Below are 220,800 nucleotides of genomic sequence, written 5' to 3'. Positions count from 1 at the left end.
TACCTATTTATTTTTTCCTGTCAGCTCAAAAAGTCTCTTTGCAGTTAGGCTTCCCCTGATCGTGCTCGGTAAAGTCTTTCTTCTTCAGCATCGAACCACTGTAGGATTTCCCACCACAGTCCTCCTGTGCGTAGCAAGTTAATTTTGATACCAGCTATGAGCACGTTTCTGACAGCAGGTAGGTTTCTTGTCTCCCTAAAAACAGCATCGCTATTCTCTGTACTCTGGGAGACACTTTTCTTTTTGCAAGGATACCTTGGGAAAGACCCGCCTAATGACAAAAGCACGGGACTTCTTGTTACACCAGGGGTTCATTGGACTGATAACCTTAAAAGTCTTTCGGATCTCAGAGATGGAATCTTTTTGCAAGTTACACTGTGTGATTTCAACTCAAAATGTTTATTTCCTGCCAAGAATCAAGTTGCAGATAATTCTCTTACAGCTTTTTTGAAGAAAACAAAAACAAACTGTAGAACTATGATGCACTCCAAGTGCCATATATCTATTTTATTCTTCAGGAAATTATATTTTTCTTTTACAAGAGCACAACAGGAACCAAAGTAAAAGAGTAATAGATACAGCACTCAGGATAAATCATATCTTTAAAATAATAATAAAAAAATTTACACCTTGTCCTATATCCTGTTAGTATTTTCATAATATGGCCATGATTGAAAAAACAAAAAGCAAGCATCTACAATTTTTTTTGATAAAGACTTTTTATGCCAGGAATGGATTAATTACCAACAAAATTTATACTAATCAGGCTGATGTCAATCTATTTTTGTAATGTATCATTAACAAATTTATTTTGGAAAAGATAAAAATATTGCCCCTTGATAATAAATCTTTTTTTCCTTTGATGCAAACAGCTAGAACACCTTTTTCTTTTTCTTTTTGATATTCTAAGACAAAAAAATGGTTAATCTTCAGATTAATAAATTAGGTCATTATAATAATAAATTAATTTTTTTTAAAGTTCAGCAACCTCTGTCCAAGTATTTACAACAATACTTGAAAGTTCCTTTACAAAACAGAACACATTTTCTTTTCACGTTAAGCATACTGGGTATCTGTGTCTTTCACAACAAGCATTTTTAAAAGAAAACTCAATGCACAAATGGGTTAATTAGTATAAAAGTGCTAAGGGCTGTTTGAAAAGTTACCACTATAGTATACAGTCAGTTATATTTGAGGCATACTACAACAAACTTCCAGCTTATTGTGGACAATATTCCAGTAGTTGTTTCAAACCATTGTTTGAAAAAAAAAAAAAAAAAATCCAGGAGCTGATTAGTGATGCAGATAAGAACTGCCATCAATGTCTCTGGCCAGTGAGCAAATTGAAAACCAACTGAAAGCAAATCCAAATGAGGAAGATTTTAATAAAGGAATACCCTTCTCCATAGCAGGTGCAATGCTGACTGCTCAAGGCGTGCGTGCGCGCGCACACACACACACACACACACACACATACATACTCTCACACACACATCTTTCCAATTAAACTGCAGGTAGAATGAGATTTTGTGTTATTCAAAAAATTTGTAAGTGATCAAAAGCACTGCTATGGAATGCCTGTTTATCTGCCTTTGTTCTGGTTAAAATCTCATAAAAATACATTCAACAGGAAAACATAAATTGTATGTGTATAAATATATATGTATATATATATATTATATACACATGCACACAAATACTTTTGTTTTTTGAAGCATAAGATAGTTACATAAATACTCCTATAATTGCTAAAGTTTAAAGAGGCATCATTTTTTTTGAGCTTCAACAAAGGTGCTTGAATAATATACAATTAAAATGAAGTAGTTTCTATTTTGTAGAATCAGTATATAATAAGGAAAAAGAATCCCCAAACAGTCTTTTTAAAAAAAGTTTCTTCTTAAGCTAGAGCTTCAACAAAAACTATGAACAACCAACAATATAACAGAACAAAGCAACAACAAACAGTGAAATATAGCCCCTGGAAATGCCTGGTGTTCGTCACCCTCTCCCTCCTCTTCCTGTCACGTTGTAAAAAAAAAAAAGCTCCAGTGCTCACATCAAGAAATGACTTAGATCTTGTTCATGTGCTGACTCTGCTAGGAACTGGCTGATTGATTGGCTTGGAAGAAAATAAAAGCAGCAAAAAGTGTAACTGTATATATCCTTAATAACCCGCTTTAGAGAAATGCCGCTATCGCATTTCTCTGGCTTCCTCACTGCCTACTGCAGTTGTGACTGTATAGAAAAGAAACTTGTGGCTTTAGACCTGGGATGGCTGTCAAAGGGTTCTGATGTGCTCGTCTGGTAGTTCTAAGGTGGTTATGGCAGCTGGGTCGCAAGGCCTTTTTTGTTTCCTGCTCATTCAGGCCTGAGCTTTGCAGCAACCAGTGCAGTCTTCAGAGCAATAGGAAAAAAATAACCTCTGGGCCACTGAACTGCTTTTATGTTACCAGGTTTCTCCCCGAGCCAAGCTGACCAATTTTTCTTCCCAACACCACCCTCCCACCCATTTCCCCATCCAAACTCACTGTCCCCACCCCAAATATCTCTACAGCTATCTTACAGGCAAATATATCTTAGCAACTTTAAAAACTTTGGTTCTAAGAAAACACTTGGTCAGTTATCTTGAGGAAAAGTGGGAATGCTTGTTCTGCACATTGCTGTAGACAGAGCCCATCCCAGTAAGGTCTTAGCGCTGTACATCAAGTCACAATCCAATACAATCCACTAAGCAAGTGCACAAATTCTAGTTTACTTTTTAGAGCAGATTTAGTCGTCTTCCGTCTTTTGAAACCTCATCCTAGTTGCCTTTCTTCACACTGTTTGGTAGAAATTGTCTGCCTGTAGATGGTTCTGTTTTTGCATGCTGTAGAAGCCACTGAATCTTGCATCTGGTTCTGCAATTCTTAGCATTCTCTGGGAACTGTCCACCTGGACTCTGGTTCCTTTCTTGCAGTCCACAGATACTAGCTGATTATTTAAGGAAGAAGGCTATTTAATGAGAGGAGGAATAAAACCACAAAAAATTAGTTGCTTTACATTATCTCAAATGAACAGAAATTTAGTACCTAACTCAGGTGAGATAACAGTTTCACAATTCATTGATTGATAGCCTGTATGCAGATTATCACATCTTGTTCTAGTACCAACTATACTTTTATGAGGGACACTGACAAACTGTATTTTAAGGTGAAATGTCAAGAAACTGTCAAATAGGGAGATGAAGGAACTGAAAAAAAAAAAAAAAAGACTGGTGAAATGATTTCAAATCCTTGAAGTGCAGACCTTGTGTTTCAAGGGGGCTGAAGAATGAGTGGAAGGTAGGCAGATTTTAAAAACAAAGGGATGACTTCTAACCACTCAGACTGTACAACACTATCATAGGCTGGGCCAGCCTGTGTGTTGCTAGTCACTCCATACACTTTATGAGCGGGTCTGTTTCCCAGCTTTGGACACTGGCAACTGTATCCTGACCCAGCACAGAGGCTGTGCCCAATGTACATTTGTTCAAAGAAAAATCGGAGGCAGGATAACCGCAGGACAGAATTTTTACATGGAAGGGTTAACCAGATGGTAAATTACATTACATAATTGTTCAGGCTGTTTCCAATTCTTAAGGTTTATGATTAAAATAAACCAACTCAAGGCAAAAGGTAGAATTAGAGTTGGAAGGGATTATGATTTATTTCCCTTAATTAATACAGTTTTTTCTTGTCTTTCAAAATAGGCAGATTTAGAGGCCCTTTATGTTTGTACTGAAAACAAACATACATCTTTTCTCCCTTAGTGTGAAATCTGCCTCTCCCTACCTTGTCTACTATTACTTTCCACCACCTCTTCATCTTTTGCGACCTTTCCACTTGGTGCTTGCCTTTGGTGCACTGACCTGTTCCTTTTGCCTTTTGTATACCCTCATGATCTTCCAGCCCTCTCCTGAGTATTATCTCCATCCCTTTGGGACTTTTTTTCTCTCCCAATTCTAAGTTGACTGATGACTAAGAAATGCCAGGTGATCACGTTTTAATGTCTAATATAAACAATGATTTAGGAATAAATCCAGGAGTATTTGTTCATTTGAAAACTTCAGAGTACATCGAGAAAACTGGATCCATGTAAGGTTAGGCTTCATTAACCAATGGATAATGGATAATTCACCTTGTGATCAGTCCAGCCCTGGGCAAGTACTATGTATTTGATTCATACTATAGCCTGGTATGGATTTGAGGCTATGAAGAGCAAAGTAAAAACTTCACTGGTTAAGACACAAGGTTTCAAGCAATTTCAATATGAGTGTAAGTTTTCCTAGATTCATCATTCAAGAGACTAACTTTTGCAAGACAGTACCTTAGTTGGTGTTCGATACCAGCAAAGCAGTGGTATCCACTGTTTCTTCTGATTGATGAATAGGAATGCTATTATAATAGAGAGGCATATAATTATGGGAACCACAACTGAGGCAATGGAGTCCAGTGAAGAATCTTCACTTGGGTGCAGCCTGTTATCTCTGTAATCTACCTGGAGGTGACCCATATCTAGGAGAAAAAAAATTATAAGCATTTATTACCTAAACCAGAATTGTTAAGGATTATTTTAATGACATTGCAAATAGAGATCAGCAACTTGGTTTTATTGCTTCCCAGTTTTTTGAGGCTAAAAATGTGATTAAAATCTAATGTTGATCCAAAGAGCTCTTAGTAGAGAGCAGAGCGCTTAGGGATGAATGTTAAAAAAAAAAAAAAAAAAAAAAAAAAATCAGAGTGAGAATCTTAATAATTGGGTAAGATGATGCCGGCTCTAGCTAATCAAGGAAATAAGAAGGTGCTTAGGTAGATTTTGAAAAAGTGAATTAGACCATGAAAATATTTTGATTACTGTTAACATACATGGTCTTCTCAGATTTCGAAGGAGAAACATTAGCTGATTTATTGGCAAACAGGAGACTAGAACAAAGTATGTTCTTTTACTATTAATTAATTAGTGTTAATAGCTAAGACTAATTAGATTAAAACTAATCAATCAGGAAGTTGGTCTTTTGGTTGATACTCTGGTTCACTGAACTCTAAGCAATATTGTCTTACTTTTCATAAACTTGTTGAAAATCTTGCTTAGGCCTATTAGATCATTTTTCTGCCTTAATGAATTATATCGCATAGGTGACTACATTTAGTTTTGCACTTATGAATGATGACCTTTATGTTCTTTTAAAATATCTCTCTTACAATGAATGTTGCAGACAAAAATAAGGTTAAACACATACCAATAGGGGGCACTCCCTAAAGTTTCCTTATTTTTATATTCTGTTTTGTTTCAAATAAATCATTGTAGTCAGGTTTTCTAAATGCATTAAAAATCAATTTAGTTAAAGACACATGACACACAGTATCAAAAGGAGTTACTCCTAAATTGTTCTGGAAATTCAGCTCATGAAGTGACAGAGCTTTGTGGTATGTAACACTGTGGTTTAAAACTCAGATTTTAAATGATATGCTTCTGTGTGTGTTCTGGAGGGGTGGTGGGAGCAGGGAGGAATGGGAGGTAGAAAACATTCCTAATCATTTTAGCCAGTGCAGATGGCAATAAAACTTTATAGAAACATATTTTCCAGCATCAAGAAAAATGTCAAAGAGTAACATTTTATTGATGAATTCAGATTTTAAATATACAATGAATAAAAGAATGAATTTTACTTTCCCATATTCCAAATCAAATAGAAAGCAGTTTTAGGAATATGTGTCATACAAGAAGAATAAGATATAAATTAAGGAAGGTCTTGGTGAAAGAAAAATGAAGCTGCAAGTGAGGTCTGTTTACAAAATTCAGTCTTCCAGTTCTGTTTCTGTGCTAAAACCAAGCCATCAAAGTTAGCTTTGAGCTTTGTAGCAGCCAAAGCCAAAAACGGAAACAACTATCAGTCTTTAATACGATTCACAATGTCTTTTAGGTTAAAACAAATCAGTTGCCTAGGAGAAGCATACATTTTCTTGCTATTGATGCATGAGAAAATTTCTCTTTAGGGGCTTTATAACATAGATACTATGCAATGCACAGGTCTTCAGTCATAAGAATAGTCGTACTTACAGTATGTTGAAGTCTAGCCTCTAGAACAGGGTCTGGCATACAGCAGGCACTAATATTTACTGACTGAATGAATGTAAGCATAATGCTAAAGCACACTCAGAACAATTATACAGAGAGCCAAAAACACTAGGTCCAGGAATTTGACTTTCTGGTCATCTGGTTTGATCCAAGCATAACGTTTAGAATATCTAGAGTAACAGACAATTAATCTCTCTCAAGCAATGAATATTGCTTCTTCCAAAAGAAATATAAGTTATATAGCAATGATTTGGAAAATATGGTTGGAGGACACAGGAGGCAGTACTGAGTCACGGCTAAGAGCAAGTTTATACTACTGATCAAGAAGAGGTCTACTTTTATAGAAAAGGAAATAGTGACAGCTATTGGGAGACAAAATAACATCTTTATTACGCACAGACTGAAAGGATAGAGCAAGATAAAAAGGCATGGAGTAAACCTGGTGACTAGAAAAATCAACATAGGTGATAAGTTTAGCTCACATGAAGTGAAAACTGCCCAGAAGTAGAGGGTAACCTAATGTACAAATGCTCAGTGCGGAATCTACAAGAGACAGTGACTAATTCATGATTACTCTCCTTACAAAGTTTATATATACATACGTTTGAGAGATGGCTTAGAAGTTCCAGATACCAGGCTCTTATGACTAGGAACATATTTATTTCCATTTATTTCCGTCATCACAAAGTCTCTGAGCACAGAGGGCCAGGAAGGAGGCATTTAATCCAGTTACCTGCTGACTTATTTTATCAATGTGTGGTGTAAATATGTTTCAGCCAAGCAGGTCTGCCCGGGAATAGTTATTTGAATTTACTTCAGCAAGTCATTTTAAAAGTTACTCATAGGAAATTTTAAAAATTAGAAAACACCTAAGTAGACCACATAGAAAACTAGCAGATCTCAGCTGCCTTCAATGCTTACCTCTAGGGAGATGGACGATATCATTTTCACTAGGCGTGGGCCACAGGGGAACCTCCAGGTCAACCTCTCCTCGATGGTTTGTCTTCTCAATGGGTATATTGGTTGGTTCTGGGACATACATTTCTAAAAGAAGGGAACATTTTTCCTAAGAGATGATGAAGCTGCTGTATTGTTGGCTTTTGTATTCTCAATCCAAATGGTGCACTCAATTCAAGACCACATTTCCTGGGACATGAAAGATGCAGTTTCTGCCATTTACATCATTCATCACTCATGCTAGAGAATCACGAGCTTTGCAGTGAGGAGAAACATGTCTTATAACATTTAAAAGATGAAAGAATTCTCTACTCCACCAGGGTCAAAAACTGCTTTTTCACGTCAAATGGTGTTGGTTTTATAATTTTATGGAAACTGAAGGGGACTAGCTGAAGTTATTTATTACTTTCCAGCAGCTAATAAATGTTGGTGTTTAATAGCTGCTGCTCTTTAATATGGGGGTATTGAATAACTTACATAAAATATGTTAGCAAAACTTGAAAAAGTTAAAGCACTGTCCACTTCTTATGGACTTCTTGGCCATTTCCTCTCCTTTCTCTTCCCCTAAATGGGAATGGACTGTAGGTAGACCTCATGAGTATAAGTCTCAGATGTCCATTATGTTACCACTGGAACCATTTAGATTAGAAGCTGATCTTCAGTAAATATATTTACATTATCCAGTTTGATCAGATAGGTATTATACTACAACATAAAACAAACAGAAGAATATTATTTATCTCAAATATCAGGTCTTTTTAAAAAAAAAAAAAATCAGAACTTTTCTCAGCTCCTACAAATATTTCTTTGTATTTATACTTCATCCAGCTAACGACAACTAGCCCCACATTTTAAAGCAATTAATTCTTCAGAACCTGTTTTCAAAATGTGACAATAAAAGTTTGTGTCATGCACGTATTTCCTTTCGGGCAGATCCTGCCATATTATTCACTGATTTTTTTATAAAGCAATTACTCAACACGTAGGATCCTAAATACTCACCATAGCCTAATTTAGACCAACATAAAATATACAGTATAAGTATATAAATTAAAATAGGATTAATAATCCCCTCTGCTCAGAGTGATTGTTTTCTGTCTCAAAGTTAACAGGCTTTTGAGAAGTAAACCTTAAGATGACTTTGAGAGAAGAGGAAAGTGATAGAGAAGAGAGTACTTGCTAAGCTTCCCCCATGAGTTAACTGGGTACCCAGCCAGGGAAAGAAACCCAGAGAGGTTAAGTTAAATCGCTCAAAATCATGCATCTAGTAAGTGGTAGAGCTGGGATTCAAATGCAGTTCTGTGATTCCAAAGCCCAAGTTATCTTGTTGCCTCCAAGAATAGTCTTCTGCTTTCTTAGTTATATTATAAAACCTTTAAACATAAAAAGAACTGGGAACAATTATAGTTTCTACAGGTTCAGTGCATCCCTGCAAACTCGAGAATTAAAAATAGAAGTTACTGAAAACATTACCATTTGCAGGTGCAGGGGCCTGAGCACAAACCAGTGACTCTCAAATTTTTAAAAATCATATCAGAATTACCCAAAGAGCTTAGAAAATGTGCTGACTCTCACAGGTCCTGATTCGGTAGGTCTGGACTAGGTGATTCCGGGAGGTGTGTGCAGGGGGATGGTATTTAATGCACCCACTGAAAAACTCTCATGTGTGGTATGAATTTCCTGGGTGAATATGGGCAGAAAAGCCATGTCGCCATTTACTTGACACCTTTCAGTGCCACACACACCCTTCTGCCCCTCCCCTGCCTAGTCCAGGGCTTCACACTGAGCCTTCCTATGACAATAGGGGCCGAACTGCCACTGGTTTCTGAGGCCTCAGTGTAAAGGGCAAATGCGACACCAATTCCAACAAACCTGTAAATGTCAATGGCTAAGTAGTAAAAGTTTCTGCAGAGGCCCCAGAGCTGGGATTGATTCAGTTCCACCTCAGGTTTTTTCCTGAGTGAGAGGGAGAGACGTAACTTTGGAATTCTTTTGCCTTGACCCTGCATATGGGTAGATTTCCGGTGAAACTCCACCAAGCTGAGGCATGACAGTGAGTCCTCTTCCCACAGGGGCTCTACTTGGAAACAGCAGGGAAAGTTAGAAGGATCTGTCTATGGTGAAGGAGGATGTCTTCTTCAGTGATTAATTGTATTACCATTTGTTCAACAAATATTTCCTGAGCACTTCCTACATGGCAGGCACTGGTTTTGGGCATACAGTTTTGAGTGAGACCAATCCTGGCCCCCATGGGTCTCTCCTGATGAGTGATGCCTGACAGCCACTTCTTACTTCCAGCAGCTCATAACCTGTCCTGTGTATTAGCTCACTCCACCACTCAGTTCAGCTCTGATTAAAATCCACCCACACCTCCTTCTTTATCACAGAACACGCACAGCTCCAGTTCACAGTCCTCAAGTCCAAGGGAAGAGAGTCATTTCCCTTTAATTTGAACATAAAAGGGAAGCTGCCTCTGAGCAGTTTTGCCAAAAAGAACAATTCTTTCAGTTAAAAAACTGCTTGTTGAAACAAAAAGAAGTGGGAATGCTATTTGTTTCCACGCCTAGACCCAGGCCGCCTTCTATGGCCAAAGACCGCCTTCAACCCAAGACTCTAAAATATAACCCTTCTGGTATTTACTAGAAGAGCCCTTTACAGCTGTTGGCATTACAGATGGACAGTGCCAGGGAGATTTACACAAAGCTACATCCAGCCCTACCACGAAGATCACGGGCACACGGTCACAATCGCTCCTGTGCTCATACTTGACCTGCGCTTTGGAGGAACTCAAGATAATTTACTGGGGATATATTTTACTTTCAGAGGCATCTGGTCATCTCTAAGAGTTGCCTTCCTTAAAATGTCCTCTTCTGGAATACGGGGCGAGGTGCTTGGTGCTTACAAGCTGAGGTCAGCATTTTTTTGGGAGATGGAACCTGAGGTCAATTTAGGAGCAGGGGTCTCATCCTCTGCTAACCAGCTCCATGACTTCGGATAACCCTCTTACCTTTCCTGAGCCTCAGTTTCTTCTGTAAAGAGACAGGTGCTAATCACCTAACAGCTCATAGGTTCTGTACTCATATCCAAAGATGGTAAAGGTGAAACTGTTTTGTAAAGAAAGAGGATATTCAGAATGTTAGTTGCTATGTCTAAAGGAAGAAGCAAGGTTCTTGTTTGCTGGACAGACCGGGAAGTGCTCCCACACCATCATTTCTGAGATGGTATAATCCTCACAGCATTTCTGGGAGGTGGCATGTGCTATCCAGATGAGAAATGGAAGCGTGAAACTTTGGTGGTGAGTCTTGACTAAGATCACACAATGAACCGATGCAAGAATGGGACAGGAATACAGCCTTCCTGGCAGCCCATACTGGATCAAACAGAAGGTGGCAAAAGCTCAACTGATTGCAGTATTTGCTTAAAGATAGAAAAATGTTTCATCAGGAATACAGCAGATGCAGAAAGGAGAGTTAACAGAAATTAAATTTCAACCCAATAGTAAATCTTAACTGAGAAGTCACTGGAGAAATCTCTAATGATGAACAAGGATGTTAGCAATATCTGTACTCTCTCTTATCAAACTCACAAACCAAGGAGAATGAATTGACCTCTATTTCTACCACCACTACCTGAATTTGGGTCCTTGTTATCACACCGAGGACATTTGCAGTGCCTGTTACAGCTGTCCTGGCCTCTGGTCTCTCTCTGCTTTAGTCCTTCCTGCACACCACCCTGTTACACAAAGGTTACCCCAAAACATCTTTGTGAACATGTCATTCAGCTGCTCAAAAATAAGCCTCCCCATTCCCTATAAAGAACAAAATCTACACTCTTCATTTGATAATTAAGGCCTGAAAAATCCTTGCCAAAGCTACTGTTTCTGTCCTTACCTACTGCTACTAAAACTCACTGCTCCAGAGGCACTGGCCTTGACCTTAGAGGCACCGGCCTTGACTTTTCCCATCTCAGGTCTTGGTTGGGTTATCCTCTTCACTCCAATGAAGACAGCACATCTGTCCTTTAAAATCTAGCTCATGTCCTTTCTCTGTGAAACCCTCCAAGGACCCTCAACTTCACAGTCTGTCTTATTCATGAACTTGGCACTTATGGTCTGCATGAGAGTTGCATAACCATAACTCGCAATGGGAGAGGTGAATTGAATTCACCTCTCCCATTCTTTCTTGAAATCACTCTGATTAGACTTTGCCTCCACCACTGTACTTCTGTGAAGTTCATTACAGCAGTGCTAAGTGCACAAGTCTGTTCCCACATCGCATCTTACGTGGCTAACAGTGGCGCTTGATTGAGCAGTTTACTCTTTCCTACCAGAAACCCTTTCTCCACCTGGTTTCCATGTCACTGACCCTCTTGGCTTCTTCCTTTATTCCTGGTGCTCCTTCTCTATTTCTTTTGCTAGGCCCTCTGCACCTGCTCAGTCTCCAAAAGTCAGAAGGTCTCAGGGCTCGGTCCTGCGCTCTCTTTTCTTTTCTATTTATTCTTACCCTTCGGTGCTCTCATCTAGTCTCAAGGCTTAAAAACCTTGAGACTAGAAACCACCTATGGCTAAACTTTCAAATTTGTAGATCTACTTTCAGTTTCTTTCCTGAAGCCCAGATTAGATATTTGTCTATTCATTAGCTCCACTTTGATGCTGAATGACTATTTCAAGCTAAAAATGCCCCAAACCAAAATGTCGTAGTCATCCTTGGCTCCTCTTCCACTCACTCCCCGCATACATTGAAATCCTACTGATGCGACTCATATGGCATAGTCAGAACCTGCCCACTTCTCCCCACCTCCACGGCTACCACCCTGTCCAAGTCACTGTCATCTCTCGCCCGGATTCTTAAAAAAGTCTCCAAGTTGGTCTCTCTGCTTTCACTATTGACCTCCATGCCCCACAGTCTATGTTCAACCCAGCACCAGAGAAATCCCATTCAAAGGTAAGTCAGATCCTGTCGCTCCCTGCTCCAAACCTTCCAAGGTTTCATCTCACTCAATACAATCTTGCACTCATCTGCGAGACCCTTTGTGTCTGGCCGTGGCTGCCTCTCTGCCCCACCTCTTACCTCCTCCATGCTCACTGAGTTACCTCCACACAGCTCCTCCTGAACATGCACCTTGAACACTGCTCTACCTTGAACACGCACAGCACGTTCCCACTCCAGGGCCTTGGCGCTGGCTATACCCAGAGGTTCTGCCTGTTCCCCATGAGAACTGCAATTCTGGGTCTCTTCATTAAATCTCATCTTGTTGGTAAGGTGCTCCCTGACCATTCTACATAATACAAAACAACCTGCCTGCCCCACTTCTCCCCAGCCTCTCTGTCTTGCTATGCCTTTCTCCAGAGCCGGATCCCCATCTTGGTGGCTACCTAGTTACTGTTTACCTGTTAGCTGCCTGGCTTCTCCCTACTACAACGTAAGCTCCGTGTGCACTGCTATTTGGTTCACTGCTGTGTCCCCAGTGCCTAGAACAGTGCTTGGCACATAAAAGGCATTAAATGACTCTTCGTGAAATAAATAAGGTCAAGTTTCATCATTTATATCATTAAAAGCATATTACTGGGGAAACTGGTATGAAATTTGTGAAACATAGGTGAATATACACTAGATAAAATAATTCCAGTGGAAAACCATATATTTTTTCTTATTCTCATTTAAAGCACTTAAGACTTGCTTTTTCCATATACACAGCAAGTGTGTATATGGAAAACTATAAAGAGAACCCAACTGAAGGCTCTGAAAAATGGTTCCACCCCCTTACCTTGCAGAACATCCTATCCTTTTTAGGAGATAAATGGACATTTTTAGAAATGCTCAATTGGGGCTAGTCTGCACAACGCCTAAACAAAAGGCCAACATGTGCAGAGCTCACTTAAACTCTTTGGGTTTAACAACTGCCCTATCTTACAACTGCATAGTACAGATGCACTTGTGAATTGGCATGGTTCCCAGCTCCCTGTATTGAATACAACAAGGTTCTCTAATATAATGCTGCGAGAAAACATGAGAATCGAGGTAAGACAGAAAAGCTCCTGACTCGCTGAGGACCTCAATGAGATCTTAGAGTGAGCCTTCACTTGGGTCTGTGTGGTCTATACCACCGGGAAATCTGTGTGTCTAGGGGTCAGTCCCCAGGGAGAGGGCTCAGGTCTTACATTTCTGGGATTAGACGCAGGGGAAAGAGGAATTGTTTGGCAGGAGATGCAGGCATGGAAACTAGGAGAAGGGCTAGGTGAGGCTCTGGGCAGCTGAGAAGGACTTAGGTTTGAAACTATGAGAGGGATAATGCAGCAGACACAAAGAGTGGGGCGTGGGGAAAGATGTAGGCATGGGGATTCACAACAGCCAGCTGGGGTACACTCAGTGGTTGCGTTAAGTGTGGAAAGAGATGGGCAGTTCAGCTGAGGGCTTGGGAGAAGGCTGCGTGGATGGTATGGGTACTGGCTGGAACTGATGAAGTAAAAAAAGAATGAACCAGAACTATATTCTTTAAATGCAGGTCTTCCACTTTGGTTCTAATATATTTTCACAGTGTAATGGCTTTTAAGCATCTTCCCTTCTGGGTCCCATCTTGGACCATCTTCTCTAGGCTAGTCCAACACTGCACTAAAACTGTGCTAGTCTAATAGGGCAGGTGTCATTAACAGGTTGGTTATACTAAAGTTTAGAGAATGCAAATGAGAAGAAAAGAACCCGAGGAATTCTGGCATGGAACCAAAATCTGCCCCTCATCGGGATGGTCATAGTTTTCCAAGTTACCCATAGGGTCTTTGGGTGGAGGCGCTAACTGGGCCTGACACGCTACTTGGGCCGTGTGAACGAATGAAAGAAGGGGCAGGTCGAGCTCTGCTTCGATTTCATCTTAAATCAACATTACAGCTTGACAAATGGAAGGATGGTGGCTTAGATACCTGGACACATTGGGCAGCAACTTCCTTCCACGTTGATGGGCTCAACACAGGGCAGAGGGGGGCAGCTGACGGTCGAGCAGAGGGTCTGGCCCTGCAGGCAGTAGCAGTGGGTGCAGCTGTCAAGGTCCCACCGCTCCTCGTCGGCATAGGCCTTCCCACTGAAGTGGCACACCACCTTCTTTGGAATTGTGTCTTCTAGTGAAAAGAACAGCACATGATGGAGTCGCTGATGTGACAACGCACACGATCTTATTAGACGTGAGAGATCAAGGGATAGCTTTGTATAATCACAGTATGCTTTAGGACTTCTGGAACTTGGTGAAACTTTTGTTTCCCTAGTCTTTCATTTCCTTAGGAGGACCCTCAGGGCTCTCATCTTGTGGCCACTGAGGCTAGCACAGGGTGGTCACTACCACAACCGGCAGGGAATGGTACCTGTTAGATAAGTGTCCTTAGACTGTCATCTAGAAAGAGATAAAGAGATTGATAAAAAGTCCAGCTGAGTTTATTTACAGAGATGGATTCAAGAAGTTCCTGTTTTGTAAACAATACAGGGGAATGGTAAGGAGTGATAATGGCAACATCACAAGGAACTAGCAGGTTTCCTCTGCAACCCTTGAGTGGGAGTCAGCACCGAGATAACCACTTCCTTCATTTTCCAGGGATGCTGCGTAGATTTCTCTCACCTACAAGGACATTTCTACTTTAAAAACAGCTTCATTTCATGGCAATCCATTTTTTTCCCCCAGAAAACTGGTTTTTGAGAAAAAAAGAGCTATTTGTCTGTACAGTATATACAGGGATTTCAGTTTAAACATTCTGCTCCTTCTTCCCATGGTCCCTTGTCACACTCATTTCCTCCCTCTTCCAAGCTTCTCCTTGAAGGTTCCTTTCTCTGGGACTCAACGCCTTTTCCTGGTGTACCTGAACTTACTGACTCCCTAGTGGCCACATTTCACACACAGAAATTTCCCTCTAGCACACAAGAATGTGGTTCAGAGTGAGGCCCCAAGGACCAGCAGATCCAGCAGCAAAGCAGAGATGGGCAAATCGAAACCCGGTGGCGGGGGTGTGAGCACGAGACTGATAACTGGATGACACCTACTAATCCGGGGACATTTTGTGTTCAGATTCTACAAGCAGCGCCACTCACTACTTGTCACTTAAACATGAAAAACTACAAAGGCATCTAGAAGGAAAGTTCCTTAGGAAGGCAGTCGTCCCCAGGGCCCAGGGTTCTTCCTGGAAAGCATCTGGGAAGCTCTTGAAGGGTCAGAATTCATTGAATAGACACAAGAAACAGAACCCAGCACATCTCAGGGCACGACGAGAAGCCCATAATGGCATCAGGAGCCATTTTCTCTGAGCAGCCCGAAGCTTTGCAGCGAGTGCTCTGAGGCAGCTGGAAGTGCCTCTCTATGAAGACCCAGTTTGTGCTTCAGACTGAGCTTTTCCAGAGGAAGGTCACAGACAGAAATGCTCACCGATCTGTGGTCTCTACATTTTCTTCTTACCAATTACAATTGTCCCTTGGGAGACTGGTTCTAGGACCCCATGGATACCAAAATCCAAAGACGCTCATGTGCCAAGTCCCTAATATAAAACAGCGTAGTATTTGTATATACCTACTCACATCCCCCTGTATACTTTAGGCCATCTCTAGATTACTTGCAATACCTAACACGATGTAAATGCTATGTAAATAGTTGTTATACTATATTTTGAAATTTGTATGTTTTTAAAAATATTTTCAATCTGTGGTTATGGATAAGGAGGGCAGACAATACTCAAGCATATGCACCTTTATAAATGGCACTAATAATGGCCTAATATTGTAAAATTTTTACTCCACAGATACAAATCTCAATCCATTGGGAGGGTGTTAGAAACAAGTCCAAGGAAGAAACTGAGATCGAGTGTTAAATGCATCATCTCTTATGTTGTCAACAACTTCTATCATTTTTCTCATTACTGCTGTCTAAGGTTCAACAAGGGGCATTAAGTAATCATGGAAAGTTCTAGTTGTAATCAGAAATCAATTTTTCAGTATCTATTAAAAAATGCACTTCCCTATGTTTGTAGATGCTCCACAGAAATTTTCTGGCACACTAGTTATTAGGCTAAAAACTCATTTGGAGGCTTTCAAAAGAAACTCATGATAGAAGTTCTTGATTAATATGGAATCCTTAAAAGAGGCGACTTCACTAAGGTATCCAAAATGCACGTGTCAAATTGGCTGAACAGAATCATCCAATGATGCCTAATTTAAGTAGTACTCTGAACTTCCTTTCCCCTCTCTCCTTCCCCCTCCCTCACCTTCCTTCCTTCTCCCTCCATCCTTCCTTCCCTCCTTTTTACCCTCCCTCCCTCCCTCCTGTCCTCCTTCCTTCCCCCTCTCTCCTTCCTTCCCCTTCCCTCCCTCCCTCCCTCCCTCCTTCCCTCTCTCCTTCATTCCTTCTTTCCTTCCTCTCTCCATACACATGAGAATAATGATGGGAAGAACTTAGACTGAGCCTGGACACTGCATTGAGGACATTAGTTTTGGCCATCAAATTTAGAGTCTATTTTGCTGAGAATTCTTTATGAAAAGAAGCAATGTTTGATAGAGCAGTATCACTGATTATATTTTACATGAACCTTGGCCCATACAATGCAATATCACTGAATAAAATTTGAGTAACAGTGTTACCGTACAAAGAAACCAGACAGGAGGTAAAACTCCTCATTCCATCTTGTCCATAACTCTTCTGACTCAAGGCCAAGCAGTGGTCTATACTGTCTATATTCTTTTTTTTTTCTTTCCTTCCTTCCTTCCATCTTCCTTTTCCTTCTTCCTGTCTTCCTTTTCCTTCTTCCTGTCTTCCTTTTCCTTCCTGTATTTCCTTCCTTCCTTCCCTTCCTTTCCCTTCCTGTCTGTATTTTCCTTCCTTCCTTCCTGTCCCTCCCTCCCTCTTCCTGTCTCTCCCTTCCTTCCTCCCTTCCTTCCTGTCCCTCCCTCTCTCCCTTCCTTCCTCTCCCTCCCTTCCCTATCCCTCTCTCCCTCCCTGTCCTTCCCTTCCTTCCTGCCTATATTTTCCTTCCTGTCCCTCCCCTCCCTCTCTCCCTCCCTTCCTGTCCCCTTCCTTCCTGTCTGTATTTTTCCCTTCCTTCCTTCCCCCTCCCTCCCTTCCTTCCCCTTCCCTCCCTCTTTCCTTCCCTCCTCCTCCCTCCCTCCTTTTCTCCTTCTTTCCTTCCCCCTCCCTCCTTCCTTTCTCATCCCTCCTTCCTGTCCCCTCCATCCTTTCTTTCCTCCTTCCCCCTCCCTCCTTCCCCACCCTCCTTCCTTCCTTATCTTTCCCATCCTTTTCTCCCTCCTTCCTTCCCACTCCCTCCTTCCTTCCTTCCTTCTTCCCCCTTCCTGCCCTCTCCCTCATTCTTCCCTCCTTTCCCCTCCTTCCCTCCCTCCTTCCTTCCTTTCCCCTCTCTCCTTCCCACTCCCTCACCTTCCTTCCTTCTCCCTCTGTCCTTCCTTCTCTCCTTTTCACCCTCCCTCCCTCCTTTCCTTCCTTCCTTCCTTCCCCCTCTCTCCTTCCTTCCCTTTCCCTCCCACCCTCTTTCCTTCCCTCTCTCCTTCATTCCTTCTTTCCTTCCCTTCCTCTCTCCACACACGAGAATAATGATGGGAAGAACTTAGACTGAGCGTGGACCTAAAGCACCTGGCTATGATGTGTGGTGTTTTCTGAATGATACTGACCTATGTAGAATAATTTCAACTGATGTATCAAAACCACAGAAGAAATATCAAAGATCAAATGCTGAGCTACAGCATACAGGGTTTATGTAAATACTCTTTCAGTAACTGTATGAGATCACTGTCTAAAAGAATATTTATAAAATGATATTATGAGAAAGAACAACCACTCTGAATGCCTTGGAGGCAATGGGAAAACCAATAACTTTTTTCTTTTTCTCAAGAGACAGGGTCTCACTCTGTTGCCCAGGCTGGAGTGTAGTGGTGCAATCATAGCTCTTTGAACTTCTGGGCTCAAGTGATCCTCCTACTTTAACCTCCTGAGTAGTTAGGACTACTAGTATGCACCATTATGCCTGGATAATTTTTAGGGTTTTTTTTTTTTTTTTTTGTGGAGATGGGGTCTCATTGTGTTGGCCAGGCTGGTCTTGAACTCCTGGCCTCAAGCTAGCTACCTGCCTTAGTCTCCCAAAATGCTGGAATTATAGGCATGAGCCACCAACACCTTGCTCAGTATCCTCATTTCTTTTCCTAGATACACTGTCTCCTTCAATGACACATAGGGACCCATTTGCGAAAACGCCATCAGGAAGTTTTGGAAGCTACCAGGTTTAAAGGGAGATGTGGTAGCTATTCCATGCAATTCGAGGTTCTATAAATTAAAATAATAGTCACTGTAGTCTTTTGGGGGAAACAGCATAATCTAATTGAGACTACATATAAATGTATTTTAAGCACTCAGCCTGAAGAGGGATGTAGAAATAAAGACTGGGAATATCCAACGAAAAATAACCAAAACAGTTTATGTGTGGCTATCAGGGTTGTGCCATTTAACTCTAAAGGCTACGTTTATTATTCCAACTGGTTTGCTTATTCTGACAATTAAGTTTTGTTCTTTGATACCTAATAATAATCGTAACTTCCACTTACTGAATGCCCACTACATACCAGGCCCTGTGTTAAGCATGTTACCTGCATCAATGCCATTTGATCTCCATTGCCCAATGGGTCAGGGTATTGTTTCAATTCTACAGAAAAATGAGGCACAAGATTCAATCAGTTGTCCAAGATGCACAGCTAGGAAGTGGCAGGGTGAGGAGGGGAACCACAGCGGGTCTGGTTCCACAGTCCGCCAGCACCTCTGTCTGTTGTGTGCCAAGCCGGATAACCTGTGGAGGGACCACTTGCCCGGACAAGGATCAATCAGTGCCACACAAACAAGCTGTTACTTCTCACTGACTCTTGAAAATGGGGACTCGAATTTATCTTTGTCTTCAAAGATAAATTGTCCTTTACCTGACTGCATCATACCTCACACAGTGCTATCAAGGAGTGGAGATAACCAAGTGGGTTATTTAGGTAATTTAGGATTCCTGGTCCTCCTTAGGAACATCTCTGTTTAACACTTCTCTCTCCCCTCACAATCTCTCCCTCCCACTCTCTCAAAGAGGATTAGAGGAGAATGTTCCAAGGAAACCATGAGGTATGACACTAACATAATAACGTTTATTTTTAAAACAAACCAATCAGGGGTTATATATCCAAATAAACATGATCCCCTTCTAAGTAGTCCTGGTAGGCTGTAAACTCTTCCAATGGTACTGCCGCTGCTGCACAGCTTTGGAATTTTCCTCTTGCGATGGCGTCCAGGGCCAATTTTGAAACGTGCAAAGAAGATGGTTACTATTTCACAGTTACACCTTGGTTTAGATCGGCTTCGCTACTTATTTTTCTCAGCTATGGCCCCTATCTTATCCGTCAGATTCAGTTTGAAATGACTTTTGGCCTCTTTCAGAAACAAAGTCTCTGCAAGAATACAAAGATTTACTTCTGCCATCACCGTCAACTACGTCAGGGACCTGGAGCCCTTTGCTGGATGCAGCTGGTCCTTCCATGGGGCTGCTTACCTCATGGGATGCTCAGACAAACATCTTCTTTTCTTTTGGGATTCAGATATGAGCAATATTATCTTGCATCACATATGATTACAATAAAAATATACAATGTCTTTCAGCAGTAGAGTCTGGAAAATTCAGTGTGGGTTCCCTCCTGCCTATTTTCCCTCAATTCTGGTTCATATCACAAGAGGAGGAAGAAGCGGCAAGGCCTTGAAATGTTAATTCCTTTCCGGTTAACTTCTTCAACTGTTTAAACTTCATTATCTTACCTCTTTTCAAGATAAGAAAAGAAGACTTAACAGGCTGTTAAGGCTGGACTTTGTTTTTACTCCTGAGCTATTTTAATTATGCCATAAAACTAATTAACAGCTAGGGAAAATCTAGAACTGTGTTATTTTCTTCCTCTACAAAGATCCAATTTAGTATTCCAGGAGTCACTGAGATGGTGGCACAGCCCTGCTCTGAAACTGACCATGATGTAGGATATACATGAGCCTCTGGAAAAAAAAAAAAACAAAAAACCAAAAACCAAAAACGCATCTCCAGATTCTTCCTCCTCTTTCCTCTGTGGAAGGATATAAAAACCAAAATGGACTCTAACCTATGTTATAGTTGGATTTCTTGATTTCTGCCTAGGAGGCAACTTCTTACATAGATACTTCAATTTCTAAATCTGGTGGTCATGAAGTCAGAGGCTTGGTGTGGGAGTAACCTCCTGGGAGGAAGTCAGGCTGCTTTAGAAATTGCATCAGTTCTTTCAAATCTCCTGCGTACTATTTAGAGTCCTGAAAAGTAATTTACTCTGGGATCCTGGTGGCCAAGAAGCTAAATGCAGCTCTTAATCTCAGAATAAGTCTCACTGCAAAACAAGCCAACACAGTACTATAACGGGGGCATTTGTTCTTCCCACACATTGAGATCAAGGCCCCCCGAGTGTCATCCTAAGTGTTGGGGATGCAGACGTGAACAAGGCATTCAAGGCCTTGGTCCTCAGGAGACGCTCCTGCACCCAGAGGGTCTCGTCAGCTTTGTGGGAGTCCATATCCAAATGGATGAGCCCAGTGTCTGGAAAAGACGCGCAGACAGCTGGTCCTGCTAATAACATGATATTACAGTTTGGGTTCTTAAGTTTGAGGTTTGAGGGATTTACAGAAAACTTCAGTGAAGTCATTTAGGCAGGCATACAAAGGGCCCATGTATACTATGGGTAACATGAGATTTAGAAAGGGGAGCGGTAGAAAAGGCAGCCAAGTATTACCAATGACATAGCTGACCTGGGCAAGAATAGGGGAAGTACTTCTAAAAATGTTAGTTTATACCTGTAACAATGCATTACAGCACTCTCTAAGCCACAAAGGAATAAAATACCACTTTCATTTCACTTTCTAACAAGACACTGAAATCCCTGGCTTGTCATGTGCTTTTCATTCTGTATTGTCGGTCACATGCTGGGCACAAACTCCACACTTGGAGAATAAATAGAATGTGAGCACCTCCTGTTTGAGAAACTGGCTTCACTTGTTTTTTTAAAAAACATAAAGAAGAGACTTAAACACATGGAAATTGTAATGATGCAGGGATCTGAGAAAATAATGTACGGGCCACTAAGAACTCATAGACAGAAGATGATGACTGATTTTCAATGCGCTGACTCACCAGGCCTTTACAGACTGTAAAAGAATGAAAAGATGGAACTCAACTGAAGTCTTGCTCAAAACAGATGCAGGGGGCCTAGACAATTTCAATGAGGCAGAGATCTAATACACAGTCATTCTGTCAGGAAATGATTAAAGAATTCTGGTTAAAAATGCAACAAATGCTTACTGATTTAATTAAATCTTTGGGTATTTTACTTTATAACTTTTAGCTTCCAATAAAAAAAAATCTGATCTTAATCCATCTTTCTTTTAAAAAAATGAGGTACATGCTGTCATGTCGGCTGACTCCTACCTCTCCATACTGCCTCAATCTTAATTGCTGTGAAAGCAGATTTGGCCACAGTTTAAGGCTTTTCTTAGAATTCCATTTTTGTTTTATTTTATTTCATTTATTTCTTAGGGTAGGAAGTGCAAGTAATTTATAAAGGTTAAAAGAGCCTATCAGATTTCTTCAACATACTAGAAAGAAATAGGTGATTGCTCAGGCTTCCAAGTCCTAGTTCTACAAAAAGAAATCTCACCAAACTAGTAAACACAGTCACTTTTGGCTGAGAACCACTGCATGCAGAGGACACAATTTCTCAGTAATAGAGCTTACTCCTTGTGTTAAGCATTTGTTATGGGTTGATTAAGCACTTCATGGATAGTTGTTGAAGGAAACATTTTATTTTCAACTTTAAATGTGGTCTCATGTCATAGTAGGGCCTACAATCCAAGATGCATCTACAGGTACATGGACATTATTCACATAAATCATTTTGGAAATATAAAAATGTCATTTTAAAAGGCAGGCAGAAACAACTAAAGATCAAGGTGGCCCAAATAAGGAGGAAGAAATACAACTTCTTTTAGGACTTAAAAGAAGCAATCCATGTAAAAGTCGGGGTATACCATCTTGTTAAGAAAACCTTAACGTAGAAGCCATTGGACCTTCCAGATTGGCCAGTTTCTGCACCTATAGAAGATGTTTTATCTGGTCACAGTCCAAGTCCTGTTAAGAAGACTCTGCCAGCAGTCTCCAGAGGGTTCTTATCAGGTGGGCCCTCTTGTGATGGGGTCTTCCCCCATATCCTTGACCACTAGAGGGTACAAAATCAGGTTTGGCCTCCTGGACCAAAATAAGAGAAAGGCAGATACTGTTGGATCTCTCTGGAAATAGCAGTGCAGCAGCCTAACTTCCGTGCAGCAGAGCTCTTTAAATTAAGAACGTGGGGCTGGAGCGGAGCACACCTAAAGACTATGCAGCTTAGGGGTTTTTCCCAAGTTAACCAGAACAACTTGAATTTCTGTTTACACAGCCGGGGGCCTGGAAAGGATACTGAAGTGAGAAGAGAAAGCTGCTTATGGAAGCAGCAAGATCAGTTGCTTCCTAGGGCATAGGGTAAGACCCAAACAAACTGAAATCAAACACTGCTTATTTTTGTTGTGATAACTTTAGACCAGTTCCAAAGTTAGCATGGTGCACGACAACCAGAATGTTTTCATTTTTATACTCTCTAAACAATACACAGAAAATCATCCTGTTTCCCCTTCTTTCAAATCACACCTCTCATCTTTTGTTTCAATCTTTTTAGCACTAACTGTGACAACCTGGGCCTCCGTGTAGGTCCACAGTAACTGACAGCACTGAAGAATGTGCAGGAGGTATACATCTCCCTATGAGGGTGCGCCCTGATGATAAATGCCACGTACTCTGTTCCCAGGAATCACAGTGGATCATGCACAGTAAGTTCAGACTCTTCAAATGGGACTAGCCTCTCAACATAAACCAAAATAAATGAGCCCTATTTTCTCACTTCTGATAATGTCTAGAGGTATGAAAGAACAGTGTGGTTTGTGGGCAAGGCCCTGTCACAACACAGCTGAGCTACAGAAAGCACACTGTTTCTACCTGGGTTACGATGGAGTGACCAAAGTGACATGGGCTTTTTAAGATGGGAGCAGGCAGGATGAGGTACACTGCCAAAGCATTATCTAAGATATTCTCGGCCTCGAAAAGCTCATCACTGAGATGTTATATCCAGGCATTTCTCTTGTAGAAAGCCAGACGCTACATTTAACAGTGAGACACTAGAATCTATTTGATAATGTTACTCAGATCAGCTGCAATCTGTGTTACGAGAGCAGCAATTCTACTGAATCAATATACACTTAAATTGTGTTTACTGTTTATAAAGTATTTTTGCATATGTACATTATGTCATTTAATATTCTTGGCACTTTTGTGAAGCACAGGACAATATTATTATTGCCATCTTATAGATGAGGAAACTGAACTAGGGTTACATCATATCACCGAGACATAAAGCTAGAATGTGACAGAGCTGTGATTATAATGCTCTGGCTCCAAGGGAAGTTCTCTTTCCAATGTGCAGAAGCTTTTAATTTTAAGAAAATACACTGGAGAAGCAGCGGTGAAAAATGTTCCAATGAAGGTGGGCACCATCATATCATTATGGTTTCGAAATGCGTAACATTAAGTTTCATGGGTTGTATAGCTTAAAGATGCCTGAATTAAATATTTACTATAATTGATTCTTGGGCTGAATTAAATACACAATGACCAACAGATGTTCCAAAGAGATGCTATATATCTCTAAGATACCAGTTTAGTAGAGTTATGTTTAAATAAACAGAAATCTAAGCAAAAGGAATAATGTATTGACTTGATATAAGGTATAGACATTTCCCTATTAAGGTTAAGTATTATTTAATCATTTGCGAGTTGAAGATCACTATGGAGAAGATCACTATACAGTGACAGTATCACAGCCAGTTGAGAAGAAATACAGTCACAACACAAGCTAAGCCAGCTCCATGGCAAAGTCCCACTTCGAATATTAGTAAATATATAAATATAAAAATAGCTAACTTCTAATCAAACAGAGGTATTAATACAACCTGTAAGAAATTTTTAGTGTACCATCTACCTATAATAGAACTCATTTTCACAGATCCTTAAAGATATATGACACTTAAAAACACTTCAATGATACTCGCTGATTAGAAGGCATGTAATCAGAACATTTTAACTTAGTTCACATGGAAGTTATGAGCCACATATATACTTGTATTTATTTTATATAATGTATAAGTAAATATTTATATTATATATAATAAACACAAACAATCATCCACAATTTCTGAAGTGAGAAAGATACACTGACTCAAGAATTTCTAGCCAACAAATGACTTTAAAAATCTGACCTTGAAATATCTTCTAAAATAACACGTAGTTACTAACAAATACTTGCCAAGTCATAATTTTCAAAACAATGTTCTACATACTAACACTTAAGACTTAGCCAACACATGAGCTATTTATTCAACGTCAGTCCTGATCACCTAGAGTGGCTTAACTGGGGGACATACCTGAGCATCTTGACTTCCAAAGTCAACAGGTATGATGCAGCAATGAAGTGGGCTTGAAAATCCTGGAAATTAACCTAAGATAGACGTTACGATCAAAGTAGTACTTTTTCTTTTTAATATCTGACCAGGAATGACTGACCCCTGGACACAGGGAGGATCCACTGAAAGACTCACGGTCCCCCCTCCAGAAGCTGCCAGAGTCTGGCACTCAGTATGGGCAGAAGCATCACCAACACGAACATTAGAGCAAGGTTGATGTGGTCAGGGCTCATATGGGGATATGAGTATCCCCACAGGCATATGAGTGGTGTGGTATGAGGGCTGCTAATTTACTTCTCTGCTATCCTCCTTGAAGTCATGAAATAAAGACTTCACTGAAAGCACTGAAATAATTTTTGCTCTGGCAAGGTTTGAGAAAGGCATGTAGCATGTCATCAGTGAAATGGCCATGGGATGCTTTAGAAACGAGTACACTCTTGCATGGCTAAGTAGGTCATAACAGAGGCATTTGCTGTTTACAAGGAACCACATATGAAATCTCTTTTCACCCATCAGAATTCCCACCAGACCTTTTATCTCCACCTGCGTCATACTTGTCAACTTTTGATTCTTGTTCTTCATCCTTTAACCCTTCATTATAGTCAGCTTATGAAAATAAAATCTAAGTTTGAATGTATTTACTTAGAAAACCAGAGTACAAAAAAAAATTAGGGAATCAGAAGATGTTCCATTAAAGTGAATGGGTAATTACTACTTAGTTTCTTTCTAGTAGAACAATGAATTCCCTAATGATGGATATTATAAGAAACTAGACAAAGCTGTTCACTTTTCAAAATTAATCATCAATCCTATTAATTATGTCTATATTACATATCCTATTAAATTAGCACACATAATATGAGGCCCTCGAACATCAAAAGAGAAGCATTATCATTGCTCATTAGTGACTTGACAATTTGACACAAGGAACACAAATACTTGTAATCAGAAAACTATTTTTGGTAGAATCACCACTTTTCATTTTTCTTACAGTAGGAAAAAAGGATACTTCACATGCATACTTTTTTTTTGACCACTAATAAAAGAGGTCCCTTAATTGTGAGTTTGAGGTTTTTAGAGATCTGTATTTGACTAATTAGGGAGAACATTCATCCATGGAAGAGCCCTACAGCCAAGGTGAGGTCAGCACTGTGGGCTGGGGTGAGATAGTCTGTACATTCTAACAGTGAGATACACAAGATCCTGAGAATAGATGATAATCTGAGTTAAAACTGAGAAAGCCTAAACCAGGAAACAATGCGAGCACTGGTCTTTGGTGCCCACTGGAAAAACAATTGGGTGCTTTAAGACATGCCGCCTGATGGTGTGTTTCCATGTTTTTCCTTTGCTCAGTGACCTCTGGATGGTGATAAAGGCTCTGCCAATGAAGCACAGCTGGCAACTGCCTTTGGGTGTGCTTGTGCTGGCCAGGCTTGGCACCCTTATATAGGGACCAAGCTGACTGGAAGTCAGGACTTCTTAGTTGATAAGAGAACAAGCCCAAACGCAAACCGGAGAGTCAGACAGGAAATCCCTATATCATAGTCATGAACTTGACTTCGTATGTTTAGATATAGCAGGGCTAGATAAGAAAGGATGAAGGCCTATCTAACAACGCTACTTGCAAAGTAAATATGATGCAGACAGAAGAGGGCTTAATGACTATTTCAATAATACAACACATATAAATTATTAAGATGAACGAGTGAATAAGGTACACGGTTACAGTTCATCAAATGTTAAGTCTTCCCAACATGGTCCCCTGAAGCTAAGTCATGGGTTTATATGATAAAATTATACGTGCATCAGTTTGGGAGGGGGAGGGAAGTTGTGGAGGGAGACAGATCAGAATCAAAATGTCCACTATACCATTACGAGCTCATATGAACCACAATTTAGCAAAAGTGCTGCAGTCCAACTTAAAATCAAAATCACAAATTTGAGCCAAACTGGTCCTTTTTTTCTACACCAATGAAGAATGTATAATCTAGATGCAGGAATTGGAATAGAAAGTATGAAGGCAAAAAAATAAAAAATAAAAAGAAAGACTACAGAATACTACGATTTGCAGGTTTCTCTTCATAATTTTGAATTTGTTAAATTGGTTTTGTGAGAGATGATTATCTACTATCACATGAAAACAAATTTACTAGTCGAATAATTTACTAATTACAAATTTAACAATTAAGTAGCAAAACAACAATAAATTTACACAAAACAATCTGAGAATTTTCAACACACGAGAGATCTGCTGTTAGATTTTTCCTCTGAAGGTAACATGCAATTCTCAGACCTCCTGGGCCCTGGTTTCCCAAGTATGACATAAGTATCCCTGGTTGACTTGTGAACTATTTCCTTTAGTATTAAAGCTTTACTGCACTTGTACCTCTGAACTTAAAAAGTTAAAAAAAAAAGTTTTGATATATAACTATGGGGATATTGGCTATACTTTCCCCTTACCCAGCCTGAAAGAATAGCTTAGTTATAGCTTTCATTTAGATCTCACCAAAGGCAGTGTCATTTTGTTGCGTGAATTTTGGTCAGCTCTTTGAAAAGGTAAGTAGCACTAAATTGGATATATGCCTTGATACATTTTTCGCTCCACTTAGGAGCTAGAAAGCTTAGGGGTAGAGTACAGAGAAGCCGGTGCTAAAATGCAGGGCTACCACATATCCAGTTTGCTTGGGACACTCCTGATCTATGTATGACTATTGTCCCATCAGAATTATTAACAGCCCCCTTTTCACTCTCAAAAGCATCGTGGTTTGAAGAATAAATTATATGGATGGTAACCCTATTAAAAGAGAGAATCTAGCTTTTAAAACAGAACTTTTATTACTCTTTGGCCATCTAGCTTTTAAAACAGAACTTTTATTACTCTTTGACCATTACAGTAAGAAAATCTGTGTAAAATTCCTAAGAACAGGCATTTCCATCTCATATACCAACACGCAGAGTAAAAGACTCAGAGTGGCCCTGTCTAGTGGCCAGAAGTCACAAGACAAGGACAGGGAGATGTCCTCATGAGCTTGAGTTATGGCCACCATTCCTCAGCTTATCTATCAGAAATGCCACAAAACTGTGTAGCCAGATCTCCTTTATTCCCCATCTATCACTCCAGATATATGCAATGACTTGTGTTTAGAAAACATGGAAAATCCCCAACAATAAATGTGCAATTAGTACAGACTGTAAACTTTTTCATCTGCTACTCTGATTATAGGTGCACTATCTGATTAAGACGTGTCATTGTCTTTCATTTGACTTTGAGCTTTACTGGACACAAAAGCGTTAAAAGAGGGTGAAAGCCCAGGGAACACGGGCTGTCCTTGATAGAACTGCCAGCTGTCTCACCTTTTGGACCTCGGAACAGCATCTGGCTTATGTCCATAGGACTAGTTTTGCTCCAGATGTTAGGTGCTAATATACATAGATCCTCTGCTCACAAAGATGCATCACCACCACGGGTCACAAGAAGGTGAGGGCTCTAGAGTTACTCAGGCCTCACTCTGTGTGCCTAGGCCACTGACAGGGACAACCACGTGGTTGAAACAGAATCCATTAAGTGCCAGAAGACAGGAACAACTGGGAGATTAAATTAATATTTCATATTTAGTTGATCTCAAGGCAGCAGCAAGCTTTATACACTAAGTGGGCTCTAATATGAGACTTGGTGTTTCTATCTGGAAAAAAACACCACTGTCCCCATCTCTACTAAAATACAAAAATTAGCTAGGCGAGGTGGCAGGCACCTGTAATTCCAGCTACTAGGGAGGCTGAGGCAGGAGAATTACTTGAACCCAGGAGGCGGAGGTTGCAGCAAGCTGAGATTGCACCACTGCACTCCAGCCTGGGTGACAGAGTGAGAATCTGTCTAAAAAAAGAAAAAAAAAACCACTGTAAAAAATAGGCTGGAGAAACAGAGTTCTGAAATTGAAAACCCTGAACTGGCCAAGGACCCCGATAGAACACGACAGTGCTGTAACAGTATGACATTCTCAGAGAACATTTCTTTCTCCTTCTTCTTCTTCTTCTTTTTTTTTTTTTTGAGATGGAGTCTTGCTCTGTCACCCAGGCTGGAGTGCAGTGGCACAATCTTGGCTCACTGTAACCTCCGCCTCCCGTGTTCAAGTGATTCTCCTGCCTCAGCCTCCGGAGTAGCTGGGATTACAGGTGTGTGCCACCACACACAGCTAATTTCTGTATTTTTGGTAGAGACGGGGTTTCATCATGTTGGCCAGGCTGGTCTTGAACTCCTGACCTCAAGTGATCCGTCTGCCTCGGCCTCCCAAAGTGCTGGGATTGCAGGCGTGAGCCACCACTCCTGGCCTCATTTATTTATTCTTACAGCACCTCCTCTTGGGAGTACATCTTCCATATCTTTCTTCTGCTCAGTGTTGCTACACTGGGTCTGTGTGACATGTCAAGCAGGGAAAAAACCAGTTTCAAAAATATTAATTGATCTAGCAAATGGCTGTCAATACAGATTTAGTGACAACTGGTAGAGATGAGGGATTTTTTTTTCCTTGGTCTTACCTATGCAGTAGGGACAACACTGGCCTTTTCTCAAGACAGGTCTTTCACAGGATACAGAAGGGCAGGACTCAGAGAAACAGCTAATTACGCTATCAATGCAGATGCAGCTGGTACAAACGTCAGGCTTCCAGGACTCAGCTGCCAGGAATATATCCCCTTCATCATTTTTGCAGTAATTAGGTACGCTGTTATTGCGGGACAAGGAAGGCCGAAAAGGTTGATCTGGAAAAATGAACATATAGGTCAGCAAAGAAGATGCTGTTGGCCAGCAACTATGCAACATAGTGTGTTTCAAAGCACACCCAGTCATGATGGCTTTCGGTGCCTCCTTAAATACATGACGCAGTAACAAATCAGAAAGTATGATTCGGGAAGGGTCTTAAATTTTTAAACAAAATAACAAAGATCAAAAAAGAGATGTTACAGTTATTCTGTTAGTTGTTTATATAACATCCGCTCTTTCTTCCTTAATGAAATCCTGGTTTTCTTTGGGGAAGTCCCAGGACTTGGATTACAATGCATGTAAGTAAATGGGACAATTCTGTTCCCTGCTTTCCTAGGCTCCCTTGAAACTAGGGTGGCCCCATCATCTAGCCGTAGCTAATGGGACCTAATGGCTAACGAAGGGATTTCTGGGAAAGCTTTCACTTTCTTCAAAGAAGGGTAGATATGTTCTGCCATCATCCTTCCACATTATTCCTGCCTTGATAGGAGTGCGTTGATCACGGCTGTGACACCCCTATCAGAAGAGAAAGGCCTTGACCCCACTGAGCCACTGAATCAATGCTGATAAACATCTGCCTCCAAATGTCTTGTCATATATGTAAAATAGACCTCTATTTACTTACAAATTGTAGCTGGATTTTCTCTTACTTGTGGCCACATGCAATTTTGACCAATCAATATTCAGACAAATTCTCATTGTACCAGACTACCAAAAACCACCTAAATGCAACATTCCAATGTTCAGGAATTCACATTAATGACTGAAAGATAAGAAATCTAAATCACTCATAAGGATGCAACCACAGAGAAATCATGTGCAAATCATCTGTGTCTTTGCTATCTAAAGACTGAGACCTGGAAGTCCCCAGATCTAGTTACAACTTGCAACAGAAAATGTCACCAGAAAATCCAGATAGCACTTTGGGCATCGGTTTCCACTAAAATCAATGAAAATTGTAACTTCAAGCAGCAATATGATTGAGATATCAGAAAGGAAAATGTAAGTGGGTGCGTTTCCAGTTTAGAAATGTCATAGTCCAACTGATAAGAGAGCACTTCTAATCAACTTCACCACTCAAGAGTCTAGACACAGCCACGACAGCCCTACCTAGCAAAGCTCTAAGAGGGCCACATTTTCTCAATGCATACACAATCAAAAGAGTTGTCGTATGTTCTTCCCAGAACCAACTTCATGAGCTCTGTTATTTTTAGTCAAGAACCAGAAACAACTGAGACATGTAGTTGCCATATGATCCAGAAGCTCTACATGCCACTTTTTCCTTCTATCCACCTCATGAATATACCCCACAGCCAGTAAGCAGGATGTGACAAGAAGGGCCTTTTTGAGGACCAAGGCAGTTACTTCATTGTGGACCTTCTCTGAGGGACAGGAAAGCCAGCATAATGGGATTGGCCCATACCCTCTCCTTTAAACTGAGTAACTGTATCTCCTATGACTAGTCCCAAAGGCAGCAGGCATAAGTTGAAGAACAGCCATTGGTTCCACGGCTCCATGGTACTCTAGGTCCTATTACAGATATGATTCCACAGATCCCACCCACATAGGTTAGAGATAGTAAGATGGGATGACTTTCTCAATGACCTTTTCGTGGTTATCTACGTCGAGGGATAATTTCTTCTCTAAGAGACTGACCAGTGCTAACTTTTGCTTTGGCTAGAAATAAGGACAACACCCTCTTGTTCACACTAGGCCCTGCAAATCTCCATGAGGTTTTTGTGACTTACGTTAACTTAGCTCATGCAAGCATTGCCCAACCTCTGTCTAAAAACTGAAAAGAAGAAGAAGGGACAGCCGTGCTGAAGCTATGGAATGACAGTGAAACGAACAGCCTGGAATCTGCAGGGCTCTCACTGAGGCCTGGAAATAACCCAGAGGACATCAGGATACGCTGGCAGTGACGGTGTGAGGGCTGGAGCCGAGGTAGAGTCTGCAGGTTTCCTTCCACCAGGCAGGAGGCTCCTGGCCCAACCCTGACCGACAATGTCATTTGGAATCTTACCCACAGCATCTCCCTTCTTTGGGCCTCTTTTCTCATTTTTCCTGCTCTAGACCCTTTTCTTTACACTTCTGTTTCCAAACGTTTACTCCTTTATTTGATCTTTACCAGTGTTTTCACTGTTTTCAGTGTTTCCTTTTTTCTATTTTCTACCTCCCTCGCTCTTCTCTGCCATGCTTTTTTCCAACTCTAAAAATAAAGGAAAGAAAATTTTAAACTTATGGAAAGAAACAAGTGCTATTTTACCCTCTCCCTTTTGTATGCTGGTGAAGTAGCTTCACTTGCAGTGATGTGCAATCTTTCCTCATTTCCTCACCAGACCTTGCTTTAAACCAGGCCAGAGAAGAGGGAAAGCTGAAGAGAGGAAATGACAAGGCACCCTACAGATGGAAGCATCATGAGGGATTCGACCCTTTGGAAGCTGTTATCCCACTGTGGAGCTATGACTTTTGGGCCATTTTAGAATGCAAGTGTCCTAAGATTAGAGATGATATTTTTCTACATGTGTAATATGCCACTTATCAATGCCACTGTTGAGAATTACTGTGATGGGAAGAAACTGATAATTTGAGTTTTAAGGCTTTTTATTTTTTTGTATCTCAATACAACGATGAATGAAAAAGTCCAGAAACATCCTTTAGTTAGAGGTAAAGAAAAAAATCCAGGCCTAAGTTAATGAATGAGAAGTCAAAGCCAGGCACATGAGGGGTTGCCTGTTCTTTGGAAAGATGGAAAGGAATGCAGGACTACCACTGCCTTGCTTGGCTAGAACCCATGGGCCTCTGCACATGCCACCCATGTTAGCATACTCAGAGGTTCCCACCTCCACATAGCTCTCCTTCTCTTTATGGGTGGAACCTCTGAGTTCAGTAAGGTGTCCCATCAATGAATTTCAGCTAGTGGTCCTGGAGGCATTTCCTCCCCCAGTGCCACTCCCTTAGTTAATCCCTAAGTTCATCACTCAGATCCTAACACAAATAGCACCAGGGGTATTTGCTGCTTTAGTTTCCCGGATTGCCTATGTTCTTGAATCCTCCCTTTCAAGGCACACCTCTTACTTTATCATTATTGACTTAACGTGGAATATTGGATTGTTTGGCTTTTCGGCTATTGCTCCAGGACAGGAATCATGTCTGTTTTCATTAACCTTGGAATCCCCATAGTTCAATTCAGGCATTCTACAAATATTTGTAAACTAAATAGCTAAAAGTACATAAATTCATTATCACCAAGGAAAAGATCACTCTAAGTAGTTTCTACCAAGGTGATGTAAGTAAAGTCACTGCTATATATTAACAAAAAACATCAGTAGGGTTTGAATCTGAGTGAATTGTGATGACAACAAATTAGGAAATCATAGGTCATGCATATCCTAAAAATGTAACACATATGAACTATTTCTTATACTAGAAAAGCTGTAGTGCTAATTAAGCTTCTCAGATTAACAGTTCTGTACTAAAATGGTAATACTTGGGCTGCCGTGCATGATGACAACAGCCAGTAATGTGGCTATCCCTATAAGTTCATCTGATCAATTCCAAAAATGCCATCAACATAAACTTATAAAAAATTTAGACACTGATGATGCTGCACATAATGACGGAACAACAGATTCTGGCCAGCTGACTAGATAATCCAATGTTAAAAAAAAGAAGTAATAAAATACAAGGGTTTATGTTTTGCTGAGCAGAAATGCTCTAAGAATATGTTTAGAAAGTAAATGGTTATTGATTTAAGTTGAAATATGGGAATAAGAAGCAACAACAACAAAACAAAACTAGTCCTGTCAACTTGATAATTTTATATTTAAATATCTTTTGAAAAAGTCACATCTAGTATTAATTAAAAGTACTACTAAAGTTATATAAAACCAGTAACTTATGATTAACATCTTGACAAATTTCCTTCTAACAAGTTTCATGGCCATACATTTACCTGCTAAGGTCAGATTATCTGAGAAATAAAAAGTAGAAAATAATAGCACTCCTTATACATGTGCAGTGCTAGTCACTTAATGCTTTTTGGCATTAACTTACTAATCATCCCAACTTGGAGGGGGTGGCATTATGCATATTTCAAAGTCTCTTCGCCACCCTTATATTTCAAAGAATTTTATTTACAAAGAATTTTGTTTACATTATTTATAAATAACTATTCTTCTCATTTGTTACATAAAGATGACTTTTCACAGTAACAGAATCGTTTGGTTAATTTGGTGCGGTGGGACTTTCTCTACTTAGGTATACGCCTCGAGTTTGAGATGCAGGGTTAAGGAAAAAAATTGGCAAGAGCAACAGTCTCCTTTTTTGTTTCACAGTCATCTCAGGTGTGAGGCATGCTGACTGCATAAATAGGTGGTTGATAAAGAGAATACATGCAGGAAGCAGGCTGCCAGCTGTTCCTGATGGGATACTGGGTTTGGCACACTCCCATATGGGGCTGATCCTGCCCTGTGGGTCCCACAGAATGACAACACCCAGAGCTGCATCCTTCCCCACCAAGCACCCACAAGGCATGGTGTCGCTTACCTGTACACTGTGGGCAGCAGGAATCCTGGGTGCGTGAGGGGTTCTGGCAGAGCAGCGGTGGGCACACCTCTGTCTCACACAGCACCCGTCCGCTGTGGCAGGTGCACTGAGTACAGGAGTCAATGTTCCACGTTTCTCCTTCCACAAAGTATTCTCCTCCAGGGGCGTGGCAAATGGAGGGAGTACTGAGCTCTGGCTTCTGCACCACAAAGTCATCTGGGAAATGACACAAAATCAGAACACATTATTCATCTGCAATCTTTCCAACTCTTGAAAGCCTGGTGCTGTTTGCTTTAAGGGATAGAAGAGATGAACTGTGAAGAGCATCTCGCTCTATTCTTATTAAGAGAATAGTGAAGAAAATATTCCATGCATGGAAACAGAAGACAATGGCAAAAGAGCTAATATTAGGACGTGAGGTTCAAGTGGTTTAAGTCTGTCAACAGTAATAAGAGAATTCAATAAGATCATTAAATTACAGGGAGGGGACTCCCACTCTAGAGATGAGAACAGGGGCCTCTTCTGGCATTTCTGTGAATGTGTAGGAACTGTCTCGGATTCAGATCTCTCATTTACAGAATACTTGGTACGGTTCAGTTATTTCCATGCTAAGCACTTCACATGTGTTATTTCATTTATTCCTTACAGTCACCTTATTTTATGCATGAGGAAACTGAGAGCTCAGGGAGAGACGAGGGAAACTGCAACCCAAGTCTATGGTTGTTTGGATCATGGATATGTCTCCAGATTAAATAAAACTTCCAAATGATCGATGCCCTATCTGCTTTATTATTTCTGGGATCCTGAGTACTTTTATGCTTGGAAATATGTCCTGCTGTCGAGCAGGCCACACCCCAATCTAAGCCAGCTGCCAGCAAACTGAGCAGGAATGCTCCTGTAGAATCAACAGTCTGAAAACCCTCACCTGAGACTAAACATGTGCTTGGCAATATCATCATGAAGAGAGGTAAATGCTGGCAGGCTGGTGAAAACTATCATTTCTTTCCCCAGAGGAGAGGTAGTTTTGGTCTCTTGGAGAGATGACACTGATAGAGAGGGAATTTAATGTTGAAAATGTCTGAAGAGGGGCTGGGAGTTGCCCTGAAGTTTTGCTGGGGAAATGAGAAGTATGAAGACATTAACCATAGTCACGTAATCCAAATGCAACAAGCACTTCAGGAATGTGTTGACAGTGTTGAATCCCGCCGAGAAAGAGTCTGGAGACATCACGGCTAGCTCATGCTTGGAGCTCAGTGGAAGTCACGCCCCAGAATGGGCCCATATATGCAGAGATGCTCAGAGCTGAAATCTTCTTAGGAGTGAATTGGGGCTATGACTTTCAAAGTGGTGGTTAGCATGAGAGTCAACAATACTAATGAAATTAAGTGATGTGGGCTGATTTCCAGTTAAGAGGGTAACAACTTCTAATACAGCTTTATCTCAAGGGAATTACAAAAGGCTGGAACTTAGACCCAGGGACAGTATCACAGAAAACTGATACTCATCAATCAATGCTTACATTCACAAGCAACTGTAACCAACTTTCCAGTATAAGAACAAGAGAGAGGAAGAGAATTACAATGAAAACTGTGCTGAACAAGATGGTAAATGTGCATCTGTGGTTTACAGAGAAACAAAAAGTCCCAAAGAGTATCGATAAATGAATATAGCAAAAGCCTCCCTTATTGCTTTCAAAAAGGGCTTAGAGAGGACTGACAATTACTGCCTTGTTAAATGCTGACATGTACGGAAGTGGTCAGAAGAAATCTGACGTGCGTGTTTGCAGGTATGCTTTCTGGCTCACCTTTTTGCCGTACGATATGCCTCAAGGCAAAACACAAGAGGGGCCAGAGACATGGAGACAAAAGAGAAACTCAAATGTAGAGTGTATGGAAGACAGAAAATCTGAGAGACACTATCATTTAGTAAATATTCATTAGAAGAGTTCGGGAGATACTCATGTATCCCAAGAAGAAAAACAGCTGATCTTGGAATGAAGAGGGGAGAAAAATATTCTTTAAAGTAGGAGTCCGTGAATGCAACAGCTCTGGAGTCTCTAATCAGAAGGAGGCTTATGTGGCAACATGCTAAAGATTTGCAGAAAACATTTACCTCTACACATCCATCTACAGAAATGTGTTTTCATACACGTATATCCAGATGTTGACACACCCACAGTAAGGTATCAACAACAACTTCACGTGTGCTTACGTAAGAACTTTCCATGACTCTGTAATAGAGAAAGATCTTTCTGGTTCTACTGATTTTCAGTTCTCAGGTCAATTATCCATTCTTAATGTCTTTGCATTTCTACCAATCTAGCTGTTAGAATTCTTCATTGAGGACATGTTTAGCAAAGACCCAGGTACAAATCCCTCCTCTATGCATTCACACCTATAATTAAAGCAGGGGTCTTCATGCAAACACATGATTTTTCCCTCCCCAAAGAGTCAACACAGAGTTCTATCATATTAAAGTCCTCATTTACCTTCTTATGCAGGGGACTCTAGCAGTTTTTCACACTTAACTAGCAAAATATCGGAAAAAAGGAAAGAGTTCTGACATGGAGCACCTCTAACTGAACTACAGGGAAACAAAACAAAATAAAAAGAGTCATCTCTTCTGCATTGTAATCTCGTTTTCTACAAGGTATGGGAGCTGCCTGTCACTCTGATACTGTAGCTATTGAGCTGTGCAGAATCTCAGAGCTGAAAGGGACTTCAAGTGTCCCTCTCCCCTGCTCCCCAACCATGGCGAACAAGGTCAGTTTCCCTCCCAGGCTAGTCTTGTTGCACAAGGACCAGGCCTCAGGCTCCCGGCTACACCTTTTGCACAGGTGGACTCACGCACAGGGAGATACAGGACCTGGACTGACCAGAGGAAAAACAATCATCCTCCAAAATCTGACAGTAGACTTAACTTTGAAAGAAATCTGATACAAGATTTGAGAGACTTCATTTCTCCCAGGCCTTTTGGTGGACATACTATTTTACTCTTGGTAAGACAGTCAATCTTTCTGTGTCTGTTTTCCAAATGAGAAACTGCCTCAATGTGTTTTTCCCTAACTCAAAGTGGCCTGCACAGAGAGGGAAATAATAGATATAAGACTGTGTTGAGCTCTTTGGATAAAACGTACTAGATGAAGTTTATGGTTATAATTACTGTTATTGACAATCATAATTCAGACTCCCTTGAATTACAAATCTGTTCTGGTTTTCTAGTAACTTATCCTGATTACCATGATTATGATTTTAAATGTTTTGGACGTGTGGTCACTCTAAATCTCTCCATTTGGCAAGAGTGCCACATGTCTATTAATTTAAAAAAGAGCAATAGCCACAGACTTCAAAAAGTTTCTCCCTCTCAAACATTACTTTAAATGTGATAAGGTTTTATGGGATAAAACTAGTACCAATCCCCTCATATTAATGAGGACATTCAGACTTAATATGCTATCAATAAAATGGAGAGCTGGAATGTAAGAACATCAGCCCACAAACCTTTACAAAAATGTAGTCCAAAGACCTTACATAACTGAGTCAATCATTCAAAAAGGAGGAGAGCCATTTCTACAATGATAGAATTTTCTCTGGTCTTTGGTTCTTCACTGATAGTGCCTGGATGATTCTGTGGTGGTGGTTGACAAAAACCACACAGTGCTGAAAAGTGTTCCAGGGGTTGTCCCCTCCAACCTCCCCAGAGTTACAAATGTGTCTAGGGCCCTGCAAGGCAGAAGTCATTTGCTTATGGAGCACACAGATGGCAGCCAGCTTTTACCTGCACATGATGGGCAGCACTGTCCAGGGTGAATGGTGGGGTTGCCACAGGCAGGCACCGGGCAGGTGATCAGGGCACACATTTCCCGTCCATTGAGACAGTAGCATTCCCGGCACCCATCGTGCCAGCTCTCCTCATTTTTATGATGATGACCATCCACGGTGAGACAAGTGCCCGACAGGATGGGTGGCCCAGCTGAAGCAGAGGCCTCTGGACAGACAAAAGGCAGCCTGGTAAAGAAGTGGCTACTGCACAGGAGAAACAGGCTACAGAGTCTGTACATGGACTGGACCCCAGCCACCAACAATTACGTCTAACACAGGACAGTTTGTGACATGGGACATGTTCATGAAAAGAATTTAAGTCAGTATGTTCTCAATCTTGAAAAAAGAAAAGAGAGAAAAAAACCGGCAAATAGTTTCTCTCCAATTCGTGGGATGATCGCTGATTTTTTATTCCTTCCACTGTACTTTCTCATATTTTATACAATAAACAAGCACTGATTTTATAACAAATTTTACAAATATGTTGAATGTATTCAGAAAAATCGCTCTAGAAGCTTCATCCAATGGGGACATCCTGGGCCCCTTGCAAATAACAGAGTTTTGTTCAGCAGAACAATTAAAGCAGTGACTAGATTTTTGTTTACTCCAACCCCTTAGAAACACCATTAAGGTGGTAACTGTCCAGTTTTGAAAAATCGTAAAACAAAGTTTAGGAATCTTTTATAGTTTAATCTGTGCATCATGCTGACAAGTACAACATAAAAAGGGATAGGCAGCAGGGCTGGAGCTGGGGTAAAGGCAGAAACGGCGGTCAGGGTGCATGCTCAGTGGCTTCAGGAAGCTCCCTGGAGAAGCCTCAGGCAGCAGGGATATCCAGGCTCTGTGCTTATTCACAGCTGTGGGCTGGCATGTGCTTATTCAGCCAAAGGCTAAATTCTCATGGAAAACTGTTATCTGGAAATACAGCAGCTAACTTCTGAGCTATACCCACCCTCTAGAACTTTGAAATGGGGCTATTTACTGTTGCAGTTTTATTAATCTTACTCCTGAACAGAGAGAAGCTCTATAGAGGTTCAGATAATTGTGCTTTAGGCTAAAGTTCCTGATAGAAGTAAAAAGAGCTAGGAAGTGATTAATTTAGTCAATGTGCTTGTCCATCATATACTTACTTTACATTCTATTCTGAGCTTTTACTTCATAAAAATGAAAGGAAAAGGGAGTCCTGTGGGACGGTCCCACAGAGACTGACATTTGTGTTAGAATAGGCAGCAACCACCGAAACCATTTCATTACAGGGTGTCCTTATGTTCCTTGTTTCGGTGCCCCTGGCTGCTTTGAGGGGGAAGGGCCATGTGTACACACTTACCTCTGCACTTGCAGATAAGACAGCCGTGACTGTCCTGCTGGAAACCCAAGGGGCAGATCTTACTGCATGAGAGCTCTGGACATTTCTTACAGCGACAGATGTCACAGCCGTGCTTATTCTTCCTGGGTAATTAAAATTTTGTCAGAGGTCAGAAAATCACAAAGTCTCAAATGATGCCCAAGCACTCAGACCAAGGGTCAATAAAGTGATATTGCTATTAAACAGAATGACTTGACTTTTGCTCTCAAAGATTCCTGGAGTGATGGGTAATTAGCTCCCTGTGGCCATTACCACCACTTACTCATGACCAAGGCAGAGAGTTGCCCAAGCACTTACGTGCTTCTAGGATGTGGCTCTCAGAATCTCAATGACATGACTGTTGATTTAATTAGGGAGAGTGGTACACCACAATAAAAAGATGAATGTGCAACTCCATGAATAGGAAAGTGAAGGAGATTTTGTTGGTTTATCTGTGTACTCATTTGTTTCTCCATCCATCCACCCACCCACCCACCTACGATCCATCCGTCCCTCCCTCCCTCCCTCCCTTCTGGAAGTATCTGCTGCATGCAGAAAGTAATTCTTTAGTCAGCAGGTACATAAAAGGGGCACCAACTGCTGCCTTCATCCTGACACTCCCACGTGGTGTCTGGCCAAGAATTCTCTTTTGGTGTGTGTCCTTAACACATGTGTTCTAGCCAGTATAATATTCAGTTGTCCAAGGTGTCCAACTGGGTCCTCCCTGAATGTGCTGACAGGAATACAAAGTGAAATCTACAATCTCCTAAGAGATTTTTCTCCAACATGACGGTTGGATTTGAACACAGCCTTGATTCTGAACTGTCATGATACTGTAGCAAGTGGTTGAAGCTACCTACTATTGTGATACAACTACTTCATTTTATATGAGCAGTTAGGCTAAGACATAATACTCTTATTGACATCATATTCTTATTTTAGGATTAAGAATGATGATGATTCATTATTTTATTTGGGGAATTTTACGGAACAATGTTTCCAATTTAATTATCCAATGAAAATTATAAAGACGACCCCTCCCAAACCTAGAATTTTTAAATGAAGAATGAAAAAGATGACTGACAGAAGATGGGAAAGAGATGATAGGTCTAAGTCCCTTATAATTACTAGCACTAGGCCAGGCACAGTGGCTCATGCCTGTAATCCCAGCACTTTGGAAGGCCAAGGTAGGCTGATCGCTTGAGCCAGGAGTTCCAGATCAGCCTGGGAAACATGGTGAAACCCCATCTCTCCAAAAAATACAAAAATTAGTTGGGCATGGTGGCGCATGCCTCTAGTCCCAGCTACTCGGGAGGCTGAGGCTGAGGCTGAGGCTGAGGTGGGAGGACTGACAGCCTGGGAGGTTGAGGCTGCAGTGAGCCATGCTTGTGCCACTGCACTACGGCCTGGGTGGCAGAGCACTACCCTGCCTGAAAAAAAAAAAAAAAAAAAAGAAAAGGAATCTAGCACTACATAAACATATCAAATTGGAAAGACAGATTGAAATGAAAGAAAGACAGCAAAGGGAAAAATATAAATTAAGGTGATTTTTCTAAAGGCATCAACCTGATATAAAGGCAAATATAGGTGCTTATACAGACACGAAAGAAACAAATATGAAGTGTCTATTTCCCCCCCTGGAATAATCTAGATTCTCATGGGGTTTGACTCAATAAAGTATATTAAAAAATAAAAGTAATGGCCCTTAGCTCCAAGAAAATTCATAAAAATCTAACGCTAGATAAAGAAAAAAATACGAAACGCTGACTAGTTCCAAGGTGAGACACCTAGGCATGGCAGCTAAGGATGCACTGTATTTCAAGTGAGTGGGGGGTCGGTCTTCAATTGATCTTAAAGTATGTGTTAAATAAATGATCACAAATAGACCTTGGGACAGGTGTGAAGAGTTGTAGCACTTCCAACACTGGGACCTCACAATTCCATCTCCTAATCTTGCCAGCAGTGTCTAAAGGACTCTGCTATGGGAAAGTCTCATATAACAGGCACAAAGGGTGTGTCTGGCCCATGTCCATAAAAAGTAAAAGTAAAACTTGATTCTTTTTTTTTGGAGATACAACCTTCTCCCTGCTTTCTGAATCACCTAACAAAACAAGTATAGACATTCTGGGCTCAATATACCATAGATTAATTCACAAACAACATATAAAACAAAATGTGTAGAAACATTTCACCAAGTTGCACTTCATAATAGCTTTTCTGAATTAACAAATACGTACAGCAATCCAAGTGGACAATACTTGTCACAGATTATGGGTCTGCACTTCTTGGGCCTTGGGCGGCACTCACAGATCTCACAGTTTTGGGCATCAGTAAGGAAACCGAAGGGACAGTTCAAGGTGCAGCCTTGTTTACGTTCTGAACATAGTTCCTCGGCTGTGAAGACACAGAGACGGCATGTTTCTTCCAAAGATGAACAGAGCAGAACACTTCGATGCTGAAATACGGTCCCTGAATCCTCCACTCTTCCACAGATCTCAATTTCTCAGCTCTACCATGGCACTGGTTATCATTAAAAAGCATAGACTGTGCTATTTCATGGTTATCACATGACTCCATGTTTTGGTAATAATAAACAAAATAAAGTCCAACTTTGAAATGCATAGATTTCTAAAGTGTACTCAAATCTGGTAGGCTCTGAGTGAACAGCAGGCTGATAACTATTACAATTAATGACTGAGATCATTTTTCCATGAACTTTATAAATCACTTCAAACCACTGATGACCATTTACATTATGTGGGAATTAGAAATTTACAGTCCAATTTTCATTATATGTTTTATTTCTATTGCATGTCCATAATAATGCATGTCCTTTTTTCTTTTGTTGGAGACAGAATCTCTCGCTCTGTCATTTAGACTGGAGTACAGTGGCGTGATTTCGGCTCACTGCAACTTCTGTCTCCTGGGTTCAAGTGATTCTCCCACCTCAGCCTCCCAAGCATCTGTGATTACAGGCATGCACCACCACGCCCAGCTAATTTTTGTATTTTTAGTAGAGATGCGGTTTCGCCTTCTCTACTAAATGTTGCCAGGTTCTTCTTGAACTCCTGACCTCAAGTGATCCGCCAGTGTCAGCTTCCCAAGTGCTGGGGTTACAGGTGTGAGTCACTGCGCCCATCCCATAACGCATGTTTTTAAATATCCACATGACAACTACTTTTATGGGTGTTAGATGCTATCATATAATACTGCATATTGTATGCAGCATAAGGGATTTCTTACTATTACTTTCAAAAAAGTACATCTTTTACAAAATGATAGTAATTAAAATATTCAGTGTTACATTTAGATATGTTTTTTCTCTATGTGCTGACAAATACCCCTGTATTTGGATATACTTACATAATAGGCTTTTTAGTTCACAGGCTAAAAAATGTGTGTGTTGAAAAAATACTCATATTAAGGTTTAAGTAACCACTATTTGAAGTGTTCAAAGTATCCCGTTAGCAGAATCTGGAGTGATGTTTAACTGTCCTCTGCTAGTCAGTTACAATACTATTTTAGAAGAGCAAAAAGGAAAGTAGCAATGGTGACTAGCAACATTACTGAAGTTATTAGCCTAATAGAAGTCTTCTAAAATGATTTTAAAAGGTTATATAGGGCTTACGAGAGAAAAGGGAAATAGAAATGTTTAAGGTTAAAAAGAAAAAAAGCATGCTTAATTATATAAAGCAAGCAAGTTGAGACCTGTGTGAATTAAATATAGAATTTGAAAGACAATCAAATTTAAAGAAGGGAAGTTAATATGGTGATGGCCAAAGTACAGCAATGTTTGAATATTGTTCTACATGGACTGGTGAAATGGGAAGCAGAGTCTAATTATTGGAATGATGAACAAATTTTTATTTTATCTGGCCGTCCTTTAAGCATGAATATTGTAATAACACAGAAGTCACTGGGAAAAACAGAACGCATCTGTCCCCTCAAAACACACTTATATTATAATCTAAAATTAAAACTTAACTACAATGAATAGGTGAAATGGGTCCGTGTTTTACATAAATATTTCAAGATAGCATCTTTTGTGAATCTCAGTTGGCAATATTTGCATATTTAATTTGCTATCTTTTAAGAAGGAAAATGTGATTTATGGTGTAATTTTCTACTCTGTCATTATCATAAACCTTTTATTACACATATAAATATAACCTCATGTGCCTGTATTACACTGTAAAGCAACTGATTACTAATTTGCATCCTTAAAAGAGAAATTCTAAATGGTTCATTTAGAAATTTGTAATTATATGACTTGAAAGGTCATAATTTTTCATTCCCCATTATTAAGGGAATGGTGAAAAAAGAAGACTTTATTAGTCATGTTTCTCTAACACAGATGTCAATTGTGAACCCATTTTTCTGTCACAAGAATGCTTAGGTCATGGCTACAAATGAATTATGTTGGGAAACAGATGAATTAAAAACACCCTGAAAACCTCCCAGAGTCAGTCAACATCCCTTGGGATTAAATTCCCTGCAATTTTGGAGCCTGAGCACCTTGGTGCCTTTATTTTTCTGGTCCTGCAATAAAGAAGGAGTTTTTCCACAGACCTTGATCTTGAATGTGCTTCACCTTTAAAGAAAACTGTTGTGTCTCCATTCAAGTTTAAACAATGTGATAAAAACTAGTCTGTAATCTACCTCTGCTTTGCAATGGAATGGAATTTCAAACAAAGGCTGGTACATTTAAATAAAAATACAGGACATTCATTAGAAGGAGACTGGCTATGCCTCCTAGGAGTGGGATGCTCTAGTGCTGCCCTGAATTGGGACCATTCTCCTGCATGTTATGCTCTGGCCCATCTACATTCAGCTTCCCAATAGAGGGAGCTCTAGGCCCAGGCCCTAGTATCTTTAGGCACACACTGTATAGGGACAACCATGGTATTTGGTACAGAGTGGGTATTCAACAACATTTGCTAACTAAATGCATCAATCAATGTTCTTGTTACCTACTCCTCCACTGTCATCAAGACTGCTATATTATCAGAGAAATGACAGCATGAAAATAACTTACTCTGATAACATTGAAATTTTCCTGAAATACTAGCACTTGCCAAAACATCTCAAAATACCATCTTCTAGTTCAGAAATAGACAACATTAAAAACTGGAAGGTAGTCCTAAATCCACATATGTCAATTATGAAGTTTTCTTAAGAGAAATGCATCATCATAGCAAACATTTAAATAAAGAGGAGACTGACTGCGGCTGGCTGGAACCTGTAATCCCAGCACTTTGGGAAGCTGAGGTGGGAGAATTGCTTGAGGCCAAGAGTTTGAGACCAGCCTGTGCAACATAGTGAGACCTTGCCTCTGCCAGAAAATAAAACATTAGCTGGGTGTGGTGGTGAGTGAATGTAATCCCAGCTACTTGGGAGGCTGAGGCAAGAGGATTACTTGAACCCAGGAGGTCGAGGCTGCAGTGAGAGCTGTGACTGCACCACTGCACACCAGCCTGGGTGACAGGGTGAGAACCTGTGTCTAAAAAAAAAATAAATAAATAAAAACATAAATAAAGAGTAGAAAAACAGTATTCATAGAAGGGTAGGGGTTTATATGTTTGTTTGTAAAGCTTTAGTACATCACTTGAGGCAACCACGCAGAAAAAGGTGGCTTTATGTTCCTAATTTTTCAGCGTCATGACTTTACCGTGATCTAAAATTGCTTTCTAATACATGGGGAGAAGTTACGATTGAAGAGAAAGTGATGAACAATGGCAAAGTACAGGGCCTGTACAGCATGGCCGGTCGATAGCAACTATGTAGTAAAACTCTGTTCATTCTGGAAAAATAGGAATGTTTGCTCCTATGCTCAAAACGTGACACAGCTGTCGGGGGCGCCATTCATTATATATAAATACAACGTAACCTCCATGGAGAACACACTGTGGATGGTGTCCCCTAGAGGAGTACTGCATACTTCTTTGCTGTAGTACAGCAGGTCCTCAAACAGCAATGGTTTTGTTCAACATCATTGTGTCATAACTTTTAGGAGGGGAATAAAAACCAGTTCTCGGTTGGGGCCACTCTCTGTGTGGAGACTGCATGTTCTCTCATGCTGTGTGGGTTTTCTCTGGGTACTCTCACATCCCAAAGATGTGCACGTTAGGTGAACTGGGGTATCTACATGGTCCTAATCTGAGTGTGTGTGTGTGTGTGTGTGTGTGTGTGTGTGTGAGAGAGAGAGAGAGAGAGAGAGAGTGTGTGTGTGTGTGTGTGTGTGTGCACCCTGCAATGGGATGGTGTCCTGTTCAAGGTCGATTCCTACCTTGCAGCTTGCAGAGCTGCTGGGATGGGCTGTGGCCACCCTCAACCCTGGACTGGAATAAGCAAGTTGGAAAATAAATGAGTGAATAAATACAAATTCTTATAAAATACAAATCTGTTAAAGCAGGTGATAATCACACAAACGTACAACAATAAACACTGCAGGACAACAGCGTTCAGTGAGCCTGCCACACTGGGTATGGTATGTGTTTGAACTGCATGGCAGAAGGAGGTGCTCCTTACAATGTTTGCTTTGCAAACATTTATTCGTTGATTCAACACAGCACCACTACAACCACTATCACTCACTGATTCATTAAAAATGGGGAATCATCATTGTACTTGTTTTTTGTTAACCTTTCTTAAATGTATATATAACTCATGCTTACTTTAATTGTTACTATTAGAAATGTTTTAGGTCTTTATTTAGAAGTTTGGTGATGTTTTCGTGACCAGAAATATATGGTAGGAACTTAACTCTTGTTTATATCAATTAGCCTCTGGTAAAACTGGTTTTGTTACATGTCATTCAACACAGCACCACTACAACCACTATCACTCACTGATTCATTAAAAATGGGGAATCATCATTGTACTTGTTTTTTGTTAACCTTTCTTAAATGTATATATAACTCATGCTTACTTTAATTGTTACTATTAGAAATGTTTTAGGTCTTTATTTAGAAGTTTGGTGATGTTTTCGTGACCAGAAATATATGGTAGGAACTTAACTCTTGTTTATATCAATTAGCCTCTGGTAAAACTGGTTTTGTTACATGTCATTTCACGTAAAGTCATAGTTTCCAAGAATCTACAGAGGATGTTAAGTGAGGACTTAGTGTATTTTAAACTCTTAGATGCTGGCAATTCCTACAAACCTATTATCAGTTCAGGATGGCCATGAAGTTCCCAAGACTACTAAGTAAAGAAATGCAACATTACAAATGGTGGTCCCAATTTTGACCCTGATAGGTGTTAGTTTAGAATTACAGTGAAATAAAACAAGGAGCCTGCCTCCCTATATTTGATGCTGCAACCTTCTTGTGATGTTTGATTCAGATACATATTTCATGAAAAATATGAAGGCTCTTTCCTCTCTGCTGACTGATGCAGAATTCTACAAGTCTGCATCAGTTTCTAGAAAAAGCACTATTAATGTCTACAATTAAAGAATGTTAAAATTGGAAGAGAACTTACAAATAATCTGATCAAATCCACTTGATTTAAAGATGTGTACACTAAGATGCCAAAAGACTGATGCTACTTAATTCATGCAGATGCCTTTCATACAGAGTTTATGTAGTAAGCAGGTATATTACGTCTATTAGCAAAAGACACTGGTTAAAGAGCAATGTTGTTAAAAGCTTGTATCTACAAAGTGTTAGGTTACTAGTTGCTTTATATCATTTTAAAATCATTTTAGTTTTAAACTTTGTTGCTATCATACTTTTAAAAACATTTTTTATTCTAAACAAGTTTTTGAGGAACTGAGTCAGGGATAATGTAAACTTTCTGTATGTCCTGGAGTACTACTTTTCTTAGTGTTACAAGAATGTTATTTGTTACCGATTAAAACGGCAAATTACGTTATGTTCAAATGAAAGAATTCTGTATCATATACTTGCCACATACTTTTGAAGCACATGTTTCTATAGGGTTTTGATTTCAATCCTAATGTGACTGCCTAAAATATGCTAGATTATGTTGTCTCTTTACAACATATTAACATATGACTAATATTACCAACAAATTACCAATGTGAGTCAAGGGTAAGGACTATTTTTAATCTTCTTTAGGATATAGTAGGCACTCAACAAATGCTAGATGAATAAAATAATGAGTGAATGAAGAACAACAAATCAACGAAGACAGAAGAAATACTTGTGGGGTGCTGGCCTTGTTTTAAGAAATCTTGAAGGGCCAGGTACGGTGCCTCACACCTGTAATCTCAGCACTTTAGGAGATCGAGTCGGGCAGATTGCTTGACGCCAGGAGTTCGTGACCTGCCTGGACAATGTGGCAAAACCTTGTCTCTACAAAAAAATACAAAAAAAATGAGCTGGGTGTGGTGGCAGTGCCTGTAGTCCCAGTTACTTGGGAGGCTCAGGTGGGAGGATCGCTTGAGCCTGGGAGGTTGAGGCTGCAGTGAGCTGTGTTTGCACCACTGAATTCCAATCTGGGTAACAAAGCAAGACCCTGTATAAAAAAAAAATCTAGAAGCTAATGGAAACTAGGCCTAATCCTTAAGAGAAAACAGGTATAAATGCTTAGGACTACTGTATGTGAAAAAGGTTTTGATGGGATGCAGAAAAATAATGTAAGGGTGAATTTGGGACAAAATAAATACCTATATAAAGCAGCTGCAATAGAAAAAAAACAACCTATTATTCCATAGTTGGCTATAAGAAACTCCCTTCTCTAAAACCAAGGAGGAGAAAGATAATATTTGAGGGTTACAATGAAATGAAAAAGTAAAAGGAAAGCTGTTGGTGTGAGTGTCCTTAGAGGGCAGGAAGAACTGGAGGCAGGCTGATGGGGTGGGAACAAAGGGGGGCGGGGACGCTGGGGGCTTTCCATGTTGGCTAGCTTGGGCCGACTCAGAAGAAGATGCTATAAAATAGTTACAGTGCAGAGTAAGCAACGGCCATATGCCAGCCAGAGTTAGCTTTGCATTCATTCATTTATTTAGTCCTCAAAATAACCCATTAGTTAGGTACTATTATTTGCCCTTTACATATGTGGACACAGAGTCCCAAAGAAGTAAAGCAACTTGCCTTTATTACCCATGTGGAAGTCAGCATAATTTGTGGTGGACCCAAGATTCAAACCCAGGCAGTCTGACTCCAGTCACACTCTCAGCTTCTGTGCAACACAAAAGCTGCTGTGCAGAGCCTGAGAGGAGAGTTGCATACGATCGCAAGAATCTGACAAAACCCAGGACCTGGAAATTTGGTTTGATTTGACTGACATCCCAAAGGTGTGGCTTCCAAAGTTGCCAAATAACCTGGATTGCTAATACGAATGGGGGAGGTGACAGCAGAATGCTGTATGTCTAGACTTCTGTATAGGACAACCTGAAAAATTCCAATCAGTGTTGAAGTAAGTCTTTAGGTATACAGTGGGGCAGTGAGCGAGATGACAAGACTAACTTTAAGAAGAATCCAAAATAAGATGGATATATTATTAGAATAGCAAGACCTCAAAGGGAGATCTCAGGCAAGAATGATATCCAAAGGCATCTCTGATCCTGAAGGTTTCCTTTTTATTCACTCAGCCAGTATCTGCTGAGCACCAAGTAGAGCCCTGGGAGACGGGCAGTTCTTTCTCTACTCTGGTGTGAACATAAGCCTGGGTTCTGCTGAAGGACCAAAGCTTCCTCTTAAAATAATTTACATTTGTACGTTATAGCTTTTGGCTTAAAGTAGTGATATTTCATGAGTGTTTATGCTACAGAAGACTTTTTTCCTTAGGGAAGGTCTTGCATTTTAGTCATCTTTGTGGCCTTAATACCTAGAATACTACCTAGAATGTGGCAGGTGCTCTGTTTATATTAGGTGAAAAAAGGAAGGAAGGAAGGCCAGCTATCTGTATAAATGGGTACAATTTGCAAATAATAAATTTATTGATACAAAATGCAATGGTCTCCTCCTGTACCTATTTCTTCCTAAGTGTGAATGAAACAGAGGTGCACTCAGGTAGCACATGCTGATGATCCTTTTAAAATGCCAAACAAAACACTAACCTAAAGATAGGGTAAATATGCATCCTCCTTATAGTCTCAACTTGCCAAATGACTATTTGCCAGTGACTATTTGCCAAGGGACATATTTTGACTCTTCCTTCAAAGGCAGTTGAGGGAAACTGCTTCTTTGAACTTAATGATGAAAGATTCCGTGTGAAGTGACCGAAGTCTTAGATAAGCATGACCGGGTGGCCAAGATTTCACAATAGCAAAACCCAGGCGCAAGTGTAGGTGAGGTGACTGGACACAATGAAATCTGTATTTTTAGACTTTTTAGAAACTCAGAAAAAATGTATTAATATATATGATCCCATGTTAAGAAAGATGTAGCTTTCTTAATGTAAGAGGCATTAGAAGGATTAAAATATAAACACTTCATGACAATTACTAATTATCTTGTTCAAAAAACAAGGTTGGCCATTTGAGAAAACTTGGGCTGCCAAGGCAACTCTAGTGAACTTGGCTTTCTAAAGGGAGGTATAAAAGGCAACAGGGACTGACCCTTCCCCGAACAGAATCAAGTGTAGGAAGTCAGAATACCCCCAAATGGGTAGAGGCTTATAGGAAATTTAAAGATGGTAGTAACTACAAGCTCAACAAGAGTTTTTTTTTTGTTTGTTAGTTTTTTGAAAAAGGGTCTTGCTCTGTCACCCAGGCTGGAGTGCAGTGGCACAATCACAGCTAGCTGCGGCCTCGACTTCCCGAGCTCAAGAGATCGCCCCACCTTAGACTCTTGAGTAGCTGGAACTACAGGCCCTTGCTATCATGCCTGGCTAGCTTTTGTATTTTTTTTTGTAGAGATGGGGTTTTGCCATGTTGCCCAGGCTGGTTTCGAACTCCTGAGGTCAAGCAATCCATCCACCTTAGCCTCCCAAAGTGCTGGGATTATAGGTGTGAGCCACCACGCCTGGCCAACAGGCGTTTTATAAACTCAGTTTTAGCACTAACGCCACTGTAGATAGTGTGATGGTCACATGTAACTGAGGAAGCAGAATGGCTTAACTCCTATTTTGTATCTTCTTCAAAAATATTTTTAAAATAGTGACAAATAATTAAGGTTAAGTGGTATGTTAAAGCCTGAGATAACTGATAAATCAGAAAGTGAGCATCTGTCTACGTTAAGTCCAAGTCTCTGAGCCATGGTAATTACAACCACAGGCCCACAGAAAGCCCGCTTATTACAGAACCAGTACTGTGTGTGAGAGAGATCGAAGAGAATGGAAAGAGATTTAAGAAAATAGGCCAAATGTCAATTCAAAAGGGACAAAGTGTTCTAAAAACTACATAAATTGACATTCACAACTGAAAATTCTTCAGAAATAATTGTTAAATATATGATTTGTGACATTTAGGGGAATAAAGCACTGACTACCAGGAGCCAGTACAGATTCTGGAAAAATAAGCCAGGCCCCTATAACTTCAGCTCATTTTAAAAATAGGGTTTCCAGCAAAGGAATGCTCTGATGTATTTTGCAATATATTTTGACTTCAGACAAGATACGGGCGAAGTGTCTTTCAAGATTTCTTGTGGAGATATATGTTGTCAGCTAAATAACTCTACTCAAGGTATAAATGCTTAGGACTACTGTAAGCAGCTATGTTCAGCATCATTCTGCAGGTCTTTGTCCTTGGTTCTGTGCAGTTTATTTTAATTCAGTGATTTAGATAAGGATATATAAGTTGTGCTTATTTAATATAAGCTGGGAGGCATAAAGTATAAGATCACATTATTGAGATTCAAAAATATCCCAACTAGTTAGAAAATGGTTTAAAATGATTCGGATAATTTCTTGTTATATTTGGCCGGGTATTTATATCGTTTAAAAAAAAAATCAAACGTTCTATTACAGAACAGATGAGAACCACCTAACAGCAGGTGATGTAAAAAAGTTCCTAGTGTTTTTAGCTACTTATAACCTCAATATCAGCCAACGAAGTGCAATTCAAGGAGCTAATGCAAACTTAGGCCACACAGTAGCACTGTATTCAGCAGACCAAATTGTGGAGTACCTTTTTCTGAGACAGTGTCTTTTGCTGTCATCCAGGCTGGAGTGCAGTAATGCGCTCTCAGCTCACTGTGACCTTTGCCCCACCAGGCTCAAGCGATCCTCCCACCTCAGCCTCCCGAGTAGCTGGGACCACTGGCGCATACCACCATGCTTAGCTATTTTTTTTTGTATTTTTGGTAGAGGCTGGGATCTCGCCATGTCGTCCAGGCTGGTCTTGAACTCCTGAGCTCCAGTGATCTGCCTGCCTTAGCCTCCCAGAGTGCTGAAATTATAAGCGTGAGCCACCATGCCTGCCCATTCTGGAGTATCTTGATTGTGGGCCATATTTTATGTAAAGACAATGACATATTGTGTGTCAAATGATGGTAAAGATCAACAAAGTTCTAGGAACTGTCACCTGAAGAATGGTCAAGGAGAATGAGGATGTTTATTCCGGCAGAAGAATTAGGGGAATTCGAAATGGTTTTAACATATATGGGGGTGGGGTGTGTGTGTATTATTTTATTTTTTTCTGGAAGAAATACAATATACTCTTCTATACTCTAGAGGGCAGGGCCTGGATACATGATTGGAATCTGCATGGAGGCAAAGCTGGGGTCAACAAAGTGAAGCACAGTCTAAGGATTATGGCTGTCATATGCGGAATGTGACACTGTATGCGTGGGTGACCTCCTTGTCACTGGATGACCTGGCAAGTGTACTAAAGGGAGAGCGTTCTGGGTGGCTGGAAGGATGCACTCCAAAGCCACTCCAGGTTGCACTCCTGATGCAACTGGCCATCAAGGAAACAGAGAAAAAAACACAATAAAGCAGCAGCTCCTTTCTCCCAAATGACTATGTATTTGTTTGTGTTAAAAATAACTTTTTTCCCCTTTTTTTCAGGTTGTCAAGGGAATGTCTGAACAGAAGTGAAAAAGATATTCAATTACATAATATGCTTTGACAATATCATATTAGGCCTCAGAAAAAACATACAGTCTTCTGTCTACTCACTGTTTATGCACTGACAGGTCCGACAACCATTGTGATCGCGTTTGAAACCATTAATGCAGTCCTTCCCTGTCAGAGTGCAGTTTGATAACTCCCCACATGCAGGTGGATCAACTGTGATGATGGTTGGTTCTAATAATAAATAGAGAAAAAAATAACCAATGAAACATATGATTACCTTTTAGATGCTATTCAATTTTTGAAATTCCACACCATAATGTTACAAAAATCAAATCAGTAATTGTCATCAAATCGTAAACTTTTATGCTCCAGTAATATCTTTAACCCCTGAAACAGATATATTTGTGTTCAGATTTTTGAAAATGTGAACACTCTGCTTCTTTGCGTTTGAGCAATTCATGCAGTTTTTGGTACCTTCACACAATTCTTCTCTGATGGTCACCACTACTGGAAGCAGACGAGAGAGGTTAACATGAACTCTGTTTAAATTGTTAACTGCTCTTCTATTTCTTCCTGATGTTTTCCGGTTTATTTTTTATAATAATCAGGATACAGCTGTCAACTATCAATTATCTCAGTCCCATTCTGTAATACTTCTGAAATCGGTTACTATTTTTTTTCCAAATTAATAAATCAGTTTTTGAGACTAGCTTAAAACACCTGGATTTCTTTTATCTTTTATGTGGCACTCCCTCACTTATGGTAGATGATACGACAGATAACTACACACTTATCCTCAGGGCCCAGAGACTTGTGGGAGCAGAGGGAGATACACACATTCAGGACAAAGAGTGAGCAGCCATGCTGGGAATAAGGGCACTAAACAAAGCAAGACCAGAGGTGACGCTTTACCATATTAATGAAGAATTGCTTTGGGTAATAACGGTAACTACATATACTTACATAAAGCATATTATGTATTTATATAAGGTTTAAAGTGCTGTTCATAAATGCCTTCCAGCTTTACCATATTCCAATGAGGTGGGTGCTATTATTATCCTCAATTTACAGATGAGGAAATCTAGCACACTGACCTGCCCATGGTTACAGCATTAGTTTGTGGTGGACCCAAGATTCAAACCCAGGCAGTCTGACTCCAGTCACACTCTCAGCTTCTGTGCAACACAAAATCTGCTGTAATGGTACCTGTTTCTCAATGCATCAATAAGGGACAGTTTATATAATGCCAGGTTGTGGGAACGGTGTTGCCAAAGGGAACAGAGGCACTGACATACTTATGCAACATCTTTTCAACAAAAATATACTAACGTCTTCAAAGTAAGCTGTTGCTCACAATATCTTTGTGAAAGAGCTGAGTATAGAATGTCTCTACCTACATTTTCGCAGATGGAAAATATGAGGTGCAGAGAGGGTAACTGGCTTATCTAAGTTTACATAGTAACCCAGTAGCAGGCTGGGAATAGAACAGAACAGAGGTTCCCAACCTCCTGTCCAACACTCTATCCATTAGTCCACACTGTTTTCTCAAGTTTCATCTCCTGTTACCAGGGAAGAGAGATCAAAATAAGTGTTTTAGCTGCCACTGCTGAGATCAAGAGTTCTAAATTTTTATCCATCTACTAAAAGGGGACAGTGATTCAACTCTTCACAGGTAGCAGGCAACGATGACTTACTAAAGAGATGCTTAGATCAGCATTCTCCCAGTAAAAATATGTATCAAGTGAGTATAGCACATTCTCTATTCTTATTACAAAGAACAGCATCTTACTAAAATTTTTATATAAACTTTTCACTGATGTAGTTTCTAATTTCCTTCAATAACCAAGGTATTCTTCCTGACAGATAACTGTAAACATCAAAAAATAACTAAAGTTTAGTTGTTTTAAGACATCCTGAGTTAGCGTATTGCTGCTCCCCTCCATTCTCTTAAAATTTACTGCAAACATCTTTAGTTCTCAAACCTATTAGTCTTTCTTTTATCACTACTTTTCTTAGCTACCCCAAATAATGATTCTATTCCAGTCTTCAGTCCCAAGACTGCCAATGTTTTGTCAAAATTACTCTAACCACAAATATGAGAGAGCGTAGAAGGCAAGTATCAGGTTTAAGTAAACCCACCACAGGTTATCCCAGTGAGAAAGGACTTCTATGTTCTAGAGCGATTAGGCCAAAGTTGAGGGAAGAATTCTGAACTCTAGGCACACTGCTTTCCTGGACAGCTTATGGGTAAAGAAATGTCTTAAGCATATCTACACATACCAAAATCTTCTATTCTTTACTGACATTTAATATGTGAAATTTATGAGAAAATTTTGCCTTCAGAAAACATACTATGGAAAAGTATATACTGAAGATTAAACTGACCTTGAAAAATGTATAATCATCATATCATAGGGTAGTATGGAATTTTAGCAGCAGTGAATTTTAGGGATTTGCTTAGAGAATCCATCGTCCAACTTTTACAAAGATGATCTTCTACCTCTAAATGATATTTGCTCTCAATAGTGATGTATGTGCTGTTTTTTAAAAAATATATTAGATTAACATGCGATTAAGGTTGTGATCTGTGGCTAGAAAGTGAAAGGAACAAATGGACTGGGTTATTTGAGGATCAGAACCACAATGCTGACTTGGGCAGCCCCGTATCAGTCACAGAAGCCAATCTATCCAAATGGCTTCAACAGTTAGGTACACAGTCACAGATGTACATCTAACACACATTTCTCCAGGAGAGGAAATATGTTCAATATGTTTTCCTAAAATATTCAGCATAACAGGTTTTGTTCACTTGAACAAATAAAATTGCATAAAGGGCCGTTCAGTATGTGCTGGTCTTACAATGTGTGTGTTAAATATTTCAGGTAAAACAAGTCCCATGGGATACCTTCCAAGCCTCAACGCTGTAGCATGCAAGAAGCAAAAAATCATTTTGTGCCTCTGAAATTAGTATTTTCCCATTCACTTATGACCTATATTAGATGAAAGAAACAGGGAAGTACAGCCATTTCAAATTTTTATACCCTCAATATTTAACATTAAACACAGAAAAACACAACAAAATCTTTTATTCATGAAAACTTTCAATTTACATTAGAACTATTCAATTTCCCCTCAATAGATTAGGGTGAACACAACAATAGTCATTGTGATATGTTAAATATAGCTAGAAATCTAGGTTTTCTTAAGAAGACATTTTAACACTTGGCATCTCATTTTATTACATTTAACAAATACATCTCATTTTCCTACTCAGACACAAACTGGAACAAATTTTAAAGTTTTTTTCCGGGTGGTAACACATGTGTCTTGGGTCCTTACTGCTAATACCCTATGTAATTGGAGTAACTGTTGAGTTGTACACATTTGCAGGCAACTAGTTGTCTCCTGGCATTTCAATTGAAGTCATCCATTATAGTGTACTGCCTTTCGTCATTCTCCCAACATTTTAGTGCTTGGTTTCCTATCATGTGAGACCATAGCCAGAGTAGTTAGATTTCCATGAGAACAACATTACGACAAAAATATGACCGGTAAGTATATAGACTATCTACCTATTTATGAATTATCTAGAAAAAAATCTCACATTATTGTTAAACATATTTGAGAGTTTGCTTCCAGTCCAACATATTATTATATAATCTCAGAACTGATCCTATTACTAATGTCAGGGCAATTTTTTGGAAACAAGTGCCATGAGACAACTGAGATTCAATTTCTTATGCTAAATAATTAGCTCCAAAGTGAGACATATTTGACACTGTTCTCAATTAAAGCATTTCAAATCAATATTATATTTATAGTTCTTAAAGAATAATGACCAAGAGCTGGTCAGATTCTTAACATAGCTTTTATCCAAGAGAGTTCCTGGTGGGAGAAGAGGTGATTTTAAAGAATCTAGAATCATAGTATCTCAGTATGACTGTTTCTCATCCAAAAAAAAAAAAAAAAAAAAATAAATAAATAAATAAAGAGGCTTGAGGGAGTGTGAGCAAAGTATGTGAAATATACATTCTGCTTGTCTAAAAGTTAGAGCATTCTGAAATTTGCTCATCAGGAATTGTTATTATCCCAGACTTTTCTCTAGTCTATGCAACAGTGCTTTGAATACGGAAATTGCCTGTCGGATTTTGGTCTGAAGACCAGAAGATTCTCATTTAAATCCTACATTTCTGTGCTCCTATGTTACAGGGGGTATGGCACTGAAACTGTGTGTCGGAGAATACAAGCCTTTCTAGGATGATGGTGATCCCCTATCTTTGGCGTGTTTCGTAAACAAAGTTCAATTGAACAGAGGTCCTGCTAAGATTTCTGGCGGCACTGATGCATCCCTGTACATGATACTTGCTGCTTGGAGCAAAGAAAACTGTCCCCCGTTAAACTAGCTTGGTAGAAATGTGTTAGTAGGCCTCTTTCAAAGGAGAGAAATGTTCTTAGATTTCCTCATTTAGGAGAATGAGGAAATCCTTGCACAGAGGTGGGGTTTTGGAGAGGGGAAATTCAGTGAAGTACTGTTTATAGGATCACCTTGAAATTCTATCTCATCTTGTATTGAATCAGCTGAGGAATCAAAGAAATACCTTAATGTCCTCCAAAGGAAGAAGGCTTGAAACAGCAGGAATTCACTGTCTTTGGCTACAACTATTTCTAAAGGGAACCCTCCAACAGCTTCCTTGTGGAGAAGAATTCTAAAATATTCTGAGCCTAGAAGCAATAAAGAACAAAAATGGGTGTTTGTTATGTCTACATTGGTTTGCTGTTTTCTACTCAGCATCTGAGTGGGAAACTTTCCTCTCCTCTACCTGTTGTTTTCTTGAACGATTTTTAGAGACCCTCCAAGCACCTTACACTGTCCAGAAGAGCTATTTTTAAAGAACCCTTGGGATTGTGTCAGGAGTGCAGATGCTCAGCCACCAATTCTTATCCCAAGTCTTAGAAAACAAAATTTTGAAAGAAAATATCTTCTAACGTGCAATAACATACACAAACACATGTTGATTCTTTATTTTACATTTATTAAAAATTTAGGGTTACTTCTTTCATAACCTAAAAAGCCTAACAGATGTCTTGTCAGTAAAATTATTTCCAGGAAAATGTTAGTATTTTTTACAAATTAGAGAGCTTCAGACACTGTTATTGAAAAACACCATCGGTATTTTATATTGATGCTCACATATTTCCTAGGAGCAATTTTATCTACTCAATGGCGAAATTAAGCTACTGGGATCACAATTAATTTGATTAAAAATATAAAGTTAAAATGAAAATCATGAATCTAACTTCAAGGCCACGGTACTAAACCATAAATACATATTCGGTTATTCAGGTGTTATAAATGTGTTAAGCAAACAAATCTAAGCTCTCTACTTTCTTGCCTTTTGTTAGTTTATTTTATGAGAAATTCTCCAAAAACTGGCCAAGGAAGTAAGAAGCTGAAACTCAAATTCAGCCTTTTAAGATGCTGGTATAAAGTTTGTAGATCAGTCTTACCCTCACATTATATAGTTCAACAACTCTGGGAGAACAATAAAAATGAACATACTTTGATCCTCAGTTATTTTTAAATGTATAATTATATATATTCACTTCTGAAACAATACAATAATTTTTATATTTCAGGTATATGTAGCCTAAATGACAATATTAATGGATGCTTTTAAATTGCTGTCTAATCTGTATTACTCCACTGAACTGCTGGTTTTGAATTAATCCATACAAGGTTCTTAGATAGATTACTATGAGCTGGTTCTCCCTCAGAAATAATATTAATTATCTCCTTTGAGAAATGTGTGAAGCACTCTTTCTGATTAGCAGCCCTGGGAAAGCTGACAACCAATTAGCAGTTCTTGAGTATGGGTGGGTGACTCTGTAAATGTACAACTGTGGAAGGCATACACAGCCATCCCTGTTGGGTCTGTGTGTAGTACTGTCTTGTCAGGAGGGTAATTAACTCTGTTTCCAGATTCTGATGGTCTCTAGGACTGCTGCCTCACTGTGCTGTCCTCTGGTAAACTGCAGGCCTGGCTGTGGAAAGCAGCTGTCTGCCAGCACCCTCTGTTCCTATGCATTCATATGCACACACACCCACACACTAAGAAAAGTCTTTCTGGAAAAACCTCTTTGTAGGCAAATTTCTAGAAAACAATGCTTTTTTTTTTCCTTTTTATTTATTTTTCTTCTTCTTCTTTCGAGATGAGGTCTCACTATGTTGCCCAGTCTGGTCTCGAACTCCTGACCTCAAGCAATCTTCCTACCTCAGCCTCCTAAAGTGCTGGGATTACAGAAAAAGTACTTTTTAAAGACACACACATTCTTACATTTCTTTACAAGTGAAAAAATACTCAGGTGGAAGTATTAAGATAAATGAAGCTAACAATTCCTATCTGTCTCTCGTTTCTCTTATTACCTCTTCTTTCAGGCTTTAATAATGCTTTGCAGATTTTACATAGCTCTTCTTTGTAAATTCCCAAGCCTGCTTATTTGATTATGAGAGACAAAAATGAACAATTATGCTTTCTTTTCAGACTTACTTCAGGCGCTCTTTCTTAAGGTAGTTTTATTTTTCTATTTTGGGCAGGGATTGGGGGGTTGGAGGGGGCTGAACGTGGTTAAGCAACGTGAATATCCAATGAGTAGGAAAATTCCAAAATGTCACTGACTTGACATGGCAGTTCAATGGCTAAATATATCAGGTCTCCTAGCCAGGGCCATAAAACTGGAGATAAGGCTGGCCAAGACAGCATCAAAGCTTGTCTGTTTTGCTGTATTTTCATATGTCAAGCTGTTAACACAGATGCTTTTCAAATGTGACCCATAACTGGTCAGAACACCTTTCAAATAAATCACTAAATTGTCAACATAATTGCATCTTGGGAAGGAAAGTACAGTGAAGATGAAATTTTCCCAAATGAAGCTAGAGGGAAAACTCTACTAAAGCAGACAATAAGAAAAAAAAAAAATTGAAGATACAAAAATTCCCTAATCTGGAAGTGGGAATTTCCGTAGCATCTGAATGTGTACTTAAGAAAGCCTCATTAAGTCATGGAAAAAAGTCTCTTACGGTTGGAGTTTTCAAATTCTTTTAGCCGCTACACATTTGGTTATCCTTTTTCCCTTTGTACACTTCTCATAACAACACCTACATCCTTGTAATTTCTGAAGTACTTATCTCAGAGCAGTTTATTTTATTTTAAAATGAACAGTGTGCAAATGTTCCCAAGATTTGTATTATTTTGTGATCGGAAAAGGAAGCAACCATGTATTTATTTTAGACCTATTTATTAATTTTGTATGCTTTTCCCAAGGAATCTTGGCTGTTAGACATATTAATATTTTTCTTCCTTTACCAAAAACATATTTAATAGGAAAAGATGGTAGCATTATTGAGATTATTAAAAGACCACAAAAGACAAATTAAAATTTTTTTTTATAGAGTGGGGTATCTTTTTCCAGGAATCCAGCTTGAGATAGCTCACAAAATTATCACTGGATTCTAAGAATCTAGATCTTTTATACTTGTCTTACATTTTATTCTTATTCTTTTTATTGCTAATGTTCATAGGAATTATATTTTGGTAGCTTTAAGTGGAAATAATGTGTTACATTAATAGGTATGCGGGTTTGTGTGTGTGCACATTTAAGTAGCTATTTTCAACTTGGAGGATGGGTCAGGCGGTCAGACTTTTGGTAACTGGAACCTACCCTTCTGGCAAATGGTTGAAAACCAGGGAGGAAGGGTCTGCACGTTAGGGACAATACTTCATTCATTGTTTATAACCTCAGCACCTAGTACAGTTTGGTCTATAGAACTGCTCAATGAATGAACAAAACGGGAAAACGAAAGACATCTAAGCACCTAAAGTCAGTGTAACATTATTTGGCAAAGAAGAGCTCCCATTCAAAATTGTCCTAAGAGGCTGTATCTCTAATTTTCTAACTTTTAGAAGATTAGACAGTAAGTTCCTTAGGGTCCACACCACTGTGGCAGTCTTTTGCACATAGGAGGTACACAATAAATGAGCTCCACTGAAGCAGAAAGCCAGATCTTAAGGCTGTTGTAAACCTGACACACTTAATAATGGTGAAAATGGAGTGCAAATCCCCAAATCCAAGCCGTCCAAAATGAGATTACTCAGTGATGACACTCGGTTTCCTGAGATGGGTTAAAATACGATCATATGATCTGTATCTTTGGCTTAAGAAGGCAGAAAAGTACACAAAGCATTATAGAAGGCCTCCTATAAAATTCTTAATGTAAGATCTGACATCCCAAATTTTAATTATCTGGAGAATTCACTTCTGGAACTACCCTACTCCTTGATAATGCCAAATAAAAAGTGTTATTAAAATAATCCTGAAAACAGCTAGGCAGTCATTCAACTCAGGAGCTCATCTTCTACTGCGTGAAGTTATGGGCACTTTTGCTGACTGCTTGGCAAATTGACAACCGGCTTAATTAGAGACTGACAAGAATCAGAGAAAGAAAAGGAAGAGTGCATAGCAGAATGCACACGTGCTGATGATGGTATCCTGGTGCCTGGCAGACTGATGGAGGCTGAGCAGCTCAGTTACTCAGTGGGGACTTAAGTGCCAATGGTTAGGGCCTGGGGCCTAGAATTTGGATGGATATGCACAAGAATGGGCAGAGGTCAAGCCTGACAGGATGGGAGAGTGGGTCGGGGCTCTTGGGTTGAGTAATGTCCCTAGGTGGGAGGATGCAGGAATAAACAAGTAGAAGCAGAAAACGGATCCAGCTCTCCCAGAAGTCAAACAGCAAGGTCAAAATTCCAGTCAGAGGCTCATCAGAAGAACCCGGGATCAAAGGCTGGGCCACAGAGTTCAGAATAACAGTAACCGGGTCTCAGCAATGGGGATGGAGCCAGGAGTGGACTGGCCTTTGAATCTAAGCCACAATGATCAAGTACTTTGACATTCATCATCTTATTTTTCTCATCCCGTCTTCTCACAATGGGGGTCTACTGGGAAGCAATGCCAAGGTCATGGATTTGGAGTCAGAAAACATAGCTTGAGTCCCTGCTCTCTCATTAGGCTAACATGTTATGATGGACCTCTCTGGGCTTCCAGAAAATGGGAATACTCATTATTTCTACCTCACAATATTCCAATAATGCTCAAACAAGCTTGTCAAGAAAAGACTATACTGTAAGGGTGACAGCAACATTACTTCTTGTTGTAATTATTGATGTCATGCTGATCTTGTCTGCTCAGAGCTATAACTGGTCTCAGGTAATGGCTAATTAATGAATTCTTAGCCCTTTCACAGACCTCAAATGCACAGCTGATAAATAGTATGGCAATTGGTTCAGCATTCTGAACCCTGCCTGTTGTAACTTAAGCATCATTTTTTGTCTCCACTGATAACGTGAAAAGCATCTGAGACGGTGGGTGGGTCTGTGCTATCTTTTCATATGGTCTGGTAAGCTTTGGAGCACGTTAGTGACCAGCCAGTGACGCCTTTCACATTTGCTGAGTAGCAGTCTGATATCATTGTTCTACATTTTGACTATGTCTATGATGTCTCCAAGAGAACAGAAATCTCTTAGTAATCAGCTAATCCAATGTGGGTCGAAACAATGACTCTGTGTGCCTGGCCCCTGTTCTTCCTCTCTCATGATGGGGGCCTTGCTAGATCTTTAGGGACAAGGGCAAACTCATCACAGAATCATTTATACTACTTTTTATCTTTGCCAGTGTTTCTTGCCACTCTCAAGTTGAAAGACACAGAAGACCTATTTCTAAAAACTGTCTTTAACGAGCAGATCTCAGTGTTAGGAAGTCAGGGATCTCAAACATATGTCAACAGTAAGAGAAAATTCAACCAGTACTTTCATAACAAGAATTGTAGGGGCTCCTCATGCAATGAGTCATGTTCTTAGTATCTCTGTCACAGGACTATGGGACACACCCCCTGTGGAATTCGTCTAACATAAAATCTCCATGGAATCTTTTAAAAACTTGATTCCCAGAAAGGATGAGAGATTTATGGCTTTGAAAAGATCTGAGCTTGCCGACCCTCTCCGTATGCAAGGCCCGAGGCCATCCCAAGTGGATAGCTTATTATCTCCAAACATATTACAGCTTCCCTAACAAATAGAGACTCCTTGAATTGTTTTAAAAGTGAGCTGACATGCAGGGCAATAGCTGTCCATTAAGGTGAAAAACAACATGATCTCCTGTCTTCCTACTGATAGGCAAACTAAGGGGGTTCAACCACCATGCAAGGCACAAAGGCACAGGCACGGGCAAATGGTAGGCACTGATTATACATAAAGAAGCACATAAATATACCTCATTAGATTATGTAATAGATCCAAGGCAGTCTCAAATTATATCATGAATGAATACTTTTTTAAAGTAAGGAAATGGGGATCCAGGTAAATTTTAGCTAGAAAAGAATAAGCTGCAGTCAGGGATGAGGTAAGCACACAGAACGCATGCTTTGAGTTCTGGTGCTGGTCGAGCGGTGGCTTGCAAATCAACTCTCGGTTTGCTCCGGCAGCCAATGTGAAAGTTACATGATTTGCAGGGTCCACAAGGATCAAGTACTTGGCCTTAGGATCTTGAGGATTCTTAGTTGTGTTTCACTAGGCTGCTGCAAAGTAAGAGCTGGAGCCTGGGACTGCATCTTTTTACTGGCAGCTAGCATTAAATTCTGTGATCTCAAATGGTCCATATACCTGAACTAGGCTGTTTCAAACAAACCAGATAAATCCAGCTAATCTCTCAGATGCGAAAGTTAAACTCCACTGAGGTGTAAACAGGTATTCTGTAGATATAAATGGTAAATAAAAATTTGGTCAAACTGCTGATCAACTTAAACTCAAAATATTTATAAAACAAAATGCATGCTTTCTGGCAAATTTCAGAAACATGTTACATGTCCCGTATTGCTCAAAGCACATCAAATTTAGATTAAACTGATGGTATGACCCCTGGACCAAGATCTGGCTTTGCTGAGTCCCCTGGCAACAGATTTCCCAATCTGCATTCTGGGAGCTCATGCAGGGGAGTATTTGGGGCTCTCAAATTAAGAGGCTGATAGGTGGGTATGATGCTGCTCCTGCCACCTCATCAGCCACCTGTGATGGGGAGACCCACACATGCGCAAGAGGCGTTCTTTAATGGACATTTCCCCTCTTTGAACCTGTCCTACGATTTTAAAATAGTATTGCAACAGATGGTTTATATGCTTGTGTGACACTGTATCTTCAATAATCAGATAGATACAACACAGAAAAGTTCTAATGGGGGTTTAACAGTGACTCACTGGATTTTTCACTATCTTCAGTGCTAACCCTCATATATTAAGCAATGTGAAATCATTCTGTTTTTATAGGATATACTTAAGACTATACCAGGAAACAGTATGGTATAACTAGAAGTGGAATTGGATAACTAAAATACTAAAAATAAATTATATTAGAATCGCAACCTATTTTGACCTGTTTCTGTAGGCAAATTATTTTAGTCTAATGTATTTGAAAAAAATGTTGGAATAGAACACCTGCAATTTCAGAAAAACGTTGTAATACAGTATATGACCATTTAAATACATGCCTCTAATCCCTAGAAGTCATAAAAATACTATGTAGTAGGTGAATTGATTTTTTTTATAAACACACCAGGAGTTATACTTACAAATAAGTGTTATTGATAAAAGTACTCACTTTTAGAGGCTATATTCTTATGCCAAAATGCTGTTCATGTTAAAATTCTGTTTGAAACCTCTTCATAGTTGCTTTCAGAGCAAATTACTATGTCATAGAAGACAAAGTGCCTTTATTTTACTGTCACTTTTTGCTTCCTCTAAACAGTTTTACTCAGCTAGATCGGCCACCTTTTTTTTTTTTTTAAACCAGACTTCAACATAAATGACTTTGGCTATTTCCTAGAGTCTAATAAACCTTCAAAGTCAAGGGTTTACAAAGCTAAGGATATTCAAAAGGATGTGCTATGATCTCTAAAGTCAGTTTCAAAAGAGAGGCACCAAAAATATTCTGAATGACTGTATCCCTGGAGTAAGTATACATTTTTCCCATATAACTTGTGAAAGGAAAAACACTTCACTTGAATATGTACATTTTAGTATGTTTAAAAATAATTTTATTATCTGGCGGGACCTTGTGTTGGTGGGAATAAACAAACATGCTTCATAGGAAAAGTGTAATCAGGTGCTATAAATACAGGAGTGTTGAGTCCAATGAATTCCTTGGAACTGAGGCAAACAGTAGGAGATGAAGATGAGGATTTTAAAATAAGATGGTCTCATATAGCCATGTTAGGTAAAATGGTATCTGTTGAACATTGGGCAGTATGATTACTAATTAAAATGTTAAATTCTACTGGGTAGACAAAAGCTAAAAAGTAAACCAATTCTGCTATTTATCAATGGTTGCAGCATAAAGAAGATGGAATCTTTTCTTTTTAAAGTCTGCAGGCCTTTTCTGAAGGGCATGTCTCTTAATAACCTTCATTAACTTCTGTTTGGTTGCCTAAGAGTTGTCTCATCCAAAAAAAGTTTAGCACAGTCTCAAAAGAGATTGTGTTTATTTAAGCTTGTTGGAAAAACATTCCTATCATTTCAAGAATGACTAAATATTTTTCATTCACATAGTTAGCATTCCAGACTATGTTTTCCTGCCTCTGTTGATTAGATGAAAATTAGCAGGCCCAAGTCTGATCTATTAGATGCAATTATTGTCTTAGTAGGAAAATTATGAGACTCCCAGCAATAATACCCTTTTAGGTATGGGAAGTAGACAGCAGAGGAAATAAAGAGCAACCCACCCCCTTGCACGCCACTTCAACAGGGAAATACTTAACAGCTGAGCTCTGTAAACTCAGGGGCAGAGGAATTTCTAATCATGTGTTTCAGAATTAGCTCTCAACAATTCTGAACATTTAAGGCATTGATCAGTTTGGTCATCTAGCAAATTAAGAGTATAAGACCAATCTTCATTTTTACTCGTAAAACTTGGTTCAGTATGACAGTCTTACTCAAAATCAAGTACAAAGAGCAAGGCATTACCGACACAAGCAAAGACATGCTGGACTTGGAGAACCAGCAGCAGAACTCCTAGGTATAAGTAAGAATAAACATTTCTTCTCTATTAAACTACTTCTACAACATTTATTTCTACACTTGTTTAACTATTAATGTAAGTGGTGGATCTAACATGTAAAGAAAGCCACTCATATAATGTACATATTTCTATATAGCTGTGAAAAATCACAAAATCTTGAAAGTGATATATTAAGGCTGGATGTGAGTGTCTTTTGCATTTACTTTACCTATATTCTAGTTTTATTGCAAATATGTAAAGACATTTTAAATGATCAGAGAAAAATCAAAATATGACAATATTCAACATTGAAAAATTTCTGATGTTTATGTTAAAGACCTAGGTTAAGAAACAGTCATTTGCTACGCATTTGTTACCCAACATATGACCTTATTTGGACAAGCAAAAAATAGACTGTGTTATATTTTAATTTCCATTTATGGAACTAGTTTCCAGGACGTTTAGAGTTAAAGGATAAAACACATGCCTAACAGTCTTTAGGCTATTACGAATATTTTATTATTCTTGGCTTACTAATAATAGCATCGTATATGGCACTGAAGCAATACCACCCATAAACTGAGTTTTGATCCCTGTTATGTACCAGAATGTTAATAACATGTGACCCTATGGCATCTTTGACTTCACTGCCTCTTGGGGTCAGCCAAACTATGTTTGACTCCGTGCCACAAAAGCAGTAGCTTAATCATTTGAGATACTGTTCAGTGAGGAAGCATTATGGGCAGGGCTGGAAACATTTTTTCTTGTTTCAAAGAATTCCCACCCAGATATGTGCCTGGTACAGACTTTTCTGGCAGCCCAGTGGAAATCTCATTAGAAGGGCAGCTTGATTCAAGCTATATCATCAGCCTTCAGGGAGAGAATATAGTGCTTCCATAAATTTGGGATTGATGAAGAAGACGACAATATATTTGACAGCTCACAGAACTCCAGCCTTTTAGAGGAGCACAACTTACAGTATTGGGTGAGCTGAGACTGAAGTGGCTTACTAAATCCACATAGGTCAAGACGTGCCTGACATCCAGTCTTCAACACTGTCCCAAGTAGGACCAGGATTCCCTAAGTAAGAGATCCAAGAAAGCCAGGTGGCAGGAAGAAAGATAGTGGATTTTTTGGTTCAACCACATTCCATCCTAAACCCAGAATTAGAAGGAATCCATGCACAGTGAATCTCTTATTCCTCTATCCTCTACTTCAAGAGTTAAGTCCAGGTTAGCAGAATTATTAGGCCTGAAACTCAGCTGGGTATCTGATAATATGTCTGCAAATAGCAATTTTAACTTTTTATTAAGAAGAAAACTTAAAAAATACTGAATACTATGGACTCTGATATACCTCTCATCCAGCTTTAACAATCTACAAATAACTCTTTGACTTCCTGTTAGAGATAGAACATGGATTTTGCTTTGTTTTCAGACAGACAGAAATAGTAGAGGGGAAACTACCCATTTGCCCAACCGCTAGCACGGAATTTTTTTACTGGCAACCTGAGTATAATTCTGAATGCTACCTTTTAAAATATTACCTAAGTTGTTCCTAGTTCTTGAAAAGTGATACTCTGGTGTTGGCTTCAAAATCCCTAAGGTCATCAAAATCATCAGCTCCTCCGTGCAGGAGATGGTGCACCTAAGGAGGCCTGAAGAACACTCAGATCACAGTGGCCACCTGGGCAGGGTCCAGCCGCAGCCCAAGATGAGAAGGCAGATCAGGTCTGACATCAAGACTTCAAAGTCCCCAGGAAGCTCTAATCTCTTGCATCAGGTGTCACAGCTAAGCTGGCCACACACCTGTCCACATCTCTTGAATTTTTCTTATTGAGTAATCACGGGGATGTTATAGATGTCATGTAGCCAAAACTTCCCTCCCCGATACCTTATCTTACCTTCAATCACAAAATAGATTTCTAATGGAAATGGCAACCTCTCCTCAGGATCCCTCTGACATTAAGAATCAGCTTTGGCAGCATTTATACTTGCTATTATTGAAAAAAAAAATCAGCAAATAATTCTCAATATCTAATGACAATGTAAAAAAAATCCTTGCCCGTGTAAGTAACTGAAATGCAGTGGCACCTACACCATGCACAAGGCGTCTTAAAAACAGTACATTAACGTGGCAGCAAGCATTAGCCTTAGAGGGTCTGGGAAGCCCCAGTTAAACTCTGTGATTCTGGACTTCAGGGGCTGAACTGGGACAGAATAAACCACAGAATACACATCAGTCTTGGAAGGCCCATGAGGCTGACACAGGGATGGAGCCCAGAGCTGAGTGCCCATCAGAAGGGTGAACCGTCAATGCAGGAAACTGGTCCAACTGGCCTGTAGACATGTAGGCCCACCTCATGTCACACACTTCCATAACACTCTTACTTATGTTCTCAAAATGTGTTTTCAGTGATAAGCATGCTGACATTATTCTTCCTTCAACTAGTAGATCAGGGGTCCCAATGGCCATCAGCTTTTGACGCTCTGGTTAAGGTAACCCTGTATCAGGGTCTGCTCCCTCACTCAACTAAAAAGAAGATCTGTATGAAGGGTCTGGTTGGGACTTCCTGCTCCAGTCTTTCTTTCCTCCTCACTGTCCTCACTTATTATTTACTCATTTAAAAATTTTGAGCATCTACTTACACATCACATGTTGTTTTAGGGATTCAAAAGAATATGCCAAATTCTTTCTTTACAGGGGGATGGAGCCTCTTTCAGGGTATAATGCACTGCAGCGCAGAGGCACTGTCCATTCAGGGTCCAGGGTCTGGTCCTGGGGACACACTGTGCTGTCACTTATGAGCTGTATGACCCTGGGCAAATTACATGGCCTCCGAACTTTGTGTTCTCTGATGGTAAACTGGGATGACAGCACCCATACCGAAGGGATGCTGTGAGGATCTCAAATTAGTTGCTCCTCTTAAAGCACTTAAACCTGACACATAACAATTGTATGAAATGTTAGCCACTGTCATTAAGGGTTACAAATAACAGTGGCCCTGCAGATGAAGACCTAATTCTGCCGTCCAATCTCTTTTTTGTTTTTAGTTTTTAAGGAGATTAAGGCTGTGTCGTCTATGTATGCCATTCAACTGAAAACTTTATATGCTATTCCACACGTTTCCACCCTAGCTCTTCACAGGGGTCAGAAAATAAAAATAATGAGATCGATAAACAAGAGATGTAGAGAAAAGTCAACAAAGCAAAATGTGAGAATATAATCAGTTAACAGACTGGAAAGGCTTATCTGTATACCTGAATTGGGTGTTGACAATAACTTGCTAAGAATTCATCATGAGAGTACTTAAGTGCCAATTTAAAAAGCACTTAGGTACTTGTGAATCAAGTTAGCTGTCAAGTAACAGCCTAGTCTTTAAGGGCCCCCAGGTTCATGTCCCTAGTCCTCCAGGAGTAACCAAAAGACACATTATCTTGTCATTTGGAAGGTATGTGTCTCCAGTAACAACAGCCACAATAAGGTTCTTCCTCCCTGGAGGTCCTAACACGCCATATTTAGTGATGCTGTTAGTTTACTTAGAATCTAAAACCACAATCCTTGTGTGGGGTCCTTTCATCTAATTTCATACTCTGACGATGTACCTAGAGACTGTAGCTAATAGGGTAAGGGCCAACACTGGTTACGCAACTGTGCACAGAGGAATTTATTGTGTGTATAAACTAAGTAAATACCAGTGTTTCTGGTTTTCCTCTAACTATTTCTGGGTGATTGCTTATTTATTGCACATTAACACCTTGCACTTTTTCTTATTTCATACAATCCTTTTGCTACTCTGAAATCATTTGAAATTATATTTAAGTATGATATTGAATGACTGCTGAGAAAAAATGTCTTCAAATGATCCCAGAGACTTTCTTGGACCCTATAAACTAAGCAGTAAGATCCATTCACCTTGTGTTATTTTGTAAGTTTATTATTAGTAGCCATAAATAACCCTTTAGTATCATTATCTTAAGCTGTGCACTGTTTTTTAATCCTATACTAAAATAATCTGTGTTCTTATTATTAATACATCTTAAAATGAAAGCATTATTGGAGAGTAAATACATTCATATGAAACTCACTACTCAACTAAGTTAAAAACAAAAACAAGAAAAGCAAGATAAATTATTTCTGAGAACCAGAAAATGGAATCTTCTGAAACGTTTGATGAGAGATCAGAGCCAGAGCATGAAAGAGACAGAGAGGAAAAAAGGCCAGCAGAACTTTACCGCTGAAATGACAAGGATGCTGAGCTCTGTTGAGGTGGAGGGGGCTGCCCAGACCTGAGGCTCTAGAAGTGAACTCAGGGATGCATCTCAAAGGCATCTTTCCCCTGAGGTCTTCAAACTGCGAGGAGACAGTAGGTGGACGATCACATTCAAAATACCTGGAGTAGTTTTCAAACTGCAAAATGATTTCCTCCCTTGCCTCCGCTGACTGCCCTCACTCCTCAACAGAGCCAAAAGCCAGAGGTGAGTAGAGATGGGTGAGGACACTAGAAGCAGGGCATGAGTTAGGCTGGGATGCTGTGTGGGGCAGGGGAAGCAAGCACAAATGGAGCCGAATCTGACAAACTTCCGTTGATCTTCACTCAGCCACACAATGGCAACTATACCCTTGGGGGAAATGATCTAAATCGCCTTAAACCTGAATGTCTTCATCTCCAAAATGGGATAATAAAGGCTTCAGCAGTGTTGCTCTGAAGGTTAAATGAAATTGGGTACAAATGTGATGCACTTACCCCACCATACCTCAACGGGGACATTCCCTTTCTTCTGGTTTAATTCAAAACTCAGCCTAAATAGGCTCTTCAAAGTTAAAGGTTATCTCTTACTTATCTTTGTGTCCAATGCTGTATCTGAATTCCAGGAGGTTCTTAATTTTTTCAAATTAATGGCTCACCAAAACTGTAACTCTTTTCTCAAACAGTAGATGATTAGATTACAACTCTATGCAGATGTTGCAGAGACCAAATTCTAAGTGACCACACTAAGTTTCACTCCTTACCCAAACATCAATGTGTGCTAAGAAAATGGTAATAAATGAGTTATATATATATCTACCTGTTCACCAACTGCCTTCCTTCTCCACTCTTCATGATGGATATGCTGATAAATGCAAAAGGTGGGTGCAAAAGGATCAGCCTTCCTTTCATTTACTTCCAGAGGAAAGGCTCTTTTATTCAACAAGTTTTTAAAGTTTTATTTTGAATTTATGACATAAGACCCATGAGGTTAAAAGGCTAATGTTTACTGGATTATGAATTTATGCTTTTCATATTCCTTACCGTGTGTCCCAAATATTCGTAATTAAATATTTCAAGTTGGCAACAGATTGTCCCTAATTCTTAGGGACTGACATTCTTATCTTCATCTGCTTCAGTAAGGCACCCTTTCCTGTAAGGCCGACTATACAACCATCATATGTATTTCTACATGCTCTTTTTTTTTCAGCACTGAAATGCTGCCTTTAGGGAATGGGAGGAGTATATATACATGCAGGGGTGGGTGACTTCCACAAAACTGGTCATCTGGAAGCTGTAAAGTTCTGGAGTGTGGCAGCTGCACTCTGAGTACAGTAATGACAAGGGAATCGGTGATGTCAACAGAAAGAGAGGCCTCAAGCTTAAACTTTTATATGATTTTTAAGGTCTTTAATAAGTCTAGCCCCTCAGAGGCTGATGAAGCTAGTCAGGCAAACTCTGGAGTCTGAGTTTATTAACATTTCGGTGGAAGCACAAGATTTCTTCGCACTTAAAAGACTTAGTCTACTTAACTGACTTTCTGGAAAGATAAGTCCATTTTTCAATATCTGTTTTTAGAAATTCTAGAAAGATCCATCTTCAACATGGATTAATTTTTGATCCACATTAGTTCATTTTACTATGCAAATGTACTTCTTAATGCTGGATACCCTCTATTAGAAATGTCTGTACAAATATTCAAGCCCTTGTCTGCACTAACACACATGGACACAAGATTAAAGACTGACATGAGTTAAGTATGCAGAGAATCTTCCCAGGATGGAGGAAATGAGCTGGAATAGGAGTCGGGACAGAAAAACTAGTCCAGGATGCCTCAGGCTTCCCTCCACTGAACAAGAAGAGAGATAGCAAATGCAGGTAACCACGACATAAATAACAGCACTAGAGGAATTGCAAAGCCACAGCCATTGGTATATGAGAAGTAGAACAGATACTCGGTGACGGCACTAGGCAGTGGAAATTGGCTTTCATGGTTCCAGTCTTTTCTTCTAGTTGCCAGGACGCTTGGGCATATGGAAGCATCACAAGTCAAAGGTGCTAAGATTGACTCATCGGTCTCATTTTCAATTTCATTTTGTTAGGCTGACCTTTGGGTGTTAATTAGGTTCAAAGTGAACTTAATTAAAATGTACATATTCTTATACTGTAAAGTATTCAGACGCGCATATTTGCAATGGCAAAATAATGACCACACTATTCTCATTTCACATGTGCAACCTTTCCTCAAATCATCAGTTTGAGCTGTTTGATAAATTTGTTGGCAACTGGTAACAGCGTGAAGCAGACATTATGCCCAAGGAAATAAACAAACAAGAACGTACGCTGGTAGAAGCTTCTCCAACAGAAGACATTCACCAGGGACTCATTAGCATCTGCAAGATTTACCTTCGCACACAGGGCAACACTCCCCAGGCACTTTCACAGGGTTTGTGCAGGTCTGTCCGCAGACGGTCGCAACGCAGTGGCGTTCACCGTTGACGCACTGGCAGAATGTGCAGTCGTCTTCCCGCCACCGGTCTCCGTGGGCAAGGATCAGGCCATTGGCATAGCAGCCAGCGGGATTATTAAAAGGATACACTGGATCTAAATGAGAACATGAGTTCAGAGTTAGACTGAGCATCTTCTAAATCTTATCTCTGTCAGTACCCAGAGACATTTTTTCCCTGGGTTCTAGTCATCAGCAGTTCTATTCCCACTGTGATCAACAGAAGCGCAGGGTTGCATGAGGAGTCTCTGGGGGTGCATGCAAAAGAAGCTGTCACACTGAATTTATGTCTACTCATCCTGACACAGCAGTCCCAGAGAAGAGGATCTGTAGTCTAAAAACCAATGTGCAGGTGTTATCACTCTGTAAAGTTGGAAAGCTTTGTGGCAAGAGCTGTGGGTTGGTAATTAGAAAACATGACTCCATTTTAGGCTCTGACAATGTCTTCGCAGTTGTAGACATAAATGTTTATCAAACCTCAACTTCCCTAACTGTAAAGCGGAAGCAACAATGCCCTAAGTCAGAGTGATATTGTTACTTCTAAAACTCTATCTCATGTACCTGCACGACCATGTGGGCAACAGTGGTCTTGCTGTGGACTTGTTCATGACAAGGCTAGTCTAGACATACCATGGGTCACTGTGCCTTGGAGGAGCGCTGTGAACTTAGGCCATTTTTTCTCCCATAAGTTGGGAAGCTAAGCTGCAGCCCCAGGTGGGAGACAGAAGTAGCCAAAGCTACTGTAAAAAAAAAAAAGTTTCTGAGGTTACTGACAAGTATATAAATACTGCATATGAAACCCTCTCTTATCCCTCTATTGAGAGCAACCAGATAAATTACTCAATTTTCTTTCTCAGAAATACATAAAAAACTGGCTTCAACAAACAACTACTGCTGTGCTGAGAGAGGAATCCAGACAGTTCATAGAGTTTGGTCATCATTATTCTAAGGACATAGTGGGACATTATAATAAAGTCAGTTAGAAGGTCAGCATTTAAAATAATGCCATCACAGCGTTAGGAAGGCAGTCTGCCAGAGAGGGAGGCGGCCAATGGACCTGAGCAAGAGAAGATTTTTTAAATTCCTGTGTAAAAAGTATTAGAATACATATTTTTCTACGTTGAGCCTGGATCTGAATTCCAGGAAGTGAGACATAACTGGATCCATGCCCAGACAACTCAGTATGATGACTACACAGAGGTTCGTATCTACATTTTTACAGCATCAACTGCTGCACAGTTTCAGAACTATTGCAGACTGGGGGCAGGTAGGGAACAAAACAATTAGAAAGGTTAAAAATTTGAAGTAATTCTTTTTAATTGTCAACATCACCTAAAAAATAAACTACTTTTCTCCTATGTTGGGTAAAATAACCTCTAGTAGGGAAAAGAACTCACTGTTATGAACTATGTTAGGAATGCAATTTTTATACTTTAAACATTTTCAGATCTTCAATATTATGTTGTAAATATTGCTCAAATATCAAAAGGAGAAAATTTTATGAAAATGAGGAAGTATGGAAAGTGGCATGACACTGTGCCCTCCCACTTTGTGTGCAGAGATCAGGCATAAGATTAACACATGCGACTTCAGATTGAAGATCTGGGGCCTGGTTAGGACAGGAAGGCTCACAAGACCTTCCTTTCTGGGGAAACAGTGTTGTGTTGTCAGAAGAACACTATAGACACAGTCAGGCACGGGGTTATTGTTACTGGCTGCAGTGTAAAGTGACTTTACAGGCAAGTGACTTTTCTCTTCTGAACTTCAACATCCTAATCTGTAAAATGTGTGGGTTGCAGGGAGTGATATTCAGAGCAACTGTTTTGAAATGCTTATTGTTTATGAACATCAGTGATGGGAAGATGCAGCCTGTTGAAGGAACATGAACATATTACTTCTTGGAGAGAAAAGGGGAATCCAGACAAAGCAGATTCCTGAGAGTCACACCTGACACCTGGCTGGGCCTTGAGTTGGTGTCACCAGGTGGTGACCTGATACCACGACCCCATGTGAACCACCACATATTTTCAGAGAAGCAGTAGCAGGTCCCTGATCTCCCTGGAGGGTCCTGGGTATTACGACAGTGGCAGAGTTAGTTCCTCTCTGGGCCGGCAGGCTGAGACTGTCAGGGTGAGGCCCACATTATCCTAACTGAGCAATCTGAGGTGAGGAGGTGGTGAGCTCTAATGCCAGGGTGAAGATAAAGCTTTGCCCTAGGACTTGCTGAGGAATTGCTAGAACTGCAGGGGAGGAACGGAAAACAACTCTGGGACATCTCACGTTGCCTGTGGAAAGAGGTGACCCATTGTCTACACCCAGGCATAGCTTCCCTTAGGGAAGTGTTTCCACACACTCTACCTGGCTTTAACATGCTAAAAGACAGACCATGGTGTCTTAAAAAAGGCTAAAAAAGGAACTTCAATATTCCTTTACTTTTGGATGAGACTGAATTAGGACGATTTTGATTTTAGAACTCTATACCATGTATGCTCCTGTTAATCTGTAATTAGCACCTTTTCTTACCTTCACACACTGGGCAGCACTCTCCTTCGGGCACGTAGTACCTCTCGCAGTTTATCTCACCACACTGGGCGGTGAAGCAGATGGCAACGCCCCCTTGGCATCGACAGAACCGACAGTTGTCCATTCGAAACATGTCTCCATCATAATATTCCACATTGTTAAATACGCAGGCTGGCTTTGTATCTGAAAAGAGTTAAAACAAACAAGGCATATTTGTAGTCATTTTTTAGTTGTGTCCTTTGATGTTTTTCAAACAGCCTCTAGAAAATTTCTAATAGGAGGTTATAAGTTGATGGAAATTTACTCAACTCAATGTAAGTTCATGTAACAGAAAACAATAAAGTGAAGCAAAACAAAATAAAATAAAACACACTGTTATCCAGTTTACACCAAGGAACAGAAATTCCCCCTAGGAAAATCTACACTGACTTCCTTCCATCCCAGACAAAGCTAAACTTTATGACCATGACACTCACATATCTGGTATGTGCTTTAAAGTGATTCTATTTGTTTGGTTAAATCATTGTCTACCTCAAATGAATGATCCTGCCTCCACATTAGGTTTTGTTCTGCTTCAAAAATTTTATTATGGTCTTTTTTGAAGTGGTGATGTTCTGTTCCCCCAGTGCTCTCTCTTAAATTCTTTTTCTCTGTACATGGTATAAACACGTATAATTTTAATAGTGTTTGGCCTTTAACAAAATACTCTCTATATGTATCACCTCACTTAATCCCTATAATGAAGGTCTGACATAGGTATTATTATCCTGAGTTTAAAAGTGAGGAAATCCTAGGTAGTTTACTCAAAGTCACACAGCAAACGACAGAAGCCAAAACAGTAGCTCTTCAACTGAAACCTTGTGCTCCTTCCATTGTGCTTCAGGGTTATGTTCTGCTGAGGACTCATAGTCCCATATTTAGAAGTCTCATCACGATATCAATGATTTTTAAATTTTTCTCTGCCTTGAAACACTCTCCCTACATTCATTCTTTAATTTTAGTTGATTTAAAATAACTCCCACCAAGACAAGAAAACACAACTACAGATCAGTATATTATAAATGTAGACACAAAAATCTTAAAAAAAATTACTAGCAGACCACATCCAGCAACATATAAACAAAATTATACACCATGACCAAGTGAGACTTATTCCAAGAATGCAAGGTTGGTTTAACATCCAAAATATTAATGTTAATACGATATGTCACACAATAAGGAAAAAAAGCAACATGATCATTCGATAGACACAGTTTTTGGCATCTGACAGAATCTAATATTCTTTCATGATAAAAATGCTCAACCAACTAGGAATAGAACGGAACTTCCTCAACTTGATAAATGGCATCCTCAAAAGTCCTACAGCTAACCTCATACTTAATGGCAAAAGTCCAAGTGCTTTCCCCCTAAGATCAGGAACAAGACAATGAGGTGTGTTCTCACCACTTCAATTCGACATAGTAATGAAAATTCTAGCCAGAGCAATTAGGAAAAATAAATAAATTAAAAGCATCCAGATTGGAAAGGAAGAAGTAAAACTATCTCTAATTGCAGATGACATGATCTTGTATGTAAACAGTTTTAAGGGATCCACTAAAAAACTATCAGAATGTATAAACAAGTTCAACAAGGTTGCAGAGTACAATTGCAACTCCCCAAATTGTGTTTGTATACCCTAGCAATGAACAATCAGAAAATGAAGAAAACAATTCCAATCACAATAGCATCAAAAAGTATACAATACTTAGGAATAAATGTAATAACATAAGTACAAACTTGTATTTTGAAAATAACAAAACATTTTCAAAAAACTAAAAAGGCCTAAGTAAACGGGACATCCCGTGTTCATGGATTGAAAGACAACATTGTTTAAATGGAAATATTCCCCAAATTGATCTACATGTTCAATGCAATCTCTATCAAACTCCTAGCTGGCTCTTTTGTAGAAATTGATAAGCTGATCATAAAATTCATATGAAAATGCAAGGGACCCAGAATTGCCAAAACAATCTTAAAAGGGAGAACAAAGTTAGAGAACTCCTACTTCCTAATTTCAAAACATAATACAATGCTATAGTAATCAAGACTATGTGGTACTGCCACAGGGATAGATATATAGTTCAATGGAATTGAGAGTTCAGGAATAAACTATCACATTTACAGGTATTTTGACAAGATGGCCAAGACTCAGTGGGGTTCAAAGTCTTTTTTTTTTTTTTTTTTTGATATAGAGTCTCACTCTGTCACCCAGGCTGGAGTGGAGTGGCGTCATCTGAGCTCACTGCAACCTTTACCTCCTGGGTTCAAGTGATTCTCCTGCCTCAGCCTCCCAAGTATCTGGGACTACAGGTGCATGACACCATGCCCAGCTAATTTTTGTATTTTTAGTAAAGACCATGTTGGCCAGGCTGGTCTTGAACTCCTCTGACCTCAAGTGATCCAACCACCTTGGCCTCCCAAAGTGCTAGGATGACAGGTGTGAGCCACCATGCCAGGCCTGAGGTTGAAAGTCTTTTGCATTATCTACATGCAAAAGAATAAAGAAGAAAACCCTATGCCTCACACCATATACAAAAATTAACTCAAAATGAATCATAGAGTTATGATCTAAATACAACAGCTACACCTACAGTGCTCTTAGAAGGAAGCATAAGAGTTAATCTTTGTGGCCTTTGATTAGGGAGTGGTTTCTTAGATGTGACATTCAAAGCATAAGCAACAAAGGAACAAAACAGATAAACTGGACTTCATCAATTTTGGGACTTAAAAGGACACCATCAAAAAGGTAAAAAGACAACCCTACAGATTGGGAGAAAGTATTTGCAATCATATATCTGATTTAAAAAAACTGGTACCGAGAACTCCCATAATTAAACGATAAAAATAATCTAATCAAAACGGGCAAACCTTTGAACAGACACTTCTTCAAATAAGACAGAAATGGACAATAAACACATGAAAAGATGCTCGAATCATTAGTCACTCGGGGAATTCAAATCTAAGCTGCAATGAACACCATTTCACACCCACTATGATGGATATAATTAAAAAATAGTAACGAGCACTGATGAGGATGTGGAGAAACTGGAATTCTCATAGATTTTTAGTGAGGATGTAAAAGCACAGCTGCTTTGGAAAACAGTTTGTGAGTTCCTTAATTTGAGTTATCATATCATCAAGCAACTCTACTCCTAGGTATATACCCAAGAGAAATGAAAATATATACCCACAAAAAAGCACTATAAACAAATGTTCCTAGCAGCCCAAGAGCCAAGAAAGAACGAACCTAAATATCCATTAACTGATATATAAACAAAAAGTAGTATATCTATACAATAAAATATTACGTGGCCATAAAAAGAAATGAAGTTCTGATATGCAATATAACATGAATGACACTTGAAAATATTATGCTAAGTGAAAGAAGCCAGTCACAAAAGACAAGGTATTAATATTATATAACTCTACTTATATGAAACACCCATCATAGGCACGTCCATAGAGATAGAAAGTAGATTAGTGGTTGCCTAGATCTGAGAGCTTAGGGGGAAAATGGGCAGTGACTGCAATCAGTTCAGGAGTTTTCTGATGGCTTGATGAAAATGTTCTGAAACTGATTGTGTTGATGATTGCAGAACTCTGAGCATACACTGAAAACAACAGAATTGCACAACTTAAGTTGGTAAATTGCATGGTGTCTCCTAAAGCTATTTTTAAAAAAAGTACTCCCAAGCTGAAGAAAGTTCTCCTGAGGTGATGAGCCCTGCTCAATCTGCCGGTGAAAGCTGGATGATGATATCCCCATCTTTCAAGGGCTCTTCTGTCCATCCCCAAATCATTTAATATGTCCCCTTGCATGTCTAAAATACTTTCACCGCATTTGGAGGATATTTGCATTTGCATTGTACTCAAGGACAATTACTTTATATTTATTTTATAACAACCCCGCTAAGAAGACAGAACGAGTATTATTAGTACCAGTTTTTTCGATAATGAAGATGAAACTTAAAGAGATGACGTGATTTGCTTAAAGTCACATGAATGAGGCAGTGATTTTATGTGTGCACACGTACTACATGTGAATGTTTAAACTCCTTCCTTAGTGCTACATGGATACAACATTTTTTCAGAAAATTAATGTTAAAAAAGAATCATCTTACCATGGCTCAGAATTCTTCTATATACTTTTAGCTAACAAACTAATCTGAGTTGGGATTGAAAGGAATTGTGCAGCTACACTATAAGTTCCAAAAAGTATAGAAAACGGAGTACTTTTATACATTAAATTTGCAGGCTGTAGAGCGAGGCAAAATACTGTACTCTAACAAAATGAACATCCATGGAAACTAAAAAAAATAAACCAATCAATACTAATTATTTGGTTGAGTTGATCAACCACAGCTACCATCTGGGTGAAGCCACAACCCTGGTGCATGATCTGAGGAAGTGTGGAGGGCAGGTTCTGGTTATGAATAAAGCTGCTTCAAGTGGACTTGTTTTTATGGTAGGGTGTGCAGAAGCTTAAGCAGGAGGGGATGGGACTGACGAGAGAACTGTGGCACTTAGGTTTCACTAGCAAAAGCACAAGGATCAAGGGAGTGGAAGTGAGAAAGATGGAGAATCCTAAAAACACAGCCTGGAAACACAATCAATCTTTAAGGGTGAAAAAAGTCACACAACACAATGAAATCTGTTTGATGTTCAAAGAGATTTATAGAGGCTCTTAAGAAAAGTATATGATAAAAAGGCTACCTGTGGTTTTTGAGGAGCAATGACCAATTACTTCTTCACCTATCAGGGGTAGATGTGAATCTCAGAACAGTGTGGAGATTGCCACAATCTCCACAAAAGGATGATTTAAGTGGATGTGGAAAAGTGTTATGAAGAAATAATTTACTGTGTAATTTGTACTTCTCAATATGAAGCACAGAAGTGCCTTTTTAGTGATTTTTTGTATGTGTTTTGCGTCTGCAAAATTAAACTTTAAGTTTCTAAGTTCTGGGATCTTCCCTTCCTTCTTGAATATACTTCAGAACTCCTAAAAGAGAATTTTGTAATATAGACTATTAGTACATGCTACTGCCTACCAAACTACACTGATTGGTGGATGGTGATAGATACACCTCAAAGATATTGTGGGTTCAGTTCCAGACCAGCTCAAGCAAGTCACACAAACTTTTTGGCTTCCCAGTGCATTTAAAAGTTATGTTTACACTGTACTGTAGTCCATACTTGTCTAACCTGCAGCCTGCGGGCCACATGAGGCCTAGGATGGCTTTGAATGCAAACTTTCTTAAAACATTGTAAGATGGTGTGTGTGTGTGTGTGTGTGTGTGTGTGTGTGTTTAAGCTAATCAGCTATCATTAGTGTTAGTGTATTTTACATGTGGCCCAAGACAATCTTCTTCTTCCAATGTGGCCCAGGGAAGCCAAAAGATTGGACACCCCTGCTATAGTCTATTAAGTATACAATAGCATTATGTCTAAAAAACAATATACATTCCTTAATTTAAAATACTTTATTGCTAAAAACTGCTAACGATCATCTGAGCCTTCAGTAAATAGTAATCTTTCTGCTGGTGGAGGGTATTGCCTTGATGCTGATGGCTGCTGACTGATAAGGATGGTGGTTGCTGAAGGTTGGGGTGGCTGTGGCAATTTCTTTAAATAACACAATAATGAAGTTTGCCACATTGACTAACTCTTCCTTTCATGAAAGATTTCTTTGTAGCATGTGATGCTGTTTGATAGCATTTTACTTACAGTAGAACTTGTTTCAAAACTGGAGTCAATCCTCTAAAACCCTGCTGTTGCTTTATCAACTAAATTTATGTAATAGTCTAAATCCCTGGTTGTCGTTTTATCTGGTGAAGATGTTGTCACAGCATCCTCACCAGGAGTAGATTCTATCTCAAGAAACTACTTTCTTTGCTCATCGATAAGAAGAAACTCCTCATCCTTTCCAGTTTTATCATGAGATTGCAGCAATTCAGTCACATTCTGCAGGTTCCACATTTAATTCTAGTTCTCTTGCTCCTTCTACTACATCTGCAGTTACTTCTTCCACTGAGGTCTTCAGCTCCTCAAAGTCATTCATGAGGGTTGGAATCAACTTCTTCCAAACTCCATGTTAATATTCTGACACCTTCCCCTGAATCACCTGTGTTCTTAATGGCATCTAGAATGGTGAGTGAATCCTTTGCAGAAGGTTTTCAATTGATTTAGTTCTGATCCATCAGAGGAATGACTATCTACAGCAGCTAATCTTATGAAATGTTTTTCTTAATTAACAAGACTTGAAAGTTGAAATGACTCCTTGGTCCATGGGCTGCAGAATGGATGTTGTGTTAGGCACGAAAACAACACTAATCTTGTACACCTCCATCAGAGCTCTTGGGAGACCAGGTGCATTGTCAATGAGCAGTAATATTTTGGAAGAAATCTCTTTTTCTGAGTAGTAGGTCTCAATGGTGGGCTTAAAATAATCAATAAACCATGCTGTCATCCAGGCTTTGTTGTTCCATTTATAAAGCACAGGCAGAGTAGATTTAGCATAATTCTTAACAGCCGTGGGGTTTAGCTTAAAGTTATCAGCTGCATTAGCCCCTAATAAGAATCAGCCTATTCTTTGAAGCCAGGCATTGACTGCTTCTCTCTTGTTATGAAAGTCCCAGGTGGCATCTTCTTTCCATAGAAGGCTGCTTCCTCTACACTGAATATCTGTTGTTTAGTGTAGCCACCTTCATCACTTTTCATAGCTAAATCTTCTAGATAACTCTCTGCAGCTTCGACATGCAGCTTGTCCCATCCCTCCACCAAAACAAATTAAAACCAAAGTGAAAAGAGAAGGACTATTCATGGAGGATGTTCTCTCCATCTGTTCATTCAGGCTAGTGTTTTCAAAACTCAGGAGTTCTTGAGTTCTGTGTGTTTTTAAATCCTTAAGTTTTCCCTTTATTAATTATACTGATGACATGTTCTTAAAGTTGTGAATGTGGACTAGCCTCAATAAATATCTGGTCTTGCTAACTATACTCTCATAATTAATGGCTCGGTATTAAATACTATAAGACTAAAAATATGTTTGCTAGTTTCAATTGGCTTATTCCACAGGGAGAAGAGGGGAAGTGTGTGTGTGTGCTGGAGGACACCAAGCATATCCTATTTCAGGAAAAGGGGAAGAGAACAACCCTTAGAAAGGATTACAACAATGTGTATCACTCTTTAACAAAATTAGCTTAACAAGGCCCCAGGAACACGAGGGGTGCTCAATAAACACATACTGAGTGGAGTATTGCTCTCAAAGTGCCAGAATATCTCCATTATTCTATCAGTAGAAGACATTACGTCCTTAGAAACATTATGAGCATAATTGCTATATAGACAGTGGGTTCTTAATGTTTTCTGTACTAGTGTTTTTTTTTGAAAATTAACAGCCTGCAGGTCTGAATTTTCTAGGCCAAAATTTTACATGAGGAGCAAGCTGATGCTGGGTACGGCTCCCCTTTAAATGGTGATTTCACATGTTACTGTCTTAGAGAAAATTCTGTCAGGGCCAACATAAGATTACTTCCAGTTTTTATTAGCCTTTCGTATATGCCTGAATAAAACAGGAACTAATTACTGGGTGGGCAACATGACCTTCATCCAGGCTCCTCACTGTTAGTGCTGCATTTTAATACTGCTGTGAGAAGCAGAGTGCTACAGGGACAGTGCTCCAAAACAGAAGTATTTCAAATGGCACAAAACAGGCTAAAAACACACGCTAAGTTGTATTCAGATCCCCTTTCTCTGAACTTACTTCATAACCCCCTGAAGTTGCTTTTGGCTAGTTGTGCCATACACAAGTAATGCTCCCATCCCCACCCCATCCACCCACCACTCTTGGCACCACTGGGAAGAGGGTACTCTTCCTCTTTTGTGCTGATGACTTGTTTAGAGCTGTGAATGGGGGCTAGCCTCAATATATATCTGGCCCTGCTAACTATGCTGTCAGAACAAATGGTTCAGTATTAAATACCGTAAGGCTAAAAATATTTCTGGTAGTTTCAACTGGCTTCTATCCAATAACAATACTATAGACTAATTCATTTACTCACTTGGGGAACGTTTTATAAGTAGGTCATACAGACAGAGTCAGCTTTTGGCTACGACTTTCCAACCAAGATATTCCATTTTATCTAGATGTTTGTGTATATACGTTGGACAAATGCTCGTATCTAAGAAACCAAATAATCACTTGCACACTCTACACCTAGGATTTCAAACCCAAATGCCTCCAGGAACGAGAGGTGGGCCATGTGTAAGACAGCAGGGGGTACTGTGTTAAGTGGAGAGCATCCACCCATCTAACAGTAGAGGCCATTGTCCAGCTCCAGCTGACGGCTGATGGGACATTTGTTTGTGGGCAGGAGCAGACATACAGTGGGTTCTTGACGAAGGTGGAGGGCTGTTACAACACTGCTTTGGAGGTCATATTTCTAGGTGATGATTTTGATGACTTCTAAGTTCACATAAAAGAAACATAATCATACCACCTGTTCCTTTGGTTTCTAAATAACAAGGATCTTGTTCAGCCAAAGCCTCATAAGTTCTCCTTTCGGCGCTTGTCAGAGAATGCAGTTACAAACTGTCATGAACTGGTCTGCAACTCTCCCATCCCTCCGCCACAACAAAATAAAATCAAACTACAAAAACAAAGTAATATTTATGGAGGATGCTCTCTCTGCATCTACTCATCAGGCTAGTGTTTTCAAAACTCACGAGTTTTCGAGTTCTGTGTATTTTAAAATTGTATGTTTTCACTTTAAAGTTGATTTTAAAAAGAAAAAAACATAAGCATATGGATCACATGGATGGCAGCATAGGAAGTGAGTGCGGCAGTGCATAATCCATTTCTGCATGTGGGGTCAGTCATGTTAACATTCTACCCACAGTCTTCTGAACTGGGGTCTTTGGATCTACCTCACCATGGTTGGGCAGTTTGCAAAATTGAGAAACAATGTTCCAAGCACCTACGGTCTAGCTGTGTCAATCTGACCTTTTGGAACTGAGTTGTATTTTAATATTTTGCCTTTGCTTTTTATTGAGAACAATCCCAGGAAACCAGTTTCTGCATTTGTGGTGTTAACGCAATTAAGCACATGATCAACTTCATCATTCAGTGGGATGAAATCCATTCCTTTCCATATGAAAAATCTCTATTAGAGAGACAGTTGTCCCATCCAGCAGGTTTTTTCCTCTTTGAAAATAAGAACAGCGTATTTGACCCTATCTCCTTTTTCACTTTGATGGCCAGAAAACTGGGGGCCTAATTTAACATTTAACTCCCACAACTGCATAGGCACTGATGGACTGTATACCCGTGGGTGCTTTCTGTTTGATTTTTCACTTTCAACTTTTACTTACAATTCTATGGCTGTGAGTCTCCTTTCTCATAAATATTTTATCACTATCTTATAGAATCTGTTCTCACTGTAAAGTTTCCTCAGATCCTCTGTGTATAAGCGAGTGGTTTTATACATATAAAATAGACCTCTGCTTTTCTAAGTGATGATAATGAATCTTTGATATGTAGTATCTTCTAATGGTGACCTTACAACAACAGATTTTTCCAGGACACTAGGTGGTAAGTATATTTATATATACATACACAGACACATTCATCTATCAATATATATGTGTGTGTATGAGTATGAATGTATATATCAAAAGAAGAAAAATGCAGGCTTTGAGACAATGTTCTTAACAATATTCTGTAGGATTATGAATCTTCACAGTATTAGTTCCTAGTCTCCTCTACAGGTGAATGACTGATATATCAATAGACACAGTTCCACAGGATTAGGAAGAAAGCAAAGATCACTCAACAAGTTTATGGTGGCAAGAAAGAAGCAACGACCAGAGATGTAGTGACTGTGTTTTGTCCACTCAACATCTTCTCAGGACAGATGGCAAATCCTATTCCAGAAGTCAGGGCTCTATAATAAGTGGCAATAAATGAGGACAGGCCCTGCAGACTGATCCCAAGGTTGCTAAGGTGGAGGTACGGCTATTAGTAGTTTGAGACACATCAGACTGGAGCAAGACATAAAGTCTATGTTCTGATAAGAAAGGAATGACCCATGGGTATCTAGAACCAAGAAGCAAGGAGAGAAGAAGGGCACTCCGGTTCCTCACCCATAGGAAACACCAGCAAATCTTTCTACTAGAGATGATATTTTCAGGGGACAAATGACTTAAGATTAAAGTGTAGGGCAGTAAATAGATGGAGGATTCCTACAAAGTAACCCATTTATGGGCTGACATTTAACAGACACCTCTAGAGGGAACTAAGATGATACGAATTAGATCATTCACTGGCTCATGCAACAAAATCTGGGTGTCCTCTGTGAGGCAGATAATAGGCTAACAACTACAGACACAAGGATGAATGTGACAGACTCCTGTCCTCCAGCAGTTCACATTTTGGAGTGAGAGACAGGCATGAGCGTTAAGTCTTTTCCAAGTGATGAGCACTGGATGAAGCATATCTGAGATGCTGGGAACCCAGGGAAGCAGTGACTATTTCTGTCTCCAGTGGTACAAGTATTCACAGAATCTCACCTATCATAAATCAAACTGTAGCACCTCCAGAAAAAAGGTCTGCTTGGCCATTTGCTTGTGTTTAATGGATGTGATTACTGGCTAAATAATGACCAGAGTGGGGAGAAGCACCGAGAGGTGATTTAAGTGCACAGAACTTTTTCTGTTCCCCTTTCCTGTATGCTTGTATTTATAAGGTCTGTAAGTCAGGAAGTTCAACCTTACCATCTCTATCCCCCATCCCCAATGTCCAGAACTGTGCCTCTGGATGTGAATAGAAAGTGTGCACACAGAAGATTATTGGCCGGAAGCAGTGGCTCACACGTGTAATCCCAGTACCTTGGGAGGCCGAGGCGGGTGGATCACGAGGGCAGGAGATCAAGACCATCCTGGTTAACACAGTGAAACCCTGTCTCTACTAAAAATACAAAAAAATTAGCCGCGTGTGGTGGCGGGCGCCTGTAGTCCCAGCTACTTGGGAGGCTGAGGTAGGAGAATGGCGTGAACCTGGGAGGCAGAGCTTGCAGTGAGCCGAGATTGCGCCACTGCACTCCAGCCTGGGCGACAGGGCGAGACTCTGTCTCAAAAAAAAAAAAAAGAATACTAAAGATTATTTACATCTGAGGCAAAATTCAAGGTAGTTCACCTATAATACCTTGTTTAATTTACTGTTATTCAGTCCATTTTAGAGATGTAGAAACTGAGGCCCAGGGAAACCAAGAAGCTTCCTCAAAGTTAACTCAGCTAGTGAGTGGAGGACCCAATTTTCAAACTGAGGTTATTAATTCTAGTCTGTGTTCTTTCTTAACCATAAAGCCATACTGCAAGTGTTTCTTCAAAGCAAAAATAAACAATAAAAAACAACTTGGCCACGGGCCTAAAAATCACAGGATGCAACCAAATAGGACTCAACTGCAACATAACCTTTCTTGCCTTGGGAGGGCAGGAGACCTTATGACATCTGAATTCCTACAGGAAGTATTTGATATGAATATTTCTATGTGTAATTTTGTTGTATTTGTCCAAATCCATCTCCATCTTCCTGTGTATACAAGTATTGACTAAATAATGCTCTGAATGGTTATTGACATGTAACTTGTTTATTTTATTTTTTGTTAATGAATATTCTGGTAGAGAAGCATGTTGCAGGTTCCCCTTCCTTCTAGCACCTAAACTCAATCAACATCAAGCCACCAAACACCAAATCCTCCCATATAAAGTGAAAGGGAGAGGCAGATTCTGTCAGAAGGAATCTCGTGACCCAAGAATCCTTTTTCAGGGCCACGTGGGTCAAGCCTACAGCAGGCCGCTATCAGTGACCAACCACTGATTAAAGATGTCTTCCCCACCGCCTCTCAGCCTTTTGGCTAAGATCAGGTGCAAAGATGTTCTAAGTAGGAAAATGCTAAACAAGATGAGCCATGTTTTTCTTGTTCCCAAGTGTGGCAGGCCCAATGCAGTTTTAGCCAGGTCACCTCCCGACAGCCATGGGACCAGTTACTGAGTGACAGCAGGAAAACTCTCACAGGCTCCAGGATCCTTTTCCTGAAATCCCTAAGTTTTGGAAATTCTGTAACACAGCTGAGTATGACAGCTACATGCAATCTGCTATTACATTTCCAGAATCCTCCTTCTGATGGGTGGAATGATAGTTCCTAACCTAACTTTCTTTACTGCACTGTGGATCTTAAGCAAACCTTTTTGAGTGCCCTTCAGCAAGCCCCTGAAGGTAATCCCTGCTTTGTAAAAGGCAGAAGCAGCTAAGTTGAACCCTCCCTCCTCCTCCTCTGCACAAATGTACACTCTCTGAGAACAAGAGAAACCCCACGTACCATTAACACATTCAAAGACATCACAGCACTTTCCAGGTGTCCCATCGCCACGAGAGACTATGCGGGGAGTGGATCCCACCTCACACACGGGGAAACCACATAAGCCAGAGAGACACTCGCATCTGAAACCAAAGAAAAGGGAAGGAAAACCCCATGAATAAACAACAACATAGAAGTCGGGAGACCACAAACAAAGTGGCAGTGGCTGTGGCAAAGTACCTGGTCTATACGACACTGCCTCCTTTATCTGGTGTCACTGGGAAATGGGAAGGCAGGAGGGGTTCTACCATAATTTGCTTTCAAATAACTAAGGCTTGTCTCCTTTATGTACACCCCAATTTTTAACTTTAACCATTTTGACAGAAATATTTCTAAAATGCATTACCTCATTTCTTACTTAACCAGACTGGTATTGAGCGTAACAAACATTTTCTGGCTGACTCAGGGACATCTTCATATGTATCTGTTATGCTCTTCTGTGAATCGATGCTTGCACAGGCTAATACAGAGTGAGTGTTCCCGTGCTAAATGGCCTCATGTTGCTCCTTTGCTGCAACTGATGTTTAGGGTTTTTCAGAGATTTTCTGACTCCTGGTTCAATGATTAAGTTATTAGCTTTTTAGTATTTTCTTGTCAGTGTGATTGTCTTAAGTCCACTCTCATCTTGAGCAATATTTAATTTATGACTGTGCACAATAAAAGAAACGGACTGAAGACTGAGGAGCTCTTTATAAAGAGAGGGCCTAAGCTGTAGTAAGTGAACTTTATGACAGCTATCTTGGAAGCTGAAAGTCTTAATTTTTTGGATCTTAAGCTCCCACCTGAGCATCGATCTCTCTGCACGCATGAATGGGGGTGTTCCATGAGCTGCAAGCTGGCTGTGCTGGCTCTCACCCCTAACTTCGATGCTGCTGCAAAAATTGCTAAACGCAGAAGCCTGGCAAATACGGGCAGGTGAAATAAGAGGAGACAAAATGTTGCATCTGCTACAATGAAAGAGAGGCAGGACACAGGAAACTTAGGGCAGCTGGGTGTCAGCATGTGAATGTAAGATGAGGAAAGAGCCGCTAGATTTCTGCCCTGGGACTCCCCTGGGGAGAGATGTATGGGTCAGAGGGTGGAGAAGATGACGGCGGGAGTTCCCAGGTTGACAGGAGTAAAAGGAAGACATCCTAAAAAAAGACATCCTGGCAGGAAGTATGTGGGTATTTACATACGGTAGAGGTCAAGATCAGGAAAGGTAATGTTCCCAGCAGGGAAAACTATCAATACATTCATTAATTGTGCTTTTGTCCCCCCTTCTTATTTAAGTAATTGGTTTGTTCACTTATTGTTCTTTGGATCTTTAATAAATTAAAATATGCTTATAGTCCACAAGTACTTCAATAATGAGGCCCAGAGATTTAATTACATTTATAGTTAACCATGGAACTAGAAAAGAAATTACTTTAGGTTATGATTTGCATCAAGGACTATTAAAGCCACTGGAAAGGTGGCTTTAAACACCCCACTATCACCCCAAGGTAGGCTCCTTGAGGATTCTTCCATGTGGGGTGGCAGTTCTATTGGATTCCTGGGAGAAGAGGGTGTTAGGTCATTCAGGTTTTGCTGCAATTGTATTTCTACCAGTGGTTTCAAGTAAAGGTTTGCCTGTTTTGTGTGAGTAGAGCTTGGAGCTCTCAATTCATACGCTATATTCCTGCAGGACAATCATTTTCTAGCGCTGAGTAAATGTGAGCTGGGCTTTTAGTGCCTGATAAGGTCATCCCATACTTTGTCACGCTTATATCCCTAGCCATTGCAGTGGTAAGCACATAATCATACTGCTGTGATATAACAGTAACATTATATTGTTTACATTTATTGTACTTGGCACTCTGTACAACTTAAAACTCTCTGGAGTTTATAGATAAATGGGGCTAGAATACTGACAGGCCACACCCTGGCCCCAATGTGTAGATGTGATTACAATGAAAGCATCCCGCAAGAATAGCTGATTAACCTTCTCTTACAAATCTTCTATGATTCCACATTCTTGCCTACACACGTGCTCCAGGGAATCATTCTACTCTAAACACCTGAGAGTGTACAGTCAACCAAAAAATACCTCTTCAGATGTTGTCCTTCAACACTTGAACAACCTTTACTGAACACGTGCACTTACGTGCTGGGTTCTCTGCTATGCTGTTAGGAGTCACACCACACTGAACACCATGACTAAGTCTGCCATGAAGTCTTTTTTCCCCTTTTATGTTTGACCTATTTTCCCAACATTTGTTTAAAAAATTTACAATTTAAAAAATACATTTAGGGAGTACAAGTGCAAGTTTCTTATAGACATATATTGCATAGAGGTGAAGTGTGAGCTTTTAGTGTACCTGTCACCCAAAGAGTAAACATTATATGCATTACGTCTTCCTAACATTTAAATATTCCTATTTTTTTTTTAAAGTCCCTTACAAGTTGTCTCCAGCAGGCTACAGAAGAGCTGAAGTTGCACCCAACCACCTATTAACCCACCTAGGAAAGGAAAATGTTTTATGCTGAATCTTTACAACTAAACTGACTGCATAATAAAGATCCTGGTTTTGCTAGCTGGTGTGACCCCAGCTCCTGTCTCCTTGTTTCCTTCCCTGCAAAGCCTTCTGATCTACCTGTTGCCATCTTTTGACTTTTCACAGCTTCCCCTGAACGTGAAATTAGCATCTTAATCAAGAAAGAGCTGATGAAAGAACCACAAAAGGTAAAAATCTGGGCTTAGGTCAGATATCTATTGGGTAGCTATCTATTAGGTTAAAACCTTACTGAAACTGCCAGTTTTGCAGTTCGAAATGGTCAAATAGCAATTCCTTATTTTCAACATAATACAACTCACATGAGTTATCTTTTAACAGGTATGTTTACATTCACTCTGTCAGGTAACAAAAGGGGACCCCATCATGACCCATATTTGCCCAGGAAGTCTGTTATATCTACAAATGATATGAGTCCCATGTAGTTTTAAAAAATTCTTCAGTAAGATTATTCTAGATTCTCTGGTTAACACACACTGCAGGAGGTATTCTTCCCTTTCACCGATGGGAACAGGAGTTACACAGCTTAGTCAAGTGACCTGATTTTAAATAGGGTTTCCTGTTCTCTGTGTTTTCCACTAGAAGAGACTAGATTTTCCTCTACTGAGTCATGAACAGGAAATGCTGAACTACAGAAGAACTGACGCATGCAACCTGTACCGTCCTCACCACATTCTTTCTCTTCATTTTAATTCTTTTTGTCCTCCCTAATCTTTCCCTCCCTTTATCCCCATCTCTGGATAAGGAGCAAGCAAAGGAAAGGAGAACACAAAAGGGGCAGAGCAAACAGCATTTCATGAGAAAAGCTGCAGTGAGCTGATTTCAACACTTACCCCTCATTTCTGAAGCCCTCTCCCCAATTTCCAGTTCTAGTCCAATCTCCCCCTGCCCACGTCTCTGTCTCTCCCAAACCATGCTACACCCATCCTAAGGCTCAGTTCCCAAACTTCTGCAGTCAAAATTTATCTTCCATTACTCCTCATTTTATGTATCACTTTCTCAGCCTAGCATTCAACACTCTGAAGTCCATATAACCCTTTCTCAATTCTGTTTCCCAGTATTTCCCTTCATTTTCCATTGCTACGGTCATGCTCTTTTCTCCAAATAAGTCCGCACTTTGCTGTCTCTGCACTGCCTGCCCTAATGGCCTCTGCACATTCCTCATCCAGCCCTTATGCCCAGTTGTCTTTCTAGGCCAACCTCGGATAACAGCTTCTTCTCTGAACCCCCAAACACCACACTTTTCTTACAGCACCCTCTTTCTCTATTTTGTGGTAACTTGAGGACTCACCTTAACATAAGCTCTTCTAGTACCTATCATGTCTAGTCATATAAATGTTTCTTAAGTGGAAGTGAACTGCAGAGGAACAAGACAGGAATAACAGTAACACAACAAAACAAAAACACAAAAGAAAGTGAGGAGAGCACTGAGATTTCTCTACTGTGAATTCATAAAGGCCACCCCAGGCAGAGCTATTTGCATGACCTTGAGCAGAAGTGCTAAGGTTTTAAAAAATGAAACAAAACAGCTTTATTGAGATATAATTCACTTACGATAAGTATTCACCCTTTTAAAGTACACAATTCAGTGGTTTTATACTCACAAGGTTGTATAACCATCACTAGTACCTAATTTCAGAACATTTTCATCATCTCAAAAAGAAATCCTGTACTCACTAGCAGTCACTCCCTTTCCCCTGATCTCCGGCCCTTAGCAACCACTAATTTATGTTCTGTCTCTATGGACTTGCCAATTCTGGATAGTTCATATAAATGGAATCATACAATATGTGGGCTAAGGGCTTTTTAACTTCAAAGAAGATGCAACCTGTATTTGCAAGTAACCAGAAAAATAAAGCCTCTAATGTAATCCTTAGAGTTAATATAATGATCAATCGAGGTACCACATTAATAAATTTTTGCATAATGTAACCACAGCTGCAGCCAGGTGGGACTTGGTAAAGCTGTCTTTTTTTTTTCTCAAGTAGGTAATGGATTCAAGCTCAGTGGGCACCTGAGTGCCTGAGTACAATGGAACTCAGAAATCATGGAAACCCCTAGAGGGCACTCACCCCCTTAGGAGGTTCTGCTGACTGAAGGGCGGTGAGTACACATTTAAGCTTTCCCTTCATGTCCTTTGCTTCCTGGACTTCACAGACAATCCCAGGCAGGCCAGAAGGTCAGAGTCCGAGCTCCTGGGCATAGCTTGCAAGGTGCTCCTAAGTCTGCCTCTACCTGTTATTAGTTTCCATATTCTACTGGTTCCTGCACACACCCTACACTCCAGCAACAATGATGATCTGATGTCACTCAATCACCTGCCACCACCCCTTATCACTCCAGCCACAGCTCATGTCCACCCAGCCTCAAATCCCTGCCTCTCCCTTGCCCCTGGTGAATTCCCCACAACCTTAAGACCATCTACCCTGTAAGACCTTCTCTGGTCAAAAAACAAACAGGATTAATTTTCCCTCCTCTGACTTGCAACAGTACGTAACGGTAGTAACTCTTGAAGTGCATCGGCCCATCATACTAAATCAAAATCAGACTGTTTCTCCTGTGAATTCCTCTAGTGCAGGGGGCATGTCTTACTTGTCTTATAAATAATAGTAAAAAAATGATAAAGGTACCCAACCAATAATCTGAAATAAACTTTTTCATGGATACTAAGTCAGGGGTTAGACCATGTATTGTTTTATATTTTTTATTTTTATACATTTTAGACTGCAAGCTTCTAGGTACAGTGCTTTTCAAAATTAGTATGTGGAAGGAAAGACTATGGAATGTGTTTAAAATGCAGATGCCAGGGTACCCACTCAAACATTGTTTTTCTGCAGGTTTGGGGAGCGGCTCCAGAATCTGCCCATATAATAGGCTCTCCAGGAGAGTCTGCTGATGGGAATTTGCAATCCACTTTCCAAGAACTTTGTGCCTAGATGCGCAAAGCCTGGGTGGTCACAGTTTAATTTGTACTTTCCACTAAAAAAAAACAAAAAAGCAAAAAACAAGTACAACTAGTTTTAACATTATAATGAGAACAATGATTACTAGTACTTGTTTTAGATCACTTACAAAGACTCCTTCCTGCCTGAATACCATTGCTTAAAAGTGAGAGATACCACGAGGGAAGAAAAGAACAGAAATATTACCAATTTATCCAATACTGTCACCCAAAGAAGAAAAATGTGTGACTGCTAGCAAGCTACTTAAACTCTTGCAGACTGTTTTCTCATCCATAAAGTGAGACAGGTGGATCATAATAAACTCTTCTCTAAATATAAAATCCTTTGATTCTATCACTGCCATTCCCATTCCCGTCACTGCTGCAAACTGACCTCAGCTCATCCTCTTCTCACTCACCTGCACCCTGTCCTTCAGGAACATCAGTCACCTTGTGTCCCTTACTCCCCTGATCCTCCTCCTCTCCAAGCACCTCAACCTTCAGGCCCAGCTCAAGATAGGGCCTTTGCACTGGTGACGTTTTGTTTTTCGTGGGGGCATAATAATTATATAACTTTTTTTTCCCTACTAAAGAACTCTAAGCAAGGCCGGAAAAGAAACAACATGCTAGATGCTGTTGTCTCCCTACCACTAGGCATGTTTCAGACCCTACATAACTAAGCGCAAGGGTCAACAGTTTGTTTTACTACAATGACCAGAAAAACCTTAAAGGAAGATAACCTACAGGAGATTCCTGGAGGAGGCCACAGGGCTAGGAGTCCTGTTTGCCCCTCCCACAGCCCTTTCAGCAAAGAACAGGAATGCCCCTCAACCTCTGCCTCGCCCCGTCACCCCAGAGGTATCCTCCTGGTGTGGGTGCTGATGTTATCCTAACATTCCCCATAGTAGGCTCCTTCTGCAGAGGAGGCAGCTCGGAAGCAGCAAGCCATCATATTCCTCATCTTCCCCAGCAGACTCTGATCTTCCTCTGCCCGTATCCTAGAGGAAAACAAGTCAGTGAGGTCTTCTGGAAAAGATTTCTTTCAATACTGGATCTACTACACACCGGAAGTGAGTGCTTGAGGCCTTCAAAAGTGGAGACATGACCGCCTATAAATTAAAAACTACTTACAGGTGGGTGGGAGGTCGCCCTTTAGTCAGGAAACAAGGATAAATGAGGAGCAAAAAGGGCAAAGCCCTTGTGTTACTAGGATTCTACACAGTGTGTTAATGAAATAGCTTGTCGGGAATGGAAATTATAATGACATATAAAACACAGTGCTATTCTATAAAAAGTAGCTGCAACTTTAATTAAATTCGATGTACTATCTTTCTACTGATTAAATTTCTTACTCTTTCCAGGAATGTGTAAGTTTTTTTTTTTTTAAAGGCTGCAAATAAAATATCCAAAAAGAAACAGGTTTCCTATCTGAGGGTCCAACCCTTCTTATGGAAAACAGCACTCCTCCCTATGAAAGTTCCTTAGGCTCACAGTTTTCCTCGTGCCTCACCATAAGAGATTTACTACTATCTGTGTATGAATAACTAACCCTCCTTCACCCTTTCTCCCCTGTCTCAAGCTTATTCCTGCGTGATTTCCTGGCATTTACACCCCCTAACACTGACAGATGTGCTGTAGCCACAGCAAGTGCAGCCCTGCCCTGGGGATCACACTCTCCCCCCGCAGCCATCCCTCCCCTGTGTACAGTGAGCAGAAACTGTACCTTCTTCAACACTTTCCCTTTGAAGACCACCAGAAAAAATCACTCTGCCTTTCGTTGTTGTTGTTTTACGCTTTGTTTTTTTCTGGGGGGAGGAATCAAAGGACATGCTCACATGTAGGGAAGGTATAAGTTAAAGACAATTAGGTTTGGGTTCAGTGTATACTGTTCAGGTGATGGGTGCCCCAAAATCTCACAAATCACCGCTAAAGAACTTATGTAACCAAATACTACCTGTTTCCCAAAAACCTATGGAAATAAAAAATTTATAAAATAAATAAAAATAAAATAAAATATTCCCTTGCCTTCCTACTACTGGTAATAATAATAAAGCAGCCATTAAGCTCTTCTCTTCCTAGCTTCCTCCTCGAGGCTGGCATGTGGCTCCGGAAGCTTATCTTAAGGTGCTAAGTTGAAAGGAAAGTGGTATAAGCTGCAGGAGAACAGAAGTTGTAAGTCTACGTGGTTCCTATAAGAATTTAACAATTATCTTCTAGGACTCTGCCCCACAGAAAGTAGGTGTGGTGGGGAGAAAACAACGGCATCTTTCACAAATTACTACCTTGACGTGAGTGGCTAAAAAAAAAAAAAATCAGGGTTAGTTTTGAAGGGACTCAACCCCAGCGGTGGGTGGTGGGGGGGTGGAGACAGACACAGCAGAAACACAGCTGAAAGTAATCGCAGGGCCCGTGCCCCTGTTGAAATGTTACAGCTGGGATCTGGCAGAAATCCTGGGCCACTCAGTCCAGCTCAACAATCCGATATCACACATCGAGAGCTGGCCAAGTCCCAGGAACGGAAGGCTCCCTGCCTTCACTTCCGTAGGTCTAGGGGAAGACAATGGCATCTGCTTTCACGGCTGGTAGGATGGCTTTAGAGAGTAAGACAGGATGGGAGTGAGAGCTGCATGAAGGACTAGTTTGGAAAAGGAGGAAGGGAAACTGGCACATCACGCTGTGGAAAGGAGAACTGGGCTGGGAAGTGGAGAATAAGTTTTAGTTTAGCAACATAGGTTATTCCCACTTCAGAGTGGAATTTCCAACTGCCTCAGAAAATAGATGCTTTGGAACAATGAATCAGCTTGTTTATGAACACGTAATGATTTTGTAGCTGTTTACCGAGTGTGTACATGCAGCAGGTACTAAGCTGGATTGCGGCTGGGGATACACAGGGTTCTGGCCCTAAGTTTAGGGAATTTAGTTTAGGGAAGCTTTTATATATAACCACAAATGAGAACACAATGGGAGGTTGACTATTAAATCCTCTCCCCAGAGCACACAAAGAACAAACACCAACGATGTCTGGACTAACCTTCTACTTGAAAATCTGAGCAAAGCCTCCATTGCCTGGCTGCTAACACTCCTTCAGGCCGCCAGAACCATCTGGGGCCTGAGCTAGTGCTGAAACAGATGACTTTAAGCATGCATCCACTTGGATTCCTTTGGGCAGTCAATTCCCAGCCTCTCATCCTTGTCATCAGTGCAAAGTGAAAGACCGTATTGTCTCTCATCCTCCAAGGAATGCACATCCCCAGAGAGCACTGCTCTGGGACTCATCCCTTCCAACTGACTCCCCTGCTTCCTCCAAACTTTCCTCTGCAGACAAACTCCCCCATCCTCCGAACATATCACACAATGCACCACTCGAATTTGTTTCTAACATTTACCTGGCTCTCCCCTAAAGATTCTATTTCCTTATAGCCATCTCCAGTGAGACTGAGAATCCCCACATCCTACTCACTTATTCACCTGGGATGGAAGGGAGGTCAGCATTCTCCAAGTTGACCACTGGCTACTTGCACATGGTTGCTTTCCTCTCTCATGCAAACCTTCCCTTCCGGTGACTCTGTCTCCTATCCAACGCTTTAGAGGGCAGAGGTTTGGGGAATGCACTTTGGCAACAACACAGTCTTAGGTTCAAGTTCTGGCCGCTTAGGAACTATGTGACCTTGAGTAAGTTAAGTAATCTCTCTAAGCCTCAATTGTAGCCTATGTACAGTGGGGATGATTAAAGTACCCACATATCATATGACTGCTATGTGGATTAAACGAACTGATGAAAAGCACCCAGGATAGTGCCTGGAACACAGAAGCACACAACACCTGTTAGCTGTTTTATATGATTATAATCTGAGAGGCTTGAGAGTCTATGTGGACAAAGTATTTTCAATACTCTGGCCTCACTTGATCTTTTGGAATCCAGTGACCCTTGTTGCCCCCTCTACTTCGGTGACTCAGTCCTGCAGCCACAGCTCTCTGAACTCTCTGAAGTCACACATCCTATCTGCTGATCACAATGGTCCATCCTTCCAGTTCTCCCTGGCCCATGCTCTACCACACTGACACTTCAAAGTCACTGAGACATCTACTCCCCAGATCGTTTCCTTTTCTCTGCGGCCTGAACCTCCTCCTGACTGTACCTCTTTAACAACGGAGCCCAAAACCCACGGTGTTTCACTTGAACCACCATCTTCCTAACGCCTTTACCTTTCCTGCCTCTTTATCCTCCTTCTGTATCTGTCTCCCAAACCCAACTTACTTAATCCCAGAGATGGCAAACCTGAATCAGGCAGGAATCCTAGAAGAGTAGAGGGGGACTCTAGACACCTCAAGAAGGTCTGTGACCTCTAACAGGGCATCACTACTCATTCCATGCCAAAGGGTAAACTCAATGAGGGCATACCTTCCATGTACTCAAGAGAAGCCAGATTTTTACGTGAAGTATGCCAGTTTTTAAATATCAGTGACTAATTTAAAAATAGAAAAAAAGGGGCACATTAAAGAAAACATGTCTTGGGGTAAAATTCAGCCCCAAGAACTACTAACTGCAAACTGTGATTCAACCCTTTGACTTCCTCTGTGCTGATACTCAAGCTGTTAAGAGCAGCTAGAGAAAAGTCAGAGCTACTCTGCATCTTCTACCCTGAAGCCCCCCATCATGCCTCAGAGACCTCGGTTCATTCCTGACGATCACTTCTTCCATGATGCCTTCTCTAACTAGCAGCACAAAGATAAACAGCTGATGCTGTATGTGTGTGTGTGTGTTTGTGTGTGGTGGTGGTGAGGGGTGTGAGTGGCAGTTTGTGAAATGACCATCAAATGTGGGGGAGTGGGCACAGAGGGAAGGCATTCCAGATAGAGGAAAGAACACACTAAATTTACAAAGGCAAGAAAGAATACAGTGTGTTAAGTTTAAACTAATAGGTTAGCCCACCAGAAGTACACTATGTACTGAGAGGAGGACTGGGGTTATTATGGGGGTACTGGCAGGAGTCATGGCCAGAGAGGGAGGTCAGGGCTGAGTAATATGGGGCCTTGCCTACCATACTAAGAAGCGTCTTCACTTGTAAGAAACAGGAAAGTAACAAAACACCTTAAACAAGTAATGCAGTCTTGCAATGGAGTGGTTATCTCAAGAAAACCCAACATTGTCATGAATTCCCTTTTTCTTGAATCATAAAGGTAGGTGGGATTAGTGTTAATGTTTTAAGCTGCAAGACACATTACAAGTCGAAAAATCAACAACAGCCTAGAATGCCCTTCTCTCTTTCTCCATCTTGTGAACTCTGACTCATTCTTAAAGACTCAGTTCAAAAGTCAAATCTGACCGTTCTCCAAATAGGAATTAGCATGTGTTTGCTTTGCTAACTTTGTGTTTTTTGCACACTTCTACTACCAAAGCACACAACACTTTAAACTACAATGACTTATACATATTTGCCTTCCCTTTATAATATATGCTCTTAGACATCAGCGACTATATTTTATTCCTGCTGGGTAGCCCAATGCCTGGCACATGACAAATGCTCAAAATATCTGCTCCCTGAACAATCCAAGAACACTATGGGGTTTTGATGCTAGGACTTTTGCTGCAGACTAATTGTCTATCTAATTTAGTTAAAAGCATTCATTACTTACCCGTGCTAGGTACTGATGAGAATGAAATATATAGGGTGGGTCCTTGCCCTCAAAGAATCCACAATCTAATGTCTTAGGAATTATCATTAAAACTCTTCATGATCTAGCTATGGAAATCAAAGTCCCTGATCATATTATCATAAGAGCCATGACATATAACTTCCTTTCTTTTCAATCAAAAGCAAAGTCAGGAAAGAATAATTTACAAACCACTTGCTGTATAATACATTCACAACAGACTGACCAAGGCCAAGAGAAACCAGCTGTCTCTACCTCCTGGGTTCTAATTAGCAATTAAATGTCTACCAAATATAACCCTGAATTATCTGCAAACTGTTGCAACTACAATGATGGGGAACCCAATAAGCCATATCCAATGTAAAGGTGTACATGAAGAGTAAAATATATTCCGTGATTTGGGTTGCTTTTGGTATTTTCATTACAGGTAGGGCTTTTACATTTTAGACTTGCTTATTAGCTATGCAAGTAATTTCACAAAGCATTTTTGCAGAGCTGTTCTGTTTGCATGTGCCATGATGATGACATAGCAAAAGAGGGTATGGAGAGACCTCTGAGTTTCAATATTATCACGCTGTGGATTCCGCTTTCAACTTTACTGAAAGGCTTACGGAATTCAGTTAAGTTACCTTCTCTCAGTCCGACTCGGAGGGCCACATATACAGTGTCTGGTGATATCCATGACCACTCGGATTAAACTGGAAGCCACTGACTGAGAGCCTTCCCTGCTTGTTTTCGGGACTAAGACAAATACAAAATAAGGCTAGACACTAGGTCAAATTTAAGGTGAGATAAAAAAAGCCTAAGGCCCTAGTACAGGAAACACAGCACGCACGCATCTGAAGAGAATTATTGACAAATCAAACACTCTACTAGGGAGACAGTTCATTTCCAATGGGCAATGGCTTTACTTCTAGGAAAGCATATTTTCTTCAATCTGGGGATAGGTCCAATAATAACATGGAATTCCTACAATTATTTTGTTTTAAAAACATCAGAGTTTAATATAGACTCTGGCTTTTTTAGTCATGAGTTGACTCGCTCTTTTGGGCCAAAAATTACTGTGACAGAGGGCAACAGAATAGATGTTCTTTTCTTAGTTGAGAAAGATGAGCTTCAAATACACTTCCAAATTTTTTTCTGCATGTGTTTAAAAACAGAGAGAATGCTACCATAATAGTATGTCAGGAGTCAGGAATGTTTTAAATCTGTGCTGTGCTAATGCATATTTTACTTATTATATAACTTAATTTTATTTACTCCCAAAAAGCAGCTGGAGAAATTATTCAAATTAAAGGGAACGACAACAACAAAAATGAACTGAATTATGGAAATTTGTCTACTAACAGATCAATCTTAAAAAAAAAAAACCCAAACTGTTAAGTGCCATCTTCTCTGAGACACTATCTTAGAACAGATGGACATGATAATGAATTACAACACTCTTAATTAGATAAAGTCCCTTTGAAAATGCATATGCAGGGATAGTTAAAACTGGTTAGCTTGAGTAGGCATGATATAAGCAACTTAATTGCCTAGCACAATGGTAAAAAGCACATGGATCTACAGGAAATATTATTTGATGGCCTAAAAAAACTTAAAACTGTCTCCAAGAAGAAAAAAAGAAGTGCTTTCTGAGCTCTGAACATGACCCTGACAGTTCCAAGCCACCCTCAGGAAGTTTCTGGCTTTGACATATTTGTCAGGTTGGGTTGATGCGCACTGTGTTGACAGCCTCTGACTCTTGCGTGATCCTCCCACCTCCCAACACCCTCCTAAAGGCTTCAAACCGCAGAGTTATGGGCTGTAGCTCTGGAGATAAGAGTTGACAAACTTTGGAAAGCTCTACCACGGAAGGATAAGCATTTGAGCACACAGAGCACTAAAGGATTCTTGATCCTGCTGCTCGTTCCATTTCTCAGAAGCAGACAGATGTTCCAGAACAGAGGAATAAGAAAATCCCTCCTGTCCTATTGAGTTTTCAGGAGGGAAGGGAGGGATAAGAAAAAATTGTCATCTGTTGTTCCATATGTATATGTGCTTTTTGAGGTCCTTGATTTCTCAGTTTGGATTTAAAGCTGGCATATTACTGTATGGTTTTTCTTAAATTTGGTTTTCATTGTTTGGTAGAAAGACTGTCTATTAATTGATTCTTTCCTTGAGGGCAGATGACTGTGTGTGTGTGTGCATGTTGTGTGTTTCCTTCTTATTACCTTCCAAAACTTGGGAGCCTTTTTGAAACTGGCATTGGTCATATCTGTAAGATGTTAAGACTCTTTAAAGCATGTGCCACATTTTATTCACCACTATACCCCACACCAAGCCCAGTGTTCTGCCTTCCATGAGGTCCTCGATGAGTATGTAATTATTTAACTGTTTTAACCGATTGGAGCATTTTAAAATCTGTACCTTGTTTTCACTCACTGTAGCTATGTGGTTAGATTAATTGGATTTAACTCAAGTGCTTCTGAAGGGAAGGGATAACCTGCCAAAGATTCCATTCGGCTGGCCTCATCCAGTATGAGTCAATTTCAGGCTGTGAATTCTGGAACCCCAGAAAACTTCTTCTAAACATCTCTATCTATTCACAAGAAACAGTGTGCTAGCAATCTGCTAAGATTCTATTATCATAATGCAAGACAGCACCAACAAAATGAATTTTCTTGAGAGCACAATTTCAAATTGAAGCAGCTTGGTGCAAATATTTAGATGTTATAGTGAAAGCAAACGACATTGATGACCTTCGCTCTGGTCATGGGCTGTATATTTGACATATTTTTCAGACACAATGGGACTACCATCCTTCCTTTTATCTTATTTCCTTTCCTGGAGTTACAGAGTTTGGAGCTGTGATGATAGGACAGGATATGAGTGGGAAATTGCCTTCTAAGGTCAATGTTTTATGGGAGAGAAATAAAGCTGAGGTTCAAACAAGGAAAAAAGTCACTTTGAGTAGATCTTTTTTCATTTTAAGAGACAGAAAGAAATGGTCCAATCATAAAGTTAGGAAAAGAGAACCTAAAACTTGTCCATGAATATTATTCTGTGTGTGTATGCACGATTAAATGTAAAACACAGAAAAGAACAATATGAATACGGAGCAGCTGAAGACAGAGAAGACACACACACAATCCGACCTCAGGGAAAGTGATGTGGCAACAGAAGGGGAGAAACAAGTGCAAATATGGGTCCAGGAGCCAGCAAGTAGCCATGTATGGGCTGATGCAGTTTCACACAGGTGAGCCTGTGTGGGCACCAGGAACCATACACACATGGCCCTCTCCAGCACATTTACCAAGGCAGGCTGACAGGCAGAGATATCGACATTCTATTAGAAAGCAGTTTAACAGAGTAAATCCTTATCTTGCGGAGTCAGCCTTTGGCCAGATATTCTCTGCTTCTGCTACGTAGGGACTATCTATTTATAGATGTAAAGAAAAAAAAAAGGTTAACTAACAATAGTCAACTAACCACTGACCAAATACGTAATCTATTTTACTGAATTGTTACTCAGCTTTCACAATCCAACCAGTTCTGATTACCCTGGCTTAAATCATTACTCTAGTAGTTTATTTCATTTTGCTGTTTCTAAGGTTTTTTTTTGTTTTGTTTTTTTAAGAAAGTTTAAAGAAAAAACCCATAATTCTTTTATAACTTCCCCTGGACTTTCTCCTTTTCTTATCCCTAGGCGAGCCATATATCTCTCCCATTATTTTCTGAGCTCTGAAATTTCCTAAAATTTTTCTTTACCTTTGTTTCCCAGGAGTCTCCTGTCGCTAGCGGCTTGGGTTCCTTCCCTTCTAAAGGCTTTTGGAAAGTCAAAGAATTTAGAGGTAGAAGTTACTTTTGAGACAATCAAATCCTTCCTCCCCTCCTTTCTTCGACTGGAAAACCGAGCCAGACAATGTGAGAGCCTCACCCAAACTCATGCCGAAGTGGGCCTGGATTCTAGCTCTGGACACATGATTCGTGCCCTTTCTGAACAGCACCAGGTGATGTGCAGAGGAGTATTCTTTAGCTACGGAATGGTTTACTCACAGGTATGTGTCTGCTTACAGACAATAACAAAGTGCATGACACAGAATGTTAGGGCTCCTGAGAGGCAGGACTGGAGAGGGCCTGGTGGTGAGTGAGCCCAGGGCCACAAGGGACAGTGCAGCTCAGTGGTAAGTGCCAGACAGACCTGTTCCGCTGATGTGCACCGGCTAGGACCCTTCCAGCTCCACAATGCTCCCTCTATGAAACAGGAGAGTGATACAGCCTGCCTCCTGTGTTGAGCTCTGTGATTCTGGCTTGTCAATATTTCTAGTGAAATTGTACTTAGAATTTCATGTGTCCAACATATTCTATTACATTTTTTGGTGAAAACAGAAGTCACATATTAGTCAACATATTAGCTGACAGATAATCTAACATTTTTAATTACCTTGAAGCTAAGGAAAAAAAAAAAAACAAGTCAAAAAAATACTTCTGAAGATTGATTTAAAAATAAAATAGGATTTTTGGTCTAGTGTCTCAGAACACAAGAGATACACATGTTCCAGATATAGGTTCTGGAAGAGTATCAGGCCCTTGGTCAGAGAGAGGCAGGAGCCAGGAGGGAGCTTGGGAATCTGGCTTTCTGAAATGCACACAACCCAGAAGAAACTCTATTTTAAGTTTTTGGACATTATAAACAATGACTTAATTTATTTCTACCTTAAAATAGCTGGATTGGACTTTTCTCAATAACTTTTAAGAACGGCATATTTATAAAACAAATTGATAACAGAACTTTTAGAACAAAAAGTTTGGGACAAATTTCATAAAAATAAATTTAAAATAGGTGACTTGTCAATAATAAAAAGGTACAAAGTTACTTATCAAAAGGCGTAGGGTATTTAAAAAACTCGTGACTTACAGTGAAAGTGAGTAAGGTGGAGGTATTACTGTCTAGATTTTTAACTAGTTAATGTCTACCGTGTAAGCCTGTATCTGAAACACTGGTGAAAAATTACGGAGGCAAAGTGAAGAGTCTGTAAAATTAGGTCCAAACACTGGAGAGAGCAAGGAGTAGGAAGTGCAGAGAAAACACTGTGGTCTTAGAACTCTCTATCTTCTTGAGAAATAGCCCAGTTGGGCTGAGGTCTGGGCTGGTGGACACCAGGAGAACATGGACTCTCAGATGTATAGCCCAGGCTGGATCCATCCTTCAAATGCATCTGCCTCTGGTGAATCCATTTCTCTCAGGTAAGCTCAACCATTACAGAGGAGAATCTCTATTCAACATCTTTGCAAGCTTTGTTTTGTTTTAAAAATGGACCCGGTTTTATCAGGCAGATTTTCTGGTATCCCAAAGTAGCATTCCCTTTTGTATGATGGGAGAAAACCTAGTTTAACCTAGGTGGTCACAGCACTCTTCAAGAAGCGGAAGGTTAAAAATAATGGTTGGCTAAATGATATTAAAGCTGAAGCGGTGGCTCAGAGGCTCTTAAATCACGTGTCTGCTCCTGGGTGGACTGCCAAATGGCAAGTGAAGAAAGAAGCAGAAAAAGAGCTGCTGGGCACACAGGGGGCTTAACTATAATGCTGCCCGAATTTCACCTGAAGACCCAGAGTTCCAGGGCCAGAAGGGCATGAGTTTTTGGAAAAGAATCACGTTTCTGAAACACACCACCAAATTCCTGCAATCAGAAAATGAAAACTAAAGGGCATCTATCTTGGTTAAATGTAGATTAGGGTGGATTAAAAATGGCCACAAATTCTTTGTGGCTTATCTCATCAAGAAGTGGAACCTACTTTCCAAACCTTTGAATGAGGGCTTGACCTGGGACTTCCTTTGACCAACAGAACATGGCAGAAGTGTTCTGTAACTTCCAACTCTTGGTCTCCAAAGGCTTTGCAACTTCCTCTCCTGCTTCTGACATCATGTAGGGAGAGGGGTCTTTCCAGCCATCCCAGCTGAGTTTCCAAACATGGGAGGGACATCCAGTCTCAGTCAACCTGCCAGCTGGCTACAGAAGAACTGCTCAGTCAACACACAGAATCAGGACAAAGAATAAATCTTTGTCATTTTCAGCTACTTCTTTTGGGGCGGTTGTTACACAGCAGTGAATAACTGAAACACGTATGTGGTATGCAGATAGAAATGTGTTGGTGAGATATAAATTCATATTCCCCGATATATTTCTTGGACTTAAAAACAACAAAACATTGTTATCAAAAAAGCTCCAGTGGAAAGAGCACAGGGTTTTCAATAAAAAAAAAATTAAAAAACCTGGGTTGAAGCCTTGAACCTGCTCTGTCTCTTGTACCAAGGAAAATTTGTGATTTTCTGCAAGTCTCTTATTATCTCAATCTCCATTCTCATACCTATAAATTCCTCATAGAATTAAAGTGATGGTAAGATATGAATAGGGAAAATGCTTTATAAACAGCAAGGCACTTTACACATTTAAGGTGTGACTGCTATTGTTATCTATATGTCACTTAAAGACTATCTTGGTTTTTTTCTTCCCTGCAAAGAAATAATTTGCATTAATGTATCTGTCTTTTAAGTTTCTGTTGTAAATTCTCTTATGCACAGCAGCATCTGTACATGCACACACATGCAGACACTCACAAAGGGACTTTCAAGGACCACAAGGTGTCCTAAACCTCACAGACAGTCCCATTTTCCCTTTTTGTCACTGTGTAGTGTTTAGGCCCAGTATAAGTCCCAGAGCCACTAATTCTTATCCCTCTCCACCCTCTCCTGAAAGGTAGAATGCACTGCCATATAACTCATATCATGTCTTCATGCCAACAGAAGAAAAAAGGATAAAAAGAAACGGCGGGATGCCTGGAAATCTATGCCAAGTTGAGGGAAGGAAGAATCAAATAATGGTTAAAAATTAATTACATCACACACAAGAATGATGTTTAAACAGGATGAAGTTCAAGAGAAAAGACACAAAAGAAGTGAAAATGAAAGGCCATTAAACAAGACAGAAAGGCAGCAAGGAAATAAGGAAGAGCCTATACTCACAAAGGCCACAGGTAGAAGGGAAAACCAGTATTTGTGAGGGATAGAAGTGGAAAGTGAAACCCATGCACAGTAAGAACATCCGGAGAATAGTGTCTGTCACTCTTAAGAACTCAATTCATGTTTGATGAATAGATGAATGAATCAACTGAAAACATACAATTCCAGAGAAAACTAACAAATCAAGCTCACACAGAAATGGGGCAGTTAAGGGCCCGAATGGGTGAAATAGTCTCATAGGGAAGGGCAATTCCATTTGGATGGGAATGAAGGAGGGAGGAATGTATTCTTCAAGATAGGGGAGAAAAGTCCACAAACCCACTTTCTAGCCCATGAAAGTGCAATAAATTCTTATAAAAAGGGAGTTGTTACTTTCACTGAATGTAATTCTTTACAGCTAAAGTTTCAGATATTTTACCTTATTATGTCCTAAAATGTAAATAGCTTTCTCCCCTGATTTCTCCACATAATCAGCTTTGCTCTCAAATGGCTCTAATTTCTTAACAATGCTCTTATAAGTATGCTGGTAAAAGTCAAATAATCATAATAGGATCTTATATGTTCTATAATCTTCTTCTTTATGCCTAAATATGCTCTTAAAGAGTGGACATTTGACATGGCTCACACACAAGAATAAAGTTACGTAGTTTTTCTCTTAAAATACTACCATTATTATTACATGTTAGGCTTTTTTTTTTCCATTTTCACATGATTATTTGGGTTGTTATTCTCTAATCAATGTACAACCTATCATCCCATCACCCTCCTTAGTAAGCAGGAATCCACTGAATATGCTAAACTAGGCTGAATGGGTCTAAGCCACAGCTTGAGTATATTCTGCATTTACCGACTCATTCAGCACTAATGCATACAGAGGAAAAGAAAAGATGACACAATTCCTGACCTTTAGGAACATCGTATAGCTGATAAGACAAGACTTCACGCATTCGACAATTCAGTAACAATGTATGAAAGTCGATAATTAACTGACAGCATAGGAAAGGATTATGTGGGAAGTTTCTAGGCAGTGGGACCTGTTGGTTGAAGCATGAAGACCACGTGGACAGAGGAGAAATTAATTAGAGTCCTGCTGGATGAGCAATATGAAAAGAGATGGAATGGAGAGTGAAAGGCATCCCATGCTGTGAGAGATGACTGCTGTGCTTGGAATGGAGGGTTTCTACAGGATTGAGGAGTACCGCACCATAAAGTGGGGACTGGGGGAAAAGTGCAAGGATTTGAAAATGAGACAGGGAGTAGTATTACAACCCAATGGCAGGAAGGTAACTAGAAACTAAAAATATTCATTCTTTTTCTTTTCTTCAACATATAAATCATCTTGGCTAAGAGAGGGCCTGTTTGTTCATCCATTCATTCACCAACAGATGTGGGCTGACACATTATATTTAGGTACAAGAGGCTACAAAATACTCCCTTTCCTTGACAATCACACAGGACAGGAGAGACAGACAAAAAAACATCAGTATGTTCAATGTGTTATGAAAAGTGCTATGATAAAAAGATACACAGGGGATGGATGACAAGGGAGCAGAGAGGGACACTTAAGTCATCTTCAGGGGCCGAAGAGTGACAACACTTCAAAGAGCAGGAAATGCAGTCTTGAAGGAGAGGTAGAAGCTGCCTATATGTATGCAGAAGGGAGTCCGGGAAGAGGTAGTGGCAACTGCAAAGGCACAGGACTCGTGAGAGAGCTGGAGGAGGAGACCCTGTTCAAAGCGAACAAATGAGCAGGGGATGAGTATGGGTCACTGATGATCTGACATACAGGAAACTAAAGAGCTGTGAGAACCTATCCCTTCTCTGCAAATAATTTACAGTGGGATGTTGAATGACTTCCTTCTCTATGTTTTCAATGTCTTCATTAGAGGCAAATTTAACTCTGGCCATTCTTCATTTTTGAATGCTGAAGTCAAAATTATGTCAACACAGTAATAATCATCTTCAAGTTTTATTTTCTAGACTCACAGAAGCTTGAGGATAAAATGGAAGGCAGCTAGTTCAACCTCCTTTCCAACCTAATACAATTCTTGTAAGCATTCCGGGCAGGTGGCCATCCAGACGGAAAGAAATCTATCCAGCTCCAAGGAGCTCTGTCTGCCTCAGGAAGCAGCCAATTCATTACAGAACATCACTAGTTGTGGGAAAGTTTCTTCTTAAATTGAGACTAAATATACCTTCCTGTAGCTTCTACCCATTTCAACCCCCTAGAGTGACTGAAAAAATAGCTGACCGTGCCTCCTATGTGCAGATGGCTCTATGTGGCATTTATAATAGTGAACTGAGAATTGTCCATTTTCCTCACTAAAGGACTACCTCGTTAACAACCGGCTTAGTTTTGATTAATTAGGTTCTCCAATATAATGTACCACCTTCCTTTTCAGGAAGACCCTGAAGGGACATCTGTTACTGTTAGCGATGCTCCATTTATCTCCTTTACTGATTAGTAATACCTTATGTTTGCAAGATATTTCACCCCTTCCTAAGCATCTGCACATAAATTATCATATTCTAATGTCATAGGAAGGTGGCTGCACCAATGTATGTTATCTTCACAAAAATCTTTGCATCTGTTTTATAATACAGTATAAAGGATATGTCTTAGAGAATACTAGGTTTGACAGAACAAAGGCTAGGAGATGCCAAGGATTTAACTTATTTTATGAGAAGAAAGAAGGAAAAAGTAATTATCAGAACAAATTCTGGATGTCTCTTCAATTACGGACAGATAACTGATACTTACCTTACCTATGGACCACATCTACTCCTATCTTATCCAACCATTTGCATAATCACAGGTACTCATGCAACAAACCCAGAAGCTAAATGCCTAGCACTGGGACTGAGGAAGAAGAGGTTGGAAATTGAGTTAAATAAGGCACAGTTTTAACTCATCCTATTAAACGCAGAACGAAAGCTGAAAAACATGAAATGACTTAGTCATAAAGATGGCTTGTTGACCTGCAAAAGATGGAAGGGAGGTCATGGCAGAGAAGAGGGGTGAGTAGTCGGGGGAAAACAGACTGTAAACCCTACATTTCCAAGAACAGTCTTCCCCAAAGCCAAGTACGAAGGAGGGACAGCTCTATGGTGGTGCTTTGTAGACTAAAAAGGACAGGACCCGGAGATCCTCATGTTCTAGAGAAAAACTAGTTCTAGGGGGCTAAGTGCATGCCCTGCTACTAGGGTTAAAATGACAGTGGCTCTTCCCCGCAGTCAAGCCAAAGAGAGATGTGTTTGTTATTCCAGAAAGCATTGTAAGAATTAAGACTCCTCTTGACCTCAGCAAGAAATGGGTCTGGGTAGATGTGTGATTCCAAACATCAAGGGTCCCAATGTTTCATCACATTGAACATGTTGTTTAAGCACCTACAAGATTCACTGCAGAGGATCAAATGATGTGTCTACTCTTGATAGACACCTCACTGCCTGCCTCCCTATCTATATACAGAGGGGCATATTTGCTTATATAGGTCCCAGCCCTCAAAAGTGTACAGGCACCCTTACAGAAAGAATCTATAAGGTTTAACGACTTAACCTGATGACACCTGGTTTTGATCTGAGGAAAGATACATATAAATACCAAGTAATGCAAACAGTTCAGTGATTTCTTCCAGAGAAACAGGAAAGGACTAGGTTTCTCATGGGAAAACAAACTGCATGCTCAAAATGTACCTTAGATGATGCTAACAAATGAGGAGAAAACTTGACAAACTAATGGCAAACTAACCTTGTTGGCAAAGTACAGCAACCATCTGCAGTTAGTCTGACTTGAGTTTCATAGCTGTCCGGGGGACACGCGGTCTGCTGAACAGGAGGGCATTCCACAGTCCTGCAGTCCACGCCGAAAACTGAAAGGGGCAAACAGAGAGGCACCGTTTATTGTTATATTTACTTGCTTTTGGAGTCCCTAAATGAAATACTAGCTCTTGACAAATGTCCAAAGTCTCCTTGCTTCCACAAACCCAGTCCTAGTGTCGACATGTTACTCCAGTTAATGCTATAGAACTGCAATATTCCTCAAATTTTCTGTGTAAGGAAAGAGGTGGGGATGAGATATTTAAGAGCTACAATGAAGACAGAGAAAGAATTAAACCAGCAGTGGTTACATGGATAGTGACAGTTAGCCAGAGGCATTTCTGATTGATAGAATAGTTCAAGAGACGGACAAAGGATCACTTTGCTTGGAGCGTTTATCTAGCAGTTAAAAAAAAAAAAGAAAGAAAGAAAAAGAAAAACCCAAACAAAAAAACAACTGGCCGATGATTAGAAACTTGCAAAGAGGAAATCGCTATAACTCAGAAGTGTTCACAGACCACATCGGAAATGCTGCCACAAGAGCAAGGATGTTAGAAATAATATAAAGCAAGAAACAGCTGGGATACAACAGTACATCAAATGTTGGCAAAGAGGGTGAGTAAACAGTCAAAGATGACTTGGCACATGCTATAAAGTAAAGAGGGCAGATGCGGGGGAATTGGCAAAGAGAAAGATTGGGGCTGAGTGTTGCATTATGAAACTTCTGGCGTTTTGATGCATGTATTCATCTAAAAATAACTTTCTGTTTTACGTATGATGATTGTTTTTAAATGTAATAATTCAAAGTGGCAGATATAGCTGCAAATAAGGTCTCTGACCTTCTCTGGGGAAATGAAGCAGATTGCCATAGTACCATAAATTTTAACCCTACCTCCCCAGTCAAGCATACTTTGAAGGAAAAAAAGAAGAAAAGAGGAAAAGACACGCTCGCTCTCCGAAGGCGCTTATGTACCAGTGGATGATCACTCTGGTTCTCTGACTAGAAGGCCAGAAGTCAAGCTGCCATTAGCCCAAAGTGGCAGATTCACAGGACACCGGTGAGAAGGCCCATCTTCGTGTGAAAGGAGAGGCCAGGGGTGGCTGAGGAGGGATCTGCTACCCTCTGATGCAAAGGAACAAGGCTGCTGAGACAGAGCTCGTGCATACCTGGTTTGCACTCATAGAGGTCACAGCACTCTCCCGGCTTCCCTGAGGCTTTTGACACTAGTATGTTCAGGTTTCCCGGCTGGCAGACTTTGCGCAGACAGCCTGCGGGGTTGCACACGCAGCGGCTGGGTAAGGGACAGCACTCCCCAGGAGGAGCATAACCCTCGATCAGAACAGAATCTTCAGGACAACGTGGAGAGAACTGGACTTCACAGCGGGCCTTGGAGCAATCTGGCTTCTCTTCTAAAAGGGAGAGAAAGAATTTAGCTTATGCCCAGGGCAGTGTGGGGCACTTTCAACAGAAGAACAAACAGTCCTGATGATCTATTTAAGTAGCCAAAGAGGACGGTAGGGAAAGAAATTCAGTGTAAACCTTCAAACTTAGTTTAACTAACAATGAAAACCTCACCCAAGATCTGCCCATGACACCAAAATATGAGCCTGAAATTCCCTTCTTCTCCGTCTCCCTACCCACTTGTGTTAAACAATGAACATCTGGAGCAATGACCAAAATGAAGAAAGCTGAAGGGAAGATGCACCCATGGCGTGGAGAATCTGAAAACTGGACCCATTCCTTGAGTAACTGAAAGATCTTTGAATTCAAAAGAGCTTTAAAGGCTGTTCTTTGAAAACAGTGTACCTTAAAACACAAACAAATCATGGCTACTTCAGAAACTGGAGACAATGTGTACGACAATCAACATGGAGGAACTCTACCTGCACACTCTGAGTTATCAATGGTATTCTATTAATAGTCTGTGACTTTACGATGTGGCAGCTTAGCAAGATGGATAATGAGCCAAATTCCCGTGTAATTTCCTGAAATGGCACCTGATGTGCTTCTATTTCTAGCAGAGCTCCATCAAATGCACCTTATTCCCCTCTGTCTAATATTATCTGCCGACCCATTGCTGTATCTCAATTTTAGAGATGCGAAAAATAAAACAATGTGGGTTTACTCAGATTTTACGATGGAGGAGCAAAGCCCTGGCTTCTGAAACCCCAGTCCACAGTTTAGCTTCTTGGGTTGAGTTTTAAGAGACCTATACGAACATAAGGCCCTTGAGGAAAAGATGGAAATAGACTAAAAGACATCATCCCAGCCCAGGACCTTTGGTGGGAGATGGGGAGTTCAGGAGACATTAGGTGAAATTGATGCCAGTTAGTACCAGGCAATGTTTCCGTAAGTGTTAATTGGTCTTCCTAAAGTAAAACCCAAACACAGAATTGGGTAGTAGGATAAGACCCAAAAGGTCACCTAGTTTAGTTTTCTCATTTTGTAGATAAAGAACGTCTGAGGCCCCAGAGCTTAAGTGACCTGGCTAAGGTCATTGGTAAACTTAAAGCAAGAATCCAGGTCACCTCATTCCAGTCCACTCAGGTCTTGATATCATAGCAGTGGATCTCTTTTTAAAACCATGCCTGTTCCTCTAGTCATTTTCTACCTTGATTGCTGTATCTTTCCTCTTCCTTATCTATTTCTTGTCTACCTAAGACATAATATAGGAGACTCTTCATACTTATAGTTCTAGTAAATTCACTGAAACATTGACTGAGCACCTGTTGCTTCAGCAGCTTGGGATATGTCAGTAAAGAGGAAAGACACAGGTTCCTGACCTTGTTAGTTGATATGGTGGTGGAGGATGACAGAACATAAGTAACAAACATTATAAAGAAGCAAATTATATAGTAGTAAAGGGTGATATGTGCTATGAGGGGAAAACAAGAACAGAGTAAGAGGGAATTGGAATGCTTAGAAGAAGTGGGTAGCAGTTACAATGTGGTGAGAATGGATGGGCATGATTGAGAAGTTTACGGCTGAACAAAGACTTGAAGGAGTGAGGGGACGAGCCACGGAGATACTTTGGAGAAGAGCATCCCAGCAGAAGGAACTGCTGACGCAGGCTTGTGTGTCCCAGGAAGAGTAAGAACGTCAGTGTGGCTGAGGCACAGTGAGAGGACAAACAGGAGATGAGGTTGGATGAGCAGCAGGGGTACCTGGCGATTTAGAACCCCTTATGCCATTTTCAAGACTGTACCGTTCACTATGGGACAAATTAGAGATTTGATTATATAGAAAGAGGAAGAGAATAATTCAGAAAAACAGGTCCCTTCTTAGAAAGATAGGACTTTGGGAACCTGGGCAACAACAGGAAGGCACACAATATCTGGGGAGGAAGGAGACGTGGGAGGAGGTTGGAAAGGCACTTGGCAAGAAAGAATATGGAGGAAGACAAATACTAGCACTGTTTACCACAGCTGGGTACCGGGTGTGTTGGAGAACGAGATGAGATGGGTTGAGTCTTAATGCTGCCTTCCTTCTGCCACCTACCTTATGACTACACTTAATTTTCCTGTTGGATAGAATACCACTTCATGGCACCTGTGCCTCACTCAGGGGAAACATTCATTTGCAGGCCTCTACCCTCCCTGTGGCTATCACCCACATGCCAATATCCAATAAGCAGCTTAAAGCAGAATGGAAAATAAAACAGCCTCTGTCCTAAGAACAGACTTCATTAACACACATGCCATGTGCTCATGTCACAATAACCCCAGAAGGTTAGTTATTATTTGCTCCATTTTACAGATGATGAAACTGAGATTCAGATTTATTTGCCCAAGGTCACACAGCTAGTAAATGGTGATGTGGTGATGTGAAACTTGGTCCATCCAGTTCCAGCTATGTTCCTCTGTAATAATATGACTCCTGTCTCAGGAATCACTACTGTGATCCTGAGTCATCAGCTGATTTCTCTGGGCACAGCTCCTTCCCTTTCAGAAATGTGGTTTTTGTTAAAGCTACCGGGTTAGCTACATCCCTGCTCCCTCTTACCAGTCTTATCTCACTGCATGTCTCATGGGAGCTACAGCCTATACGCCACATGTGCTTGGGTCAAACAGGAGTCTCAGAGAATCCATCTAGCCCACTTTCATAGTATAACCCCCCAAGGAACTGCCGTGAGAAGAGAACATGATTAACTAATAAGGAATTCCACTCTCAGAGCCCCATCAGTGTGGAGGAGAATAAATCAAAGAGGTGAGGAGGAGAAGGCGAATCTTGAATGTATGCAGATTAAGTTGGAGTTTGTAAACTGCATTTGGTAGACTGCTTATCTGGCAAACACATTGTTTTATAATTAAGAAAAGCTTTGTGACTTTGATTGCAAATAGCACTTAATTCCTACTCTTGTTAATTTGCTGTCATTAATATATTCTTATCATATTCTATTACATTTTTATTTTACAAAATATTTAGTATGTAATAATCAGAATTTTGAAACATATGCTTCAATTAAACATCTCCATTAAAACCCAACATATTAGATCTTACTGGTTATCCCACTCTTTTTTTTTGTTTTTTTTTTTTGAGATGGAGTCTTGCTCTGTTGCCAGGCTGGAGTACAGTGGCACAATCTCAGCTCACTGCAACCTCCACCTCCTGGGTTCAAGCAATTTTTCTGTCCCAGCCTCCTGAGTAGCTGGGACTACGGGTGCGTGCCACCACATCCAGCTAATTTTTGTATTTTTAGTAGAGATGGGGTTTCACCATGTTGGCCGGGCTGGTCTCGATCTTCTGATGTTGTGATCCACCCGCCTCAGCCTCCCAAAGTGCTGGGATTACAGGAGTGAGCCACCGCGCCCGGCTGGTTATCCCACTCTTTAAGTTCTTTTTGACAGTCCCAACATTGTCACCTCTCGACGTGTGTTTTGCAGTTCGAGCCTGAAGAGATGGATTTATGTCTTAAGAGCTGCCTTTGTAATAAAAGTGGAATAGGGTAGGCTACCAAAGACACAGTCTTAAGTGTAAGTCGATCAGAGTTTGACGGCTAGAAGGGATGTAAGAATGTTAAAAATGCAGGTTAAATCTTATTAAATGCTTTTCAACTTTTCAAGATGATCAATCACACTGGCTTTCTCTTTATTAATATAATCGGTTGGATTTTAAATCATCCTTGTGTTCTAAGAATAAACTGTTTTTAAAGATCCTGTTGAATTTGACTTCCTAACATTTTAAGATTTTTAAATTTATAAACTTGAGTAATGTTCATCTTTAGTTCTCTCTCTTTTTATGTTGGCCTTATCCAATTTTAGTTTCAAAGTTACACTAACTCTTTTTTTTTTTGAGATGGAGTCTCGCTCTGTCACCCAGGCTGGAGTACAGTGGTGCAATCTTGGTTCACTGCAAGCTCTGCCTCCCCGGTTCACGCCATTCTCCTGCCTCAGCCTCCGGAGTAGCTGGGACTACAGGCGCCCACCACCTCGCCCGGCTAATTTTTTGTATTTTTAGTACAGATACGGTTTCACCGTGTTAGCCAGGATGGTCTCGATCTCCTGACCTCGTGATCTGCCCGCCTCGGCCTCCCAAAGTGCTGGGATGACAGGCGTGCGCCACCGTGCCCAGCCTCCTCTAGTGTTTTAAGATTAATGCTTGGTTCATTTCTATTTGGTTGTCTTATAACAAACACATTTCTTAAAGAGTTATTATACAAACAATTTTAATTATGCTTTGAATATTTCAATCAAATATTGCTTTGGTTATATTCTGATTTTTGATAATGTATTGCTTTCAGTGTGACTTGTTGCTAAGTAATTTATATGTTTCCTTTTTAAAGACTTTTTAGAAGAGTGATATTAAATTTCTGCATAGCTACATTTTGGGGAGCTTTCTTTTTTAATTTATAGTCTTACTGCCTGGTTGCCAGAGAATGGAATGTAGGCTGTACAATTCTCTACTTTTGTTAACTTCTTGAGTTTTGCATGTTTTTGGTTTTTAGCACGTGTGTGTATGTATGTGTGGTCTCATAACCAATTTTAAAATAGATGGGTATTTGAAAAGAACATATATCCTCTGTTTATTACATATAATCTTGCGTTATCTATTAAATCAAGCTTAATTATGACATTCTGATTACCTATACCTCCCATTTTTTACCTGATTTCCAAGAGGGATCTGTAAAATCTACTACGAGCCAGTAACTTCTCTTCAAATTTCCAGCACTTACTTTAATTTTTCAAAGCTATGTTTTTAACTTCATGACTAGCAGGCATAAGATTCAAGCCTTCAAATTGTGAAGTTATGCTTTCAAATAATTTAGATTTCAAAAGTCTCCATCTTTCTTATTTTGTAATTAACATTCCTTTTTCTCTTCTTTCAACCCTCTATTCACCTTTCAATAAATTATCTAGAATCCCTACTCACCCTGCATCTTCCTCTGCCCCGAACTAGTCATCAGCTTGTCACTTAAATGTAGTACAATTACCATAACATCAGGAATTGTTTTTCTGAAACCTTTTTTTTCAGCCTTTTCTATAAATTCTCCCATCAGATTTTATTTATTCTTCTCTGTCTCTATTCTATGTTTTTTCCATGGAGAAAATAAGGATAAAACTACAGCCACTCCATCAATTAGAAAGTTTTTCTGACATTACTTCTGAATTTTTAATTTTATCTATTTGAAGTCTCTCCTAACTCTTTCCCTATGGTGTCTAACAGATCTATATATAATACTTAAAATAACTTCTATGTCTGATTACACTGATAACAGTGCAACAGACATTAAAAAAAAAAAAAGCCTGCCCAGATATAGAAAGACCAAAGTGACAATATCACTTGCAACAGAAGTAACTATGGAAAAATAACCTGGTTTCATCATCTTAATAATCTTTAAGAAGTTAGTATTAAAATATTGACAGGCTCACCCAATATAAAATGATTTTACCATAACCCTGGAAAGTTTCTATCAATCCTGGTCACTTTAATGTGTATGACTGGATCTTGGCCATTTTTAGGCCCTCTTCAGGTCCATATGTCAAGGAAGTATAGGTTGGTGCAAAAGCAATCGCTGTTTTTGCCATTGAAAGTAATGACAAAAACTGCGATTACTTTTGCACCAACCTAATACAATCATGATCTACGAGAAGCAAATGCATGCAAGAGCTTCTGCTTAAAAGCAAATTTAAATAAAACACAAAGACAAATGAAAAACTACTGGTAGTAAGAGGAAAAAAAAAGAAGATAAAAATTACATTGGCAGATTACCATTATTTCTATTTAAAGTTTGTAGAGTCCCATACATCTGACACTGAAAACTTCTATTTTGAAATCTCTTCTCGTTCTTCATTCTCTCTCTCTGTCTCTCTCTCACTCACACACACACACACACACAGTGAGATACACAGCCATCCTGAGACAATCCTTGGGCGGTTCAAGCTACTTCGGGGAATTCAAAGGACCCCAAATTTGGATTATATTTGATAGCGGAAATTTAGTAGGTAGAACACAAAGTCAAGAGAAGAGTCTGGGGTCACTGTTTTTTCCGACACCTCCCTCTGATGTCTTTTATAATCTAAAGCCCTAGAGTAGCCGTGGTATCAGCCTAGAGTATCACGGGGGCCCTTGGTCACTCAGTAGCACAGGGAGACCAACCTTGAGAATTACAATTCTGGAGAAGACAGACAATAAAAAGCTACACAGCACCATGCCAGGTTATGATAAAGGCTTTGCAGCATATTCAGTGATACGGGTGCCATGTGTCACCAGGCGAGTGAAGGAAGGTATCTCTGACATGGCATCGCAACACAGGCTTGCATGAAAGAAGGGAGAAAGCACACAAAACACAAAGCAAGAGTGTTCCAGACAAAGGGAATGGCAAAAATGATGGCTCTAAAGCAAGAAGAAAGGGCCTACTCTTCAAGTGGAAAAACAGACTTCATGATTATTAATAAGAAATCTAAACTGATACAATTAATAGGCAGAAAATACCAATAAAGACTCAACAAGAAAAATGTTTTGATGGATAATGCTTCTTATTAAGCATTAAATTCTCATGGTCATGCTGGAGAAATGAAAGAAATCTCTACTAATTGAGCATCTCCTACGTGTGGGGCACGCCTCTACTCATTCTCACACGCCTTTGTACTCCTGTGTGAAGAAGAGATTATATCTTCATGTCTACTTGACAGATGAAGAGAGAGACCCAGAGAGGATAAGAAACTTGGCCAAGGTCACAAAGCAAGTGGCAGAACTGCCAAAGCCCATGATTTTCCCACTAGTCGTCCATAATGCCAAAAGCAAGAAGAGCTTCAACTTTCCTACTCGGCGTTGCTGGTATCTGTATATTTAGTCAATAGCTACATTTTTGCTTAAATACAGAGGACAAAATTAATTTGCAAAGATAAAGAGGTTCAGTGTCTTTAGCGTATCCTCATTACTTTCTTGCTGGCTGTTCTATTTCACTTGTTCCTTGGCCTTAGAGATATCATGTGATAAAAGGAGGAACTTTCTTATATTCAGCATTACTTTGTTCTTAAAACTTTTATTACAAATGTAATACGTATGTCATCCCTAAGTTTTTAAATTTAGAGACTGACTCCTTTAAAGTTACACTGTGAATTCTTTTCATACACATTCCATGATTTTATCATAACCTTTTTTGGCAAGCTTTGCTGTGAAGACTTGTTCCGCACAATCATAACCCCAAGGGGAAAAAATTAGACTTGTTGATACAGTCCCAGAAATATTTCATATTTCAAGCTCGTTCAGAAACACCCACTGCACTTTCCCAGCACTATCTTAAGACTCCGAATTTAGGATTTAACAGCGACGGAATCTTTGCAGAGTCTTTTCTTGGTGGTTTGTCAAAAATGCCATATTAAATTGTTTTTGACTACCTAATAAAGCTAGTTTGCATCACTGTGCAGTATAACTTAGCCAAATATAAAGGGAAAAAAGTGATCTGTAAGACTGTAACGTGATTTCTTAATTCAGTGGTTCTCAACCCTGGCTGTGCATTAAAATCACTCACAAAGATTTTAAAAATACCACTGTCTGGATCCCACCTCAAACCAATTAAATCAGAAATTCTGGGGGAGGAGCCTGGGCATTAGTACTTGTTTAAATAGCTCCCAGGGTGATTCTATTGTGCAATTGGGCCTGAGAACCACTGCCTTACTCCAAGCAAACAGAGAATCTTTACAATGAAGCTCCCTATTGACAGTACAGCTTCGCCAAGGGCATGTTCCAACACCCTGGCAAGCCACAGCTGGCCAAGTGCCAAAGAAGCACTGAGCCCTCCAGATCTCTGCCTGCCACCAGGTCTAAGGCATATATCGGCCCCACCGTGCCTCTAGGAATCTCCTGAACCACACATCTTTTCTTCCCAAACGATGTTATGGAATTGCATTCATAATGATGCTTTAGATTAGAGATTTGTTACTTAAAGTGTGGCCCCTAGACCAGTAGCCTCAGCAACACCTGGGAGCTTGGGAGCTTGCTGGAAATGCAGAAACTTAGACCTCACTCCAGTCCTACTGAATCAGAATCTGCATTTTAGCAAGATGCACAGTAAAGTTTGAGATGAACTGCTCTAAAGTGATGGTTCTCAAACAATGATCCTTGCACCAGCAGCATCGGCATCTCCTAAGGAGCTCGCTAGAAGTGCAAATTCTAAGGCCCACCAGACCTACAGAATCAGAAATGCTGGGAGTGGGGCTCGGTAATCTGGGTTTGAACAAACCCTAGAGGTGATTCTCATGCATACTATAGTTTGAAAATTTAGTGCCAGAATAATGACTGTCAACCTCGGCTGCCCATTAAAAACCCTAGGAGAAGATTAAAAATCCAAAAGCTCAGAGTGCACCCCAGACCAATTCCAATTAAACAGAATTACTGGAAGTGGTACCCTGGTATCGGTATATATTTTTTTTTACAGTTCCCCAGCTGACTCCAATCTGCAGTCAATGCTGACCTATTGTTCTAGGGACCCTCAACCCCTTCATCCTCTACACTCCCAGGAGATTTAAAGCTGCTTTAATTCTTAGGAAATCGGATCCAACTAGTGTTCCCTGGAATCTTCCTGGAAAAGTCAGAGCTTCCTGGGAGGAAGGAAAAAAGTTCAGAGTGGCTTCCAGGATTTGCCTTTTATGGGAGGTAGTGGGGTGGAAGGACTGGGGAGTGGGAGAGCCGGATGCCAAATGTGGCCTGTTTGCATCCTACTGAATTTTAAAACAGTTTTCAAATATTTACTGAGTTCAGAGACATTTTATTTCATCTGTTAATTCACACCAGAAAAATATATCCAACCTACTCCCAGAAAAAATTGCCATTCAAATAATTATATTTATATATTCACACACCATAACAAATTTCAAAATGTAACAATGAATTTATTTTTTTAAAAATCTGGCAATAAAATAAGGCCTAAGGATGGTTTAGATAAATGTACAAAGAACTAAAGACTGGTTTCAAAACGTTTAATTTTACCTAATAAACTACAGTCTTCTCTGAATACCTCCCCCACCGAACACATTTTGCCATAAACACTGACCCACAAAAAAGGAATCAAAATTATTAGAGAATGGGACAAATGACTAATGAGGTAAATTAAATGAACTAAATTTGTATAGCCAGCTCAGCAACATTTTAAGAAGACTCTTTATAACAGCTTGAAAATGTCACAGAGGCATAAACATTAGAAATTAAGAACTCCCCAAGTAATGTTTACCGGAAGGTGGCATCCATTTTAGAACAACAAATAAAACCTCTATCAACTTTTCCTCCACTGAGGAAGGGACACGGTAACTTGGTTCTTCCTTTGTGCAACAATGACAGCAATTTGAAAAAAGTACATAATAAAATGTCAGATTTTAAATATGTCAGAGTGAAGGGTCTGGTGTTCATCTGTAAAATGAGGGGCTGGCCCTTGTGGGTGTCTCCTATGAACATATTCCAACCAGATGTTCTGAGAGCCCTTCCTATGCAGTCAGGTTCCAAGGATGCTCAGTTCCTGCTCATTCAAGGAAGACCGACAAACGCTTGCTGAATTAAAGGAGCAGCCAGTCATGTTCCTTTAAACCTCCAGTATTTGTCAACACTCTATAGAGTTTTTAGTAGTGTAGTAGAAAGTGTGATCTTACGTGATTTTAAAGACAAGGAACAATAAACCAAGGGTATTATCGTAATATTGTCAAAAAATTCCCGAGTCCCAGAGGTGGCATATGGATTTCAGATGTTTTTAGAAAGACTTCAAAGAATATCGTGTGTTGATCTGAGATTTCTGAAAGTGACTTTACTTATGTAATTAAAATGATATAGCAAGAACAAAAAGAGGGTGCTGAATAGAGTGTACAGGGCATAAAGACATTTATTCTACAAGACTGCCTTGGAGAGTAAAAGAATATATACTTTTTCATATTATGTAAAATATAAAGTGTGTAAGTATAAAAACATTTCATACATATATGTGTATATACATATACACACACACAGAGTACTCACAGGTTCTTATGTTTTCTCCTCAGTTTGTTTTAAACCTAACACCTAACGCGATGTCCCAAGGCACAGATGTAATCACTCCATGCTTGCTATGTCTCAGAAAGGTAAAGTTGATTCTGAAACACAGACACACACTCATAGGCATGGGTACACACACACACAGTCCTCTTACATGCCAAAAGTTTTACTCTCAAGTGCTGTTTCTCTGTCAGCTTCCAATACTTTCTCTTTATAAATCGTCTCCACTCTGGAGAGAAGGAAGGAAGCAGCCTTATATAGGTAATTTCTCCTGGAGACTGTTCTCAGCTATTTCTACATTCAAGATGTGTGGATGGGCCCTGTTTACAAAGTTGTCAAATTGACAAGATGGCATAGAATGGTAAGGAGTGCCTCCAAAAACAAACAAAGATCTCCCAGTGTTTAGACCCATACCATAAAGGCTCTCCCTGGTGAGAAAGTGCTTCTGCAGACCCCTCCCAGAGGTGGGCATGCCTCTGAGAACAGCCTCATTCTGGTCCTAGGACTCCTTCTGTGAAGGCATCTCCACCCTTCTGGGCCATTCCTTCGGCTCCAGCAAACTTCCTAATCAGACTTGCACTGGGGCAAGCCCCTGATGGAGCCCCGCGTTTCTATGCCCTGTTTGTGTCCTTTGGGTATCCACCACGACTGCCAAGAGGGCACCCAGAGACTACAAATATGTGAGCTGCAGCTGAGCAAAGGGATGTGTTTACTTTCCATCCTGAACTACAACTTGACCTGTAGCAAAAACAAAAATACTGCAATGTGTATTTTTTTCCCAGAAATGATAATTATAGTACTCCAAACATTTTTCAAACTTCAACTACCAAAATAGAAAAGGCATTTCAACAAATAATTTATTAAATAGGTACTTATATTCTTGGTAGCCCTTACATGGAAATCATACTTTTTCCCCCCTTCATAGCCATTAAAGGGCTTGGCTTCTGGCTCAAAGCCATCTTCCAGGGCAAGATGGGGTTCAGCCTCCCAAGCAGAGGTAGGTGGAAAAAGTACTCCCTGTTCATCACAGTCAGTATGGGTTTATAAGCACCTTTTTCTATTTCAAAATACCAGCAATTTAAGCAGTACAGTGTGTATACGGAGGAACTTTTGCACATCTGGCTGACGGGATGTGCTGGAATGGAAGCCTAAGGCTAGATACACCCTTGGTCCCAAACACAGGAGGTACAGTACTTACACTCCTTTCAGCAGCATCATGAGAACCCCGGCTTATTTTAACAACTCTCTCTGAAGGGAATGCTCCCTCACCTGGTCCCTTACTTCTAGTTCAAGTCTTTTTGATCCCAGGACTCCCATCAGGGTACACCCTTGTAACTACCACTGTCAGGCTTCCCAACACTCTTTAGACCACTGGTTCTCAGAAGTGAGCAAGGCAAACGCTTTTTTAAGCACAGATTGCCAAATCTTATCCCCTGGTCTTGGGTGAAGCCTCAGGATGTGTGCTTCTAACAAATTCACAGGCTCCTGATGCTGCTGTCTAGGCACCGTGCTTTGAGAACTACTACTTTATACCATATCCACTTGCAAACATCAGTCTCTTGTAAGCTCCACCATCTTCTCTCCTCCCCCTAAAAACAGCTGCTTTCTCTCTTTCTGTGTGCTGGTCTCTCTTTTCTATAAATGCACAGTAGAGCTGGCTCAAGGTATAGAGGACAGCGACAGTCTTGATGGACCTGAACAAGAGCCGTCCCCGCCAATCTCATCCTCTTCTATACCATACAGCAACCCACACAGAGCCCAGCATCTAGGCCTGAGAGAGAATTCAGAGAGGAGTACAATGGAGGGAACAGGCAAACTGTTGAGGCTTCCACAGCAAGAAGAGATCATGACTGCTTCCAAAGTGAACACTGTGTTCTGCGTCAGTGTTGCTCCCATATTCCAGGATTCTCTTCCATTTTCAAATGTCACGGGACATCATGATTCCACAAATAAGTCTCAACAGATTATGGTGAAACAGCTCTCACAAAGCCACATGCCAGTAGTTGGGAATTTGTGTTATGTGCAATAAGAGTGTCATGAAATTTAATTCTATAAATGTTATGGGGATTGGGCTCCACACAGGTGCTAGGGACCTAAGTTCCTTTCAGCTTTTTTGCCCATTCAATCCCTACGGTGCAGCCCTTGTCCATATGGTATTCCAACTGTGGGAGAGGGGAAAAGTAGAAGGGGAAGGCGCAACTCTAAACAGCATTATGGGAAAAGGAGCACTGTCATTTATGCTCACTTCATGGACCAGGACTCAGTCACGTGGCCACACCTCCCTCAACGGTGTCTTTATTCTGGGTGACTGTATCTTTAAACATTTTATATCTACGCAGGAAGAGGAGAATGAACACATGTATATGGGGACAATTAGAAACTTCTGCAACAAGTTTCCTAAGACAATGAACTGTAAGAATAATGGAAGTATTTTGCCTTAAGAGCGAATGTAAGTAAAGCATTCTGAATCACTTGAGAAACACTCAAACAAGTAATATGTGTACTTCTTACCAAAGCTCTACATCTATTTGTTACAAGATAGAAGATTCTTACTCATTAACTCCAGGAATATTTAACCAACTGCTAAATAAGAGACACTATAATAAGTTGGGTATTTTAATAAAAGCAATGAGGTACAGAAAACGCTTTGTCATCCACAAGCCTAGATTTTCTGTATATATGAACTTTAAGCAGAAAGCCCAGGCTTCTTCTACAGTATTCTATAGCTCAGAATTTTCAATAAATCAATCTAATCCTTCCTACAAAAAAGATGAATTAGAGATTTGAAGCTTTAACTACAAGAGAATAGGGGAATCAATATTACATACAAATGTGGGAATGATTCTGTCTACAAGACTTACTTGTCAAAGGAGAAGAAAAGTTGTCTTAATCAGAAATTCGTAGATATGAGTAAAGAAAACAGTGACTTAGAAAAGCCAAATGACTTGCCCAAGGGTCATTTACCTATGAATGTCAAGGCAGGGCCAGAAGCCCAGTCTCCTGGGAAGTCCTGCACTGCTTCCATCAAAACACACAGTCATCATCCTAACCTTCTCATTTTTCAGTCTGTAGTCTGCATCTTACACTGATAGTTATTTGATCTCTTACATAATATTTAAAATTGCTTAGAATCTAGCTGAAAAAGTGTTTGATTACAAAGTTCCTTTATCATGAAATCAGCTAAACATACAAACCAAACCAACACAAAAATAACCCTTTATTAGTGGAGTGGCTAAGAAAGGTCAGAAGAGCAACCTTTAGTCATAGGACAGCTATAGTGCTGTCCACCAGCCAGGTGCTGATAGGCTACCCAGCCACACAGGCGGAGCCTCGCCCCCTGAGACACAGTGAACAAATGGGCTAGGAATGGGAGCCAGGGCAGGCCTGCAAGATGGAATACAAGGGCAATCTGTCTGTACACCAAGGGTCTTGGGGCTGGAGCCCTAGACAGAGAGAGCGCCCATGAGGAACAACCTAGGGCCTCCATACCATAGGGACTTCTCTGTAACAACTGAATCCCCAGAAGTTTAGACCTCTGGCAGTCTCCTTAACCCATTCAGAAGATGAAGTCCAGCCAGAGGAAAGTAGAAGCTCTTCCACCAGAGCCACTGGTAAGACTAGACAGGGTGTCTCAACATGAAAGATGGTAGAATGCTTCCTGTGGAAGTTGTGTGTCTGCTTCAGGCCTTGGCTTGTTACGGCTCCCACCTCTGAAAGCTTTCTGTCTACAAGACCCTCTCATGCTGCCATGGCTTCCTCACAGTTCAAACAGTGCTTCTCTGCTCTTGTTCTGATCCTTGGTTTTATGAGGGGAAGTTAATTACCTGAACATCTCCTGCTGATGGCTGAAAGACTCTATCCCTATATTGAGTGGATGCATCTGCCTCCCTAGTCTTGTGAAGGCACTGCAGATCTCCTACCTAGCAAATGAGGAGGATGAAGCCAGCCTTCTCTATTTCTTCCCCATTTTCTCCTCTTCTTTTTCTTTTCTTTCTTTTTTTTTTTTGAGACAGAGTTTCACTCTGTCACCCAGGCTGGAGTGCAGTGGTGCGATCTCGGCTCACTGCAACATCTGCCTCCCAGGTTCAAGCAATTCTCCTTCCTTAGCCTCCTGAGTAGTTGGGATTATAGGCGCACACCACTACACCCGGCTAATTTTTGTATTTTTAGCAGAGATGGGGTTTCACCATGTTAGTCAGGCTGGTCTTGAATTCCTGACCTCGTGATCCACCCGCCTCAGCCTCCCAAAGTGCTGGGATTACAGGCGTGAGCCACTGCGCACGGCTCCTTTTCTTACCATTTTTAAAGTCACTGCTACTCTCATTTTCAGGAAAGTCATTTATTAAAATTTGGGGTTTATGTCAATGCTATCCTTTGTCCATGTTATAATTAAAAAACATAAAAATGTGTCTGGAATAGGGAAAGCACTACACATACAAAAAAGGAGCCTTGTGGGAGGTCAGATATAAACAAGGGGGAGTGGTAGTACCACAGGTTTTCTTTAGTGATACTGGGAGCTTGATGGACTGGCTCAATGTGAATTTCTACTCTAAGTAATTTTTAACAACAGATTAAGAAGCCACCTTTTGTCCCTGACTTACTGCCCATTTTCTGAGCTCCAGGATCCAGACTATTGCTCTAATTCCTAGTTCTACTTGGACATACCAGTTCTTCACTATCTTCCCTATTCAAGATAATTTCTTCCAAAGAGGCTAAGGGAATCCTATAGCCAGATATTCTTTATTTAAAAAACATACACAATGTTTGATACAGGTGGCTATTGATACATGCTAGGGATTTTACTTGATCTCAAAGACTTAAATAAGAGACTTGAGACATCTCAAATGACCTTCAAGATTAATGATTGTAACTCAAAAAGGCAATTCAGTCAAGATATCATTACTGGGCCTCCTATAAAAAACGGATGGATCATAATTGTCCCAGAAAGTGAAATTTTACACTGGCCAGTACACTCACTGAGGTATTTCCAGAAATTGCTCTTCTTGGTTCTGGACTATGCATTTCAGAGATTCAATCTATTGCCAAATACAGCATGCCGGCTTTTTAATTGGTCCCAGATTTCTGTTTTTTGGTAAAGAATCATCACTTTCTAGGAACATGTTATTCCTCTGCACTCCCATCACCAGGCCTTCTTTCACAAAGAAAACAGTTTTGACTAGTTCATGACTTCCTACATATGTGATAATGGGCTAAAAACAATTGGGTGGTTGGCTTGTCACCAGCTAAGTGATTTTCCCCTGCACAGGGGCTTCACCTGATTCAAATGACAAACCACTACATGACATGGATCCTCTGGGTCACTGTTTCATAAATAACTGAATTCATGAATGTTAAAGCAATGAATTGCAAGGCTCTACTCTGTTGGTTTCTGAGTAATAAATCTTGTATAATTCATGGTTATTCGTATTTAGCAATAACCTCACACCTAACTCTTCTACCCATTACCCACTTAAGAATGCATCAGAAGGCACCACCTCATCTGAGCCTCTGATGAGAATGTTGCTGATAATGGAATTTGTCACCAGTAAGCCCCCTTTTGAGTCAGAAAAGGATTTTTCAATTTGTAATTACAAGGGCACTCTGGAATCTAATTTCCGTTCCAAATTATGTTATTGTGAAGCAAGAATTATTAAATTAAGACAATGATTCTATATTGGAAAATAACTTAGACTAACTTCCAATAATAATTTAAAAGTAAGTAATCTAAGTTTAATCTGCTAGAAATATGTAAAGCTAATAGAGTTCTTCAAGTGAGTTTTCAGTAATGAGTCTAACACCGACCTGTACCAGTACTCCTAGTGAAATAGTTTTAACATGAAAATTCTGCTCAGCAGTTGATCTTCTGATATTATTTCTGAATGAGTATATCTAACAGTTGAGGGCTTACTATCAATATGTTTAGTCTGCTAGAGCTGTTTATTAAGGCTGGGAACCACATTATCCTTATATTACTCAGAAAGCCAAGTGGTATTCATTCTTTCATTTGCAAATGTTCCTGAGCAGCTACTTGACCCACAGTGAGTATGATACCCAGTCCCTCACCTCCACAAACTCACTACTGAGCTCGGAAGAACAAGAGGAACATTAGCTAGCATGGATTGGTCTCAGCCATGGACTCAGTCCCGGGCCTGACTTTAACTGCTTACGTGATTTGGACAATTATTTTCATCTCAATGGGCTTCCGTGTCCTCTTGTACCAATAGGAAGGGTAGCATATGAATCCTAAGGTTCTCTGCACTCCAAGAAGAGAGAATAGAGGAAATAATTTAACAAAAGAAAACAATAATCAAAGAGGTGACTGCAGGCAATCTGTTATATTTTGGGGGTGGGTACATATGATAATTTAATACATGCATACAATTTGTAAAGATCAAATCAGTGTAAGTGAGATATCCATTGAGGCTCATGAGTGGCAGGAACAAAAAGGATTGTGACTAGAGAAAGGAGAGACTAGGGTGCATGGCAACTGCTGAAAAAACTTCACGGAGGAAGTGAGAAATTTTTATCAGGGTTTTGAAATACAAATACGATTTAAAGCAGGTAAAGTGAGGATGTTGGGAGTAGAGACTAAAAGTAAAAGGAGAGTGATGTGTGAAGTAGCACAGTGGCCATGCTCCCATATGTCCTACTTCCCAAGGACACAGCCCTACTGTGGATGAGCATACCATGGCCTTATCTGCCTCTGTGCTTTTCATCAGATATGTCCATCTCCTACAATGCTCTTCCCCAACATTCACCCATCTGGCCAGACTGCTACCACCTACCACCCAACATTTACTGAGCAACCATGACATCCTGGGCACTTTGCTAGAGATCTGGAGAGACACGGTTGAACAATACATGGTTCCCACTCTCAAAGGGCACTGTGGTCATCTTTAAGCAAAAGCCTTCTCCTCTGTGAATATCTCTTCATCTCTGCCTCCCCTACAAGTTGGATTCCTTCTCTCAGTCTATTTTCGTAGACTTTATGCACAACCTACTTTATAAAATGTTCACATTGCATCATTAATTATTTACACTTATATCAGGGTAATCCATGACCAAATGTGATTTCCATGAGGACTGGGCCTGAGTTTCATACATTTTTGTTTCCTTGTAGCCCAACATAATGCCTAGACCACAGCAGGCAGGAAATCAGCTATTATATCCTTTACTGACACCTTCTACTATTCTTAAATCTCTTTTTTTCTCTATTTCTTTCTATCCACCTACCTACGTACCTGTCTGCCTAGTTTGTTCTACCACTTACTACAAGTCTGTGGGCCTCAGTCACCTTTCCTAGCTTCAGCTTCCTCATCTATAAAATAATAAAAGTCTCTACCTCACTTACTTGTTGAGAGGTATTAACTAACACATCAATGGCTTAGACTAATACCTGGTGCATAAGTAAGCATCTATTATTAGTTCTGATTATCATTAGCTGCTGACCTTTAAATAGTTACAAAAGATTCTGGGATCTTTTTATAAATCATGGAACCCAGTCAACAATGTAAAGTCTAACAAACAAATGATACAAGGGCAGAGGACTCAAATACTTTAGTACCATAATCAGGTAGCACCAACCCAAAGTATGCAAAAACATATCAAGTTTACAAAGCCTTCCGATCCTAGCTACACAACAATCGCAAAAGGCCTGAACTCTTTTACTGTGTAATTATTACCATCATCTTACTTTGGAAATGTCTGTACACAATGAATTGCACATTACTATAATACATACTTCAACCACATAGATCTTGTTAACAAAGGAACATTGTAAAGTGGATACGGTACTTGAGTAGCTGAGCAGAGGGTGTGTCTCAAGGTGTAATTAACTTTATGGACTATTCACAGGTCTCCAGGTCCAGCATGGTAATTATTTTAAATAGCTAAAAACGTGCTCTATAGGAAACCCTGGGTGGTCACGTGGTTCAACGAGTCCAAGCTGACTCTAGCTTAGGATCCCCAGTATAGGACTACTTACCTTAAATAGTATGCTGAAATTCTTCAAATCAGTTCTGAAAACAAACTGCCTAAATTTATTTGTCATTTTTAAAGGGCTATGGTACATTAAAATGAATTTGAAAGTACCCAAGAATCTCTGATCTAGACAATTAAGAGATCAAACAAAGCTGTAAAATACTCTAGTATGGAAGTAATTCCTTTCTTACCTAAGCACCCTAAATTCTGTTTCCATTATATACGCTACTTATATGCTTAAAAGCTCATTTGAAAGAAAGTAAAGCAGGCTTAGATTGGATAATGCACTGCAGTATTTCTGTAACCAGTCCTTGGTGTGACATATCTAAGGAAACTGAGGAAACATGACAACAAAAGACAATGGACTAGAATTAAGAAAGCAAATTTCAGCCCCAGAGCCATTACTGACTTTGCAATAACAGCTCCTATGAGAACAACCATTTCCGAAGTATTAAATGAAGCATTTAGGGAGTTATAGCGTAAGCATCCCAGGAATAAAACTGTCATCATTAAATCTGGGGAATTTAATTCATGAAGCTGATTTATACCACATATTTTTAATTTTTCTACCTCAAGAATCGTATCATTAAGGAAGCAAAAACATAGTATCATAACACTATCAGAAGCAGAGCTTGCCCCTTCTGCAATGGTAAATTACTACCTAAATTCATGGTGAATCTGAAGAGCGATAAGTAGTGAAATAACTCTTACAAACACCAGCAGCTGCTGACAGCAAAGCTTCTCAGGCTACACAGTTATTGGAATCCAATCTTGGATATTCAGGATTTCAAATGGCACTTAAAACTATTCAATTATGCAGGGGGAGAAAGGTTTACCACCCTGCCACCTTTTATTAACTACACACTCTATTAACTGGTACAGGTATATCCCCACATATATAGTACTACACTAACAGACATTCAAATTAAAGACTGAGTGCTACTAAAGTATCCTAAAGATTTTTTTTAATTAAAGAACATTAACTATATTGAATATATAAGATAAAACCGCAAAATAGAGACAAATCCCCCAAGAAACAAAATAATAGGACTTATAAATTCACATCAATAAAATTGTTCTTCAAAGTCACCTAAGGAAGCTATCTAGTATCCCAATTCTGCCACTTCTCAACATTTTTCTGTAATGTTCCTTTTGACATTTTCTTTAAAGGCAGTTCATGAGATATACAATAAAATCTGCCTCAGTGCCTAATAGTTTAAGCTTATGTTTTAGCAAAAATAGAATTCTCCAAAGTGCTTACCTATTTTATTAATCAGGTATGACTCCATATGCCTTTTGGCTGTTTCCCAAAATTAAATCCAACTTCAAAAAATCAAAGTTTGCCATTACCAAAGGCATTGAAAAAACTGCTGCAAACACTGAAGGCAATTAAAAATAAAAAAAGGAAAGAAGGAAAGAAAGGAGGGAAAGAGCAAGAGACACAAAAAACATTCCTCCTTCATGCAAGGGCAGCTACGTTAGGACAAGAAAATGGGCCTCCAAGGTAATGGCTGTGAAAAGAGGCCATCTTCTGGATTTTAAAATTTTTTTGAGATTTGTTTCAAAGAGTCCCCACCTAAGAATCTCAATGTGAGATAACGCCTGACTACACTTCATTCTACTGCTTTTTCGCCAGCTGGTAATTCCCTTTCCCTGAGTAAGCTAGGGCAATATATTTGCAATTCCACTGAAATGTTAATGCTAATTATTTTTCTTACTGAAAGTGGAAAAGTAAGAATTTGAGTTTAAACTGGGCTCATATCTAGTCATCTTACTACCACCAGAAAACAGACTAATAAAAATGGTTTTTGAAAAAAGTCCCATCAAGAAAGATGTTTGCTTTATAAAGATTAATTGTAATAGTGAGTAAGCATTTTAAACAGTACTGATTGCAGCTTTTCAACAGTATCCAAAGCCTTTTGTTTCATGACATCATTTAAATTCTCAATTTCTCCCCCAAAAAGGAAATTTAATCAGGAAAAAGCACATACCATACCTGCATAAAAGTCATACATTTAAATTTACATTAAAAACTTCTTTGGAAAGTATCTCTGTATTCATCTTACAAGTTAAGAATATAAGCACTCATGTTAAATTTCTGCTTATGGTTTTGGATTTAACAGTAGTTATGCGGGACCAAGGATCAAAAGACTGTATGAAAACACTAGTTTTTACAATGCTACTGCAATAAAATTTCCTCTAAGCTGATCACGTAGAGGTCTCAGCTGCCAATGTTAAACACCACGGGGTTTCCAGATCTCCAGTGGCCTCTGTGGAATGAGGCAAAACAGGCAGGAGAGACTCAAGAAGGTTGTACTAGCTTCCTAAATGGCTGAAAAATGAAGTCCAAATTCTGTGCCATGACACTCAAAGCCCTTGGCCACCTGGACTCAACCAACCCCACGACGTATTCCCCAACTGCCCATCTGTTCTGCTATGGCAGCACCTATGCTCCAGTCACATGAGAGCTGTTGCAGTGTCGACTGTGCTCTCCTTTCTTACCCCATGTCCCTATGCCTTCTCTGCTTCCCCAGCTGGCAAACTCTTAATTATCCTGCAAACCTCAGCTCCACAGGGATGAAGACCTCCTGAACTTTTGAAAAGAGTTAGGCACTGGCATGCACAGGTGCTATGGAAGAACCTCTCAAATGGCACTTAAGACCCCGTACATATGGCAAGAGAAAGGGATCTAGTGTCCTTGTGTCTGCACTGTGCCTGGGACAACGCTGGTGATCATTAAATCTTGACGGACTGAACAGTTGAGACAATAAAGTAACAGGATTGGTTATGAATAGGAGATCCAGAATGAAACCATCTGGGTTCCAACCTCGGCTCTACCTCTCCCTGCTGTGAAATCTTGGGCAAGTTACTTCACCCCTTTAACTTACTTCATGGGATTCTTGGGTATATTAAATAACATAATCCATAGAAAATGCCTGGGGACATCTGATATATAAGCATGCTCTAAATGTTAGTTAATAACACCACATTCTCATTCTCAAAAATAGGAGATTTGTTTTTAAACAAATGAACCAAACTAACATAGGTTGCTGGAGGGCAAGAGAACACTAAACATGGAAGACATGGTTATCAAAGAGAAGATATCAGAAGAAGAAAGAGGGCAGGAAGTTGGGAGGGGGAAATAAATACACCTGAGTTAAGGGCTCAAACACAAAAACAGAAAACAATAAGAGGAAACAGAAGTCAGAAGCGACAAACATTTAAAATGAACAGAGAACTGAATGCCACTTTAAAGTCACAAGATCAACAGAACAAAGAAAACAATCACATCACAGGGCCTTAAAGCCACATATTTGCTACAAATTAGGATTATTTATAAACTGCCATCATTTCTGAATGTCACCACTGAATATGATGACCACTGTATATAACCACATCCCAGGTATTTCAGATGTGCTGCGCAGATCGCCTATGTCAGAACATTTCCCAAAAGCCCCCTTTAAATTTATTTACTCATGCACTTCTCATTTTGAGATCATAATTGGCTCCAGGGAAAATGAAATGAAGCTTTATGCTCAGATTCTAACATAAGCTTCAGAAATAAGAGAAATAATACTAAAAGAGCTAGTCCCCCTAGGAGGCACAAGACCTCCTTCTTAAAATCAGTGCATTCAGTCTCTTCAATGTGGTAAGTAAGGGCTGTGTACTAAGAACGTGGTACATTATCAAGAACATGGAATGTGAATGGCCTGGGCAGCATTAACAAGTAGCTAATATCAAAACTACCTATTCTGGGATGTCAATGAGTCTATTTCAAGCGGCAATAAAATGTGCTCTTGTTAATGATGCAAATAGGAGATTAGAATATTAACAAAAGTACTTCAAGGAGCTGTAGTTTTTACTGAACCATGTGTTCAATCTGATGTCAATCACAACTGTCCAAAGAAGTAAATCAAAAGGACAAAGCTACTACTGAAACTGTCAAAAGTATATGTATGTTTTAATGTTGCAGAGAGTAAGTCCTCTCTCAACCAAATTACCATGTTGTCCTAATAATAAAAGCCTCCTTTATGACTAGAACCTTAATTTTAAACCTTAGGACACCTCCCTCTTGAATAGGAAGCCTATAAACCACTCAGCTACTCTACCAATTGCTGGAAACTTTCTTTAAAAATGCTAGCATTTAATTAGCAAATTCCACTTATATTTATTACAGGGATACTGTCAGGATACATCAGGCTAATGACTACAGCAGGAGAGAGGAAGGAGAAGTGGGGAAGGCAGTGGGAGGAGAAGAGGAGACAGAACCTATACAGCCTGGATTTTAAACAACTCCAGTGGTGGTGACACAGAGGCCTAAGACAGCGCTGGGACCATCATCTCATTTTAACAGAGAGGGCAAGGAAGGTGCCTAGGGGTTAAATGACTTGTCCAAGGTCACAGATCCATGGAGACCTCAGGACAGAGACCCAGTGGAAACAAAACTTTTGATCAAGACACAAGACACCTCAGTCATCTGACCCTGCCAACAGAGCGGTGATCTATAGATGTGATTTCCCATTGAGTGAAGGCAGCTTTACCTTGTTTCTGAAGCTGATTCCTTGGTTTAGTGGCTTTATACCACCTCTGCATTGCATAGAAAAGGGGAACCCGGACATGGCAGAATAAAGAGCTCAAGTGGCTGGGCACGGTGGCTCACCCCTGTAATGCCAGCACTTTGGGAGGCCGAGGTGGGTGGACTGCCTGAGCCCAGGAGTTCAAGACCAGCCCAGGCAACACAGTGAAATGCCATCTTTACAAAAAATACAAAAATTCGCCAGGCAGGGTGGTGTGCACATATATTCCCAGCTACTTGGGAAGCTGAGCCTGGGGAGGTGGAGGCTGCAGTGAACCATAATTGCACCACTGCACTTCTCCTTGGGTGTCAGAGCGAGACCATCTCAAAAAGCAAACAATAAAAAGAGCTCAAACATGAAAAGTGAGAGAGGCAGGACTCAAAGAAGAGTCTGTCGTGTTACCTGGGGCCTTGCACTCCTGCACTGTGCCTTGAATTTCTCCCTCTCTGCTGGCTCTATTTATAAACATGCTACATTTCTAAAATTCAGGAAGTAAACACTCCTCCTTGAGCTCTTACTTTACCTTCAGGCTACAATTCTAACCTGCACCTGTTCCCTTAGTCCCAACTTCTTGAAAGCATAGTCAGTGCTCATTTAGGTGCAATGTGCCTGCCACCCAGTGCTGCACAGAAGATCGGCATGCACAATTCTCCTCCACCCACCACCACCATCACCTCCTTGGTCTAGGAAGCCCTCCTGCCTTTCTTCTCCATTTACTGAAATCCTGTTCATCCTTCAATGTTCACAGAAAATGCCACAATTTCTGATTTTCCTAGTCAGAATATAACTCCTTTCTCAGTAATCCTGTGCATTTTTCTCGTACCTGTAAATTATGAAAGTACTTATTTCATTCTACTTTCTATTCTAGTGAGTGGTGTTCATGCCTGTCTCCCCAAGAAAACTGGAAGCCTCTTGAGTTCGGGCCGTACCTTATTTATCACTCAAATGCTCACTGCATTTAAACCTTCTTTGGTTAGAGTTTAACTGACACCAATTTATTCTGGATCTTCATATTATTGTTTTTAAGATCTCAGAGATGCAGTGGAGATAGGTCTTTAGCTTTGAAGATCCTACAAGGATCCCAAACTCCAAACACTCAGATAACAGACCCCTGAAATGAAATAGATTGAGTCTAGAATAAGGAAGAAAGGTAAGAGAAAGGTAACAGAAATTGAACGTATACAATCTGCTATGACAGTATTTCATATTTCAGGCCCCAAATACTGCCATGAACCACCTTAGCTTTGTTAAATTGGTAAACAGGTGAGTAAAAAATTGAAATATGTTAATATTGCTGGAAACAGGCCAATAAACAAAGCTATTTCAGTGTAAAGGGGAAAATGCAATAGCTGAGAGGAAAGAAAGGCAAACAGAAAACAGAAGAGGTATGGTGGGCGAGACAGTAGGGGAAGAGAGAAGAGGGGTGAAGAAAAGGATGTCAGAAAAAGTTACAAAGCATTTAATCACCACAGACACAGGAGCTAAGTGGTCTGGACAAAAAGACAAAAGAATAAGGGAAGGACTGCAACATCTGCACCATGCAGAATGACAGCCTTCTGAAGAGGACAGAGTCCAATGGGAGTGGCGGGATTCTGGGTGGACGGTGCCACGTCTGTTACCTGCTGAAACATCTAAACTGACCTGGATGCTCTTCCCACCCCTCTGCTTCCCCGTCCAACACCTCCAACATGCTGAGGAGCAGAATCAGAAACAGAGCCCTGGCAATGGCTTCAGCTGCACAGCTGGTCATGCTCTGAAGCCAGGACAGACTGGGCTCAGGAAAGAGGCTGTTCGACTACAGAACAGATTCTCCCATTAATCAGGAAAGCTCATGGGAGGAAGAATTGGAGCCAGTCAGCTACTGGTCTGGATATGGCTAATAATTTCTGTCTTTGGTTTCTGGAGGAACTGTGCCAGGGTTTCTTCCAACTGCACACAGCAAATATGACTTTCCTTCTGTATCTGAAAAACTGGCAGCAAAAACACTGAAAAGAAATGGGACTATGGCCAAAAGGATAAGCTTAAATGAAATTAGGCGTAAACTAAAATCAAATGACAGGTCAAAAAATACTAAACCTGTGATGTCTCTTCCTTTCAGAAGACAAACGCAGTGTTGTAGTAGGAGTTACATCTTGTTTTCTAAATTCTGAATGTGTTTTATACTTACAGATACTTTCTGATAATCTGTTCACAGCACCTTTATTGATTGTTTTCAATCAAGGAACCGGTCATTCTAGTCTTAACTTCACATGCTACCTCTCTCCTCACAAGCTTGCAATGGCAATAAAGTTCCCATTCTTTTAGCATATCATGAAAGTTATCTTTTATAATTTAGGTTCCTCAATGGCAATAAAGTCCCATTTTTTAGCATATCATGAAAGTTATCTTTTATAATTTAGTTCCATAGTTCCAATCCATTATTATTATTATTATTATTATTTTGAGACAAAATCCCACCCTATCACCCAGACTGGAGTGCAGTGGCACGATCTCTGCTCACTGTAACCTCCACCTCCCAGGTTCAAGTGATTCTCCTGCCTCAGCCTCCTGAGTAGCTGGGATTACAGGCACACCCTACCATGCCAAGCTAATTTTTATATTTTTAGTAGAGACAGGGTTTCACCATGTTGCCCTGGCTGGTCTTGAACTCCTGACCTTAAGTGATCCGCGTGCCTTGGCCCCCCAAAGTGCTGGGATTACAGGCGTGAGCCACTGTGCCCAGCCCCAATCCATTATTTTTTTAAATCATCAGACACTCATTAACTATCCCCTAGATGCCAGGCACCGTCCCTGCTTTCAGAGGATATTGGCAGGCACACAGGAAAATAAAATGTGGTATGATAAGCACACAGACATAGACTAAGTATAATAAGGTCCTACCACATAAGTCCTCAGTTAGGGGATGGAGGAAGAATGATTTAAATGGTATGGGCTTCTCCACATGCTCTGGAGTGTGCATGAGATATGACACTCACAATCTTTCATTTCCCCCAGCTAGCCTTGGTTCCACCGGGATTCTAGTGTGACGATAATCATGCCTGAAATAGTAGATGCATGTAGTGAAAAACTTACAGAAAGAATCTATGAACAATTTTAAAGGGAAGCCAAACAAATTGGGATATGGGTTGTGTTGACATCCCTGGGGAAGAAACAAAAGCCTTCTCCAAAGGTCAGAGAAACAGCCTACAGAAGAGACAGAGGATTAGATAAAACAGCACAAGACAAAGCTGAAGAGCTGTAACCAAGAGCTACCAAGGTGGAATTTTCACAATTTTACTGATGTGTTCCAGGTAGTGAAACACTCTAATGACTTGATTTCCAAATAGCATCACCACACGAAGAAAAGGACTCAGAATCACTTCTGCCTCCAGTATACTCTCAGTTTCTCAAGCAGGTAATTTTGACTCCCCTTAGTTTTTGCCCAGTCTTACCCATCTTAGGAAATGGTACCAACTGCTCAAGCCAGAACCCTGGGGTCACTCTGAAGTCTACCCCCAACCTCACCCCCAAATCCAACCTAATTGAGCCCTTTTAACTGTATTTCCAAATGGAACAGAGAATCTATCCAACTCCTCTGCTAGCACCCTGGTCCAGCCACATAGCAGTCTCCTGGCTGGGCTCTTCTTCAGTGGCCTAAATAATGTTTCTGATTCTACTCTAGCTTCCCGCTACAATCCATTTTCCACATGGCAGCCACAGTTGATCTTAAAAAGGGCATCCTCTCATCTCCATCTGAAGCTTCAAACTCTTTCATGGATTCCTATTATACTTAGAATAAAATCCAAACTCCTTACCATGTTGTCTGTGTAACTGAGCCCTTCCCTGCCTCTCCAGCTTCCTCTTCTGCCACTCTCCCCAACACTCACTCAATACACTACAGCCACATCACAACTTTAAGTCCCTCGGGACACAAAACTCTTTCTCCCATACTGGGGTCACTGAACATGGGCAAGTTCACTCTGTCTAGAATGTTCTTCCACGAGCTCTTTGCACAGCCAGCTCCTTCTTACCTTTCAGTCCAACTTAAAACATCAGCTCTTCAGAGGAGAGACTTTCTCAAGCTATCCTATCTCAGTCTCAGTACCCTGTACGTCAACAGCAATCACATAATTTTATTTTTGCCACTTAAGACTGAAAGCTCGGGGGGGGACTAGAACCTTATCTGTCTTGTTTGCCCTGAATCTAGCACAGTGTCTGAACAGAGCAGGCGCTCAATAAATATTTGTTGAATGAATGAATGAATAACAGATTAAGGAAAACTAAGTAGGCATTTGCTAAGGGCTGATAACTACCCTATCCAATGTAACTCTACAGAATAAACATATAAACTTCAGACAAAACAAGCTTTTGTGTGTCATTTAACTTTTAGGCTGCTTTTGAGAGCTGCATTTAATTTTAAGGCTATAAGGATTTGTATATAACAGCACTGCTTCCTAATATTTCCATGTCAGAACCAGACAAATGGCCCACAATCACCGGTAAGATGAGAGCAGAGATGCCAAAGCATGAAGGCCTTCAGCAGTGAGAAAGGCATATGGTACCCAACTGAATTCCCATTAAAAAAGGTGCATTAGGGTGTGCTGCTATTATTCAGTCTCAGGAGAAGCTCATACACAGAAACCTATTGGATGTAAAGCAGGGAAAACACAAATATATGAAGATGTCTCCAGCATACTGTTATGATGTATATTTTTTAATTAATGGAAAATCGGATCTCACCGTTTCATTCTGCAAAGCTTAAAAGTGACCTTTTGCTAATGATAAATGACAATATGGTTGACATATGAATAGGGCTGAAATAGAGCACCCCCATCCAAATACATACACTTTACAAGTGTATGTAATGAAACTAGGTTCTCTTTTCAGCTGTAGAAGAAACATCTTTAGCCAGCTGAAAATTCAGATGAAAATCCAAAAACTGCAAAGATGAAAGAATTGGAACACGGTGACTAAGCCAATGAGCTCAAAATAAGAGATCGCTGACTGCATTTTTAGTACATATCCATTGATACGCACGTGTGTAGGTATCTAATTTTATACGCAATTTGTATTTGTGTGGGATTCTGTTTGTCTGCTTGTTGGTTCTGGGCTCTCTCTGAAACAACAAGCCATTCAATTAGGCTCTGCCGTGGAGCACAGAGAAGAAACATATTGCTTTTGGCCTCACAACCGTCCTTTCCCGCTTGTGTGAAAAGCCTGTGTTGACTGTACTGTGAAAAAAATTAAAGGACAGAAAAGCCCTACTGTTGTAACTATGCCAAAAAAGTATAAAGAAACAAACCCAGATGCTAGAATTTGAGGCATTTCCTCTGCTATGAGACTATGTCCTTTAACTGAAGGTCAAAGGAACATTAAAGGGCTTACATATTTCAAAGTGGTAAGTGGATGTTTTTTGTGGCCCTCTCACTTTATGCATGCAGGTGACATACATTTCACTGACATTTAACAAGCAGAATTTATTCAGCAGCATTCAAGGAAAATCCTGGTATCGCTTTCAAACATGATTTATTTATATTTCTAGCGCTTTATATTAATACAGATTGGTTCATTTTCCTGACAGCCTGAGTCCCTCCCAAATGCCAGTAAGTGAATAAAGTCATTCGTAAGCCCATTTCACATTTACTACCTACCTCAATGTGTCTAGGTGTTGTAATTTTATAACCTTTTTCCTGGGGATATTCATTTATTTTTGATGCTGCAGATAATAGTAACTAATGTGAGATATACTCATTTTACTTCTCTTCTTAGGAAGTACTTCACATAAGATTTAAAAGATCTGAAATGTCTTCTCTGGTAATAGAAAACAACAGTACCTCAGCTCATGGGAAATATAACAAAATCAATCATGTTACATTATGTTAAGCAAACATATATCAAATGGGCCACCATTTGTATACCAAATTTAAGATATCAAAGATATATAAATTTAAGATGTATAAAATTTTGTATATCAAATTTAACATATAGCAAATGGGCCACTATTTAAAATTCATTTGTTTTAAATATGTCTTAAAAACTTTGATATGAGTCATATGGCAAAAATCTTGATACAAAGGTTAGTATGACTGAGGAATACACAAATAATACAAATCCATGAAGCATCAAAGTCAGTATATGATTTAAAAATCCCTCTGAACTGAACAGTGACAGAACTGTCAGATGTGGCAAATATTTCAATAAAGAGAGCAGTAAAATACAGCCAAGAATTCCCACTGCCAATCTCTCGATGGCCAAATATGGAGGCTTCTCCAAAACACAATTTCACTTGGGCTGGGCAAGAATGGGTTAAACGCAGAAATCTGGTGACTTCCATTCTATGTCGATCTTTACCTTTGTCCTCGGTATTCCGTGCGCCCCCCACCCCCTGCGCCCCCATTTGTAGAAAACTGAAACTGCAAGTTAACAGCTACTCCCCTTTTGCTTACTGGAGTTCTTGGTTATTTACTGAGAATGTTTCAAATAATTCTGTTGGGCGTCATCACAGTTACTAGTGGACATACCATCTAATCATGACCCGTAGCAGCTCTGGTCTACCTAAAGGGAGTCAAGCTTTCTGACTTGTTGCTTTAGAAATGTCAACAAAAGGAAGACAGTTTTCGACTTTATCTCTCATATTTCCTTTGAATTCAATAGGGTCAGCTTCACTAGTGTGCGGGAAGCAGATAGACAACACAATTTAATTGCAAAGTTGGGTGTGGTTGTTATAGTGATAAGGGAAATGAAAATGGAAGCAGTTTGAATAATATTTATTTCAGGAGTCATAGCTTATCCTCTATAAGCTATTTACAAAGTGCATAATATTACATCGATTCTTAGAAACGAACCACTGGAATGTATCTCACGGGTTAAGAGTCTATAACTAATGTGCACCATTAAGGAAGACCAAAATTCTCAGGAAACACTTAACCAGAGAATGTAACACTATTATCGGCACTGTCACATTTAATAGCACACAGGTAACTGTACACACACACACACACACACACAAAGAATAAGATAAAAATAATCACATGGTTGCACTTATTTCCACATATTACCTATGATATCATCATGGATGTATATGTGCTTATATACATGTAGCTATATAAATTCATACATGCACATGGGACATATTTGTATACAATGTTCTTCCGGCACATAAAGTACAAAAAATACAAGTGACATGCATAATTTTTTTCAGAAAATGCATTATTTCCTATGCATATGAACACAGACTATTTATTATAAATCCATACAGAATACACTCTCCTGACTAAAGAGGTTTAGTTCTTGATATATCAAAAGGACCCCCAAGGGCAACATTATAATAAGACCTGTACCTAGACAGACATGAAGCCAGGCTGAGAGGCATGAAAGAATATATACACAACATTTTTGGGAGTTCCATGCTGCAATGAAGTGTTAACACCACATAATAATTGTATTTGAAAAATTCCAGATGAAACAGAAATAAGTTAGGTCTCAATCAGAAGGCAATCTGAAGGTCCTATTGTAATTAGCAATCAAAATGCCAAAGGGCACCAAGAACATGTAAGTGGAATAGTATTTTCTTTTTAGTACCACAGAGATAAATGTCACTTTAGATGTTATATGCAAGATATTTATTTAGGCAGTTTAGAACCCTGACTAGTACCCAGATCTGCGTCAGACACGACTGAGAATATGAGAATTTGTTTCATGCCTTAAAAAAGTCAGCAAGCAAGGTCCTCTGAGGTCAGAGCAGGACCACCATGGAACAAGTCCCAAGTTCCCTCCTCAATGTGGCTTCAAGGATACTTGCAGACGCCACGTTAATGCACCCTGCCATGAACTCAAACACTGAAACAAGTGTCTTTTCATGTACACTGTTGCAAAACCACAACTCTGATATTTATAAAAGGTCTGTGAGGCAGATTGGACTTTTTTTTTTTCCAAAGCAGCAGGAAGAGTAAATAACAATATTTAATAGAATATAGATACATAAACAAGATCAGAATGTGTTTTAGGAATCTTTAAAGTGTCCTTCTGTTAGAGGATAACCAGTGTTTTCACCTATCTTTGTATTTTCAGGACTTTTCCTCTTAATAACAGAACATGGGCACACATTTTAAAGAGAAAAAAAAAATCCACTTTCTAAACTGGGTGAAAAGACAAAAAAAGAAAACCCTGACAAGGACAAGATACAATAGTAGCTCATTTTACTTATATAAACAGCTTTCCTCTATGTCTGTAAAACTTGGATTTTATCTGCAGACAAATAAATGGATATATTAAGAAAAAGACACAGCAATTTTTTAACATTATTAAATTCCTGTATTGTTCTTTTGTTATTGGAACAGGAAAAGAAAGGCTACTGATAAGGATAAAGCACTTCATTTGCTTTTCGGGAAATTGAAAAAAAAATCCCAGTGACAGAGAAAAGAATAATGAAGTGTAGGAAAACTAGGAAGTTGTCAACCAGAAACAAAAAAAACACATCCTCGATTTAGAGGGACATTCCAGTTCCTTAAAAACTCACACAGACATTAATTCATGTTAATTCCTTCCCTTTTCCAACTTTACAGGCACCACTTACTGCTGTCACCTCCTCCTGATGCAGAAAACACTTAGCAAGAGAAACCACGAATCAAAAGCAGGAAGGCACACTGTAAGAGTATATCCCTACCTTTGCATGTATCATCAACCAATGGGAATCCATTATTCTTATCTTAGAGCGTATGCACCATTAAAAGAATGGTCTCATAGCTTTTGAAACAAATTATTCAAATGCCCCAGAACAGTATGCTTAGTGAAGGTCAATATGAACTAGGGAATGAGTCAAATTTTATTATTAGAATGCTTCTTTAAAAAAACTCAAATATTTAATTTTAGTGCTCCTAAATACCTTTCTTAAGTTACACATTTCACAAAGAACAAAGAAGTGCCAATTCTAGAAGTAAACATATGTGTCTATAAATCACAAAGTAGCTTTTAAACTGATTAAAGTTAGCTTTGATTCTTGTTTATCAATGTCTTCTAGAATGTCTACCGGGCATAACACTATTCAGACTGGGTATGGCTGCTCTACCCTCATTATAACTCCTTGTGTCTATGATCTCTCCCACTAGACTTCTTAGGGCGAGGTCCTTTCCATATTCATCTCAAATGCCCCTATGCAATGGGCCAGCCCCAGGACAATCCTCCCCAAGTGAGCAGGGCTCAGTCAGGAAGGGGTATCATTGACTGCAGAAATCCTTGCTCCTTCTTTCTGGATTGAATTCAATATGAATTTCACAATTAAGATTAAAATGTGGGGATGCTGGCAGAGGTAACACTCTAGGGTACAACCAATCAAAAAGGGTAAATTTAAATTTAAAATTTTTCCTAGATTATAGTTACTGGTGGAAACGAGAGAAAGATGATGCTGGGCTTCTGAGGTGGAAAAAAACTAAAAGAATAGGGAGGGCATAGTGGGAAAAAGACAAATTTGGCAATCTTTACAATTTTCATGTAAGGTTAGCTCTATTAACCTTCAACAAGAACTGGAGGAAAGTAGGGCTTTGCTTAGTGGTATATTTTTACGTATGATGGTATGCATTCAGCCCTGCTTCCTCCCATTAGCAAATTATTTTCTTTTTTAATTAAAACTCTCTTTATTTAAAAGAGCTTTTTTTTTTTCCCCTCTGAGGATCTCTTAATCAAGATACTAGTAAATATATAATACTGGCAAGACAGGAGAGTAGAAAAAACACAGTGTCTAATAGAGATTCCTTACCTATAGTGATAAAATTATAAGAACATTTGAAATGATCACTTTTTTGACTGTCTGTGAGTTTATGCTAAAGTGGTTATGCTCCCAGACTCTTTCTTGAACTTCCCTTGCACAGACTTTTTTTTTTTCTTCTCATAAGCAGGATATAAACTGTCCAGCTTGGTTGAGTTGTCCAAAATCCCAGATCATGGTCTTGGAATACTAATTACACTAACTAACGAGGTTTTAATTGCCTGACAGCTCCTGCTTATGCAAACCCTCTGGTTGATGGAGACAAGCCTGGGGCTGCAGCTCCGCTCTGCAGGAGGCGGAGAACCCCTGTGGACACAGAAGGGACAGCTCCAGCTCCCCTTAGAGGGAAGGGAGCTCTGCCATGGGGAGTGGTCTCCACTCACAGCATCCTTTGCCAGCAGCTCAGAAGGCCTCCCGGGCTGGGATTCCAGATCCTTTCTCATGTCAGGAAAAACCTTTGTGGGGGCCAGGGCTTAGCCGGACACAGCTGGGCAAAGCAGCAACTCAGCAGCTCTGTGTTACAGAGCACACGCCGAGCCCTGGGAAAAACTGAGAGGTCACCTACAGCCAAGTCAGAAACCACAAACACGCGCAGGAGTGCTCAGGGCTACCCCAGCAGTGAACATGTCACCCTGCTAAGGTCAGTCATTAGACCAACATTTTTTAGGCATCCTGGGTTGGTGAAGTTTTAGGCACGGCCCTCAAGAACACCATTTATCTGGCTCAACCTGTCAGGTTGTTTTTGTCCTTGCAATATTAACAATAAGTCTCTTTTAAAAACACATAGTAAGTACATTCTATTTAATCCTGAAATAAAGCCCAGATGTAGCAAAACCTGCTCACCTACAACTTCTGGTGCTCCTTTAACCAACCTGGGATTAGGTATGGAAAGAGGACAGAAAAGTGCTTGAACTAGGCACATCTTTGGACAGAAGAGATGGCTTCAAAGCTCAGAGTTAAGAGTTAAAGCAAAGAAGAAGGTGAAAAAAAATCCATGAATGAATGGTATAGAACATTATTATGCTGTTTACAGATGACTGTATAGAAAGTATCACTCTAAATGTCAACTGGAAAATTTGTTTTTTATACCAATCCTTTTTGTAACCTAATGTGTAGGAATAAAGAGGCTCCTTTACACTCACACTCCTGTTGGTAACTGGACATAAGATATTTAATCGTGACTTCCTTTTTTTTTTTTTTTTTTGACGGGCACAAGAAATCACAACAACCAGAAGGTCGCTGTATGACTTCCAACAGTTAAAATGCAGGTATAATTATTCAACCAACAACTGCTCCTCTCCAACTGGTCTCAGGCCAAGTTCCCTGAGTTTCCTGTTTTTATTTCCCAGATAATTTGAAACTGGTTTCTGCCTTTTGGTAACCCTTTTATTTTCCTGGTACCAGTTATCAAGACATCAGAACAACGATTTAAAACATGTTTCTAAGGACAATTCTCCCCAAAATTTGTATCTGTAACAAAAAATTTTTAAATATTAACTGTCAACGTAAATAAAAGTACACTACTTACAAAAATATGTAACTTTGTCTACACTTTCTTTCCCAATGACATCGCTAGAATTTAAAATGAAACACATGTACTTGTATTTTAAAGTCACTTTACATATCTGTGTTTACAGATATACATATACATACACACGAATATGTATATGTGTGTGTGCTTCTGTATATATGCTCCAAAAAAGAAAAGACAAAGAATATTGTCAATTTGTGATTGTCTTTACAAACAGAGTGGGATAAAATTTAAAGTTGCATAATGGTCTTACTGCCTTATAAACAAGTACCTTTGATGGCACTTGGGAAGCTAAAGGAAAAATCAGCTGGGACCTTGATGATAATGAGATCCCTGACCCACGCAGAAGGTGAGGTTAAACGTGTTTTCCTTTGGTCAAGGGAAGGGAATTCCAGATCCTCTGCTCATGTCAGGAAAAACCTTCGAGGGGGCCAGGACTTAGTGTTTCTAAACTTGATAAGCAGTGTTAACTGGATTCCTCTAAAATAAACTTTTTAAACAAATTATATGAGCTAAAGCAACACATTCACAAGCATAATACCACTTTCAGATGTAACTAGCCTAAGAAAACTAGAATCTATGATGAGTAAGTTTGATGAAGCAGCTGTGTAACTTAAAATTTAGGAATCTGTACACATGAAAGTCCTGAAGCAAAGAGGGCATGGCCCTTGCAATACAGAATGCTTGGTTTCAGGACGAGTAAGAGAATCAGTTTGAGAGGTTATCTTTTTTTGTTTTTTTTTGGGGGGGGGGGAGGGGTCAAATATTAGCAGAGTTAAACTAGTAAGACTTATCAAGTTTAAAACACTAAGTCCTGGCCCCCACAAAGGTTTTTCCTGACATGAGCAAAGGATCTGGAATTCCCTTCCCTTGACCAAAGGAAAACACATTTAACCTCACCTTCCGGGTGGGTCAGGGACCTCGTTATCATCAAGGTCCCAGCTGATTTTTCCTTTAGCTTCCCAAGTGCCATCAAAGGTCATATATTCCACTATCAATGAGTATATTAACAGCAGTTTGGAAAGGCCAAGAGCTTTCCCCAAAATCCTTTCCCTTAAACTTCATAAACCTTATAAAATGTACAAAACCCACCCATTTCCATCCTCCCTCCAATGGAACAATTACAGTGGTGATAATTTGTAACGACTGTCTTATTAGTTTAACTCTGCTATATAATACTCTCATAGTAAACAGCAATTATATTTTTGGAGAACATATAATTTAATTTTCAGTATATCTGATTTTGTGAATTAATGATTATTTCTAATACAGTCAATAACATATTAGGAAATATTTTGAAATAATGGCATTTAATGCCATACAGGAGATCAATATAATTGCCAAAAAAAATCCATAGACATAAAGTTTTAGACATATTTGTAAAGTTTAGCAAAGACCAAATGGGTAAACCTATGAAAAGGATCAACTCTATTAAAAGCAAATGATTTTTCCAGCATCCGAGTCCCAGGGTTTGTTTTGTCCCTTACCATGAGGTCCTGTATAATATGAAATATTTCATTTTTAATTTAACATTTACTTGAGAAAAAAATTTTTTAATTGCATAATGAAATCATTACCATGTATTAACATTTGAAGCAAAGCAATGTATAAGATATGCTTTTTTAAAAAAACAATGAAAGAAGTAGTGGAAATCAAAATTAGGTCCAGTGACTACTTGAAGATATGATGTTCTCTGACACCAGCACAACAAATCCATTTCTCTGTGCAGCGAAGTCGATTCACATAAACACTCTATAACTTTTCTACTCAAACTGTGGTGAAAATGGGCAGCAGCAGCTTCTCCTGGGGCTTGCTGGAAATGCAGATTTCCCTAGCCCTAGTCTAGTCCTAGTTAAGCCAGCTCTCTGTGTGACCATCAAGCTCTCTCAAGTTTGAGAAACTTAGGAGACACCCTCAGTGCATGATACCCAGGCTCCCCATGGACCTTCAGCTCCGTATGGGACAGCGGGTAGGGGCAGAGCTGGGAGCCTCTGTCTTCCCTGTACTTATGCAATGGCAGCAGGTTTCTTGCTACAGCTGAAAAGTGTCTCCATGAAGCGGTTCTAGTGGCAGGAACATTAAGAGGAAATTCTGTTGCACTATTTCAAAGGCGGCATGAATGCTAATACTCCCAGCTCCACCAGATCACATTTACTTGGGTGTTTTCTGTGAGCATTTTCTCCCACGCACATAAAAAATACCCAAAATGCTTTTGAGAAAAAAAGTTATATAAATAAAAAATGGCATAATATTTCTTTCTAAATACTAAAGATTTGTTTACTGACAAACATTACAGATGACATAAGATTTACAACATTTTATTAGGCCACACACAGCACAGGGTTGTACTACAGCCTCTAGACCAAGGACGAGGTAACAATCGAGAATAAAATTTAGCACGTACGCTTTACTTGTGTAAAGAAAAAAAGGAAGTGAAATAAGTGAAATGTAAAAAACTAAAAATGGAATAAAAAACTCATGATATTACCATTTCCTTAGGTAGCACTGAAATAGTAAATTTAGAGTACAGGATAATTAAGTTAATGATCTGAGGCAACTGTTATCTGCGCTTTTAAAAATGAAAAGAAAAAAGGCTATAAAACAGAAGTCTTTGTGTAAAAATTAGTTTCATTTCAGAGAACATAGCCATACAATGTAAAATCAAAATATAAAAACAAAAAAACAAAGCAAGCTCCCATAGTATATTGAAAATGTGTTGCAATTTAGGTCATTTAGAAAATAGTCCTCAGGTAAAAGCAAACTAAATTTGCCCTAGTGAATCTGAGGTGTAGTGGCACATGGCATGTGCTCAATACATTCTTTTTGAATGAATACATGAATAAATGCATGAATGAATCAACAATTAAAGCAGCTCTAAACTGAAAGCGGTCGCCTCGGAAGGTACTTGTAGAGAATGCTGAGTACCTTCTGGACTGAAAGAGTCTATGACTATAATCCTATTTCTTGACCTCTCTATCCAATTACTTAATCATTTCAGTGCTTCTACTCTGAACTAGCCCTAATTCCAGGTGTGGGTCTGACCAGCTCTACTATAGTCAGATACTTTTAAAGGCTTTTTTGAACAAGGGAGTATAAATTAGTCAACCAATCAATTAACAATTAATTAAAATAATGTATTCCATTTTATACATCTCAATATCATGGGCACTGGCAATTGTGTTTTAGACTTTCACTTGGCTAACAGTAGCAACCCTTGGATTTTCTTCTACCATGCTAACAGAGGAGTCACTTCCTGTGCCAGCTTCCCTGCACGGGGTCCTTTTGTATAAGATACACTTGGTATCACTCTTGGTGTGTTAACATTGCCAGTCACTTTTTTCCTCCATTATGCACATTACTGTCACATTAATCTTCCTAAAAATGCTCATACTCCTCACATCATTTATGTACTCAAAAAGTCATTAGACACCACAGTCTCCCTCAGAGGGTGACTCATAAATTCTTATCTCCAGCTCAGATCTCTCTCTGAGTTCCAGACCTGTAACTCTCATCCTCCCCTTGATTCTCCATAGATACCTCAAACATAACCAAACAGAGTACCTACCTCATCCAACCTCCCACAAAGCTGCTCTCCTTGTATTTCACATTCTAATAAATGACACCACAATATATCCTATCATCCTCCCAAAATCTATCCTGACCACCTCCTCTCCAGCATTTATCTTGATAATAGTCCTCCCACAATCTGGAAGTCTTCCCTTTCTTCATCCCCGAAAGTCAATCAGCCACTGAAGCCCACTGATTTGGCCTCCTTAGTATCTTCCTATCTGTACCTCTCTGTCCGTCCTCTCTTTTCTATCCAAGGCTGCTCTTAAACTCTCCTTCCCTTCTGCTGAGCCAATCAACAAATTTCTCAGAGTTGGACCCAATTCCTAGTTCCTCCACAAAACCTTCCTTGATTTATCCATCTTATGAATGCAACACGGTTCTTATTTGTCCACTCAATATAAAACAATGATGTATAGTATCACACGCCAATTTTTGATTGTCTATTTTTTCTCTATATAGAGGAAATAATTCAAAACAGCCAAAAATCATAAACCATTCAACGTTCTCCAAACGTTTTCAGCTAAAACAGAGGAGAATTATCTAAAGCCCTAAGTGTCTTCCTCCTTTTGCAAAATGTTCACTGTGCAAGCAGCACTAGGTTCCACATATTCTACACCAATCTAACCCATGTGATGTGTGATGCAGCAATGATGAAAACACATTTTATGGATAACACAGACACCTCTTCAGCCAGTTTCTGCCTGGTGATAAATCACTGCAAAGTAGGTTATTCTTATTTTTCTATACAAACTCCTGATGAGGTTATAACTTTTTCTGGAGAGATTTGACTTTTCTCAGGGATATCTCTTTGTAATTATACACCATAGAGCATGTATGTATGAATTCTACTTAATGAGTTACTGAATTACATTTAAAAATTGCTTGTGACAAATAGTTCTATGTGGATGTCAAATTTAATTTGCCCAAAACTCCTGGGTCCTTCCTAAATCTGGTCCTCCCTCTAGTAAAGGGCACTACAATTTGCTTAAACTCCACATCGAAGAGTACTCTTTGATTTCTCTTTCCCTCAACATCCATATTAACAACTCCTGCTAATTCTATTTCCAATGGTATCTCGAATGCACCTAATTCTCTTCATCTCCAGCTCTCAGGTACGAGTCCCCATTATCTCTTACATGAACTACTAAAAGAACCCCTACCAGCCAGCTCTGTTCATACTCTTACATCTCCCTACCCCAACCAGTCTCTTTTTCCACCATATTCATCTTTTAAAAGACAAATCATGTCAAACCTTTGCTCACAATCCTTTAATGGCTTTCCTGTGTACTCATCACAAAATCCATACATCTCATCATCTTCTACAAGGGCTCAGGTGGTCTGGCCCTTACCCCTCCCTCCCCCCCATTCTGGTCACGCTGTTTCTTCTTGCTAGTCCTTCAACACACCAAGCTTGTTCTCTCCTTAGAGCTTTTGCAGTTGCTGTTCCGTCCATATGGAATTCTCTCTCCTCAGGTCATCATAAGGCAAACTCCTTTGGGCTTTGAGATTTCAGTTTGGACTGCCCTTCCTTCATAGAATATGTCCCTGAGGTCCCTGAATACAGCAATTTTCCAAGTAATTCTCTATCACAGCATACTGGTTACTGTTTTCCAAAGCTTTTATCATACCATATGCTATTTTCTTGTTTATTTATGTATTTACTGCCTGTGTGACCATCAGGCTCTCTCAAGTTTGAGAAACCTAGGAGACACCCTTGGTGCATGACACCCAGGCTCCCCATGGACCTTCAGCCCTGTATAAAAATGTGGGTGGGCACAGAGCTGGGAGCCTCTGTCTTCCCTGTACTTAGGGGATGGCAGAAGGTTTCTTGCTACAGCTGAAAGTGTCTCCATGCTAGAGTTCCGGTGGCAGGACTTCAGTCCAAGTCCCCCTTTGGAGTTAAGCTCCATGAGAGCTGTATCCTCAACAACTACAACAGTGTCACGTATGTATCTGGCATTTCATAAATACTTGCTGGATGAAATAAACAGATGAATGATTTCCAGGGTGTTTTATATTCTTCACCAAATGTGGCATGGTTTCACATTTCTGATTAATTCTTGAATTATGACCACTGAATTACAATAATTTTTTTAAAAGCCATGTACCCAACTTGGAATTATAGGCAAACTTAAAAGTTCAACTTATTCACTGCATCATGGAAACCTTTGGTATTGACATTACTTATGACCACTGAGCCCAGAGAGACCCCTAGAACACACCTGTGGCAGCTGCAGAGGCTGGCGCTATAGAGGCTGGCACTGCTTTTACTACTGCATCAAACTGATGTGCCCATGGTGCACTAATTTAACTTTTGTGGTGCTCAGTCTAACATATCCCAAATCACTGATGAATAAGTAGTAAGGCACGGAAGCATAAACTTTGTTAAGATCAAGGTGGGATAACTTGCAGGTCATTCCCTTTATCAGACTTCTTCCTTAGAAAATACAGATCACTCTGACAAACTATTCTGCACTAAGCCACGGCTGACTGTTATCCAGTATCCTATTTCCTTTATATTTTTAACAAACTGATTTTATGGTGATATGTTCAAGTATTTTAGAAAAGAAAACACTGAGTAAAATTGAGGACCAACTCCTTTTAAACAAACATAAGTAATACACAGGAACTTTTTCAATGCCCAGAAATTTCCAGTATTCTCCATAAGTCTATAACATTGAAATGGCCTGCAATGACTTCCACACGTTTTAAAAAATGTTATAGCAACATTTCGAATTCATTTTCAGCATCACCACCAAAAACACAGAAATGGAGACCCATGTTTTCTCATTATGCTCTGCCAAGAATACCATTCTGCTTGCCCTATCCCCACCACTGCACACCCTTAATACTATAAACTACTCAAAGAAGAGTCCCTAAAAGGAGGCTTTAACTAGACTATTCACCTTCCTGTAAGAGATTCGAGAGCAAGTCTAAATTCGCCAGGTCATCCATCATCACTGCACTCTTAACCCCTCCTGGCTTTGCAAAATCACCCATGCCCTGTACAAGCCTCCCTCCCAAATCCCATTCTGTGCCTTCTAGAGCTTATCAACAAAATTCTTTCTGCCCTCATTCTTCCATCTGGATGTTCCCTTCACCTTCTTGTGTAAATTGAAACCTAGGTAGTACCTGATTACTCTTTTTCCCTTGAAGTCTTCTCAAATGGGAATGGCTTTATCTCCCACATTCCATAAATCCTGGAAGGGGCATAGGTATCCTCTTTGTTCTCACTGCTACTTAAAGATCATTCTTCCTTTTCCCCTTTAAAAAATAAAACTTTCTCCACTTGAAGCATAAGCAATTAGGTTATCACCAGCCACACGGAGGTGTGGCATTTACCTGCAGAACCTCTGGCTCCATGTCTCTTCCCTGCTACTATTCCTTGGCATCTTCATCATTGGTAGAGGCACTCCATCCTGACTCACCTATCTGACCTCCCACCCCCAGTGATGTTGTTCTTCACCCCTCTTCAATCAACTACATCATCCATAGTAATTTCTAACCCTCATTACAACCAATAATAACTTTCTCTTCAAGTATTCATTTCTACTTGCTTCCTTAGCTATCTCACTCCATTAATTCTTCAATCCCACTAGAACCTCCCCTCTACTCTCCATATCACTGACTCCCTGATTTTGTCTCCTTCTCAGTGTAGATTAAATGGTCAATCACCATAAAGTTCTCTTATATAATCATCAATCCCCATGACTCCCTCTCTCTCTTTCTACCAGAATGGTCAAGAAAATACCCAACCGGCTACCTCTCTACCTAAACTGCACACCTACATAAGAACTAGAGAAAATCACGCAACTGTGCTGGCCAGCCTCTTTTCAAAGGCATAACCACTAACCTCAAGTAAGCTGTCAGCACCAGTAGGTGACCCTACTACATTTCCCTAGTTAATTCATTTGTCCTCTCCTTTAAAGATGTCTGTTTACATTTTCCTCTTTCTCTTTGATTTTCCACACCCTTTCTTCCATCTCAATGTCAGATGATGACCTTCTTTTATACTTCCCTGAGAAACAAACAATTTTGTCCTTTTTATTCCTTAAAGTCTTTGCTCCTGCAATCGCCTTTCTTACATTATTGGCTTTTCCTTCTTACTAAATCATTCCGGTCATGATCCAAACATGCTGTAGTATCTCCTATATTTTCTTAAGCTCTTCTTGACCTCTACATTGCCCTAAAATAATTACCCCTATTTTCAGTACCATTTTATCACGAGACTCCTCAAAAGTCTTCCTACTTCTATTACTTGCACTATCATTCTATTTCAGGTTAGAAACCCTAGAATCATCTTTGTGTAATTTTCATCCTTCCCTTTCCTGCTAGCAGATACCGTAGGTTCTTCCATCAAAATGGTGCATATCCATCTCTTCTTTGCTGTTTTCCTGCTGCCACTCTAGTCCAGTTTCTTGTGGTAACACATCTAAACAGCTGAAAAGCTCTCCAACGAGCCTCTTGACTGCCATTATCTCCCTCTGCTAATCCAGTTTGCATTCCACCACAACCAAAGTCTGCCTAATGTTGACTTCACCATCTTCTTTCTGATTCTGTCTGTTCATAAACCTATAATGATTTCTGATTGCTCATATTACCCGGCTTAAGCTTGTTGCACAATGTTTAAGACATTTCATAATCTGGTCCTATCCTCCCTCCAATCTTTATTTCCTATTGTCCACCAACATAAAACTCTGCTCTTTCAGACCAGTTTCCCAAGTGTATTCCATGTAAGTCATGCAGATTCCCACTTCCACATTTTCTTCTTTCGTCCATGTTGGCCTCACTTCTGAAATCTATCATCATCACTATTCTAAATCGTTCAGTCTACCCTCCATGATACCTTATCACACAATTCCAAATCATACTTTCTTGGCATTGAGGTCCTATAGCATTCCAAGTCTCTGTCACTATTAACGACGTGACTATTTATTAAGTATGATTTCATCACTAATTCTTTCATATACAATATATACCTGAATATAAGTATGCTTTTTCCTTCAAAATTCCTTCTCAGAAAAGGGAAATCCCCTAATCCTGACTTCTTACAAGATCTCACATACTGCCTGGTACTTTATTTTGAATAACAAAGCACTGTTTGTAGAAGATACATTAACCTTAAATGACCTCAACTAATTCCACATTTGGATTACATAGAAGCCATCTGAAATAATAAGTTGGAAAATAACAAGTAAAGAAATTCAATCAGATACGGTAATTATTCCTGTGGGAATGATCTCAAAATTGGAAATGCTGGATCTCACAAACAGCCTTTTTAGAATCACTTTAAAAATCAATAAAGTTAATCTCCACATGTCAATCTCCACATTGCAAAGATCATAAATACACGCCTAACTAATTACAAATGCAATTGTCCTAATTTTATGTGACGAGACACTGGGTTTTGGGACAAAACTTCCTGGGATAGCATCATCCTTAGATTCAAAATCTGCTGCATCTCAAACAACTTAGGTGGCAGTGAAGAGGGCATGTTCAGGAGCAGGGGATTAAATGACCTGGAAGGGGGCCTGAGTAGAGACAATGACAGCAATGGTGACGCACTCACCATTTAGGACAGCTTCCTGAAATGTAAGAATAGCAAAAAGTAATGATTCTAAATTGTGTATGACTTTATATGAGTAAGTTTAAATGTGTATGCGTAAATTATTAACTATGTAAACAGACATGTGATCACGTCATCTATATCCCTAAATGTTTACATACTGAAGTTGGCAAAATACCCTTTTGTGGCAGGCAATGGGTGTGGGGAGCAAAGGGCAACCGAACAACAGAAATGAGTTAGGTAACCCATGGCATTGTTTAAGTCATGATGTGACAGGAAGAATACTTGGTGTGATTAGTACTAGCACTGATACTCATCAAATGCGTGGAAACTCAGTTTCCCAGTGTTCAAGTTCAAGGACTGGACTAAATGTTCTCTAGGATCCTCTGCAATTCGCAAATGTTATTTCTATTGTTTTCTACTCTATTCTTTTCTAATGATTCAGGAGCACTGGTAAATACAAAGAGAAATGTTATTTTGTAGGCTACTGCAAATTTCTTCTTCCTTACCATTTAATATAACTTGGAAACTAAGTACATTTCCAAAACTTCAGTCCTGCTTTACTGCCCTTATAAGCTTGATTTTTGGACTTTAAGAATCCTTGGTATTATATTACCAATCACTCCATCTTACAACGACATCATTTTAGAGATAAGAGGTATATTTAAGAATGCCTCTTTCAGTACTTTTTTCCCTCAAGAAGAAACTGGGGCTACGAGAGTTTAATGCTGGTTAGCGGCAGAGCTGAGACCCAAACCCAGGCTTTACCCCTTTTGGCTATGAGCCATGGCACCAAGCTCTGGGTACTTCACTCAAGATTACTGTGGTGATGAGTCATATATTCAATTTCTTGAAGTTTTTTCTTGGTTGTATGTATGAATGTACAAAAGTTATGAGCCATATCAGTATAATTTTCTTGTTACTTGAATGCAATTTCTGACTTATCTCCAGAGGTGAAGAGCCTAATGATCCCTCCACGCCCTATGTGATTCCTGCCCTCCAGCAAAACCAACCTAAGCCTTCAATCATCACTGCATAATTCTCCCATTTCTGCTAAAGAGATAACTCTTTCATGCCAGATGAGCCGCATTTCTAATTAGCAGACTCCTCATGGAGCACCATCCTACGGTAAATCAAACAGAATGGACCTGGTGACAACAGATGCTGATCTCAAGCACACCGCTTGTGAAATCATCCATTATGCAGAGGTGGCCTAGGAGGGCTGGCACAGAGGGCCCTGCTCACACCACCACAGCACCGCCATTCCATAGCGTCTCGGAAACACACCCACCACATAAGCACCTGGTAAACTTTATGCATCTTAGTTGGGATTATACAAACTACCACTCTCTGTAAACTTGTCTTTGCCTTTTCAAGCTCAAATACTATTACTACTCAGGGTTACATAATGCTAAGGCTTACGACTGGATGGTTAACAAAAATTAATGCTTACCTTCAATTCTCTTTAAAGCTGAAAGGCACATATCCTGACTTGGAAACTCAAAGGGATTGCTGCAGGTTCGAATGGTGTTACATTCACATTTCCCATTGATTATATTGCAGCCAGCAATAAGGTTTTCATTGCATGGTTTAAAACCAAGCAGTTGGTCATCAGTCCAGTTCTCATCTGTAAAACAATTAACAACCAGATAATGTGTGTTTGCAGCTTCATTCAAAGGCCTGTTCGCGGGCAAAAACGCACTGGGATGTCAAGATTAACATTCAATTTTGACAAATCAATTTGTGAAAGGCAGTCTGGCTGAAACTTTACAAATGAATGAAACCCAATCTCTTCATAATAACTGAAAAAAGTGAAATAATAGCCATCCATGTAGGCATTAAATAGCTATATGCACAAAGGTTGGAAATAAAAAACCACTACTTCTCTTAATGTGTTATTACAACAACAACTGAGATGCCTTTAAAAATGTTTAATATCAAATAAAGATTCCTGGGTTTTTTCATGTTCAATAAAATTACAAGAGTCACATTTGTCAATCTACAAAATTATTTTTTAAAGAGCTCTTTTTTGGCCAGGCACAGTGGCTCATGCCTGTAATCCCAACACTTTCAGAGACCAAGGCACGGGGATTACTTGAGCCCAGGAGTTCATGACCAGCCTGGGCAACACAGTGAGACCCAGTCTCTACAAAAACAAAACAAAAAATTAGCTGGGAATGGTTGTGCATGCCTGTGGTCCCAGCACTCAGGAGTTTGAGGTGGGAGGATCACTTGAGCCCACGAGGTTGATCACGCCACTGCATTCCGGTCTGGGAAACAGGGTGAGACTCTCTTTAAAAAGCTAATTTTTTACTCTATTGATAGAGACCAACTTCAGGTTTAAAACAGCTCTTCAACTTACTACATTAAGGCAGCTAATAATCAACATCAAAAATCAGACACCACCAAAAGAGTTACAATGGAGGGGATCCCCTCTAATGCGTTTGGGGAGACTGATAGTATCCATCACTGCCAACCCAAAGCCAGAAACAACAAAAAAACTAAAGTGGTGCAGCTTAGTGACAGGCTGAGGTAACTGAATACAAAGGCTGAGACCAAATCAGGTTCTGATCATGGAATGGAGCAGGTCACAATAAATAAGGTCGATTTTAAAAAGAGCTATCATGGGACTCAGCTCCAAAAAATGCAATGAATATGACAGAATCATATGCAGGCTCAATTCTTCATAATATTCCTCATAGGAAATTAGACTATTTCTCTCTGTGAATCCTTGGGCCATTATATGGGGTTTTTTCACACTTAACATTATCTTTAACAGATACTTTACCCACCTGAAATGGGAACTGACTGTTACATAGTAAACATGTTTCTGATAAGCATATCTGAAGAGAATTTTTTAAAGTACCTGAATTTAAGAAACCTTAAACCTCTTGCTCAAACTAAGGCAGGTATAAATGCCATCTTAAAAATCTGTTTTTGGCTGGGAGTGGTGGCTCATGCCTGTAATCCCAGCGTTTTGGGAGGCCAAGACAGGCAGATCACCTGGCCATCAGCCTGGCCAACATGGTGAAACCCCATCTCCATTAAAAATACAAAAATTAGCTGGACATGGTGGCGCATGCCTGTGGTCCCAGTTACTCAGGAGGCTGAAGGGGGATAATTGTTTGAAACAGAGAAGCAGAGGTTGTCGTCAGCCAAGATCATGCCACTGCACTCCAGCCTGGGCAACAAAGTGAAACTCCGCCTCAAAAAAAAAAAAAAAAAAAAAAGACAGTACAAACAAATGGCTCTTATTTTTATAGGGTAAGCTTTTATTGCTGGCATCATTGCTCAGTACGTAAGTGAAGTAAAAGTCTGCTCTTCCTGACTGAAATAAATAATTTTCTCATCAAGAGGTCGTTACAAGAATGTCATCTACTACATAAAGAGCTTCAGGGCGGTCCTTTGAAAAGGGAGAATAGAAAATCTCTTGTTTTAGATTTCAGGAGATCAGGCTCACTTATTTGATCAAAGCCTCAGCTTTTAGTAAAATGATTATCTTTCAGATTTGAAGTTTATACCGACACACAATTTATGTTTTATTTAAAATCTGTTCTCCTATTTAGCCTAAATTTGGTTCTGAGAAACAACATACATATATAAGATATATATATATGTTTTATATATATAGACAGAGAGAAGCAACATACACACACACACAAATATAACATAGACACATAAAGGTACATTCCTATCTTCAAGACAACAATGAAATTAGTAAAGTACTCTGAAAGGAAAATCAGAAAAAGAAGAAAAACACCATATTGAAAAAATTCAACATAGAAAAGAAGGTGATATTTGTCTTCAGTTATAACAAAATGTGCATCCAAGTGATTTCTTATCTGTTTAACTGTTAACATGCCAGTAGTACTAGCATTTTACTACAGTTCAGTCAGATTTGCCATGAAGGAATTTTTGTGACTACATATGCAAATTTATAACTGAAAGGCAGTTTAGCCCTAGGAATTAAAAAAAACTTGTAAGAAATTCAAGTAACATTTGAACTACTGGAAGCCATGTATATTTGTCCTCCTTTCCTTCACAGTTTTAAGAGGAAATCTTTATTACTGTTCTTATAAATATGTGCAGTTATTGAGTTGATCCTATTGCAGAATTTTTTCCACAGTAAACATCCCTTCCCACCATTCTAACTGGAACTCCCTGAAGACACCACTCTCCTGAATTACCACAATGTCTTCTAACCTGGCTCCCTGCCACTATTCTCTTGTCTCTCCACCTCATTCCCCACAATGTCCCCAGATCCATCTTCCTCAAAAAACAAACCTGCCCAGTAATTCTCTCTTGGCAATAAGAAAATGTCCCAGCTTCTTACTGCTGAATATCAGCTTCTTCATGGCATGGCTTGTAGCTACTTCTGCAGACTCATTTTTCACCAGTCGCTCTCACATCCTAATGCTCTAGGCACACTTGAGGCTCTTACCAGAAACACGCAGGAACTGCTCCCATGCTTTACTCGGGAGTGTCGTCCACCTGGAATACCTCCTTCCCTTCTTCCTCTGCTATCTCCTGCTCATCCTTCAAAACCTAGCTCAGATGTTACCTCTTTTGAGAAGCCTTCTCTACCTGCCCCAGGAGAATAAGCTGCTCCATCCTCTATGCTCCCGCAAACATCTGCACAGACCTGTTGTCCCCTACCATAGTGGTTTTATGTAAGCCATAATTCCCCGGTAGACAAAGAAGCCTCACATATGCATATATACACACATGTATATATATGTATTATACATATATGTGTATATAGACACACATATATGTCACTGGTATGGTCAATGCAGTTGTGTCTTTAACAAAAAAAGTGTCTAATTAAAAAATGTGTGTGTGTATACATATATACACACACATATATACAAAACATCACAAGGAAAACTATGTTTCAAGATAATATAAAGAACATGTTTAAACAATACAAATCCTATTTTAAAAGCTTATCATTACAGCACTGTATGAGGCACACATTTCAAAGAAATGCTTGGAATACTGGGCACATTTCTCACTAGGCATCATCTATCATTACTCTCTTCCCCCCGTTCAGCTCTAAGACTTCAACTTCTTATCACCTGGCTGGCATCAACAGTCCTTCCAAGCAGCCCATCTCACAGCTAATTGGTTTTCACTGCCAGATGCTTTTCTCTGCCTCCCCACAGGAAGACCATTTCCCTCAAATCTGGAATCACAGCTAAAAGGCCTTTGATGAGGCCGCTGGCCCCTTGCTGTTTTCTGCTGCTTTCTCAGCAGAAGTTTCCTGGCAGCAGCAGCAGACTCACCTGAAGATGCTCAGGTAAAGGTGACCATTCCCCTCAGAAACATTGCTGCCACTATGTTCAGCCAGGAAGCATCACTGACTCTAAAGCTAACAACATCGTAGACACTTTTATTTTCTTTTTTTTGAGAGTAAACTCTTTCAATTCTCTGCCCGCTCCTAATCAATACTTTGTTTTTCTTCTTGGGAAATGGTTTCCCTAGCAACCACCGCTTCATAGGATCAAGTACAACATGCTACTGAGACAAATGCTTTTCTGGTATTCAATTACAGAACACTATATTTTAAAATAATTTAACAAAATCAACAAGGACTGAAAGCAAAAATGTAATGAGGTTGGATTATGGAAATCAAATCTGAGCCCAAGAGTTCTGCTAACAGCAGTTGGCAAATTATGTTTTAAAATCTCTCTTTTCCTAAGTAAATCCACATACACAGCACAAGAATCAAGGTTCTGATTCTCTAACATAGCTCCTGGTTTCTCCTTGGACTGGTCAGGAAAAAAAAAAAGTTAAAAACAGAGGTACTGGTTTTTAACTATATGAAGTAGGTTTTTTCCTGGTACCCTAAATGTGACAAGATGTAGTCTCCTAGCCTGAAAGGTGAAGACAACTGAGGTACCTCTGCAAATGTATTTTTAAGTTTATAATTTCTGCAAGATACCAAATTAGGATATTACATAAGTTACTTTCTCTAAGTATAAAAGAGAGAAACCTAATTTCATAAATATATTCAAATTCATATATGTTCAAATATGTCCAATATTGAGTACTACAGTGAAGTGCCAGGTATATTAAACTGCTAAACCAACACTTCCACTTGGATGTTCAGAAGACATCTTGAAATATAACACTTTTTCTCATGACAAGCTCTGTACTTCAGTATGCAGCAGAATTACTTTATGTGTATTTCCCATTTCATCCCACAGAACATTAATAAGATGTATAATTGAGGGCTGAAATGTAATAAACTTAATAATTTGTATTGCTTCGATCAAGGGCATTCAAGGAAACTAATTTTTATTTTATTATTTTAATTCCTTACCATTTTGCTTTACTGAAAGTACACGGTGAATACAGTAACTTACTAGCACAATTTGGTGCCACAACCTCTATTCATACTAAAGTATCAGGAGTTTTATGTACCATTTTTTTTTTTTTTTGCACCATTAGTGCAAAGTGGAAAAAGAAAAAAAAGCAAATAAAATGTTAATAGGATTATGGAATTAGTTTTGACCTGATTTACCACCCAAAAAGGGCTTCAGGCTTCTAAGCGGTCTGTAGCCCACACTTTGAGAACTGCTGTTCTAAAGAGCATGTCCTGCAGGTACACCTAGGCCAAGGAATAACAAAAGAATGCTGGGTACCTCTTCTAACAGTTACCGTGGAACCATAAAAATGAATGTTTCTTTAATGTGATTTAGCCAATATGTAACTGGTAAATAGGAAAATGGTGTCAGTATAATACAGCGGTTCTGCTGGTTCTCATGTGATTTTTCCCAGCACATTAATGTTCTAAAAAAATCAAAAGTGGGCCGGGCGCGGTGGCTCACGCTTGTAATCTCAGCACTTTGGGAAGCCGAGATGGGCGGATCACGAGGTCAGGAGATCGAGACCATCCTGGCTAACACGGTGAAACCCCATCTCCACTAAAAATACAAAAAAATTAGCTGGCGTGGTGGCGGGCGCCTGTAGTCCCAGCTTCTCGGGAGGCTGAGGCAGGAGAATGTCATGAACCCAGAGGCGGAGCTTGCAGTGAGCCCAGATCATGTCACTGCACTCCAGCCTGGGTGACAGAGCAAGACTCCAACTCAAAAAAAAAAAAAAAAAAAAAAAAAAAAATCAAAAGTTGGCCAGGCGCAATGGCTCACACCTGTAATCCCAGCACTTTGGGAGACTAAGAAAGGCAGATGACTTCACCCCAGGAGTTCAAGACCAGCCTGGGCAACATGACGAAACCCTGTCTCTACAAAAAACACAAAAATTAGCCGGGTATGGTGGCGCATGCCTGTAATCCCAGCTAATTGGGAGGCTGAGGCATGAGAATTGCTTGAACCTGGGAGGTGGAGGTTGCAGTGAGCCAAAATCGCACCACTGCACTTGAGCCTGGGCGACAGAGCAAGACTCTGTCAAAAAAATAAATAAATAAAAATAAGTATCAGGAGCAAGTTTTCTCACAGTTAAGTCTTACCAGTATATGGAAGACCTGAAGAAAAGGCTGAAAATTTTGCTTAAATTCCTTTCTTTAGTGCAAGAAATGACTGCTCTCGTGGTTAAAATGTCCTCTGTATTAAACTATCTGGGGAAACTGCAAGCAGAAATGAGAAGGCTGGAGACACTTGCCCCTGTACTAAAAACAAAACAAAACAAACAAACAAACAAAAAACCCCCATAAAAACAATGATGAAGAAACTACTGGATGTTATGTTTAATTCTGGTAACACCGTTCCACATGAAAAGTAAGTATCTTCAACACCCCGTGCCCTGAAAGGAGGCAGAATGAGCTTCGGAGTGTGGAGGGCTGCAAAGCATGGGCTACCAGAGATCCAGGTGCAAATAAATGCCAGGGACAGCTCACCTGGGCCAGTATTTTTATTTGAGTTCTTATTGTTTGCATTTATCCTCTATACACACAGATGCATAGGTCTTGAGTGACCTTCCCCAACCCTATTTTTTCCCAACAGCTCTCTTATTTTTAGTGTAATGAATGATTTTGCAGAATATGAGTAGGTTTTTTTATTTGCTTTATAAGAGTGAACAACTTATATTGCCAAGGCAGGAAACACCTGTACTTCCAATAGCTACATTCAGTCTTGTCCTGGACTTAGTCTTTCTCCTCTAAGAATATCTTTCAATATTCTCGGTGATGCCTGAAATTCTTTCCTTCTACATTTGACATGAAAGATTTTCAATGCAAAGGCTAGTTGGAGAGAAGTTTCCATCCTGAGGGCAGGAAAGTGGGCACTGAGAAGGATATGAAGCATGAGGCCTCTTACAAGATGTGTGGAGGCATAACGAACACCAGATATGTGAAGAAGCAGCTCCAGCAGATATAGCCCCCTGTGCTAAGGAGCTACAGGAACGAGCTGTGGCAACACTAGCCTGAGTGGTCCTGGATTCAACCTCTATGCTCTTCAACATATCTTTCCATCTGCTTGCTGGTGTGTGAAATTCCACTAACATGAAACAAAACATTTCAGGTATGAGTGCACGTACTGGACAAAGTACTGTGTGTTCACATGAAATTTCTGCCAGCCTGAAGGTGGAAGGCATTTGTATGCTCAGATTCTTACCTTTTCCACCTTGTATCTGTTTAGGTTAATAGAGTTTACTCCAAACCAAGAGATGGCTGCATCCTATTATATGGCAATCCACTTACCAGAAATATGCTATAGCAGATATTAAAAAGCAAGAAACAAATTCACAGTACACACGCAGAAGCTCACAGTAATGGAATTCTGTTGGCAGAAGAGAAGCTCCTGGGAATATATATCAAATTAATTCTCCAGCTGTTCACATATCCCTGTGGCTACAGGAAGATGCAAATAGCTAATACTGGCATCTCTTTTCATGCCAGCCTAAAAACTCCAGTGTAATGTAAAATCGCTGCTCTTAACTCCCCCAGCTCCTGGCTGGCTGTTATCAGGCATTCCGTTCTGCTCGAGGAGGAATCTAATACAGTCTGCTTTCATTCTCTCTGCTTCAAGCTTAAGGCCTATGTTCCCAAAGCTGGTGCTTCCTTCTCTTTCTCTTCCTTGTGCCGCAATCAGTGCAAAGCAGGAAGGGCAAATTTATGGTTATCAGTAGAAATGATTCATGTTACAAAAATGTATTTTACAGACATTTCCACAAAGTGAAAAAATTTTAAGCATATGTAACTATAAACCAGAGTGGACAAAGCCTGAATCTTTCAAACAATGGAATACTAAAGTGTGGACACAAATATTTGTTGAAGACTAACTTTTAAACTGATGTAAATGTCTAAATGTATAACAAACAACAAGAACACTGATTTGTATTATGTCCAAGTGAGGAAATCACTGAAAAACAAGCAGTACTGATCCAATATAATAAATCAACTTACAGCAAAATATTTGTTATTAAGTATATGTCCCATTGCTGTACTTTTCATCATACACCTCAGCAATACAACTAACAGAGAAGCACCAGTTTCATGTTTCATGTTTCATGAAACAAGAAATGATAAGGACAGGAGAAATTGGGGCTACGGGACACAACTCTCCTACTTCACAGTTCTGCCTAACCTAGGGGCCATCTTAAACTGCATACGAAGAAACAGCCCAGAGGGGGATGGTGTAATGGAGAGGACCTTGGCCCAGGAGACCACAACCTTAGCTCTGTCACTCATTCACGGCAGGACCCCAAACAAGGCATTTAGCTCTCTAAGCTCCAATTTTTTAATTACAAAAAGGACATAGAATGGATAATCCATGAGGCCCCTTTAGACTTTATCCTTGTGTTTGATTCTAGCATCTTTATTGAAATTGTACAATGCTAACAATTTATTGGGGACAGTGCCAGAGAATCATATGCCTATGGCAGTCATAATTTAAATTTAAAATAATGTTCCATTATCAGACCAATTAGACTTTGTTTTGAAAACAAAGTCACTATGTAGAGTAAGGCAAGCCAAAGGTCTTTTAATGTAATAAATATCACTTTCCAGGACCTTTCCAGTATCTCCATTCTTAGAGGATTTACTAGCTGAGGTCTCAGTAAATCTCGTTTAATAAAACAGGATTGGCTATGAACTGACAACTGCTGAAGCACTCTGTCATTACACAACTGTCTCTACTTCTGTATATATTTGGAAGTTTCTATAATAAAAAGATTTTTTAATGTGAGGGGTTTATAGGGAACTTACCAAATACTTAAAAATGAAGAACAGTGGAAGTACCATATGTCAACATTGATGGGGACACAGTTAAGACAGTGTTTAAAGGGAAATTTCACAGGGCATAAGACAAGCTGAAAAAAAAAAAAAGAATGAACTAAGCATCCAACTTGAAAAAAGAGCAACAGAGTAAGTCCAAAGAATCAAGGAGGATGGAAATAATAAATCTATGGAGAAAGTAAAAGCAACAAAAACAGTTAACAAAATTAAAAAACTGGTTCTTGAGAAAGATTATTAAGACATCTTATAAATGGCTTTTAATGAGTAGTCTCACACAGCATGTTAACTCATCCAGATACTCTGATGTCTATTTTTTCAATCACTTTCTCTTTTGAGGTTTTACCAGGAAGTTACTCAAAGTTAGACACTGAATGGCTCCATTTCCGAAATTTTTTAAATCACCAAGGTAGGTATTTAATGCCCATTTACATGTTTTCCTAGCTGCACTTTGTGGCACAGACCTTAACTCTCTTATATTCCCTCTGCTTTGAGAGTAAAATCCAATAGTTTCCAAGGAAAATCTCAGGTCTTCTCCCCTGTTCCATGTTTGTGCTGTGCTAGATCAGCCTTCTATTCAGACACATGCCATGATTAAGCAACGCAGCTGTCTCTGAACTTGAATGTCCAGTAAAAAATGTAACTGCATGTTTATCCAGCTTCAAAGGATATCAATTTTCAGTTATCAAACATACTCTTACTTAAAAATTAATAAATCTTGGTTGAGGAAAAAAGTATTTTGGAGAAATGTCTAATTATTTCCTATTTGATCTCTTCATCAGGATACTCTAAAAAGACATCCTTGGATTAAGCCAGGTCATTAGCTGTCTCTTACATACCTGGTTCACAGTGTTTTATCCTCCTACAGAGGTGCTTTAATGTAAGTAACACCCAGCAAGGAGTGTTAAGAGAACAGCCTAACCAAACTTCTTAAGGATATGGAGTTGCAAAGCAATGGTCTACAAAATGAAGTCCAACATGCAGTCATTTGAGTACCCGGCATGGAATAACACAAAGCCAGTTTAGACTTGATCCCAGCAAACTTCTTCAACCTCATCTCTGCCATGCCTTCCTCTTCCTCCAGTAAGACTTAGTGACTATGAATTGCCTGAATGTCCCATGTTGTTTCATGACATTCATGGCTGTTCTCTCTGCCTAGAAAGCTACTTCTCTTCATCTGCACTGGAAACTTCTCCTCAGTGGTTAATACTTCCTTTAGGTTTCCCCACTCTATAGGGACTGAATTAAGTACTATTTCCAGTGTAGGACTTCTACTGCATATCTATTAAAATTACTTCACTTACAGCAGCACAATGAAATTGTTCATCTAATCTCCTTTACCCGAAGTGGGTTCTTTGAAACTAACGATCTACTTTTTACTCTTCATCACTGAACTATCATAGGGCTTAGCAAATAGTAGCTTAGCAAAATAAATACCTGCAGAAGGAATAAATAGGGATAGAGAGGACGAGCACATGAATTTAATCAAAGCAATGTGAATCTTTGAGCAGCAAACTTTTTCTGGAAAGTAAGTTTGTTGGTAGAGGAAGAAAGTCAATTATTTAGAAATAACAGAGAAACATCTTTGGATCTCAGTCTTCCTACTTGTGAAATATTAATATTAGCGCAAGTTTTATTTTAACCTCAATACTGTATCAAGCAACACTTCCACAAATCAATATTTATGACATGTCAAAAGAGTGAATGAATATAATATGCCTCAACCATGTTAGATAAATAAATAATAACTTAAATAATAAACTTTTAATCTCCCTTCCTGCCACTTCTGTGTATTATGACAATAATTAGATAATGTGACACACGTTAATGCTTCTTGCCAGAATGTGACTTGAGGACATGAATAATGCACAGTACCATTTTATAAATATTAATGGATGCTCTAACCTAAAATCTGTTAGTCAAATCACCAAGAGTAAACCAGAAGACTAGGTATGGGAATTGCACACATCCAAAAGTGTGAACCACTAGAGTGAAAAGAAATGTGACTAGACCTTCTAACAATTAAATACACATGGTGCTCTGAAAATAAGCACTGTGAAGGATATACATTTTTCATTATACTAGGTGAAGAGGTAGCACAGATAATAAAGCACATTTCACCCCCTGAGACTAATCTTCTGATAACAGCTAACACTCACTGAGCACTTTCTATGTGCCAGACACTGGAATAAGCACTCTCCATGGATTCATCAGTTTTACTGAGGAGGGAAGCTGAGCAACCTAGGTCTAAATCCCATATAGGCTGTCACCCAGCAGGGGACATGAGGAGCTGAAGAAACAGGAAAGTGAGGTAGTCAAAGGCTGGGCAAAATTTCAAGTTAATGTCAATCCGGAAGACCTGAGCATCAGGGAAAAGAAGGACAGGAACACCACTAATTCTCCCATCTCACTCTGGTGAGGTCCGTCTCCAGTAATACGGCCTGGAGACTCCTGCTGATGGTCCTTTAACCACCAGGACAAGCAGAGGCCCCTCTATGACACCTTGCAGCCAAGGAACAGAGCTGCAGAGCCATCAGAACTGAAAACCCACCAATATAAACATGATCTCAACTAATCTATCATCGAGGAAAACGAGAGGTTCTTTGCTAAGACCTTCATATACAGCAATACTCCTGAAAAGCAAATAATAGTTTTTAAAAGGTGTAATGATCTGGAAGTTGCAATAAGGAATCTTTTCAGGATAACAACTTTGTGAAATCAGCTAGCAATCATTTTTGCAAGGAATGCTTTTACAAATCAACTTCAGCACTCCTATGCACTTTACCTTAATAATTTATCTGAAGTCTTCAAAATAAACCAAGTGGAAGATAAATGAAAGAGTGACATAAATTCCAACGATTATACTACTGATCCTTGCCATTAACTCTAATACTGGTCTACAAAGAAATATCTTCCCTAAATATCTTGCCTAAAAACCCAAACCTTTGATTTTTTTTTTTTTTTCAGTGAAGCAAGATTGTGTTTGGTCTTATTTATTCCTACTACACACTCCAAGAATCTGGTCCTAGCAACAAAACAAAATTTGCCACCAATATTCAATAAACAGTGCTTCATATGTACGGCATACCATTTCCTAGTTGCCCAGTTTCATCTTAAGTGGAAGTCTGGCATGTATGTCAAAACCTTTTTTCTTAAAACATCATTAAGATCCACATGGTTAGTGTATGTTTAGGTGGACAGTAGTGCTATAAACTGGAAATGAGAATCACAGAGACAACTGTGGCCCATTAAGAAATCTCGCAACACAGGGCCTGATCCACTGATTTTAAAGGCATCAAGCCCTTGAAATTCATTTTAAAACTCTCCAGAAAGAAGCAAATATAAATTAGGGGACAATGGAAAGCAGGACTCTTGCCTTAGGCCATGTCAAGAAATGCATATGAATACCTTGGGTGGACTATTATTTACACAGCAGTGATCTGATCCCTAACATTCATGGGAAATAAACCAGACAACAAGAACATAGAAAGATTAAAAAGTCTTAAGAACATGTTTGAAAAACATATTTACACGTTTTTCACAAAACTGAGTTTCCTTTGTGTAGTATCTTACCTCTATACCTAACAGACACTCAGCTCCAACTCACTGGGTCCTCACTTTGGGGGTCCCAGAGATGACAGCACAAGCCGTATCTATAAATCTATGATGGCACTCTCCTGACCACAGGGTCAAGTCTGACCCCTCACACTGATAAATGAGGCCTGTGCCTAGCCCTAGCTGACCGTCCAGTTACCTCCCACTGTGCAGACAGCTGCTCTTCCCTTCCCCGGCTACTGCAGCCTCAAGGCTTTGGCACTTGTGTTCCCTCTGTCTGGAACATCCTACTCCAGGTGTGTGCATGGTTCACTCCAGCACACCTTCAGGTCTTCAATCAACCTCAACTTCTGGCAAGACTTTGGCAGACCATTAAAACTGCAAACCAGATACCACTGTGGTTGTCTCTGTCCCCTTTCTCAGCTTTATTTTTCTCCGTAGCACTTCTCTCCTCTTGTATGCTGTATGTTTTCCTTACTAATTTGGCTGATTCTGTCTATCAGAAAGCTCCAGTTGGTAAGAATTTTTGTCTCGTTCACTGCTGTATCTTCTGCACCTGGAACAGGGCTCAGCACATAGTAGGGCCTCCATAAATATTTACTCAATCAACTGATTCCCTGAGTATACTATGCATGTTCACTCCAATGGGCCTTTACGGATCCCATTTCTCTGCTTAGGAACACTTTTTTTTCCTCCGGTCTACCTAGAAAGCTGCTACTACCATAGTGTGCCCAGCTTAAGTATCTTTTCTTCAAAGAAGTCTGATTTTCAATTTTCTTCCACCCATCCCTCTCTCTTTCCAGCACACCCGCCCCCAGCACTTCCCTTATCCTAAGGCATTGCTGAGCTTCTTGAGAGCAGAAACTGCTTCCCTCATTTCTATACTCACTCTGTGCTGAACACACAGCAGGCCCCAATATCCACTTGCTGAAGTAAATAAATGAGTAAGTGACTGCTCTACGACATAACTAGTATTATACTCTACTAACAATACTGCATGGAAAAAAAGAAGCAGCTTTAAAAATGTTCTGTAGGTATCAAACTTTCAGGTTTGTTTATTCACTACTTATGCATTCATATTTAAAATCTTTTGGGAATGATTGAGATGCAAAGAAATAAACTTTATAATAATTCAGGCCTTCCAAGGACTAGGAAGCAGGTAACTTTCAGATATTTTAAAACATAGCAGTCAAGGAAAAATTTTTTATAGATTTTTACATTTCAAATTAGAACACATGTAGGCATAAACATACACATGTAGAAAATAATTTGCTTCCAAAAGAAAATGTAAATATAACAGGTATGCATCACTCAGTCCTTTTTCCACATGCTACAGAAATATGTATTCCCACATGCAGTTAAGTAGATAAATTTTTCAAGATCATAATTCTGTCATATTATTCTATTTAAAGTTGGTATTTAGAGTGGAAAAGAAGTCTCAAAAACACTATCCAAATGACAAAGCTCACAATTTGTGGAAATACCTCTAATTACTATTTTATTAGGTTCAATACACCTTTCAAGAACTAACAGCTTTCAGGATATAAAAGGAAATACCAAATGCAGACAACTCCCAAAGGATGCTCTGATCAAATCCATATCCTATGTAATGAACAATAATGATCACCAAGTTTCAAAGGATTAGAATATACAGAGATGCACAGCTTTTAACTTATGTGTATGTGCTTGTTCTCTCCATTGTTCATTCCATTGCTTTGAACTTCCAATTTATGGAAGACTGGTAAGTTCTCAAGGCAGACCAGAAGATGCACCCCTTGAGCCAGGAGACACAGGCCAACTCAGCTGCAGCACTGCCTGGAGCATCACACTGGACCTCACCTGGTGTCTTATCAATCGGGTGGAGGAAAGGGATGCTGCACACCTGGGCTGGCAGGCCCAATAAATTAGTGCCATAACCACGACATTTCTATTTAGCACCAGGACCACTATTCCTAGGACTTCATATAATGTCTTGTGAGAAGAGAGGAAAGGACATTATTAGCACCCTTGCTTCAGACAGGATGTGTGGCATGGCCACGGAGCACTAATTATCATTCAAGACTACCCTGGGCACAGAAGTTAATTTACTCAGCACAGAGAGATTCCAGCTGCACAGGAAACACAAGCCCTTCAGGTATGGCAGCAGTTAGGATCGCTTTCCACTTAAAACAGGTGTTTCAGAAACAGACTCTGCCTATAGTTTCTATTCCTTTCCCAAGAGCATGGAATTTAATTTTAAACATCCCCAGTGAAAAGCTGGCTTGCCAACACGCGCAGTTTGGAAACAGCATGATCTGCTAGTGGTTCCACAGGGGTTTACTGAGGCGGTTCCAGGCCCTGGTTCTGCATCCTGATTCTGCCAAAGGCTTTAATTAGGAGGAAGTTGAGGATACAAGGTTCCCTAATCCCGGAGAGGAGCAAAGAGCTGCTGGGCATATCATCACCCTGAGGCACGTCCTCAGGTTTTTCTGGAAACCTCTTTGAGGGAGGTAACAGACCCAAGTGTGGTCCAGGTGGGTCCACCAATGAAAGAAAACAGAAAGGGACAGGTGAGTAACAGTTGGCCTCACACTTGCATGTGCACCCACCCCTTTCACTAACCCCAGTGACCCTATCTTTGCCAAGGCTGAGCATGTTAAAAAGCACTGGGGTATCCAAATGGGGTGTGCTTTACTCTAAAATAAAAATGGCATGGAAGGTTTTTTTTGAGACGAAGTCTCACTCTATCATACAGGCTGGAGTACAGTAGCGTAATCTCGGCTCACTGCAACCTCTGCCTCCCCGGTTCAGGCAATTCTCCTGCCTCAGCCTCCTGAGTAGCTGGGATTACAGGCACGAGCCACTGCACCTGGCTGGAAGTTTCTTTAGGAGGGTCTTTTCCGCTTTCTAATATACTTGGTTTCTAAAGTGAGAAGTGTGTCTAGTCCACACAGTCACTGGACATTCCTTTTCTCATCCATCACCTTTGTCCTCTCCTACTACAATTGCTTCTGCATTCTGGCCTGCTCCTCCTCCTTCCCCTCACATCCTTTCCTCCTCACCCCAACTGCTCTGGCAGTTCACCTTCCTGAGCCTGGCTCTGCCAGAGGCCCCGGGGCCACAGGCCTGGTCTGAGGAAACCTGCCGGCTCCCTGCCCTGCCAGCCCCGCCCCCAGTGTGGGAGTCTAGCGGGAGCTGCCTGTGGGGCCGCGCTGGGCAGCATTTCCTTTCCCTCCATCCCACCTCAAGGCCATGGGGCACTCCTTCCCCCTCCCCCGAGTCCTTCCTGTTTCCCAGGCCAGGTCCATCCAGGACACTCAACTGCCAGGGGTCAGAGTGCCACATTCCAGAGGCTTCACACCACCACTGGGAGGGCTCTAGATTCCTGTGTGGGGGGTAGGGGCGGGGGCAAGAAGGCGGGCAGGGAGGCTGGCAGGGAAAAGTTCAGCAGAGGCTGATCCAGCCCACTGTGTTCTGTATTCTGGGACAAAGTCATGGGGCAGGGAGAGCAGCGGGGGGGCCCCAGGAGTTCTCTCCAGAGTGGGCAAGAGAAAGCTCCTCGACCCCTTTGGGTGAGGCAGGAAAAAGAGGCCATAACTGCAGACATGGTCGAGATATCTTTTAAAATAAGAGAACATGACAAACTTTTATGGGTCTCACTTCCTTAATCTGTAAAGTTGGGCGGGCCTAAAGGTGCTTTTCTGAAGAAACTTCCAATGCCACAATTCTGATTCCTGGTGTGGCAACAGTCCTCTGACCTCACTGATTTTCAAAGTCTGATGATTTTTTGGCTAACGAACAGAAATACCACTTTCATTCGGAGGGCAAACAAAACTTCAACCTCCCAAAGCAAAATCTTCCCCTTGCAATACTGGATTTCTTTGCTTTGCAGACTCAATGTCTCCCAAACTTTCTTTATGTCCTTCTTTTGATTTCTTTGTTCTGCAGGTTTTAACTCTGTAGACTCTGCGCTCAAACCCACAGGATCTGGCCTCTCAAGGGCTTCCAACTCCTCCTGCTTGCAGGCCCCCAAGGCTTATGAAATTAAGCTCCAGGATGTGCATCCTATCAAGGTCACCCTCTGGAGCTTAGGGCTGCAGCATGATGGGACTGGACAACTGTGGCCCCATCCAGACCCAAGAGGAGCAGCGCAGAGTACCATGACATAGTGGGCAGTGCTGAATCCCTCTGACACAAGAGTACCACTCCACTGGAACTCAAAAAAGGGAAGCCGGCAAAGAATAAGGAGCTTGAGCTCAAACTGTGTAGCATCAACAGGTGAACAGGCAGACTTCAGCCTGGTCTTGTGGAGAAGGATGCAGAGCTGGCCTGGCACTCTGAGGACAGGAGTACCTGACTGATAAACGCAGACTCTTGCAGGGAAGGAAACAGAACACAGTGCTGGGGAGATTGGGGAGAAGGAATAAGTGAAGAGGAGCCCATTTAGGGCTGCCATTCATGCATCAGAGTCATAAGAAGCATATGCAGTTAGGCTCTGCCTCTGTAAGACAGTCCATGGAGAAAATATCCCTGAGTGGTCAAAGTCTATCAACTGTACTTCAACTAAATGTCTACATTCCTCCCATAAACATACCTTTTTTTTTTTTTTTTAACCAAACCATTGCTTTTAATAAATCCTTATGAGTAAAGTTTGACCACAAAGTCAGTCTGTGGGTAAGATGATTAATATGATCCTACAAAAACATACCCTGATATAGATTCATCTCATTCTAAGCAATTGCTTTTCTTTAAAAAAAAAAAAAAAAAAAAAAGAGAGAAAGAAAGAAATAGAATCCCTGACCAATTATGACCTCCTTCCTCTCAAGCAAGGATTCAACACAGAACACTCATTTACTAAGACCCAACACTAGTGAGAGGATATGTTTTCCGGAATTAACTAGAGTTTGGACCCCAAGTACATATTACCCTTCATTAAAAACCAGTTCAGTGCTCTGTTCGGAAGACTGCACATTACCTCTGCACGCTGCTCTTCTCATACTTTGGGAAGGCCGCACTGTTGTCAGGGCTGAAATAAAAGTGCCTGATTTTTGTACCCCAGCAGAGTGTGGAACTACAGCAGAAGCAAATCAGATGGCTCATAAATCAGATGTCCTGTGACAACTCTTCCTTTTATGAAGATCAGATTTTAAATGGACCACTTCAGTTTGGGTGAGAGAAACATGAGAAAGAAGGAAAGCATTTGTACATTCTTCTAGTCTTTTAATAAAACAATGAATCCTTCAAACCACCTGCATAATTTTGCCACACAAGAACCACAGTGTACTCATTTGCACTGATAAATTTATTTCATTTTAAGTTGACTACAAGGCAAGGATTTCATAGTTACAAAAAAAAATCTGGAACACAGAGACCTAAAAAAAGGAAAGACAAGTTATTAAAATTTGTACAATGGACAACAGAAATATTTCTTTAAAACAAGACAAGCTGTTTCATTTGAATGAGTATGTGTGTATGTTAGCTGAAAGCTCTAAATTTCTCCATAAAAAGGATTTTTACTACTGTTGCTATCCTGTTACAGAATTCATTTTTAAAATCAATACATATTTTTAGAATGAGAAGAAGCACTTACAAAATGCTGATAACAGGACTGCAGGTTCATGTTCTTGTCACCTTTGTAGATATGATCACCTGCACTCCAGCCTGGGTGACAGAGTGAGACTCCGTCTCAAAAAAAAAAAAAAAAAAAACCGAAAACAACAAAAAAACTCCCATCTTCTGCAAATTTTAATCTCTAGCTTGATGTCTTTTGTTAGCCAAAAAGACATTAGACTTTGAAAATGACTGAGGTCAGAGGACTGTTGCCACACGAGGAACAATCCAACCTCTGGATCAAAATCTTTTACCTTTAGGACAGCAGTCCCCACCAAGAGAACACAAGGACGTATACCCTTTAGTCTCTGTCATATGAAATGGCATCAGCATAAACTTTCAAATTAACTTCCTTAAGTTTAAAAAAAAAATGACTTACCGCCTTACGTTAGAGCTGTGAGCTTCATCCAGAGTATGGCCCAGGCACCTCAGAATGAATGGTGGCACTCCTTTCCCTACTGTTGCATCTGGACCATTTGGGGGACCATTTGTTCCTCTTTGAGATGAGCAGTAATGCTGAGAGCAGCCTCAAATTCAATACCCCGCAGCTAGAGAGAAACATGTTAGGTGGCGCCTGCCTAGGAGGACAATCATGAACAAAACTTCCTCACAAGCATCTTCAATGTGATGTAATGTGAAGAAAAATATCCCATCAATTACTCATTGATTTAAAATACATTTACTGAACACCTGCGACTTACACAGTGCTGTGCTACACAGAAGCCCAGTAGGCTATTCAATTACAGAGCATCTATCTACCCATCTATCGCCTTAAAAGCAAACATACGTTACAATGCAGAGTAAGCCCCTAAGTTTAGAAAGGGTAAAGTCTCGTTAATATCTCCACTGCACATGTTGGAGTCTGAAATATCCCAATAATGCTTATTGAAAACAAATCACCTGATGGCTTTGTCCTTTCAAAATTACCTTGGGAGTCAGTAAATTTTACTGAAACACCTGACAGACTGAGTTTGTTAGGTATGATTAACAAATCATAGGCACCCAGTTATCAACATAGAGTTTGGAACATTCTACTCCCCTGCCAGCAGCCAGGGAGTAAATGTCTTCAGGCCTATGATGCCTTATTTCAACCAAATATAACTCTTATTTTATGATAAGAGAGAAGGAAATCACTTTCCCACCTTCTGAATATTACATTTACTCAACAAAGCATGAATGAGTATGTGCTATGTATAAACCATAGTTTCAGATGTTGAGGTACAAAGATACAATGACAATGTACATTTACTGTGTGCTTACTGTATACAAGCCACTATTCAAGTGCTTTACATGAATGAGTTAACTTAAGTATTCCTTATAACCACCCAAAAGAAATGGATACTATTGTTATTCCCATTTTACAGAGGGAAATCATGAACAGAGGTTGGGGAGCTTTGGCCAGGGTAACACACCATGCCAGGTCGCCAGGCTGGACTATGCACTGGCTTCTGAGCCTGAACTCCCACTAGTGCACGATTTTGTTTCTCATTAATAAAACATGATTTCTCCCTATGGAATTTATCATCTAAATTTCTCCAGAGGAAGTCATTTCTACTGGGCAGGTTTTCTTGAGACTGTATCCCTAACACTCCTTGGCAAGTGGATGCAATGTGTGCTAGTCATACAGGTGGGTAAAATGCCCCAAGACTGGGGTGACTAATCCTCCAAGGAGGAAGCAACAGGGCCAAGAGGGCAGAGCCAGCACTGGAGTGAGACCAGCGCCACCAGTGAGCTGTCATCAGCTGGCTGGACAGCGCCCCTGAGCTCTGAACAGCAGAAAACACCTGTGTGCAGGGCTGGGGGTTGACCAAGGGCAGCTGTTGGATGTGGGCCTTCCGGAACCCACATGGGGGGAGGCAAGGGAAAGGGATTCAGACCCTGAAAGGGGAAATCAGTGACCAACCCATGAAGAGACAAAAGACAGAGCTCAGGAACTGCTGCTCTGTCTCTCTACATTAGAGAGAGTGATACACAGACACATGGGGGTCACAAACTCCAAAATCCCACAACTCCATCCCCCAAATGCTATAAGCTTGCAGTATTTACATACCTGTCTTTTCCCAAGAAGCTTGGTGTTCATTATTTTTAAAAACCCTCACAGCAGGTCAGGAAGTCAGGCATTTGAATACAAATACCAAAAGAAAGGGAAAAGAAATGCTGTGGTTGGTGCAGCAAAGAATTCTGAGATGCCCACTAAAGGAGATCCAGACAATGAGCATCACCCCTTGGAAGCACCAACTCCAGAGGTAAAAGCGTGAAGCAGCTATAATCAAATCCATCCATAAACAAATCCAGCCAGCATTTACCCCTGGCAAGAACCTCCAAGTCTACGACCTCCCTCAAACTATGTTTACACCTTCTCCCACATTCTCGTATCCCCACAGCCAGAAATAAACCCAGGGCTCTCAAAACTGAGCCTCTCCTCCTCCCGCTCATGCGAGTTGGCCCAGCTCCAAGGCTCTGTAAGCAAGGAAATGCAGTCCAGGGACACTGTATGAACGCTCGCCTACTGTTTAAACATTCTCCTCAACCTGCAGCTTACACAGGTCACGGAGGCTTCACTATCTACTGTAGAGCAAGGAAGATACAAATCCATTTCACTGTAAATGAATTTAAACATTTATAATCACATTGGTTAAGAAGCTTTTGGCAATAAATAAAAACAAAAACCACTTGAAGCTTTGGTTGAAGATCAACTGATTAAAGAGGAACTATATAACACTGGAAACAATCTATTGATTCCCACCTTGAAGTTTTATAAATTGGTTCCAACAGGAGCTACAGGCCCTATGTTGGGGTTAAGCTTAGGGAAGTCCAGGCCCTCTCTCCCTTTCTAAACCTTTTTTTCTAATGGGTGTCAGCTTGCCTTACACCTCTTTATTCATCCTGGAGACACAATTTCAGCATACATATTTTGGTAGTGGTGGTTATGGTGGGTGCCAAATATTTATTATTGTAGAACATAAATGACTATTAAACTTCAAAATGTTTATTTTACATGCTTGCTGACTTTAGCTAATGTCATTATCCTATGATCCAACTAAAACTCTACAAATACACAAGGTTGAACTGTTAAATTTGCTGTGATTTCACCTTCAAATTAGTTTTTTAGTACAAAGTATGCTCCCTTAAGTCAATATGTTGGTCCAAAAAGTATTTGTGAAAGTGTAATAGTGCATATTAATCACTTAGCCACATACTGTGGCTTAGAAAGTCTAAATAGGTACTCTTTCCAACTAATAAGCAGCCAGGTTCAGGGTTTTCTGGACTATGTTGATTGGTATATATCTTACACTAATTATATCTTCAAAGATTTATAATTCAGAAACAAAAATTTAGTATTAAAGAGGTAATCAAAATGTTTGTCTTCCTTTTGCTAATCTAAAGAGCACTTAACATTTACATAAAATATATTTGAAGCCTGGTGATTTCATTTTGTATACCGTTTATGCAATTTGCTTTGCGGATTTGTATTTTTAAATAAAGATTGCAGAAATCAACCTGAAATATTACAACAGGTGCTATATACCTTCTGAATATGAAACCAGTATGAGTTGCATTATATGAGTCAATAATAATACAAGGAAAAGTCTATTTTCCTGATACAATTTCAACAAACTTAATCCTGATAATGATCCGAAGTTTTTTTTCGAATTTTGTAGGTCCCTTGCTGGATAACGTCTAGCCCTCTGGTTTTAATTTATAAGATGGTGGAAGTGGAAAACTGCTTTACATCCTTGGAAACAACAGCATATGGCATATGCAAAGCATACGGCATATGCAAAGCATACAAGTTGCAAATTCATTTTGAAGTTAATATCTAGTACCCATTTAGAACTTAATTATATCCATTTTTCATACTAAGTAAACATCTGCAATATAATAATATGCTACAAAAAAAAAAAGCAACAGAATTAAAATGTCTCTACCTGGAGAGCTGGCTATTTGCACAAAACCTACAAATCGTTAGTTAACTTTACAAAGCTTCCATACTCTTAGAGTCAATACAGTTCTGGTGATACTAAGCACATCAAAAAAAAAAACATCAAGAGCCACAGCCCTCATGCCATGAGCCTAGGGATCAGATGCACAGGTAGTGAGTGGTCAGATGCTTAGTAAGAAGAGATGACACAATCACAGCTATCTGTTTGGAGCACGCCCAGGCACTCAGGAAAATAAATTCCATTACGACTACATAGGATTTTCTCTTAAATAGAATTTTTTTTCCTTTCTTGCTTTTTAAGTAGTATGGAAAAGAAAGGGGGAAAGGAAATGAGGAGTAACACTGCAGTCAGTACAACCCAATTGCTTGACAAATCATAATAATGAAGACAAGGTAGCAACATAGGACAATGTATTTGATATAATGTTAGATGGGGATAAAAAACATACACGATGGGTGTGGGGGGAAGGATGTCTACAGAGTAAGACTAGGCAGGGTTATACACAAAAACATGAAGCTAGTTTTTGTGTTTGGAACAAGAGCATTTTAGATAATTGTTTCTTCTATTTCCCAAACTGTCTAGTAAAGTTATCCCTTTACAGTAGCATTCTTTAAAAGATGGCAGTGGGCCCAACATTTGGCTCCAGCACACACAGCTAGTGATGGGGAATACATTGAAGAAATAAAACTACAAAGAGGGAATTTAGATAACACCTTTTTCTGAGTGACCCCTTTAATAAGGGGCTTCGGTCTCCTTTCACGAGGCAAGGCCTCTTCCCTCATGCAACTAAGGTCCAAGAATCTTTGGGCATGAAAACTTCTAAGGAATATCTGCATCAATCCTTTTTGAGTCTACCTTTCTTGACACATAGTATGGGTAGGACATCAGCAACTATAAACCTGGTAGGTGCCTTAGGAACTGCCGAAGAGGAGACACAGGAAAAGACGCCCACGGCTTTATGTAAGCCACTTAGGAGACAGACTACATGTATCTAATCTATGTAAATTAACGAATGATGGCCAGAGGCAGATTTTTTTTTGTTCTGTTGGAATTAACAGAACCTAACAGCTTCAGTTTGAAAAACATACTCCTATTACAGAAGAATGGACATAACAGACTACCAGGACACGCACATGACCCTGTGAGCAATTTTTGCATGGGTGTATGTTGTACACATGGATGCACATGCACACATCACATAATCTCCAACGTGTGCATAGCTGTCCACTGTAATGACATTTTCTCACTGTGACAAAAGACTGACAGAGAATGCCTGCATTTCCACACATACAGGTTCAGGGATACCTTCCCACGGCCATTCTGCTGGTCCACCGGCTCCGCAAATGATGACTTCATTTCTACCTCTCAAAATGCCCCATCGGTTTGCTTTCTCTATCACAAACAAATGTGACCTTTTCTCCCCAAGTGCCATCTTTGGGTACAGCTGTAGGAACGATAGGCCAGTCAAAGGCTGGTTCAAGCAACTGATTTCCCCAAATAGCTCTGAGAGGTTCTTGTCAGGACTCAGGTTAAGCCAGCTGTCTGTATCACTGAAAATGGTACTTGCTGGTTGCACTTCACACCCACTTCTCTGGTTCTCTCCTTCCAGGAAGTCTATTTTTCAGTTACAAGAACTGTTTACTTTGGCTTACAGGCTGATGGGCACTCCCTCCTTCAAGAGTGTTTCCCAATCCTCTGCCTCCATTCATTTACTCTACTAATGTCTGAGGAAAAGTGTGCTATTCCATCAGCAAGAACAGTTCTGGGTCCTTTACCCACACCCTCGATTTAACTGTGGGATCATGAGTTTTGAGAAACACACACACTTCTCATTTTGGCAGCATTTGCCATCAGCTCAAATACTCCTTCTGCTGATAAAGTCTTAGAGAAGGCAACACTGAAAAGAAAACATACCTGCCTAGGAAGTCTGGGAACAGATTTTTAAGCTTTTTTTATATGAAGCCATATAAAAGTTTTAAAAATATTTTTAACGAGTTATAGGAAAATCATCAGTGGACCCTCAAAAAATAACCTTGCTTAAATCTTCACTGTTCATTGCCACTGTTCATTATGGACAACCAGAGCTCTACAGCTATAACTTTACTTAGCCATCAGTTCCAGCTTCTCTCCTTCCCTTTCCTAAAACTTTTGTAACTGGTGATGACCAATAAAAGGATCTGAAGTGGGCTACTGGGAAAGCCACCAACCATACACTAACATTATCAACAATTTCCATCAGGTATGAGATGAGCATCGTAAACTTGGGAAAGCTGAAGGGCCATGCCGCAGCAGAAAATTAAACCTGCCCTAAGAAAATGGGCACATTGACTAAAGTGATAAAATGGCACAGGTACCTGAACTTATATCCAGGAGAATTCTGCATGTGTCTTTGACTCTATATACTTTATCTTGGCCAAAACTCTCTATCTTTAGCAGCTGAAAAGCTTAGCACCAAATGTATCAAGGTTTTAATTTGCTATGTATCCTTAAGTTTCTAATGTCTTATTCCATCTTAATTTGTAAACCTCCTTAAAACCTTTAGAAAAACAAACAAAGAACTTATAACTAGTGCTACAGAAAAAACAATTCCACACTGAATGTGGAATTACTAAATAACAAGTTGGGGCTCCAGCCACTAATCATCAAAAATTCCTGTCTCTGAAGTCATAGGGTTTGGAGTAAATCCAAACGGAATTTTGCTTTCCTAAATGCCTTAAAGTGCATTCCTATGGAATTCCTGCTCGAACCATTGTGAGGCATTTTAATTATTCCCAGTCACACACTTCCACCCTCAGGTTGTTGGCTTAGGATTTCCTTCCCCAAAGAAGCTGTACAGTTAAAAATTCCTTAGGATATCTGGAGATCACCTGAAGCAGTAAACAGGTTGCACCACACTGCACTTGGCACTCACATATTGAACATTCAGTACATGTTTCTTAAACTAAACACCCTCCTGATTAATCAACATAAATGTTTGTTAAGACACAATCCTGGATTAGCTGAGAATTCAGAAGTCTATTTTGCTATCACCAAGTCATGATGATATGGTCATCTGAAGTGTGTTGATAATTTATAACCGATTTATCAGTTATTGTTTACAAGCAGCTGATCACCACAGTATCTCAACCGTTTAGTATATCAGATCCCTGGCAGTCAAGAGAAGGTTACAAGCAACCACCCACGAGGAAAATTCCTATAAGCTGATAAGGGGTTAGTGAATGAAAGATGACACCTTTATGACAAACTGACAAGAAGAAAAGTCCACACAAATAAAAATTATCTTTAAATATTTGCCAAAAAAATACAGCTGAAACTAATTCATCATGGAAACATTACAAAAAATTCTAAGACTGATCGGCATGAGCAAAGTTAACCAGTTTGAGCTTCCTCCTGCAATGCTATGGCTTCTCACTGGGATTCTCTTAACGGGGAGTGCCATTCGTTTCAGTTTCCACAATGCAGACCAAATGGTTCGATGAAAAAGTTTTTGTATAATATCTTGGATGACCTTGAGTCTAGATTTAGTCAACAAATGCTCATTGAGTTCTTCCTGTGTGCCAAGCGCTAGAATAACACACAATCCTGGCACTCAAATAGATCACAATGAGGCAGAGAGACAGAAATGTGAACTCTAACACAGTATGAAAAGTGCTATAACAGGGGAAGGAGAAAGTGCTATTTATGGTCACTGGGGGATGGGGGATGGGGGATGGCATTACTTTTTCCTGGGCAGGGCAGGAAGGCTTCACAAAGGAAAGAGCATAAACTGGCAGGGCTTGAGGGATGCCAACACATATTAAAGGACGTGAAGACAACTATGGGGGCGTCTGAAACCTGACACCACACCCATTTTCCAGTTGCTGGCCTTAGTTGCTGGCCAAGTCTTTGGTTGCACTAGATATTAAGAAGAATGTGTTGACCACATCTCCTAATTTTCTGAGCTCTCAAAGGGTCTTTGTCCAAGATACACTGGAAATAAAGTTGGAAAACCTAAAACTTCAGGAGCAAGATGGTCAGGTCTTTAATTTAGGGGTCTAATTTTCCCTTACCTGTGGGCTTTTAGTAATAACATGCAGACTGCTAAGGTCCTATGGGAAGTTAAATGCTTATTATACTAAGATTAGAAGTAGAGGGGGAATAACTATGCATATGAAATATGTCCCCTCTAAAGAAAAAAAGTTCACTGTTCCTTCTTAACTAGTGGTCATCCTTTATCCCTTCTCTCTCTTTTTAGCTCCTAATACCATCTACTTTTCCATTCTCTCAAGAAATATTATCACTCAAGCATTTCTGACTCAAGGGCATTCACTTACATATTCACACACAATTTTAAAAATATAATAACCTGGATTATTTTCAGTGCCAAACATAGCTGTAATTATGTATTTCTTTTGGACATGCTTTATGTTATTAAAGCATGTAAATACTTTATCTCCCTCAAGTTTTCCAGCCCTCAGTTGGCAGAAAGTCTTTTCTTTTTCCTTTCTCTTTCCAAAGCAACTAATACAATTTCCTGAATAGACAGTCAATAAACTTGGTTGCTGAGGGCTCACCTTTTCCCAGGGCAGTGTTTGAAAATAATTTCATCTACTGCCAACAAAAAACACCTCTGGCTTCTTTCATTTTACTTATTTACCTACAGAGGTCTTCCATTTCTCACTGTAAATTTCTGCTGCTTCTTTCTGCTGTCACATTTAAAGTTTCTGCGTAAGGTCAAAAACTGTTTAATGATGGCATACTATTTAAAAAAAAAAAAAAAAAGCTTTTGTCCCAATCACTAAGAAATAAGTCAGCAATATTCAGAAGCTCTACTTGCCCACTTATAGATATCCCAATTAACAGGCAGTTTAAAACCCAAAGCATCTTAATTAGAACTGTTTTTTCAAATGCAGTAAGTAAAACAATGTGCGACCTTTTATTAAGAAGTCATTTTCAGTTTGCTGATCTACAGAGTAGATACTACAGTCAACTTGCTTCAAGCTGGGGCGTTGTTTCCAGCACATCCATAATACAATGCACGGTATTCTTTGTCTGTGTTGTGCCCTCAGCAACTGAAAAAATACACATGCACGTGCACACCCTACATCCAATGGCACAAAGTTAACTACACATTCAAAGAAGGAATTAGCTTCCTGTCTCTCAAAGAGTATTCCCACTCAGGGGCCCAGTGGCTGATGCTACAGAAATAGTTCACTACCCTGAGTACATCTTTTTAGGCCAGCAAATCTACCACAATCTTGTACAGATCCTTGTTGTATAAACTTTTATCACTTTCCTCACATTTATCATCTTCTCGAATGTTCCTATATGGCAACATTTCTGACCTATATTACATATAACATTTCATATGTTCCTATATGGCAAAAAGTTCTGTAGAAATGTTTGCAGGTCAAAAGCTCCCCCTGCAAACATTTTTACAGAACTTTTTGTCGTTAATGCAGACACTGTTATTGGAAGGGATCCTCACAGAGGAATTGACTCTTGCACCACCTTCTGTCAATGGCTGGGTTGCCCAGTAGCTGGAAAGCTGTGTGCACTCATCCTTGCTGGAAAGAACATGGAGGCAAATGTTAAGACTGCTGGAAAGCATCTTTCCAATGGCTTTCAGGACACTTGAGATCCAGCAGGCACTGGGCTGTGGTAGGGATTCACCAGAGGAGGAGGGCCAAACCACAGCACACAGATGTGGGCAAGTGGGGTCTCTAACTCACCTTCTAACATAGACCCTTCACTACAGCAAACACACATGCACTCATGGGCTGCTTTGTAGAGAAATGCTGGGCCCTTGGCATGCAGATTCTCATTACTGCCGCAGAGGTTTAAAAGTTCTTAAGCTAATATGCACCAACCAACCTGGAAGAAAAGCAAATAAAGACCTATTTATACACCAGAAAAGAGTAAAGGAGACCCTAGATTGGGCAAAAGCTCAGGTTAGTAAATTAACACCACCCCATCCCAGAAATCTAGCCTGGAAGAGAGACGGTAAGATCTGGAACAGGATTTAACTTTTGATATTATCTTTTTAAAATGGAAAGAAAGAGCAAGCCATAGTACAACATAAAATGTTTATCCAGTTATTAGTAAACTTTTAACAATTTCACAGATTGGAGTGAAAAAAAATTTTCTGGAGCAAAAAGCAAAAAGTATTACAGAAAACTAAAAATTATCTAAGTTTACATACCTAGGAAATGGTGGCTTAGGTAACTGCGCTGAAAGTGAGAATCATGGAAGAGAGCTATGTAATAATTAGCCACTGAGTTTTCTCATATGACATACTCCCAAATGGAATATTTCACATTCAGCAGACTTATTAATGAATAAATGCCCAATGGGAATTAACTAGTACCTCATTCTGGAAGGCTGCTCTTGGCAAAAAATGTAATAACCACAAGGCAAACAAGCTGATTGCTAATATACACTGGAAGCCGTGCTGGGCATCATTTTCTTTCGAATAATGCCTATTACTTTAAGTTTTAGAGCCGCAGGTTCATACTACCTAACCTTGCTCAACGTCCTGCCGCTGGACAACATGCAAAGGAAGGGTGAAGTTTCTGGACAACTTTCCAAGCTTCGCAGTTGGCTTGTACTTGAAACATATTTAGTGAATATTTGCTGTCTCACATACAAGCAAAGAGCTTCCTGGTCAGTGGCTCAGCTGTACACAGAGGTGAGGGAGCTTGCGCAGTGTGCAGCATGTCCCTCTGCAGGAATCATCCTTTCATCCTCCCAACGTGAGGCACCAACATGCCACGTTTGGCCAGCGACCCCACACCCCCTTTCATGCACTATTACTGCTATGTTTCTTTAAATTCAGTCTGCTCCTTAAGGAAACTCCCTGGCAAGTGAAAACAGCAGCAAAGGTAAAAGAATGTGGAGAATTTGGCTGCTGCCTGCAGTATTAGGAAGAAGAGCAATTACTCAACTCTCTCCTAGTGTCAGAGGCAGAAATGAGCATGTGAATTTGGGCAAGTTTTGGCCTGTCTTCGCTCTAGCTTCTCCCTTTGCAGTCTCTGTCACCTACCTACCTCATAGTCTTAATAATTAATGAAGTACATAAGAAAATGGAGAAAGGGAAGGCAGCAAACACATAAGAGAGGTTTGAGTTCTACCCTGAATCCAGACTCAGCCACGGTGAATATGATTTAAAAGACTTCAGGCATTTAAAAGCTGTCACTAACTTCCCAATACTACGCTTTACTGTCTCCACTGCCGCTTGATAAACATAACCATGGAGGAACTCTTGATCTTTTCCTCTAAGCCCTTCTGTCTACAGCACCTGGCAGTCATGTAGACACTATCACTTTTTCCTTCCCTGGCTCTGCAAACACAAGGTAATATTCGACTCCTGTCTATCACTTCTAGGTCATAAAAGCATAGATCTTATGACCAGTAGAACCTTAAGATATCATCTGATTCAGTTCCCCTGTCTTGAGGTAGGTAACTATTTAATTCCCTTTTGACAAATTAAGGCAAAGTCATGCCAAGGGAAGTTGAAGGGTTTTATTTAAGTCACTGGGCTATTAAGAGATGAAGGGGGATTCAAAAGCCATGGCTGTTTTTTTCTCCTTTATCATGTTATCACATACAAGAATTCTGTAATATTCACCTTTCTGGGCAGCCTCAAACCCTTTCTGAAACAAGCTAGGATATACACAAATACAGTCACAGTCTTGATTAAAACACAGAAATTTATTTGGTCTTTCATTTTGATGTGATAGGTAGTGGTAATAAGTTTTCTTAAAATCTGCCTGAAATATAGGAACTCAGTGGTTCTGAAAAGCACACAGTATACCCATTCTGTCTCCAACTGTTTAAAAATCCTTCTACTTTGACTTCCACAGACAAAACTGTCTAAAATCCATCCCTTTTCCTCACTCAGACTGTAAAAGCCCATACTTTTCAAAAAAAGCAAAGCTCCCAAATATGGGAAGTGAGAAAAGGTTTTCGAGATCTGCATTTGATAACATGATGGAATATTCTGTCTCTACAGACTTATAAACACACACACAGAAAGGTCCAAGCCTATGCATCCCACACTCCTCACACCATAAGGCCTGAAGTGGTCCAACTACTTCATAAAGTCTAGTTCAGGTCAAACATCCTCAAGGTAGCTTTGCCTTATTTTGGCAGGTCTTTCGCAGTCTTAAAAAGAAGTATCACAATTCTCCAACAAAAGATGCCTTTTGTTTAATCACAGCTGTGAAACGTTTTGCTGTGGCCTTTGGATAAGAAGCTAAATAAGTTACCTCTTGTAGACTGGGACTCTGCAGTCTCAGGTTTCATTCTGCCCTGCCAGAAATTCCTTTCTGTTTTGAATCTGAGATGTTTGTTTATGGTTTTTGTTTTGAAATGCTAAATAAGACAGGCATAGTTTCCAGTTACAGCCTATGGACCACCATCTACTCCCTCTCCTTTTTTTTTTAATCTTTCCATAGGCAAGGTAGCTGGTTGCTAAAATTTCCAAATAGCAAACTGTTCAAATTCTCTTCTCAGGAACTTGAAATACAAAATGGTAACACCCTACAATATAATTAACACTTATTTTTTTTTCTTAAATATTCAGAAGACAAATGTTCTCAGGATAGTCTGAATTAGGGTGTTATTTTGACATCTTTCTGATTTTGTTTGTAGGTTACATGTCCGAATACCAGCACTCTTGATAGAAGTGCTACAAATGAGAGGTACTAAAGTAGTTTCTGGAAGAAAATCCAATTTCTACTATGCGATAATACGGTTTGATCATCAGGAAGGAAAAAAAAAGTTGTAAACCACTGATTCCAAGGATTTTTCTCTTCATCAAGTTCTTTCTCCTTGTTCTACAATAGCCAATTTAAAGCATCTGCCTTATGAATTATCAGCCAATATTTACTGGATAAAAATGATACTTATTTTCAGGTACAAAGGAAAGAGTCACAGTTAAGCAAATGTAGTTCTGGGCTGGGCGCGGTGGCTCACGCCTGTAATCCCAGCACTTTGGGAGGCCAAGGTGGGCAGATCACGAGGTCGAGAGACCATCCTGGCCAACATGGTGAAACGTGGTCTCCACTAAAAATACACAAAGTAGTTGGGCGTGGTGGCACATGCCTGTAATCCCAGCTACTCAGGAGGCTGAGGCAGGAGAATCGCTTGAACCAGGGAGTCAGAGGTTGCAGTGAGCTGAGATCATGCCACTGCACTTCAGCCTGGCAACAGAGTGAGACTCTGTCTCAAAAAAAAAAAAAAAACACAAACATAGTTCATAGTTCTGTTCTCCTAAAATGGGACCATACCCACACTAAGAACTAAACAGCTAGTAACATTAGATATTTTGATTCTAGGTGTTCTTCCTACCCCGCACTATATCACAAAGACTCCCTAGAGACAGTGCAAACCCATGGCCAACCTCGACTATTAGTCCACATCAAAGATGGCTAGAATGACTGGGAGAGAGAAAAGCAACACAGATGGCCTCTGGCCCTCACACCCTCTCCTGCTCATTCCCAAGCCCGCAGTGGTCTCTGAATCGGCTAGGCTTGCCGCTGCTTCCTTCTGTAACCTCAGTGAGATATATCAACCTGGCCTGGCTATATCCTTGGGGTCTCCAACGTCTCCAGTGATGTCCAGAAATCCTCAAAAAGTTCTAACAATAAAAGGAAATTTAATTCACTGTCATAAAACCATATGCCATTAATATTAAAAGGCCATTTTTAAATAAATATTAATTTGAAATAGCTCTTTGGATGTAGGGGCTCAAACCACAAAATCAAGCAAGTGTTCACATTCTGCTGAAATGCCAAAGGCGCTGGGAACTGTAGTTGCACTGGATCAAACCAACGCATGTTTCCTTGGTGCATAGACCCTGTATTCCCAGCCCCCTGTTCTCGGTACTTCACGGTTCTTTTCTCTTTGACAAACATCTGACATTTGAATTCCCCCTCGAAACTCCCACCCCTTTGAAGAGATTTAGTTAAGTTTGGAGGAAATGTGTGCCCACAAGGTAAATTTTTAAACTTACAGAGAAAGCTAACAAAGAGGAAAATGGGAAAGGATAGAAAATAGAATGGAAATTAAAATTAATATTATTTTAAAAAATCTATTTGGTACCAGAAACTAGCATATACACATACATACTATACACACACACACACAATCTTATATATACATCTATGTAATCATATATATAAATCTCTAATCCTCACTACAATATTTACTTAATAGAAAGCTATTAATATTCCAGTTTCACAGATGAGGGAACTGAAGCTCAGAGAAACTAAACAAGCTGATCTCACGATTAAAAAAATAACAGATTTAAGATTTCAATGCAGGTTTGTCTAGCCCCAAGCCCTATTTTCTTTTTCCTAAAACATCCTGCACAAGAAGTGCAGGAAAAAAGGAGGGAGGAGAGGAGACCCTCAGGTCTTTCTTGTTGCTGCATCCTCCACTAAACTTTTCCTGGTGGTCAGATTTGGGTTAGACTCCCTCTTACTTGCTCCTGACATGCTTGGCATTTCCGTTATCTCATGGCTTACTGAACTGATTGTAATGAATTGTCTGCTTTTCCAGTTTACCATCAGATCATGGCCTGTGTGAAAACAAGGACCATATCTTATTTATTTTGGCTGAAAAATAATGACTATAATAGCAGGTAACATTTATCAGGTCTTTTAATATGCATACTCTGTGATACATGCTGTATACATAGGTACTAGCTTTGTGCTACTTAAAAGTGTGGTCCTGGCACCTGTGACACTGGCATCAGCCAGAAATTTGTTAGAAATGTAGAATCACAGGCATCACCCCAGACTAACTTAATCAGACTTGCAATTTTAAATACCTAGGTGATTTGTGTGCACACTAAAATTTCAGAAGCACAGTTTTATCTCACTTAACCCCCACAGCGAACCTAGGAGGTACCGACGACTAACAGAAAAACTGGCTTACACAAGTGATGTCACTACTGTAAAGCACAGAGACAAGACCCATAGGCGATGCTCATGAATATTTTCAGGCAGAAGAATGGCAGAAGAACAGGTAGAGCTAGAAAAAGAACAAGAGGAATGGATAATCCTCTGACTTCTGGTTTTGCCTAGTTTATACCAACTGCAGCAGCAGGTTGGAACCATAGCCCCCATGGCGTCGAGCTGTTTCTTTGCTCAAGCCAGGCCAAATCCTGCAGTGGTCATCAGTGTGCACACTCAGGAGCTAGGAGCAAAATTTCCTCCCAGAAGATAATGTGAAGCAAAGTGCACACTGCTGATTATAGCACATCTAGGTTCCCGCCTCCTCCCCAAATTAAGTATTTTTAATTATTTGTTCACAGATAAATGGTTACATTTATAATTCCTACAAATCAATGCAAAATAATATCAGACCTAAAACATTACTCAAAATATACAAACTTTGTAGAAATCATTTAGACAAGGTATAAAAAGATAGTCATGGGGGGGGGGGGCGGCGACGACTGCTGAATTCAGTAACAATTTGCTCCCTTTCTAAGAGCCCAACCTCCTTAACTGCTTACCATCAATGACTGAGGTAGATGGGGATTAAGAGAACAAGAGACTGAGCCCAAGTAAAATTGTTTCACTTATACTGGTTAGTAGCCTTGTTAGTAAGCATGTTCCATGTGCCAGTCATTCTTTTAACTGCTCATTAGGGATGCACTGAGTCCTTATAGCAACCCTATCATTAACCTGACTACACAGATGAGAAAACTGAGACACACAGAAGCAGAGTGCAGATTTGACCCCAGAAACCAAGTTCTTTTTTTTTTTTTTTTTTTGAGACAGGGTCTTGCTTTGTCGCCCAGGCTGGAGTGCAGTGGTGCGATTTCAGCTCACTGCAGCCTCTGCTTCCTGGGTTCAAGCAATTCTCCCACCTCAGCCTCCCTAGTAGCTGGGATTACAGGGGCCTGCCACCAAGCCTGGCTAATTTTTTTGTATTCTTAGTAGAGACAAGGTTTCACCATGTTGGCCAGACTAGTCTTGAACTCCTGACCTCAGGCGATCCATCTGCCTCAGCCCCACAAAGTGCTGGGATTACAGGCATGAGACACCACGGCCGGCCCCAAGTTCTTGAACATTACACTTTTCCACCAACATGTAGGTATTTTCATGTGGGGAATTAACTGGGACTGGAGGAGGGAGGTAAGGAATTGATACCTGTTCACTTTGCAACTAACAAAGGAAAATAGGTTCTTTAAAAACATTTACTTTTTTCATGTGGGCCCAAGATAAAACACGTAAGAGTTTAGTGTTTACCTTGAGGGTATTCTTACATAGAGGTATATTCAACCATTCCTCTGTCTTGACTTAGGAAGTCTTGACTAAACAGAGGTTTTCAAAGATGTGACCAGGCTACTGCCCAGGGCAAGCAGCAGGGTGGGTGAAGCTGAGAGGTGCTGATAAAGGGACACCTCCCAGTTTACTGCCCACGCTTATCCGCCTAGTGAAACAAGCTAGAACAAAGAGAAAATCACTCTCAAAAGGAAACTTGCCGTTTTGAAGCACAGCTACTAAAGCATTAAGAATGCAGCTTCATTCTTAGATGTTGAGAAACACTGAGACCAATTGCACAGGCTCTAAGGAGAATGGGTAGGATCACCTCCCCTGCCAAAAGAAAGGGCTACTACTCACACTTTTAAACCTAGTTCAAATTCAAATTCCCCTTTCTGCTTTGCCACCAGAGCCTCAAGAGATCACTTCAGATGCTTTAATTCCTACAACTAATTTTATCCATATATTTCACTAGCCAATTAATCATACACAGACTTGCAAAATCACTTCTACTTGGCTTGAATTTATATTATTATGTAGACTTTTTGCAAGTCTACATAATAGACTTTTTGCAGTCTTGCTGTCTTTATTTCTTATCTTGATTAAGTGTACAGAGCAAAGAATATGTTGGAGAGGTCCCCGGGCTCCCTAGTTTCCCCCTCACCCCAGCAGAAGGCCTTGTACAGCATAGAAGACCAATGAATGAATGACTGATTTCCATGCAAAGGCAAGTCAGATCTTTGAAAATGCAGCTTTGCAGAATTAGACCTCTGAGAAGGAAAGCTTTCAATGTGTTATTCATGCATGCTTGGCTAGTCTACTGTTTCTCCCTCAAATAATTAAATGAGCTTTACTGGGGTGTCTCCAAAATCCTGATACCAAACGTGCCATACGGAACACAGTGTTACAGGAACCCGCTTCACTAAATGTATTTCCCTTCCACTCATTTTACCACCTCCTACCCTCTTGTATTTACAGGCTAAAGCAACACTATCATCTCTGCTTGCACCATAGCCTGGGAGATGTTAAGCACACCCACATTTTTCAGGAATTTCACAATTAATGTCTGGAATGTGTTTTGGATTATTCTTCAAAGGATGATATACTTGTGCTAAGATGAATTCAATATTTTCCCTTCTCCCATTCGTCATTCTTTAGTCCACCCCCTCATTACCTCCTTAGGGTCATCTGTTTCATCTACAATATATCCCCCAACTTCATAATGCCCATCCCCTGCCTCACCCAGCTGTTCACTCATTCATCCCGGTCATTGCATCTTCAACAAACCACACAAAACAAAGAAACCTGTACCAAGTCACCAAATACCTCCTACAAATGGATGTAATGCCTACACAGATTAAGGACTGTTCAGTTTTCTTCATATATTAATCTGACTGCTTACAACCCTACTGCCAACCTCTTGCTTGGAGATTTTCCTGGTCAGTGTACAATATGTGTGAATGGCAACAAATATCTCCAGACTTGCTATTTTTGCCATTCTGATAATACACAATCCATCTGCCCTTTGCCAAGTGTTTTATGTGACAGGACTCCTCAATAACAGGGAAGATTCTATAAGCCTGGCAATCAAAGTGAAGGTCACTGAGTCCTGTCATTTATTTAAGTGCAGTGAATAGTTGGTCTCTCCATGTTTTGCCAATATTTACTTTTGGGAGGAACTAATTATTTCCTTGTTTACTTCGTTGGTTTCTCTTCCCATTCCCTGTTAACATAATGTTATAGGCCCTCTGCTTGTTCCTCTCTGGGATCTAAGGGCTCCCTGTCTACCTAAGGACTTCTGAGAGGAAAAATGAAACCCATTATTCCAAAACAAAGCCAAGAGCTTAATTTTTCTAACTATAGAAGCTGATATTTTGCCCCCCTCCCGTTACTTAATGAGTGAATTAAAATTCGTGGACTCTTAACTTCAGGCCCTACTACAGAGTGGTGAGAGTAGTTTCCATGCGGCTTGTGCAGAATGAAATGTTTGGGTTCATTATCTGGCCTCCTGCAGCCTGCTTTCTGGAGCAGATCCCGCATACATTTTCTTCCAAGCAGCCATCATCTTCACTGACTGTCTTCCAGGGATAAGCAAAGAAACTTTGCATGGCAAGTTTCAGGAAACAAAATTCTGTTTTTTGCTGTAAGTACCCCACTATGTATACATAGTTCTCTTACACACTGCCCAATGAAAAATGGGTAAAAGGAACAGTTAAAATTCCTGGGGGAAATAAAAGGAGGATTGCGTTCTGAAAGAGGTCGTTTTTAGATAGCAATGGTGAAAAAGATGGAATGCTAAGTTCCAAAATATGAAGCTACTGAGTAAATAGTCACCAAGAAAAAAATTGGTGCTTATCTGATCTAGCTATCACCTGAATCTAATACAACAGAGTCCTCGGAACAGTGACTCAAGTAGTCTCCACCTGGTTCCTCATCACTCTGTCTGTACAAACTGCCAAAGCAAGTCACCATCTGCCCTTTAACTGCCCAGAGAGGCTGGTCATGCTCTCTCACCTTGCCTCACTCCTTATAGAAGCATAAAGCGCTATGACACATGGGAGAAGAAATGGCTCTCAACCCCTTAGCTCAAAACATAATTCTCACTGTCCAATCAAAATCTTCTTTCTAGAAAATCTCACTTCATTAATTTTTCTAAACTCTGCCTTCGATCCTCCAAAGATGTCTTCCATCCAGATTTCTTTCTCAGGGGTTCAGGATCCACACTTGTTTCTCTGGCTTCTAGGTGATTTTCCTGGAGGCAGGCAGCCTGGCCAAGAAAACAGGCCAGTTAGGATGCTGCAAAGAGCAACAGGAGGTCTTAGCAGACGAATGGAAAGAGGAAAAAGACCTGCACTCTCCTAAGTTCCAAAAAGCACTTTCTAGACTGACAGAAAGTAGGAAAAACTTTTAGGTATCAGGCTCCATGCTCATTTTTTCAAATGCACTTACCACCCCCAGCCCCCACCACAAAAGGAATAATTCAATTAGAATTTATTTAATAACAATCTAAACAATGCGGAAAAGAAATCCAAGTGCACATCTCACATGGTGCACAGGACACAACTCATCACATTATTTAATCATTCAGAAAATATTTTTTTTCCTTCAGCATTCTTTCTATGGATAGGATTGTTCTTCCGTTTGTTCAATGTACTTTTACTGAGAGCCAACTAGACCAGCATGCCTTAAAAACCTAAGGCTGTGAGCCACAAGCTGAAAGGGGCCCATTTCTGCCCATGATTTATCTAACTCATTTTGTGAACTGCAGTTAAAAACGTAATTTTTTTCCCCTACAAAGCCAGTATGAGAGTAAACACTGCTAAAAATTACTGCAAGTTGGCAAACAGAGAATATAATTTGTATTTAAATTATGTCATCGAAAGCAGGGAGATTAGTCATGATAATATTTCTATAACATGCAATATGTTTTTACAACGTAGCCAATTAAATAAGTTTTCAAGAGTTTTCATTAACAGATACAACCAGTAGGGGTCATTTTAGTGCAAAAATTGCAGCAAAAGAGACTTCAACATGAATAAAATATATTGATTCCTATTCATGTTAGTTATGATAACCATGCTTCACCACGTGAATTTCTGAATAAAAATGGAAACTGAGGGAAACACTGGCCATTCCGAAATTTCTTGTAAACTCACAGAAAAACAAGAGATAATCAATACCTTCTAGGTAACTGCTGACATCTGAAGGCTCCTCTAATTCTTTTTTTAAAAATGGCAGGCGGGGGGCGGTTGGGGTATCACTTATCCCATGCTTTCCATAAATCTTGTCGTTAAGTGAAAACACTGAAATTGTAAACACACGATTGAAAATATCTGTCTAAATCCAACCATTATATCATGCCAGGTAACACTGTCCTTACTTTGGTTTCACAGATTTAGAATGCAAGTTGACTGCTGTTTTCAGTATTTTTTTTTTTAAAGGAAGTGCCCTGGACACACAATATTGATAGTTGAAAACAGGCCTGTAAAATAAAAAGTGTTTCTAGAGAAACTAATTGAGATATAATCATGTCAACAAACCCTTCCAAGCATTTCAAAGCGAATACCAAGCACACAGGGTGTTGCCAGAAAAAAGGAAGCTATGAGGGATCACATCATTTCAGAGGAATGAAAGGCTCACGAAACTGCCAAAATAACTCTATACTGTGACATGGGATATTGCTGCCACAACACTCGATTACTGTAAATGTTCCCTGAGCACTTCCTTCACCAGAAACAGACTAAGAAGAAACAAAACAAGGGTTAGAATCTTCAGAACCTGCAAAAGTCCTTCTTGGAACACAGCAGTTTCCACTGCATTTAACTGTGTTTCATGTCGCCTGTTCTTTTCAGATTTACGAGAGGCCGGATTAAGTTATACACTTGAAGCGGCAGGGTTCAAAGATGCATCTTTTAGTCTAGGTCATTCAGAATTCCCAAAGTCAAAACACATACAATGGTATCAGAAGTTAATCTCATGGCCATTTTTCTTGAGGTAAGGCATAAAAACAAGTTATAAAAGGGGACAATACCAGGTGAGAGGCTTTTTTGTACTTCAGGCAAATGATCTCTTCTAACCCAATGTCTTACGTGTGCAGCAAAGCAAGAGCAAGTCCCTCCCCTCTGAGAAGAGTTCCCTTCACTCATCACTGCCCACTAGCTTCCAAACCAGAAAACCCTCCCCTATTTTCCTGAACTGTCCAAACCCCAAACTATTCAGGTATAAATAAGTACCTATGTGTGTGTCTGTGCGTATTTAGAGAGAATCACAGCACTGAAGCCTTTTAATAGGTCCATTGTTATCCTTAAGGCTGTCACCTCCTTTTTCAGTATCCCAGCATACTAAACAAACACACACAAAGATGCTTCGGAATAAACCGTTCCCTGGACGGTGCTGGCTGTGAGTAGTGAGGAAGGCACGCCGGGCAGAGGGCGCCTGTCCCTCCTCGCCGCCTCCCCAGAAACGAGGCTGCTGCGTGCGCTCTGCTCACTCGCCAGGATGCCCCCGGAACAGCATCATCAGCCCAACGTCAGCCAGAGCAGGGATCCCACTTTTAACTGATGCTTACCGAACCGTGCCCCCGTTAGCCACATCAAAATAACTCACTGCCTCGCTCTAGACCCCAAACCAGACCAGGCACCCTGAAGGCCGACGCAAGCGGGCAGGGATTAAAGCCAACACGCACTAACATTGGCTCCCCAACGAGAAAGACTCCACTAATCTAATCTGTTTCTCCCACCGTCAATCTCGACACCGCGGAGCACAATGCGTGCTGGAGAAGCCAGCAGAACAATCCCCGCTGTCAAACAAACAAAAAGGAGGAACCGGCAACACGACAGGAAACACGCGGGTATCTGATATTAAAAAGCAGCCACTAATAGCAACAACTTTTTACTCCCAGGTGCAACCCCCACCCCCCTTTCCTTTCAGGAGAGAAAGCCTTTGACCGTTTACAATGGGCAAATAAATGAGTAACCACCGTGTGTAACTTCCCCTGGGCTGACATATTCCGCGGCTGAAACTGATTTATCTGCGGAGGAGGAGGAAGGGGTGAAGGAAGAGCTCAAGGAAAAAATAATAAGAGTCACTCGGGGAGTGCGAGCTGGAGACACGTCTCCTCCGCCAACAGAAAAAGGACTTTCGCGGCCGGCGTGCGGCTCACGGTGCCACACTGCGCCAGTGCGGGGAGGGCGGTAGGGCCGGGCTCCCCGAGGGGCTCGCGCGCGGCAGAATCTGCAGTGCCCCCCGCCCGCGGCGCCCCCACCTCGGGGAGCAAGGCCGGGCCACCCAGTCCCAGCAGGAACGGCCACACGTGTGCGCGTCTGCGCGGGGACAGGGGCGATCCTCCACTCGCTCGCCCCCACCCACCATACCCAACCTCGCCCGCGACTGCCTAAGCGTCGGGGGGAACAAGGAGAGGGAACGCAGGGCCGCGGGGGCACTCTCCTGGGGGCGGCGGCCGCCCCTCTTCCCGCAGAGCCCTCTTTCCTCCAGAAAGTCTCGCCCAAACTTTGTTCGGCACAACCAGCGCCGAGGGGGCGGCGCAGGCCAGGTGGGAGGGGGCCCGCAGCGGGCGGCCGTACCTTCGCAAACGCCCGCTTCGTACTCGGTGAGGGAGTCGCCATTGAGCGGGGGGCGGATGACACAACGCAGCCCCCGGTCGCAGGTTCCGTAAATCCCGAAGGTGCCGCCGCAGCTCTCGTTCCTCTGGCTGGCGCACGTGTAGCAGCAGCCGCAGACGCCCTGCACGATGCTCCCCGGGCAGTTCCTGGGCTCCTCGCACTTGGACTCGTCACAGGGCAGGCAGACCAGCGCCCGGGTGCCGGAGCGCGCCAGCAGCAGCAGCAGCCCCAGCAGCGAGACCAGGAGGTGCCCGCAGCCGGCCAACCCCCTGTCCCCCGCCACCAAGTACATCCTCCTGCGCCGCCGCCGCCTCCTCCTCGCAGCCGGGCCGGGAGCGGGGCGGGCGCCCTCCCCTGCGCGGGGCACACGCGCCGCCGCCGCCGCACCAGCAGCCCGCGGTCCTCACCGCCCCTCTCGGGGCCCCCGGGGCGCGCCTCCCCTCGCGGGGCGAGGCCCCCGCCCCTTCTGCGGGCCGCGCCGACCCCGAGCCCACGAGCCTTGGCGCCGGCGGCAGCTTCCCCTCCTCCTCCTCCTCCTCCTCCCGGGAGGGAGGGGGAAAAAAGAAAAAAGTTTCCTCCCGGCAGCTCCGGTTCAACCCAAACTTCTGGCGCGGCGGCGGCGGTGGCTGCTGCGCTCGGCTCCAGCCCGGGCCGGCGGCGCCTCCTCCCTCTCCTCCTCCGAGTCGGCCGGCCCCGCAGCGGCGCAGCCTCCGGGCCGGTCCCCGCCTCCCGAGCTGCCGAGTGGGCGCGGTGGCGCAGCACAAGATCCGCGGCGTCCGCTCCGCGCGCCCCGCTCGCCTCACTCCTGCGCCGCTCCTCCGGGCGCTTGTTTATGGCTGGAGCCTCAGCCGCTCGGGCTGCGCCCTCCCCCATCCTACCTCCTCCCCCAGACCTTCCCCCCACCCCCACGCGCCGCGCGCCGCTCATTGGCTGCCCCCCCTCCCCGGCCCGGCCGGCCCCCTCCGCCTCCCCCTCCCCCTCTCGGGCGGCCGGGCCCTTCCTCCCTCCCTCACACGCCTCCACCTCTTCCCGATCTCCTCCTCCCCGAGCCCGGCGCACCGAGCCGGCCGTGCCACCGAGCTGCGGCTCTGGCCCCGGCGCCGCGGGTGCGCTGCGGATGGGCTTGGGGCGCACCCAGCGAGCAGCGAGAGTCGCGGTGTCCCGGGCGCTCGCTGGCACCGTGGCCGCAGCGGCCGGCCTGGGAGCCAGGAGGGCGAGGCGGCTGCACCTTCGGGGCCAGATTGGAGTTCGAAGAGTGGCGGGTACCCCAGAAGCTCGGGGCCGGGGCGATGGCTGCAGCCTCGGGAGGGTATCGCCGGATCGAACTCCGGGAAAGGGAAGCAAAGGCATGGAACCTCCGCACACTGGATGAGAATCCATCTTCCATTCGAGCTGGGAATAGACTTTGTGAAAGATATTATGTAATGGAGTCTCGGGAACCCTGAGACCTCTCCAGCGAAGCTGAAGTGAATTAATTAAGTGCTTTAAACGGTCTTGGTAAATATTCCGCGGGAGCTGGGGAGGACCGTTGGGATGGCTGTAGCTTGAGTTGAATTTTAACTGTCCTCATTCTGGGTTTTGTCGCTCTGCTTTCTGTGCCAAGGTGCTGTGTTACGGGAGAGAGTGACTGGAAAGTAACAAAGCTGAATCTTTCTCCCTGGAGTAAGGCCGAAGACTGGATTACTACACGCCTAGACGTGACACTACACCCATAGATCTCATGCATCATTAATGCCATATGACATTGCCATTTTCTTTCTCAGTTCACGGACAAAAGTGGTGGGTTTTCATTGTCTTCACTGATTGTCAATGCATTAATAAAGAAGATGTGTGGTACATAGTCTTTGTGATAAATCAGGTAAAGAAGCAACGGAAGTGATGCAAAATGCACGGTGTGGAGATGGTTTCTCTTCAGTGGTTGTCAGAAAAGGTTTTCGTAATGATGGCTCTGTCATTGATGGGATATGAAGTAGTAATCCGCTCCGTAGTGACCTACCATTCACAAGATGGGTACCAGGTGAATAACATTAATTAATTGACAAAAAGTGACTGTGGTCAATGGGGGAAAAAATCGATCCCGTGGCAGGTGTGACGTGGGAATGGCTGGCCCACCCTCTGATCCAAGATGGTCTGGCTGCAGGAAGGTGGCAGCCAAGTGGATTCTGAAAATCGTGACTAATGAACCGAAAGTTAATAGCTGGCAGTGCAAGGAAAGAGGAAACAAAGCTACCTTTGAAATGTTATGTTTGTGGAACAAATTCATACTTACGATAAATATTTTAGTTTAACCACTCTGTCTAATCCTGAACCCAAAAGCCAGAGTTACCAGTGGACTATTCCCCCATGATGGGCATCAGCAAACTAAACATTTCTCCTATCATATTTCTTTGTCCAAGGAGAGGAAGAGGCTCATTAATTATCATTGATTATTATAGGGCCATGAGGAAGATGTTCAACCGTGGAAAAGGGGAGAGAGCATTGCATTTTCTAGACGGGTTTAAAGAGTTGTTGCAATGAAATGATTCCTGTAGTTGGGTGGGAAGTCCGATTAGATGATCTCCAAAGGCCCTCATACCCTGTGGGTCCATAATAAGTGTTAAGTGGCAAAATCGTTTAAAATATGCTAGGTTTTCTATTAGAAAAACCGAAGAGACTGGGCGTGGTGGCTCATGCCTATAATCCCAGCACTTTGGGAGGCCAAGGTGGGCAGATCACTTGAGGTAAGGAATTCGAGACCAGCCTGGCCAACATGGTGAAACATGGTGAAACCCTGTCTCTATCAAAAATACAAAAATTAGCCGGGTGTGGTAGCGCATGCCTGTAATCCCAGCTACTCAGGAGGCTGAGGCAGGAGAATCACTTGAACCCAGGAGGTGAAGGTTGCAGTGAGCCGAGATTGCGTCATTGCACTCCAGCCTGGGCGACAGAGCAAGACTCTGTCTCAAAAACAAACAAACAAAAAAACTGAAGAAAAATAAAACACACATTGTTAAACATTGTTCTTTCTTGTCACCGAACAAGGCACCAGCACTTCAGTGTGGGATTTGCCAACAAACTGTCATCATTGCTCTGTGTTAAAAGGTCCCTCCCACTCTTGCAGAGGAGGTTATCTGTATTTCTGTTCAAATGCAAGTATAAAGACATTAAAATGTAGCAGATAACATTGTAGGACCTGCAGGAAAAGCCAAGGTCAGGTGATGAGAAAAAGGCAGAAGTGAGAAAGCTACTGTGGTTAGGAAAGAAGGAGGTAATAAGCATTGTCAAAGTTTAGCTTCTATTTATTTTTAAGGGGATATATTAAGGATTAAGGAAAGCTACAGATGAGCACAGGCAAAGGATAATTTGGAGATGACTATTCATTGTTCCTGGGACTTCAGAAGTAGAACCACCTGGAAGGTAGATGGACAGATACAACATGAGAAAGGTTGACTTCTCACAGGAATTCAAGTCAGGTTTAGAAAGGACTAGGGAGATTCTTTAAGATGAAGATGATTGTATCAGCTCAAAAAGAAAAAAAAAATCAAGTTACATTACACATGCCCTTTGGCATAAAATTAATAGTCATAGAAGCAATAGAGAAAATAGGATTCCTTGAAGCCAGTGACTAGTGGCGAATGAGAAACCTGCAAGGTCCTGGCAGCTTTTCTGAAACCAGTGTGTGAATCAGGAGCTCAGTTATGAAACAGCTCTTTCTTCTCTGGGATCCAGGAGGGATGATAATGAGGTAGTGAGAAGCTGAGGCAATGATACTGAGGCTCGAATACAAAAGTATTTTCTTATCTTCAAAGACCAGACTATGGTTACAGAAAGAGTTTGGGTGAGCCCAACATGATGACAATCAGGTGTCACGGGTGAAAGTGGACTAGGAAGAATTACCCTGAAATTGAATGGACCCTGAAAGTCATGAACGAATGTTAAGAATTAGAGCCACACATGAAAGGCCTCCCTTTCTGAGAAGCCTTCTTGAGCTTCTTTATCTGTTCTACAGCATTTGTAAGTACCTCTGCTTGTAGCATTTATCATGTTACATTATAGTTATTTAAATAACTCTGAACCCAATTAGCTTGTCAGCTTATTGGAGAGGGCAGGATTTATAAAAATGCATGCATGAATGAGTTGAAAAAGGGAGAGTGAAGAATTACAGTCAAAATGATATTTGAATATTATTGTCTGCAGCCCTTCTCTCTTGGTTTTAGTAAATACCTCAAAATCAGTACTTGAAAGGGATGGTATGGGCAGGAGGGAGTCATCGAAGTTTGGGGTGGGGGTGGTGGGGGGGTGGGGGAGGGGTTGGGGAACAGGTCTGCAACGAACCAGGAATTACGAAGTATTTCTGATGGAGGTCTAGAAGAAGAGATCGTCTGCCCTCTATTGGCCATCCTGGGGATTAATAAATTGTTGAAAATGTCGAAAATCAAAGTGCCCATTTGTTGGCCTAAGCAGAAAGTGGAAATGAGAGGGCAATAGACAGAATGTTAGTATTAGACCCCGCCTTTCCGATACAGTGTCTAGTCCACCTATAGTCACACTCTGTATTTTCTCTTCCTGAAATGAAAAGAAAAATGTAGAAGTTGCCTTTGAGTTTGGCTCACATACTCTTGGAATTGAGTTGCACTTTGTATTTTCTCTTCCTGAAATGAAAAGAAGAATGTAGAAGTTGCCTTTGAGTTTGACTCACATACTCTTGGAATTGAGTTGCACAAGAGAAGAAACCTCATTGTGTTATGAAAACGTTGCATACATATTAGAAAGTGGTACGAATAAACCAGGGTAGCAGGTCTGGCCCGTTTTACCCTCTTAGGCCATCTCTCTGGTCTCCTCAGCTGGGATCACCTATATATGGGTTCTCACTTAATCTAGGCTTGGCACTGCAGTGATATAGACAGACCCTAGTTTGGAGGCTCAACCATCTGGATGTTGGACTCTTAATCTGAAATTGAACTCTATTATCACCACGTAATACCTTATTTTTGCTAAGTGGGTTCTTATTTACTCTGCCTGTGAATGATAGCTGCTGCAGAACTACCACAAGGTTTACAAGACATCTGCACAGAACACAGGTTCTCTTTGATGTTTGGCCTAGGATCCTGACACACACACACACACACACACACTCTCTCTCTCTCTCTCTCTCTCTCTCTCTGTGTACAAGTTTAAACAAGGTATTTATCCTTTCTGAATCTGTCTTCTCTGTAAAACAGAGACAAGAATACCAACCATACAGGGTATCGTGTGGATAAAATGATTGCTCTCCTTTTCTATTGTTATTTTTAGAGTCCTTCTAATTGAGTGTCTCCTCAAGTTTTATGCTTGAGCTGGAATCCCTGCTCTCTGTTATCTTAGCATCCATTGCTGTGCAACATCTGCTGGATCAGATATTTGCTTTTTTTTTTTTCTTTCTTAGGATCTTCTGTTGGCCTTGTTTTGACAGTCTGTCTCATCTTGGGGTTTTAGCCTCTGTGATATTTTCTCAGACTCATTTTGGTCTCTGACTTATTTTAAAGAGCAGTAATTGGTAATGATAATAGTAATAGCTGACACTAATAAAGATCTTATTAATTGCTAGTCAACATGCTAAGTGCTTCATATAGGTTATTTTAAGTAATCTACGGAAGAGCGCTGTAAGACCAATGGTTTCTATTATCTCTAGTGCCTTACGTTGTCTTCATTTTTTACAGGTGAGGAATCTGAGTTATAGGAGGTTGTGTGGCTTGTCAAGGTCTCAGAGCTATGTGTATGGATATTAAGCTTAGAACTCAGTCCTATTCTGCCTTAAGGGCCTGTGTGTTTAACTACCTCAATTCAGTAAGTTGGGTAATGGTGAGCTGCTTTTCTTTTCAGTTTTGTTGTTTTTTGTGGACCTCATTTAAAATTGCTAACATCTATGACAATATCTTGTCTTCTTTGAGAAGTTTAAATACTGATCAGCGTTTTCTCAAAATGGAAATAAGATCATTGCTTTCCTAACTACTGAATAACAAATATTTATGTAACGTTTGCCATGTGCATATTTTTTAATTACCTTACAATATTACCACATTTAATCCTCCATAAAAGCTGATGAGGTAGGTACTGCATTTTACAGGTACATTTACACCTATTTAAAAGGAAAAATTGGGGTGGGTGCGGTGGCTCATGCCTGCAATCTCAGCACTTTGGGAGGCCAAACTGGGTGGATCGCTGGAGCCCAGGAGTTTGAGACCAGCTTAGGCAACATAAGGAGAACCCATATCTACAAAATAATAATAATAATGAACTAGCCAGGCATGGTGGGATGTGCCTGTATTCAGGAGGCTAAGGTGGCAGGATTGCATGAGCTTGTGAAGTTGAGGCTGAGGTGAGCCGAAATTACACCACTGCCTTCCAGGCTGGGTGACAGAGTGACACACTGTCTCTTACTTTTCCAGTAAAGGAAAAATTGGAATTCAAACCTAGGCAGTATGGGGACAGAATCCACTCTATGCAATATTACTTCTAATGTATGTTTTTTAACAAATACATGCTCACTGGGGGAAAAAAGAGAAAAGACAGACAAGTAAAAAAGAAAAAAAGAAGAAAGAAAAACATCACCTATAATGGTTTTATCTCAGGTGAGATAAAACCACTGATAACATTTGTGACACATCCTTGAAGGTTTATTTTCCCCATACAGTATAAAATATAAAATGGGATATGTATCTACCTCAAAATTGGCTTTAACTTTCACATATACATGGCATATTGATCTTTAGAATCAATAACTGCATCCTTTTTACCATTGATTGTTATTCCACTGAATGTACATATTGCATTATATTTAACTGATTCCATATTAACATAAGTTTAGGGGTTTTGTGTGCTTTACATTTTCACTATTATAAACAAAGCTGCAATATATTTCCTTTAAGCCAAATCTTCAAACACTTGTCCAATTATTTTCCTTGGCAAATACCTAAAGTGAAATTATTGTTTGTGGGTCAAAAGTTATGCCCACTTTGACATGCATGGCCAGATTGCCTTCCAGAAACTTATTCACGCAAATTTCCTCAAACACTTAATACAAGTTCCCATCTCTCCAGTGTAGAGGCCCTTCAGGTTAAAAACCATTTCTTCTTGCTTTAAAAGCACCTTACATTGTAAAGCTTTAAAATTTTTTTTAACATAAAAAATTCCTTTCACATTTATTATTTCATTCCATCCTTTAAAATGTTCAACATTAGGAGAGTTTAGCTGTGGATCACCAAATGTTTTAACCTTACAAATTGCCAAATCATGTAACCTGGCAAATTATTTGCTGTGTGGTTTTTAAAGAAAGTGTTATGTACTCAATTAAAAATTTCTCCCAGGAAGGAGTGTTTTTTATAAAACTGAACTAATAAAAGGGAATAAATTATCGAGACCCTCCACAGGTTAAGGAAATTTATCCTGCGCTTACAGACATTTTTTGGAAAGCTGGAAAAAACAAGTATAAGAAAATGAGAAGAGAGGACCCGGTCATGCATTATAGTGAAGAGGAGGAATTTCCATCTGTTGCAATGCTACCCACCTCTCTGTCTTCTCTTTCTACCCCACTGCCTATTCTACTATGTGCTTTCAATAACCTGAAGAGTCATACATCCAAATTGTAGAAATTCTTCCCCAAATCTGTGTGGCATCTGTGTTAAGAAATACAGGTCAATTTATTTCAACAATGACATCATTGACATACACATTTGTGTAATGTTTGTTTTGGAATTGCCTTGTGTAGTCCCTTGAGAAATAAGACACATTGTTTGTCCTATCTGACCCAACGTATAATAAGTGAAGCAGATTATCTTCATTCACCAAACTGGCTCTAATTTACTTCTTATAATCTTTATCAAATTCACCCTCAAAGGAAGATTTACCATTGTTGAGAGTATTATACAGAACCAAAACATGTTCTAGAGAAAATAGCAAAAGAAGAGTTTTTAAATAAAAGTAGGCATTAATGGTATCCATGGAAAAAGCAGACAGCTTTTCCAGGTAACTGCTGGCAAATGGACATCACTCATTTGAATGTAAATCCTGGTATTATGATGTTCTTTAGAATACTGATATTTTGTGCTCATGTCCTATGTATCATGCAACTGCTGTGTCATTCAAATGAAAATTCATTACCTATTTTCAGGTGGGAAATGGTGGTGCTCACCAGTATCTCTGTTCCTTCTCTTCATTTCTGACACACAGCTAGATGACACTTACCAGCTTTCTTGCAGTGAGCTGGAGCCATGAAATGTGGATGGAAGTGATGAGGATCTTTTCCAGGGCTGGCCTCAGGACCCTCTCCACAATCCGGCATATTATCTTATTCCCATTCTGCTGGGGGATGGCAGGGCTCTGCATAGAGGACTCTGAAGCACTAGAAGAGTCTAGAACCACTAGGTGGATGGATCCTGGGTCCTTGAGTGACTGCATGAAGCAGACCTCTCACATACATACACATACCTCATTCAATTTCAGTGGTCTCTGATTTGAGTGACAAATGAATATTTACTGTGATAAGTCACTGAGATTTGGGGCTTGTTATAGCAATTAGCCTCCCCTCACACAATTTTGACTTAAATAGAAATAACATTGGCCGGGCATGGTAGTTCACGCCTATAATCCCAACACTTTGGGAGGTCGAGGTGGGCGGATCACTTGAGGTCAGGAGTTTGAGACCAGTCCTGGCCAATATGGTGAAACCCCATCTCTACTAAAAGTACAAAAATTAGCCGGACATGGTGGTGCACACCTGTAATTCCAGCTACTCGGGAGGCTGAGGTGGGAGAATCTCTTGAACCTGGGAAGTGGAGGTTGTAGTGAGCAGTAGAGATCGTGCCATTGTACTCCAGCCTGGGTGACAGAGCGAGACTCTGTCACAAAAAAATAAAAAAAGAAATAACATTAAACATTTATTCATGTTCTCAGAAAAGAAATGCAATTTGACACGTACTTACAACTCACCTGCATTTGTTTGTTGACTATGTAATGAACGTGTAAAGATTAGGTTACCAATCCTGGCATTTAAATTATTTTCAGTATCATAATATTCCAAGTAGGCCTTAGCATTTTATTAGTACTGATTAATAGAAATTAAATAATATAAAAACCTTTCACCTTACTCAGTTGGGAGAATGGCCATTTCTATTATGCTACCCAGTGGGTTTTAATTCCTGAACTTTCACACTCTCAGACCATCTCTGCTCATGACTTTATTGTAGTAACCAAGATCCTATAAGCTCAAAAGAGAATGAGACTCTTCAAACCCACATTTTCTCCCTTTCACAAGTCCTTCATATCCACAGGGTTATTATGAACTATAAAATCAGTACCACTTCCTATTATCATTTAAACTTAAAGAATATTTTGATATTTTGATATCAGGTTCTAAGGTTATCATATCCATATTCCTTATCATTATTGTTGGTAGCTTAATGTGTCTTGATCATCTTATTGGTTATATTTGTTATACTTCACCAACTTTTTCAACCTCAAACTAAAGTTCATAAAACAAATCAAGTTCATTGCCTAAAAGCTAGTTGCCAATGAACTATGACTGGGTAAATGACTACTGGTTTGAGATTAGCCAGAAAAAATGGAACATTGAGCTCATAAGGCATGAAACCATGCAGAAAAAAACTATAAGAAATAGATTCCAAGAGTGTTTCCAACATCAGCTGATTATTGCCAAAGACCATGTCATGTTTCCCATTTAGATTTTGCCAGGAAGAAAAGCTAACCAGCAATGCCAATCACAAGTGTTTGAAGAACAGGATTTTTCTATTTTTCCTTGACAAGCAATTGATTAAATTAGGAATGTCCTCAATGATGATGAGGCATCGTGCTGCGAAGTGCTCTAATAGAAAGAAAAAACTCTTGGAAATCAAGTTGACCCAGGATCAAATTCTGACAGTGTTTGTCACTGTCTCTGTGAGTTTGAATATCTTATTTGTTTGAATTTCCTTTCTCTCACCAGTCACTTAGGAAATACGTACCTAAAGGATTCTGAGCATATAATAGATGCTCAATAATTCTCCTAGCATTTCTTATGATTGACTTTTTAAAAATTGTAATAGGGTTAGCTATTCACTGAATGTTTGCTACTTTCAAAAAGTTTGTGAGATGGGCTCTAGTCTGGTTCTAAAATATAGGGGTATTTCTAGTCTGTGTGAGAATCAAAGCCAAGGACTTCACTTCGTAATCACTATGCTCCCTTGGCAGTCTGCAGTTATCCTGTCGTGTTACTTACCTGTCTCCCCACTTAGGGTGCATGATTTCTTATTGGGCAGGATAGGAACTCTGAAGCCAGGAAACTGAATCCTACTTTCCTAATCACTAGACTGATTGCAAAAATAAATGTCACTTTCCTTGCACTCAAAGGACCTACTATCTAGTGTGGGCAATTGGTAAATCAACATTTTCAACATAGTGCAGTAGAAGTTTACCAAATCAGGTCTACATGAGGAAACTGGGGAGTTTCACAAAATTCCCTTTTACAAAAGAAAAGATAGTTGGATTGGATCTTGAAGGAAAAATAGATATTTACCAGGTGTATAGGGTAGGGGAGGAAGAGGAAGAGATTCCAAGCCAAAAAACAAAACCAAAAACAAACAAACAAAACAAAAACAGTGAAGTGCCTAAAATAGAGTTTGGAACATAGTATGAATTCAATAAATGTTGAAATAAGAAAGAGAACATAGACTTTTGCAATGGAAGGAAAAATTAACTTTGAGGCAACTGGTTGCTCAGTGGTAAATGTTAGGAGAGAGGATGGTAATATTGGGTTGGATGATGAAGACCCAAAATCTGCAGCAGAGTTTAGACTTCATCCTATAGGGTTTCAGAGACAAGTGGAACTTTTAGAGACAAGTGACATCATCAGATTCCCATTTGTAAAGATACCATACTGCACTGATTTTAAGACATACTTTTAAAATATTTTAACAGTTCTATAAGTAAGATGCATCCTACCTACATTTAATGGCATATTATAGTTTGACAGTGTTAGTTTTCTTTCTCGGTAGCGTATAAAGTAACATTTTTGCTTACAAATGGTGGCATTTTTAATAGAAAATTGAAATTATGGCAGTAGAGTAACAGAAGAACAACGAGTGGAAACAAGGAAACCATTGAGAGACTTATCAAATAGCATAGCTGTGGGATAATGAGCAGTGGTGTAAAACCAAGTATGCATTGATAGATTTAAAAATTCCAAAATAGATTAGGAGCTTCTGAGTTTAATGGATTAAATCTACCTTTCGTTTTCCATTTTGTTATTTACTTTGCTTTGCTGAACAGCTAGAACCTGAAAAAAGCTCCTAGCTTTTCACTAAAACCATGTTTCTCAGGTGAATAACCTAAGTATAAAATATAGTATTATTTAATATCTATTAGGTATCGAAATTTTGGATGAAAGTACAAGCCCTTTGTACTAAGAAGGACTACTTTTAGTACTGTATCCAAGGGTGCCTGCTCTTTTCTCTGAGATTTCTTCTAAGAAATACAAAAAGTTTAAAAGCATTGGAAAAGCCTTCAGATATACCCAGATCCAACTCTTTCATTTTGCAGATGAGGAAAATGAAATCTTGGGGTGCTGGTGACTTTAAATATGTTAACTCTTAGCAGCAGATGTAGTTTGGAATAGTTTGAAACCCTCCTCCACCATCCTGTGTATCAGCGGGTTACCTGTTTATCTATCTCTGGATTAGCTCAGACTCCAGTTCTAGTCTTGAGCAGACAGTACAAAAGTATCCTCTACCTCCAATTGCCACTATTTAAAGTTAATAAATTTGTTACCAGTTCTCGTCTCTTTTTACTATCTCATTATTACTTTTGCCTGGACACCGGGTTGTGTGCATTCTAACATCTGCTGATTAGATGATGGTGTCTGGGATAGGGCTCTGTGGCCTGGGCATTTGGTGCCTACCTTACCTTTTCCTTCTCCCCTCCCCTCCCTTCTCCCCTCCCTCCCCTCCGCTCCCCTCTCCTTTCCTTTCCTTTTATCCTTCCTTTCATTCTTCCTTCCTTTCCTCTCTTCCGTATTCTTCCTTCCTTCCTTCCTTCCTTCCTTCCTTCCTTCCTTCCTTCCTTCCTTCCTTCCTTCCTTCCTCCCTCCCTCCCTCTCTCATTCCCTCCTTCCCTTCCCTTCCTTCCTTTTCTTTCCTCTCTTTCTCTCAACAGGGCTCAGGTGATCCTCCCACCTTAGCCCCCTGAGTAGCTGGTACTACAAGCATGTGCCGCCATGCCTGGCTAATTTTTCTATTTTTTTGTAGAGGTGGGGTTTCACCATGTTGACCAGGCTGGTCTCGAACTCCTGAGCTCAAGCAATCGGCCTACCTCAGCCTCCCAAAGTGCTGGGATTATAGGTGTGAGCCACTGCGCCCTGCCTAGTGCTTGAGTTTCTGATGGGCACCACCTGTCTTTCTGTGCACCAGACACTATCATCCTACCTTGAGGCACTTTGCCTGGTACCAGAGTAGCAGTCTCTAGAATACAGAACTCTGCCATAGTACTATTTTTTACCTTCATCTGATTTTGTATGTGGCATGCCAGGTGTAGCTCTATTGGATATTTACTTTTTTCTCTGTGCCCCAAATTCTGGCATCCTTAGTCAATATGAAAACCCCTTCTTTTCTCTAAGAAATAGTATGTGCCAGTAGGGTATGCAGGGCTGTGGTCCTTCTTATTGGTTGGGCCAACTTTTTTATTCACCGGGAATCCTTTCTAATTGACCTCATTGGTCAGGCATCCGTTCTGATTAATCAGTGCTCATGCATTTTAGTTCTTAAATATTTTTACTGTCTCCTCTGCTTCCTAGCAACCATTAATTGAGCACATGAAACTGACTGTATGCTAAATGCTTTGGATATCTCTTCTCTTTTAACTCTCATAGTAATCTCATCATAAGGTGTGACCAGACAGATTTTTACAGATGGGGAACTGTGAAAAAAAGCTTCACAGAAATTACATAAATATTCTGAGGACATAATGCATGCGCCTGGGTTAGGATTCAGATCTGGGACTCGGTGACTTCGTGCCTCACTGTGGCACGGTAGTGCTCTCAATCTAGAACCAACTCATTGTACACTGAATCTGGTCTGTTTATCGTATTCCACATTAGAACATCCTGCTAGGTTGTATGGTACTTCCATGTCCTTACTTGCTGCTTTGGGTGGTGGCCATTTACCTTATTCAGAACCATGAGTTCACCTAAGGCCTACTGACCAATAGAGCTTCTAGGTCTTTCCCATCTCCTTGTCTTCTTAAATGCTGAAATGGCCAGGGAAATGAGACAAACTGGCCTAAAGTGATAAATTGATTTCATCATTGTCCTGTTCCTCAGCTATCTAAAACCTGTCTAGGTGATGCAGATACTGCATTTGTCAGTGTCAGAACTGTGCAAATGCAATATATCCTTGTAACAAACCTGCACATGTACCCCCTGAATCTAAAATAAAAGTTGAAATTATAAAAAAAATAAAAATTTAAAAAAAGAACTGTGCAAAGATGTAAACATCTTTCTTCTTGTTACATTCTGAAAGCCACCAAAGGAGTAAAGGGAGAGTTCCTTTTGGTTTGTTTCTCATTATAAACTTTTTTTTTTAAGTTCCTAAAATAAAATTGTGGGAGTCTAAGCATATCATCAGGGAAGCTTATCTGCAAGTAGAGCAGTAAAACACTCATTTTAAAAGTGCCTTAGGGCCAGGCGCGGTGGCTCACGCCTGTAATCCCAGCACTTTGGGAGGCCGAGGCGGGCAGATCACGAGGTCAGGAGATCGAGACCATCCTGGCTAACACGGTGAAACCCCGTCTCTACTGAGAATACAAAAAATAAGCCGGGCAAGGTGGCGAGCGCCTGTAGTCCCAGCTGCTCGGGAGGCTGAGGCAAGAGAATGGCGTGAACCCCGGAGGCGGAGCTTGCAGTGAGCCGAGATCACGCCACTGCACTCCAGCCTGGGCGACAGCGAGACTCCGTCTCAAAAAAAAAAAAAAAAAAGGGCCTTAGGTTGGGTGCAGCGATTCACGCCTGTAATCCCAGCACTTTGGGAGGCTGAAGGGGGTGGATCACCTGAGGTCAGGAGTTCGAAACCAGCCTGGCCAACAAGGTGAAACCCTGTCTCTACTAAAAATACAAAATTAGCTGTGTGTGGTGGCACATGTCTGTAATCCCAACTACTCAGGAGGCTGAGGCAGGAGAATCACTTGAACCCGGGAGGTAGAGGTTGCAGTGAGATGAGATGGCACCATTGCACTCCAGCCTGGGCAACAAGAGCGAAACTCTGCCTCAAATAAATAAATAAATAAATAAACAAACAAACAAACAAACAAACAAAATAAAATAAAAAGAAAGAAAGTGCCTTAAAGTACACTTGGTGGTCTAAATGTGAACAGATCATGAATCTAAAATATTCCAATTTAATATTTACTGAGCACTTGAATTGCTCCCAACTCTTTTCTACATGCTTTATGTGCATCCTTTCATTTAATTCTCCAACAACTCTATGCAAGAGGGACTATTATTATCTTCATTTTAAAGATGTGGAAACTTAGGCACAGCGTAGTTAAATAATATGTCTTAGATAACCTAGATTATATGTGGGAGGCTCAGGATTTGAAGATAGGCAGTTTGATTCCAAAGCACAAGCTCTTGATATAACCTAAAGAATGATAATGTTTTATTTAAACAAATATACAAGAATCAGATAAACAGATGAATGTTGCTTTTCAAAGCGCTAGCATTGTCACCTTGGAAAAGTATACCCTTTCTAAGAATGTTGACATTTCTCAAAGTGTTTTTGCAACTGATCTCTTATCTAATTACAAATCTACAAACAAATTAGACTTGTTAGGTTCATATATTTGATTTGATGAGAAACACTATTACCTTAGTATAAAGATAGTTTCTTAAATAAGTAAAATTGATGAATATTGCCCAACCCATGGAAATATACAAGAATAGTTAACTTCTCAAAGAAGAAATATAATTCACCCATGAACTTATAAAAAGATGTTTAACCAAATACAGTCAAAGACACACAAGTTAAAACAATGAGAAAATGCTTTTTATCTATCAAATGACAAATATTTCTAAAGACTAGCAATATCCAGGATTGGCAAGAATGGGGCCAATAAATACTTTCATGAATTATTGGTGGTAATATAACTTGGTACATTTTTTCTGGAAAGCAGTTTGGAAACATGTATCAAAATATTAGCTGGACATATCCTGATTTAGATATCACAATTCCAAGAAAAAAATTCTTTTTCCCAGAACACATATTCTAAGACAATTTCTGATTCTAAGAACTCTTCTTCAAAGAAGATAATGAGGGCCTGGCACAGTGGCTCACTCTGGTAATCCCAGTACTTTCGGGAAGCAGGCCTCCCTGGCTTGAGGCCAGGAACTCGAGAACAGCCTGGGCAACACAGCAGGACCCCATCTCTACAGAAAATTAAAAAATTAGCCAGGTGTGGTGACATGTGCTTGTAGTCCCAGCTACTTAGAAAGCTGAGGTGGGAAGATTGCTTGAGACTGGGAGGTTGAGGCTGCAGTGAGCCATGATTGTGCCACTGCACTCTAGGTCAAGGGCACAAATATCTAGGAGTGAGGATGTTCATCATAGTGTTGTTTATAGTTGAAAATTTGGAAATAAACTAAATGTTGAGTAACGGAGTGTTGACTAAATAAGTCTATGTAATGGAAAATTATAGTTATTAAATTGATGATGTGGTTCTATATTTATTGTTTTGCAAAGATATCCGCAATATATTGTTGATGTTAAAAACGCAGATAATAATATAATAATTATGGTAGAATCTCATCTTACATTATTTTATTTATATCTGTATTCATCTCCATATCTATCTACACAAAAACAGACAAATATCGACACAGTTCGGTAAAGATATCTCCAATACATGAAGAGTTACTATCTTTGTGTGTTAGGATTTTACACAATTTTTATTGTCTTCAATGTATTTTTATATTGTTAAATCTTTATTTTATAGTATATTTTCTCTTTATACTTAGGAAAAACAAAAACTCTGCATTTTAAAAAATTACTGTTATCTAGGTGAATCATTCACAGTCTTTACTGGACACAGGTCACAATAATTTTGCATTGTTTTCAAGAAATGAAATACGCTCAAATGAAATGAACTTGCCATGTCTGAAGACATTCTTTTGTCATGTGAAAGATCAGTCTCAGAAGAGAATTTACAAAATTGTTTCATAGCATTATGGAAATAAGAGTCTCCAAATGATAATGATACTTAAATTCTCAACATTTATTTGGAGGTATATTTCTGGACTATTTGTTAACAACATCATCTCACCGCTTTTATTATTGCACCTCATTTGCTCTGTTTATTCACATCAGCTTTCATAAAAAATTTGAGAGCTGAGGCCTAAAGAAATTCTCTCACCCGGTAGATGAACAAGCTGTAATTTTTTTTAGCTTTGGCATGCATTGGTAAATGAATGCATATTTTTACTTGCTTGACCAAGCTCAGGAATCTGCAAGTCGGCTAACATTGCATTATGTGGATGATGCTCTGAATAATACCATGTGCCCTGTTGCAAAAGCTGAAGATGTGCTTGTGGAATTTATTTTATTCCGATTTATGAGGACTGCTGCACACAAATAGATTATTGTAGTGTCTGTGATTAATGGGACACCACACGGCTGCATGGACTTCATAAATCATTTGATGCAATGTCTGAGTGAATTTTACTTGCAAAATCAGTTTCAATCAGCTTGACTTGAAAACTAGGTAAAGCAGAAGGAGGCATCCGATGGTGGGAGGTATCTAGGTGGTGCAGCAGTCAGCACTGTGTCCAGTTTTATGTCTCTTGTTATCAGTGATGTGGAAGAGTGAATAAGCAGCACGTTAATTAAATCTGCAGATGGAATTAGAAATGTCACAAATGCTGAGAAGGCCAGGGAAATGATACAAATTGGCCTAAGGTGATGTGGGGCTTGAAATAAAGGCCAAAAATACAACAGACTTGAGTGTGTGTGCACACACACATATACACACATGAATCAATAAGTGATTCGAGAAGTCAGTTAATTTTATAACTCTCTTAAGATTCCAAATATCATATGAAAACAATTTGGGAATAGTGAATATTAAAAAACGGCTGCAGGGTTTAATTCTAAGATCAATATTTAGCATTTGTTTTGTTTTTAAAATAATGATTTCTTTGCTTTTTTGATACATAATACATATTCATTATAGAAGAATAAGAAGATACAAATCAACAACAAATAAAAAGTATCACCTATGATCCCACTCTTGGTGGGATAGATAATCATATATGTACATAAACAAAAATGAGAAAATGAGATCATATTGCATATTTAATTTGGTATCCAACGCTATTCATGTAAAAATATTTCCTTTTTAAAAGGCCACGTTTCTGAGAAACTTGCTTGATACTCACCTTTCTCTGGCTCATTGAATTTATTACCTTTAATCTTAGTAATTGGAAGCTCTGAGAAAATTACAAAAGGCTAATATTTGTAAAGGCAAACACTGAAGAGAAAAAAAAGAAAAGGAATTTTCTTTGAATTCTCTACCTACTACTCAGAAATTCCTGACATTGCTAGCTAACCGTCCATTTATCTTAGCCCTAATGAGTCAATCTCTCACCAAATCACAGTCACAGAACCTCCTCTGTCTTTCTTGACACTGTGGGGAGGATGACCCCTGATTCTGAGAATTATTGGCAATTCAGTAGAATTGTTATTATGAACCAAGGAACACTACCACTTCCATAAAGGATTTAAAAGGAGAAGGCAATTCTTTACATGATTATTCACAATCGTCAAAGAAGATAGTAATCTAAGATAAATGTCCTTCATAGGGTTGGGTCAGAGGAAGGATGAAGGAGGGAAAAGGAAGAGAGAGAAGGGGAGGGTGGCAGGAAGGAAGGAAGGAAGGAAGGAAAGAAGGGAAGAAGAAGTCTGCTTTTTTCCCCTTTGAAATGTAGCTCTGAGCATGCATGAATGTGTATATAAGATGGAATTTTATCTCTAAGGAAAACTGAAGAAATGAAATAAAAGCCTAATTTAAACTAACATAGGCAGAATCTGAATCCACTATGAATCAAACCTGAAAGTATAGGGGAAAGATTAAGCATCAAGAGAGACCAAAATTATTCTTGGAGTTAATTTAGGAACATAGAATTTGGCATCAGGTAGGCTTAACAGGAGTTCAGCTTCCTCTTTCCTGGCTATCACTTCTCGGTGATGAGGATCACAGCCAGGCTGACCTTGGCTAACCTGTTCTTGCGGTGGCCAGATGAAAGGGACAGAGCTATGAGCAGGAGTCAGGGTACCTGGATTTGGTTTTTCTGTCCACCACCTGGCTGTCACTAAGCAATTCCTATCACCTCTTTGAGCCTCAATTTTCTCACTTATGAAATGATGAGTTTGCCCTGGATCATCTCTAATGTCCTGTTCAACAAGACCTGTAGTTCTGAATTTTAGCTGTGCATTAGAATTACCTTGAGAGCTTTTAAAATCCACTGGGCAAGGGCCTCGCTCCAGACCATTCATTTATATCAGAATCTCTGGGGTGGGTCAAAGAGGCAAAAATCAGTATTTTTATGCTCCCCTAGTAATTCCAATGTGCTACCAAGGTCGGACATCTCTGAACAACACCAGACTATTTTTTATTCTTAAAAAATTAAAGAAAAATAGCTAACATTTATTGGATGCTCACTATACACCAGCAGCACTTTATACACTATGCTTCATTTAATCCTCCCAAAGACCCCAGGAGTTACAATTTACCATTTCTCCAATACTGTAGCTACAAAAATGGAAGCGCAGAGTTGTTAGGTAATTAGTCTGAGGCTACCCAGCTAGTAAATAGCAAGCTAGAATTCTAACTTAGAGCAGTTGATTCCAGAAACCATGACCTAGTACCCTACACCTTCCTGCCCACTAAGCCATGCTGAAAATACAGAAATCTGAACAGCCTCTTGTAAGTGGAGTTCAGCTTTGCATGTTTGGTAGTACTAGCATTTTTTCTGTAATATAAAACTGTGTGAGGATGTTTCATTCTGATTCTACTTCCTGTCTCTACTTCCAATTTTACAATTTATTTTCATTTTTACTTAGAGTGGGTGTGATATGGGCTGGGTTGTAAAGCATCTGCACAAGTGTAGCCTCATGTAATGTTAACTAGTTTATTAAATAAGGCATACTATGTGCTAGCCACCATCCTAAGTGCTTGTGTTGTGGTATATATTATATATATGTATATATTTATATTTATATATATATATTTTTTAAATGACCACAATATATTGAATCTCCTATCAAGAAGTAGTGTCTATTACTTTACCTCTTCACTCTGGACTTGGTCATATGGCTTGCTTAAACCAGTGAGATATTAGCACATGTGTCGTAAGGCTTGAAAAGTGCTTGGGCACGGGTGTGTGACCTTGCGTTTCCAGCCTTTAGAACCCAGTCACCTCGTGAAAAAGTCCAGTGAGGCTACTACATGCGGGTGATACATGGCTCAGCCACCCCAGCCAAGTGCAAGACATATGAGTGAGACCAGGTGGGACAAGCCAGCCCAAGCAGATCTGTGCACTGACTCCCAGCACATGAATGCATCTAGGAGAGACCAGCAGAAGAACTGCTTGGTTGAACCCCATGCAAACTGTCAACACAAAAGACGTATGAGCTGATAATTATAATCGTTGTTTTAAATTATTAAGCTTTTGGGAAGTTTTCTATGTATCGAAAGCTAATTGATACACGTAGATTAACTTCATAATTTCTCATACAGTACTATGAGGTCGATTTTGTCATCATATCCATTTTATAAATGGGGAAACTGAGGTACAAACAGGTTAAGTAATTTGTCCAAACTCATTTAGCTAGGAAGTAGTTGCATGAGGATGTGAACTTAGGCTGGCTTTAAAACTCATGTTTTTAACATCCATGTAAGTGCATATCTTATAAGTGCATGCTTTACTGCGTTCATGCTCAATGATTTGGATGAGGAACAGCATCAAAAATCAAAACAAAACAAAGCAAAACAAAAATAAATAAATAAATAAGTAAGTAAATAAATAAATAAATAAAAGTCATGACAGTGATGGTGTGACAAGCTTTGACTTCCCTGATCCCTCTTAAGGAAAGCTATTCATTTTCCCGCCTGTGCCATGACTGTTCTTTCTAAAAGCCTGTGTACTGGCACTTCTCACCCTGTGCTGTCTCATATTGATATAGTTGTTTCTTTTGATAACCTGGGTTCTCCCCATAGGTGGGGAACGTGTCTGATTTATACAGCCCTAGTGCCTGGCACAGAACCTGGGAAATAGTATAAGTTTAATAAATCCTGATAGAACAAATGGGTGAAGAAAAAAGAGAGAAGTAAACAAATGAGCAGCTTTCCTTAAGGGAGATCAGGGGAGTCAGAGCTTGTCACATCACAATTGTCATGACTTTTATTATGTTTTTCATAGTCTCCTCTTGTGTTTACTTTAAAAATGTGGGGGAATGCTTCTTTACTAACATTTATTTTACATAGTTCCTTTGTCGCCCTCTCTTGCCTCCCTCCCTCCCTCCTTTCCTTCTTTCCTTCCTTCCTTCCTTCCTTCCTTCCCTCATCCTTCTATTCTTACAGCTCACCTACTGTGGAATATTCATCACAGCAGCAATTCATCGACACTTCCAATCTGTTGACTTTCCCCTTCCTCGCTATGTCTGACCCACCCCTATTCTTTCCCATCCCTCCACCTCCACGTACTACTATGTTCTCTTGTCTCTAAGCTTGTTCCCTTCTCAGCTTAGGGCTTGGTGCAAGCTGTTCCCCCTGCCTGGCATACGGTTCTGCCTCATACCTGAATGGCTCACTTCTAGTCGTTAGTATTTCAGCCTAAAGATTACCCTCTCAAAGAAATCTCCTCTAACTACCCCATGTAAAACAGCCATTTGGTCTGTCTAGCACAACCAACACATAATCCTTTGCAATTCTCTGTAAAATGTTTATTACTAATAGGAGTTTTTCTTCTTGCTGATTTGTAGTCTGTCTTCATTAATTTCAGTATAAGCTCCATCAAAGCAGAGACTGGTCTCTCTTGTTCATTGAGAAACTGTGACTGACAACAAAGTAGTTACTCAGTGTATATCTTAAAAATGGAGGAAAGAAAGAAAGGAAGGAATGCATGAGAATTGCTTGAATCAGGGAGGCAGAGTCTACAGTGAGCCGAGATCGTGCCACTGCACTCCAGCCTGGGCGACAGAGTGAGATCCTGTTTCAAAAAACAAAACAAAACAAAACAAAACTGTACATATTAATTATTACATGTCAACTAAAGCTAAAGGGAAAAAAGATGCCCCTAGTTTCTATTCAAATAAATGTCAACACTCATTAATTTGTATATATATATAGTAGTCCTCCTTTATCTGTGAGTTCACTTCTTCAGTTTTAGCTACCTGCAGGCAACTGACATCTGAAAGTATTAAGTGAAAAATTCCAAAAACAAATGATTAATAAGTTTTAAAAAATAAAAACAAACAATCTGTACATATTTTCTTCAGGAAACTTGTAGTTTAACCTCAAATAATAATTGGGAATAATGTTTTGAGTTTAATTTTAATTCAGAAATTGAAATGGTTATGAGCTGGAACTGGTGAAAATGGGGCTTAAAGTTCTTTTTTTCCATAAGGCAACAATTTGAAGAGAGAATGTACAACCTATGGCAGATGTTCTCAACCATTTAAGACCACATTGTCCCTTTTAATAACAAATATTTTGTAAGGTCCTTTATACTTTCTTTAGATGTAATTTATAGCTATACCCATATATATAGCTATATATACATGGGTTAGCTATAAATTATATATATATAGCTACTATATATGGATATATATATTTACATATACATAATTTTTATATACAAATTTATATATACTATAACTATATATAGCTATATATATCAGTATAGTTATAAATTTATATTTATGTGTTTAGATATATATAATCTTAAAAATTAATATAATTCTCTAACTAAAACAAGGATGAATTAAAAGAAAACCATTTGTAATAGAATATTCTGTATTTCAATATGGAAATGCTTAGACACAATTCCATCAGAAGACACAGAATAGTAGGCATATGCTTGCACCCCTGCACAGCATCTCCTGTGACTTGAACAGCTACGAATGCAGACTGGTATAGGTGCTATGTTGGTGACCTAAATTCCAGGAACAGCATTTCTTTGAGTGATATATTTTATTTTTTTTAGAACGGCAAACAGTCATTTACCAAGAACTCTTGGTAAAGTTGTAAAGTTAAAAAATAACAACTTTTTATTTACTGGATTGTTGCATTCCTGAAAAACTCAGTATATATTAGGACTGTAAAACTACTTTTTGTTTATATGTAAAACAGCATTAGATTCTAGGTGAAGATAATTATAAACAACTCTTTTTGCTTTCATAAAAAAGTTAGCAGGACATTAAAAAAAAAGGGTGCAGGACATAGACAATTCTTTGTTTAAAGGACTGGTCCATAAAGTTTTGGAAGCATATCGTTCCTTTGCCCTGCCTATTGTGTGTCAGGAACACCACTCTCCTACAATCATTGTAGCCATAAAGCACTACCCCATAAAAAATCACTGGTATAGGGGAGACTCCACTAAGAGCTAGAAGAAAACTGTTTGTGATGAAGCATAGACCTTTTATTTTACATTGAAGTCGTCAAGAATCATTGTGTAGGTAGGGAACTGCATAGCCCTAGAGGGCACTAGTTACAAAGGCTGTAAGGCACCCTTCACCTATCAAATAGAAATCATAAGCCTGCTGGTGGCTCCGGTGATGTTACACGTGAGAATACAGCAGTTTCCTTTATCCATGGTTTCACCTTCAGCAGTGTCAGTTACCCCCAGTCAACCGCAGTCCAAAAATACTAAATGGAAAATCTCAGAAATAAACAATTCATAAGTTTTAAATCTCTTACTGTTCTAAGTAGCATGATGAAATCTCACACCTTCCAGCTCTGTCCCACCTAGGATGTGAACCATCCCTTTGTTTAGGTACCTATGCTGTATACACTACTCACCCATTAGTCACTTAGTAGCCATCTAGGTTATCAGATTGGCTACTGTGGTATCAAAGTGCTTGTGTTCAAGGAACTCTTATTTTACTTAATAATGGCCCCAAAGCACAAGAGTAGTGATGCTAGCAATTCAAATATGGGAATGAGAAGCTGTAAAGTGCTTTAAGTGAAAAGGTAAAGGCTGGGCATGGTGGCTCATGCCTGTAATCCCAGCACTTTGGGAGGCCGAGGTGGGCAGATCACCTGAGGTCAGGAGTTCGAGACTAGCCTGGTCAACAAGGCAAAACCCAGTCTCTACTAAAAAGACAAAAATTAGCTGGGCATGGTGGCAGGTGCCTGTAATCCCAGTTACTTGGGAGGATGAGGCAGGAGAATCACTTGAACCCGGGAGATGGATGTTGCAGTGAGCCAAGCTGGCACCACTGCACTCCAGCCTGGGCGACAGCAAAAATCCGTCAAAAAAAAAAAAAAAAAAAAAAAAGAAAAGAAAAGAAAAGGTGAAAGTAATTGACTCAATAAGGAAAGAGAAAAAATCAGTTGCTGAGGCTGCTAAGATCTACAGTAAGAACAAATCTATCCATGACATTGTGAACGAGGAAAAAGAAATTTCTTCTAGTTTTGCTGCTGCACTTCAAACTACAAAAGTTATAGCCACAGGTGTGATAAGTGCTTAGTTAAGATGGAAATGGTATTAAATCAAATCATAGGATGTATGTATAGGAAAAATAGTCTCTATAGGGCTTGGTACTATCTTCCATTTCAGATATCCAGTGGGGGTTTGGGAATATATCCCGCAAAGATAAAGGGTGACTATTGTATCATACACGTATTATAGATGACATGGAATTTTCTTTAAACAACTTGAATTTAGTAGTACTTAAAGTGATTTAGATTTTTTCATAAAAACCTACAAAATTTCATAAAAACCTATAAGATTTATTTCATATATTAAAAATGAAGCTTTTAAACTTTTTTTATATTTTAAATTCCATGCACTCACAAGTCACAACTCACATACATTCCTTGTCTTTTTCTAGAAAACCCTAGTCTATCAGAAGTTGGAATAAAACAAACCTTCAGGTACCCGGAATAAGCAACGAACTTTCCGAATTAGAAAGCCAGTATAAATTGCAGATATGCTTGAAAAAATAATAGGTATGCTATTATATTAGGATAATAATAGATATGGAAATACTATACAGACGAATCAGGGATTGACTATTTTATATCACAAAGTAATTTATTTCTTTACAAAATGGATCCCTGATTTACAAAGGGGTTTACCTCATGCACATTTATAAAGCAAGCTTCCTTATTACAGCATTTCCTTGGGGCACACTTCTTAAGAATCCGAATATTCATTTGGCAGTATTTATTGAGTTTCTACAACATGCCCCTCCACCATATTAGGCTCTTAATTTCAATTAAGACAAGACACTCTCTCTGTGCATGAACAGTTTCTAGTTTGTAAAGAAGATATATAAACTGACAATTCAAGCACAATGTCACAAGTGATGAGATGAAAATTGTCAACCAAGTGCCCAGGGAAAAGTGCATGTAACTCAGCCTGAAGGAGGTGGTGAGAGCCTTACTGAAGGGATGGCACTTGAATTGAGTCTTAAAAAACTAGTCACCGGCGAAGTAAGAAGAAGAGCAAATCAGGCAGAGGAAATAACAGGTGCAAAGGCACTGACGCCTGACAAGTAGATTGTCAGACATGTGAGGCTGACATGAGAGAGGTGTAGTGCTGGGGGTGAGAGGGACAATAGCAATGAAATTCAGGATATAAATTAGTTATAGGCTGTGGAGGGTTTTGGATATCACGCTAAGGAATTTGAACTTTATCCTGCAGAAAATTGTGCCTGTAATTGCAAGTCTGTAAGACTTTTTAGCGGACGATAGTATCAGTTTTGTTCCTTAGGAAAATAACTGGCAGCTGTGTGGAAGATAGGCAGCAAGGGGGAAAGACAGATGGCACAGAGAACTTTTTGGATACCTGTGTTAATAGGCATCATGCTCTGGTAGCTTTAATGTGTAGATTTCACCCTCTGCAGTAAGGTCAGAAGAGGGGAGTTGTAGGCAGGAAGAAAGGTTGGAATTGAAGCATGAAGGTAGCTCGCATAGGCAGACAGGTGAGAGACTGAGCTCAGAAAAGTAAGAAAGTGCAGGAATGAGCCTGCAGATACAGAGTTCAGTCCAGAGAGGACAATGGAGGCTGGAATCAGTAACTCTCATCTAGGGGAAACAGTGACAGGGGCAAGATACAATGGAACAGGTATTCAGGCCATAGGTTCTGAGAAAGAAGTGAACCGGCTTTAGGCAAGAGGTCAGAATGTGAAGAATGGCACAGAATAACAAACATGCCAGGGCATCTCAAACTTTAGTTAGTATCAGGATCACCTTTAGGGCTTTGAAACATTCAGATCTCTGTGCCCCACCCTCAGAGATTCTAAGTCAGTAAAAGTCTGGAATAAGTCTAATAATTGGCATTTCTGCATTACCCAAGTGATGCTGATGCTACTGGTCTCTGGACTAAACAAGGCTCTAAGCAGCCTTCCAGATCTACAGTCCTCTGAATTGGTTTCAGGATTTAAAAACATTTCAATGTTCAGATGCACACATTTACTTACCAGACTAGAGAGAATTCTGAGTTGGTGGAGGAAGGCCAGTTCCTGATAGATCAAACATGCAATCTGAGAGGCCCAACAGCAAAGTAGGCAGCTTTCCATGAAGACCAGAGTGAGGGTTGATTAAAAAAAAAATTGTTTTTGGTTCCTCTACAGGCAGCTGCTGGAAAACAGG

At 40.2% G+C, this 220,800-nt stretch overlaps 1 protein-coding gene and 3 long non-coding RNA genes across 17 annotated transcripts, besides 17 other annotated features; 2 read left to right on the top strand and 2 right to left on the bottom strand.

The window, feature by feature from the left end:
• Positions 1–380: 380 nt before the first annotated feature.
• On the bottom strand, positions 381–195,738 carry CRIM1 (cysteine rich transmembrane BMP regulator 1). 14 transcript variants are annotated; one of them, XM_011532898.4, is made up of 18 exons: positions 194,893–195,738; positions 192,490–192,612; positions 154,729–154,902; positions 110,016–110,258; positions 108,781–108,901; positions 86,861–86,982; positions 74,445–74,627; positions 71,822–72,019; positions 52,169–52,297; positions 41,377–41,533; positions 39,122–39,243; positions 37,751–37,960; positions 33,974–34,189; positions 29,203–29,424; positions 13,970–14,164; positions 7,018–7,140; positions 4,345–4,532; positions 381–2,991 (listed from the first exon to the last, which is right to left on the bottom strand). In XM_011532898.4, the coding sequence occupies exons 1-18, from the start codon at positions 195,221–195,223 to the stop codon at positions 2,815–2,817; spliced, it is 3,234 nt and encodes a 1,077-aa protein (XP_011531200.1). In that variant the 5' UTR covers positions 195,224–195,738; the 3' UTR covers positions 381–2,814. The 14 variants fall into 14 exon arrangements, 13 of the variants coding, with proteins under 13 accessions (XP_011531200.1, XP_011531201.1, XP_011531203.1 ...); XM_011532899.4 differs by lacking the exon at positions 13,970–14,164; XM_011532901.4 differs by lacking the exon at positions 29,203–29,424.
• Positions 43,579–44,123: an enhancer, noted in NCBI's record as "OCT4-NANOG hESC enhancer chr2:36734536-36735080 (GRCh37/hg19 assembly coordinates)". NCBI's record gives its function as "activates a minimal SCP1, AML or CMV promoter by ChIP-STARR-seq in primed H9 embryonic stem cells {active_cell/tissue: H9 hESC(primed)}" and the evidence as "EXISTENCE:reporter gene assay evidence [ECO:0000049][PMID:30033119]".
• Positions 74,796–75,090: a silencer, noted in NCBI's record as "tiled region #14108; HepG2 Repressive non-DNase unmatched - State 15:Elon". NCBI's record gives its function as "represses a minimal TATA promoter and a strong SV40 promoter by Sharpr-MPRA in HepG2 cells {active_cell/tissue: HepG2}" and the evidence as "EXISTENCE:reporter gene assay evidence [ECO:0000049][PMID:27701403]".
• Positions 90,036–90,330: a silencer, noted in NCBI's record as "tiled region #355; HepG2 Repressive non-DNase unmatched - State 14:Gen5'". NCBI's record gives its function as "represses a minimal TATA promoter and a strong SV40 promoter by Sharpr-MPRA in HepG2 cells {active_cell/tissue: HepG2}" and the evidence as "EXISTENCE:reporter gene assay evidence [ECO:0000049][PMID:27701403]".
• Positions 90,456–90,750: a silencer, noted in NCBI's record as "tiled region #272; K562 Repressive non-DNase unmatched - State 22:ReprW". NCBI's record gives its function as "represses a minimal TATA promoter and a strong SV40 promoter by Sharpr-MPRA in K562 cells {active_cell/tissue: K562}" and the evidence as "EXISTENCE:reporter gene assay evidence [ECO:0000049][PMID:27701403]".
• Positions 92,239–92,918: an enhancer, noted in NCBI's record as "NANOG-H3K27ac hESC enhancer chr2:36685741-36686420 (GRCh37/hg19 assembly coordinates)". NCBI's record gives its function as "activates a minimal SCP1, AML or CMV promoter by ChIP-STARR-seq in primed H9 embryonic stem cells {active_cell/tissue: H9 hESC(primed)}" and the evidence as "EXISTENCE:reporter gene assay evidence [ECO:0000049][PMID:30033119]".
• Positions 100,972–102,171: an enhancer, noted in NCBI's record as "BRD4-independent group 4 enhancer chr2:36676488-36677687 (GRCh37/hg19 assembly coordinates)". NCBI's record gives its function as "activates an origin of replication core promoter dependent on BRD2, P300/CBP, MED14 and CDK7 cofactors, and independent of BRD4, by STARR-seq in HCT116 cells {active_cell/tissue: HCT116}" and the evidence as "EXISTENCE:reporter gene assay evidence [ECO:0000049][PMID:35650434]".
• On the top strand, positions 131,755–135,169 carry LOC124905989 (uncharacterized). The gene is made up of 2 exons (XR_007086282.1): positions 131,755–131,938; positions 132,467–135,169. It is a non-coding gene; the product is annotated as an uncharacterized LOC124905989 (long non-coding RNA).
• Positions 168,711–169,225: an enhancer, noted in NCBI's record as "H3K27ac-H3K4me1 hESC enhancer chr2:36609434-36609948 (GRCh37/hg19 assembly coordinates)". NCBI's record gives its function as "activates a minimal SCP1, AML or CMV promoter by ChIP-STARR-seq in primed H9 embryonic stem cells {active_cell/tissue: H9 hESC(primed)}" and the evidence as "EXISTENCE:reporter gene assay evidence [ECO:0000049][PMID:30033119]".
• Positions 170,257–170,773: an enhancer, noted in NCBI's record as "H3K27ac-H3K4me1 hESC enhancer chr2:36607886-36608402 (GRCh37/hg19 assembly coordinates)". NCBI's record gives its function as "activates a minimal SCP1, AML or CMV promoter by ChIP-STARR-seq in naive H9 embryonic stem cells {active_cell/tissue: H9 hESC(naive)}" and the evidence as "EXISTENCE:reporter gene assay evidence [ECO:0000049][PMID:30033119]".
• On the bottom strand, positions 172,286–181,298 carry LOC124907753 (uncharacterized). Its single transcript, XR_007086281.1, has 2 exons — positions 172,592–181,298; positions 172,286–172,373 (listed from the first exon to the last, which is right to left on the bottom strand). It is a non-coding gene; the product is annotated as an uncharacterized LOC124907753 (long non-coding RNA).
• Positions 182,689–183,342: an enhancer, noted in NCBI's record as "H3K27ac hESC enhancer chr2:36595317-36595970 (GRCh37/hg19 assembly coordinates)". NCBI's record gives its function as "activates a minimal SCP1, AML or CMV promoter by ChIP-STARR-seq in naive H9 embryonic stem cells {active_cell/tissue: H9 hESC(naive)}" and the evidence as "EXISTENCE:reporter gene assay evidence [ECO:0000049][PMID:30033119]".
• Positions 182,689–183,530: a biological region, named in NCBI's record as "Sharpr-MPRA regulatory region 8328".
• Positions 183,236–183,530: a silencer, noted in NCBI's record as "tiled region #8328; K562 Repressive non-DNase unmatched - State 24:Quies". NCBI's record gives its function as "represses a minimal TATA promoter and a strong SV40 promoter by Sharpr-MPRA in K562 cells {active_cell/tissue: K562}" and the evidence as "EXISTENCE:reporter gene assay evidence [ECO:0000049][PMID:27701403]".
• Positions 195,739–195,945: 207 nt separating the features above from the next.
• Positions 195,946–196,767, top strand: CRIM1-DT (CRIM1 divergent transcript). The gene is made up of 2 exons (NR_037631.1): positions 195,946–196,428; positions 196,535–196,767. It is a non-coding gene; the product is annotated as a CRIM1 divergent transcript (long non-coding RNA).
• Positions 214,051–217,779: a meiotic recombination region, noted in NCBI's record as "this region was identified as a recombination hotspot within the HapMap CEU population". NCBI's record gives the evidence for it as "EXISTENCE:nucleotide sequencing assay evidence [ECO:0000219][PMID:20981099]".
• Positions 214,640–216,098: a meiotic recombination region, noted in NCBI's record as "meiotic double-strand break mapped by DNA meiotic recombinase 1 chromatin immunoprecipitation followed by single-stranded DNA enrichment and sequencing in the germ cells of some male individuals with the PRDM9 A/A, PRDM9 A/B and PRDM9 A/C genotypes". NCBI's record gives the evidence for it as "EXISTENCE:chromatin immunoprecipitation-seq evidence [ECO:0000229][PMID:25395542]".
• Positions 214,680–216,179: a meiotic recombination region, noted in NCBI's record as "crossovers mapped in sperm cells of males of European ancestry". NCBI's record gives the evidence for it as "EXISTENCE:DNA detection assay evidence [ECO:0005519][PMID:18650392]".
• Positions 215,280–216,370: a meiotic recombination region, noted in NCBI's record as "this region was identified as a recombination hotspot within the HapMap YRI population". NCBI's record gives the evidence for it as "EXISTENCE:nucleotide sequencing assay evidence [ECO:0000219][PMID:20981099]".
• Positions 215,488–215,500: a nucleotide motif, noted in NCBI's record as "nucleotide motif; similarity, but not exact identity (7/8 nucleotides), to the predicted 13-mer PRDM9 A binding motif (LD hotspot motif), CCNCCNTNNCCNC, found close to the center of the hotspot". NCBI's record gives the evidence for it as "COORDINATES:motif similarity evidence [ECO:0000028][PMID:18650392, PMID:19165926]".
• Positions 215,492–215,504: a nucleotide motif, noted in NCBI's record as "nucleotide motif; similarity, but not exact identity (7/8 nucleotides), to the predicted 13-mer PRDM9 A binding motif (LD hotspot motif), CCNCCNTNNCCNC, found close to the center of the hotspot". NCBI's record gives the evidence for it as "COORDINATES:motif similarity evidence [ECO:0000028][PMID:18650392, PMID:19165926]".

The sequence above is a fragment of the Homo sapiens genome, chromosome 2 (genome assembly GCF_000001405.40).
Source record: "Homo sapiens chromosome 2, GRCh38.p14 Primary Assembly".
Taxonomy (NCBI): Eukaryota; Metazoa; Chordata; class Mammalia; order Primates; family Hominidae; genus Homo; species Homo sapiens.
The sequence above is the reverse complement of the archived record's forward strand: the minus strand, read 5'-3'. Positions and strand labels throughout refer to the sequence as shown.

What these genes read in the sequence shown, in the direction of transcription:
- CRIM1 (XM_011532898.4), bottom strand. Translation starts at nt 195,223, where the DNA reads ATGTACTTGGTGGCGGGGGACAGGGGGTTGGCCGGCTGCGGGCACCTC. An exon ending in TGTCAGCAGTTACCTAGAAG is followed by an intron (nt 154,903 to 192,489) that starts GTATTGATTATC and finishes ATTGTTTTACAG; the next exon opens with ATGAGAACTGGACTGATGAC. An exon ending in TCTTATCTGCAAGTGCAGAG is followed by an intron (nt 37,961 to 39,121) that starts GTAAGTGTGTAC and finishes TTGTCTGTCCAG; the next exon opens with AGGCCTCTGCTTCAGCTGGG.